Source organism: Marmota monax, unplaced genomic scaffold (assembly GCF_021218885.2).
Source record: "Marmota monax isolate L192 unplaced genomic scaffold, Marmota_monax_Labrador192_F-V1.1 WCK01_AAM20220418_F8-fsc00021, whole genome shotgun sequence".
Lineage (NCBI taxonomy): Eukaryota > Metazoa > Chordata > Mammalia > Rodentia > Sciuridae > Marmota > Marmota monax.
In genome coordinates, this window is record NW_026695228.1 from 17148290 (window position 1) to 17388682 (window position 240393).

Sequence of the window (240393 nt, forward strand, 5' to 3'; positions counted from 1 at the left end):
CCTATCTGTTCCCTATAGGAGACACACTTTGGATTCAGAGACATCAGTAAAAGAAAGAGATAGAACATGCAAACAGCAATTAAAGCCGACATGGCTAGATAAGTATCAGACAAAATATTTCCTAGGATTAGATAAGGACTATAATGGTAATAGGGAAGATACAACAATTATGAACACATATGTACATAACAGCAGAAACCTAAATCCAAATTAACAGAATTGAAGAAACAGGACATTCAACAATAATATTTGGAAACCTCAATACCCCATTTGCAATAATGAACAGAACAACTAGGCAGAAGAGCATCGAGGATATAAGACTTGAACAGCACTACAAACATGTGGGTCCAACAGACATCTGTAGAACATTCCACCCAGAATATGCATTGTTCTCAAGCACAGGTAAAACATTTCCCAGGTTAAAGCACATGCTCCCCAATAAGACAAATTTCATTAGATTTAAAAGAATGAAATCATACAAAGTATGTTCTCAGCCACATCGTCAATCCCATTTTCTACCTATTCTCACATTACATCTTGACCCTCCCAAACATAGACCCTGTCCTCCCCTGGGCCTCCTGGGCGGCTTTTCCTACCTTAGTGAATTTGCATATATACTGCTCTGTCTGCTGTGGTGGATCTCCCCTCCTGCTCTGTTTAACCCCTACCTTTAGCACTTATGAGCCCACTCAGCCTTCATCTCTTCCCCGAAACCCTAGTTAATTCGCAACTCTTTTGTGTTATATCCACACATTTTACACATTTCTCATTGTATGAATTATGTTGTAATCATCTATATACCAGTTCTTCCTGGTGGACTGCAGGCTCTTCTAAGACAGGGACCCTTTCTTATTTACTACTGTACTCTAGACATTAAATATTCATTGAACTGAACCACATGAACAATATAGCTCTGTTCCTCTTGAACCAGAAAAAGCATCAAAGACCAGGTTGATTAATGCTTTGGTATATACTGGAAAGAGTTAAAGTTGGCATACTATAAAGATACCTTGCACGCTCATGTTTATCACAGCCCAGTTCCCAATAACCAAGTCACAGAATCGGCCAATTTTTTGACAAACAAATGAGGTATATAAACACAACAGAGTATTATTCAGTCATTAAGAAAAATGAAATAATGTCATTTGCAGGAAAATGGATGGCACTGGAGATTATCATGGTAAGTGAAATAAGCTAGACTCTAAGATAGCTATTACAGTTTTTCCCTCATATGTGGAATCTAGAGGGGCAGAGGGTGAGGGAAGATGACACCAAAGTAGAAAAGAGACCATTAGAGAAGAGGAAGAGGATGGAGGGGGAGGGCAAAGGAGGGGAGGGGATGAACAAAGTGTTATATGCATGTACAGATGTGCCACAATGTAACCCATTATTCTATATAACTAAAATGCTCCTACAAAAAAGGAGAGAACAGTAGGTTAGCACATTGCAACTATGAGGTTACAAATTGGACACTAACTGGCCATGATTGTCGGCAACTCGATATCCCTGAACATCAGCTTCCTAACCTGGAAACGGGGGTGATAATAGCAATCCCCAAAGAGCTGTTGTGAGGACTACACAGTGCATCAGTGTCTTTGACTCAGTAGCATTTGGGGAAAGGAATGAGATGCTTAAATGAGAGGCAAAGTCGACCCACAGAGTCTGCATGCCCACATGGTATTGTAAAGACCTCTATTAAATGCAGTTGCTCTTTGGAGCCACGAAGGCCAAGGACAATAGAAGCCTGGTAGCAACCAATGCTACATTGTGTAGACTGAGATCATATCTATGACCAGGCATTTCTTGAAGCACCTCACATATTACTCATCTACCTTCACTGCAAGCCTATAAAGTACATAACCTAGTATAATTATCCTATTTTCTGATGAATAAGTAGAAATGGGCCTAACTGTGTGATGCATAAGCTGAAACGCAGAGATGGGAAGTGGGTTGCTAGGGTAACACTGGAGATGGTGGTAGAGCAGAGATCTGAGCCCAGGCATCGTGGCTCCAGAGTCTAGGGCCTTAACAATTAAGCTAGTTAAGCAAGTTGAGCAGCTTCTCTGTGTCACAGACTGCACTGAGTGTTTTCCATAGACATATTGGCTCATTCAACACCATTTCTAACATCTTACTTCAGTACCTTCCTATATGGCAAAGTCTGGAAAGCTATTGCAGTATAAGTTCCATGTGCCAGATGCTCTTGTGTGAGACTTTTATTTAGAATTGAGTTACCAGAATAGAAGAGCAGGGTGCAAGATATCCATTCTGCTGGCACACCTTGGGCAAGAGGTGACATGGTTCTGGGAATCAGCAAGTGGCAGCCTCTTGACCCTATAATTCCCCCATTAGGAGCAGCTCTTTAGTGGTCCAGTTCAGCAATATGGTTTTAGTAGCTGTTCATGGAAGCCCAGCCCAGATTTAATTTGTCAGTTTTCTATTGTTCTTAATAAATTCCTCAGCTAGAACAGATTCTACTGTCTGCAACCAAATATTCATTAATATACAATCAAATATTCATTAATACACAATCAAATATTCATTAATACACATAGGGTTCCTTTCTCATGGGTCCAGAGCAATGGAGTTGGCCCACCATAGACTTAATCTCCAAAACTGAGCCCAAATAAGCTCTCTCTCCTCTTAAGTTGTTCTTTTTTGGATATTTTGGTCACAGTAAAAAAAAGCTAATACTGTCTATCAACAGTGGAACAGAGGAAGGTGTATGGCACCGGAGATGGGAGTTATAGTGCTGGCTCGTCACTGGCTTTATGGCTCTGAATGAGATGTGTCACTCAGCCTCAATTTCCCCCTCAGTAGAATGAATGGATTGGATGGGCCACATCCACCATTGTTCTAACTTTGAAGGAGACTTTGACTATGCTACTTGCCTTGATTATACTTTTGTCTAGAGCAGGAATTTTAAAAAAATTATCCTTTTTTCAAAAGACAGATTACCTGGAACACCAATATATTATTCAGAGAGAAACAGAGCTTCTCTGGTTGGAGGCAGGAGAGGAGATGGGAGCCCAGTCTCCTTGGCTTGCTTGTGTGCTATCCCAATTTCCTGGGGTGGCCCCTATAGGGTGTCCTGGGACCTTAGGTCCCTGTAAAGCATACTTGGAAAGCAGGTGCTTAACCCACAATGGATGCCCCCAAATGTGAGTGCTTGCGTCTCCCCAGGTAACTTCTGGTTTCATTATTTTACTCCTTCTTCCACTGAATCTTACTGAGTACCTATTTAGGGAGTAGGAAAGTGTAACAGGCAGGTGGTGCCAGAACCTGGGTGTAAGTCTTGAATCTGCTATTTAATCACCAACAGATTGGATTTTGTGTACGTTCTTTATGTCTATTTCTGTTTTCTCCTAGAATACGGGAAAATGATGACACTTCTCATCAGCTTGCTCTACCTGCTTCCTCAAGTTATCTTTCTCCTTAGCTCAGAACACCTCGTATTACTATAGCATCTAATTTATTCACTCATCCTGCTTAGAGTCCGTCTCCTCCATCAGAATGTCAACTGTACGAGAGCAGCTTCTTCCGTCTGTTTTGTTCATGGAAATGGTAGCATGAACTCATTGCTCAGTACCTATTTGTGAAATGATATTGATAACCTTCAAGGACTCCTTTTTCTTTTTTCCAGTGGGTAGAGGGCACTCAAAGATGTCCTCCCTGAGGCAAAACTGTTTCAGCTGAGCCAGGCACAGAGGTGCAATGCTCCAGGCAGGGGGAGAAGTTTGTGGGGCCTCAAGGAAAGAAAGAAGGTAAAGGGATCTGAAGGAAGACCAATGGGGCTGGCACCCATTCAGGGAAGGAAACAGAGATAGAAAACAGTTGGAGAGCTACAGAACCCCATAATCACCAGAGGGCTGAGTCTGCTCAACAAGGGGTCCAGCGATTTGACTTAAGCAGAGGAGGATATGGTCATGTTCACAAGACCCTCTGGCTGCTGTGTGGAGAGCGAGCTGGAAGGGAAGAGGGAAGCAGCTCAGAGACGGCAGTTCCCAAGTTGTGCCATGCTCCATCTGTCACCCTTCTCTCTGTCATTTGTTTTTCCACAAGTTTTGAATTGCTTAGGCATAACTTTTCTTCTTAATGTTTACTATTGGAGTTCTAGGGCTTGATCTTGAAACTGCGGGCTTTTCTAACTGCTGGTGAAAGAATGCTCATCATAAAGAAAGAAAAATGTTGCCTCCTTCCCTGCAGCAGCAGAAAAGCAGACACTATTCCACATCCTAAAACCAACTTTGAAAATGCTATTGCTAACAAAGTATTTTCTAAGATGCCTAGATTTGGAAGATGGATGCCCTGCCCTATAAGTAAGTTTGACTTTTAGCTTCTAAAATGTTTATATTCCTAATCAACTGTCCTAGTAGATAAGATTTAAAAATGACTGCTTTATTTCTAAAAGCAATAGGGACCTGGGTATGGTGGCACACACCTGTATCTCAGCAACTTGGGAAGCTGAGGCAGGAGGATGGCAAGTTCAAGGCAATCCTCAGTCATTTAGCAAGACCCTGTCTAAAAAATCAAAAGGGATGGGGATGTAGCTAAGTGGTAGAGTGCCTCTGAGTTCAATCTCTTTTTTTTTTTTCAGTCAAAGCATATTAATTTTATCAAAGCACATTAACTTTAACAACTCCCAACCCACCAGAAAGCACTCAAAGTAATAAAAACCGTAAGAGAAAAGAAAAAAAAAATCAGTTCATGAGGGTAATAATTTTCTTTTGCTGTCAGAGCAGCCCTGTTCTATAAAACTATCAGCCCCAGGCAGACTGGAATCTCTCAGGCAACCTCCCTCCAACTCTGCCAACCCCCTGGGTTGAGAGAATCCTTCATTTCTCTCTCCTCAGCCTTATTCAAGAAGTGCGGGTGACCTAAGGGACATTAGACTCTGAGAGACCATAAACTTCTGAGACTAAGATATTATTCAAAGCACCCGCACTGTGAGAGCTCTTGCCACTGCCTTCCAAAGTCAAGTTAACACTTCATGCTTACTATGTACCAGGCACTGTGTACTTTATATGGATTATCTCAGGTTAGCCCATGAGTTATACTCCATTTGCCTTATTCTACAACATTAGAAAAATGAAAGTTGGACAACTGGCCCAAGTTCACAGAGCTGGTTCATCGCCCTGAAGAGATTTGAAGGTCTAATTCCATTCTCAGCACTATGAACCACTGTTCTAGTCCTTGGGGTTAGAGCAGGGTGTCTGTGGATTTCCGTGAAATCCCCAGATCCACACACAAGCACATACACCAGCCCAAGTCTGGCCACCAGCATCACCTACCATTCCTTAACATAGAGAGGCATCTCCCATTAAGGAAGATTCCCTTAAAGATTCAGACTGAACCTCACAGAATGGCTCTAATAAATACATGAAAAAAAAAAAGTTCAAAATGCCTCACATTCAAAAGAGCCCAAGTTAAATACCACCATTTTGTATTATGGAACTGACTTCTGATTTCCTGAAATCCACCCAACAATGAAAAAACAAACAGGCCGTTCAGACCATTTGTGAGCTTACATGAGCTTTGAGACTTCATGGCTCTCTACAAAACAGCGGAACCATAAAGGAACCCATTCTGTTCTTGGGCCACGGAGCCTATTTCATTCACAAGGAAAAAACACCCCAGACTTGGGAAAATGTTTTTCAAGCATTGATTCTAAACAAAATGCTGATATCTCAGACAATGTCATTCAATAGTGGGTCCTCTTCACCTATAAAATTGTCTCCAGTGCAATTGGAAAGTGACAACTAACTCCATGTGCCAACTTCCAAGTAAACCAAAGTACACAATAGCTTCCAAAGGACAATTTTTGAAAAAAAAAAAAAAAAGAAAGCTTGCAGACACCATGTGCCTTTGTTTTATATGAAGTTCTATAACCATATGCAGCATCCAAATGAAGTAAAAGGGAAAGTACTCGCTGTACAGGACAAAAACAATACCCTTTTATTTTTTTTAAAAACTCTGGTGAAATAGTTTTCAATATGACATCCCATTTTTTAAAAAAATTAATGTAAACCAACCTGTGGGTTAGTTACACTATACAGACTTCATCAGAGTGTTTACAGATGCCTAGAATATTTACAAATGCTATTTGTTAGGTAGTAAAGTTTTGTTGCAATTTTTTCCAGCACGTATTCCACAGTAAAAGAAAGGGTGTATGTAGGTGTTCTTGTATAAAAATTCTTAACAAATGGAGAAAGGCAAATTTTCCTGAGAGAAGATTTGTTCTTGAAATAGTTTTTCTATTGGGAATATAGAAATGGGATGTGGATGTACAAGAAGCATAAGAATGTCTAAGTTAACATTTTTCTTTTAAATTATTAAGTACCATTAAGTTAAAATGTTTACATTCATTATAAAAATGCTGTTAAATCTTATGCAAATGATTTAACACTGATTGCTGCAACGCAAATTGCACATTTTAAAAAAATTATTGTATACATGGAAGAAAAATATCTTGTTTGCTACCCTGTTTACAAATTCCGACTGACCTCAGATCAGTCACACAAGATGAACTTCGAGAAATGTCAGTCACAGTGCACATTAGAGTTTACTATGCAGTCTTGCAAATTGAGGAATTTTGACAAAGAGTTCCAGGAACCCACTCAGCCTCCAGGATGTGTACCAAATGGCCTCCAATGGTCTTCTCCATGAACATTTGTGAAATCTGTGTGTGGAACGGGTTGAGTTCAATCTCTAATATCACACACACACACACACACACACAAAGATTAAAATAAAAATAAAAAAGAAAAGCAATCGGCACTGAGTTTTTTTTTCTTAAACCTAGAGAAGCATATTAACTTTCCCCTCATTTTTCTTTATAAGAAAAATATATCACTTCTAGCTCTTATTTAAATGGAGTTTGGTACTTTCTATTGTTGAACCAAGGAGATTCCTAGGGCGCTTTTGCAAAAGCAGATGAGAGGTGCTGCAGGTTTGGGGGTGGAGAGGATGAGAGAACTGGGAATTGGCTGGAATCAGGACAGATTTTAGAAGCAGAACTGATAGGACTTGGGGAAAAACTGAACTGAGCGTGGGAGGTGAGTGGGCAGTGAGGGATGATTCCCAGGTTCTTTGCATGAACAACATGGAGGAATGCCCATGGAAAGAAGTGGAAGACAGAATGACCCTTTGGAAATTTGTGTATCCCACAATCAGTGATATCAAGGTACTCTTTATGCAAAATTTCACTCCTCAGAGGCCCTGGATGAAACTTAAAGGTCATTGGCTATATCTGCATGGCACTAAAGGAGATGGAGGTGGGTGAGGGTGACACAGCATCTCGGTGACTCAGGAGGTGGATTTTCCTCCACAGATGTCTCTGATGATGGATTGGGACTTGAATGGAGGGAGAACTCCCTTCCAGAGGCTCCAAAGAGGAGGAGTTTTGCTGGAGCTCCATTCAGTTGTCTCCTCTGAATGCTGGGAACTGGGGGTGGCATGAGGGTGGGGGAATATTTCACATGACATGGAAACTGTGACATCAGATTATTTGGGGGAAAAGTAAGAACAGGGCTGAACAGCCTAAGAGAAATGAATTCTCCTTGAAAGACTAAATATACAAACAGATAATGGCCAGACCATATGTAAAAATAGAACTTGGGCTCACAATCTGCAACCGCCAGTTCAGGAAGTTATACCACAGCCCCTGTGACAATCAGCCCTAAATAGCTGGGACTTAATAACTGTCAGATCCTCTAATTTGTGTCTTCCTTCCAAATTAGAACCAACCACGAAAAACCAAATATGTGCCCCTAATCAAAAGGATGCTCCACTTCTAGTTAGATTGCCCCAAGAGACCTCTATGCCAACCCCATTCAGTCAGGACACACCCAAAGCCTTCCTTTTGGTCCACTAAGCCTTTGAGTCTCTACCAAATGCAGGTAGTGGTAACTGATTCCTTTGCTATTGCAAGCTCTGAGTAAATAGACTTTATTTGCTTTCATTGTGTGTTCTTCATTTATTCCACACCTGGCCCCATCTGGACCCTCATCAAAGCTACCTTGCTGGGGACTTGTGGGGGTGGAAGGCAGATGTTGGCCTTGAGCTCTATTTATCAAGCTGACTCTCCATCAGAGGCTATGTGGCAACATCTGGCAATCAGTAAAAACCTGCTCAGCATGGTAGAGAAGGATGACAAATAGTAGGAGGGCTGTCTGCTGGGACAGGCTCCAAGAAACAGCTGTTTAAAGGTGTGTGTGCACACCTGAGCTTTCCTGAAATCGTTTGCTTTCTTTGTGGAAAGCAACCCCATATGGATATGGGTATACTCCTAGTTGGAGCTATATGCATGGCTGCTTGGTTATGTTCTTCTCAGAGAACATGCAGAGTATGTGCGAGGCCATTGGAAAATGAGTCTTATTCTGGTATTATTATCACTCTGTGGGACTTTGGACCAGTCATTGGACTTGCTGGGTCTGAATTCTCTCATGCTTATTTCTATGCTGCAGTGTTGATCTAAGTGTGGTTCTTACTTCAGGTGCATGCGAGGTTCCTGAAGAACATGCTAAGCATTCCGATTTCTGGACTCTACCTCAGAATTAATGAACAGAACTTCTGACAGTGGGCTGGGAATCAGCATGACTAGCCAGCTTCCCAGATGACTTGTCTGCCCATTCAATTTTGAGAACTTCAGGGTACACAAGAGATTATAATAATGATCAAGACCCAAGGCCCCTCCTCACTGAGGACTTATGTATGAATACACCCAAGGCAAAGCAAATAGCAATAAACCCAGAAATTGAGAACCAAGTGCTGTGGATGAGATGGATTCCAGCCTGGGAACTCTGAGAGGGTAGCATTCCAGGAGGAGGTATAATTTCATTAATCATACAGACTTGAGGAAAGACACAGAGGGGACCATCAAGCACAAAGACACTGTCTCTGTTAGCTTTTGCTGCCTAAAAAAATTATCCCAATACTTTGTGCTTAAAAGACCCACTATTTATTAGGTTCCTGAGTCCATGGGCCTATTGGGTGATTCCATGGATCTGGACCAGGTATGATTACTGATTTCTTAATTTTTTTTTCTTTCTTCCTTCCTCCTCCTTTTCTTTCCTCCTCCTCCTCCTCCTCCTCCTCCTCCTCCTCCTGTTTTGTTTTGTTTTGTTTTTTTAAAACTGGGGATTGAACTCAGTGGCAGAGCACTGAGCTACACCCTCAGCCCTTTTTATTTCTAAGACAGGATCTCACTAAGTTGCTTTAGGGCCTTGCTAAGTTGCTACAGCTGGCTTCAAACTTGTGATCCTCCTGCCTCAGCCTCCATTGCTGTGTCTCCATGCCTGGCTGTATGACTGGTTTCAACCTGACTTACTGAAGCCATCTGGCAGGGCAGCTGGTGAGTGGCTGGTCTCGAATGGCTTCATTCATACCTGCAGGGTTGGGTCATTTTTAACTGAGGTGATTGGGAACCCAGACCATGTGGTCATCCAGCAAGGTAGCCTGGGCTTCTGCACATGGGGGAGGCAGAGTTCCAAGAGTCAGAAGAGCTTGCAAGGTTTCTTGATGCCTAGGCTTTGAACTTACACATCCTCACTTTTCTTGGTCAAAGCAAGTCATGGGCTAGAGCAGATTTTAGGTGTAGACAAATAGCCTCCTTGTCTTGCTGGGACAAGATGCAAAATACGGTAGCTCTTAGAATTGTACCACAGACCCTAAAGCAGGAAAATTCTGTGCAGTTTCCCAGAACACAGGAGAACAAGGTATTGGTGGCAACAATGAGAGATCTGAGGACTATGACTGTGTCCAAAGCCTCACTGTAACTGGCTCTCTCCTTTAACTGTTGAACATGCAGAGGGAGGGGCAGCTCCGTCAGAGGCCTGCTAGGAGAAGGACATCCTAGAGGGGAGGAATATTTTATCATCGACAAAGTTTAGAATCACCAATGTAGGGATTCTTTGAAAAACTAGACCAACTTTTAGCCAGTCTTATTTTTTCATTTTAAATTCCCTACAGAATTGGTCCTTGTTGCTGGCTCCCAAAGCAGACCCTGTCCACAGAGCCTCCCTTGGTTCACTACTGTCAAAAGCAAGTCCCAATCCACAGATGGGAGCCCTGCCTAGAGAGCTGATATTAGGGAAGATGAAGGGCTTTTTTGTTTTTGTTTTTTCCCTTCTTTAGTGAAAGAAACATAAATTCAATGCTTTGACCACAGGTCACTGATCACAGTTACATAAAGTTCGTTTAGGTGTTGGCTGCTCATGGGATGAACAATATCATCTCTTTCATGGATGAGAAACCTGAGGGTCCCAGGGGCTTGCCCAAGGGCATCCAGCTAAGGAGAAAGAAACCTGGGGTTTGACTTGGAATTGGTGAATCTGGAGAAAGGGAGGTGTTTCTGTCCCACAGACCATTTGAGGAAATGGGAGACCCTGTAGATGTGGTTTGTGGGGCTGAGTTGATACTGTGGAAAGCCTGGCCTCAAGTAGGGGAGGCAGATGCACAGTTAACAGCCTGCCTTGGGGAGAGCAGTAGTCCTGGTTTATAGTGTTTGCTGGTCACTGTGGTGTAAGTGCTCCCATCGTGGCCCATCGCGTACTGTCCACGTGATGCCCCTGAATGAAGCTGAGCCTGCTGCAGCACACTGGCCGAGGGGTGTGAGTTAAGAAGTGAGCCTGACACCCCAGCAGGAATGAAGCAATGCTCCTGGCTGACGGTGGCCTCCAGCTGGTTCAGAGCGCCCAGAAGTCTCCAGCAGCCTGCACAGTCCGATGGCTTCTCGGTTACCCCTTTCTGAAGAGCTTGAACCATTGCAGCTAAGAAGCCCTGGCAGGGCATGGGGGAAAGAGGAGAGAGTGTCTCTTCTTATCCTCTACCTCAGAAGGAAGAGCATCCAAGATCCTGGAAAGTCTGAGTTTTAAAAAGAACTGGTTTCAAGATGGTGGAAAGGGAGGCAGGTCTGATGGAGGAGCCTGAGGAGGATGAGTTTCCAGGTTACAGGGGCCCAGGAGGAGAAGGGGATAGACAGGCAGCTAGAAGTAATGGGAACCTCTGTTTTTACTGTATTTTCTTAGGCTCTGAATGTGTCTGAAACCCTCTCATCACAGGGTCAGTTGCATGAACTGTCCTCTTATTTCCTGTATTTTTGAGGTTCCTGGCATTTCTGGCCTTGTTGACTGAGGAGACCCTGCTCTTCCTAGGGCTACCCAATTCTTAAAGCTATCAAAGAGTTCCCAGAGTACATCTTTCATGTGTAAACTGACCATCCCAGAGCCCTGGGTTTATTATTACCCCTGTCCTAATCAACCGAGGAACCAAGTACCAGACAACTAGGGTCAGCTCCTGTGCCCCAAAGCCCACCAGGATGACTGAATCTCTCTAACCCCAAGCTGTTTACCCTCTCACGCCCGGCCTTACCCACAGAGGCCTCAGTGAGGCTCTGGCCCAGAACTTTCCTTCATCATTTGCTTTTGACTCAAGAATTACCTGACTTGAGGGGTAGTTAGGTAGCCCCAGGCCTAATGAGGGCTTTACAGGACCCTTGTGTAAGAAGTGTGATCCCTGGGGCTGTGAGGTCCAGGAGTCCCACCATAGTCCCAGGACTGGGCTTGGTCAGGGCTGAGGTGGGGACCACAGCAGCCCCCTCTCCACATCCTGATGAAAGTATGTTGGGGTCGGGTAGGGGCCCAACAAATCCTGTCTTACACAGGCTCAGTTGCTCAGCCTCCTCTAATAGCCTTAGTCCTGGTCTGTCTGGGAGCTGTGCTTAGACTAGGATCACTCCAAAGTCCAGGGGGCAGCTGATCCTCCAGGACCCCCGGACACAGCAGACATGACTTTAGATACTAGAAGGCGTGGTTCCAGTCGTTGACTTCACCATTTAGCCTCAGTGCCCCACACCCCACTCCATTTTCTCTCAAGGCCTCCTCACACGAGAACATTTTGTTCAATATACTCCCACGCACTGCTCCCTGTGCAGCATGTTCCTGCCACTTAGCTCGTCACTAGGTCCCCTCCCTGGCATTGAGACAGAGGCAGAATGAATGTTGTGTCAGCATCACGGGGGTGGGGGATGCAGTCCACAGGCCGCAGGACCCACGGTGGGCAGGTGTCTGAAAGATGCAGAAAGCTCCTCCCTATCCTTGCAGCCCTGCCCTGTCCTTAGAGTGGCTGCTCTGGAAAAGAGAAAGAGGCTGACCTGAGGATCCCTGTTCTGTTCATTTCCTCCTTGTTCCCCAATAATTGACGGGGAGATGAAGATGAGCTCTGCCTCTGAGAAGGAGCCAGATGCTTCCAAAGGATTGTGGCTGCTGCTAACAGTGGGCCTGTTTGTCCTACAAAGCCCCGTCTGATTGTCCCCAGTGCAGGTGGCAGCTGGTGTGATGGGACCCTACTTGGAAGAGGATCCTGTGACCTCCAAACCAATTAAATGATTTATCCAGAGCTGGGAACAGCTGGTGTGGCCCAAGCCTGTGATTGCTCTGGGAAACAGGTGATTTTTCTTTTTCCTCCCACAGAAGTCATCTCTGCGATCTTAGGAGGTATTGACTGTGGGTGCTGTTCAGGTCCAGAAAATTGGCCTCAGGAGGAGCAAGAAAAGTGACATTAGCAACTTGGCTTTTTCGACAGCGGCTCTAATGAGGCAGAGCTGGATTGTTGGGTGAATCGTTGCTTCCAACTCTCAGAAAAGTGGTCCACGCTAGAAATAGAAGGTACCTGGGACACATTTCTTTCAGGCAGAGGATTGGGGGTGGGGAGAATCGTGTTTGAAACCTAAACCGTGTCACTGGAACTGCATTGGAAAGCATCCCTTGAGAATATTTTGGGCATTAGAACTGATCCGAATCTTGATTGTAGCGATGATCACACAATTCTATCCATCCGTCAAAACTCACAAAGCTCTGAACATCAAAGGGTCAATTTTACTATCTGTAAATCATTCCTAATTTTAAACACACACAAAACACACATACACAGTGGTCCAGAGCCAGCGAGCCAGCGTCCTCACCCAGACCTGGGCAGACCCCGGTGTGGTCGGAGGTGAACCCTATGCCCTGCCCATACCTTCCAAGATTCCCTCGTGGACGTTTTTAAAAACAGGGAGGAGTAAGAAACACCATCATAGAACTATGAAAGCTCAGAGAGTGGATGTCCAGGCCACACCCAAAGGGTGCAGTCAGGGTCTTGGGATTTTTAAGTGCCTCTGCCCCTTGGTAATAGATTGAGGCTGCTGCCATGAATTTAAGACGCTTAGTCTCTTCCCTCCTTCACCATATGGTCCTTGAGAACAGTGTCACTCTCTCCCCTGCCATATTTACCCTCAACCTTTCGTCTATCCCCACCCCTGCCCACAGAGGCTGGGATTCTCATGGTAACATTATCAGGACACGTTCAATAGGCTCCTCTCTCTCCCACACAGGGGTCAACCTGGAAGTGTGGCCCTGGGCTTTGACTGCCTCCTGCCACCCCTCCCTCATTCCCTGGGAATGTGTATGTGTGTGTCCACAGAGGAAGGAGCATGGGACTTGGAACTGAGCTCTGCTCCAACCCCTCCGGTGGGTGAGATTCCTTGATGTTGCTGGGTTGGAAGCAAATCACTAAGCCTCTGGTTTCTCTTCAGCAGGATGCAGGGAGTTGGATAAGAAACCTCCTAAGGACTCATTGTGGAGCACTTAAGCATTCAAGCCCTACTTAATATGTTTTACTGACAGCTCCCCAGAGGATGGGACCTCATGACTTTCATCTTTTGATTTCCTACAGGAAGCTCTGCGGTGTTCACACATGAATGCCCAATCGCTGTTTGCCAAATGAGTTATTAGTAAATCCATTTCTCATGGGAAAAAGAACCCAGCTATTGTGAGGCTGCTAGGGGTGAGCAGGAATGGGGGGGGGGCAACCACAGAGGAAGGTGACTATAAAAAGACCCTGATTGGCAACTGACCCAGAGGCATCCATACCATCATACAACTCTATAAGGACGTTAATTCCCCCTCCCCTGTATGGGTGGGACTACAGAAGGAACCCCATCTTAGGAAGGTGGGCAGATTACTTAGAGCCACCAAAGGGTACCACTGGTCTTCCCCTGCACTCACTCCTGTGGTTTTACGGACATATGCCATATTTTCAAGGCAGTGCAGGTGCCCACAAGCTCCTCCCCCAAATGGTCAGCAGCTGCCCAAACTCCAGGCCCAAAGAGGTGTGGCTGCCTGCCACTCCACGGTTTCACACCACTGCAAGCTCCCACCCCCTCCTAATGCAAGCTTGAAACCTAACCACGGAGGCATGTTTCAGTCCCCAGCCGCCTGCCCACCCACTCTCTGAGTTATATCTCACTTTTTTCTTGCCTTTCTCTTGCCTTGCTGTAAACCACTCTCATTGCTGTCCCTGCCTTGCTGAGCAACGGCCCCAGTCTCAGGCATTCCACTCAAGGACCAAGGACCGCTCCGCAGCCGACTGGCAAACTCTGAAAACACTATGCCCCGCTTCCCAGTAAGAAGCAGTGGATTAACTCAGAGCCCAGCTCAGGCCTCTGGAACAGCAGCCGGCTCCCCTGGACCATTTCTAACATGGCTGTATTTCTAAATGCTTCTGTCCTAATGGAAACTCTGGCTGTGACTATGCCCACCCTTAGAAAGACAGACGGTGGCCCTGCCCTCCCCTGCGTTCTGTCCCTGGCACCAACACTGAATTATTCCGTTCTCTGTGTAGCATTGATGGGGCCTGAGGTTGTCCCCTCTGGAGGGAAAAATTAGGAGGCACAGCAGAGAGCTATTTTGCAAAGCTTTCCTGGAATTGATTTGGCTAGGGGACATTAATTTTTAAAGTATCCCTTCTTGAACATTGGCAAAGCAGACAGACTGCCCAAAATATATATATATAGCTAGGATAGGGACACCTTCCTTCTGCCTTTTAGATTACCCGGGAGGCTGCACATCTCTTAAAGGCATGGTGATTCCCCCTGTGATTCAGGAAGTGAGCTGTACCCGGCACAGCTGCCCATTCTGCACCTGTGTTGGCTCCTTGGACTGCCGTCTGGTCATCGCAGTTCCAGAGGGTGAAAGTTAAAAATCAAGTGTCCCATGCTTTTTCTTTTCTATCTCTTCCTCCCTCACTCCCTCCCTCTCTCTTTCTTTCTTTCTGAACCAAGGGAGGATTCTCTCTCTTGAATCCTTCTCAAGAATCTTGAATTCTTCCTATCTTCTGGTGGTCACAGGCAGTCCTTGGCAGTCTTGACATCATGCCAGCCTGCATCCGTCATCATAGGGCCATCATCTGTGTGTTTGTGTCTCTTCGTTCACATGACTTTCTTAGCAAAGAATATAAGATTTAGCCGGGTGTAGTGGTGCATGCCTGTAATCCCAGCGGCTGGGGAGGCTGATGCAGGAGGATTGCAAGCTCAAAGCCAACTTCTGCAACAGCGAGGCCCTAAGCAACTCATTGAGACCCTGTCTCTAAATAAAATACAAAATGGGGCTGGGATGTGGCTCAGTGGTCAAGTACCCCTGAGTTCAATCCCTAGCACACACACACACACACACACACACACACAAAAGAATACAGATTTAGATTTAGAGCTCATGCTAATCCAGGATGGCTTCATCTTGACTAAATACATCTATAAAGATCCTATTTTCCAAATAGGGTCCAAGTTGACCTAACTGGGAGTGTGGTCCCATTCAACCTCACACTGTCATCCTGAGATTCACTCACTCCAGGTCTGTGGAGGCTCTTGGCACCACATAGAGGTTATGTTGGAATCACAGTGAGGCAAATTGCTTGCCATGAGTGACTCCATCTTGTGAGAACATTTTGTGGGAAGCGGCACAGGGGGAAAGGGTTATGTCAGGTTAAGGACGTCGCTGCACATAGCCAAGATTTATCTAAGTTCTGCAAACAGAACATCCCAGAAGACAGAATACTGCTCCAGAGAGAAAGTTTGTTAGACTCAAAATATTAACATATTGTACTAAACCTTAGGGACGATGATTACCAGTTAGTTATTTTTGTCCCTCCACCCTCAAACAGAAGTTTTTGAATCAAATAACAGAAGTTAGTGAGATAAAATTGGCCACTTTATTGGGAAATTCTGGGCCTTCGACCAAAAGTTTCTACTGTTAATTAGAAACAGACACACCCACAACCTCTCCTGGGTCCAGGATTGAGTTGGATGATGTCAGTGCGGTGGAGAGAAGCTGGTGTGGTGGTGGTGGGGTCTCCTCCATCTTCTTCTGGCCAGCCTCGTGCCTCCTGTCCCCACCATATTACGAGTCTTGGGAAGAATTACCTGTGCAAGCAGCTAAAAAAACTGATGTTTCATTGATGGGTACCAACGGAAAGTGTAGCAAATCTAAATTGATTTTAGGTAGGTCCTGATAGGTATATTACGTAAAATGGATAAGAAAAATATGCTAGTTTGAGGTTGTGCAGAAGTCTTGTCATGCTGGGGAACTTAATGTGATGGCTTCTCTGGGTATCTCTAATACGGATCATAGTCCTGGGGTGGGTGCAGGTCAGGGAGCTGCAATCTGTCGTGTGGCCGAGGGAGATAAAACATCAATCCACACTCAGGTCTCCTCCACCATCTCCACTGTGTCTTTCAGAGCTGGCTCTTCATCAGGACAGGACAAAGGTATAGATGCTTCATTGAAAACTGCCTTTCCTGAGTCATCTAGCATGACTCTCCAACCTGATTGTCCCTTGTCACACTGGTTTATGGAACCAATGATCAGTTTCTTTATAGAATGTCCTGCATTTTGTGAGATTGTTTCTTTATAGTGACAGTGTATTCCTCTCATGCAAACTGAAGTTGGGACTCAAGTCTTGATTCGATTCATTTTTTTTTTTTGCAAGAATACAGATTTTTTTAAAATGATCTTTTTCTGATAACAAAACTAAGTCAAATTCATTATAGGAAAATTTAAAGCGTGCACACACACACACACACACTAAAGATAGCCCATAATCCTACCATCCCAAGGAAAACTATGTTCAGTGAATTTCTTCCCAGTCTTTTCTTCTCTGCATGTATATAAAGACAGAATGGCAGAAGAATGAATAAATATTCTTTTAAAAACAAAATTATAACTATGATAGTTTCTCTGTGGCATAAGAGTGTGTGTTTTCTATCCATTGTTTGACCAGTTTTCCTACTGTAAGTTGTTCGAGTAATTCCCAATTTTTGCTCTGAAGATACAGATTGTATACTTTGATGAGAAACATCAATGTATAAAACCTTATCTATCTTTTTTTACAAATGGAAATACTGGACCAATATAATGCATGAGACTTTCCATGCACATTGACAAAATGCCATTATTGTATAAACTGGTGCAGCTACCAGCCATGAATGAGCTCCTTTTACCAAAGCTTCACCATTTTACCAAAACTTCACCAAACTAGGATTTGTTTTAAAAAATTTATAAGAGATGAAAATATAATGGTGTCCAATTTTAGTTTTCATACCTGACTATTTAAGGAATCAGAGCAAACTTCCATATGTACATTAGATGTGTTTCTTTTTAGTCTAATCTATAGATCTTGTTGATTTGTGGAATCTTAACCATATAAGAAGAGTAAATCTGTGTAGAGGCATGGCACAGAGAAAGCTCTTGGCATGGTGCTTGGCACAGGTGAGATGCACACTGTCTTTACAGAGGTCCAATCAGGGGATCTCAGTAACCCCCCAGGACATGTTCCCTCCTGCAATCACAGGGACTCTGTAATCAACCCCCAGGATGAAGCTTGGCGCTCCTCCTGACCTTGCCTCCCCACCTCCCACTCCATTCTTTCCTCTCACTGCAGCTGTTCCTCCTGGGCTCAGACCCATCTGGATTTGCCTCTTGGCTGAATTGCAGATGAGCTGCCCATGTACACTGGCCTGATCTGCACAGGTGCACCCAGCCCTGCCCTGAAATCACGGTCAGTATTAGTTGCCTGGCTGAGACGATGTCACTTCTGAAAGCAGCAGAGGGTGGGAGCTGGGGTGGGAAAGGAGGGAGGTGCTGATCTAAGGCACGAGGACATCCTGGGCAGCCCAGTAATATCCCACCAGGATACTTTTTAAAATTCTGTAATGGGAAGTAGAGAGAAAGTAATTTTCTATTTTAAAAAATAGCATGTCGAGAGAGCATTTTTTCCCTCTGTGTTCCCAGAGTGGTTTCTCTACAGCTTTCTTCTGAGGTTTCTACACAGCCGTCACTGCCAACTTGTCTGTCTCCTCCAATCAGACTGTGAGTGCCAGGAAGATGGAGGACACTTTCCCTGTTTATCTTACAGTCTCTGTCGCCCTGTGCAGTATCTGGCACATAGAACGTTCTGGAATGAATCACTGACTCTCTTTCTGTAAAAGGCTAGACTAGTCAGAAGGCTTGAAGGGAAGAGCAAGAAACCCAGACATTACTGACGTCAGGTCCCTTCAGACGTTGATGCGCTGCTCTTGATGGCTGTCCATCTGCAAACAGCAGAGTGAAGTCCAGGGACCCCCGTGTCTCTAGCTGTTCCCAGGTCTTCACCTCCGCCTCCCAAGTCACATTCAGCTCATCTTGTCATGCATACAGCACCTCAGCTCGGAGAAAGAGAGGGACAAAGAAAGATGGGAGGGCAGCTAGGGAGGGCCACCGAGCTGCCCTGGTGGCCACCAGGAACAGGAAATTAGATTCAAAGCAAAGAATATGTAGGTGGAGGGGGCTTTGGAGAAGGCTTTGGGCCAGTTTGACAGCCTGATCTAGTTCTTCCCCACCCACCTGCAAGTTTTAAATCATTTAAGCTCTCTTCATAGTAAATGTTCTCCAAAGAAAACAGTCTTGTCAGAAACCCACGGTGGACAAAGAGAGAAATAGAAATCAATCAATTCCCTCTTTATTTTCACTCCTGGCCCCAAGTTGGCAAAATACGCTCCCCATATCTGGGCTCTTCCCAGGATAGAGTCGGCTGCTAGGAATAGGTTCAGGAACATACCCAACATCCCAGTCCAGACCAGAACAATTCCCTCACCCTAAGAAATCGCCCTGCCTTAGTCGAGCTGTTCCCTCCCCCACCAGACTCAGGCTCCTCTGACCTGCTTTCTGCCATTAGAGTTTCTAGAATATCACATAAATGTACTCATGTAGCACATCATCTTTTGTGTTTGATCTCTTTGACTTGGGCATTGTGTTTTGGAGATTCATCTGAGTTCCACAGATTGCTGTCTTTTCCCTTTTTATTGCTAAGTGGTATTCCATTATGTGCATAATATTTATTTTTAAACTGAAAATAAATCATGTTGTAAAATAAATAATTTCTGTTTAAATTTATTAAAAACATAAAAACTATATATCAATGGGATACCATGTGATGTTTCAATACATGCATACATTATATAATATTTAAATCAGGGTAAACATCTATCTCCTCAGACATTTATTGTTTCTTTTTAGTGAAAAGATTCAAAATCTCTTTATCAAGGGAGAAGTGCTGGGGAGTGATATTGGACAAATTGTGTTGTTATTTTGGGTGCATACACGGATATATAACAAATCCCATCATTATATACAACTATAATGCACCAATAAAAATGTGGAAAAAATTAACCTATTAAAATAAAAATAAATCCCTTTTTCTAGTTTTTTAAAAAGTGTATAGTACACTATTATTCTCTGTAATTTGCAATTTATTGAATGATTCACCAGTTGATGGACACTTGGGCTCTTCCCGGTTGGGGGGGTGACTATTTCAGATGATTGGCCATTTGTATATCTTCCTCAATGAAATGTCTGTTCAAATCTTCTACTTATTTTTGTGTTGGATTGTTTTTTTTTTAAATCATTGAATTATATAAGGCTAAATTTTTGCCAACTGAATTTTCCCTGTGGCCCAGTCTGAGAAATAAATATCTGATTTCTGACTTACCTGCTTTATAGTACTTAAAGAGACAGATTTAATAAGAATAAAATTCAAAATATGTCCCCAGGCAAGTCTTGCTGACCTTCAAAAAGTTATCTCCAATTAATTGTGCATTTAAAAAACTACACACAAAATAAGTGTGTGATCTGAGCCCTAAACCTGGTCAACATGACTTCTGTTTCCCTTTTTCAAGAACAAACACGTAACAATTACCTGGGTAGGAAAAACCCCAGTAGTCACTGACAGCTACTTTTTCTTATCTCAACAAATCTGACCAACCACTACCAAATCCCTCAGCTTCTTGGCATGCTGATGGGTCAATGCTGCAAGTGAGACAATTCTTAGCTGCAGGAAATTTATACCTTGGCTTACATTCCTGGAGTTTCTGATCTTAACATAGAGTCCTACACATTCCAGAGGACTTTTCTGTACAGCTCATCTCTGCCTCTGTGTTTCATCCAAATCCCTACATGACAGGACACAGAATAAACTTCGTAAGGTTGATAACTTAATAGAAGTTCCCATCTGCAGGCTGCTTACTGTGTGCCTGGCCCTGGGGACTTTAAGTTCACTGCCTCACTTTAGTCTTCACATAAACCCTGACCCTGAGAAGGGGCTGCTATTAGTGTTCCCAATCACAGATGTGGAAGCTGAGGGTTATAGAGAAGTAACTGACTATTCCAAGACCCTGCTTGGGGCAGGACCAGAGTTCAACCACCAGACTTCCCCCCCCCCCCAGCTGCTGACCACTCTGGAGCACTATCTCTCATTCTGTGTATCACCATTGCATAATCTATTCAGCCAGACATGGCAGTGCTTACACGGTAGCCTCTTGTGATGGGCGCATGGGATGGGCTCTCCTCGCTTATTTGCCCTCACTTTATTTGGAGAGTTGGAAAACTGACCCTGCATTTCCCAGTCTGCCTGGCTGCAGATCTGGAGGTGACTGAGGTTCTGCGGGTGAGATGCTTCCATACAGTTTAGAAAAGATCCGTGAGTTAAATTGTGTCCCCTAGAAGGATGTGCTGAAGTTCTAAAGTCAAATGCCCAAGGATGTGACCTTGTTTAGAAATAGGGTTTTTGCAGTCGTAGTCAAGTTAAAATGAGATCCTAGGGTGGACTTCCATCTCATATGACTGGTCTCTTTATAGGAAGAGGAAAATGCCATGGGAAGACACATGGGGACAGTGCCATGTGATGACAGGGGCAGAGTTCAGAGCAATGTGCTGTAAATCAAGGAATGCCGTGATTTGGTGGCCACCCTCACACTAGCAAGAGGCATGGAAGGATTCTACCCAGAGTCTCTGAGGGTCTTGAGACGGCCCTGTGGTGACCTTGACTTCAGAGGTCTAGCCTCCCAAACTGTGAAGGAATCGTCCCCTATTGTTTTAGGTCACCCAGTTGGTGGTACTTTGTTTTGGAAGGCACAGGAATCTAGGAGGTGGCATGGGACAGAAAGGGTGACGATCAAGCTGCAATAGGTTTGAGCAACTGCAGGAGCCAGTTCCAGCTGCTGTCATTTCAGCTTCATGGCAACAGTGTCCTGACTCAACCACAGGATCTGGAAACCTCCAATCTAGCGCTGGCCCCTGGACTCCACTTCCCCACTGCTTCTAGTGACTTGTGTGCATGCCCACTTCACTGTATTAGAGAATACAGGGCTCTGTTTCCTGTGCTGAACCCTGACTGACACACACTCACGCTATTAAATGTCTGGAAGACTTAAAAGAGAAGAGTCTCATACAGAAGTCCAGGTGAGCTGAAATAGAAACGCAGCCGTGGGGCGGAGGATGTCATCCCTGCCTTGACCTGCAGCTCTCCCCTCTCTGATCTCCAGGTGAAGCGTCCTTCCCTCCCTCTGACAGTCTGTAGACAGACTGCATTTTTTTTTCCAGAGCTCATACCCTAATCATGCCCCCACCCAGGTTTGCAACCTGGGCCGGCTTGTTCTTCTGTTAACCTGTTCACTCTGGAAACTATGTCTTTCAAAATCCTGCACTAGCAGGGCTGGGGATGTGGCTCAAGCGGTAGCGCGCTCGCCTGGCATGCGTGCGGCCTGGGTTCGATCCTCAGCACCACACACAAACAAAGATGTTGTGTCCGCCGATAACTAAAAAATAAATATTAAAGATTCTCTCTCTCTCAAAAAAAAAATAAATAAATGAATGAATCTTCTCTGTTTAAAAATAAAAAATCCTGCACTACCTAGATGCAGTGGCGCATACCTGTGATCCTAGTGGCTCAGGAGCCTGAGGCAGGAGGATCGTGAGTTCAAAGCCAGCCTCAGCAACTTAGTGAGGTCCTAAGCAATTTAGCAAGACTCATCTCAAAATAAAAAGTGGTGGGGATGTTGCTCAGTGGTTAAGCACACCTGGGTTCCATCCCCAGTATCAAAATAACCACCAACAAATTCCACCAACAAATTCTATCCTTTGTGTAGTTTTAAGTTCCATTTGGCTAAAATGGAAGTTCTACATGATCTGAGAGGTAGAAGCAAAGCAGCAACTCTGAAGGTCGTTATAGGGGCAGAGGTACAAGAAATGGACTGGGGGCACACTCCCGTCTGCCCCAATGTTCCAGTTCTCCCCATCAGTGCCAGACCCACTAGCCACACTGCCCAGTCATGCTTTACTGTGAACTCTGCTGTGTGGGTCACACTTTACAATGGCAAATCCCTTCTCTTGATGCCCTATTTTTCCTTGTGTCCTAAGACAAAGGGCTCCCTCTGCTTGGAATCCCTGCGTTCTCACCTTTTTCCGGGCTACATACTCTTCCTTCTGGAAACAGGATGCAAGAAGGTAGATTTAGTTTCAAGCCTTCATCTTTCCTCTCTTGGCTTCATGTGATTAACGTGGCTGTGACCCTTGTCGTATTTTGAGGTCAGAAGCTGGGTGACGGAGGACAGGCAGGAATTTAAGGGTCATTGTTGGCAGTGGGATCCACTGGGGGAAGATCACGGGGCTAATTAATGCAGGTTCTGCATCTCAAGATGCCAAGAAAGCACAAAAAGTTTAGAGGGTTGAGAACCTGCCCCCCAACCCCCGCGCCAAGAATCGTCTCACCTCCTCATTATCTTTCTTGTTAGTTGCTGTTTTTATCAGGAGATAGGGGATGGAATAGGGGATGGAAAAGGCTGAATTAGAAAGGGTTTCTATTCAATGTCATCATTTATAGACATGAAAATAACCTATATGGACTCTTACAAAGGATTTCTTCTTTGAGCTGGACCTGAGTCACGTTGCTTTACCACGAGTGGACATTAGCAGGGAAAAGGCTGTCATGTTGTCAGGATTCCAGAGCCAAGTCACCCTCTGTCTTTATGGCATTGTCCCCAAACCCCTGGGGAGGAAACAGGAATGACAGATGGCCTTGTGACTAGGCACTGACACATTTTATCGGTCATTTTTCATGCACCTCTTTGGACTCTAAATTGCATGCATTTTCATGGAGTGTGTGACTAAACTGGCCACAACCCCTGGATAAGGACAAACTGTTTTTGCTCACCAAAGAGACACAGCCTGACTGGAGAACTCACTTGTCAGGCTTGGGTCATCTGTCCTCAAAGAGATTCCTGGACTATGGAAATCCTTTCTTGATACCAAATTTATTTACCTGTTTGGGAATCCTTGGGAAATACTCGAAGTAGCGGTGGCCACACATCTGTCTCCACCTGCAATCTGTCTCCACCAGCCTTTCTCACCCTTGGTGTCCACGACTCAGAGAAGAACCACATCCCTCCCAGCTCCAGGAAGGCTTGGGCTTGCTTTGTGCACAATCCACTTGACTGCTGGCATTATCCTCGGGAGACAGAATCTGTAATTATACCAGTCACTCTGCCGGATAGACCTGGAGTATCCCCATGATTAATGGAAGAGATTTACTCAAAACACAAGATGTCTCATTTTATAGTTGGGTGTACAAGCAAAACACTGTAGAATCATAGCCCCCACTCTTCCAGCTGAAATGCCTCGGCAGCCTTCCTTTTGTTCTCAGGCAATTGAAAGCAGCAGGGATGTCTCCTTAGAATCCAGCAGCAAATTTAGGATGGTGGAGGGCAGTCCTTAGAGGCCTTTTGGGGGTGGGGGTGGGGTACCGGGGATTGAACTCAGGGGCCCTCAACCACTGAGCCACATCCCCAGCTCTATTTTGTATTTTATTTAGAGACAGAATCTCACTGAGTTGCTTAGCACCTAACTTTTGCTGAAGCTGGCTTTGAATTTGCAATCTTCCCGCCTCAGCCTTCTGAGCTGCTGGGATTACACGCATGCACCACTATGCCCAGCCTACTTTTCTTTTCCCCTCAAAAATTCTTAAAATATCTAATTTCCAAAGTCATTTTATATGAGTTCAGAATAGAAGTTGGAAATTATAGGAAAAAAATATGTAAAATAGACTAAAAGTCCTCCATAATCTCATCCAGCCACAGATAACACTTATTGGCATTTTTGAATATCTATTTCCGTCTTTTTTCAGTATGTGTGTGTGTTCACATGTGTATGGATACATGTGTATATCCTCACCTGTGTATATCCCCATCTGTGATCTGGCTTGCAGTGCCAGCTCCTCCACCAATGAGCTACTAAGTCTTGGTTCTGCTGGTCACAGCCCATCCAGGCCTGGTACCAAGGCATGCTGTGAGAACCTACTCTATGCAAAGTGCTGCCCCTAAAATTTTAATGAAAGCATGGGCCTGTTGCCAAGCACCTCAAAATCTATAAGGAGACAAACACCATTTCCTAAAGCATGTCCTTGCTCTCATGGCGGGAAGCCAGGAGATTCATGGAAAGACTTCCACAGTGATTCCTGGAGGTGAGAGTGAGCGCAGGGACCTGCTGTTGAGGTGACCTCCAAGGCTGACCAGCAGCCCAGCTCTCAGTGCCTGAAAGGGGCTCTTGCTCTGAAGAGTTATGGATCTTCTCGGGGTCAACCTGGACAGCTCAGGGCAGTGGTGGCATTTAGAATTAGGTGATAGAAGTACCATGGTTCTGAGCGATCCATCTGTTGCCATGGTACCCAGACAGCAGGAGGGGACCAGCAAGAGACAGCACCCGCTGTGTCTTCTGCCCCTTCGGCAGGAGGCAAATTATGGGGGGAGGGCCAGCCCCAGGTAGGAGTCAGGGCCCAAATCCAACCCAGGGAGACATTCCTGGCCACAGTCAGGTCTCATACTGAGGACTCTGGAAGGCTGAGCTTCGTGTGTGTGACAAGGATGCTCAGGGCAGCCAGCACCAGGGCTCAGCGTACCACACTGCCAGTCATGGCCGGGCTGCTCTCCTTAGAGCCCACAACAGAGTGAGACAGCTCCCCTCTTCCATCCATGAATCCTACTTACCTCACTGAGGAGCTATGCAGATGACAGGAAGCGGAAATATGGAAATGCTTGGAACAGCTGAAAGTAGTCAGCCAACGAAAAGTGTCTGAAGGGGCACTTGCGTCTGCAAAATGTAGGTCATCTTCGTTAATGCATGGCTCTTAGAAATTGAACCTGGTCCCTTCCAGGTGGGTGGCTGAGCTGGGTCCTCTGTTGTCAGGGAAGTGCTACTGTCAGGGAAGCATCTGGTGGCCATATGTTCCTGTTAGTAAGGGTCATGACGGTGGCCCCCAGACACTTCTTCCAGGTAGGCCGTAGGCCAAGAACCTTAGGTACACTGTCTCACAGGTACACAGTCTCCATACTCTCAAACAGGTAAGGAAATGAGACTCAGAGAAGCCAGGCTTCTAGGCCACTTGGTTACTGAGGGGCAGAGCCCAGACTCAAACCCGGAGCCGTCTGACCACAAAGGGCTCCCTCAGCTGTGTTGTGGGACTGTGTCCAAGTGTGACACACGGAGCACCCTTCCACCTGGGAACAACCCAAAACTTAAAAGTCCCTCAGGCTCATTTGGGTTCCTCTTATTCAGGGAAAAGTGTTCCTGGGCCTGGAGAGGTGGTAACTAGAGAGGTAGAGGGTGGGTTCTGTTTCCATGCATTCTGCAGGTACCTGCAATTCTAGTCCCACTTCAGCACCCCCAGTGGCTCCCAGGAGAGCTCTATCCTGGCCCATGTGCTCAGCGCTCCACCAGCACACACTGAAAAGAGGCTGCAGACCTTCCCATCCAGTGGCCAAGCTGCTTCTCATTCTGTGCCCCAAGTCCTGCTCCACTGAAAGCCATCTGCAACCTACCTCTGTCCCACCGACTCCCTTTGCTTATGACATCCTTCCTACCAGGCACACCTCTGCACACCCTGTCACCAAGCAGAGCCCAAACTCTTCCTTCTGAACAAACCTGCCACCCGACTGATCTCTTCCACATGATCCTTGGCACACCTGTCCGGCCCATCCCTCCGGAAGAGCCTCTCTCTTCTCACTCCTCCCCTCCACCCTCCCACTTCCAAGGTCACTGTCACCATTTCCTTCTTGTAAAGAACTGGGCTTTGGAACTATTGTATTGTCACAGGAAGTAGGAAATTAGCAAGAAGCTGAGGAAACTATCAAGACACTGCATTTTTGCAACGATGTTTGCAGAATAAAACTAACACTCGGCATATTTTCATCCTAGCTTCTTTTAAAAATAAGATTATACATTCCAAGACTAATTTTTATATACGCATTAAGAAATTTCTCATGAGCCTGCATGGGTACTATCCCCACTTTCCTGTAAGAGCCATAAAGTCCAATCCCAGTGCTTCAGGCTTACTCCCTGCCGGACACACAGCCTCATGGAGATATCTCCAAACATACGCCAGGGCCTGTCTCTGTAAAGAGATCTAAGTCAAAGCAATGAGAATAACACCCAGCTCCATTCACTCATTCACTCACTCATTCGCCAAACATTTGCTGAGCATCTACTACTTGCCAGGCACTCTTGTGGGGACTCAGCTCTGAACGGATGTTCTGTCCAGGGAGCCAGAGAGGAGCAAGCAGGTGAGTAAGCAGACAGCTGGCTCTGGGAGGAAGGAGATGCAGAGAGCAATAGAGTCAGGGACACAGAACCAGGAGCCCCGAGCCCAGTGCTGTGGAGTGAAGAGGTCTTGCTGCAAGTCCCTGGAAGGAGGTCTGAAGGAGTCAGGAGCCCATGATGCGCTCCAATAGAGGGATGCACAGGAGCAGAGGCCCTGGAGTGGGCGTGTGCTCTGAAAGCCAGGCATACTAGAAAGCAGTGAACCAGGTAGAGAGAGAGGCCTGAGCGCAGGCCAGGAGAGCAGCAGACCACCAGAACCTGGCAGATGACTTGAAGCGTCTTTGGCTTCTGTCCACCTGAGCCACTGGAGGATGATTGCTGCCCATCCCCCCAATACTAGGGTTTGAACCCATGGTGGTCATGTTTTAATTTATACTTTTAAAAAATTTCTCTTGCAGCCCAGCGAGGTGGCGCACACCTGTAATCCCAGTAGCTCGGGAGGCTGAGGCAGGAGGATCACGAGGTCAAAGGTAGCCTCAGCAAAAGTGAGGCACTTAGCAACTCAGTGAGACCCTGTCTCTAAATAAAATACAAAATAGGGCTAGGGATGTGGCTTAGTGGTTAAGTGCCCCCGAGTTCAATTCCGGGTTTCCCCACTCCAAATTCCTCTTGCTGGTGGGTGGAGAGCAGACTTTAGGGGGGCAGGGACCCAAATAGAGATAGGAAATCCAGTTTGGAGGCTATTGGCTGCAGTGCTACCTACATTCTAGGGACATCTTGAAGGTCCAGCTGACAGGATTTCCTGAGAACTTGGATGTGAGGTAACAGAGAAGAAGGGGCCGCACCGGTGATGCAAAAATAATTTTCAAAGTGCCCTGATGCATGCATCTACACTAAAGTCTAGGGTGACCCTGGGAGGGAAAGGTAGGCAGGGCATCTCTTTATAGATAGGGAAACTGGGGCCCAGGGAGTGAAGGGGCTCATCACACATTACAGGTTATTATAAGAGGTTGCCTAGGGATCAGAATGGAGTTTTCCCAGGATCAGGTACCTTGCCTCATTGCCTTGCTTTCTGTTTGAAAGAGCCCTGGATGCAGGGCTGTGCAGGGCAGAGAGGGGGGAGAAGAGGTTTCACAGGGGCCAACAAGTAGGACTGAGCACACCAAGGCAAGTTCTGAGGAGGTGGGGGGGGCATGGCTGGAGGTTGTCTCTGTAGCCCCCACCACACTCTGCAAATGTCCTTCCTCATCCATAGAGGGGCCACATCCATAGAGGGACCATCATCTTCCCCTGGCACTAGACAGTGAAGTAGATTGTACCTGTGATCACTCATGACTTCCATTCCAGAAGCTTCTCCACGGTGGCACAGCAGCACAATTGTCCACGGAAGTCCTGCTGATCTCGGAACAAATGGGGAAGCCTCGACCTTTGGAGGTAACCCAGGGAGCAAATGGGATACACTTGATACCTGATGGAGTCCCCTGATGCTGGCCAATGCTAAGAGGCTTCAGACATCTTGTCACCCTGCTCCTCAGGCAGAATTCTGCCCGGAGACAGAATCCAGCCCTTAGGGTTCAGAGACTTCAGTGATGGGGCTGTTTAGAGAGTGTGGGCGGGTTAAGGAAACCCAGAATCCACTCACAGTCAGGGCTGCTGCCACTTCTGGTCCTAAAGACTCCAGAGAAGAAAAGATATTCTCAGAGACCTGAGAAAACTGGCACCATGAGGAGGGAGCCACCTGACAGGAGCTGAGATCATGGGGCCACCACCGTGGTCAGAGTCAGGACCCAACAGAGAAGACCTCTCTGACTTCTGTCTCCTCCTCTGTGCCAGTGCCTCCTGTTAGCCGACTCTCAGAATCCAGAGGCAAAGGGACCCCTGGCATTGCCGTCCTCAGGCCTCCTGGTGCCCACGCAGAGCAGAGAACAGATGAGGGGAGAGGTGGAGACGGCATGACCAGCACACCCAGAGATGCCGTTGCCCTGGGAGAGACATGTACTTAAAACCACGTCAATTATTCATTACTGCTTCCCATAGACCTGTGCTTAAGTTGTAGCTGAAGAAAATCAACTTCTCTACAAAGAACATCCTGGTAAGAATGATGATTAGGTACTAAAAACCAGACACTGTGAAATCCAGATTCTGGAGGGCTTTCCAAAACAGAATTAAGCTGTCATTGGCTCAGATGTTGGTGATCTTCCAGGAGGCACAGGCACAAAAGCTGCCAGAAAATTGAAGTCATTCCTAGCTCCAATATTAGCATAGATGGGTCAGTGTTTTCCAAAATGGCCTGTATTATTTCTATATTTCTACAATGGAAATCGATGTCATTTTCCAGGCAAGTCATCTACTAGAGTATAAACTGAGACCGCTCTGCAAATCTTTTCAGGGAAGGCACATCTTGATAATCGGGATGGAGTAGATGGGTCTTCAAGTTCCTATAAATTCCAAATCATTAAGATGTTTTAAGACCAAAAGGAGCTGACACCGTGGCACAAGGCTGTAATCCCAGCGATCGGGAGGCCGAGGCAGGAGGATCACAAGTTCAAACCCAGCCTCAGCAAAAGCGAGGCACTAAGCAACTCAATGAGACTCTGTCTCCAAATAAAATACAAAAATGGGGATGTGACTCAGGGTTGAGTGCCCCTGAGTTCAATCCCCGGTAGCCCCTCAAAACCAAACAAACAAAAAACAAGAGGAGCTGGCACCATGGCACATGCCAGTGACTCAGGAGGCTGAGGCAGGAGGATCACAAGTCCAAGGCCAGCCTCAGCAATTTAGCAAGACTCTGTCTCAAAATAAAAATAAATAAATAAATAAAAGAACTGGGGATGTAGTTCAGTGGTAAAGCACCCCTAAGAAAAAGAAGGAGAAGGAGGAGGAGGAGGAGGAGGAGGAGGAGGAGGAGGAGGAAGAGGAGGAGGAGGAGGAAGAGAAGGGAGAGAGAGAGAAAAAAAAAAACACCAAAAGGAATTTATTGCATGCTATGGATACATTGTCTTATTAGTTTAAAATATAATTTTTAAGCATAATCCTTTTTTAATTCCTTTTTCCCCCCAACTAAAATCTAGGTTCCCACAAGAGACAAGCTGGCCTTTGGATTTGAGCAGAATTTGCAACCGATTATAAAGTCAAAGATCAATGTCTAACAAAGATCAAGTCAGCCTGGAAATCTTGTCTTTTTGTGAGTCGCGTAGGCAGCTTTCCTGATAACGTGCCCTCGCTCTCTGCTGGCATTTTGAAGGTGTTCTGCATCTGAAAAGCGCCTGCAATCTGATTTTCCTCCCAAGGCTCAGGCAGGGTGCAGGAGCACTTTCCATCTGTCCTTTCTAGACTGGTTCACCAACTCTGGACTCGCTGCGCAGATCCAGAGCAAGACGAGATGGGTCCCAGTGCTTCCAGAGGTGCATCATCTTTAGCTTTCCATCACCTCTGCCTTCTCCCTATTTCTACAGCACAATATTTCTATTTTCTCACTCATTTTTTAAGTTTCTCCTGTGACAAGCATTGTTTTAAGAAAAATAAAGTTTTTCTTTTTTTTATTTGTTCATTTTAGTTATACATGACAGTAGAGTGTATTTTGACATATCATACATACATGGAGTACAACTTCCCATTCTTGTGGTTGTACATGATGTGGAGTTACACTGGTCGTGTGTTCATATATGAACACAGGAAAGTTATGTCCAATTCATTCTACTGTCTTTCCTATTTCCATCCCCCCTTCCTCCCATTACCCCCCTGTCCAATATGATGAACCTCCACTCCCCACCACCCCCACCCCCCACCCAAGCCTATTGTGAGTCAACATCTGCACATCAGAGAGAACATTCAGGCTTTGGTTTTTTGGGATTGGCTTCTTTCACTTAGCATGATAGTCTCCAGTTCCATCCATTTACCTGCAAATACCATACTCTTCTTTATGGATGAGTAATATTCTGTTGTGTATATACCACATTTCCTTTATCCATTCATCTATTGAAAAGCACCTAGGTTGGTTCCATAGTTAGCTACTGTGAATTGAGCTGCTGTGAACATTGATGTGGCCGAGTCATAGGATGTTGTTTTTAAGTCCTTTGGGCATACCACGAGGAGTGGGATAACTGGGTCAAATGATGTTTCCATTTGAAGTTTTCTAAGGAATCTCCACACTGCTTTCCAGAGTGGTTGCACCGATTTGCAGTCCCACCAGCAATGTATGAGTTCCCACACCCTCACCAACATTTATTATTACTTGATAATTGCCATTCTTACTGAAGTGAGATGAAATTTGAATAAGAAAAGATTTTTAATCATAAGAGTTTGCACTCCAGTTCCTTCTAAGGAGGGAGGATTTGGGGTTGACAGATCAGCTGGGCACAAGGAGGAAACGGCCCTTCTCCCTAGTGCTATTCAGTTGGTGGCAAGTCCCAGGACTTACAAAAAGACAGGAAAGATGGACCTGGGACCAGCATCTCAGCACACTCTCTTTTTACCAAAACACTCAGCTGGACCCCCTTTCCAGGCCACCCATGCTTCTCCAGGTTCCCTTGCAACTCCACTACTGGTTAGCCCCAGGCCCTTGGATCTACTGACCCCAACTCTAGAATGAAGAGCCCAGCACTTCCCATGAAAGTCATGTGATTTTATATATATATATATATATACTTTCCTAATAGCAAATTAGGAAATTTGCTTGTTGGCCCCTTGTTCTGGAAGTCTTCTTAGGGAAGCCAGCCTCTAAAAATACCCAGATGAACTTCTTGAGGGCAGAGAGGAGAGGCTCCAGGGGAAGAACCAAAGGGGATGGATGGTTGAAGGAACAGATTGTGCTCCTGAGAAGAGAAAGGAGGCCAAGGCAGAGGGAAGACCTGGGGAGAGAGAAACCAGACAGCCATTGAGAGGCGGGTCCCAGGCCCCAGGCTAAAGAGAATTTCTAAGAGCAAGATGCCCAGTGGCAACCATGAGTGTGAAACTCTTCTAGGACATCCCACCATTCTCCCAAAACACACACACACACACACACACACACACACAGATACAATACATTCACTAATGCCTTGAGCTCTTTTTTGGATAATGGTCTCAGTCTCCTACCTGGGGTGAGATGCAGAGGCAGATCAAGATTTCACAGAACCTAAAGCTCATGCATTGGTGAGATATCCATCAAAGAAAAAGAATATAAAAATGTCAAACTTGGGCACAGCTTACAAAAACAATATGACCCACAGGAGCGCTTTGCTGAGGCCTCCCATCCGTGAGTGGCCCTAGAGTGACAGCCTCCTTATCTTCCCATAAATCTTCCTCTGAACCAATATGACCAGGGGAAAGCCAGGCCCCACCTGGAAATTCTCAGGAATCTCAGAAGGGGGCTTTGGGCTGTCATGCTCCGTGCACTGGGGGAGTTTGAGCCAAGCTGACCTGGACCATAGGGCCTGGCTGGGTACAAGTGACAGCTGGCTCATAATCATTTTCCTAATCTCAACAGCAAAGGATTATCTCCGAGGAAAGACCCAGGAGAAGGAGAAGCTAAAGCAGCAGTTGCATGCTGGGAGGGTAACTCTGAGAATTCATGTTTACAGAGGGGCTGACAGAAAGATGACCGGAGGCCTACAGGGTGACATCGGCCTGCTTTTTAGCAGCTCTTACTGTCTTATTGGAAAATTGCTATGGAGAGATCCCCTGCCCTCTCCTCCCTCCAGCACACATGGTCAGATCTTTGCTCCACTCTGATTACCCTCGTTTTGGAGTTCAGAAAAAAAGCTAATCAGAGGGCTAACATCGCACAAGCTACTTCAAGTGCAATTTGGACTCCAGCCGGTTGAAGGGAGTCATCGGGTGTGTGATTGTAAGGAAGCATTTCCAAGTAATTAAGGAGGGAAGGTGCGGGCTCACTATCCAGGAATGGGAGAGTGGCTGGGGGTGGTCCTGAGAAAGGGGGACACAGCTCATCTTGATCAGATCCCTCTGCACACCAACTAACAAGGACAGCCAGCTTCTTTCATTCTGACCACATGTCTTTCATTCCTACAATTCTTGAGAATACCCACCATCTGAGATGGGTGTATTAGTTCCCCACCGCTGCTGTAACAAACTATCACAGATTTAGTGGCTTAAAACAACACAAATTATTTTTCTTAACATCCTGGATATCAGAAGGGAACATGAGTCTCACTGGGCTTAAAGCATCAGCAGGGCTGTGTCCCCTCTGGAGGCTCCAAGGGAGAATTTGTTTTCTCGCCCTTTCCAGCTTCCAGAAGCCACCCGCATTCCTCTGGAAAGCCATCCTGCAAGTGGGCAACATCATGTTCCTGTGGCACGTGCTCTCCTGCCTTCCTCTTCCACGTTTAGGGACCCTTGTGGTTAGGTTCATCCCACTCGAATCATCTGGAATAATCTCTTTGAAGTCAGATGATTAGCGACCTTTGCTCCTCTTTGCCCTAGAGTCTCACATACTCACATGTTCTGGGGATTCGGGGATTAGGATGTGGACACTTTTAGGGTCGTTATTCTGCTTGTTATGATACTGGCAGTGGGTTACTGTCTCATCTTCCTGGAAGGTAAACTAGCCTCTCCTGGGACACTTGTTGGCCCCTTGTCCTGGAAAGCAAGGAGAAGCCTTTATTGACTGTCCTTGCAGAGCCTCTCCAGAGGACAGGGTGGGGTTCCCCAAAGAAGAGCCCAATAAAGGATAATGGGAATGGATGCCAGCAACATCACCCCTGCACTTCTTACACAGCCTCTCCAATCCAGGCCCCTCCTCCAAAACATTGGCATTCCCAGATTCCTTCTATTTTAAATGCAAAATTCTATTCTTAACTATTGCCATGAATTGATGTAATTAAGAAAAAATAAAACAAGAAAAAGGAAGGCTTCATGCTTCTTGTGCTTATGAGAGGGAAATATTTTATTTATGTTTCATTACAGAGCCCACCAAGTTTGGTCCAGATGGAACTTTTTTAAAAATATTTTTTAGTTGCCAATGGACCTTTATTTAATTTATTTATATGCAGTGCTGAGGATTGAACCCAACCAATGCCTCACAAATGCTTGGCAAATGCTCTACCACTGAGCCACAACCCAGCCCCCAGATGGGACTCTTAACATAGCAGCCTCTTGTTGAGTCAATCTGGAGAAAAAGGAACTACAATGTGCTTGGCTGTGACAAAGGTCAATCTGGCTTAGCTCCATACTTTATGATCCCAGAGGTTAAGTGACTTACTCAAGGTCATGCATCAATGCAGAGGCAATATCAGTACCAACTCCTTCCAGTGAACAACCTTGCTCTGTAGGGTTGCAAGTGCCTTATGGAGAGTAGGGGCTTCCCTTATCTGTCAGGTACAGCTTTGCCCCCATCATGGAGGAGGTTGCAGATGGCAGCAATATGGAGCGTGCAATATGAAAGCCAGCACTTGGGCCCATGGAGCTGGGTTAACTGCGCGTGGGGTTTGCACACAGGCAAGCTAGAGCCAAGCTGGGGGGTCCCAAGTCAGACCCACTGTCTTCACAGTCAGTGTCTCTTATGGTTTAAAAAAGGAGAGAAAGAGTTAGAAAAGAGGAACCCCTCCAGTCTCTAATCTTACTAAACAAGGCAAATCCTTTGTTGTTATAGAATCAAACCCAAATCTGTCTTACAAAAGACCAAAGGAAGAGACAAAGTTCGGTACATTCTTTTTTCCTTAAACACTTGAAAGGGAAAGGATTTCATTCTTTAGCAGGAGAAATAAGTAAAATAAGTATCCCTCTAACATCAAGAATTCAGAAGCATGGCTTGTCCCCATGTACCCAGAAACAGAGGGCAGGTGGGTGTGTTTCAGGGTGTGGTTGACAGGTCATTTGGGCAGAGTCCCTGAGCCCCACCTACAACCCTTGGGCTTAACTGTCTTGCTCCAAAATAGAGGGAATCTAAACCTGATCTCTAGGCTGTTCTTTCTTTCCCAGGTCACAGAGTCCACCAAATGTCACAGACTGGGGCTTATACTTAAGACTGGCTACTTAAGGCACCATGTCCATCAACTGATAATAATGGGTAGAGACAGTGCTGAGACTCCAATGGGACTAACCAGTGTCCTTTCGTGGAATTGCAAAGGCTTTGGGAGAAAGATGGACCCCCTCATGGTGGTTTCAATACAAGCCCACAAATTCTTTGTGACACTCCACCCTTAGAACGATAGCCTGTGTAGCCCACGGTGCTCTTCTTGAATCTGGGCGGAATTGTAACTGCTTGGACGGCAGAATATGATGGAAGTCAAATCATTTGACATTTGAGGCTCCAGTCTTAAAGATCTTGTGGCCTCTACTTTGCTGAAACACTCACTCTCAGAGCCCTAAAGCCCTGAACCACGGGCTGAAGGAGGGAGGGAAAGAGACATTTGTCATGCTGTTCATGGTGACAGACATAGAGTGAATAAGCCCTTAGGTGAAACCAGCCCTCGGCCACTTGAGTCTTCCCAACTGTCGGCTCTTAATGGCATGTATGCCCCCACCCCCTACAGGAATATGTTGAAGCCCTAGTGCCCGGTGTGATCAGTGTGACTGGTACGATCCTGTTTGAAGATGCAGCCTTAAGAACATAAGGATTAGATTAGGTCATAAGAGTAGGGCCCTCATTTCCTATTGGTATGCAATTCAGACCATAGCATTTGTTATGTAGAAATAGGTAAAGAACACTCCCTTCCAGAACGTGGGTACTGAGGACCATTAGGGACCTTGAGTTGCCAAATATGCAGCTGGTCTAGGAAATAAGCTGGCAGGGAGCTAGTGAGAGAAAAGAGGAAAGATCCAATCCTATTGGAAGGTACCATGCAAACCTTTGGATCAAGCTGGACCAAATCTCCCCCTCGGCTCTTCAGTTACAGGAGTCTATAAATTCCTTTATTTGGGGAAAAAAAATGTTGTTGTTGTTGTTGTAGATGGACAGAATGCCTTTATTTTATTTGTTTATTTTGTGTGGTGCTAAGAATCAAACCCAGTGCCTGACACATGCTAGGCAAGTGCTCTGCCACAGTTACAGCCCCAGCCCTCCCAAAATTCCTTTTAAAAATTAAGCCAGTGTGATGGGTTTATGTCCCCTGGGATTGTGACTAAAACAAAAAGATAAGAGGGATACAAAGGAGCAGTAAAGAAATGGAAGATGGGGCTGGGAAATGGCCCAGGGGTAGAGCCATTGCCTAGCCCTTGTAAGGCCCTGGATTCAATCCCCAGCACTGAAAAAAAGAAAAAAGAAAGAAATGGAAGATGGGAAACAGAACAGACACATCCTATTTTCCACATAAATGTAAATGCTATGTATAGCAGACACTGTTGGTTGCCTACTTAACACCCATCTCCATCCTTCTCCTTCCTTAACAGAACCTTAGGATTTCGCAGGAGCCACCTTTGCCAATGATTCAGGGGAAGGTGATTCCATTAAATTCAGAGTGGTTCCAAGCTAATCAAATTGTCTCATACCCCTTGCCAGTGACTGGCTTAGGAGGAAGCCTGCAACCTCCTTCCTCCAGTGAGACGTGAGGGGCAATCTCTGGGAGGAGCCTTCATGATTGCCAGGTGAGTTGGGCCTCTCCACATCTGAACTATACTGAGCGAAACCCAGTGTATTAGTCAGCTTTTTGTCCCTATGACAAAATACCCCCCAAATAGGCTACTTATGAAGATAAAAGATCTATTTAAACTCACAGTTTGAGAGGCTGAAGGGCATGTGCCTTCATTGGCTCAGCTTTGGTGAGGACCTCATGAAAAAGGGTGGCCAGTAGAGCCTGTGAAGAAGAAGAATCATATTTAGAGCCAGGAAGCAGAAAAAGGATGAGAGGGGCTGGCCTTGCTACTTTTTTTAAAAAAAAAAAACCTTCTCTGGAGACCTACCAAGGGCTCACGTGGGAAGTACCTATACGCCACAATGACCTAAAAGCTTCTCACTAGCCTCACCTCTTAAAAGATGCCACCACCTCCCAATAGCACCACCCTGGGGATCAAGTTCCCAGTACATGAACCTTTGGTGGGGTTGGGGGGGAATAAAGCATGTTCAAACCATAGCACCTGAATGGCCGGCCACAGCACCATGGGACCACAAGGCGATTCTGAACAGGATAGCTAGCAGAAAAGGAACCTGAACCTCTGATGACATCAGTCTGCTGATGGAACCCTGCCCAGAGCAACCTCTGGTGACAAATCAGTCTGAACTGGTTTTCCAGCTGCTTACAGCCCAAATGTTGCAGAACCGGAGGAAAGCTCATTCACCATCTTATTTTACTGAGAAAGGAATGAATGACCAGAGGGCTAGCTGGGTGTTCAGGTCACAGAGATAAACTTTCCTCCCTTCTTCTAACACAGGCCTCATCCCATCACATCACTGGTTTTAGAATCTTCCCAGTCATTGTAATCCCCCATCTCCACTTGCACCCCAACAATCAGCCCAGGGCCTTCAGTACCTAGGGAAGTTCATCTGATTTGCATCCAACCAGCAATATTCCATCTTTGAGCAATTAGGAGTAGGAAGATTTCATCTCTGGAGACTTCCCACACTCTGTGATGTACCTCTATAAACCTTCACTGATTATGGGGGCTTCAGAGATCTCTGGAATCGCCATCCTGCCGGGTTTCAGTGGGAGCTGTGGCTGTTCATAGCATCCAGTCTGCATATGGCTAATTATCTCCATGTGATTATCAGATTAATGTCACCTGGGCCAGAAGGTCTTTTTTTTTTTTTTTTTTTTGCTTAAGGGAGAAACAAACAAACAAAAAAACCCCCAAAACCTCTGGAGATGCCCATTGACTGTGAACTTGGAAAAAACCTGACTCCTTAAAGTTAGGGATCCACTGTGGTGAGGCCAGAGCACAGCCCCACGGTCAATGCCAGCAACAGCTTGAACAAGGGTGCTTGTGGATGAGTTGGGAGGAGTCAACTGCTTTCCTCTGACAACACACTTACCCACATCCATACACAAACACCAAAGTGTGTGAAAGCAGTGGGTTTCTGATTTCAGTACCCTCTGTCATGGAGGACCACTGTCAAGAAGAATTCAGGCTGGGGGAGTCAGGAAGAAGATACTTGGGAGAAGTCAGGTGCTGGAGAAGCTACTTCCATCTTGGACACTAGAGCTATTGTAGTCACCCAAGGTCAGACCTTCAGCTCAGATTCATAGGCAGAAACATTCCAGCACCCAGGCAGGGATCCTTCCCTCCGAAAAATTCCTGAAAGGAACTTGTGCTGATGGCAAAGGCACAACCTGTCACTCACTTGGCCAGACAGACCAACGCTGATCTGTGGATTAGAAGCACCCAACAGATGCTCTCAGACAGAATTTTCTCTTGAGGCCAATGAAGAGGGATGAGGTCCTCAGGTAGCACCCCATGGAAAGGACTAAGGCATCGTGGACCCTTGTGACCCAGAAGCCTGTTTCCCTGATTGGCTGGGTGTACGGTGTGGCATACGAAGTAACAGGAGCAGAGGGTGTAAGTGACTATTTGAGTTTGGATCTTAAATGTCCCCCAAAGGTTCATATGCCTAGTCTCTAGTCTGGAGCATTATTGGGGGGTTGATGGAACCCTTAGGAGGTGGAGTCTAATGGAGGGAAGTTAGGTCACTGGGGCATTCAGGGCATTGAGACCCTGGACTCTTTTCTCTCTCTTTGTTACCTGCCATGAAGTAAGTAGTCTTCCTGCCATGATGTACTATATGCCCCAGGCCCCAAGCAACCAGGTCAAGTGACTATGAATTGACATCCCCCAAACCATGATCCAGAAGAAATCTTTCCTCCTTTAAGGTGACTTTTATAAAGGATTTTGTCATAATGACAGAAAGCTAACATAGCAACCCTGTATGAGATGGGATTGTGTGTTTGTGTGCATGTGTGTATGTGTAACTTGCATAAAGGAACCCATAGGGATTTGTGTATTCCTGAATATGGAAAATGCCTGGTGCTTGAGGCGGGGAATCTCTAAAGGAGCCTAGAGCCACGGGTTGATAGAAACAGAATGTGAGCTAGATAATGTGACTTCTAATAGCTACACTAGAAATAAATGAAACCCCTGAAATCCATTTTAAAAATATACTGTCATTGTCATTTCAATATATAACCTATATAAAATCACAAATAAGATATTCTACATTCTTTTTTTTCTCCTTATTAAGTTTTCAAAATCTGGCGCATGCTTTGCACTTTATAGCAACGTCTCAGTTTGAACATGTCTCATGTTCAATAGTCACTGTGTGGCTCATGGACAGTGCAGGTCTGCAGACTCAAATTTGGAACCCCTGCTCTTTCTTTCCAACTTTATGACCTTGAGAAAATGATTTTTCTGTTCTGAGCCTCGCTGTCTCCATCTATGCAATGCTGTTCACAATAGCCTACCTCATGACAGGTGTTTTACTTTACTTAGTTTCTTTCTAATCCAACTGGGTTCTTGTTCCCTCTCACAGTCATGAGAACAATAAAAAAAAAAAAAACAAGGGCCAATTATGCAGTGAAGGAAAGTTTATTGTTTGGCTTGAGAATAAGGAAAAGCCCAGAGAAATAACTCGCAAATTAGCTTCTCACCTGAACAAAGGATGAAGGTTCTTTTAAGAGTAAACGGGAAGAAATCTTAGAGTAGTTTTGATTTGCATTTCTCTAATTACTAGAGATGTTGAACATTTTTTCATATATTTGTGGATCAAATGTATATCTTCTGAGAAATGTTTGTTCTGCTCCTTAGGCCATTTATTGATTGAGTTGTTTGTTTTTTGGTGTTAAGTTTTTTGAGTTCTTTATATATCCTGGAGATGAAGATTTCATCTCACACCAGTCAGAGTGGCAGTTATCAAAATATAGACAACAATAAATGTTGGCGAAGATGTGGGGGAAAAGGCACACTCATTCATTCCTGGTGGGACCACAAATTGGTGCAACCACTCTGGAAAGCAGTATGGAAATTCCTTAGAAAACTTGGAATGGAACCACCATTGGACTCAGCTATCCCACTCCTGGGTCTGTACCCTAAGGACTTAAAATCAGCATACCAGAGTAATGCAGCCACATCAATGTTTATAGCAGCTCAATTCACAAGAGCTAAACTGTGGAAGCAACCTAGATGCCCTTCAATAGATGAATGGATAAAGAAATTGGTATATGTACACAATGAAATACTACTCAGTATTAAAAGAGAATAAAATTATGACTTTTGCAGGTAAATGGATGGAGTTGGTGAATATTGTGCTAAATGAAGTAAGCCAATCCCAAAGCTGAATGTTCTCTCTGATAAGTGGATGCTGATCCATAAGGCGGGGGGGGGGGGGGCATGGGAAAAATGGAGGAACTTTGATGGGGCAAAGGGGAGGGAAGGGTGGTGAGGGGAGAATGGCAGTAGGAAAGATGGTGGAATGAGATGGACATCATTACCTTAGGTACATGTATGGCTGCACAAATGGTGCAACACTACATTGTGTACAACCATAGAAAAGTAAAATTGTGCTGCTATTGTGCACAATGAATCAAAATGCATTATGCTGTCATATATGCCTAATTAAAAGAAATTTTTTAAAAAAAGAGTTAAGGTGAGGCCGGGTGCTGTGGCGCAGTGGTACAAAATAGTGCTAGGGATGTGGCTCAGAAGTCTAGTACCCCTGAGTTCAATCCCCAGTACCCCCCACCCCCCCAAAGAAAGAGTAAGGGGAGAAAAATCTATTGCCAAAAGATACTTTCACTGATAAAAAAAAAAGAATATGGGGAGAAAGTAGAGGATGTTGTTAGTTAAAGAGCAGGACTATCCATGACTTCTTGGAGAGGAGGTTGTCTCTCCTGGAACTGAGGGCTTGCTTTTTTTTTTTTTTTTTTTCCATCCTTTCATAGGTTGGTTTCAGTCTGGGTCAGAAGTGGATCAGATTTAGAAAGCACTGGCAGGTGGGAATTTTATTAGGGTCATATATTACGGTGAGATGATAATTAGTCTGGGATGAGTAGCGGGACCACACTGTGGCCTTTATGACTAGAACCCGTTCCACCTGGTTCCATTCAGCAGCCACTGAGTTCCCAGATGTTGCATGGCTGGCCAGGTGGGTATCTAGTCTGGAACAGAGCATTAGTTAGCAGAAAGAATTGTTTCTCAGGGTTTGAGAGGGTGTTTGTCCAATGACAAGTGTCTAGCATGTTACTTAGAATCTAAGGGGACCAACAGGTGCTATTGGACTGACTTGTACAATAGTGTGTGGAAGAAAATTCATATAGGATCACAAGAACCCATTGTCAAAGATTCAGGAAATTTTGCAAATTGGTGTTAAAGTATTGGTCCCTTGAAATCCGCCATCGCGGGAGTACATTTACACCATGGAAATTGGCAAACACATCAGGCTCCCTCACTCCAGAAAGAGGATTGTCAAGCCTTTATGTGCACACCACTGAACTTGGGGACGTGTGTGTGTGTGGGGGGGTGAGTGTGTGTGTGTGTGTGTGTGTGTGTGTGTGGCTGGAGGGGAGAGTGTGGGCAAGAGGCTGCTTTCCTGGCTGACTTTCCCTCACCAGGCCTCCTTGTCTCCTTGAAGTATGCCATTTAGTAATAGCCCCTTCCTAATTACTCTCGCCCACTTCCAGAGGCACCAGAAGTAAAGGCAGGCCTAGGGGCTCCTCCACACGCCCTGTCATCTGGCTTCCTGAATTTCCAGGGATTTCTTGAAGACATTTCCTAAACTATTTGCATGGAAAGAAAAACCAACCCATCTGGGCGACTCTGGAAACATTGCTGAGAACTGCAGGCGTCAAAGGGATTTGGGGCTGGAAATTTCCAGGCATCCTCTTCTTTTCTTTCACTGTTGACAGCATCGAGTGGGTGTCTTGCTCTTAAAACTAGTCCTGCCCACTGGGCCAGGCTGGAGATGGAGACTCTCAGATTCTAGCCCGGCCCAGAGGATTGTCCCTTCCTTCTTCACCCTGCCCTGCTCCTGACCTACCCTCCAAGCATCCTGTTTCCTCTAGGCTCCAAGATGTTTTTTTCCACCCAAAAGATATTGTCTTGATTATTCTTACCCATAAGAACTCATAAAGGGACCTCCACCTCCTACCTAACTTCTCCAGGAACTCTGGCTCTGATATTGGCCATTGACTGATGGGACAGGGAGACCTCAAAGAAGCTGAAGAGTTTTTCCTAAAGGGGCTTTGAAGTATGTTATATGTGCCATCATTGATTTTAAAAATGCCCAAACTAGAGCTGATCATATTCTGGTTTGTCTTCAAACCAAATAAATCTTTCACCTTTTAACAAATTAGAGCTGGTTAGAAAGCGGAAAACTACTCTATGCCAAACTCAGAAACTTGCAGAGAGGACAGACTGTTCTGGTCAATTTGCTCCACACCCTGAATTCTCTTCCATTCCAGACCAATATGGCTCTGGGTGTCTCTCCCTTGCCCAGTTCCTTAAGGATCATTATTAGCATCTGAACAAAGTCCTGAGAATGACATTCTTTTTTGGGGGGTGGAGGGGGAAACCGGAGTTGAACTCAGGCGCACTTGACCACTGAGCCACATCCCCAGCCCTATTTTGAATTTTATTTAGAGACAGGGTCTCACTGAGTTCTTAGTGCCTTGCTTTTGCTGAGGCTGGCTTTGAACTTGCAGTCCTCCTTCCTCAACCTCCTGAGCCACTGGGATTACAGTCGTGTGCGACTGCACCTGGCTGAGAATGACATTCTATCAGTGCTTCTATCCCCTTTAGGACCATTCTGACAATGACTTCTGATGTGGAAATGATGTTTTAAATGTAAACTTCTTAATTATGAAAGTAGTTTCATTGAAGAAAAATTTTAAATGGAGAAAAGGGGAAAGATCCACTCATAATCCTTCCACCCTAACACAACTCCTGCCATTGTACTAGGGTCTTCTTTTGCATTCTCTATGAATACATTTTTTTCCTAATGTCCTGATGTTTGTCTTGGCCTGCTTTTCCCAAATAGCAGAGACTAAGACAATGATTTTTGTGCAGGAATTTTCATTAGAAATGTGATTCCAGCCAGGCATAGTGGCGCATGCCTATAATCCCAGCAACTCAGGAGGCTGAGACAGGAGGATCAAAAGTTCAAAGCTAGCCTCAGCAAAAGTGAGGCCCTAAGCAACTCAGTGAGACCCTGTCTGTAAATAAAATACAAAATAGGGCTGGGAATGTGGCTTAGTGGATGAATGCTCTCAAGTTCAATCCCCACTACCAAAAAAAGAGAAGAAAAAAAAAAAAGAAAAGAAATGTTATTCCAGGGAGCAAGAATGAGAGATGAGGAAACAAAGAGCACAAAGATGTATGATGGAGTAGACTTCAGCTGAGTGACACCAAGTGCTGGCTCTGGAACCATCTGGGGAGCCATATGAAGATCTCCAAGGGAGGAGAGAGAAAGAGGCATTTTCCATTGGCTGTCAATCCCCATCACTCAAAGGCTTGCCCTGTGAGGCATTAATTCACCAACTCACTGGGTTTCCCTTCCGTGGTGCTGAGGGGGTTCCTCTAGGTACACAGGCAATGATATCAATAGAGAAACCCCTGGGGCAAGAGGCAAGGGGCATAGGGTGTAGATCAGGCTACCCCTGGGAAAAGGTGATTGGAGTTGACGCAGTATCAGTTTCCCTGGTAGTGACTAAGGGACAGATGGAGCCAGGAGGACCTGAAGAGCTGTCCAACACAGTTGTCATGAGCACGTGTAATTTTATCCCTGCTTTTCCCACTGAAAATTATATATTTTACATATGGATCAATAGTTCTCATGATTTTTAAATTATGAATTATGGTTGCTTAGTAATTTTCTAATTAAGTGGAGAGAAGATTTTGTGCGTGTGTGTGTGTGTGTGTGTGTGTGTGTGTGTGGTATCCAGGGTCTTGCATATGCTAGGCAAGTCTGCCACTAAGCTGCCTCGCCAGCCCTATTCAAAATTTTATTTTGAGACAGGGTCTTACTAAGTTGCCTAGGCTGGCCTTGAGTTTGTGATCCTCCTCCTCAGCCTCCCAAGTAGCTGGGATTACGGGCATGCACCGTCACACCTGAATAAGAAGCACATTTTGAATATAACTGATTTCCGAACACTGTGAGCTTTCCCTGCCAAACCAATAATAAGTCGGCTCTCTGAAGTGACCTCTGAAGGGTCACTTTATACCTTTGTGATTTAGAAGGAAGTGCTATTCCTCACCCCAAGTGGGCTGTGGGAGGACATTGATTGCCTTACTAAACACACCTGCTTCTATTTCGAATACCTGTGGAACGCACTGATTGGAAATTAAAAGAAATAATGATTTCAGGGTTCTAAATATCAATCCCTTTTCCTTCTCCCCACTGGCACTGTTTTGTAGGTTTGTTTCAAATCCTACAAAGATAAAGATAGGTTTAAGGAGTTGGGGCTGTAGCTCAGGGGTAAAGCACTTGACTCGAATGTGTGAAGCCCTGGGTTTGATCCTCAGCGCCACATAAAAATAAATAAAGATATTGTGTGTCATTCTACAACTAAATAAATATGGTTTTAAAAAAGGTATAAGACTCCAATTCTCTCTCTGTACTCACCCATTCAACAAATATTTATTGAGTGCCTGCTGTATGTTAAGTATGACAGCAGATACTAGGCACCCGGAGATAAAGGACCATCTCTGTTTTCAGGGGATACAGGCATGTAAACAACTAAATATGGTCATGACAAAGTTATGATAGGAAACGTGGGGCACAGGAGGGGAAAAGGAGGTCTGACATTCATTCATTCATTGTATTATTTATTGTTGCACAAATTACCCCAATACTTAGCCGCCTAAAACAACAAGTATTATCTCACACAATGTTAGCAGGTCAGGAATTTAGGAGCGGTTTGGCTAGGTCGTTCTGGCTCTGGGTTTCTCATGCTATTGAGACAAGATGCCAGCCAGAATGCAGAATGCTTGTCTGGGACTCAAGGATCTGCTTAAAAATGGCTCCTTTCAGTGGCTGTCAGCAGGAGGGTTCCATTTCTCACCAAAATAAATAAGGAGAAGGGTCAGTTCTTCTTTATAGTAAAACTCCAACTAATAAATGTATAAGTAATGATGGCTACAAGAAATCAGCATCAGGCAAACAGCACAGTAGTAACTTATCAAGAAATCAGCATCAGGCAAACAGCACAGTAGTAGCTTATCACACCAATGGATGTGAATCCATGGGTGTCCTTGTGACAATAACAGCTACCTCTCCCAGAGCCAGTGATTCCAGCAAATGAGGCTGAAGTCACAATGCTTTTTATGACCTAGCCTCGGAGTACACACGCTATCACTTCCACCATATCATATTAGTTTCACAAGACAATTCAATATAGGGAGCAACTCCCCAGCGTGTGAGCCAGGAACTGGAGATCACTGCAGCCGTCTTGGAGGCTGACTACTACCCTGAGTAATGAACTTGCCTAGAGCCTGGCACTCTGCTTAGGACCAGAAATACCAACACAATGTTAATAATTGAGTTCAGGGAACAAGTCTTTGTTTAAGTTTTTATCTCCAGTGTCTGGAACACAGAAAGTCTCAATAGATGCTTATTGATTTGTCAAAAGCAAGCAAAATGTAGCATGTAGGTTCAAATCACAATTCTTCTTCCCCACCTGGGTGCTTTTGCAATAAACTTTTTTCTAACCCCAAAGTCAGTTTCTGTTGCTTACAACCAAGACTCTACTTTGTGTACAACCAGAGAAATGAAAAATTGTGCTCCATTTGTGTACTATGAACTGAAATGCATTCTGCTGTCATGTACAAAAACAAATTTTTAAAAGGGCTTTGACAAAAAATTATTCATTTCAAGTGAAAAACAGTAACCAAGCAGACCTCACCTTAAGCAAGACAACATCACCAGGAGTAAAACATATCGAGATCAGGTATCCCTGATATAATTCACAAATCGACATCTGTTGTATTCCTTTCCAAAAAGCATTACCTCAACCTAATCATGAGAAAATCTCAGATAAACCCAACCTGAGGAGAATTCTACACAGTACCTGAACAGGACTTGTCAGAGTGGCACGGTCATAAAAGACTAGCAAGATTGAAGAGGTGTCTTAGATGAAAGGAGACTCAGGAAACAAGAGAGTGACATGCAATGTGAGATCCGGGATTGGACCCGGAGCGAGGTAAAGGACACGAGTGGAAAATTCCCACCAGCGAGATGGGGATTAATAAAACCATGAACACGCCCTGCGGTCTTCTGTGCGTCCACCCCACACCCTCAGCACCCCCTCTACCACTATGTGCTGGGGAGGGTGGTGTGGCCAGTGCTGATCAGCCAGAGTAATGAAAGAATCTCAGTGGAGTGTGTCAGGGAGAAAAAGCGAAGCTAGTAAACAGGAGTTAAGCTGCTAAATTCAGAATATATGCAGGTCAGGCTGAGTTTGCAGAAAGTAGGAGGGAGAATGGAGAGGAGGAAGGAGATGTTATCAGAAGGGAGAAAACCTCCAGAAAATGTCAGATTTTTACATTCTTGCTACCAGAAAGGAGGGCAGCAGAACCCAGTGGGTGTTTCACCAAACAGGGTTAAGGTTTCAGTCAAGGATGGACTTCCTGCCTCCTCTCTGGGTTGCCCTGACAACCTCCTCCTTCTGGTATTGACATTAGAGTGAGAGAAGGAAAATCAAGCAAATGAAGAAATCAGTAATTAGAGGTGGAACCAGCTGTGGTCTGGCTCTTTTCATCTTGGAGGAGGGTGTGGGGAGGAGTTGGGAGCAGCAGGGAGCTCTGGGGCTGGTGTTGCAGAGGCCTGAGGACTGGAGGTACTGAATGGGTTTTCAGGACAATTGGTAAACTTGAATTTGTGTGCTAGGGTTGTCTGAGGCCTCTCTTGAAATTCCTGGGTGCAGTCAGTCGGTGTAAATTAAATCTCAGTGGCTCTATATCCTCATTGTCTCGCCTGCTGTCTTTGAAGTAGTCCAAGATGCTCAGAGAGAAACCCCAGAATCCCAGGTTCATGAAGTGGCGGCTGCTCATTCTTCTGGGTGGACTCAGCTTGGGGCTTCCCTCTGTCCTTTTCCATCACCCAGAAGGGTCAGGAATAGCAGAGGGAGTCAGCAATAGTTTCTACTCCCCGCCCCCCCCACCCGCCCGCAAATGCGGAAACTGAAACTGAGATGTTAAGTAACTCCCTAAGGTGACAAAACCAAGAGATGGTCAGGATTCAAAGCTAAGTCTGAGCAATTCAAACAATTTACTTGGTAATGACCTCCCTCTGTAAAATAGAGCAGCGGTTCTCAAACTGTAGCTTGCATTAGAATCCCCTGGAAGAATTTTTGATTTGGTAGCTATAGGGTTTGGTTAGAGAATTTGCATTTCTAACAAGTTTCCAGATGTGAGACCACACTTTGAGAACTACCTATATAAAGCAAGCCATTAAATCCTTGGACCGCTAGTATGTTCTTTGTAAAATAAGATATAGTTTAGGCTAACTGAACCCAAAATGAGGATCCTACATATTTTTTTTTCAGAGATACCTTAGCCACAAGACAGGGATAAGGAGTTTGAGGGAAGTTGGATGTGGTGGCACACACCTGTAACTCCAGCAACTTGGGAGGCTGAGACAGGATTATCACAAAGTCTGAAATCAGGCTCAGCCACTGAGCGAGACCCTATCTCAAAATAAAAAAAAAAGGATTGGGGATACAGCTCAAAGTGTCCCTGGGTTCAATCCCCAGCAAAATAATAAATAAATAAATAAAGTTTGAGTGAGTTCCAGACCCTGCTCCTGACTCCTGACTTCAGGCAAAGTAACTCCTTTGGATCTCTTCATATATTAGGAGTCCATGTGAGATTTTATTGGGAAAGAAGTTTCTGCTATAAAACATAAAACCAAGAATTATAAACAACTGAACTAAAAGATGTTAGAATACTGTTTGTTTCTGTTATTATCTCTTATCTATTAAAACTATTTTAATGTAGCTCATGCTTTTGTGGGTGAGGAATTTGGGCAGGGCTCCACTGGTCAGGTCTGTGCCTCATGGTGCCCAGGAAGGTTTTCAGTGTGGTCCTCAGCGGGTGTCTGGGCTGGTCTGGAGGGTCTGAGATGGCTTTGGGGCGGGGGTCATGTTTGGATCCTTGCTGGAGTGGTTGGATGACTGGGATCAGCAGTGACAGTTGACTGGAGCATCTGTAGGTGGCCTCTTCAGCACAGTGGTCTTCAGGGTTATTAGAATGCAGCGTGCTTCCAGTCCAGAGTAAATGTTCCAAGAGACAGAGAGTAGAAAGCCCCAGTCTCTTAAGACCCAGGTCCAGCGTCACCTTGCTGTCTTCTATTTGTCAACATGGTCAACAGAGCTCTCCTCCCAGACTTTTTTTTTTTTTTGTATCCAGGATTGAACACAGGGTGCTTACCACTGAGCCACATCCCCAGCCCTATTTTGTATTTTATTTAGAGACAGGGTCTCGCTGAGTTGCTCAGTGCCTCGCCATAGCTGAGGCTGGCTTTGAACTTGTGATCCTCCTGCCTCAGCCTCCTGAACCACTGGGATTACAAGCATGTGCCACCACACTCACTTCCTCCCAGATTTAAGGGGAGAGGAGATGATGGTGGAAGGTGTTGTGGCCATTTTTGAACTGCACCTGGGAAGCCACATCCACACCCAACCTTATTAGATGATGAGATCTGCTCCTCACGCCTGACATGGGAGAAGGATGAGCCATTTGGGAGTAAGTGTATTTCACATGTGAGGAAAATATAAATAACTGAGGTCGCAGGATGGGTTGCAATATGTCATAGAACCTGTGAAGTCCCGTCTCCTTGCCAGAAGAAGCCCAGGCAGTCCCAGGAAGAAGCCCATGAGAGAAACTAGGCCAGCTGAGATCCAGCCCTCAGCCAGCTCAGACTGGCTGGGCATCACAGTGAGCCCACTTAGAAGGTTTGGCTCCTCCTGCCCCAGTTGGACTCCCTTGCTAATACCACGTGCAGGAACATGACATGACATTAGGCACTGTGATGGTTAATTTTAAGCGTTAACTTTGGGTCCTGGTGTCTAGATATTTGGTCAAACATTATTCTACTGTGTGCATGTACAAACAGGTAACAACAAATCTCACCATTATGTACAATGATAATGCACCAATAAAAAATACGGAAAAATTATTTTAGCTATTTCTTGTGAAGGCACTTTAGATGAGATTAACATTTAAATCAGTGGACTTTCAGAAAAGCAGATTACCCTCTGTAATGTTGGGGATAGTCCTCATCCAATTAGTTGAAGGTCTTAAGAGAAAAAAACTGGTGGGGGGACAAAGGTAACAAGCATAGAAGAAGGGTGAATGGACATGATCAATGCACAATATATGCATGATTGAAATATCATAGTAAATTCCATTAATCTGCACAGTTCATATGTGTCAGCAATTCATAATAGCTAAGCCATGGAGCCAATCTAGGTACCCTTTGACAGATGAATGGATACAGAAAATGTGGTATGTATACACAATGGAGAATTACTCAACCATTAAGAAGAATAACTTTATGACATTTGCCAGTAAATGGATGAATCTGGAGACTAAGTGAAAAAAGCCAATCCCCCAAATCCAAAGGTCAAATGTTTACGCTGATATATGGAAGTTAATCCACAATAAGTGTATATGTGGGGGGGAGAATAGAAGATCAACAGATTAGACAAAAGGGAATAGAGGGATGGTGGAGGGATGGAAAAATAAAAAATAATGGAGTAAATCTGACATGATCTTTCTAGGTACATATATGAGAACACCTCAGCGAGTCCCACCATCATGTACATCCACAAGAATGGCATCCTAATTAGAATAAGATATATTCCATGCTTGTATAATTATATCAAAATGGATTCTACTGTCACGTCTAACCAAATAGAACCAGTTTAAAAAAAATGAGTTGATAATTTAGAAAATGGAAAAAGACCAACTTCCTTGAGCAAGAGGGAAATCTGCCAGCAGACTGCTTTTGAAATTGAACTTCAACTTTTCCCTGGATCTCCAGCCCACTCGCCTGTCCTGCAAATTTTGGACTCCACAGACATGTGAGCCAATCCCTTAAAATCTCTAACTCGAGCCCTGATTAATACTGGCAGCTAGGCAGCACCCCTAGAGTAAACTCTACAGAAAGCTAGTTTCCAATGAATGCTAATAAGTTCCTCAGCTATTTAAAAAAAAAAAAAAAAAGGAAGGCGTGTGAGGCGCTGGGTTCCACCTCCAGCACCTTAAAAAAAATAGGGCAAGATATTAGTGTACAGCAGCACAATCTATCACAGTAATATAGTCCCCCTCAATAATTATACAAGATAAAAAACCAATTCCATGGCCAACCATGTTTGGGATGCCCTTCGTTAAATGCTGTGTGAAAGCCCTCTGTGAGGCCAAGTTTCTGTCATTTGGTCATGGATGTCTTTCTGTACAGCACATCTGGCATCTCAAGGAAGGCAGGGCCAGGCTTATTTTCAGCTTCATGACACTGAATATTCTGTTGGGAAAGCGGTCACCTTGGTTCATTGCCCCTTTTCTGCAGGTCTCCTTTCTAGGTCTCTTTGGGAAGCGGCTGCATTGCTTTGGGCTTGGTTTATCAGAGCAGTCCTCATGCCCCAGGGAAGCCTCCCCGGGCTAGGAGCAGGACAGCCTTCCCCAGCTGCTGAGGCTTGGCCCTTCCTTCTGCAGGGGAGTTGAGACCCCTTGGTTATTCTAGAGCAAAACCAATGAATTATTTACAAGCTGTCTTCTGGCAGAGAGTGTTAATGAGATGCTGGTGCATACATTAGTGTAATTTCAATGCAATTCCTGGAGACTTCTTTTCATGGCCACTATTGGTGGGGCAAGGGGCCTGAAGATGTCTCAGCCAGCTCTTCATGACTAGAGAAGCCAGAGGACTCTACAGACTTCACTACCCATCTTTTTTTTTTCTTAATCCTTATCATTTGCTCAATATTGTAGATACTATAAAATGAAGCAAAACTTCAACATCCAATATTTTTGCTTAAATATAAATGTAATTATTCGACTTTTAAGTATTTTGTGAAAGTACAGCTAATCATGTTTCCTTTTTTATAATAATATTTCCTATTATCTTATAATAATATTAAATTTGACAATGCATTTTTATGAATTAGTATAACATCACAAAAATGTAATATTTAATAAAATTATTAATTTTTTATATTTATTTTTAGTTATAGTTGAATACAATACCTTTATTTTATTTATTTATTTTTATGTGGTGCTAAGGATCGAACTCAGGGCCTCACTCATGCTAGGCGAGTGCTCTACCACTGAGCCACAACCCCAGCCCCAAACTATTAATTTTTATGTATAGCTTCCTTTTTAAAATTCTTTTTAGATATACATGACAATAAGAGTATGTTTTGATATATCATACATACATGGAGTATAACTTACCCTTCTAGTGGTTGTACATGATGTGGAGTTACATTAATCATATATTCATATATAAACATAGGAAAGTTATGTCTGATTCATTCTACCATCTTTCCTATTCCCATCCTCCCTCCCTTTACCCGTCTTCCTAGATTTCATTTCGGGACCTTGAAGAATGAACAGTCAGAATGGCCTTTGCTATCACAGGAGGGGGATTACACTGAAATGGCCTCCTCCAGGATGCCTTTCCTGATCTATACCTCCCCTGACTGCCCTCCCCTTCATCCCCAGGTTGAGAAAAGTGTCCCTCCTCTGTGTTCTGACACACACTTATCACAGGTGAGGGGGTCCCATTGCCTGTCTCCACCATCAAACCCTAGCTCCTGAGAACATGTGTCTCAGGAGTGTCTTCTTTCTTCGGATCCTCAGGATTGGAGATGGTGCTTAGAACAATACAAGATGTTGGGACACGGTTGGATGGATTGAATTGAATAGATGATCTTCGACTAGCACAATTCAGTCCAAATCCTGGTTATTTTGATTGGGATTAGTCGTGGTCTTCAGATCTGTTGAGCAGAGTCAATATGGGAAAAAGACCCAGGTGAAAAAATGGTAAACACTCTTAAAAAAAAAATCCCTTCCACCAGGCACTTTGGCAGTCTCCATTCCATGAACAGTTGCCTAATGTCAGACTATTTAAAAGGATTTATTCAAATAGGATCAACAGGACCAACCTCTACTTGGCAAAATTTTTGTCAGCATTTTTTCTTTTTACTGTTTGGGCTTAGAAGTAATTCACTTACATTTGGTTTCTCTCCCTCCCTCCCTTCCTCCTTTCCTTTTCCCTTTTTAAAATTTCATTATTCAAGCTCCTCATTCATTCAGATGGGCCTTTCCCCCTACACACTTCACAGAATAAGGAAGCACTGGGAAGGAAATTAGTGCTAATGTATCTTGGCTTGACTTCTGCATTGCTTTGATTTTGCTGCTGACTCTGCCAGCTCCGTCACACCAGCGATATCTGTTAGCTCTTTGCTGCTGACAGCATTGCTCCTGGGTCATGTGCATGAACATAGACATTTGACAAGCAGAAGTTGAACCGAAACAAGGACCCTGCCCCAGCCCATGCTTTGTAGACGAGTGAGGACCTACCGAGGAGAAGGGTGTTGAATGGGTTTCTCTCTGCAACTTGTCATCCCGAATGATCCGGCACCTTTGCTCGAAGTACACACCGCAGGCCTTGCCTGCCCCACTCACACAGAAGGGGCAGCCCGACATGAAATACCAGGGCTGGCCATATTGGGAGCTCCCATTGTGCCAGGCACTGCACCGACTGCTCCATATATGTTCTCTTGGTCCCCACCTGATGAGGATGGGAAGAAAAAACTGCTTATCATCTCCCAGTGCAACCCATAACCCGGCCTGTGATGGGGGCTCTATAATGAGGGCTGTTAATATCCTTCTCCTCCTTCTGGGAACAGAGTGGTCCAGATTTAAATGGCATTTCCCTTCCCTGGACTGAGGGCCAGGAGAGTCAAAGCTCATTTCCTGCCCCATGTCATGGATCTGCTCTTCCTCAACCATGGCCGTCTTTTCCTTCTAGTTCTTCTCCTCCTTCCACTCTTTCTCCTCTTCTATTTCTTCCTCCTTTTCTTGTCTTCCTCCTCCATCTTCTCTTTTTTTTTCTTCTCCTCCTTTGACCGGGCATTGGACTAAGCTCAAGTTCTCTTTTCTCCTTCCCTTCCTTCCCTCCTTGTTCCTTGGGCTCCAGGTAGCGAATTGAGATGCTAATGATGGTGACAGTGATTTTGTACCTGTTATTGTTCCAGTCACTTCTTCTCCTTAATTCTTATCTCTCCATCCCCCGTGAAAAGGAGATCACTCGGCTTATTGGAAGGCAATCAATATTAGGAAGAGAGAAGCTGGTTTGTCTTATAGATTTAGAAACTATGTCGGGGGAGCAGGGAGGACAAAAGGGTCAAAAAAAAAAAAAGAAACTATGGGATATGAGAAGGAAGAGAAGAGACTAGAAAGAAGGGACTTCAGTGATCCTTAGATATGAATTCTGAAGGGTAATTAGTTAGAGGGAAGAAAAAGTACAGCCATATTTGATACTGTCCTCTCTACCTGAGATGTTTGTCATCAGCCACTGGGAAGCCACAGACAGGTAAGGGACACGCCAGAGCCCTTACCTGAAAGATATTATGGGGAATTGCTTTATTGTTATTATTAATTATTATTAATATCAACTGGCCAGTTACCAAGCTCTCTCCATGCATCTGGCACTGGTTACATTCTTTGCACACCCAATCTCTACACCCCACAAATTAAGCAGAGTAGGAAACTGAAACCTGTGAGCTCTGTACTTGTCATTTGGGACGGACCACTGGAAGTAACCAGATCTTTGGAAGTAACTTTGTTGACCTCTGTGTATGAAATGATTGCTGATCGAGGATCAGAGGAGTGTGATAATGGATTGCATTAATTTATAGACTACTTGGAAGACAAGATACATGCACACAAATTCAAAGGCTAATTAGCTCTACAAGGATACAAGAGGTGCCAAAAGGTGGTATGACTGAATGCCAAATCATTAGTGGAAATATAAGAGCTACAGGATCTTAGGAAAATTTATTCATTAAAATTGAAGATATCACCAAAGAATGGGGAATATATATTTAATATCCTTGGGGGGAAAAATGTGTCACCTATAGCCCCTTCTGAGACTAACAATAATGAATTCTGAATATCTTTAGGTCAAATGTAACTCAGTATTGTTTTATAAATTTGGTATATCTTCAAATAGGATTATCTTTTTCTAGAAGCAATCACAAGGCCTAAGGAGATTTGTGGCAATGGAAAGGATTTTCTCCTCCCCTGTAATAAACAGATTATAAGCTTAATCCCAAAGTCTGTTTCTGTGTCCAAGAATAATTGTGATGTGAGTCACTCAGTGAGTTTTTTTCCTATACACTCAAAAACTATAAAGCATTTGGGGGAAAATAACCAAAAGTTTTAAAAGTTAATGAAAGAGATAACTTTCGGTAGTGGGTCCTTTCTTTAGTATCAGGCTCTCAGGAAAACACAGATTTGATTTCTGTACCCTCAAGGTCCAGATACTTTGTAACAAATTTCAGAAGGGCACTCATCCTCATTTTCTTAGTTACTGGGACTTTAGATTTATAAAAGTCACGGTGAGTCTTTGGACCCATAGATGCCAGCCTTAACCTTCAAGTCAGTAAGAACCAAGGTGAAGACACAGTTCACCCGAGCCCTGAGTTTACTTCCTAAGAAGCAAAGATGATAGCTAGTAGGAAACTGTTTTTTTTAGTCAGTGCTTAACAGTGATGGTTTGAAGAAGCTGAGGCTTGACTTGAAGAGAACCAGGACAGATGATCTTTGGAACAAGAAAGAAAGTGTCCCTTTCATCTTTGTCTTTGCCTGTGCAGGGGGCAGGCTGGCCAGGTGGGATGATGGCCAGTTGACAGGTGTGTTGCTTTCTTTTTCAGCACATATTTAACTCGTCTTTAACAAGCAGGTTTGTGCAGCAGCAGGAAGGGAGGCAGCCTGGTGCTAGTGGTTAGAGCAGAGGCTCTGGAGCCACACTGCCAGGGTTCAAATCCCAGTTCTAGCACTTAGTAGCTGTGTGCCCTTGAACAATCTTTTAAATCTCCATGTCCCAATGTCTAATTTTCATAAAGTATCTGGTACAGTGCCGGATACATACTAAGTGTGCAACTAATATCAGTTGCTAGGATTTCTAGGTGCTAGGGCAGATATAAAGATAAGTGCAGAGGTTGGGATAGTACAGGACTTACACACAGTTGAACATCCAGACAGGAATTTCAACTTTAAACTGCTTCTTTCCTACCTCATGACTCTGCTCCATTCCTAACAAAACAAAAGAAGAAGAGTTGGGGGCTTTTCTGGAAGGGGTTCCTAGAGGAAGATGTGAGGGGGTGGCAGTCAGTCCAGCTCCTCCTCATGGGACAGTTTGCTGCAAGTTCAGCTCAGCAAGCAGGACCCCTAAAGCCCCATCAAGTCAAGGCACAGCTAACTCAGCAGATAATTTATTAAGTGAGGACTATAAGCCAGGAAGCTGGCTGGCTGCTGCAAGGGTAGGGAAACCAGCATTTATTGAAAGTTCCACATGTCAGACATTGTAGGGGATTATTGTACTGATAGTGACACTCTATTGTACTTATAGTGACACTGTCCCTACAGGATGGACATCATTATCCTGTTTATAAGTGAGAAAAGCAAGGTGATTTGTCCAAGTTGGCACAACCAGCAAATGACAGCTTCAATTCTACCCCAGTGTGTGCTCTCTCTCTCTCGCTCTCTCTCTCTCTGTCTCTCTCTCTCTCTCTCTTTCTCTTTCTCTCCCTCCCTCCCTTTCTCTCTGTCTTCTAAGCATACTCATTTGCCATGGTGTCTACCAAGGAATGGGCAAGACTCAGTTCTGGTCCTCAAGGAGCTTACAGTCTGGTGGGGATATCACAGACTCACACTCTGTACCACTTTCTCCTTCACTGAGCAGGTCAATAATTGCGGTGTGTGTGTGTGTGTGTGTGTGTGTGTGTGACTTCCTTCCCTAGACAACCTGGCACTCCCCAGCCATTTCGCAGTGTGTGCAGACTGACTCTGAATTCAATAAAACTAACAGAAGTTGTTACGACTACTTGTTGAGTGTTGACTCTCTCTGGAACTTGGCCAAGTTCTGTGATAATATTGTTTAACTCTCTCAGCACAATAATCCTCATTTTACCAAAGGGGCAACAGAGGCTCAGGCAAGTTGAGTGGCTCGTCCAAGATTGCTCATCTTGAAAGTGGTAGGGGCTGAGGACCGAGTTCAGTGGTAGAGCATGTGCTTATCAGTACGCACAAAGCCCTGGGTTCAACGCTTAGCACCAAAACAAGGAAGGAAAGAAGAAAGGAAGAAAAGAAAGGAAGAGATAGGCCTAGGCTTCAAAGCCAACTGTCTCCACCCAGAGTATGAGCTCTTGATGACACGATGTGCCTTTAGAAGGACGGGGTGAGGGCGTCTCTCTTAGTTGCTATATATAATCAATAGTCTCTTGTGGTTCATTGTAGTCACGATCTATAAAGTCACCTCAACTCTAAATTAGCAGACTCTCAGCCACTGTCCCTAGGGATACACAAGGCTAGGTTCCCATGAGCTTCTGCTCATAACGTTTTTGTCAATCAATCAGTTCATAACCTTCTTTTCTGCATGTTTCTGTCTCAGGACACCTTTTTAGTATGTGCTATTGATTTGTTCACGGTTGGCAACAGCTCTGTACACGTATGTTCCTTCTCATGTTGCGGAACACCAGACTGCACTTCAGCACCAAGCTTGGGAACCATTTTAAATGGCAAAAATCTCTGACAGATATCACAAAAATGTAAAAACCATGACACGGAATATACTGCAGAAAGGACATTTACAGCATAAGAGCTGAAATGAAGAAGTAGAACGTCACCTTGTTCAGCTTCTGCTGAGAATATACACATCAGGGAACTCTTGTTTCATTTATTTGTTCATGTCAGGAAATCACCCCGAGAGCCCATGAATACTATCATTTTGGGGGTCATGCATCATTTTTAGCAACTGGAGAAATTCCCAAAGACATCATCTTTGACTAATGAGAATCGATGTTACTTCCATTTTAAAAGATTGCATTTAAAAGACAGGTACTGAATACTAGTGAATGGTGAAGAGAGAGTCTGTTGCGATAGTCCAGGTCAAGGTGGGGGACAAAAGCCAGAACTGGAAGATTGTTATAGGTGCAGAAGGCAGTGGAGGAATACAATAGATATTTGAGGGAATGGTTAACACAACTTGGAGACCAGTTCTGCACGGAAATTGGAGAAAAGCAGAGACTTTGTTAGCTGGGTACATGGGTATAGAGGTATATTTTTTTATTTCGATAAACCGAAAACTCAAGTGAAGTGGCCTGGACAATTAAGAGATCGCATCAGCTCCTCTGCCTGGGAAATCAAGGGGCAATTTGGGTCTCAGGCAGGGCTTGATCCAGCATACCCTTTCACGGTGCCAAGTCCCAACTCCTCTCTCAGCTTCTTTCCTCCAACTTTAGCAGTCTCCTCATTGTGGCTCTGGAATGGTAGTTTCTGGGGGTTTTATTACCACACAATAGGAGAGAGAATCCAGGACCTACTATTCCCAGCAGAGGTCCTGTACTGTACTTGGATCGCTCTAGCTTTGGTCACCGTGACTAGTTGAACTGTTGCCATGTTCAGGGGTCAGAATGAGCTCATTGACTGAAGCCAGACCTTAGACCTGGAGGTAGAGGTCAAGTCCATGGAAGAATGGACGATAAGCCTATCTCCACCTTGAGTCATTTGATTATTATAGATATGGCATTTTAATAGAAAAAAAAAAACTTCTGCTCATTTAGTAGCATGAATTTTGGGGGCTTGGCTTCATCTCTTCAAAATGAAAGACTGAAAGTTGTTCCCAGAAGATCTGAATCAATGTCTGCAATGTGACAGCTCAGGTAGGGATTTCTAGCCAACCGTGCCAGGGATCTGTTTTTGGAATGGTCACAAAAGCATGGATATTAATATCCAGATGGGATTTATTTATGACTCTGGCATTTCTAGGTTGTTTCTAGTGAGTTTGCCTTGCCTAGTGAGGTAAGAAGGGAGGAATAATCTTGCTTTTACACTCAAGGTAAGAATTGTCAAGGTGACAGAGACTCCCACCCCTGAGGATGTTTGTCACAGGTTTTATACTATAAGAGTGCAGAGAAGAAGCAGGAAAGGAAGGAAAATGAACAGAGGGGAGAGAAGTGACACTTGTACCACTTCAAATGACACTCCTGATGTTAAGGGAGGCCAAACAGAACTCAACAAATTGGCCATTAAAATTTTTATAGTACTACCTGTTGAGAGCTGTCCGTGGGCTGTGTTGCATCGTAGCCTAGTGAGGGGATAAGGCTGGCATTGAGAACTTCCTGTGGCACCCCCACAGGGATAGATTGCCTGATGCAGGTGAACTTCCCCCTCATACTCTACCAAAGATCCCACACAGCACCTGAGATGGGTGTGAGCTGCCGAGATGCCAAACAACCTGTTGACAGCAAGACATCGCCCTTGAAACCTTATCCCTGCCTTTGATGTACTCCCTTAAATAAACCACTGGGGCCATCGTTCCTTTGTCTAGTTTCAGCATCCATGTGGATTAGATCTATCAGGGGCTCTGCTTTATGAAAATATATTTGTGACTATTTGTGTTTTGTTCTTCATTAATTATTTGAGACATTAAGTTTCCAGGTGGCTCACACCTTCCTCAGCAGGAAGAAGAACCCTCCAATGAGACACGGGCCAACTGCCCAAATTATTCCAGAATGTCTAACCTTTAGCATGTTCCAATAGGAAGAAGGTGAAGAGGTGGCAGGGTAGGGGAACAGATAACCTGAGAAGATGTTTGGAAGGAAACAGCGTGTGTGTGTGTGTGTGTGTGTGTGTGTGTGAGAGAGAGAGAGAGAGAGAGAGAGAGAGAGAGAGAGAGAGAGAGAAACTTGAAGGATCAGGTCCCATAATAAGGAAGACACACAGTTGGGGAGAAAGGCAAGGTACCCAGGCAGCGAGGAGAAGTAGGGAGGCAAAGACCCGAGCTTGAGTCTCCCTGAGGTCAGGGAGCCTGACCTTGTCAGTGTCCACCCACTTCCTGATCTGGGGCATGGCTGGAATGAAAACCAAGGCAGAGGAGGCAACCAGAGAAGGACGACAGGAAAATGGAGGGGGACACTCAAGGGTGGGAGGAGTGGTTCCTGTTGAAGATGAAGTGCCCGAGAAGAAACAGGAGTAAACGTGTTGGGAGGTTTTCCAAGTGTCCACTGCTACAGAAGCCTCTTACGATATGTAAAGAAAGGCAATGCTATTATTTTTGAGAAAGGGCTGAGCCTAGAGTTAAAATAATAATAATAATAATAATAATATGCACTTTTAATCATGAAAGTAGCATCTCTGTTGCAAACATCTTCAATGTCTTAATACAGAGAATAAAATAGTAAGTTCACGAACTTCCAGTTCCTTTGAAATGCACCGAAAAAGATGCAACCTTCACTCTGGTGGTAGCACTGCTAAAATGAAAACTCAGGAGAGACACTCTACAAAATACCTGACCGGTCCTCATTAGAAGTATCCAGGTCATGAAGGGCAAATGAAGATGGAGGAGCTGTCCCAGACCAGAGGTGACAAAGGACAGGCAATAACCAATGAAAAGTGGTCCCTGGACTGGATCCTGGACCAGATGATAGAAGGAAACAGTGTACTTGTCTTTTTCGGAGAATCCAATTATCTCCAAAATGTAGCAGCTTACAAACTCTACAAATGCACCGTGTCTCACAGTTTCTGGGAATGGCTGAGCTGGTAGTTCTGCCTCGGGGTCCTTCATCAAGTTTTGGTCAAACTGTCAGCTGGGGTTGCTTGCAGTGTTTGAAGACTGAATGTGATTGGAGGGTTCCTCACCTTACAGCTCTCTCCATAGGGTAACTCCTGGCAAGGCCGCCCTCCCGGCCCATGTATATGATGCAAGATGGGGAAGGGGGAATGCAAGATGGAAGCTGTAATACCTTTTTAAAAAAATCTACTCTAGAAAATAATATCCCATTACTTTTGCTTGATTCTATCGTCATGCCAACAGCCTACAGTACAATGTAGGAAGGATTGATACAAGTATTTGGATACCAGTAGGTGGGGCTCATTGGAGGTTATCTTGGATGTGGGAAACCACATACACACAAAAACTACTTAAAACTTATTTATTTATACTGGGGATTGAACCCAGGGGCACTTTATCACTTCGTTTTTTAAAATCTTTTGGGACAGGGCCTGGCATGGTGGCGCACACCTGTAATCCCAGCAGCTTGGGAGGCTGAGACAGGAGAATCACAAGTTCAAAGCCAGCCTCAGCAACAGTGAGGTGCTAAGCAACTCAGGGAGACCTTGTCTCTAAATAATATACAAAACAAGGCTGGAGATGTGGCTCAGTGGTTGAGTGCCCCTGAGTTCAATCCCTTGTAGCAAAAAAAAAAAAAGGAAAAGAAAAGAAAAGAAAGAAAGAAAGAAAAGAAAGAAAGAAAGAAAAAATTGGAACAGGGTCTTGCTAAATTGCTGAGGCTGTCTCCAAACTGGTGACCCTCCTACCTCAGCCTCCTGAGTAGTAGAATTACAGGTGTGAATGCACCACCACATCTGGCCAGATTGGCGATTTCAAAGTTACTTTCCTTCTAAGGCAGGGACAGAGAAAAAGAACACTAGGAAAATAACTGATCAGTTAACATCAGGTTATTTCAGGTTGTTTCTTTTGTGTAAGGATTAAAGCACAGGGAACTTGATTATCATTCCAATTTGGGCCTGTTTGGGAAATTTGCCTGTTACTTCTCTAATCCTGATTTCTCAGAACTCAGATAAATAGCTTAGTTTCAGTTTAGTGATGTGGAACTTTAGTGTGACTCCACTTCGATTTTAAGCCTGCTCTGTTGGGGCCTGGTGTAGGAGTTTTGTCCAAACAATGGCCTCTTGTGACTCATATTTAACAACAGGAACATGCTCCCTATGGAAGCTGCAGAAGATCTGTTTTCTTTTCTTTTCTTTTTTTTTTTTTGGCCAGACTGGGGATTGAATCTAGGGTCTTGTACATGATAGTTATGTGCTCCCACTGAGGTACACCCCCAGTTCTTCTTAAAATTTATTTTTAGACAGAATCTCACTAAATTGCTGAGGTTGGCCTGGATCTTATGATCTTCCTCCCTCAGCCTCTGGAATAGCTGGGATTATAGGACGGGGCCACCATACCCAGTTTCTTTTGTTTTTAAAATTGTGATAAACTACATAAACATGTGATTTACTTTTTTAACCATTTTTAAGAATACAGTTCAGTGACATTAATTGTATTCGAATTATTATAGAAATATCACCACTATCCATTCCTAGAACTTTTTGCCTTCCCCGACTGAAATTTTGTACCTGTTAAAAACAAACAAACAAAAAAGCTACCCAGTCGCTCCCAGTTCTTCCACCCTCTAGCGACTTCCATTCTAATTTAAGGTCTATAAACTTGACTGCTCTAAGTACCTTATATGAGAGGAATCTTAAAATACTTTTCCTTGGGTGCCTTAGCATTAGATTCATCCATGCTGTGGCATATGTCAGAATTTCTTCCCTTTTTAAGGCTGAATAATAGTCCATTCTATGTATATACCACATTTTGTTTATCTGTTCATCAGCTGATGGACACATGGGGTTGCTTGCACCTTTTGACTCTTGTGAATAGTGCTACTAGTACCATAGTGTACAAACATCTTTTTGCAATCCTGCTTTCAATTCTTTTAAGTGTACATGGAAAGCAGAGCTGCTGGACTGCATGGGAGAATCTGTGTGCTTGGCTTTTTCATCTTTTAGAGCAATACTCCTTGTCTTCCTTGGCTCATGCTCTCTTCCTTCATCTTCTAAGCCAGCAACATAGTGTCTTGTGTCATGGTCACATTGCTTCTTCTTCTGTCTCAAATTTCCCTCTGGCTACCTTTTATAAGAACATTTTGGCCAGATGTGGTGGTGTACATCTGTAATCCCAGCAACCTGGGAGGCTGAGGCAGAAGGATTACAAGTTCAAAGCCAGCCTCAGCAACTTAGCAAGGCCCTAAGCAATTTTGCAAGATCCTGTCTCAAAATAAAATAAAAGGGCTGAGGATGTAGCTTAGTGGTTAAACATTTATGGGTTTAATCCCAGTAAACCCCTCTTCACAACCCCCCCTCAAAGTGCTTGTTGAGCTGGGGAAGTATTTCAGTGGTAAACATGTGCCTAACATTTTCATGGCTCTGGGTTCTATCTCCCAGCACCAGGAAAGAAAAAAAAAAAAAAAAAAGACACTTGTGATTGCATTGTATTCAGGGCTACCAGTACAATCTCTACCTAAAGATCTCTAATTTAATCACATGTACAAAAACTTTTGGGGGGCATATAAGGTAGCATTCACAGGTTCTAAGGAATAGAACCTGGGTTTCTTTGGGGGTCATTCTTTAGCCCCATATAAGCTACTAAAAGAGTAAAAGAAATATAGATACCATAAAGGAAAGGCCCATTCAATCTCATTGTCCCTAGAAATTATCACAGGAAAAAAAAAGTAGTTTGAGACATTTATTTTTTTCTGTATTTCCTTCCATACTTATTTCATATTGTTAAAAAAGGTATGACATTCTATATAATCCAGCAACTTGTCTCTTTCATTTAATAATGTACCCTTGCAGCAAGCCCCTTAAGAGTGAAAGAATTTACTTCAATGCTACTGTGTTGTTTGATGTAAAAACAGCAACTTTTCTATAAGGCAAATGACTTTTAGAAAAATTCCACTTGAAATAATCTTCTAGAAATGTCAGTGTTAACTTTAATCCATAAGAAGAAAATGCTTTTGAACCAGAATAAGGGTAGAGGTTGTGGTTTGGGTACAATAGAGATAGGGGCAACTCTAGTTAAGTATGGATGCATGCCTTATGTGTGGGAGGTTAATATGCCAGTCAATTCCATAGTATCAGCTTAAATTAAGTACCCCGTGTTATAGGATAGAGAGATCAACAGATCTGGATTGGAATCCTGGCTCTGCCATTAACTAGATATATGACCTTAGGCAAGTTGTGTCTGATCTTTGGGTCTTAGAATCATCATCTTTGAAGTAAGAGGATTGGACTAGAAATTCTACTTATAATCTCTAATTCTTCTATTTGGTCAGAGCACTATTCTGGTAGGCACCATGACCTTGAGCAAGACAGCTCCACTGGGTCTCACTTTATACATCCTTAAAATGAGCAGGTTGGACTCCAATTTTCTTGGGCAGATTTTTCAATATCTTTTCTAATTTTTACATTCTAGAACAGGAACCCTCAAACTTGAATGTGACTGAAATCACTTGTGGATCTTGTTAAATACAGACTTTGATGGTCTGGGGTACAGGCTGACAGCCCAATTTTTAGTAAGTACCCAGGTGAGGCTGCTGCTGATCTGGAGCCCACTTTTGGAGTAATAAAGTATATAGATGTTGAACTGTCAGGAAACTTGATAAGCCTGGAAAGGGGCAAAAGAAATGACTGTGTATCCCTTGGCTGGAGTGTAGGTTGAAGTCTTTGACTACAAAAAGAAACTGCATCTTTTTCTTGACTTCCTAATGACTATTGTTCATCTTAAGAATAGAAGCAAATATATAGAATATAGATAATAATGAGCCCATAGGGGTGGCACACTCCTGTAATCCCAGCAGCTCTGGAGGCCTAGTCAGGAGGATAGTGAGTTCAAAGCCAGCCTCAGCAAAAGTGAAGTGTGTACGATGAATCAAAATGCATTCTACTGTCATATGTACCTAATTAAAAGGAAAAAAAAAATAGAATAAGGTGAGGTTGGGCATGGTGGCAGAGCGGCTGGGGAGACTCAGGCAGGAAGATTGCGAGTTCAAAGCCAGCCTCAGCAAAAGCTTGGCCCTAAGCAACTCAGTGAGACCCTGTCTCTAAATAGAATACAAAAATAGGGCTGGGGATGTGGCTCAGTGGTTGAGTGCCCCTGAATTCAATCCCCAGTATAATAATAATAATAATAATAATAATAATAATATAGTAATGGGATGAATTTTGGCTGATAAAGGTACAAATGATTTCAGAAAAAGATGGTTCTGGAACATTATTTTTTTTCTTGAACTATAGGATATCAACCATTTTGCATGATTAGCAACTTAATTTCAGTATCCCTGATTGCCAGTGTGTGTGTGTGTGTGTTTTCGGTTTCCAAATTCTCCTTTCAACAGATTTTTTCCTTTTTGAAAAGTATACTTTCACACCACTGGTTCTCGGCAATTCATCACTCATTGATTTATTACAAACAAGAAATATTTGCTGGTGTGCATGCAGTAGCTTGGTGGGTTTGGATACAATAATTTCGCCAGAGGTAGATGGGTGGTCAGGTATCCTGCTTTCACACCTCCCCTCCTATTTACTGGGTGAGAAAAGTATTTTGCCCCGAATCTGGTTTTGGCCAGCAATTCCCCTCCCAGGATTAGAAGATCAGAGAATACTGAAGAAGAAGATGCCTCCGGGATCAGGAGGTGGAGACCTGCCCAAGTCCAGTAGACGATTGTTGCTAAACTGGAGTTTTAACCCAGGTCTCCAGATTATCCCAGCTCTTTTCGCCACCTGTTGCCTTGTTTATCCTGGTGTCACCAACCTAAGGATTCTCACGCCATCTGCTGCATTGCCCCCCTGGAACTGGGGATTGAACCCAGTAGCGCTCTATCATTGAGTCCTTTAGCCTTCTACACCCCAGTCCTTTTAATTTTTTTGAGACAGGGTCTCATTAAATTGCCCAAGCAGGTTTGGAACTTGGTGATCTTCCTGCTTCAGCCTCGCGAATAGCTGGGATTACAAGTAAACACCCACCAGGCCCCGGCCACATTGTAATAATTTGACCCACAAAATCCGCGGCACGGCCGGTGGGCGGGGCAACCGCCAGACGCCCCGCCCCACCCCGCCCGCGTGCTGCTGGGAGCCGCCCACAGGCCAATATCCTCGTCCCAGGCCCCGCCCGCCTGTTCGTGTCTGCGACGGCCGCGACCGATAAAGTTGTTGTTCTGCCAAGATGGCGGCGCCCATGGTGACTGGCGGGGCCGTGTATGCCTAAAGGTTTGAGAAACGAGGCATAGAGGAGCTGCAGGCCAGAGCCTGTGAGCAGGTAAATCCCTGCCGGAGCTCAGCGGGACGAGAGAGGCCTTATTGATATTCTCATCCCGGATCGGGAGATTCCGTTTTGCTGGGGCAAGAAGGAAAGGTGGGGGCTGGGTTACGTGGTCCTGAAACCTTGCAGTTTCCGAACTGGAAAAGTCTTTGAGATCCTAGTCTTCTGACGCTTTAAGCCTTGGATCCCGTTGCTCTGGACCCCTTCCCAGAGAAAACGCACATCTTCACATGGTTATATACTCGAAATTCCTCTCTCTGCAGCTTCTCTACCTTGGTTCATCCCTGGCTCTTTACCTCTGGACCGGATTGGGGCTTAGATCCAGTCAAAGATAATTCATTGCATCTTTGGGGCTCACAGGTCATTGCCACAGCTTGTTAGAACCTGAAGCGCCTTAAAAATCATCTGGGTCCACATCTTTAGCTTACAGAGAGGGAAGATGAAGTTCCAGACAGGAAACAAGTTGCCTGAGGTCACACAGGGAACTAGCTGCAAAACACAAGCATGTCTTTTTAAAACTTAGTTTCATTAAGAGGAATTTTCCCAGAGACTTGCTTGCACTTTATTTTGGGTGTAAAGAAATGCCTTCCTGTAATTCTCCCATGTGGCTGTTTCTTTTTGTCTTCTACTCTTCTAGGTTTCTCTGTCTGTGTGATCATTATTTTGGGTACAGTTCTCAGATCCCTTCTATTCTCAAAAACTTCAGCCTCAAGCTCCAAGTGAGATGAGGTCAGGACTGAGAAGGATGGAGTAGCAGGAACTGTTGCTTTGAAAGGGAAGAGAAGACAAGATCACAAACAAGTGAAGGAACTGGATGAGCCAGAGTTAGGGAAGATAAAGGCCAAGTTGAACATAAGCATAGGACATGAGCTACACCTTTCACATTCATTGTATCCACATAGTTCTCTGATACAATTGTGGCTTCTTGATATCAGGAAGAGGCAGTACCCATTAGGCCTTCCATGGAGAGATATTTGGAATGACCTAGAACAGGGCCTGGAAAGTAAAGGAAGGGAATAAGGCAGAGACCCAGGAAGTTCTGTAAAAATCAGAACTATGAGTACAGACTGGTTCCTAGTGAGTGCTGGTAGTGTGTAATAATCTGAGAATGGTATGGGGACCTCTAAGATAAAGGGTGTGACTTTATTTTTGTATGCTGGGGATGGAAGCCAGAGCCAGGCACATGCTAGGCAAACACCATAACACTGAGCTACTTCCCCAGCCCCAAAACTTAAACAGTATTTTCTGTGCATCTTTGTTCTTTAGTGCTGGGTATTGACCCCAGGGCCTCACAAATGCTGAGGGGGTGCTCTACCACTGAACCATACCCCTATCCCTTGGACTTTTATTCTTAAAAAGTGTGTGTGTGTGTGTGTGTGTGTGTGTGTGTGTGGTGTGAGGTATCAAATTCAGGACCTTGGGCATGCTCAGCAGTTGTTCTACTACTGAGCTATACCTCCAGCCCATACCTTTGCCCATTTTTAACATTAGGTTTTGAATGTTTCTCTTCTCATGTGAAATTTTTCTAGTGTTAGATAACCTTGTGTGATTGTAGTTTTGGTCTTTCAGAATTGTTTGCCCTCTAGTAATTTTGTTCAGATTTTTTTTTTTTTGGTACTAGGAATTAAACCTGGGAGTGCTCTGCCTCTGAGCTATACTCCCAACCCTTTTTATTTTTCACTTTCAGACTAAATCTCACTAAGTTGTCCAGCCTGGCCTCCAACTTGAGATCCTCCTGCCTTAATCTCCTGAGCTGCTGGGATGACAGGTGTGCACCACTGTGCCTGGCTCATGACATTTTGATATACAGACATTATTACATTTTTAGAGCTATGTTTATTAATATTTTCCTTTGTGAAAGTTTCCATTGTTTTTATGATCAGAATAGAACATTGTGTGCCTTGTAAAAGTGTATTAAATACCCATCTGTTTTTATCTTGTTTTATGTTTAAGAAAAACATTCTTTATCTGGGATTTACCCCAGTGTATGATTTGAGGTGGGGCTCCAGTTCGAAAGTTGCCCCCATTCATTGAATAGCATCATTTTCTCATCAGTTTGTGCTTTTTTCTTTATAAACTTCAAATAAATTTATATACCCAGTTCCTTTTCAGGATTCTTTAGTCCATTGATTGATGCAAAGGAGAGGTTATTAGGGAGCCAGTATTATGTAAAGTTTATTCTTATGTAGACAGGGAGTTGTACTCTGTATTGCTTATGATTTGTTGTATAGAATAAGTAAGTTCTAGAGACAGGATTAGAATTTTGAGTGAAGGAATGCCCTTCATGTTACTCCTATTGGTGATCTGTCTACATTCTCATATTTCATTCATCACGATGGCTAACCAGCAATGAAACCAAAACCTTGTCAGATTGCAGTTCAGGTCAGTTTGTGTTTTTATGATTTTGTTACTTTTCATTCTTTCTGTTTGTGAGGACAGCCCAGAACACTCTCCTTACATAAAAGACAGGTATCTATGTGCCTTCTGTTAAACAGACATTGTTTGACTTACAAAAGTATGGAAATGCTGACTTAGCAAGAAAACCATAAACTCTATGACGCCTCTAGATAATTCTAATTATATAGAAACCTAAACCCTAAAAATAAAATGTAACAGATGTCATTATACAAAGTCTATGTACATTAGGTTGGTTATATAGAATTGCTAATATTTAACCAGTTTCATGTGGTTCACCCTAATGCCTATAGTCCCATCTACATATTGTAATATAGTCAAACCCAGTTGATATGGAGAATTTTTTTAGTCTGTCTCTGATTTCATCCCTAAAAAAGCAAGAGGTGTTAAATGCAGTGAGAATTGGTATGTCAAGAGCTTTGGCAGATAAACTAGTAAAGTGCCAACACTGGAATGCCATTTTATGTGAGTGTGAATCCCACTTTTATAAACCTTTAATGACCCTCCTGGCAACATTGTGATCCAGTATCTTTGTGGAATAGGCCAAACTCTAGTAGCTATGGAAAGAATTTTGAGAGAATCAGAATTAACATCAGTTTAGCGTACTAACTTGTTTTTCTTTTGTAAGACCTATTTTCATCTGTTGTTTTTCCTCGCTCTCACTCTAGCAGCTCTCCAAGGCTATTATGCAAGAAGGCAGAAAGTGTAGGGTATTTACTCAAATTGTACCTCAACCCTTTAAACAGCAGTAAAAACAGAAAGAAACTTCTTCAATGAGGTCATTTCCAGAATTCGCTTGTGGAGGAAACCAATGACACACTAAAGTTAAATTTTGAATTACAAACAGATATTCTGGTGGGTCCAATATATGGGTTGTATTCTAAAATGTTACATAGCACTCCCCACTGTGGCACGTTATGTTATGTTTATTTGTAGGTTTCTCTTCTAGTATATAATTGTCCTGAAAGAAAGGACTTCATTTGCTTTTGGTTTTTTTACCATGCTGAGGGTTGAACCTAAGTCCTCCTGCAAGCTAAGCACATGCTCTGCCACTGAGCTGCACCCGCAGCTTGGGACTATTTTTTTGTTGTTGAAGTTGTTCCCAGCTGTATCCATTAGGTCCATAGGCACTGAATAAATAAATATTTGGTAAATGAATGAAGAATCAAATGAATAAATAATTTTCTAAATAATGAGGATTTCTGGTAATAAAGTCTATTTAACTTAGAATATGTATGAAGGGGCTGGGGTTATGGCTCAGCTGTAGAGCGCTTGCCTTGATTTGATCCTCATCACCACATTTTTAAAAAAAAATAAGTGAAATAAAGGTATTGTGTCCAACTACAACTAAAAAAAAAAAAAAAACAAGAAGAATATGTATGAAAAAAATGCTATAATAGCTTAGAATCTCTGCTTCTTCTAGGAGATTTGTGTTCAGATCTCTTCTGCTCTTTGAGCCTTGGGCCAAGGCAAATGTGCTTAGAGTTCTGCTGAGGCCAGGAGAGAAGGCAAGTGAAGCCTGCTGGACAGATCTTGGGCTGGCAGAGAGAGAAGGGAGGGAGGAGGCTCCATTGCCTTCCTGTAATCTGTGAGGTTGTGCAGGAGCTGGCCCAGGCAGCAGGCTCCCTTTGTTCCTATAGGTTATTTGTGTTTTTGGTGTTTGGGGGCATGAATCACTTTTATATTTTCCACTCAGGAATTTGTATGAGCTGAACTGAACTTCTAAAATATTCTTTTCGAGAAAAAACAAATGAAGAAGAAGAGGAGAAAGCAAGTGAGCAGGCAGGAAACACAGGGCTGTGCTGATGGGAAAGAAGATCCTTTGAGAAGGTTCTAGGCAGCTTGTGAGCTTGTCTTGTGTCCTCTTTTTCAGTGCCTTCCTGTGTTCTGAAGAATGGCTCCTGCTTGGCAGAGACTGGGTTTATGTGCTTCTCTTCTGAGAAGGCAGCTAAAGGGTGGGCCAGACATCATCAAATGGGAAAGGCGAGTGATTCCAGAATATACCAGAAGTATTTACAGTGCCACTGGGAAGTGGACGAAAGAGTATACATTGCAGACAAGAAAGGATGTTGAGGAATGGTGGCATCAACGAATAAAAGAACAGGCCTCCAAAATTTCAGAAGCTGATGTGAGTACCGGGCTGGGGGCGTAAAGCAGAAGGCGTAGGGACTTGGACTCTGTGGTCAGACTGCCTGGCTTCTGTGTTCTTATCTAAAACAAGCAGCAGCGTTCACCTGCTTCCTGGGTGGAATGTGAGGAATAAATGAGATGACACAAGGATAACGCTTAGAAGAGTTCCCAGCGTGTGCGTGTGTACGGGGCAATATTGTCCACAAGGTGCATAGCAGACAGCACCACACCAGGCATTCGGGAGTAGCATTTGTCAGGGGACACTCATCAAAACAAGAGCATCGACAGGTTTGGGGTCCTTCGTGGTTCCTTGTGGGCAGCACACAGATCTAGCAGCCAGATGTAAGTCTCCAAAAGAGGAGCCTGGACCCCTCAAATGAGCACGTGTTGAACAGGATCTGCCCCTCCCCTGGCATGACCTTGGCCTCCAATCCTATTCTCTCACTTCATCCTGGTTTGGGTGGGGAGGGTCCCAGCCTTCTTCCTATGTGATCTGGAAGGCAAGTGAAGGCTGCTGGACAGATCTTGGGCTGGCAGAGAGAGAAGGGAGGGAGGAGGCACCATTGCCTTCCTGTAATCTGTGAGGGATTTCAGGCATGTGCCATTTTACAGAAGCGGTCAAAGAGTTAGTGGACCCTTGGCTTCTGGTCCACATGTACCAACTTGATACTCTGCCAGAATTGGTTGTGTTAAGTACTTGGCAATGGCTGATTTCCATGGAGAGCTCTTTGCTCCTCCTCTGTGAGGCCAGCCCATTGGGGAGGAGTCTTAGACATATTGATCCTTTCTTCTTGATATTGGTCAGAATGACAAATGGAAGATAATGGTTTGTTACATGATATATTTAAGGGTTTATTATTATTATTTTTTTAGTTGTAGATGGACACAATATGTTTATTTATTTATTTTTAAGTGGTGCTGAGGATCACACCCAGTCCCTCATGTATGCGAGGCAAGTGCTCTACCACTAAGCTACAACCCCAATCTGATCAGAGAAATGCACTGTAAGAGTTTTACTCTTAAATTCTGACTGTCCCTTTGTATTATTAATAGTCAAATAGTCCTGCTCTGTTGAATTAGTGATTAGGTCCCAGGCAAGCAGTTGAATGTGGCTATGCCAGACACACTCCATGAACTTGGCTTTCCCACCACCTGGTTCCCACCCCTGTCACACTCCTCCTTGTGAGATGGATGCTTAAGAAAAATGGACTTGAGGAGGGGAGCTACTGTGTTCACCTGATAGATGATTTTGGCACTGGGTAGGAAGAAAATTTAAAAATCAAGAGAGGTGTAGCATATAACAAAATGAAATAATAAAAAGATAGGCTTGAATTTATTGCATAATTTTACAGTAAAAGCTTGACTTTTACCTCATTAGGAAGTGAAAAGCTTTTGGGTCAACATGACCAGACTAACATAACTAAGTGTGTTTTAGACTCTAGGGAGCAGTTTAGATCTGAACAAGTAAAGTAAGATTTACTTTTTTTTTTTTTTTTACCCGTTTCAGTTTAGATTATAATTTAGTGACTTCTAAACATTTTGAAGTTGTAGCTTACTGCCTTTGTGACATCTCATTCATCTTAAGCATATAATTTTTTAAAAATATTAAATGGAAGAAAATAAACTATGGTTTGATAATGTGGGAAATGGCCTAAGGGATATTGTGTGGGACCCTGTGGGTACCATGTCAGGAAGAGGGAAGTAGAGAGTGCACCCAGTGAGGACCTGAAGGGTTGTCACACTGCACATCCCAAGAAGTGATTTCTTATGATCTAGGGCTATCATTTTACCTCCTTGATTCTCAAGCTCTTTGCATTGTTTATCTCACAGAATTGTTTTGAAAATGAAATGAGAAATGTGTCTGACCACATTTTACAAACTGAAGTGTTATATAAATAAAAGATACAAGTGGATAAAAGAACATGTAGTTTATCTTTATCAGGAGCTGAGACTCTGACTGGGTGCTGGGGGATTTTTGAAGCATTTATATATAGTCAGTCTCCTTGTGGTATTGGGTACATTTGAAATCCACCCCAGTGAGTCAGATGTCTTATCATCTCATCCTAATCACCATTTAAAAAAGAATTGCCATTTGATGAGCTCTTTACCATGTGCCAGGTGCCATCTTTCCATCAATTATTTCATTTTAATCCTGGAACAACCCTGAGCATAGGTATTGTTCTTCTCATTTGGGGAGTAAGAGAGCCAAAGCTCAGTTGTCATTTGCCAAGATGCACAGCTAGCCTATGGCAGGGCCAGGATTCCAACCCAGGCCTGTTGCATTCCTGAGTTTGTGCTTTTACTTAGAACTTACTTTCTTTTTTTTCTTTTGGTACCAGAGATTGAACCCAGGGGTGCTTAACCACTGAGCCACATCCCCAGCCCTTTTTTATATTTTATTTTGAGACAAGGACTCATTGAGTTGCTTAGGGCCTCACTAAGTTGCTGAGGCTGGCTTTGAATTGTGATCCTCCTGCCTCAGCCTCCCATGCCACTGGGATTACAAGCATGTGCTACCGCACCCAGCTGCTTGGAACTTTCTTTTGCCTCTCTTTTGATTAATAGGTAACAAACTGAGCCCAGAAAGGCACAGGAATTTGTCTAAGGCCTTACAGCTGGTAGCAAAGCTAGGATGACAGCTAGGGCCCTGCACTCCTGTGGGGTGCTCCTTTGATTCTGCCACCCTCTAGTCTCAGCGACAGCTTCAGAGCATGAGCCACACAGAGGCAGACGTCATCTTTTGAAGTCAGAAACTGACAAAAATAATAGGACCCAGTTATAAAAATCCTCCTCTCCCCAATGCTTATAATCTTAATTTATCTTAAAGGCTTAAATTTTTAGACTTTTATATAATTTTGAAAATTTCCCTTTCAATCAGATTTCTGCTCAATCATAACAAAGTCCCATAACTTCTCTCCTTTCCACCCCCAGATGATAGAACTCATTTCATTGTCACAGAGGAAAATGACTTAATTCAAACAGAAAAGCAAAAGGCAGAGACAGGCAGTAGGCTGAATACATTTATTGCAATAAACAAAAATATTCATGAATATTAAAGACTTGCTAGCAGTCCTTCTCTGTACATCTTTTATAAGTTTGGAGTTTGACTTAGTTTGATTTTGCTAGTAATTAAATCTTCATTGAACAAACAGGAGATGCTAGAGAAGAAGATGTATAAGGAAAATGTTTGAGGCAAGATTGTTAAATAAGGGTAATGTAACAAAGTAAATGTTAGTATAATAAAATAAGGTGATTATAATATAAGAAAAATGTTTTAGGAAAAACTACAGGAAAAACTAGAAATAGCATATGTCAACAAATAACATTCTATTTCTTTCATTCCCAAAGAACTCTAACAAGGTGTTTTCCCATATCCCTAAAATTCCAAAAGGAAAGGCAATAGGCCTCATCCGTTGTAGGAAAGAATAAGATTTTAAGCCAGGTGTGGTGGCGCACACCTGTAATCCCAGTGGCTCAAGAGGCTGAGGCAGGAGAATCATGAATTCAAAGCCAGCCTCAAAAAAGTGAGGCACTAAGCAACTCAATGAGACCCTGTCCCTAAATAAAATACAAAATAGAGCTGGGGATGTGGTTCAGTGGTCGAGTGCTCCTGAGTTCAATCCCCAGTACCAAAAAAAAAAAAAGATTTTGGAAAAAATGAAGAGTTTTCTTGCTTTGATTTTTGCATTAAGTTAAAGAATAAGTTGTTGCCGTTCCCTTGAGGGACTTGTTTATAAGCTGAGAGGATTTTCTGTCACCTGTTGTGTTTGCCTGGTGCTGTGGATAGAAACCTGGGGCTCTGTGTGATAGGCACACGCTCCACCCCTGAGCCACATCCCCAGCCCCACTCCCCTTCTTAATAGCTGAATTCCCACTGACCCCTGAATCTCAGCTGTCACACTCCTGAGCTTTTTCTAATCAAAGGGCATGACCTGTATCCTGCTCACCACCCCATTTGGTTGTCATTTCAGCAGTTTCAGATGATTTTCTAGATTTTCTAGATGCCTTATTTGTTCCTTTCCTCCAGGCAGTATTCCTTACCTTGGTAACTTCTAAAGGATAGTCAGTGCAAGGAGATGTTCCATTTTAGTTGTTTTTTTCCACATATTAGTGCTTCTGTTAAAGTTTTATACCTTCTTTGTTGAAGGAAGTCAAAGAACTTCTAAAGAACTGGGTGCAGTGGTGCTTACCTGCAATCCTAGCTGATCCCAGTCTCTCGGGAGGCTGAGGCAGGAGGATCACAAATTTGAGGGCAGTCTCAGCAATTTAGTGAGCTTTTTTTGTTGCTGTGACCAAGAGACCTGTCAAAAACAATGTAGAGGGGGGAAAGTTTATTTGGGACTCACGGTTTCAGAGGTTCTGTGCATTGGTGGCTGACTCCATAGCTCTGTGCCTGAGTCGAGGCAGAACATTATGGTGGAAGGACAGGGCAGAGAAGAGCAGTTCAGGACATAGCAACAAGGAAACAGAGAGTTCTTGCTCAACGGGAACAAAATGTAAACCCCAAAGTCACACCTGCAGTGACCTACGTCCCCTAGCCACACCCTCTCTGCCTGCAGTTTTCACTCAGTTAGTGGATCAATCCAGTGATTAAGTTAAGGCTCTCACCACCCAATCATTTCACCTCTGAAATTTCTTGCATTGTCTCACACATGAGCTTTTGGGGGACACCTCATATCTAAACCATAAAATTGCCTCAAATAAACTGGACTGGGGATGTTGCCCAGGGGTGAATTGTCCTTGGATTTTATCCTCAGTACTGCAAAAAATGGAGAAAGAGCCGAGGATAAAGCTGGAGGGTAGTGTGCCCCTGGGTTCAATCTTCAGTACCACCAAAAATAGAAAAAAAAAGGAAAGACAAGAACTTGGCAAGAGCCTGATTTCTTTTGTCTTCTACTCACCTGAGTACAGTTGGCTCTGTCCGTTGTCAGTTATGCATGTGCTTGGCAAACAATATTTTAAAACTATTCTCCTGTACCTGTACACAAGAAGGGTTATGAATATTCTGTTTTTCCTTTGTTTCTATTACTTTGGGGAAAACAAAGCCTCAAAGAAGTCTTGCAGTCCTCTGGGAAGAGACTAAGGACCAAAAGGGAGACCTAGAAGGCAGAGAGAAACCCAACAGAGGTAGCAGCAGATGGTCCCCCCTCAGTGACCAACAGAAGCAGTTCCTGTTGTCGGGGGACCTCCCACTCCCAACACACACCCTGGGAGGGTTTAAGGAAAGCCTCCCATTACCCAGACAGGATTTGTAAGGTTTTTCTGGGGGAAAATGCCCTTTGGTAAAAAGTGTTCCAACAGAGGCCAACAAAACATTTATCCAAAGGTTATTAAACTCCTGTTGGGAGGCTGGAGAGGTGGATAAAGCAGTCCTTGGGCTGGGGTGGAACTCAGTGGTGGAGCACTTGCCTAGTATGCACAAGGCCCCAGTTTCCATACAGAGCACCACACAGACACAAACAAACAAACAAAAATGAAACCACAGTACTTGCCCTTGAACAACAGGTTCCCCTAAGAAGGTTCCCCAAAGAAGAATCAATTCAGTGACTCCCACATTTCCCTTGGAGCATTTTTTCCTCATGTGTACAGATTCTTGACAACATTTACCATCTTACCAATGCAATAGCCCAGGTACCAAAAGTCAGTGACCTAGTAAAAACCACCTGCTATGTCTTCACTCTGTTCAGGCCAATGTACAGATTTCCTGTGTTTCTCATGATCTTGCTGCTTTGGAAGCTGGAGAGTTCCATAATTCTGTCTGTCATCCCTGGAAAACAGCAACCTTTAGCTTTTGTTGGTTAAGATTTTTCTCATGACTTTCTACTTCAACTTTTTCTATTGAAAGATAAACTCACAATACAGTGGGGAAATTCAGGATCCAAACAGGTATTTATGATCCTGCTCTTAATGTTGAATGCACCAAAGGGAATTTAGGAAGGGGCTCCATTTTTAGAGATGTCTCATCTATGTAATTCACCTATTGTTTCCTTGAATCATATGGATATATATGATAGAGCTTCATTTGGAAAAACAGTTCTTTATGACCTAGATAGAAGCTGTCTTAAAAAAAAAAAAAAAAAAAAAAAAAAGAAGCTTTTAGAAGAGAAAAAACAAAATTAAAAATATATACAGGTAATTAGTACTTTGAGGTTGTTCAGTGTTATTTTGGACATTTTTTAGCTTAAACCAGGGCTTTGAATTTTGGTTTTTAATGTTTTTGTCAATTTACATAATGAGAAGAGTTATTCAAAGGAAATTTTTTAAATGTTAAATTGTTACCTTGAATAAAGTGCCAAAGTATTACTGCATGCAGAGTTCCCAGAAAATGCTTAATAAATACTCATTGTCATCCTTTGTTATTCTTTCCTAGAAATCAAAGCCCAAGTTTTATGTGCTTTCCATGTTCCCTTATCCTTCTGGCAAGCTGCATATGGGCCACGTGCGTGTCTACACTATCAGTGACACCATCGCACGGTTCCAGAAGATGAGAGGAATGCAGGTAAGGAAAGATGCCTGCTGAGACAGCCCTCTTCTGCCACTCAGGACAAGAGTGTAGTGGCATGTGCTCAAGATAAATGATGACAGCCAACTTTAGTTATTATTAGAATGACTTTGAGGATTGAATTGAAAAGCTTGGTGTTTCCTTTTATGCATAGAAGACATCATAATCAAGCACCTACATTAATTGGGAAGACAGCCATGAATTGCATGTTGCGCTAAGGGTGGAGATACAAATGTGGGTAACCCTCATGTCTTCCCAGAAGGAGTCACCCCATCCATAAATAGTCATTATATAGGGGAATGAAACCCACAATAGAAAAATGAATCAAATCCTGTGTGTTAGTCAATTTTCTAGCACTTTGACAAATATCTGAGATCATCAACTTATAGAGAAGAAAAGGTTTATTTTGGTCCTGACTTTAGAGTTTCCTTCTCACCATTAGGTGGACCCACTGCTTTTAGACCTCTGCTGCAGATGGCAAATGGTGGGCAACACATGGCACAGCATGGTTCATCTCATGGGCCAGGAAGTGAAACATAGGAAGGAAAGGGTCTGGGTCTCACTATCCCCTTCAAGGGAACACCCCCAGCCCCTGAAGACCTCTCACTAGGCCCTACCTCTTAAAGGTTCCATCAGCTCCCAATACCACTAATATATGGGCCTTTGGGTGACATTTAAGATGCAAACTAGAGCATGCTGTGAATGGCAGATGGGGCCACGAGAGAGATTTTTCCCTTTATGTTAGATGTTTTTACATTCTCTAATGAGCAAGCATTTATTTTATAATGGGAAAAAATAAAATTTTATAAGAAAATATATTTGGAAAATATTATTTGGGGAATTGGGAAAGCTCTGATAAAGAGGAAACTTCTGACATGAATCTTAAAGGCAAGGTGAAATTTATCAGGAGAGAGGAGGAGAAACGCCCTTCTGTGGCTGATGTAGGTCAGTCCTATTTACCCCACTGCCCACTACCCTAGAACCTGCTCTTTACTCTTTAGCAAGACATCAACTATAAGATGGGGTGATAGTAACCAAATTATCTTTTAACCACCTATGGAAAGAGGCAAGATGGAGGAGGAGCTGAGAGCTTGGACCATTGAAGTGGACTCCCAGGATTCAAATGCCAGTGCAAACTTTGACTAGTTAATTAACCTCTTCAAGACCCAGTTTTCTCTCATCTTTAAAATGAAGATAAAATTGTACCTGCCCTATTGGCCATGACTAGGGACCACAGTATGTTACCAATAAATATTGGCAGTTGTCATCTGTGGGCAGGATCCTACTCACATCAGATCCTGAAAGCTAGAAGTATACATCCCTATTCGATTTTGTTTTTAGTCATCTGGGTAGTTTGAAATCCACTATGGTAGGAGTGTTTACACCTTGGAAATCAGCAAACCTACAAATGAGTGCTTTTCCCCCTGAAAGCCAGTTGTTCAACATTTACTGGCTCTCCACTGGTGTTTGCTGTTATTAACTTGTCAGGGTCTATACAGGTGTTATCTGCCACCTCCCAGTTTTTTTTATAAAGCTTTTTTTCTTTAGAGAGGTAAGTGCATCTTATGTCATAATTAGTTTGAAGGTTTTTGCTGAACTAAAATTGACAGCAAGAAGTATTCCTTAAAAATGAGGTCAAGTTGTGATGTGTCTGTCGAGGAGTTAATAGCTGTATACTGCCAAACTTAGAGATTTGCATTCTGTCTCAGATGGTCAAAAGATTTATGGTTATATCACATGTTATTTTTCCCTCATATTGCTTGCCATTATTTCTGTGGTTTGTTAGAAAGAGGTCAGAATGAATTGGCTTTTTTACTAAAATAAAATTTCTTTTCTTCCTTCCTTCCTTTCTTCCTACCTTTTTTACTTCCTTCCTTCCCTCCCTCCTTCCCTTTGTTCCTTTCTTTCTTCCATCCTTCCTTGACTGGAGATGGAACCTAGGGCCTTGCAGATGCTAGGCAAATACGCCATTGCTAAGCCACACTGTTTTAAGTCCCTTAAAATTCAGTTCCTTAACTAACAGTGATCCTTCAACTAGATTTGTCTTGCTGTTATTGTTATTATTACTTATGCCAACTTATTTTGAACAATTAGTGAGTGCAGGCAAATTGTTGAAGGTTAAATATTTATAGCAAAGCATAAGCATTGATGATAGGGTACGGGGAAGGTTGAGGGTGTATATGTGGGATTCTAATTCCTTTGAATGAGATGAGATGCTGCAGAAGAAGCTCATGGCAGAGCCCTAGGCCCAGAGGAGCTGGATCCTTCCAGGCAGCTCAGACTCAAAAGACAAGTGTTAAATGGTGTCTTCCTACCATCGCTGAAGTTCACAGTCAGGCTGGACCCAGGAATTGGACATGGTTTGAATGGTGTTGTACCACTTTCTAGCTGTGTGATCCTGTTTAGTCATTTAGTGTTTCTGAATCCCACTTTGCACATTTTAAAAATAGGGATGGACCAGGGCTGTAGCTCAGTAGTAGAGTGCTGTCTAGCATGTGCAAGGCGCTTGATCCCCAGCATGAAAAAAAAGAAAAAGAAAAATGAAAGAAAGAGAAAAAGAAAGGAATGGAAAGGAAAGAGGAAAATAATGATAACAATAATTCCTCCCTCTAGGGTTGTTGGAAGGGTTAAATGAGATGGTGCATGTATGGTGCTTGTATCTAGCACATAATAATCCCTTTATCAAGTGATAGCTGTAATTATTATTTATACTGATCTGATTTACTCTGAGCTGCTCAGGAAAGTGATTCACTACCATTTAATAAATGAATCCCCGCTCTCTTCTGCGTGGTGCCTGCTGCACAAAGCTGCCCTCTGAGAAGCAGCTTGACTGCATATTCTTGTCTACAGTTCATAGTGTCTGTGCTCAGCCTGGATCTGGGCCTTATTCTTGAAGTCACTATTTATTATTTGGTTTAAGGTATCTTAGGCTATGTGATCAGCAGACTCCTAGGTTTTTTGTTTTCTGTTTGTCGATTTAGTTGTTGTGTTTTAAGATGACAAGCTGTCCTTTGGAGATGTCCTTTTAAGTTACATTGCAATTAATTTCTTGCTAATTTTCATACTTCATGTTAAGTCAGAGCATTCCATATGTAACCAGCAAACTTGGTCAGGCTGTTTTTAAGTGATGTAGAAAGGGGGGAAAAAAGAGAAAAAAAAAACTCACCTCAGTTTACTGTCAACCATATGAAAGAAGACTTATTGAACTTCCCTGTCATTTTCAAATCTTGCCCAGTGTCTGGACAAGTCCCTGAGATCATGTGGGCTTGAACTCAAGTTGAGCTTAATGATCCTCACTCTAAAGAGGGCAGAAATATCTAATCTGGGACTGCCAAACAAAATCTGAAATGTGTATTGATTAATTCATCAATAAATGGTCAATGAACACCAGTTTTATTCTAAACCCTTGGTTTTCTACTCTATTAAATAGAAACACTGGAATTTTAGGTTGAAAATCAGGCAGTAGGCCTATGAAAAATTTAGCCAACTCTGCCCTATTAATTTGTTAGTTTGTTGGCTTGCTTTGTTCTTGAATGAAGATGTGTGAGGTACTTCTAAGACACACCAAGAACAGCATTATGGGAAGTATAATGTGGAGTACCTCATGTAGTGAGTCTTTCTGGCCACAGTGACCTCTGCAGATGTGTCCCCTGTCCTCATCTTCCTCAGCCTCGGCGATATGCAATCAGTGGCATGTTTCTTCCTTGAACCATTCTGTTCTCTTGGCATCAGACTCCACTCTCTGAGTTTTCCTCTTGTATCTTGGCTTCTTCCTCCCAACTTACTCCATAATTTCCCCTATTTCATTCCATCTTTGCATACTCACAGTCAGGTTCAGGAAGTTCTCTTTTATTACTAAACTTGCTAAGAATTTTTATCATGAATGTTGATTTTCGTCAAATGCCCTTTCTTATCCATTAATGTGGTATATTATCTTAGTTTACTTTTAACAATAGTAAAACATTCTTGAGGAACATTACCTTTTTTCCATGATTTAAAGATGTTTAGGGGCTGGGTTGTGGCTCAGCAGTAGAGTGCTAGCCTAGCACACACGAGTCCCTGGGTTCGATCCTCAGCACCACATAAAAATAAACAAATGAAATGGAGATATTGTGTCCAACTACAACTAAAAATAAATAAATAAATATTTTAAAAGATGTTTATATTGTTGTATTCAATTTGCTAATTTCCCTGTGTATATGAGAAATATTGATCTGACATTTTCTTGGGAATTAAGGTTATGCTGGCTTCATAAAACAAGCTATGGAATTTTCTCCTCTTTCTAGGCAACATAGAGGGGAGTCCTGGGGATTAAGCCCACAGCCTTATGCATACTAGGCAGACATTCTACCACTGACCCACAACCCGAGCCCTTTTTATTTTATTTTGAGATGGGGTGTTGGTATGTCACCCAAGCTGGCTTTAAACTTTGAGATTCTCCTGCCTCAGCCTACTGAGCAGCTGGGGTTATGGGCATGCATCACTTTGACCTACAAAGTATTCCCTTCTTCCTATTTTCTGAAAGTGGTATATGTTATTATTATTTCTTTCTTAATCGTTTGTTAGCGTTCATGAGTGATGCTATCTGGGCCTAGAGTTTTCTTTGGGGCAAGTTTTAAAATTACAAATTCTGTTTCTCTAATAGGACTATTTAGATTGTCTATTTCTTTCTGTGTCAGTATTAAGATTCTGTGTTTTTCAAGGAATTTGGCCACCCTGCCTCAGATTCTATTCTGGAGCACTTCATCTTTTTTTCTCTACTCACTTTCCTAGGTAGTCTCATCTGTTCCTTTTATTTTAATGTGATACTTTTAAAAACTATGGACATTTCCAACATAGAAGTATTCAGATCCACAGATACTCAAACCTACCATCCTGATGTAACATATAGTACCATTTAATCCTGTTAGCCTCAATACTTTAAAAAAAAAAGTATTCAGCTATTCCTCTCAACAGTCACATTCCCATCCTTCACTGCTAAGTAACCACTCTCCCAAGGCTTTGCCTTTATATTTTCATGTGTTTACTCTATATATTGTTTAAGGATACACACACATACCACACACACATTTACATGTAGTTTTGTGTTTTTAATTTAATATAGAAGGTATCTGATTAGTATTTACATATATTTTTACTCACTAGTTCCAGATTTATCCTTTCTGTGGCTCTAGAGTTAGTTCATCCATTTTGGGTGCTATTTGACAATATTTAATTAACCATTTTCACATTGATTTTCAAGTTGTTTCCCAAGGATGTCCAGTGAATACCCTTGTGCTGGACCTGTCAGCCTGTGGAAGTGGCCTGGCTAGGTAGAGTGTGAACAGCCTCAGCATTACTACATCCCACCCAATTGCTCTCCAAAGTCTTGGTGATTTATATGTCCATTAGTAAAGAATGATATATATATATTTTTTTACTGTTATATATCCTTGACAACAAATACTAGTGTTGACTTTTTAATCTCTGCTATTAGTATATAGGAATTAGCATCCAACTGTGTTTGTTTGTTTTTTTGTTTGGTGCTGGGGATTGAACCCAGGATGCCCACTGAACTATACCCCCAGTTTTCACTTGTGCTTTTAGTTTATACTTTCCTGATTACTGTCTGTGGGAGACTGAGATGTTTTTCTTGTTTATTGTCTATGTAAGCTTCCTCTTCCCTGATTGGCTTGCTCATATTATTTCTAAATTCCTCTTGCATTGTGTGTCTTCTTCCTATTGCTCTATAGGAGTTTTTATTTCTTTTTTTTTTTTTTCTATAGGAGTTTTTATATAGTCTGGATTATTGATTCCTTGTTAGCTGAATGTAGTATCAATATCTTCTTTCAGTCTGTGGTTTGTCTTTGCATTTTGTGAGGCTGGCCAGACTATGGATCATAGTTTAGCTTTGAGAATGGGCAAGAATGATGACTCAAAGTTCAAGGTAGCTTTTTCTGTGGTTTCTTCCCATAGCAACTAATAGATTGTACAAAGGAGAAGAATGAGATCAGAGTGCAATTAATTACCCTCAATCCCAGTGACCTCCTGTGCCTTCACAAACATGCCTGAAAGCTGGGATCATCTCAGTTCCCCCAGTGAAAGATGAGTCCCCCATCCTGCCGCACCACCCAAGAGTGAAAGAGAACTAGGGTGTGACTCAGAGCTGTTGGGTCCCAGTGGTCCCGCACTCAAGCATGCTGTCATGCCTCATTAAAAGGCAACTCTGTCACTTGGGGAGCTATGTTACTTGGGCTCAGATTTCAGCCTTTGGCATTTTTACTGTGCCAGCAATGGAGCAGTCTTTCTTTGTCTCTGCCAGTAACCAGGAAGCACCCGTGCCACTCTCCCTAATTGCATCCCTCCTCTCTAGTACCCTTAAACTATGTCCTGCATGCTTCATATAAATATTTTTAACAGAATCCAAAGTTGTTCACTGCTTCAGTTTTCTTTTTGCAATGATCCTACCTAACCTGTCCTCCTAGGCCTTCTGAATCCACAACCCTTAACTAAGTACAAACTCATCTCAAAATAGAGGAATGTCCTTGTTCTCACTTCTGTGGTTTTTACCCGTGTTTCTCCTTCTTGGAGTACCTCTCACTGTCCTCTGTAAGCAAGCCTCATCATTCTTCAAGGTCCCTTAAAGTTATACTTCTACCATCAATTTATACCTCAAATCTCCAGCTCACATTTATCAAGAAGTACACTTACAGTCAGAACTGAAAACTCACTTTAGCTAAGTCCCTGTGTTCTCCATGTGTTGTTGTTTTTATCTGTCCAATAATATATTGTGAACTTCACAGGGGCAGGAAAGGTCTCTCTAACTCTTTTTGTGTTTAATGCATGTCAAGTGTTAATGGTCATGGGGACCATCATTTTTGGTATATCTGCACCCTATGGGGTCCTTTGTTGCTGTGGAGTTCACAGTTTGGTAAGCCTCAACCATTTTTGAGTTGATGGAGTCCCTGGATATTCTTTAAAGCATACAACTCCTTTCTTTAAGTCTAGAATAAGTTCTAGAATAAGTGTTTATTACTCAAATATAATTTTTTTTTTTTCAAATTTGAAAACTCTCAAATGCCCATGACAAAGTCTTTGGGCTCATGTATGGCAAATAATGAATGAAAAGTTAAACTCTGTGGGGTGCAGTGGCGCACACCTGCTGGAGAGGCTGAGGGAGGAGGGTCACAAGTTTGAGGCCAGTCAAGACCTGTTTTAAAATTAAACAAAAAAATAAAAAGGGCGAGGGATGTAGCTCAGTGGTGGAGTGTTTGCTTAGCATGTGCAGGGCCCTGGAGTTTGAGCCTGTAATACAAAGTTGCTGCTGCCAGTTTGGGCATAGAGGCATTTATGCTTGGTCAGCTTTTCTGTGTCCAGCAGTGGTTCTTAAACATTAAGTTCTTAAACATAATGATCCTCTGAGGAATTTGCTGGAAAGGCAGGCATGGGGCCCAGGAATCTGCAGTTTAAATGATCCATCAGGTAATTATGACACAAGTCCTCCTCCAGGTTTGGCACTGAAATGAATAAGATGGAGTACTCTGCAGGGCAAAAAGTGGATGTGGTTCTCTAGGTTCAAACATAGCTCACAGCCAGGCATGGTAGCACACTCCTGTAATCCAGTGGCTCAGGAGGCTGAGGTAGGAGGATTGCAAGTTCAAAGCCAGCTTCAGCAACATAATGAGGCCCTAAGCAACTCAGTGAAACCCTATGTCTAAATAAAATACAAAAAAGGGCTGGGGATGTGGCTCTGTGGTTAAGCCCCTCAGAGTTGTATCCCCAGTACTTTAAAAAAAAAAAAAAAAGCACACAGCTCACATGGAAGTGAGAAAAAAACTGAAGGTCATAAACAGTTAATGCTGCTGGGGACATGGATGAGATGTGGACTGTGTAAACCGAGTGGCACAGGTCAATCAGGAATCAACAGTGACGACACCTGCCTTACCCATCTCACAGATTTGTTGCAAGATTTGTGTGAGACAATCGATGAGAAAACCCTTTAGAAACTGTAGTGCACTTTTTGAGGATAACCCAATTAATAATAGCCATCAAAGGGCGTCTTGAGCTCTGCACATTTGAACACGGCCATTTGAAGCCAGAGGTAAATCTCAGTAATCAGCGAAGGCTGCAGTGCCTGCCAGTCGGTTGCTTCTCAAACTCATAGAACGTCTGATGACATATTTAAAGCTCAGCTCCATATGGTGATTTTGTTGTGTTTTCATATGTTGTATGCACAGATGGTTAGAAAATAAAATTGCCCGCCTCCCACCTCGGCTGGTCTCCCCAGCACCTTCTGGTCCAGAATCCTGGGTGATGAAAGCATCAAAGTGCCAAGTCCCCCTCACAGAGTTGGGCTTGGACTAATTAGTCTTAGGCAAAAAGCCACCAGGCATTGTCCAAATAGTTTTCTGCTTGGGCCTTTTTGCTATTCACTGTGGAGGAGGAGGAAAATTGAGGCTATGAGTCTGGCAGCTGCATAACCATAATGTAATTACCCACAAATATCAGGAAGCAAGGGGAGTTCTTAGCGAGTGAACGGTAGTGTACATCTCCTCGGCCTTTCAGTTGCCAGTGAACAGGTGTTTATGAAGTGCCCAGAGAGTGCAGCGTATGGCATTTAGTTTTCAAATTTTCAAATCTCTGTAGCATCAGAAAGTAGATAGTGGATTTCCAGGGCTTATCCTTGCAGATGTAATTTCAAGGGGAGGCTGAATGGCCAGTCCAGGCCCTTGATTGGAAACTGACTGATTCATCTGCCCATCACGTCCCTCCACATTCCCAGAGGAGGTCTGCTGCTTTGAGTTTAGGTACCGTCATTTGTTTTGTTTTTTATTCTGAAATATTCATTTGATTTTTATATCCAATCTGTAATAATGCAGGTTATTGTACTTGCTAACAAAATTAAATGTTCTGTTTCTTATTTCTTGGAAATAGTGTTGAACCTACTCCAAAGACGCCACGGTACTCTGAGAATAGCCGTTTTTGAGAAGCAGTAACCATGGTTGCTCTCAGTCTGAAGCTGTACTGATTTCAGATGTAAAGTTTTGTCTTATGATGAGAGGGAGAGAGCTGGCTATTTCCAGGGAACTGGCTGGCCCTTGGTAGTGAGTGACATGGCGCTACCTCTGTCCACCGGGCAGGTTCCTTCCCATCGGCCTCCACACTCTTTCGCTCTCTCTGATCTTGCTTGCTTCCTGTGTTGGAGAACAACTGTCCATTTGCCTGTTTATTTTTTTTTTCTTCTTAAAGTATTTTTAAATTGTACGTAAAATTCTGTAGTGCCCCTGTTAAAAAGAAACACAACGTAGATAAGGCTTGGCTTCCTTTGACCACCCTCCCACTTTGAGCAGACTCCTCCAGCCAGTGACCCTGGCATTTTCCACAGCATGTCCTGCCAGAGTCTTTTCTGTACTCTTTCATATGGAACGTGCTCTCTCCTCTGTCCCTCTCTTCTAGACTGCTTGTCCTCCAACCACCTGCCAACTCTGAGACACCCTGGCTCAGCTGTAGGAAGGCAGGCAGTCTTGCCTGGATGGCTATTAGCCAGCTTCCAGGCCTCTCCAGGGCTGGACCCTGGGCTCTGCCCTGGCCTCTCCAGGGTTCTACCACCATTTGCCTCCATCCTTGATTTCTGGCCTGCATCTTAGCTTTCCTGACTCCTCTGAGATCTCACATCATGGTAGGGTTGTGGTCCTATTAGTGTTCCCACACTGTCCTTGGCCAGTTTGCTGTCAGAGCCATTCCTTGCTTTGATTTCTGTGGCAGAAGGCTGACCCCTCTGGTTCTGTTTCCCAAGCTGTGATGTCCATTGGCTTCTAGCTGGTTTTGAACAATAGGAAATCTGGGTGAGATTGGAGGGCAGGAGGAAGGGAGAATCTAGGGAATTTCTGGCCCTCCCTCCCTGCCCTGGTTCCATCTCTCCCACTAATCCAGTTCTATCCAGGAGCCTGTTCGAGCTGCTGAGCTGATGTCACCCTTTGGGCTCTGCTGAATGCTTCTCCCTTTGTCTCAGTGCAGACATTGCAGTGGTATCTTGTTCTTCTGACTTTCTGGGTGGTCCCCTGTCCCCTTGGCTTCTCACTCAGTTTAACATACTTTAAGTATTTGTTATAAGAACTTGGTGGAATTGATGGTTTTTCAGACTTTGGAAGTTTATTGTATGGGTTTTTTGTTCAGCTATTGGGACTTCTTAATTCAGTCTCTGAATATTTTTGCATTTATTATTTTAAAATTATCATTCTAGTCATCTGCCGCTCTCTGCAATGTCATGTTCCCATTGTTCCAAATTGATATGATGTATGTCTCAAAGTATGTCTTCTTCAATAGATGTAAAAAAGAAATGAAATATCTGGAAAAATATTCTACAGCTGCAGAAAGTACTCATACCCAAGAATAGGTTAACTCCTAGGAAACTGAGACCACTCAGGCGAGCCCTAGTGTATAAATCCAGATGCCAGTTGTTTTTTTTTTTTGGTGGGAGTGGGGTGGGGTAAATTGCCTAGTTAGCACATGTAAGTTAGAGGTGTAGTTACTTCTTTTTAAAAAAAATTTTTTTTTTTTTTAGTTGTTGATGGACCTTTTATTTATTATTTATATGCAGTGACTGAGAATTGAACCCAGTGCCTCACACATGCTAGGCAAGTGCTCTACCACTGAGCCAAAACCCCAGCCCCCTGCAGTTACTTCTTTAACTAAGGAAGAACTAAAACAAGTTAGGGTGATAGAAAGGATTATGAATTTTAAAACCAAAAGGAGGGTTTAAAGTTTTGTTTTTTCTTTTTTTCTTTTCTTTTTTTTTTTTTTTTTTTTGTTACTGGGGATCTAACCCAGGGCATTGTGCACTTGTGCATGCAAGCAAGCACTCTACCAACTGAGCTATATCCTCAGCCTGAGGGTTTAAAGTTCTAGTGAATGATTTGGACAGTCTTGGTATAGAGAATCCAAGGACAAGAAACTACAGTTTTTGTTTTTGTTTTTGTTTTTTTCTGCAGGGCTGGGGATCAGGTCATGGCCTCTGCATGCTAAGTACATGCTCTACCACTGAACTACTTCCCTAGCCCAGAGCAGCATCTAATGCCTAGAATGGGGTAATTAGTCTGAATAACATTTAAGAGACCAAGACATGAATGAGGCTGGCAAAGGAAGCATCTGTCACATTGTCTCTCACGTAAACGAGCCATAACAATTTTACCAGAAAATAGAATCTGCTGTTTGAGAGACAGAAGCAGGTTTGAGTATGTTGTAATCCTGCTGCAGGTCCTCGGTTTATCCCCCACCCCAACAGGAGTGAATCATTTTATAGCATAAGAGTGAGCTCTGCACCTGCTTATGGGGCTCTGGGAAGCCAGGATATAAGATCAAGGGGACCCTTCCCAGATCACTGGACCTTTATTTCAGTGATCTGACCTGTGGTGGACAGAACTGCCACTTGACTTCATGATGCAGAAGGTCTTTCTCACACTCTGTCTTCTTTTCTTCTGCCTAGTGTGATTTTTTTTTAATTTCAATAAGAATCTGAAATATTAAGAAACTTTGAAGATTTTTCTAATTTCATATTCATAGACAGCTTGGAAAACATGTGAACTAAGAATATCTTTTCATGTTCATTCCATCTGAAAACAGAAATAGAAGTGAATAAGTATATTACGTAAATCCAGACGGGTTTTTTGTGACAGTCTCTGTATTGACTTTATTTAAAAATATGGATGGCGCCTAACAGAATGTTAATAGGCAGAAACATTGAATCCGTGCCATTTTGGCAGTTCTGACAAAGACACCAAGTGGTAATTAAGTTTTCCCCTTTCTGTGGAACAGTTACACAACAGTTACATTATTCTGCCAGTGAAGCAGTCCTAAGAGACTCTCAGCGCAGCTGGAAGCAGAACTCAGGTGTTGTCCGTGGAAGTATTATAGAACTTTCAAGTAATCCAGCACATGTCCCCTAGCATTGGATTTTTTTTTTTTTCTTCTGAAACTTTAAAAGAAAAAGAGAAAGAAGTGCAAAACTTAATTGCGATCACAGGAGAGTGTTTGTCATCTATGGATCAAGCAGTATTCAAGGGAAAGCTGTGTCCCAAAGGGTACTTGTCTTAGGATTCTTGGCTGCCAGGGATTGTAACCCAATTCAGATCAGCTTAAGCAGAAAGGGAAGTTTTGATTGTTTGGTTTTACAGATCCTGATGTAACTCACAGGATCCAAGGAAATGCTGTAGGAACAGGCTCACCAGGATTGGGACCAATTCCTTGAAGCCAGCTGCATTCTAGCTCTCCTAGTTCCTTCTGTTTTGTTTTCTCAGACATCTCCATGAGGTGAGGCAGAGTCACCTGGAGCTTTTGGGGAGCCACCTGGACTAAGGAGAAAAGAGAGTCTCCTCCTGTCCCAGCACTCGGCCTGGCTTCAGACCAGCCTGGAAAAGGAAGGATTCAGGCATATGCTTCCCCTGTAGCCAGAGGAAGGGTCTTTATGATTGGTGGTCCAGGCCAGAACCCTGTGATATTGGAAAAACAGTTTCCAGATGAAGAGATGCTGTTTGGGAGGATGAAACCTCCCAAGAGAGGGTCTGTCACATTTCACAAGAGAAAAATAGACCTCAGGTTCTCAGCTGAAGTGGGATGTGTCCAATTAGGTTGCTAAAACTGCATGGATCTGTTCAGGGATTGGTAGAACTTTAAATAAAAAGACATATATGCATATTTTCAGATTTTATAAAGAAATCCACAATATAATGTTAAATGAAAAAATGCAGGTCATAAAGTGATATATTATAAATAGATTCTATTTCCATAGACATAAGCAAGTTCCTATACATGTCTTCATGTTTGTGTCTGTGTTTGAGGGTGGAGGCTTTGAAGAATACAAAGGCTGGGGTTATTGGTTATATTAAGGAGCTGGGAATGGGCAGAGTAGTGGGTAAGGGTCAGCTTGGCTTTGATTTGTCATTGTGTTGTGTTGTTCTACTTGTTAAAAGCAGTTTGTTCACTCTAAGTGAATAAGCCAGTCCCCCAAAACCAAAAGCTGAATGTTCTGTCTGATATGCGGATGGTGACTCACGATAGGGGTGGAGGGAGGAGTGGAGGTTCACTGGGGTGGACAGGGAGGAATCGGGGAAAGGTCGGGGGTGGAATGGGAAAGATAGTAGAATGAATCAGACATAACTTTCCTGTGTTCATATATGAATACACAACCAATGAAACTCCACATAGTGTATAACCACAAAAATGAGAAGTTATACTGCATATAATATGTCAAAATTCATTCTACTGTCATGTGTAACCCAAAAGAACAAATTAAATTTTTTTAAAAAAAAAAAGCAGGAAATATGGATGCAGCAACTGAAAATAGTAGCTTAGGAGTCATCTCAGGGAAGTCCAGGGCATCCCTGATGGCCCAAACTGGGAAATACAGCACAGAACCTGGCAAACCAGGCTGCCCTGGAGCAAGAACCAGCATGAGAGATCCATAGCATGTTTGTTTACTGAGCCTGTGTCCCTTCCAGAGAGCAGGTCTGGGTGAGACCAGTCTCCCACCACCTCCAATATGGTGACATCTACTTCAGGGCAGTGTCCTTGCCCAGGGCCATCAGACAGGCTCCTCCCTGACCAATTCACAGATGGCTGCTTTCTGCTGATGGACTGCTCTGCTCCAACCAGCTGCGACAAGAACAGCTGGGCTGCTTTCCATCGAAGCACCTGGTGTGAACCATTAACCATGTGGGAAAGAAGAACTGCTCGGTCCCTTTCCCTGAAAGGAGGGCCAAGGACCTCTCCCTTTGAGCCTGTGTGGTCTGCTCTGTTTAGGTAAAAATTTCTGATGCCTGGCACTAACCTTCTTCTGAGGCTCCCTGTAAGCAACCCACCCTTAGGGAAGTACATGGGTGTATCTCACATGAATATATGTGAAGTAGAATTTTAAGTGAGTCTTATTTCTTATGGTGTATGTCTTTAGTTGAAAATGTCCCGTCCTGCTGTAGGGGTAGGTGATGAGGTGGCGCCAGCAAGTGCCTCTGAATATTCATTATCCCAGGAAGTGGGAGCATGAGCTCAGGTTCTCTGCATGGTTACACTCCTGCTGGTGGCAGTGGACAGCCAGTCAGATGGCCCACTGGAAGGGGCTGCTTTCTAGAAATCCTGGAAACTGGCTTGGAGAGAAGCTGTGTCTGTGGCATTGTGGCTGGATCATTTTCAGAGACTAGTGGGGAACTGATGGGGCAGAGACCTGGCTGTCTGAGGCCATCCTTGGTGTCTGTAAACAGTGTTTCACGTCATTGTTTCTATATGCAGCATGTTAAGTTAGGTTTAGAGAATTTGCTGTTGAAGCTGCCAACTACACTCTAACTAATCATCCATTTGGAGAAAGGAGTTTCTTAGTGGCCTATCCTGGCTCAAAGTGGTTGCTCCTCAGTCTTGCTGGGCCACAGTTGCTTACACTTCAAATAAGGGGGTAAAATAGAAGATGTGTCTCAAAAGAATCTTTAAGCTCCAAGATCTTGAGATTTTGCTCTTAAGAGAATGGAAATATCTTATAGGAAGTGGTTTGAAGGCAGTAATCTTTAGGAATAAAAGTAATAATGGTCAACACTACACACAGCACTTTACTTACTACCTGGCAGGCACTATTCTCCGTGCTTCTCCTATATTAACTCATTTAATCCTCACGATGATCTGATGAAGTTACCAATTTATCCCCATTTATAGAAGACAGACTGAGGAAAGATGAGGAAACTACATGTAGAGCATTCCTTATGCCCAAGTAGTTTGCAATTAATTTAAAATATATAGGACATTTTACAAATTAGTATGAATGCTGCATAGGGCTTGCTCAAAAGATCTACTTAGATACAGTCTCAGTGGTTATTATGTGGAGGCCTACTGTCTGCTGCTATGTGTTCCCACATCCCTGGTAGTGGTGTATTCCCTTCCTTACTGTAGGAAGAAAGGGATGGATTTCAGGAAGAAATGGGGAGGGGGCCTTTCAAAAGAGTGTGTTGGTTCAGGTAGGGGAAAAAGAGGGAGAGGAAGAGAGAGGAACAACAGAACTCTCAGATCTGGAGTGAGCTCAGGTAAGGTGTTGAGTGATACTCAAAAGATGGGAATGGGTGCTGGACTCAGGTGAGTTCAGGAGAAAGACAGTGGCCTGGGCCTCTCCAGATGGACCTGCTTAGGTGAAGGTAGAGCTGGATCTCTGGTTATCAGTCATGGTGCACATTCAGTGCAGCTCTGTCCAACAGGACTTTCTGTGGCGATGGCATATTTTATATCTCCACCATCTGATTATGTAGCCATCGGCCATTGTGGCTATTGCATATGTGGAAAGTGGCTAATGAGCCTGAAGAACCAACTTTAAATTTTTATTTTGAGGGGCTGGGTATGTGGCTCAAGTGGTAGCGCGCTCGCCTGGCATGCGTGCGGCCCAGGTTCGATCCTCAGCACCACATACAAACAAAAGATGTTGTGTCCGCCGAGAACTAAAAAATAAATATTAAAAATTCTCTCTCTCTCTCTCTAAAAAAAAATAAAAAAATATTTAAACAAAAAAATAAATAAATAAATAAAATTTTATTTTGATTAAGCTTGAATGTATAGCCACATATATGGCTACCATATTGGACAACACAGCCCCTTAACTGGAAAATTCTGATATGAATGAGTATTTTGAAAGTCTATAAATTTTATGTGCACATATTTTTGAAATTGAAGAAAGCTTTTTGCAATTTCAGAAAAACAGTTTGGGTTCATTACAGACAATACAAACAGGAGAAAGTAAAAAGTACTTATGAGAACAACTAAGGACTCAAGAGATGACTGCCATTGGCGCTTTGGCGTATAACCTTAATTCTCTTCCATTCGAACATCACAGGCAGCCTGGTGGCTCTCAGACACATAGTTAGAAATCACCCAGAAGGAATCAAGAATGTTAGCAGGAGGGGATGCTGTTTGTTGCCCAGAAGAGAATACCCACATAGCTCTTAGTGATTTGCCGTGGCTGATGTTTGTCTTCTCGGTGCTAGGTCATCAACCCCATGGGATGGGATGCATTTGGATTGCCTGCTGAAAATGCTGCCATAGAGAGGAATTTGCACCCAGAAAGTTGGACCCAAAGGTATGTGTTGACAGGTATATTCAAACACTTGTATACAAAAACCTGAAACATTTTTTTTTCAGGCTATGCATGAAAAATAAAGCAAGCAAACAAAATACTTCAGCCTGCCAAGAAATAAACAGGATTGTCTGTATTGGTGTTTGTCTTCTAACACACTGTGTTCTCATCTAAGAAATATCAGAGAAGGAGGGGTGTTTTCATGAAGATGCTCTTTTGATGTTTGTTATTTACCAAGTTACTCGTCCTTTGAGCGTTTGCATTTGGGAGAAAAAATGACAGTTACATTTGTTAAATTTCTCTAATGCTTCTTGTCTTGTTGATCATAGTTTGACCTGTATTCAAACACTACATTGTAATTTTCTCTAAACGTTCATTTTGTCTTCATCATTGACAAGCAAAGGGAACTTAGTCAATATGGAAATACATGGTACTTGATGCTGGCTGTGGCTTTCTCCCCAGCACGCCCCCCCCCCCCCCGCCATCTTCCATGTACAGTGGGCCAACAGTGTCCATCCCTCTTCTTCCTGGTAAAATCTTGAGCGCCTCACACCAGAACACAGCAGAATCTTCTGGGCCCACAGCATCAGCCCCTTTTACAAAGACTTGAGACCTTTTTCTCCTCACTCCTCAGAGATATAAAAGGGCACTTCCTGGGTTTGTCCCCAGTGTCTTTCACCTCCCTCTGCTTTCCCTTGCCCAAGGCTACTTTCTAGAACTATTGGACTTCTACTGTTATATCTACTTTTCTTTTCTTCTTCTTAACCCCTAGTTTCTATTCTTCCACTTATGGTGAATTCTAGATTAATAGGAGTAATAAAAAAAGGAGGTGATATTTTAAATAAAATGATCAAATATACCTCAAATTTGATGTAAGCTATAGTAGGGATTGGGAAACTATGACCTATGGGCCAAATCCATCCCTACTTCTTAATATAAATAAAGTTTTATTGGAACACAGTTATGTGCATTTATTTACATATTGCCCCTCACTGCTTTCATGATACAATGGTGGAGTTGAGTAGTTGTGTCAGAGACTATGTGACTTACAAATCTAAAAACATTCCTCTAGCCTGTTACAGAAAGTTTGGTGCCCCTTTAGTATAGTAGTTAGCACCTAGATGCGAATCCTGCCTTTCCTTCTTGCTAGCTGTTTATTCTGAGCATACTTCTTAACTATTCTGTGCCTTTGTTTACCAACTATAAAACTAGGATAGTCATAATTCCTACCTCATGTGACTAGATAAAGATTAGCACTTTTCTACAAAATGTTTGGCTCATAAATAAGCTATTATTAGCTAATCAGAGATGACAGAAGACTTTTCATGGTTTTTCATATTTTCAAGTCTGCTTGAATTGAAAGAGGCAGCATTGAAATGTGTTAGTCCTTTTAAAAAATGATGCATTTCCTTATTCCATATTATAAATTAATTAACTCAGTTTCCTCCCTACTTCATAGATATTGGACAGTTTTAGTTTTCGTTTTTTGATTGACAAAGTACTCTTATGATTTTCTTTGAATTCCCACAATTTGTTCATTTAGATTTTTAATTTTCTTATAGTTCTTGGGATTGAACCCAGGGCCTCGTACATGCTAGGCAAACATTCTATCGTAAGCCATATCCCCAGCTACCTGCCACACTCACACACATTTTTTTTTTTTTTTTAATTTTGAGACAAGCTCTCACTAAATTGCCCATGCTGGCCTCAAACTTGCAATCCTCCTGTGTTGTCCTCCTGAGTCGCTGGGATTATAGGCATCCACCACTATACCCAGCTCTAATCACTTTAAGACTTATAATTGTTTGACTTAAATCTGTGCTAAATTCAGGCATGTGGACGGGCCAGGAGTTGTTGTCTATCTGAATGGCCCAGGAAGGAGCATCTCCCAGGGCCAAGACCACTGTTATTTCTATTGATTGTGTATGTCTCCAAATAATGAGTCTCTTCTAATCTAAGAAGATGGTAACTCTCAAAAAAGAAGAAAAAAAAAGTATTTTCTAATACATTGGTATTTTCACTGATTCTTAGTGGTTATTTTATTTCTTTTTTGCCAGAGCAAAATAACACTTAGAGCCCCTCTGAATCATCTATACTTTTCCAGTTTCCCTCCATGTTCTCAAAGAATAGTTTCTTTATGGTTTTAACCCCTCTCAAAATCAAACTTGCTTTCCTTTGTTTCACAGTAATATTAAACACATGAGGAAACAGCTGGACCAACTGGGCCTGTGTTTCAGCTGGGACAGGGTAAGTCAGCCCTTCCTCTTGGGAGGTCAAAATTCTTAGGAAGGGCCTGATTTCAGGGGACTGTTCCTCTTGTTTGGATTGGGAGAAGAGAAGGGAGGGAGGTGGGGAGCTGGAGGGAAGGACTAGCTCTCCACAAATACCAAAGTATCCTGAGTGGATAATTTGTCTGCAAACAAGTAATTTTCTGTGGGATTAAGCTAAGAGAATTAACTTCTTATTTAACTATGTTTATTTTGTGTGTGTGGCAAAAGCTTTGAACAAGGATTTCTTTTGCTCTCTGCAATGGTTTAAAAAGTCTATTAGAATCTACATAAAAGTGATTAAATACCAACTCACTGGTCCTTTAGGTGATTAGTGTTCTTGATTGACCATTTAGTTACATTTTTGTACCAAGTTCATAATTGAGGCTCGTAACAGCCTATAATGATTCAGTCACATATTACCTTTTTGGTGTATAACAGTTTTACTGTTATGCCCCCGCAAACAGTGGAAAATTCCAGACCCAGGAGGAATTCATGGAAGACTGTGAAGTGAGTCTTTCAAAGCTCTGGTCAGAGACCACTTCTTAGACATGAAGGAGTATCTGTTAGATATGGTGGACTGCTGCTTGTCCCCTCCACAAAGGGCCCCTTCCATGCCATGATACCTCTCAGCATTTCCCGTACTCCACAGAATATTGGGGATTCATTGCTTGTGCCATTAAGTTTATAGCCCTTTATTCAAGAGAGCCCTGAAATAAACCTAGGTGAGATCTCTTCCTCCCCAACAATTTCTTAAATGATTAAAATTTAATGAGTACAGTGAAAAGGCCTTGAATTTTTTTTTCATCACTCCTTTAGATTAAGGAGGGTTTAAATCAATTTCTAATTGCACCTCTGATGCCCTTTCTATCATCGAGTTGCAAGACCATCAGTGTTTCATTTGACAGAAGTGTTAAAAAGGCCTGGTGTCTGGGCCAGGCTGTCCTAAGGTGCCAGTGGAAAATCATTGATAGAGAATGAAATACAATCTCATGCAGAGAGAGCTGAGTCATGTCCAGAACATGTTACATGTTAATATTCCTTAAGGGAAAAGGTAGATTCTCTAGCCTCCTAGAACGATAACTGACCTAGTCCTATACAGGAGAGTTAAACATAAATGACTTGAGAATTGTTTTCCTGATTATCATAGAATATTATTCAGAAAAGTATAAAGAACATAGTATAGCTAAGTTAATATCCTGGTATGGTTCCTTGCATTCTTTTGTTCTGCAATTATAAACATTTATATGATTTACTTAAAAATTTAATTTGTAGTGTGTGTGTGTGTGTGTGTGTGTGTGTGTGTGTGTGGTACTGAGGGTTGAACCCAGGGCCTTGTGTACTTAGACAAGTAATCCATAACTGAGCTGTGCCCTTTCCTACATAATGCATATTTTAAAATCTTGCTTATTTTACCTAGTATTCATGAATATTTCACATTTTGTTAAATATTCTTTGAAAAAGCTATTTTTGCAGCTATGGATTTTTCCTTTTTATGAATATAACTTTTAAAATCTATCCCTTATTCCTATGCATTTAGATAAATTCTAATATTTCTGCTATAAATACAGGTTCTCAGTCCCTCTTGTGCAAATCTGAAGTCCAGAAAGCTCTGAAAAAATGAAAGTATTTTTGTAACTTATTGGACTGCAACACCTGACCTGAATTGATATTTCACTTAAAATTAATATTCAAAGATTTTTAAGTAGGAATAGTAAAGTTATCAGCTATTACCCCAGACCTAGTTAGGTAATTGTACTGTTATTTTTGTTTTAATATCCAAAAAAGGTCTTAATTCTAAAGCATATTAGGCTGCAGGGGTTTCACATAAAGGATTTTGAACCTCTAGTGCTATGGCCAAACATCACTGTTCTCTACCGCTGTCGCCCATGGTTGCTGTGGCAGGTACCATGTAGGTTATGATTATCTCAAGGCTCTAAAAGCAGATACTTTCACTGATTTCATTTTATGGCTGGTCACCCAGTTGGCAGGCTGGGGTAATCCACTGACCACACTATGGCTGCTCTGCACATTCTCCACACTTGGAGCAGAAATCTAAAATCTCAAAAAAAAAAAAAAAAAACACCAAAAAAAACAAGAATAGGCTTAAGGCTGGTGGTACTTAGTGCCAAATTATCCTCCATAAAGGTTGTATAGGCTTATACTCCCAAGATACTGTGCAGTGTTTCATTGGTATTTCTTTTTTTATTTGTGATGGGAGGGGTGTTTTTTTTTTTGTTTCGTTTTGTTTTTTGTTTTTTGTAGTGCTGGGGATTGAACCCAGGGCCTTGTACATGTGAGGGAAGCACTCTACCAACTGAGCTATACCCCTAGCCCTTGATAGGAAGTTTTTTTCATGTGTTTAATGAATATTTGAATTTAGGGTGTATGTGAATGATCTAATCAAATCTTTTGCCCATATAGGTAGAGGGTTTTTGTCCTTTCCTTCCTTCCTTCTTTTTTTTTTTTTTTGGTATTGGGGATTTAACCCAGGGCTGTTTTTACCACTGAGCTGCATCCCCAGCCCTTTTTTATTTTTTATTTTGAGATGGAGTCTTGCTAAGTTGCTTAGGGCCTTGTTAAATTGCTGAGGCTGGCCTAGAACTTGTGATCCTCCTGTCTCAGCCTCCTAAGCCACTGGGATTACAGGTGTGCTCACTGCACCTGGCTTATATTTCCTTTTCTTAATGATTTTTATTTTGTTATGAATACTACTTTTTCTATATTATCAATTGTTTCTGAGTTAGGGTTTTATGAGTCATTTTTGTATTTTCCAATAATCCTTTTTCTCCTCATTGACTAAAAGGCTACCTTTATTGTAGAGTAGAATCTTTTATACTATCATTAAACACTAAGTTCTATTTCTGTTTATTTGATCTACTTGTTATGTCTTTATGAAACTACTTTTTGACTATAATTGCTTTATAACTCATTTTAATACCTGACAACAGAAGTTTCTTCATTGTATATTAACAGTGCCATTTCTATTTTTTTGTGTTTCTGTTTCCCTGATATGTTTACCCATTTTAAAAAATAAAATAAACAATTTGGGCTTTATTTATTGATTTCTTTTGGTATATCAATTGGTAGATGTAATTAATCTAAAAATCTAAAATACAAGCAAAATACATGGGGAAATCTCTTGACTAATCTGGAATCCTTGTGTCTAATAGGAAAGTGAAAATTATTTTCACAACATACTTATTTTCCAACTAGACTTTTTAAAACATAGTTTTAAGTGTTCTTCTTTTGTCATAGTATTTGAAATTTGGATTTTTTTTCTCTAGAGATTTAAAAAATATTAATTCTATTTTGTACTCTGCTAAGAGATAATTTTAAAGGTTTTTGTTTTGTTTTGTTTCATTCTTAAACAACACATCCTTGGTATCAACATAAAAAAATAAAGCAGTGTATTTTTCTTGGTCCCCTTGTAACATAAAGAAAGTAGTGGGCTGGGGATGTGGCTCAAGCGGTAGCGCGCTTGCCTGGCATGCGTGCGGCCCGGGTTCGATCCTCAGCACCACATACAAACAAAGATGTTGTGTCTGCCGAATACTAAAAAATAAATATTTAAAAAAAAAAAAGAAAGTAGTAACAGTTCCACTTTCCACTTTCTTAATCTATTCTAAGGGTTTGTTTTTGTTTGTTTTTATATTCTGAGATCCTAGGCCTAATGTACTGTTGTGCTACAATTTTTCAGATCATGTCTATTTCTTTAAACATTATATTTGATATTTGCTTCCAGTTTTATAATCATATCCATAACAATTAATTAAATTTAATGATCTTAAATTCATTGATTATCAGTAGACCTTTTACATCTGTCCTTTAAAAACTGTTTTTTGCATCTTGTTTTAAGTCTTCCTTCGGATCCTCTAACATTACTCACTGTTTTCATAACCAAGAATGACTCTCTGCTGAATATGAATAGCAATATTTTGGTTTTATCTTTTTATATTTTTTCTTTCACATTTTTGTGGTGGATCTCAATCAATTTTCTTCTTTTTTTTAATACTTACAGGCTCACAGGAAGTTGTCAGGATCATAACAGAAATCATTTGGCAAAGTATAATATTGAAATCAGGAAATTGATACCAGCATAATACTAGTAATGAGAGCACAAATCTTATTCAGATTTCTTCAGTTTTTACTTGAAGTCACTTGTGTGTTCATATTTATGATAGTAATAGTAGTTGTTTTATGCAATTTAATCACATGTAGAGATTTACCTAGCCACCACTACCTGATCCATTGTCTTTTGATAGAGAAGTCTAAGGCCAGCCAGAATTAAGTCTGTGTGTATTGTACTCTTCTACTCCATTCTGATCCTTGTTGGGTTCTTTCTTTCTCTGCCTTGGCCATTTGACATTCTCATCAGAATGTATCTCAGAGTTGGTCTTTTGGCTTTAATTTGCCTGGGGCTTGGTCTATGAACTTGTGATCCATAGTTGGGGGCGGGATCTTTCCTGTGGATCTTACATGGAATCCTTTGCAGAGTGCTGACCATACCTGTGCACTCACTGACCTTCATGAGTTTGATTTCCCAGGTCTGTCATGATTTTGGTCACCTTGTGCTCAATTTGGCAGCACATACACTAAGATTTTGATCATCTTTTTTTTCTCCGCCTTCTAGAAGAACTTCTCATGCTTGGTTTCACTGATTCTGTTTATGTAGAATCAGTGTTGTTTAGCATAGCTTTTAGTAGAAATATTAATTTTGCTGTTATATTTTTAGATTTATTAGAATTTTTCCTTATCTTGTTCAATTTCCATTTTCTTTCTCAGGAAAAGAAGTGGTGCTTTTTCTAGACCAGCTCCTACTGCTTTCCCCGCCCCTCCTCCTCTTTCTCCCCTCTTCATCTCCACTTCCTTCACCTTCTCTCCTTCTCCTTCTCCTCTTCCTTCTCCTCTTTCTCCTCCTCCTTCTTCTCCTCCTCCTATTCCTTCTTCGTCTTCTCCTCTTAGTCATCTGTTAAGACCATTTATCTTCAAAAGTATTCTTCAACACAAGGAGATGCTCTTGAAAATGTGTTTTGGCTTCTTGTAATAAGTCTTTTTTACAGTTTGGAATGCTATGTTCTCCTTATTTGTTCCAGAATCCTGTAGACACTTCGTGGACTGCTCCCTTCCCCCATTCCCAAGTAAGGTGGACTAGTATGCCAATTCAGAGATCCCTTCAGCCCCAGGGGAGGGGAGGGGAAGCTCTGTCATGTTCTCTGCGTCATTTCCTTAGGTCTGGGTTTGGAGAACTTACTGCTCTGGTGCATCGTTCTCTTAGGTCTGATCTTTGCTCAGTATGAGTTGGTGTCATGGATGTACTCTGAACATGAGTGCTCAAAGTGTTGCTGAGCTACCATGCCAGAGGGGTCCAATTTATAGACTTTGCCTCTGCCCAGAGCCCCATGGCCTCCTCTGCCTTCCCCTTTGAAATAGGGGCGCCAGAGCCCTGCTTCTCAAGAATCAGCCAGTTCCTAAGAAGGGGATATGTTTTTGGCTTGTGGCATTTTTCTTCTGGACCTATCTGCTATAATTCCTTGGCATTTCTGGCATGTTGATGGCACCTTCTGTTGTTTCCAGCATTGGCATAGCCCTGTTGAACACCCTCACCTCCATCTTTATATTCTGTTAGTCATTTTAATGAGAGTAATGGAAACAAGTTTAGATGTGTGTGTTCATGATGCCCTCTTGCCCAAAAGTCCATACGCATTTTTTGATTAAACCTTTGCCATCTGCTTGGTGCATACAAAGCAGAAAGTGAGGAGAGAGAGGAAACTGTTTATTGAATTGTTGAGGCAAATCTGTTCCCTTCACAAACAATATTCCTAAAGTCTCATTAAAAAAAAAAAAGATCATTCATCAGATGGCTAGCCAACAATTAGAAGAGTTTTTAAAATACAGTGGCTCAGAAATGTTATCTTCCTCCTCCAGGCAGAAAGCCATCTTTAAATCCAACTCGTGACAGCCTTCCTTCTTCCTGCCTCTCCTTGGGCAAGGAGTCCCGTAGAGTGGTCCTGCTCTTGAACTGCATCCTCATCTTCCTTACATAAAAAGCTTAATTCTCTGGATTGAAAAACATGTATGCATTCCTGGAATTAATGCATTTCTGGTGAGCCAGAATGATAATCAGAGATCCTCTCTTAGCATGGTACAGTGTTTCACTTTCTCAGATGTTAGTCCCCAAACAGCTTGTATCATACTGAGGAGAAGGAAAGTAACAAATTGGAAGCTGAATGTGAATAGTTGAACATTTACTGAGAGAAGAGTAAAGAAGAAATGAAATTCCAAACTGTGCACTGAGAGAGAAAGGTGGGGTGGAGAGTAGGATGTTTCTTTGTGGAACACTCAGTGCCTTTTGGGAATAGTCAGCAGCCTTCCTGAGAAAGTGTGAATTGCATTTGTGTTAGTCAGCTTTGCATTACTGTAATAAATACCCAAGACAATCAACTTACAAAGAGAAAAGGTTTATTTTGGTTCACAGTTTTGGAGGTTCTAGTTCATGATTTGATGGGCCCAATACCACTGGGCCTGTGGCAAGTCAGCATGTCATGGTAGGAAGCATGTGGCATGGCAAAGCTGTTTATCTCATGGCCAGGAACAAAAGAGAAAAGAAAAAGCAACCAGGGACCCACAATCCTCTTTGAGGACACCCTCTTCCATAACCTAAAACCTCCCACTAGACCCTACCTTCTAAAGGTTCACCCACCTCCAAATAGTGCCAAACTGGAAATGAATACCTGGTCTTTAATATATGGGCTTTGGGGGACATTTAAGATCCAAACTGTAACAGCTTTCTATATTTTAAGGTTCAATTATAATTGGGTGATAATGAACTGACCCACGGGGATGGTTTTGTGAGTTCCATTTCATGTTACAGAGTTAGCTTCTAAGTCATTTGATGAGGCCCTTTGAAGCAGATGTGGCTCTGACTTTGATCTCTGCCACCTCCCCAGTGTCCTGGTGCCTGAGGTGGTTCTGGTGATGATTCTTGATTGGAATAGACTCGGGCCTGGTTTTCATCAGGAATCATCTGAACAGTCATTTTAGGAACAGTCCCTAGGAGTTCCCTTCAAAGTCAGACAAGTATAAAAAGAAAAAGAAAAAAAAAAAGCTCAAACCAAATAAGATTCAAAGTATTGACTGTGGAACTTTCCAGAGGAGAGCCTTGTTGTTTGTTTATGGTGCTTACTGAGCAATCTCCACACAGTCATACTTCATTGAAAATTAAAGCAAAGAGGGAATATTCCAGGACTGAGCATAAATGATGTTTGGATTAACTCAACTCTTCTGGTTTTCTGTCAATGACATAATCAAAAGTTGACTATTTTCTGAGTTTATTGCAGAGATCTTGCGTTTTTATTTGCACTCATTTTCATTGTGTCTGTGTCTGTGTCTGATTTCTTTCTCCTACTCTGTCTCAGTCTTCTGTACATTCTTGTGCCCAGCAATAAGGTTGACTGCTTTGCCCATTTCTAGGCCAGGCGAGCACAGAATTGCTGCCCCCTAAGACTATTATCCATTAAAACAAACTGAAATGTGACCTTGTACTCTCCCCATGGGCCACGTGGGCTAAGAGGGACTTGTCTGCAGAACTGTGGGTGAGGTCACATGTGAAGGGAAGCCAGGGATGGCAGAGCCACATGAGTGCTGTACTCCACCCGCATTTCTCATGAGAATAGGGCTTTGGGTGACTTTGACCTCTTCCAGGTTTTGGCTATCAGTACCTTAAAGCCTGCATAAAGTAGGGTAGCTTCTTAGGGTCATGGCATCCGTAGCACATGTATCTTCATTTCTGTTTCTCTCTGATCATGATACAATTCCATATGTAAAGAATTTAGTATATGTTGCTAAAAATGCAAAGCCTCTTATCTGTCTTACTTGCTCGTTTTCTTGTAATCACAACTCGAATATCATAGCATAGAACAGTTAACAGTACCTTAGGTCATGGAATACCAGTTTGCACATTTCTGTAGTTATGTTAGATATCTTTTTTTTTTTTTTTTCCTACTGTGGACTCATTTGCTCGAGTCTGCAGGTCTTTGTTTGAGCCTTTTCTTTCCCACCCACATGTTGTTACCATGGTGGAGGAGCAAACCCTTTTTCCATCCCCAAAACAGTCTCTTTGCATCATCCATACCTGAGTTTATTTTCAAAGTCAGCCAATTTATATAACTGCAAAGTGAAGATTATTATTGTTCTCGGAGTGCTTACTACCTTGGCACTTCATGTAGAGGACTGGTCTGATAGGAAGGACTCAACTCTAAGAAATAATGAGGCCTCCAGAAGAATAGGGAGATATATTTTTTTAAAATTTTTTTTAAGTATTTAAAGAATAGCTTAAAACAAAAAGAACTTGGGAGCCGGTGAGCACCTGAAAACATGGTTGAGAAGCTTCCATTGTGAGAGCCCTGAGCTGGTTGCCTTGACAACTGGTAACAGGCACTGGGAGTGCTTTACTCTCCTAGTCCCCTTTCAAAAATCCTCACAGAGGTGAAGCAGTTTGGCAGATCTCTGGCTCTGGATTACTGGTTCTCCCTCAGAGTCTTTTACCAGAGGATTTCCCTTTGGTTGGGACCGGATATTGGGAGGGGACAGTGTTACCTTTATTTTAGCTGATATGATTTGGCTGGTTTTCTTTGGGCACTTACCTGTTTATTTACAGGAAAGTCCGTGCTGCTACAGAATGGTTGGTGTTCCGATCTGTGCCATCATCTTGAGGTCAGGACCTTGTCTCCTCATTAATAAGTGGCACCCACCCAGTTGACCTCTGTGGTCAGGCCAGCTCAGTGCTTGCCAGTCTGAAACATGGAAGGTGGGTTTTTCTTCGCCTCTGCCAAGGTAGTAGTTTTCTTGGACTCTTTGACCCTAACTAAAGAAAGAGGTCTCCTGAGGATACTCAGTAAATGTGGCCATTTAAGGAAATTCTTTTGTTTTGTCCACAGTCCCGGCTGGTAGTCATGAGCCTGTCCCTATCAAAGGGGACATCTGACTAATGGAAGAGAACTTCCCCATTTAATGCTTGATACTTGTTTTCAGGAGGCAAGACCTATGCCTATCTTGAAGGCCTAGGTTTTGGTGATGGATCGTGCCTTTAACACATGGTCAGCATGATCTATTTCCCCTCTGAGTCATGGCTCTTTTCCAGGAGAATGCTTCTTGTTATTGGGAGACATTAGATTACTCTTTAAATGCCTTTGAAAATAAGTGCACAAAACCTCTCTCCCTACGGCTGAATTAGCCTGCAGATTAGTTTTGCACATCAGCCAGCTACAAGCTCTGATAGAATGCATGAGTGTGAATGGATGGTACAGTGAGCTTTAGGTATGGTGGAAGCAATATTTAAAAGGTCTGGAAGATGAAGTCATTATTTCATGAAAATAACAAAGATGATTTTTTTTAGTGTACTGAGACCAGAATGAGCACCAGAATCACCAGAAGAACTTGTTAAAACTTAGATTTCTAGGCTCCACCCCCCAGAATTTCAGTGATTTTGTTTCTCTTCTTTAGAAAGAAGAAACATAGGAAAGAGTAAATATAAACAAATAATAAAATCAAAACTTAAAAAATAAGCCTGGCACAGTGGCTTATGCCTGTACATAGTCCCAGCTACTCTGGAAGCTGATGTAGGAGAGTCCCTTGAGCCTAGGCGTTTAAGGACAGCCTGGTCAACACAGTGAGACCTATCTCCAGAAAAAGGAGGGCCAGGAGGCAGATAAATATTAGACAGTATTTTTCTAAATACAGGGATTATTTTTATTTATATTTATTTTTATCACTTCCTTTCACTATAAAATATAGACTAGAGCATAAACCATGTACATATAGCTTAATACATTGTCATGTAGAAATAAGCAAGGCACAGTGGTGCATACCCATAATCCCAGCAGCTTGAGAGGCTGAGGAAGGAGGATAGTGAGTTCAAAGCCAGCCTCAGCAGCTTAGTTAGGCCCTAAGCAATTTAGCAAGATCCAGTCTCAAAATAAAATATAAAGAAGGGCTAAGAAATTGGGGCTTAGTGGGTAAGTACCCCTGGATTCAATCCCTGCCACCAGAGGGGGAAAAAAAGAAAGAAAGAAAACATCACCAGCTCCCAGAAGCTCAAAATATGCCCCCCGCCCTTTTATACTCCATCTCTCCTCACTGCAGGTGACCTCTGTTTTGACATTCATGATCATTACTAATAGTACGATCAATATAGTTTTACCACCTACATATGTGTTTCTTTTAATTTTTTTTCCAGATGATTTTTTGTTGTGGTAATATGCACATAACATAAACTTGACCATCTTAACCAGTTCAGTGGTATCAAGTACATTCATATTGTTGCACAGGTCTCTTTACCTGTATCTGTAGAACTCTTTATTTACATCTGTGTTTTGTTTGATTTTTTTTTAAACAGATGTTAACAAAAGTTACAGAAATTGAATTACTTGGTATGTGTTCTTTGATGTCTACCTTCTTTACAACAATTTTTCTTCAGTTTTTTATTGTAAAAATAAAATTTTTTCAAACATTCAGAAAAGTCGAAGAAATAGTGCAACCACCATATGCTTTCTGCGTAGATTCAATAACTGTTGCCGTATTTGCTTTTGTATAAATTCATTTTATTTTTTTTCTCTGAATTATTCAAGTGTAACTTGTAGACCTCATGGCGCGTTACCCTGTGTACTTCAGCATTCCTGTCTCCTATTAACCACAGTGCTGTTTAGACAACCCAGGAAATTAACAGTAACTCCATAATATCTAATCTCCAGTCTATATGTGAATTCTCACTTGTCCCAGGAAAGTCTTTTATTGCTGGTTTTAATCTAGACAGGTCCCCTGCATTTGTTAACCATTGCCACCACAGCAAAGTACCTAAGGCTCGCCTCTTAAAACAGCGTAAACTTATTATCTCACAGCTTCTGTAGGTCAGAAATCTGGGTGGGCTCATTGGCGACATCTGCCAGGGTCTTACAAGGCCACATTCCAGGTGTAGACAGGTGGATACTCTGGGGGGGAATCCACTTCCAAACTCATTTGGGATATTGACTGAATTCATCTCTTCAGCATTTGTAGGGTGGCTCTCTGTGTCCCTGCCACTATTAACCAGGGCTGGTCCTCGCTCCTGGAGGCTGCCTGCATTCCTCCTCCAGCTTTCCACAGGATCCTCTAGTAATACATTCATTCCCTCTTATGCTATAAATCTTTCTGACTCCAGTTAAAGAAAGATACCAATTTTTATAGGCACATTTGATTATTATGTGCTCACCTGGATAATTGAGTATACTCTCTATTTTAATTATAGCTGTAAAATCCTTTTTGCCATTTTATAATGGCATGAAAGCTATACACATTCATTTGAAATGGCACTTTGAATTTTGAAATTTGGTCTCTTCCCAGGCTAGCAATATGCACCATGATACTCTCTGTAGATGCTGGGTGGCTACAGCAAGCAAAAGTTCCCAGTCAGCTGTGATCACAAGAGGAAAGAGCTGATATGTGCAGTGTTACTAAGCTGTGCTCTTTGGTAGTTTAGATGTATGCATTTGCATTTGATTTTTTTTTTTTTTTTTAAAGGCAGGGCCTTGCTAAGTTGCCCAGGCTGGCCTTGGGCTTGTGATCCTCCTGCCTCACCCTCCTGAGGTGTGTGCCAGCAGCTGGCACCACTGCCTCTCTTAAAGAATTATTCCATCCATCACTTTCTTTTTATGTTTAAAAGTAAGTTATAGGGGGCTGGGGTTGTGGCTCAGTGGTAGAGTGCTTGCCTAGCGTGTGTGAGGCACTGGGTTTGATCCTCAGCACCACATAAAAAATAAAATAAATAAAGATATTGTGTCCATCTTTAAAAAAAAAATCTTAAAAAAAAAAATAAGTTTTAAAAGTGGCTGATCATCTCCTGGCTCCTTCAGCTTTAAAATAGTAGTTAGAGGCCATTTCTAAATCCTACCCATCTTATCACCCAGAAACTAGCATTGCTTTGCTAACAATGATGACTCCACCAACCACTAGGGCCAAGGCAGTGGCTGCAATGCTACAATGAAACTTTACATACATGAGTTCCTGAATTTATAAGGCAGATAGCAGCTGTTGCCCAATGTGCCACCTTCTTCCCTAAACCACCTCAAGCTACAACCACAACTGCCATGGTTCCTCGTTCTTTCTCTTCTCCTGACTTTGCATTTTTGAATTATCATATTTTCAACTTTGGGTAGATTAATTAGGACATATCTCATTGTAAATCAAGGAGTATCTGTATATGTAGAACTCCCAAAAACTCAACAAGAAAAACCTAAACAACCTTTTTCAAAAATGAGTCAAGAACTTGGATAGATGCTGCTCCAAAGATAAGATGTTCAGCATCACTGATCATTAAGAAACTGCAAATCAAAACCACAGTGAGATACTACCTCACTCCCAATTAGGATGGCTACTATCAAAAATGAAACAAAACAGAAAATAACAAGTGTTGATGGGGACATGGAAATATTGGGATCCTTGTGCACTGTTGGTAGAATGTAAAATGATCCAGCTTCTATTGAAAACAGTATAGCAGATCCTTCAAAAGTTAAAAATAGAATTACCAACAATTATCAGCAATTCCACTTCTGGATATATCTCCCCAAAATTGAAATCAGGGTCTCAAAAAGATGTGTACACTAATGCTCTGTTGCATTATTCACAATAGCTAAAATGAGAGGTAACCCAAGTATCCATCAGTGGACAAATGGCTAAACAAAATGGCATATACATACAGTGAAGTATCATTCAGTTTTTAAAAGAAAGGGATACTGGCATAATGGTACATCATAGATTAAAATTGTAGACATTATGCTAAATGAAATAAGCCAGTTGCAGGAAGACAAATTGTATGATTCCATTCATATGAGGTACCTAGAGTGATCATATTCATAGAGATTGAAGGAAGAATGATGGTTGCCAGGAACTAGGGGGAGAGGGAAGTGGGGACTTACAATTTAATAGGCCTGGAGTTTTAGTTTGCAAGATGGAAAGAATTCTGGAGATGGATGGTGGTGACAGTTGCACAATAATAAGAATGCACTCAATTCCACTGAACTGTACACTTTAAAGTGGTTAAGATAGTGAATTTTAAGTCATGTATATTTTACCACAACTTAAAAATATTGATAGGCGGACACTTTGGGCTGTGAAAATAAAATCTGGAAAGCTGTTTCCTATGCAGAAAGGATAAAACTTGCTCAAGGACATAATATTTCAAAGTCCACAATAAGCTGCTAACTCCATAAGATTGTTTAAGGTGCTCCAACTCAGCCCCCTTTCTCTTCTTCATATTCTTGTTGCCCTCCCTCTCCCCTCATTCCTCCATTTTGCCTACTTTGACTTTTATAATTTCTCTCAAAGAAATAGTCATTTGTATATGTTCATTTTTCTATCCACTTTTCTGTTTTATATTAATTTCATAACCAGAAATCTTGCTAACTCCTTACTAATTCCAATGTCTTTTGCAGATTCTTAAGTCTTTTATTACTACATGATTTCAGTTTGTATAGATATTCTTCATCAAGTTGAGATAGTTCCCTCTGTCTGATTTTCTGAGTTTTTATCATGAACGGGTGTTGAATTTTGTCAGATGCTTCTTCTGCATCAAATGAATTGATTTTTCTTTAGCCTCCTGAGATGGTAGATTGATTTTGAATACTGATTTAACCTTTCATCTTTAGTATAAGCCCCACTTGGCCAGGGTATATAAATACTACAGTTTGCTCAATTCTATTCACTAATATTTTGTTGAGAATTTTTGCATCTGTATTCAAAAGGGGTATTGGTCTATAGTTTTTGGTTCTTGGGATGTCTGTCTGGTTTTGGTATTGGGGTAATACTGGCTTCAGAACAACTTGGGATGTGTTCCGTCTTCTATTTTCCAGAAGAGAATATGAAGATTAAGAGTTAATTCTTTAAACATTGGGTAAAATTCTCCAGTGAAATCATCTGGTCCCAGGGATTTGTTTTTCTAGAGGTTCTTAATTATGACTTCAATTTCCTTAGTAGCTATAGGCTGTTCCAATTATCTGTTTCATATTGGGTGAACTGTGGTATTCTATGCTCCTTGAGGAATTGGTCTATTTCATCTTAGATGTCAGATTCATGAAGGTAGAGTTGCCAATGGTATTCTGTTTTCTTTTGATGTCTATGGAGTCTAGTTGTCTTATTCCTGATATTAGTAATTTGTTGCTTCTGGTTTTTCTTTTCCCTTTTTCTTTGTTAATTTTATTGATCCCTTCAAAGAAAAAAATCTTCTTGTTTGATCAATTTTCCTATTGTTTTTCTATTTTCAATTTCATTGATAACCACTTTCTTTATATTTTCTCCCTTGTTTACTTTGAGTCGATTTTGTTCTTAATTCGGTCACTGATTTGAGACTTCTAACATAAGCACTGCTTTAGTTGGGTCCCACAGAATTTTATCTATTTTATTTTATTCTCATTTCATTAACTATGTTCTGAAAATTTCTTCTGAAACTTCCCTTTGACTCATGGATTCTTCTGATATGTGTTTAGTTACCAAATATTACCTGATCTTAATTTCTCAATAATTTCTCGTTTGATTCCACTATGTGAATCAGAGAATATAATGTGTATGATTTCAAGGTGTTTTTTTGAGTTTGGGTTTTTTTTTTATTTTAAAAATTTTTTTTGCACAGGGGTTGAACCCAGAGGCACTTAACCATTGAGTCATATCCCCAGCCCTTTTTATTTTATTATTATTATTTTTAAAAATTTTTTTTTTTTTTTAGAAACAGTTCTTGCTAAGTTGCTCAGTGCCTTGCTAAGTTGCTGAGTCTGGCTTTGAACTTCGATCCTCCTGCTTCAGCCTCCTGCACTGCTGTGATTACAAGCGAGCACCACCACAAATGGCTATGATTTCCATTGCTGAGGTTTGTTTTATGGCCAGGGATATGGTTTGTTGTGGTACCTGACTTGAGAACAACGTGTATCCTGCTATTGTTGGGTGTCTTGTTCTCTAAATGGTCAGTTAGATCTTATTGGGTGATGATGAACTCTTCTGTTTCCTGTCTAGTTAGGTTGTATTGATTGTCAAGAGAGAACTGGTGAAGTCTAACTGTAACTGTGGACTTGTCCATTTCTCCTCTCAGTTTTATCACTTCTTGCTTCACATAGGATTGCTCTGACTTCTTGCTGATTAATCTTTTCATCATGGCATGATGCCCTTCTGTCACTGGTTTTGCTCTGAAGTCTGTTTACCATATTTTACTGTGAAGTGCATTTTTCTTTGAAACATACATGCAGCATACTTTATGATATGCTAACATAACCCCTCCCCTTAGTCTACTTTATCTTACATTAATATAACCACTCTTTCTTTTGATTAGTTTTTGCATGGCTTTCTTTTTTCAACCTTTTAGTTTCAGTCTGCCTATATCATTATATTTGAAGTGGGTTTCTCATAAACAGAATATCCTAGCATGCACAAGCCCTGAATTCAGTCCTCAGCCCTGGGGAGAAAAAGAAAGGAAGAAAAAAGTCCAAAAAAAGAAACAAAGTAACAGCAGAATATGATCAGAGCTTTTTTTATTTTTAAATCCATTCTGCCACTCTTTTAATGGGTGTGTGTAGACCATTTATATTCATTGTAATTAAGTCTAGGTTGGTACAGTGCTTGCCTCGAATAGCACAAGGCTCTGGATTCAATCCCCAGCACCACAAAAAACAAAACAAACAAACAAACAAATAACCTGGAAATAATGGCTGAAATATTCTCAATGTGGCACAATAACATAAAGGGACAGATTCAAGAAGCCAAGTGAATCCTAAACCAGATTAAGTCTAGCTTAAGTCCAGCATTTAATTTATTTTTCTAGCTTTTTTGTTGTTGTTTTTATTTTTCTGTCTTTGTATGGTTATTTGAATTTCTTTTCTAGAGTTTTATCCTGACTTAGCTGTAGTTCTTTGTGTATCTCATTGTATCAGCTTTTTAATGTCTGCTTAGGTATTGTATTGTATTTATGGTATCACAGCCTACTGGTAGAACACTTTACTATTCAATTGAAATGTAGAAACTTTGCTTTCCTTTACATACCCTTCCTTAATCTTCCCTTTGGGTATTATAATTAATTATTTTAAATGTACATTGAGAATCACCTGCAGCAGCATTATAATTTTTGCTTTAGCCATCAAATATAGTTCAGAAAACTCAAGAGAAACAAATTTTATTTATATACTCACATTATAGTTTCTCTCCTTCATTTTCGGTGTTCTCAGGTTCCTTTTTTTATAACATTCTAAATAGAGGACTTTCTTTCTTTTTTTTTTTTTTTTAAGAGAGAGAGAATTTTAATATTTATTTATTTTTTTTAGTTTTCGGCGGACACAACATCTTTGTATGTGGTGCTAAGGATCGAACCCGGGCCGCACGCATGCCAGGCGAGCACGCTACCACCTGAGCCACATCCCCAGCCCCTAGAGGACTTTCTTTAGCCATTCTTTTAGGGTAGATCTAATCATGGCAGAGTCTGTTTTTCTTTGTTTTAGTCTTGATTTCTCCTTCATTCCTGAAGAATATTTCCATAGAAGACAGTTCTGGATGGACAGTTCTTTTCTTTCAGCACTTGAGAAATAGTGTGCCACTTCTTTCTGGCCTCTGTGGTTTCTGATGACCAATCTATCTTTGGAATTGTTTTCTCCCTAAAGGTGATACATTATTTCTGTCTGGCTGCTTTCAAGGGTATTTTTTTCTTTGTCTTAATTTTAAGAAGTTTGATTATGGTGTGTTTTGGAGTGGGTTTCTTTAGGTTTATCTGGTTTAGGATTCACTTGGCTTCTTGAGTTTGTCACTTTATGTTATTGTGCCACATTGAGAGTATTTCAGCCATTATTTCCTTTGTTGTTTCTTTTTCGTGTGTGTGTGTATGTGTGTGTGTGTGTGTGTGTGTGTGTGGTGTGTGGTGCTGGGGATTGAACCCAGGGCCTTGTGCATGTGAGGCAAGAATTCTACCAACTGAGCTGTATCCTCAGCTATTATTTCTTTGAGTCGTTTCAGCTTTACTCTTTTATCAGAGACTCTGGTGACATCCTTGTTAGATCTTTTGTTATAGTCCCACATGTCCCTGAGCTTCTTTTATTTTTTTATTTTTTTTTTTTATGGTTAGATTTGCTGAAAATATTTTATTTTATTTATTTATTTATTTTTAATTTTTTTATTATTGGTTGTTCAAAACATTACAAATTTCTTGATATATCATATTTCACACTTTGATTCAAGTGGGTTATGAACTCCCATTTTTACCCCATATACAGATTGCAGAATCACATCAGTTACACATCCATTGATTTACATATTGCCATACTAGTGTCTGTTGTGTTCTGCTGCCTTTCCTATCTTCTACTATCCCCCCTCCCCTCCCCTCCCCTCCCCTCTTCTCTCTCTACCCCCTCTACTGTCTTTCATTTCTCCCCCTTGTATTATTTTTCCCTTTCCCCTCACTTCCTCTTGTATGTACTTTTGTATAACTCTGAGGGTCTCCTTCCATTTCCATGCAATTTCCCTTCTCTCTCCCTTTCCCTCCCACCTCTCATCCCTATTTAATGTTAATCTTCTTCTCCTGCTCTTCGTCCCTACTCTGTTCTTAGTTACTCTCCTTATATCAAAGAAGACATTTGGCATTTGTTTTTTAGGGATTGGCTAGCTTCACTTAGCATAATCTGCTCTAATGCCATCCATTTCCCTGCAAATTCTATGATTTTTGTCACTTTTTAATGCAGAGTAATACTCCATTGTGTATAAATGCCACATTTTTTTAATCCATTCGTCTATTGAAAGGCATCTAGGTTGGTTCCACAGTCTTGCTATTGTGAATTGTGCTGCTATGAACATCGATGTAGCAGTGTCCCTGTAGCATGCTCTTTTTAGGTCTTTAGGGAATAGACCTAGAAGGGGAATAGCTGGGTCAAATGGTGGCTCCATTCCCAGCTTTCCAAGAAATCTCCATACTGCTTTCCAAATTGGCTGCACCAATTTGCAGTCCCACCAGCAATGTACAAGTGTACCCTTTTCCCCACATCCTCGCCAGCACTTGTTGTTGTTTGACTTCATAATGGCTGCCAATCTTACTGGAGTGAGACGGTATCTTAGGGTGGTTTTGATTTGCATTTCTCTGACTGCTAGAGATGGTGAGCATTTTTTCATGTACTTGTTGATTGACTGTATGTCCTCTGAGAAGTGTCTGTTCAGGTCCTTGGCCCATTTGTTGATTGGGTTGTTTGTTATCTTATTGTCTAATTTTTGGAGTTCTTTGTATACTCTGGATATTAGGGCTCTATCTGAAGTGTGAGGAGTAAAGATTTGTTCCCAGGATGTAGGCTCCCTATTTACCTCTCTTATTGTTTCTTTTGCTGAGAAAAAACTTTTTAGTTTGAGTAAGTCCCATTTGTTGATTCTAGTTATTAACTTTTGTGCTATGGGTGTCCTATTGAGGAATTTGGAGCCCGACCCCACCGACTGTAGATCGTAGCCAACTTTTTCTTCTATCAGACGGCGTGTCTCTGATTTGATATCAAGCTCCTTGATCCATTTTGAATTAACTTTTGTGCATGGCGAGAGAAAGGGATTCAGTTTCATTTTGTTGCATATGGATTTCCAGTTTTCCCAGCACCATTTGTTGAAGATGCTATCCTTCCTCCATTGCATGCTTTTAGCCCCTTTATCAAATATAAGATAGCTGTAGTTTTGTGGATTGGTTTCTGTGTCCTCTATTCTGTACCATTGGTCCACCCGCCTGTTTTGGTACCAGTACCATGCTGTTTTTGTTACTATTGCTCTGTAGTATAGTTTGAAGTCTGGTATCACTATACCGCCTGATTCACACTTCCTGCTTAGCATTGTTTTTGCTATTCTGGGTCTTTTATTTTTCCATATGAATTTCATGATTGCTTTCTCTATTTCTACAAGAAATGCCGTTGGGATTTTGATTGGCATTGCATTAAACCTATAGAGAACTTTTGGTAATATCGCCATTTTGATGATGTTAGTTCTGCCTATCCATGAACAGAGTATATTTTTCCATCTTCTAAGATCTTCTTCTATTTCTCTCTTTAGGGTTCTGTAGTTTTCATTGTATAAGTCTTTCACCTCTTTTGTTAGGTTGATTCCCAAGTATTTTATTTTTTTTGAAGATATTGTGAATGGAGTGGTTGTCCTCATTTCCATTTCAGAGGGTTTGTCGCTGATATACAGGAATGCCTTTGATTTATGCATGTTGATTTTATATCCTGCCACTTTGCTGAATTCATTTATTAGCTCTAATAGTTTCTTTGTAGACCCTTTTGGGTCTGCTAGGTATAGAATCATGTCATCTGCAAATTTCTTTTATTTTTTTTCCCCAGTCTTTTTCTCTCTGTTGTTCAGATTCGGTAAATTTTATTGATCTGTCTTGGAGTCCACTGATTCTTTCCTTCATCCCTTCCATTCTGCAGGTGAGACCATCTGTGTTTGTCAGCTTCCCATTCACAAATACCTGAGATAAGCAACTTAAATAGAGAAAAAGTTTATTTTGCCTCTGGGGAACAAGTCTTCAACATGTGGGTCTGTGGGGGACATTTCCAGACCCAAACTATAATATTCTGCTCTGGCCCCCAAAGGTTCATGTCTGTCTCACAGTGCAGAAAAATACATCCAGCCCATCCCCAGGAGTTACCAAAGTCTCAACTCTCAGCGCTGCTTAAAAGTACAAATCCAAAGTTTCCTATGAGATTCAAGGCAAACTCCTAGCTGTGAGCCCCTGTGAGAAATTAAAAACATAACTTACATACTTCCAAGATATAATGGCACAAGATAAACATTCCTATTCCAAAAGAGAGGATTAAGGGAATAGAAAGGAAGAATCAGACCAAGGCAGATATGAAAAACAGCAGAGCAAACCCTAAACTCTATAACTCCTTAGCCAACACCTGGGGCACACTATGGCAGGATGTGGGTTTCCAGGGGCTTGGGCAGCCCATCCCTATGGCTCTACTGGTTGCAGCCCACATGGTCTCTCTCTTGGGCAGGTTTTGATGCTGCCTTCAGCTTCCCTTAGCAAGCAGTCCCATTCCTAGCATCTCTTCCTTCCTGGGGTCTCTATTGCAGCTTAAGCTTCACTCCTAACATTCTACACACCACCCTGTCGGGAGCTGCTTGCAGGGATGCTCATGGCTGCCACAGACTGCCTGGCCTCCCAGGCTTTCCTCTGAAATCTTGGTGGAAGCCTCTTGCATTCTGCATGCCTGCAAAACCAGCATCACATGGCTGACACTGGGGTCAGCCACCGTTGCCAAATGTACCTGGTCCCACTCAAACCACAGCTGCAGGAGCCTCTCTATGCTTGGGTAGCTTAAGAAGGGAAGAAGTATCCCCAGGTGCTTTGGGGCATATGGGGCATCCCCAGGGATCCCTTCTCAAATGACTATGACCTTGAAAGTCTTTGAAACAAATTTGGTTTTCCACCTTTGAACCTGCAGTGGGTGTGGTCTTGCTGATCCCTGAGATGATCCTTTGAATATGTAATCTTCGTGCCCCTCCCCCTTGCCTGTTCTTTCTTTTCTTTTTTTGCACTCACCCATGTTTCTAGAGTATTGGCTTCATTAGCTATAATTCTGGGACTTATGGGGCATTAAAAAAAAAATCTATGGAATTCAACACTCTCATTCCCTGGATTCTAAGGTCCGTAACCATTCTTCCTTCTCTACCTTTTAGGATGTTATGTTTATTCATACTTAGTGTATATGTATGTGTATACACACACACACAGATACATACGCACTATACATGTGTGTATTTGTGCACACACGCCCACAAGCATGGGTAGATACTAAGCATAGCTAATAACTCTGGAAGAATATAGCCCAGAGTTTTGGGTTGTATTTGGTAGCAAGAACAGTGAAAAATACAGCTACTCCATCTTCCCAGAAGCAGAAGAAGAAGGTATGTACAGTTCTAAAAATCCGCCCCTTACCACCTCCTGGGAGATTCTGATCTAGGCTTCCCCTTTCCTGGCTTGACCCTTAAAAATCACTGGGCTAGCAAAATGATTTTCTAAGTTTTTGGTTTTATTTTTTGGTCTATGTCTCATGAAATCTTTAAGCCATAGCCAGTTTCTACTGCTCATTGCTTAATGGAGCTTGCAGACAGCTGAACAGCTCCTTTTGGGTTCTGCTGTCACTGTTTGCTTCCATGGGATTGATGGATTGGTATTTCCTCTTCCTCTGAATCCATGTCCATATCTAACAAGTAGCCCGCATATTACTCGGGAAACTTAGAGGACAGGCCTCATGAAAACATTTTTCAGATGATTCTGTCCTATCGATGCTGAAATTTTTAAGGATGTTGCAGATTACAACTAATGCTCTTATCCTTCTAGAAAAATGGAGCAATTGTAAAGAGTTCATGTTGCTTGGGCAGCTGAAATACTGGCATCTGCCCAACTAGACCAATAATAAATTACAACTCAAACCAATTAATCTCATCTGTAGCTTAATGGAAGGGTGTTTTGTTCCCAAATGTCTAGTTAGAAAAGCTGTCTGTATTGTTAAGCTTCCTTGATGAGATTCTTGTCAGCTGGCAAAGAACAATTACCAAGAAATTCAACAAATTGCTGCTTGTCTGACTATGGATATTCCATAGAATCTCATGTAGTGTGCATGGAATCACTTTCAGGTTACCATAAAAATGATCATATTCAAAATATTGATCAAAAAAATACCAGAAAAAAAGGGTTCTCTGATCAAGCCACTTTCAGTAAGAAAGACAGTATCTTTAAACTACAAAGATCATGATTGCCCTGCCATTAACACTCGCTCTAAATTGGCCTCAAGAGCCTGTGGAACACGAACCTTTCAAATTACGTAAGAATTTTGCTTGTAGTCCTAGATTTGAAAAGCAAGACCTTTAAGAATAAAATGCAGACTCTATAAAAGCACAGTGTCTAGCACTTGTCATTTGCACTTTTCTATAAACGCTCATTTTCAGTCTAAAGTTGGTCCTGAGTAGAGGAACATAATGGCATAAAAATGAGCTGCTCGACAAATGTTAGGTTCAAGATTAATTAACTACCCTGATCTTAACACTTGTTCCCTCGGTTTTGCAAAGAGGGGAACATGGAAGGTAAGAGAGGCCAGAGGCAGAACCTTGGCAAAAATGGAACCTGAAAAAAGAGAAAAAGGAGAAGAGGCCAGACAGTGAGGCTGAGAGCGCCTGGCCGGGGGACACGCGGGGATTCATAGTTCAGAAAGGAGGAGTGGGTGGCCAGGTGTTCTAGGCTGGGGACCCTGGCTGTAAATGACAAGGGAAGATACAAATGAGATAGAATGCCACAGAACCTGGAGAGGTAGGAGGGTCCAGGGCCCAGAGTGCTGGTGGGGGTGCAGGTGTGCAATAGATTGTCTCTTTTCCCTCAGAAAGAAATGAGAAGGAATGGGATGCGGGGAGGATCAAAATGCTGAGGGACTTTGCTGGAGAGTGGTGAGACTGCAAAGGCCTACTGTGGGTGGCTGATCTGCTCAGTAATGGAGGAAGCTCATCTTCGTGTGCCTAGCCCATGTGCCTAGTTGAAATTCAGTTAGTCTGTGGAAGGACTCTGAGCGAATGAACATGCAAAGCCTTGAGTTGGGTAGAAAATCTCTTTCAGTCTCTGCATCACCATTTTCTGGGCAGCAGATCCTTGGTGGTGTTCTCTCATTGGTGTCCTAAGTGGGGGAGGACATAAAATGCTACACCAGTATGACACCAAGGCATTGAGACCTGCTCTAACTGCACCCTCCTTCTGAAAGGCCATCGTTTTTGGTGGTGTGGAAATTGTTAACGGAGATAAATGTGGTTCTCTCATTTTCCTTTGGAGTTTTGAAGGTTTTTGTTTTGTTTTGTTGTTTTGTTTGCAGAACTAGAGATTGAAGCCAGGGGGACTCTACCACTGAGCCACATCCCTAGCCCTTTATATTTTGCATTTTGAGATAGGGTCTTTTTATGTTGCTGAGGCTGTGGATCAAGGGCAGGCTCATAGAGAGACCCTTAACACAAGTCCCAGAACCCTGGTGGAAATGCCACAGGGATTGAACAGTGCCCTTAGCTCCTGTTGAGCTGGACTCTGCTTTCAGAATCCCTCCTCTTCAGAATTGAAGAACCGGGGACGGGATAAAAGCCAAGCTCATCACCACATGTCTCCTTTTGATCTGTTGCAATAGAGAACAAATGACAAAAATGCACATTACCAAAGATCACTTTTTAAGAAAAGTCTGTGAGTATCTTTCTCCTGTTTCCAAGATTCATTGTTTTGATGGCAGGAGGCTCACAGGGAGGAGACGGGGAGGCAGTCTTATCACTGGGAACAGTGATGCATGGTGGCTGCTCAGCTTTCTAACTGTGCTTATTTTCCAGTGTACAGGGCCACCAAATGACTGGCTTGATAAACATGTTGTGTCAGGTTTTTGTTTGTTCTTTTAGATCCCTGATAGATGAATCTAACTATTGTGAGGTGGCGATACCTTCCTAATGCATGATGGCCTTGAGTGGTTTGGGCTGTTCTGTGATCTGGGACCAATCACTATCGAAGATACAAATGGACCAGGAAACAAGGACCCAACTAAATCTTGCAAGAGCATAAGAGGGTGGGGGCGGAAGTGATCTTGTACCCTCCCTGCAGTGGTCACCATCAGAGCTGCCTGGGAGCAGCCTGGGCCACGTGCTTTGGTCTTTGCTCATAAACACCATCTTTTTTTTACTGAGGAAGCCAGTGCCTGGTAAGGGGTATTAAGCTGTTTTTCTCCCTCTTGCCTGGCCCCAGGAGCCTCACGGGTACATCAACCCTCCCTTAGGTGGTGTGGGGCCGCACCAGCTTCACCCTGTCATAACATGTTCTGACTCATGTCAAGAGGATGGCACCCCTTGGTCCCTCCCACATGCCCAGCCTGTGCTTTACATCCGTTATTGCATTCTATACCACCTCTGTTTTCTAGACCGTGTGGCATGGCCACCAAGCTAGTGATAATGCAAGGACTTGAACCCAAGTCACATGACTCCAGAGTGGATGTCTTTCCCCAGGATCATGTTCTTCCAGATACTTCCAGGTTGAAGAGATCCCATCTGGGTACTCAGACAGTGGCCTGGAGGGATTCCTCCTCACAGAGCAAGTGTTGTTTTCATCAGCCTACTTTCATGAAAGTAGGCTCTGTGGCTGAGCCTTCCTGGACTTTGTCATTGTCATATCACTGTGCCACAGGAACTACTGGCCAGGCTGGCTTAGTTATTAAATTATGGGAACAGTGATGCATGGTGGCTGCTCAGCTTTCTAACTGTGCTTATTTTCCAGTGCACAGGGCCACCAAATGACTGGCTTGATAAACATGGTACATTGGGTTTTTTCTTTGTTCTCTTCAATCTCTGATAGATGACCTAAATATTTGGGCCACTGAGGTGTGGGCAGCCAGGTGTCTGTTCAAAGAGCATGCATTGAGCCTCTCATGTTCTGAGAGAGCTCACTTTCTGTGTTGGGCTCTGTATTTGCCTATAAATATGCAAAATATTTTTAATGCTAAAACCAGATATTGTAGGATGTAAAATTGCAGTGTGGAGGAATCATTTTAGTTGAGATCCCAGATGCGTAAATTGAGTCTCTTGGCAGCTAGATTGCACTTTCTAGAGCTCAGGAGGATATAAAGTTGACACCTTGATAGAAATCTATGTGGAGTGTGGCTGAATCGCAATCGCTTTTAGAGCCATAGGTTTGAATTACCTGACTTTTCGTATTAAAAACAATGGTACCTTTACATAGATGTGGGCTTATTTGAAAGCAGGAAAAAGGAAAGTTCAGGAATGGAAAGAGGTTTTGGAACACAGTGAACAGCCCTGGTCTTTTTTTGTAGCCTCACCAAGAAGTCTTACCAAGTTGGTGCCATCTCACAGCTTGTAGACAGAGGTGGGCAATAGAGAGCCCCCGCCCCAGACACAGAACTCCCCCTTGGGGATGCAGGCAGGGTTGGGTTTGAACATATGGGTATGGTGCCAGATTTTTTTTTTTAATTTCTAGTTATAGATGAACACAATAATCTTTATTTTCTTTACTTATTTTTATATGGTGCTGAGGATCAAGCCCAGTGCCTCACATGTGCAAAGCAAGCGTTCTGCCACTGAGCCACAACCCCAGCCCAGTGCTGGATTTTTATGGATGATCTTTTTCTTCTTTTTTTTTCCGGTTAAATGGATGATCTTTAAACAGTTCAACAACTGTTTCATGGGAGGGATAAACTGTCGTATCAAGAGAAACCATATGCCTCTCTCACTTCAAAATAGAAAATTTATTACATGAATCTATTATGTGAAATTTTCCAAGTCAGACCACTACTTGGAGGCATATTAAATGATTTAAAATCTAGATGGTAAAATCAGTCGCTCATTCTCAGCGAACAGCATTATGCATGCATAATAGAGCTTCAGAATTGTATCCATCTGCATCTCCAGCCCTGACTGTCTGTCTCTGCTTGGAGTGTGTCTCGGAGGAGGGCTGGTGGTGGCATCATAAAGCATTTCCGTGTGCATTACAAGTCGTGCTCAAAGAAATAGGACCACGTCTAATGGAGAGGCGTACTAAGTTAACTGACTCCATATTTCCACTTTGCCCAATGACACTTTATCCTTTGATCACTTTTTTATGAAATGCCCATCAGAGAGTTGCCTGGTTAATTCTCCTTTAATCTGCCTGTGGTTTCAGAATCAAATGGAAATAGTTTAAACCCTTAGATCAAGATTTCTCCTATTTCTCCTCTCTCTTTTAACATTTACAGCTGATTAATTTTTTTGTTCTGGAAATTGTCTTGTGCATTACAGATTTTTTATAGCATCTCTGGTTTCTACCCACTACATGATGGATAGCACATGTGTGTACACACACACACACACACACACACACACAGAGTTGTGACAAAGAAATGTTCCCTGGGAAGGACTGTGAACATCTCTGTGGGCACTAAACCCCCCAGTAGACTCTTGTCTATGGAACTGGGTTTGAATAAGTAGTTCCTAGTGAAAATATGAAGAGGGTCTCAATTTCTAGCCAGTTGGGTAAAATAAAAGCTTTTAAGCAATTTAATTCAGAAGGATGTCTTCAAGATAAAGTGTTAGAAGTCTAGAAATAACTTTTTGTTTTGTTTTAATGAGCATTTCAGGGAAAGTTCCAGAAGGGCTGTATAAATCAGAAACTGTGTCTCTGAGCAGTGTCTATCCCTGACCATGTCCCCAGCCTTCCTAATTAGACAACAGCCTGATTCATATAATGTAATACCTGGAAAATAATGAATCTACAGGAGCCACCAGCCCCAGTTACATGTAGAAACACAAAATTTGTTTTGAAATAAGGACTATGTAAAAGTGGGCAAATATTCCTCTTGAATTTTGTGATTGTTTTCCAAATGAGCTTATATTCATGGCCCCCAATGTATGTTTATGCTGACAAAACTAATACCTCTTTTCCTACAATATAATTCACCTTTTAATTGCATGGGTGGGGTGGGCAAGGGATGTACAAAAGACTTGAAGTTGTTTGTCACCATTGAACATGACTTAGGAAAGGGAGGAGGCGTGTCCACAACATCTCTCCTTCATGAACAAATGACTGTGTCCCATACTTTATGAAGAGGAAATACTATAGGCTGATAGCTATTTTTGCAATTTAATTGTTTTCAAAACTGAATAGCAAGGGTGAAGCATACATTGCAGGGGAATGCTTACAAAGGCCTTTACATGTTGTTTTTTTCCCACATTGACAGGAAATAACTACATGTTCACCAGAGTACTACAAGTGGACTCAGTACCTATTTATTAAACTCTATGAAGCTGGTCTGGCTTATCAAAAGGAGGTAAGTTAAAGTTAGCTGCAGCTGGAAAAATTTGCAATTGTTCTCCTTGTCCTTGAGATACATCATTTTTATGTAAGAAAAGAATAAACCTTGTTTGCACAGTAGCAGTGAAAATGGATACTACTTCAAGTTCATGGGATCAATTGCAGCAGACCCAGAAAGTAACTACTGCCTGGCCAGTTTAGTGCCTCCAACACCGGGTCTGGGTGTCTTTCACTCTTGACTTCCTAACACATGACACAGTGTCTGGTACTTGTGATGAGATCAAAGAGACAGAGTATAGGAGGAAATGCAGGCTTCTTAGCTCTGTTTCCTCTCCCAGCTGTGTGACCAGTTGAGTAACAGAATCTTCAGGAAACATGGTTTCCCATCTGTTCAATGGGAGTGCTAGCATCTTTCTTTAGGGTTCTTGGGAAAATTAGAGGTACTCTTTATTTTATTTGCAGTGCTGGGATAGAACCCAGGGCCTCATGCATGCTGAGCAAGTGCTCTAACTCTGAGCTATATCCCTAGCCCTAGAGGCACTCTTTACTGAACAACTGCCAGGCTGCAGGTATAGCTGAGTGGTAAAGCACATGCTTAGCATGCATGAGGCCCTAGGTTCAATTGCCAGCACCACCCACTAGACAGAAATCCCAGTACCTACACGGAAATGGACATGTATGTTATGGCAGGGAGCTCAATAAGTAGATAAAGCTTGGAATGGTGGGAAACAAGACAAGAGTATCATAGAGGCTTGGAACTGCACTGTCATGTGATTTATAGCCACTAGCTGCATGTGGTTGTTAAATTTAAATTTGAAGTAACTAAAATTAAATAATGTTAAAAAGCCAAGTTTTTAGACACACTAGCCAAATTCCAAGTGCTCAATGCCCTCATTGCTGGTTGGTAGTGTTGGGCAGTACAGATGTAGAACATTCCCATCCTCACAGACCATTCCATCAGACAGCACTGGTCTAGAAGGTTGAGAAGTAACAAGTAGGAAATCCACTCTGCCTTTATGCTTGGCACATTCTCCTTTGATCAGGGGGATTTGATGGCACCGAATCATGATTTCTTTCTGTGAGTCCCACTGCATTGCTTGTCTTACAGTGAATAATATGTACATAATTATTATGTGCCAAGATTTTAAATTTAATTTTTTGAGAGTGAAAGGAATAGGATTTATTTAAGTGAGAAGAAAAGAAACTGTGTGCTTACCTGGTGAGGGGGACCTGATAGCAGGTTTTCCCAGATTTTAAAATTTTTGGAATTGATATGGAGATAGACACAGAATTTCAAAATAAAACAAAAATGTCCTAAACCTTGACAATATAAAAATAATAACAGAAATCTAAGGGAAAGGAGAGGGGTTAGAAATAGGAAAGACAGTAGAATGAATCGGACACATAACTTTCCTGGTTGTATATTCATATATTCATATACAACACATAACTGGTTGTATATTCATATATGAATATACAACCAGTGTAACTCCACATCATGTACAGCCACAAAATGGGAATTTATATTCCATGTATGTAGGATTGTCAAAATACACTCTACAGTCATGTATATATAAAAAGAACAGAAAAAAATATATTAAAATAAATAAATAAAACTTTCAAACTCCTTTAAAAAAAAATAACAAAAATCAAGAGGTAAAATGGGGAGAGAGAAGTAGAAGAAAGAATGATGACAGGAAAGACTAAACAATTCTATGAAGAGTGTGAACAGTTGTGTGTGACATCAATAAGATTATCTAGTGTTTCCTATCCTTAGTTGTCTGGGTGCTGCTTATTATTTTATATGCATGGAATATGAAATGATGTGACATATTAATATAATAGCATCAACATTTCTCACAGGGAGCCCTATATGTACATTTAATATTCCTGTACGAGACCGTTTATTTTTGTGTCTATTATATATATAAGTTGAATTTTGAATTTATTGCATATTTATTATAATTTCCCTTTTCAGGACACTTGCTTCTCTCTGTCTCTACACTCAGGGTTTGTGCTTGCTACCTCAATTCTACAGCCTTCAAACCCAAATAGTAAACTGAACCTCATCACTGTTGGATTAGATCCAAAGCCAGCCTCATTCAGCATCTTAGGAGCTGAGAAACTTTTCTAAAGATGTAAGAGGTTTTGGGAGGATCCCATTATGCACGCACAGCCTTCTGGCTGGCTCCAGAATATCTTTCTTGTTTTCCAAATCAGTGTGACTGACGCTCCTTCCACCTACCCCAATAGGGGTGCCCTGGGGAACATAACAGTTGCATTCTGCTCACCTGGGTAATGAAGGACAGTCTCCCCATCCCAAGAGCCTTCACTTTATCACATCTGCATGTAGGTAATGTGTTTATAGGTTCCAGGGATTAGGACATGGACATCCTTGGGAGGTTGTTATTCTGCTCACCACAGCACTTTCTCCCTATTTCGTAGAGTTGTTTTTGAGGACTAAACAAGTGAATGCTCATGAAGAACCCAGAATGGTGCCTGGAACAGACTAGGTACTCAGGAAATGCCCCACCTGAGCATACCGTTGGAGTTATGGTATGGAGTGCTTATGGTGTTTAAATTGGAAAAACAGGAAACAAACAAACCAACCTAAGGTTACCTGGCTAATTCTGAGGCAGCCTATTTATGGACAGATATTAGGAAAAAATAATTTAGATTATTTTATTTTTATTTTTTTTAATTTAAACTATTTATTTATTCTGATTTGTTATACATGATGGCAGAATAAAATTCCATTTTTTTAAAATGATGTTTTTGTTATCAGTTGCTGATTTAAATTGTTTTTGGAGCATTGATTTTCTTTTTCTTTTTTTTTTTTTTTAGTCATAGATGAACACAAACACAGTATCTTTATTTTATTTATTTTTTGTATGTGGCGCCAAGGATCGAACCCAGTGCTTCATACATGCGAGGCAAGTGCTCTACCACTGAGCCACAGCCCTGGCCCCTGGAGTGCTGATTTTTTAAAATTTATTTTTAAATTTTAATTTGTTATATATGACAGCAGAATGCATTACAATTCATACTACACATATAGAGCACAATGTTTCATATCTCTGGTTGTACACAAAGTACAGTCACATCATTTGTGTCTTCGTACATGTACTTAGGTAATGATGTCCATCTCATTCCACTGTCTTTCCTGCCCCCACTCCCCCTCCCTTCCCTTTTTTCCCTTCCCCTCCCTCCCCTTTGCTGAATCTAGAGTTCATCTAATCCTCCCATGCCCCCCTTAACCCCTTTATGAATTAGCATCCTTAAATCAGAGAACACATTCGATATTTGACTTTTTGGGATTGGCTAACTTCACTTAACATTATATTCTCCAACTCCATCCATTTATCTGCAAATGCCATGATTTTATTCTCTATAATGCTGAGTAATATTCCATTGTGTATATATACCACATTTTCTTTATCCATTTATCTAGGTTGGTTCCACAGTTTAGCTATTGTGAGTTGTGCTGCTATAAATGGAGCACTGATTTTTAAGTCACCATTGAAGTATCATGATCTTAAGGGAAAAAATAATAAACAGAATGTAAAAAATGTACCTTTGGTGCATTGTTCAAAGATCAGTCCTGATTCAAGATATTTTTATCAGGTAGATCCCCTTTTATTGGATAACTATCTTCAAATTGACTTTAAAACATAAAACATTGGGCTGGGGTTGTGGCTCAGTGGTAGAGTGCTTGCCTAGCATGTGTGAGGCACTGGGTTTGATTCTCAGCCCCACATATAAATAAATGAATAAGATAAAAGTCATCAACATCTTAAAAAAAAGTATTAAAGAAAAAAAACATAAAACATTTCCATGCGCATTCTCAGTTTGTGGTTTATTCCTAACTATAAACTTTTGAAATTAATTTTAGAAAGTTAATTGATTTTAGAAGGTACCTGATATACTTTATATATATATATAAAGCATATTCAACCAAAAGTAAATCAAATATTAGTACTTTTCCTTTAACAACATTGTCATAACTTTTTGTTTTTTAATAAAAGATAGCTTCAGCCTTTAAATTTGCTTCTCACATGGCTGTGTAAATAGCATTTAGGGTAGGGATTAGGTCAGCGTTACTGAATGTACTGGGAGGCAGTAAGTATTTTGTTCCAAATTGGTATTGTCCGTGGAATACTCAGTTCCACTGCAAAAGGAATCTACTCTTGTTCTCACAAAACAAAAACATTTTCAGTAATAAATATGAATGTAAAGACCTTACTTGACGCAACATTAATTGCACCTCTGGTTTAAAAAAAAAAGGTTTTATTCTGTGGACAAAGAAGGATGCTTGCATGTTATATGTGGACATCCTAGGAGATTGTAGAGAATCCCTTGATGGGAGTTTGTGTTTGACTGTCTCTGTGTTTTCAGTGGCAGCTGGCTAGTGCTAATTCATCCCCCTAAGCTAGGTCTGCAGCATGGCTCCAGCTTCAGGAAGTACCCTGAAAGATCACTTTGCAAACACATCCTCTTCCACTATACACCTGTGGCTTAGGGAGGTGGCAATAGTAACAGATGAATGGTAACCTTGGGGACCTCTCCTGAATTCAGGCCCATTTTGGATGGAATGGAGCAGGATGGATTTTGAGAGCAAGGTCCTTGAATGAGATCAACATGATGTTACTTAGTGAAGCATGCTTTTATCAAGAGGAAGCAAGTTGATCTAAATCTATTTGCTAAAATATATACTTTACCAGACTTCTGGAACCTGAAACTGTTTGACAGTAGATTCAGAAAAGGTCTCAGGTAGGGAAAAAGCAGAGTTTGAGGAAAAAGAAGCAAGGAGAGCAGTGGTGAGTAGCCAAGGGCCTGGGAGTGATGTGTTCATTGCCAGGGACCAAAGCATGCTGATGTTTATGTGTGCTGGGAGGCATTGGCGCCTTGTGCAAAGGCTTAGGCCAGGGAGGCCAGGACCCTCAGCAAGATGAGAGACAGCAAGGGTTGGAACAGGAGATCTGACAGTGGCCACAGGCACCACAGTTACTATATAGTGAAATAAGGATGATACTGCCCAGATAGTTCCCAAGGGAGTCCAAGGAGTCCCCAGCAGCAGAGGACAGAGGGAAGAAACAAAAGTGATGGGACCAAGCTGGCACATGCCTGTAATCTCAGCAATTTAGGAAGCTGAGGCAGGAAGATTACAAGTTCAAGGCCAACCTGAGCAACTTAGCAAAGCCCTGTCTCAATATAAAAGAAAAAGGGCTGGGGGTGGGGAGTGACTCAGTGGTTGAGCATTTGCCTAGCATGTGCAAGGCCCTAGGTTCCATCCTGAAGAACACAAAAGAAGTTTTTAAATAATGGGTGTGGGATATCATTGCAAATTTGAACTCTTGTGAACATGGCTTCTTCACATTTGCAATGGTGTGCATTTCTGAAATGCTTTCAAAAAGCTTCTGCTAACATATTAATCTAGTGTTCAGTCCTTGATTAACTGGGAAATTTTCTTATTTGGAATGACTCATTCTGTGACATTGCTTGGTAACTGTTAAGAGGGAGGCAGTGGGTAAACCTACTCAGAGTTCAGTGTGCTTTCTTTTTGGTTTTGTTTTGTTTTCTTAATTTTTTTTTTCAGTATGCTTTCAGATGTTTTAATGACGTCCATCTTCATGGAGATTGATTTCAAAATGCAGATATAAAACAGTATTTTACAAATAAGACTAGTTATCAACCACGGAATATAGAATTGGCTCCAGTAGGTGACAGACAACATAGATGTCAACCAGGGAAACATGTCATTAGTAAAATTGTATACAAATTTGATCCTATTTGCCAAGACTGTATTTGCTTAAAAATCAGGGTGTCCATCACAGTAAATATTCAAAACTGAAACTCTAGGCAAAGGGAAGTCCTGACTTCAAAGGAAGCCGAAGGGTGGAAACAGTCGGAGGAGAGGAGACCTGGGGGAAGGGATATGGAAGATGACTTCTGGGCTTCTCAGGCTGCACCCACTGTGCTTCCTGGACCCTGGGGGCCCTGGATTTTGACCAGCCCTACTGCCAGTCTCAGCCTGCCTCTGCAGCTTCGGTTGAGGTGGACCGAAGCCTGTGGCTTCCTGTAGCCTCCAGCCTCTGCATCTTTCATCTGAGACTGTTTCCTATGGCATTTTGCCTCCTCCCTGGAGTCTTTTATTGGGGAAAAAACATTGCTTTTGTGTCATGCTTTGATTTGTCTTTCATCAACACCCAGGGTTTATCATAACGTGTAAACCTCTTAGGAGCCCCTCTTCCTCCTTGCGCTTAGTTACCTACAGCCTTAGAGATGCCAGCCTGTGTGGGAAATGTCCATAAGAAAATAAAGTCCTATTTGTTTTTGCAAATCTGCTAGTACCAAGCATTTGCTTCTCCTGAATCCTCTGAGGTTTGCAGAGAGCAGGAGGTGGAGGTAAATAGTGCTTTCCCCCCTCTTTTATATATTATACAATTTTAGCTGTGTGTGGGTTTGGTATTTTTTGTGTGTTTGAGTGGAGGTTTGTTCCTTGTATAACTTAAGTTAATACTTGCCCCTCCCAATGCTTTTTGCTTTTTTTTTTTTTTTTTAATGGTGCTGGGGATTGAACTCAGGGCCTCATGCATGCTACACAAGCTGGTGAGCTACATTCCCAACCTTGGGCCTTTCTTTTCTACCTAAGTAGAACCTTTTTCTCCAACCCCTTGATATAAGCAGTGATAGATAAAGAAGTCATGTTTGGTTTATTAACCTAGAATTTTTAGGTCTAAAGTACTTTGTCCTATGTTTTATCTCTGTTTATTTATCAATTCAAGACTTAGGGGGGCTGTATTGAAGGAAATAAATTATTCAATGCATGTCTTTCCTACCCCAACTCTAGACTTCACAACATTAAATTTTTCAGTGGATGTACTACTTTCAGTTGTAAAATCACGCCCTGTAAATCACAACTCAGAGATAGATTAGACTCCCTAGATTTTCTGTAATTGTTGGTTAGCTATGTCTCTGAATCAGCCAGTTCCCAGCAGGAAATAGAGGGTGCACCCAAAAGGAGTCATTGAAGAAAATGTAATAAAGGGACTATTTGTACCAACTTCAGGGAGATTCAGAGATGCTGGAAAACAACTGTCAGCAGCAACAGAAGGAAGTCTGTACCACCCACTGCTAGGCTCAGGGACAGTGTCAGGGAACAGTTACAGGAACCTGGCAGAGTAGGAGAGGCAGCAGCAGGAAAGGTCTGCCCAAAGGGGCAGTGGCCTTTGGTAGCAGGAAGCAGCCACTGCTAGCCCACAGCCCTATCAGGAAGAAGCCAGGGCACCTTTCATGGGTCAAACCCAGACAGAGGGAAGTATCTAAGTTAACCTGTGTTGACAGGTCAAAGAACATGATGGAAAGAGGGCCTGGAGGGGCAGATGGATAAGAGTTAGCACCTTCTCTTATTAGAATGACTTTTCTTTTCCCCCCTTGCAGTACTAGAAATTGAACCCCTGGGCGCTCTACCACTAAGACCACTGAGCTACATCCTCAGCTTTTTTATTTTTAATTTTGAGACAGGGTCTTGCTAAGTTGGTGAGGTTGGCCTCCCTTGCAATCCTTCTGCCTCAATCTCCCAATTTACTGGGGTTAGAGATACGCACCACCATGCCTCCGCAGAATTATTTATTTAAAAAAAAAATTTGTGGGAGGATGGGGCTAAGGATTGAACCCAGGGCTTTGTGCATGCCAAGCACATGGTATACCGTAAAAAAACATTTAAAACAACTGTATCAGGTCAGAGTATCTTAATGCCCAATCACATCTTTCAGTACTCACCTTCTTGGACCCAGTGGCACCTGAATGTCATAAAGCAATGGATGTAGATGACAGAGGTATTTATTTTAAATAGAGATAGAAACTAACTAGAACTCTGTGAGGGAATTCTCATAAAATTTAAGATTGCATTTTCTATTGGCCAAATGAATCCTAGAGCCAAAATTCCAGAGTAGTTATCTTGTGGGGGGCAGATGTTGATTGATAGAAAGCCTAAGAGTTTCCTGTGGTTTGAGTGAGGATTATGTGAGTGTCAACCTATGCAAAAATTCATCAGTTGTACACTTAAGAAATTTTCATTTTATGTATGTTACATCTCAATTTAAATAAACATAAAAAATTTAAAATTTAAAAAATTGCTAAAATAGTTTAGTTTCTAGAGACCTGAGTTTTGCCCCTCTCTGTCACTCACTCAGTGGGTTGGGTAAGTTAACTTCTCTAGTCCTCAAAGTCCTTATCTGCAATATGAGGGTAAGAATATACTTATCTCAGAGGGTGGTTGTGAGAATTTTAGACCCACCCATAGTCACCCACTCAGCACAGCAACTGGTACATGGTAATCTCTCAATCAAAATTAACAATTTTATTAAAATTAATACATGTATTTCCTCTACTAATCCCAGTTTGCTAAATGCAAAGTAGGTTCCATTTTTTTTTCTTTTTTCTCTGTTTACTAAAATATCTAAACCCTTCTAATTCATTCTTTCTTTCAATAAGATACAACAGGTCTGAGGGCACAGCTTACTGGTAGAGTGCTTGCTTAGTATTCTTAAGGCCTAACCTCCATCCCTATCCCTGCAAAATAATAATAATGATAATGATGATGGAAGAAGAAGACATCAAAGTTGAGTTAGACACATGCTTAAAGGTTTCCTTCCCAGTCCTTTCTAATGAGATGCAAGAAAAGAGGCAGTCTACCTCTTCTTTTGGCAGCTAACTAGTGGTTTCCTGGCCAAGCAGGCCTTCTGGGAGATGCCTTTAGGCCTCAGAGCAAATCTGCTACATTCACAGGTTTCTTTTCGTGTTAGAAAACACCTTGAAATGATCCTAGTAACAGCTGTCACCAGAATACATCATTTTGTCTCCTGAATTTTCCAGGCCTTGGTTAACTGGGACCCAGTGGATGAGACAGTGCTTGCCAACGAGCAGGTGGATGAACATGGCTGCTCGTGGCGCTCTGGAGCAAAGGTGGAACAGAAGTACCTCAAACAGTGGTTTATTAAAACAACTGCTTATGCAAAGGTGAGTGTCCCTGGTCCTGCCTGGTGAGTTGGCAGTTACATCAAGGTCTTCTGAGTGTTGGGAAGCCCATGGGGAGGGTGCTGTAAGAGGGGCCACCAGAGCTGTGGTGGACAGATGGGAAGCAGACAAACCTCAGCTTCACCCACTCAGAGGGTGATGAGTTTGGGTCACAATTTTAAAGTCAAGAATGGCCCACTGTTGTGCATTATTTGCTGATCTTGAACTCACTGCCACAGAGGTTAAAAAAAAAATCTGTTAATTACATCAGCAATTATATATAAAAGATGAATTGTATATTTTAAAAAGTGAAAAGTGTCTTTCTCTGTCTGGTTCTGATAAGACCTACAGAAGGAGAGAATGACATTTCAGAGGGTCCAGCAAAGATCCTCTGGAAGGACTGAAGACATGGCTGTCTCCCTTTGAGAAGCCAGAGTGAGGAGGAAGAAGCCGAAGACCAAAGTTCTGGTGCCAGCTCCTCCTATGTCCCTGGTTGACAGTGTAAACTGGTCCCTGGCCTTGGTTTTCTCATCAGTAAAATAAGGGTTTGGGGCCAGCTGGCTTTGAAGGTGCCTTCTGGCTTCTTCTATGTTCATAGATTCAAGGCAAAGCCAACAATTGTAAGCAGGGACTTGGTTATTAAATCACAGTCACCTGAGCAAAATGATCAGTTCTATATATACTGGAATCACTCTGGGGGCATCCTGTGAGCTCACGCAGATCCCAAGTTAGTCACCACAGCAGCCCCTGGTTGCTTTGTCAGAGACAGGGTGTTGGTCTGAAGTGGACTTTGGGTCAAGTCCAATACTGCAGTTCTCATGTGCAAGGAAAACACAAAGCTCTGAATAACCTCTGATCACTGCAGAACTGCTCAATTAAAACTGCAGTCCACCTCCTCACAATACCCATGCCATATGGAAGTGTGACCTCCAGTTTTCACACTCAAAGACACATCTTAAATGAGGCTCTTTTTCCATTATAATTTATTCAGAATGCAGCAGAGACTAGCATATGGACTCAGGAAAGTGCTCATTAGAACTTGTTAGCACAGTGCCCTGCTCCTTTTGAGCACAGTAATATTGGAGACTGAATGAGAAGAACAAAGCTGGGATGTTGCTTTCTGTATCATCCCAGGCAGTGCGCGCCCCTGTCTGCTGGCAGTTGGGGTCTGCTGCATTACTGAGAGGATGCCAGGGCATCTCCTGGACCTGTCAGATGATTTTGTAATAGGCATTATTGGAAAGGCCACCTGATTAGCTCTTTTGTTTTGACCTCTGCCTCTAGTTGGAAATGTAATAACCTAACTGAGAGGCATTATTCTTTAAATTGTCAGCTGTGAATTTTCAGCTGTTCAGCAGAAATGGTTAGTTTCCATGGTGACTTGCCTGGTTCTTACTGAACTCCTGTGCAGATTTATTGAAAAAGCTGTCTTTGGAGGTCAGTGCTGAAAATCAGGAGAAGAGCGAGCACAGGGCTCCAAAAGGCCTAACAGAAAACAATTGCTATGGGGCTGAGAGCAGAACAGAGACACGAGGGCTGCACAGTACTGGAACACCATGGAGTGATGGCCTAGCCAGTGATATAATTGAGACCCCACAAAGGTCATGTATTAGAAATATAAATGACACCCTAACACTGAAGACAAAATCAAAACAGACTTGCCTTAATAAAAAATAAAAGCAAAGCTGAGAGGTTCAAAAGAAATTTCTGTAACAAAAATCAAATCTTTAAAGGGGGACAACATAATTCAGACTGCCTACAAGGTTTCATCTGCAATGTCCAACATGTAACAAAAAATTACTAGACTTGCTGAGAAGCAATAAATATTGATCCCATAATCAAGGAAAAAACTTAGCCCAATAGAAATAGACCCTGAGATAACCCAGATATTGGAATTAGAAGATTAAGCCAAAAGCATCTGTTATATAAATGGCCTGAGACTTAAAGGATAAGATGGTCTTAATGAGTGGGAAGATGGGGACTCTCAGAAGAGAGTGGAAACTATTTTTAAAAATGAACCAATTGGAAATCTAGAGCAGAAAAGCACAGTATTTGAAATAAACAATTCACTGTTGGGGCTGCAGAAGGATAAGTAAGAACTAAGTAGACCATAAAGCTGGAGGAGCACCCCCCCACACACACCCATAGAGGAAAAAGCATGTGTGGTGTCTCTAAAACAGAAATAGAGGAGATGGCTTTGAGAAGTTGAAAGGGCTCTACAGCTTCCAGAGAGCCAGGTGGGGAGAGGTGCAGAGGGGTCAGATCAGGCCTTTTCAGTCTTGAGGAGTTTGGACTTTACCATGGGGAGTGTATGTAATCATTAAAAGAGTCTGAGGAAGAGTAGGACATGGTTAGACGTATGTTTTTGTATGATCACTGTGGAAAGTGCAAGGTGCAGAGAGAGCAATTAGAGTGCTGTTATAATGGTCCGGGTATGCACAACTTAGACTCGAGTAGGAGCCGTAGAGAAAAGTGAGCAGCTTAGGAAAATATTCAGGAGGCAGAATCCAGGGAATTTGGTGATATGGTGGATGATAGGTCAGCAATGGCAGCCATCAAGGAAGACCCTGGCTTGAACAGTTGGTGGATGGTTAATGCTACTCACTGGAGGTAGGGACTCCTGGAAAAGGCATCATCCTGACCCTTTTGAGTTTAAGATGACTATCAGACATTTGAGAAGAAATGTAAGATTAATAGGTCCTTGGAAAATTAAATAGATCCAAAATTAATAAAATTAATAGGTCCAAATTTTCAAAAAAAAAATCAAATGAGGGAGAACATCTGCTCTAACACACAGTATATGGACTGAAAGTGTAACTCAGTGGTAGAGCTCTTGCCTACCATTCACAAGGCTCTGAGTTCTATCCCAAGCAGGACAACAAAATTAAAATTAAATAAGTAAATAAATGAAATGAAACAACTTAGAATTAACAAAGAGGTGCTACTATATAGACAAGGATGAGATGTTGAATTGGTTGCAGTGCTTTTGGCTGGAAGTAACTGAAAACCCAAGTCATGATGGCTTACATGGATAAGTTGCTTTTTGCACTTAGCAAGCGTCAGTTGCTGGGACTGAGCTAGGATAGGGCTTTGACTTTCATCTCAGTGCTTCTCTTGTCCTTTTCCTTCCTGCTTGTGATCTTATGTTTGCATGGTGACTGCTGCACCTCTAGATGTCACATCTCCATTCAAAACAGAAGGAGAAAAGGAGCAATGCTAGTGAATTCTTCTTGTCTGGAAAGCAAGAACTTTTGCCAAAACTCCCAACTGATGATCCATTAGCCCCAATTGTGTCATATGGCCGCCCTCAGCTTCAAAGGAGAATAGGAAAGTAGGCTTGTTTTTTTTGTTTTGTTTTTAGCTTCTGTGGTTGAGGTGAAGGGGTAGGGGAATGATGGGCAGTGGGTGCTGGGATGGCCAGGGAGTTGTGCCCACCACAGTTGTATCTGCACCTGGTTTTCGAGTTCTGAGGGCTGCCTCTGTGACGTATGGCTGGTGGTCGTCTTGGTAGCACGGCTGTGTTGAGGAGCCCGCCTTCCCTTCCCTTCCCTTCCAGAGAAGTCTGAAATTAATAAAAATGCTTTATTAGGGCTACTCTGAGATACATATGTGATTTTTCTCCTCTTACCCCCTCCCACTCTCCTGGATTGTTCGCTCTGTGAGAATGAACGTGATATTGGCCTCCCATTCTGTGCAAAAGCAGCTTGCAGTAGGAGGCTCCAGAGCAGGTGAATTAATCTTGGCAGAGCTGTGTGGGCCGCAGCTGGTGGGCGGCAGCACCAAGGTTTGCCAGGGGAGGGTGGATCGGAGCCTTCTATCCAGAGGGGAAAAGGGATTCCTACAGCAGGGTGACAAGTGGCCAGAGAGACTGAGAGGGCTGTCATTTGAACTCCATAAAAACCTGGGGTTTGGTTTCCACTGGTGCCTTCTCTGCCCTCTGCTGGCTACACCACAGGCCTGCACCCTGGGTATCATGAAGAAGGACACAGACAAACCTGGTGCCAGCTTAGTCTCCACACCAAATTGGTAGTTATGTTTTCCAAGTTTTCAGGAATTACCTGGAAACTGAGGAACCGTGGATGAAGTCTGTGTTCACCTTTCGTTCCCTCTCTGGTCACCCTCTCTGAGCTCAGGTCTTTATTGACACCGTCTTACTTGAACCTATACAGTCATGCTTAGAGGATTTGTCCTGCTGTTAATTACAGCTCTGGGATTCAAATCAGAGTGACCAGCCTCTTCCCTGGTGATCTCTACTGTTTCTATGCATTTAGAAACTCATGGTGTTGCTACTTAATAGAGATGATAGAGGCCATTAGCATTCTCTCCCTAAGTGCAGGCCTTCCTGCCCACCTCTGGAATGTCCCCTCAAAGCCCAATCCCATTTGCTGAGGTTGCTATTAGATCCGCTCTCGCAGACTATTTTGTTTCCCTTTCTGTCCTTGCTTTCAGTCCACACCTCATGCTCTCCCTGTCAGGGAAGTAAAGAGAGACAGCTGTGTGTGCTACACCCTCTCTGGAGCCTTCCAGAAAGAGAGAGAACTTCTGCAGGGAGCTCAGTCTCCAGATCAGCACATACGCTGTGAACAGGAAGGTTCTCTCATTTTGTTTTGTTGCCAAGAGGGAAGGAGTAACTGCAAAGGGAAAAATGGAACAGATAAATTAATGGTTTACTTCTCAGGGTATATTGTCAATAAAATAAATAGTAAAGTTATGTAGAACTTAACATTAGGGCTTGCTTTAAACCCTAAGTAGCTTTTCTGAGCTGCTGGCCAGGTCCTTCGGTGCGTGGAGACCTCCTTCCTTCCTGAGGTGTTAGCTTGTATCCAGGGGAGCAAAGAGATGGATTTACCACCTCAAACTCTGAGGGATCTCGGAGTTTCCAGGGGGGGCTGGCAACTGATGCCAGTGAACCTCTTGAGTTTGGAGAGTCATTTTAATTTTAAAGGTAGAAGAAACTTGAGTCCCCACAGTTCTTCAATCCGTTTCCTTATCTGAAAACAATAGGAGACAAACAAAAAACCCTCATGCCTGCGTTTACTGCTGCTTAAAATTACAGAATCCATATGTTGTCTAAAAACAAATTTTAAAGGATTGGGGCTGGGGGTGGCACTCAGTGGTTGAGTGCTTGCCTAGCATGTGCGAGGCCCTGGTTTCCATCCGTGGCACTGCAAAAAATCAAAATCAAAAACTAAACGGGTAAGATATTACTTTATTTTAAGCAGCCCACATCCTGCCCTCCTCCCTCAGGGTGACTGCTGCATCCTTGCAAGGAAGTGCCCGCATTTTTGAAGATGACTGACCCAGCCCAAGCCTCATCATATAATTGAGGCATCCAAGCCCAAGACAGAGCCAGGATCCAGCTGGGTCCCCTCAGTCCCAGTTCTGCATCCTTCCCACCTGCTCCTGAGGACTGGCTTCTCAGCAAACAAGCATTTTTGAGAACGTGTGCAGACAGTAGCTGGTGCATTGTGGGAGGGCAGCCATTAGCAAGTTAGGCAACACAGCAGGCCTGGGAAAGGGCACCAGTGGCCTGTTCCAGTGGCCAGGTAATGGCAAGTACAGTGATGAGAGGTTTTCTGGTTTGTTCTTATTGGCCTCTCAGAGCTAGAGCTGTGTCATGCTTTGCTACGTCATTCTCTGTTGAGCGCCCTGTCCTGACCCTGGGGCCTTCTGGGCCCAGCTGCTTGGAGAACAGAGCGACTCATCCAGTGGCTGCTGCTCCCTCATCAGAAGTGAATAGTCATTAACAGACGTACCCATAGCCACACTTTTTTTTTTCCAAAATAAGTGTCATAGAAAGGGACAATTTTCCACGGTATCATTCTGTTCCACTCTATATTTTACATACTATTTCAGGATGGCTGACTTTTAAGTATCAAAAATGTTTAAAATACAGAATTATTCTTTTTGGAGCTGTAATAAGCTGAGAACTTGGGTAAAGTGCACTCCAGCAGTTTTAAGAGCATTTTAACATGATCTTCACTGTTAAAAACGTGTACACAAGCACACATGTAGGGGGAGAAAAAGTCATCTCACTGGACAGGTAGATGGCTGTCTTGTTATAGCAGTTCAGCCTCTGTCATCCACATTCTAAGAGTGTGGTGGTGACAGTCAGAACCTGTAGTCACCACATCCTAGAAGTTAGTGGAATTTAAAAGGTTCTGTTGCTGAAAAGTTGGGGTGACCAGAGTCAGTGGCAGAAAGAAAAGAAAGACTGGCAAGTTGGCCTGAGTTGCATGGGTGCGTGGATAAGAATGAATCAAATTGGCTGTTCCCATGGCTTTCTGGGTCTCTTTATTTCTTCCTCTCCCACAGCACACATTATGGCTCACATTATGGCCTCTGATAATCACCCTCAGCAAGGGTGGTCCTTCTTTACAGCATCCCTGAGTGTTACATTGTTACGTGTGTTCAGTTCTCTTTATTGGAAGCTTGTGTGTGTGTGTGTGTGTGTGTGTGTGTGTGTGTGTTTAGGATTGAGCCCAGGCCCCCAGGCATGCTAGACAAGTACTCTACCACTGAGCTACACCCCCTGCCTTGGAAGCACTTGGTCTGTCCCTCCCATTCACATAGCTCTGAGACATGTACTTGATGGTATATGTGAACTGGTTGGTCCCTCCTTTCCTCTTGCCCCTGCAGTCCCCTGGATCCACACCTGGCTGGCAAGTTATATATTAGCCGCAAAATACCTTGCTTAGAACTGATTCTTTCCCTGTAGATAAACAGCACCTTTGCTGGAATTGAAACTTTTAGCATATAACTCAATACAATAGTATAGTTGTGTTTGTAAATAACTGTTTTGTGTGAGATGCCACAATAAGTGGATATTGCTAAAAAATGCATATCCTATTTTAGATAGAGGTTAAAGGAGAGCTGTCATAGGAAGGGTATTTTTTATATTTACTTGTCATGCCTTTTCTAAATTTAAACATGGTAGACATCATGCCAAATGAAGTTTTTTGTTTTGTTTTGTTTTGTTACTAGGTATTGAACCCAGGGACCCTCAACAACTGAGTCATTTCCTTAGCACTTTTTTTATTTTGAGACAGGATCTCACTAAGTTGCCGAGACTGGCCCCAAACTTGCTATCCTCCTGCCTCAGCCTCCTGAGTCACTGGGATTATAGGTGTGGCGGCTGGCTTCCAAATAAGTTTTTTATAACAAATAAATCCTCATGCATAATTTCATGCCAAAATCAAAGCAGGAGAGAAAGACTAGGTATGAGTGAAAGTTTATTCCTCTAGAATATATTCCCAAGGGGCTATCTGGATGTTTCAACTCCTTATTGCCTTCACAATTGGTTTTCCTTACTTAGACCTGAAGCACACACAGTGTCTTTAAAGTGATTGGATGGAAATGATTCCAAAAGGAGAATAAAGAAATACTGGCAACAAGAGTATGTTTTAGAAAAAGACATACAAAGTATAATTCAAAAGGAATTGCTAATCAAATCATACTGATTCAGAAGTATGCAAGCTTTTTCAAAACATCCATTTTAGCTGCAAGTTGACATCAGACCTTCTCCCTTCCATTCCGTCTCAAACTGTGTCAGCTCTCAGGGTTCTTGTTTCTCAGTTGTCCCCTTAGTAGCTAATACAGCTTCTTGTTTTAAAAAGACCTGTTCTTCTCTATTTTTACAGGTCTCCTAAAAGTTGATCATTTTTTAAAATCACTTCTAGAATTCTTACCGTGGTCAGGTTGCATCTTGGTCAGTTCCTGAGTTCATGTACTTTGAAGAGAGAGCCAGAATAGCCATGTTATATTCAATCCTCTTTTTATCCCCACCTTTTTAGTTTTAGAGTTCCTCTTTCTTAGTTCTGATTATATTTTGTTACTCAGACTGTTTGACTGGATGTTGCTTCAGCCTGTCTCACTGGTTCATGTTCTTAAATGCTGGCTCATTCTCAGACTCAGTAAGCCAGTAGGATTTCTATAAGTTGGAGTTGGCCAGGATGAGGAGGAGGGACACTGCCAACTGTTTGCCAAGTGTGAAGACATGAATCGAGACCAGTACCATCCACCTCATTCAGGTGTGCACCTAGCAACCAGCAGCACCTGTCTTTTCAGATCATCCTAGTGAAAATGACTACACAGTCTCTTTGCAAACCCAAAATACTTATATGTGTGTTAAATAAGAACCATGGGAAACTCCCCAGTGTTGCTTCAGATAAGGTTTTTTAAATGTTTTATTTGTTTTTTTTTAGTCATACGTGACAGTAGAGTATGTTTTGACATATTGTACATACATGGAGTATAACTTCCCATTCTTGTGGTTGTACATGATGTGGAGTTACACTGGTCATGAACACAGGAAAGTTATGTCTGATTCATTCTACTGTCTTTCCTATTTCCATCCCTCTCTCCCTTCCCTTCATTCCCCTTTGTCTAATCCAGTGAACTTCTACTGTTCCTCCCTCCACCCTTATTTTGAGTTAGCATCCATATATCAGAGAGAACATTCAGCCATTGGTTTTGGGAGATTGGCTTATTTCATTTAGCATGATAGTCTCCAGTTTCATCCACTTACTGGCAAATGCCATAATTTCATTCTTCTTTATGGCTGAGTAATATTTCATGTAACATTTCACATGTTCTTGCAGATAAGTTTTAAATATAGTAATTCCTATACTACGTTTAATTCTTAAAATAGTATTCCCACTTTTTGCATCTGGAAGAAGTTATCTTTTGTTTAATTTACATAAATAGAGACTCCTGAAAACTGAGCACAGTAGTCTCAGAATAATAAGAACTTCTGAATTATTTGTCATGTTGGACCTGCTGTTTGTTGGTTGAGTCAGATGACCTCTTAGAACCCCATGGTTTTCATTGATTAAAAGAGGGAAGTTCAGTGAGGTAATGGTTTCCAAATTGTGCCCAAGCCCTGGGAATCAGTGGGGAAAATTAAAGGGAGAGATTCTGCTTTTTTCAACTCTGACACATCAAGTTTCTCAGATTTTATTGAACAGGGATTTCATAGCACTTTTAAAAGCGAGTCTATAAACCTGCTGTTTCCCCCAGGTATTTGGATTCTGTGAGCCAGTAGGATTTCTTTAAGTTGGGGTTGGCCAGGATGGGGAGGAGAGACATTGCCAACTGTTTGCCAAGTATAAGGACATGAAATGAGACTAGTACCAACCACTGTCACTATAATTGCAACATCCAAAAAAATCATCATTAAACAAAACAAGCTCTTTAGGTTGAGCATTACAAATCCTCTGTAACTATCCGCATCATTCCTACTCTGGTGGAGCCCAGGCTAGGCCAGCCCTGGGATGAAGGAGAGCTAGTTGGGAGCTGGTGGGCAAGGTGCTGTCTAAAGCCCTGTTTCATCAAAAAGCAGCCATGAATAATGTGTTTATTAGGCAAGTGGGATAAAAAGAGCTTGCTGGGGGGTTCAAGATGTTGGTTTCATTTGGCCAATTCTGAAGATTTCTTTTGGTTTTTAAAAATATTCATAGGTTTGTTAGTTTTAAGCAGGCATCTTTCCAGAATTAGCATATGAAAACATTCATATTTCATTCTATTTGAATCTTTTGTGCTCTTCCAGATCTGAATATTTTAAGCAAAGCACCTCCACCAGAAGTTTCCCAGCCTCAACAATTCAATCAAGAAGAAAAAACACAGTGATGGTTTCTATAGAAGTAGTTCAATAATGCAGGGAGAGGGTGGGATGTCAGAACTGAACCCAGTCAACTCCAAATTTTCTTTTTTTTTAATATTTATTTCTTAGCTTTAGGTATACACAATATCTTTATTTTATTTTTATGTGGTGCTGAGGATTGAACCCAGTGCCTCACACACATGCCAGGCGAGTGCGCTACTACTTGAGCCATATCCCCAGCCCCAACTCCAAATTTTCTATGGCAGGGAAAGATAGAGCAGGAGGTGGAGCCAATCTTCAGATCCTGGTCTTATTTTAGTTCCAGACCATGGGCGAGAGTGCCCTAAACACACTTGTCAAAGACATGAATTATGATCTTTCTTTGTTAATTTTCCTTCTTCCATGAAACTCTGGCTTCCTCTGAATAGAGAAAATGTTCAAACCCATCTCATGCAATTGAGTCAAGATGGGTACATCTTTTTCTAACCTTTGCTGGCCTCTTCCAACAGCAAGCAACTGAGAAGAAGCTAAATCCTGAACCTCCTCTATGACCTACCTTAAAAAACCCAGATCATTTGCTTTCTCTTAAACAAGCTCTGTGCTTTTATTTCTCTCTCCTCTTTTCATTCCCACAGGCCATGCAGGACGCGTTGGCAGACCTTCCAGAATGGTATGGGATAAAAGGCATGCAGGCCCACTGGATTGGGGACTGTGTGGGCTGCCATCTGGACTTTGCACTAAAGGTGATCAAACAATAGCAACTCCAGTAATTCATGCTCACAAATCTCCTTCTGTATTTTGGTGCTCATTGAGTAAACCAACTACTTGGAATTCTGAGCAGGACTGTCCAGTAGAAAGACACTGCAAGCCACACACATAATTTTTAAATTTTCTAGTAACCACATTTTTCAAAAGCACAAAGAAAAGGATCACATTAATTTTAATAACATTGTATTTAACCCATTTTACCCCAAATACTAACATTTCAAGATGGGATTGGGAGAAATTTATTAAAGAAATATTTTAAATTCATATTTTAGTGCAGTGTTCAGAACCCACAATATTCTCTGCATACAGTGCACATTTGCCACATTTTAAGCCATTGCTGCACACATGCAGTCTTTTGGAGTCCACGAGCCCCCTGAAATTATGCTCATTAAACAAAACAAGCTCTTTAGGTTGAGTTTCAACCTAAAGAGTGTTTCCCTGAGCAGTGGGTCTGTTGCTCTCGTATTCTCAGAGGGGTTCATGTCACAAAGCAGGTTGAAAAGCAGGGGAAGAGACTAATCGGAACTTCCTTCCTAACCTAGACAGATCTCAAGCTGCTCAGGGTTATGTTCAAAACAGGCAGCCTATGGAAACACTGCTGAGAGGTCACAATTTATCTAAACCTTTGGGAGGAAGAAGCAGGGGCCAAGACAAAGTTGGCACACCTTTCTAGACACGTCTATACTGACAACCATATCTTTTTTTTTTGGGGGGGGGGTACTGAGGATGGAACCCAGGCCCTTGCTCATGCCAGGCAAGTGCTTTACCACTGAACTATGTCCCCAGCCACTGATAACATACGTGCTGTCTGTTGAGTACCTGCTGCTTACTGCTGAGCTCATAGTTCTCTGTTCAGTCCCCTCACAAAAATGATCCAGCTCACTTCAAACACATACAGGGGAGCACAGGAGGCTTCCTGTAAGGAACAACAGCTTTGGAAACCTTTCAGTAGCAAATCCTGAGCTGAGTTTTTCCTCTTACTGCTTTCCCGAGAAAATAGCAATAGTTCTCAAATTCAGTCCAGCATGACTTTTGCTTAGACTTGCAGAACCTTCTCTTTTGGGTGCATTAGCCTGGGTCTGGCTCCCAGGTCAAGGGTCTTTGCTTCTCAACCAAGATGAAGGACGTGGTCTCCGAGCCCCTTGGCTGCTGTAGCATGGGCTGTCTTCTGCACACCTTCCCTTGTCCAACATTTAATTATGCAGATGATTCCATCTCCATTCTGGACCCACCTGAAAATGGGATGGGGACTTGCTGTCTCTAGAGAGGAAACATTCTCAGTCCTACAGGGCAGGCCATTGTGGCTGTGTTTCTGCCTCTGTAGGGACCCCCATTGGTCCTAGAGCCATATTTTGGACTATCTTTTACTTCATCACTAATCCCTGTCAATGCATGAAGTACCACCTGTCCTATGTGTCCTCCATGGTCTGTACATAATGGACACTCAATTTGTGCCTAAAAATGCCACTTTGAAAGGCATTTTAACCAGCTAGGGATATTCAATTGTGTACACAGATCAGGCTTTTCTTTCTCTCTTCAAAACAGTAATAACCTCAGTTAAAACCTCAGTAATAACCTGTTTTTCTGGTTTGGAAAATAAAGATGCCTTTATTTATTTATTTATTTTTAATATCCCCTGAAGTCCCTAAGGAAAATAAAGCTCCATTCCCAGGACAGAAACAATATAACACTGACAGTGATGTTTTTTATTTGTTGCACAAAGAAGCCAAGAAAACTAGGAAAGTACCTTTCTGAGCATGCCCAGACCGCCTTCAATTTGGGATCCCCAACATGCCTGGTGCCGGGAATGGGGGTGGGAGCTCCGATAGAGGAGCTGCAGTTTTCCTCCCTCTCTTCTCAGCCCCTGCCAGGCACCATCTCATTCCCCCACGTGCCTGGCCCTGTGGTCAGAAGCTGTCGCCACTGTTTACAAATGAGGGAAGGGCCAGGGGATGTGGCTGAGGAGCCACACAGCCCTGAGGAAGGGAGGAGAAATTAAGATCTATTTCATCTTCCAGGTTGATGGACAAGACACAGGAGAAAAGCTGACTGCGTACACGGCCACCCCTGAGGCCATTTATGGCACTTCCCACGTGGCCATCTCTCCTAGCCACAGACTCTTACATGGCCACAGCTCTTTGAAGGAAGCCCTTCAGAAGGCTCTCATCCCTGGAGAAGGTGAGTTGGTACCCCTAAGCAGAGGTGCTTGCTGCCTTCCAGCTGGACACCCCTTCACAGGTCAAGGTCTTCTCACATGTGGCGTCTCCTGCTCTTTGTTCTTCACCTTGGCCTTACTTCTTTTTTTTTTTTTTTTAATATTCTATTAGTTGTTGATGAACCTTTATTTATTTATATGTGGTGCTGAGAATCAAACCCAGTGCCTCACACATGCTAGGCAAGTGCTCTACCACTGAGCCACAACCTCAGCCCTTTGGCCTTACTTCTTAATTTTTTATTTTAAAACAGGAGGACAAAGAACTCAGGAAACATTTGAGTCGTTTACCCCTGGTTTTGCTGTGGGTTACTAGTTTGTCTGCGCCTGGAGCTTGTGACTGAAAGCTCAGCTCTTTCTCTTTCGGTATAATCTCTATTTAAACCTCTTTTCTAATTGGAGTAAAATCTTCTCCTTAATTTATAATTCCACCTTCAAATAAAACCATACCAAAAGGGACTAGAGGGAAGCCAGTGAGAGTGAGAGAGAACATTTCCAACAGCTTAACTTTATTATTTTAAAGAATTCAAGTGGTCTTCTGCACAGATGAACAGTCCTGCTCAGGACAGGTGTCTAACAGATCTGCTTGTGAGTGGGTCAAGCTGACCTGGAGTTGGCGTGTCACCTTATTCATCAGTGATGATTTCAGGAGTGTTTACGCTTCAGTCAAGATTCTGTGGTTTCGAGCAACAGAATCCATCTGTGACTTGTCCATAGGAAAGAAGGGAAATAGTGGAAAGCTGTGGGAAGTTTTCTGGCTAGAGGAACAGCTAAAGAGCTAGTCTAAAAGACTTGGACCAGGCAGCCACTGCAGGGGACAGAGGATAGCAACAGGAGCTAATAGACTGTTCCTCAAGTGCTTCTGCCAGAGTCTCTTCTGATTCCACTGCCAGTGTTTGGAGCACTTGGTGCAAGATTTGTAATTTCAGGAGCCAGACAGGAGGCCATGCACCTGTAGGGTAGCTATTCAGGAGGCTGAGGCAGGAGGATCACTGGAGCCCAGGAGCTTGAGACCAGCCTAGGCAACATAGAGGGAAAGGGAGGGGAGTGGAGGAGAGGAGAAGATTTCTATTAGAGGGAAAGGTGTCTAATTGGTGTAGTGGGGTGCCTGGCTTTTTCTTTGGCCAATGCAAGGGTGGGCACCTTCCTTGATTGAACCAGTGAGGGAAGAGTAGCTCTCTAAAGACGAAGTCAGGATGCTCTTCCCAGAGGAAGGAGACGTGAGGATATGGAGTGAAAGGAAGTCTTTTCTCAATGAGAAGTAGGTCTCTGGAGTAATATAAATATTTCGGTATAATATAAATATACCGAAACCTCATCCCTATTCTCTTTCATAGAATATAAACTTCAGCCCAGAGTATCCAATCTGAGTGACTGGAGGTTGAATAATAAGTATGATTTGACTAAGAATACTGTTTTGATAGAGATGTAAACTTGCCATTTTTGAAATAAACAGAAGGAAACGTTTCCTGGAATCAGATTGGAGAGACAGTGTCATCATAGATGACCTCTGCTTCAGACTTCTGATTGCTTACTAGGAACATTAAAGCCAGCATTCAAATCAGTGAGTGCTTCCTAAGAGCTTGCTGTGAGCCCACCCCTTAGGGATACATGGAGGAGCCCCTCTCAGTCCTAACTGAGAGTGTTTCTGCGGGACAGCAGAGAAGACAGCCCAATGGATGACACAGGTGGCTTGCTGCAGCTGGTCCCACCTCTTTTCCCCACTTCTATGTGGAAAGAGAGAAGACTTTTGAGTTAAAACTTCAGTATATGCTTATAAGCTCACTATAGCTTGCTCTCTCTCAGGTTTATTTTCTCTACTTACTGAAAAGAAAAATTGGATTCTTTTCAACTGTTTAGTTTAAATGGAAAACTCATAGATAGTTTCTACCCTCCTAAGCAATTCGAGCTTCCTTGAGGGCTATGATGGTTGAATAATATCCAGAATTGAAAAACAAAACTATAAATGTCTGGTCCTTACATTTTTTCTTATGGTTCATTTGGGGATGCAAATTAAAATGAGGTAATTTTAATAGGAGATTAATGGGCTAATAAATTATAGAAGATGGAGTTCCTGAGATGAAAGACATTATAAATTAAAAACATTTCCATATGTAAAAACATTGAGAAATCACTTTAATATATGCTCAGAACAGTGTTTTCATGACCACTTGGGCATTGGCACACCTGACTAGCCTGGCCGTTCCATTTTGGTAAATTTAGTGCCAAGTGTAGTGTCTCATTTGGCATGGCTCATAAGCTGATTTTTTCCCTATTTTTAATTGTCTCTGAAATCATTCCAAATGGAACATTATACTTGGCACTAAATCTTTCCAGTTCTAATTTTCAGAGTGGAAATATTCTTTTTGTAGATGTCAATTTATTCAGAGTCTCTAGATTAATTTGCACAGCAAGACCCTGGATTTTGTCATGTGACTCTCTAGTCACCTAAAGCCAGTGTGGAACATCTAATATAATGCAGTTTTCCCAAAAGGTAAATTAAATGACCCTAGGAATAAGGACTTAGCCTCCTCTGGCCTTTAGGATTACTTTTTAACCATGAATGTTGTATCACTGCAGTCACTTAGTATTACTGGTTGGCTTGTTTTTTCCTTGAATGTCAGGTTTTAAGGGTGACTAGTGTTAAAGCAGTGACCACTGAGGGTCGTAGCAGCACACAGTTGTTTTGAACTTATCACCGCGGGAGTTTAAATTCTCAAATATCAGTTCCTGCTGTTGTTGGATGGGTTTCTATATATTATCTCTTGGTTTGCAACAAGATGACCAAATATCGGTCCCAGATCAATCCTTATGACCTAAGGAGAGTCACATAACATAACGTGTGAGTTTAGCATTCTCACAGAGCAAGTGATGGGGCTGTCAGGCATGGTGGTCTTGGAGGGTCTTTGGGAAGAGAAGGAGCCCTGAGAGGCTGTGAGGAGGAGGGTGACACTCATGGACATGGTGATGCTAAAGTAGCAGGGTGGAAGCAGGCAGACCAGCTTATCCCATTAGTGATGGGAAGAGGTGGTGAAGACCACGGAGCCCCGAGAGTCAGAAGGGAGAGGAGGGACCAGCTCTGAGAAGTGTTTGGAAGGCAGCAAGGGTGGAGCATCCTGGGAAATTCCCTGATTGCTGGCCTGGATGATGGGTTGTCAAATGTTATTGACTAAATGTAGAGTTTTCTGCTTAGCAAATTTGGCACAGATTCCTTTAAGAGAGGAATTACATACCCTGTTTTTCTAGAGTTCTTAGAATTTAGTTTATTTCTACAATCACTGACATTGCCTCCTTCTTGGTGGACCACCTCTGACTTGAGTCTTAAGATGTCAACTCTGACTGTGTAGTCACCAGAAAAACATCAATAGGGAATTGTCATCAGAGCTCTAGAAGCTGTTCTATCTTCTCCAGTAATCATTTCTGTCCAGACCCTGGGGCTCTGGGAGTCACACATTTCAGCTCTGACTCACAGACTGTCTACATGGTGCTTTTTTGTTTTGTTTTGTTTTCCTCCAAAGGGTAAATGAGGTCTCCTTAAAGGGTAACTCAGAACCCTGCTGTTATCAACATATTGGAAAGCAAGAACCTCCCTAGGAAGCCCCTAGAACATTAAATAATTCATTGTTCACTATCATTTGCCCTGTCTCCATAATCTCAGCCTGGGGGGTGGCACAAAGGGGTGAGAAACAGATCCATATTCTCAGGGCAATAGTTTTGTTTGGGTTTTTGTTGTTGTTATTGTTGTTTTAGTTGTCAATGGACCTTTATTTCATTTATTGATATGTGGTGCTAAGGATCGAACCCAGTGCCTCTCACATGCTAGGCAAGCTTTCTACCACTGAGTCACAACTCCAGCCCCAGTGGTTTGGTTTTTATCCACTTTTTCTGGCATATTCTTTCAGCACATGTTAATAGATGTTCTATAGAGGGGAAAGCTTCTGTGCTCCAGAAATCTGGAATAAACCAAAATATTCAGGTCTCTTTGCTCCTGGCTTGAAACCTTTGCTGTGCTGTTATGCACTGTGAATGTCCAAGGGAGGAGGTCTTCTGTGACATTTGTCACCTTCACTGAGCCACAGAGCCCCATTGCCACAGAGCATCCCTGAGAAGTGGTTGCATGAATGCTGCTCTGGTGAACACCAGATGAAAATCATGTGTCTGTTTTCTCCCAAGGGCAGGAGAGACCTGCCTTCTTCACAGAGGGCACCCTGAGAGCAGAGGGCACCTTTGGGCCTGGAATGTTTCCTTTGTAATTACTAAAATATTCAACTGTTTTCTCACTGCTCTGTGAGATGGTTCTTTGGGTTTCTCCATGACTCTCTTAGATTCCTGCCTCATGATACCAGCACAAGATTTAGGAGAAATGTGGAGAACGCAAGACCTAGTCAGGAATTTCAGATTTTAGTTTCTTTTATAAGAAATAAATTTTGACCAGGTACAGAATGCAAGTTGATATTGTACATTCAGTGCAAACCTATGTAAATATTTAGGTTTAAAGACCAATTTTTCCCCTAATTGAAAAACTGGCATAACTAAACTTTAATATGGAATGGAAAATCCAACCCTTTAATGCAATTCTCTACGTTTTTTAGCATATTAAAAATTTCCGGGCTGGGGATGTGGGCTCAAGCAGTAGTGCGCTCGCCTGGCATGCACAGGGCGTTGGGTTCGATCCTTAGCACCACATAAAAATAAAATAAAGATGTTGTGTCCACTGAAAACTAAAAAATAAAAAAAAATTTCCCTTATAACAAGCTTATTTAAATAAAATTAACAAACATACAAGTCATCCACTCGATATTCAGTGGATATAATTCAGTGGTTTTTAGAATAGGCACAGAGTTGTGCAACCATTACCACAATCAATTTTAGAACATTTTCATCATCCCCAGAAGAAATCCCATATCCTTTTAGCAGTCACACACCCTCATTCCTTCCTAATTCCAGCCCTAGGCTTTCTGTCTCCATTTATTTGCCTATTTGGGACATTTCATGTAAGTGGAATCATATGACATTTCTCCTTTATGTCTGACTTCTTTTCATTTATCATAATGTTTTCCGGGTTCTTCCTTGTGTAGAATGTGCTTCATTCTTTCTTTCTTTCTTTATTGGTGGGCGGGTGTTCACTGGGGATTTTAACCCAGGGGGTGCTTTAGCACTGAGCCACATCCCCAGCCTTTTTTTTGAGACAGGGTATCACTAAGTTGCTTAGGGCCTCGATAAGTTACTGAGGTTGGTCTCAACTTTGCAATCCTCCTGCATCAGCCTCCCCAGTTGCTGGGATTATAGGCATCTGCCACCACACTGGGCTCATTGTTTTTCTTATTTCCAATATGGATACTCCAGCATATGGCTATTCCTCATTTTATTTAATCACCCATTAATTGATGGACATTTGGGTTATTTCCACTTTTTTACTATTATGAATAATACTGCTGTGAACAGTCATATAGATTTTTGTGTGGGCATGTATTTTTATTTCCTTGAGTATATACCTGGGAGTGGAATTGTGAGGTCATTTAGGAACTATTTGAGGAACTCCAAGACTGTTTCCAAAGCAGCTTCAAACACCAGCTGTGTGTGAGCATTCCAGTTCCCCCATACCCTTGCCAACATTTGCTGTCATCTGTGTTTTTGATTATGATCATCCTAGTAGGTGTCAAGTGCTGTCTCATTGTGGTTTGGGTTTGCATTTCCTTGATGGCTAGTATCATCAGGAATCTTTTCATTTATTAATTGGCCATTTATAGAAATGTCTTTAAAGAAATGTCTTTTCAGATTTGACACCTTTCAATAATTCTTTACATATTCTAGACATAGTCCCTTATCAGATATGTAACTTTCAAAAATGTTCTCCAGTAATAGAGTTGTCATTTCATTTTCTTGATGGTGCCCTTGGAAGCATAAAAGTTTAATGAAATCCAATTTATATATTTTTTTCTCTTATTGATTTTTTTGCTTTGGATTTTAAAGCTAAAAAATAATTTTACATGTATGCTTTCTTTGAAGAATTGTAGTTTTACTTTCTTACTTTATTTATTTGTTTGTTTGTTTGTTTATTTACTTATTTATTTATTTATTTTTGGTGGTGCTGGAGATTGAAGCCAGGCCTTGTTGTGCATGTGAGGCGAGCAGTCTACCAACCCCAGCTTGATGAATTGTAATTTTTGATCTTACATTAGGTCTTTAATCCCAGTGGCATGAGGTTGGGGTCCGGCTTAATGCTTTTGTGTGTAGTCATCTTCCTTTTTATATTCCCACACATATCTTAGAAATCAGACTGCTTCCCCCTCTTTATTTTCTGGTCTTCACTTAGTATTCTATCAGAAACTGTTTCTTTGGTTTTATGTAGGCTTCACAATTATTTTTTAATCCATATATAATACCTGTTAATCCATGTAGCATAATATTCTAAATCTTCCCTATTAAACCTTTGACTTTTTTAATGTTTGAGACTATCATAAGATAGCTGGTGTGATCATTGTGTCCTCATAGCTCTTTGCTTTTGTAGAATTCTCCTTAAGAATGGGATTTTTGTTATTATCCAAAGTTGTGAACATTTGTCTAGTTCTCTTCACATGCATGTATTGGTTTCTAAAAGGCTTTATCAGTTTGTAATGTTGAATCCAGAGAAATAGGAACTTCAACTTTACAAATGGGTGCTACCCTTTTAAAAGTTTTTGCTCATTTCTCAGATATAAAATGACAATATTTCAAAATTACTTTAATTTTCATCTCTTTTTTAGAAAAATAGTGTTTTTTAAAATCCAAGTGATATAAACTGAGCAAGCACAGTGGTGCATGCCTATAATTTCATTGACTCAGGAGACTAAGGCAGGAAAATGGCAAGTTTGAGACCAGCTTCAACAACTTAGGAAGACCCTGTCTTAAAAAGGGTTGGAAATATAACTCAGTGTAAAGCACCCCAGAGTTCAAACCCCAGAAACCCCCACCCCCCAAAATTCCAAGTAATATGTATATAAATTATAACCACAGCAATAATAGTCAACTCCTCATGAGTTGACTCCTCAGCCACTTCTAATGATTTTAGGTGTATGTTACTCAGGATGTAAGTTTAGTGACTATGACATAGTCCTAGAGAAACAGGAGTTTCTTTCTTGCTCACATGAAGCTGGAGTGAGTTTGACAAGTCCACTGGGTGAGGTGATCAGCCCAGCGCCCTTTCTGTCATCTTCTTTGCCCTTCAAGGGTTTTCCAAGGTGCTCTACACTTCCTCGTTCCAGGAAGTAGGCCCATGCCTACTTATCCATATCTGAATAACACACTTCTCCTGCTGTATATCTCTGCACCAATTCTAGGTGTTACTTAGGTACTTTTACTCTTACCCCCCAGCTTCCTAATAACATTTTATCATAATGGCACAAGTAGCCAATATACATCTCATCTTTGAGAAGGGATAACAGGTAATCAGAAATAGGAGTCTCCACTTTGAGAAATGAGTCAGTACTGACCAGCAGGTGCCTCACCCCCATCTCATCTTTACCATCACTGCTGGGACCTCCTCTTCGGAACCGGTTTAGGTCACATGTCACTATGTCTACTATACCCCATGCTTCCTGACATGCAAAGTGAAAGAATTAAAAGTGGTCTTGATGCCTACAGAATCTATCTTTACTTCTTTCAAATATAAATCCTTATTCCTGGACTGGTGGATTTTTTTTTTTTTTTTTTGCGGGGGTGGGGGTGGGGGGGTGGGATACTGGGGATTAAAGCCAGAAACTATCACTGAGCTACATCCCCAGTCCTTTTTACTTTTCATTTTGAGCATGGTCTGGGTAAAGTTGCCAAGGCTAGTCTCAATCTTGCAATCCTCCTGCCTCAGCCTCCCAACTCACTGGGATTGCACCTAGCTTTTGGCTTATTTTAGTTTGGAGGTTGATATCTTTGAACCACATGAAGTCTTAAAAGTGTAAGTCTCAGTATCCATCAATTATAACTGCTGCTAATTGATTATGTTGTTAAATAAATTCAGCTGAACCCATCCATTATTTGTTTAACATTTCTCATCCCTTCTTCCTTTGGGACTTTATTTAGGTCTTTATGCTTCTAAACCTACACATCGTCAGTAAAGACGTAAGCTTATATGGCTTGTCTCCCTGTTGTGGGAGTTGTAATAAGCTTCATTTAAAATGATACAAGGTTTGAATAAATCTAAATTAAGTGTTCTATTAGACCACATAAATCATTCACAACTGAGCCAACTATATTATGATTGCATTTTCCTTCTTTCTGTTTTTCCTGATATTCATAATGTCCCTTTTTTTTTTCCCCCATTTGCTTTGTGGTTTTTGAATTTCTGGCTGAGTCTTCCTGACACCACTTGAACTCCTCTCAATACAGTTTTCTGTGAACAACCTTCCGTATAATTATTAATATATATATATTAATAATTATATATTATAATATATATTATGATTATAATATATATTATAATATATATAATATCAATATATATTATAATTCCATATAATAATTATTGATTTCCTTATCTTCCTGAAAATGTGTCCCAGGGCTCTGTCTCCTGCTTAGACCTAACCTGGTCCCTCTCCAGGCCACTACTGTACTTCTGTCCTTCTAAGCCCTTCCCTCTGTCTTCATGCTATGAACGTCTCTGTTTCTTGGGTCCTGTGTCTGCTCTTTTTCTTCATCCTCCCGTATCTTCTAAGAAAAGAGTCCTGGCAAGGAGCTATTTTGCCTTAGCATTTCTGGAAGCCTCTCCCCCTTTCTTCTCAGTCATTCTCTCTACCTTATTCGTGACCATCTTCATGTGTTATCGTCTGGGGTTTCGGGTGTCTCCTGCTTTCATTAGAGATAGATTTTGTGTTTATTCTGTACGTTGGAGATAGTTTTCAGAGGGAAAAGACAGGAGTGAGAACGTCTTTACTCCACCATCTGGAAACCAGATGCTGTCACTGCTTTCCTTAGGAGCAGGAGGAACATTTCTCATGAGCCTGTTTAATCTTTTGGTTTTCCACTCATGTGAATTATCTATGAATACCCTTCAAAGGACACGTTCTTTAACAATTAGTACCAAGCACAGAAGAGCTCTTGCTTGCTTCTCTCACATGCCTCCTCTGAGATTCAGGTGGTTGGTGTCACAGTTGACTAGCGCACAGTGTTCTCATTTTCAGATTGCCTCACGACTGTCACAGCTGTCAACATGCTCACCCAGCAGGAGGTCCCTGTCGTGATTGCAGCCCAAGCTAACTTTGAAGGCTCTCTGGATTCAAAAATAGGTAAGCAGCTATTAAAATGTCATCATAATAATATATTTCACAGGTTTAAGATCAAGGTACTTGCCTATTGCTGTTACTTGAAAGAGCTGTCAAGTCCAAGACTCTTCATAAAATGAGTACTTTTTTTTTTCCTGCTTTTTTTTGGCAGTGCTAGAACTGAAGCCAGGGCCTCCTGCATGCTAGGCATATACATGTATATGTGTGCTCTACCATGAGCTACATCCCCAGCCCCTTACTTTTTCATTTAATCATTCCTTATTTAAGAACTATATATTAAAAACATAAGTATATCACAACTGGCCAGTTGCTGTTGAGAATAATAAAAAAAATGTCTGGCCCATGGATCAAGAGTTAGTTGGTGAGACTTAGGCATATGATGCAAGGAACAATACAACTCAGATGGAAATCCAGTTCAAAACTGGTAGAATCGTCAGCAGGTGATGAGATGGGGGTTCCAAGCACACATGATCAACGTGGGCTGGGCTTTTGGTGAAGGCTTTGTGGAGGAGGTGAACTTGAGCTATTCAAGAAAGAATTGTGAAACAGCAGCAAAATTGGAGGCATATTTAGAACTGCAAATTGGATGTCCTTGGCAGCCTTATTCATTCGTGAGTGTTCTAAACTATCACCATGTAACAGGAAGTCTGGGAATGAGCAAAGGACAGGAATCTAAAGACAGCTCTGTCCAAAATCATCTTTCTTTAGGGCAGGCTGCGCATCTCTCTTCCACAGTAGATTCTAGCCGGTCTCCAAAATGCCAAAACCTTCAGAGACAATTATTTCCCTCTGTTTTCCTAGCAGAAGAAATAGTGTTTCTTATTAAAATCACATTTCCCCCCTATAATGCCCAGGTGGGTTTTTGATGAAGTGGTTTGAAGGGACATCAAAGCAGAAAAGCAATACTAAGCCATCTGGGTCATCCTCTTCTGACCACTTGAGCCTAGAAAGTGTGCGTTGGTCAAGGAAATACCTCCATTACCTGAAGCATTTTATAATCTAAAAATTCATAATATGACCAGCCAGGACAAATATTAAAGGAAGCTCTTGTGAATATGACTATTTGGCATTTTCTTGTTTGTTTGTTGGGTATTTTGAGTTAGATCACTTGATACAATGTGGGGAGCTCTAAAGAAAAAAAAATAGATTTTTTTTTTTTTAGATGTGCATGGAAAATTGTTTTTCCTATTGTCCTGATTTCCCACAGTTACGTAATTATCATTTTCTAAATTATTGCTTCTTGCCCTCTAAGAAAGACAGAAGCAAAAATAAATAAGAGATAAGTGATATTTTTGCCATCTCACCTGCACTGTTGCAAGCAATTCACATTCTACTGAGTTTCATAGAACCAACACCAGGTCCCAGATCATTCTTTATATGGCCAAATAAGTTTTGTGGTCACAGTGTCTCCTTTCTTATTTTTTTTTCTTTTTTTTTAATTATTAGTTGTTCAAAACATTACAAAGCTCTTGACATATCATATTTCATACATTTGATTCAAGTGGATTATGAACTCCCATTTTTACCCCGTATACAGATTGCAGAATCACATCGGTTACACATCCACGTTTTTACATACTGTCATACTAGTGTCTGTTGTATTCTGCTCCCCTTCCTATCCCCTTCCTATCCCCCACAGTGTCTCCTTTCGAACATCAATCCTTCTAACTCCTACTGGTACACATTAGAATGTAGTAAATGACTTGTTTCCTTCCTTGACCATGAATACTTTAATTTATTTATACTGGGGGTTGAACCCAGGGGTTGTCTGCCAGTGAGCTACATCCCCAGCCCTTTTTTTGTTTTGAAACTGGATATTGCTAAGTTGCCAAGGCTGGTTTCAAATTTTTAATCCTCCTGCCTCAGCCTCCCAGGTAGCTGGAATGACAGAAATACACCACCACATCGGGCCCATGAACACTTTTTGATAATATTTATTGCTTACCATTTATTTTAGCCCTTCAGGTCACCCAACATTATTCACTTTCTTAGGTGCTTTCTGTCATAATCCCATCTGGAACAACACAGAATTTTCCATCCTATCACAGAGCCTTCTATGATTCCAAGGAGAATCATGAAAAAAATCATTCCTTCCAACTTGTCTCCCAATCATTAAATCACCCTTCTAGGACAATGTTCTGGAGAAGATGTTCCAAGATCTTACTCAGCCTTCTGCTCATTACCCTCACTTTTCAACATAAAATGTTGAATCTACAAATATGGCAACAGTTTCAACAGGTAGCTCTATAGCAGGGGTTCTCAACCAGGGGCTCTGCCATCAGGAGACCTTTGGTACTTTGGTAGACTGTCCCAACTACCAGTGCTACTAGTAAGAGCCAGAGATGCTGCTCACCATCCCAGAATGGACAGAACAGCCCCCACATCAGAGAGTCCATAATGCCAGCAGTCCAGAGGTTGAGCAAATCTATGCCTGCAGAATCAATAACTAGGAAAACCTGTTCAGCAAAGCAGCAGGCCTTGGCCCCTCTGCTGAGTGAATTCTTTATGCTCAACTTGTTTCCTCAAGGATGTATGTGAGTGAAAAAATGCATTCAGAATGTACTATTGCCTTCAGGAACAAAACACAGCTTTCAGCTTCCTGAGTGGATTTTTGTGGGGTTCTAGGAAATGCTGAAGAAGTCAGCTGTACTTACCAACAAAAAACTCAGTATCCTTTGTCACTGAGGGAATTTGAAGAAAAGGTTTCCCTAAATGCTCATGTCATATTTCATTGACCAAAAATAATAATAATGTATATTTTAAGATGTACATTATTTTTTAAAAAGAAACTAAGCAAAGGAAAATAAAACCAACATGGTAAACTGATCATATTAGGGTATTAGAGTGTGTTCCATTCTCCCAGTGAATCTGATGCAATTTTACGACTTCTAAATTAAATGAGATCGTCTCCTTTAAGAAGCTAAATCCAGGTGTTGAAACCATCAATTATTTTGTGATTTGGGTGCTTGCAAAAAGGGTGTTCTGTTTCTCCCCCTCTGAATAGGAATTCCCAGCACAAGCTTGGAGGACACCAGCTTAGCCCAAACCCTGGGCCTGGCCTACTCTGCAGTCATTGAAACTTTGCCAGATGGCACAGAGAGACTGAGCAACTCTGCTGAGGTTGGTGCCCCATGGCATGTACCTATGGACCTTCTTCTAAAATCCTGACCTTGACCTGACCTTGAGTTCTGTGAGACATTTTTCCTTCAGATGCAAATTATAATCTGCCCTTTCAATTATCCTTGCACCTAACTGTCTTGCACCCTTGTTTCTCTATGAAAACAAAACACTTATTCTTCATCAAGATCTAGAAGTTTATAAGCTCTGAATCCAACCCAACCCTAGACTGCTGCTGCTGGTGGTGGTCCAGGGACTATATTTTTAAAATTACCTGCTTGGAACTTTGTTACTCAAAGTCTGGTCCCTGGCCCGGTATCATTGGCATTACTTGTTAGAAATGTGGATACTGGGACCCCACCCTAGTCAAGTAAGATCTTTGTGTGATTTTTATGCACACTAAAGTTACAGAGTACTGGCTTAGAGCACTCTGCATTAAACTAGACTGCACACTAGAAACACCTGAAATACTTAGGTCCCACCCCAGAGATTCTGATGTAATGACTATTGATGATGAGGGTGTGAATTGGACATCAAGAGTGTTCAGAGATCCCCAAGTGATTCTTCTGTGAGGCAGAATCTGGGAACTACTGGCCTAACATGGTGATTCCACATCTGGTCATGTCTCTGAATCACTGGGGAGGTGCTTACTGGCCCCACCCAGGGTGATCCTGATCCAATTAGACCTAAAGATTCAGCTTTTACAGGTTTGGGACCACTGTCTTTCGGTTGTTTTATTTTTCTATAAATAAGAGAATTGTGACCAGGTTTTTCTTTTTCCTTTATAAGGAGTGACAGCATTTTCTGACCTCATATTTGTATTTTCACTTCATAAATTGCATCTCCAGACATGACTCACACTCTAAGATCGTGAACCTTTATTTAGACCTTATTGAGCAGGCCCCCTGGAGGTGGAACAGAGCCAGCTAAGGAGTTGTAAGGGACCTGGGCTAACGCTCTGCGTTAGGGCACGAGAGAGGATATCCATGGCCAAAATGAGGCTTCACTGCCCAGAGAAATATCCACTCCTTAATAAAGATTCTGAGTGTTAGTTATACTCCTCGGCTTCTTTCACATAGCTTCAGATGGCCTGTTGAATCCTCTCCTGGCTCTAGGCTAAATAGCTGGGATAGAGGAATTTCTCCAATGAATAGAAAGAGAATGGATGGTCAAAAGCCATTTCCTCCGCGAGCTTCTGGATCATAAAGATAGTGGTGCGTGGAGAGATAGACTTTCAAGAAAGCTTTTAAAAGTGCATCATAGCTATATGGTAACAGGAGGATGGAGCTTAGTTAGAGACTGTCCCTAGGCGCAGGTACTTTAGACAACACATCAAACTGCTAAAAAAAAGCACTGCTCTTGGTCAACATGGCTGTATTTTCTTACTCTTTGTGTCTCATGACTATGAGCTCCTTGAGAACATAGACAGACCGTATTTATCTTTGTGCCAAGGCCTAGCATAAGCCCAACACATAGTAGGTACACATTATGCCTTCGCTGAACCAATTCCAGGGCAACAGTCTGGTTGTTCACAAATCCCACTGGCTCACTTTGTACAATTAATTTGGCTCTCTGAAAAGGATCAGTAAAAAGAGAATTTCTCTTTTGTACTATTCCTGTTCAGCCCTGCTCTCTGTGAAATGGGAGCATTTAAATATAAAAGGTGTGGTCTGTGTCTTTAAGCCATGGTACGGATTGTCTTTATAATATTGCCTTTATAATTCCTTCTCTGGATATCTTTTCCTCTAACAGGGGATGGGTCATTAAAAATACATATCATGCAATTCTTCACTGGCAGCAAAATGCTGATATTTGATTATCCCTATAGGTATCACAGGGTTCTAGAATAAGGAGAGCCACAGAACCAGGGCTAACTTACCAACCGGATATAGACAGTATACATAGTGCCCAGGCCCATAGTACTTTTAGAGGGTTTTTAAGTTCTTTTAAAATTTAAAGAGAAAAAAATGAACTTTTTAGTGTCAAAAATTATACTTGTCTTTATATCAAAGCAGTCATAAAATATAATTTTTGATATTATCTTAAGGAGGAAGGGACCCACAAGGCAAAAGCACTTGGAGCTCAAGAGAGTCCAAATGCGACCTTGCATAGAACCGATCCCTTGGGAGAGCCACACGTAAACACAGCAGTATGGGGTGGCAGTGTGGGGGTGGTACCTTGTCTTACGCAGAGAAGATCAGCCATCTCTCCTTTGCCTCTCAGTTCACAGGTATGACCCGGCAGGATGCCTTCCTAGCCCTGACTCAGAAAGCCCGAGGGAAGAGAGTGGGTGGAGATGTGACAAGTGACAAACTGAAAGACTGGCTGATCTCACGGCAGCGGTACTGGGGCACGCCAATCCCCATTGTCCACTGTGCAGCCTGCGGCCCAGTGCCTGTACCCCTGGAGGACTTGCCCGTGACCTTGCCCAACATCACATCTTTCACCGGCAAAGGAGGCTCCCCACTAGCTGCAGCTTCGGAGTGGGTGAACTGCTCCTGCCCACGGTAAGGAGCCACTTCCTGCAGCGGTGACTGAGCCTGTGACCCCTGTACCCTGCAAAAGCCTCAGACCCCCTTCCTCTCTCCTGGTGCTAACTCAGCTCTCTTTTCCCATGACTTCCACTGCCTGGAAGGAATGCCACAGGTCTTTTGGGACCCTTGAGAGAAGGGTCTGGAATCTGGCTCAGTCACTGTGACGGGTGCCTTCCCCTCTCCTCTGAGTTTTTTTTTTTTTTTTTTTTTTCTTTTAGGTACTGGGGACTGAACTCAGGGGCACTCGACCACTGAGCCACATCCCCAGTCCTATTTTGCATTTTATTTAGAGACAGGGTCTCACTGAGTTGCTTAGTGCCTCACTTTTGCTGGGGCTGGCTTAGAACTCGTGATCCTCCTGCCTCAGCCTCCTGAGCTGCTGGAATTACAGGTATGCACCACCACACCCGGCTCCTCTGAGCCTCTGGAAGTAGCCATGACATTTCAGATCTTTTCTAGAAACATCTGATCCAGGGAGTGGAAAAGCACAAGTTTTCATCATATTTGTAAAAAGGCCACTGTCTTCCATTTCATATTCCTGAGAGCTTGCTAGAGACGAGAGGATGTGTTCTCTCGTGTCTGTGGTCTCCTTTCAGTGCTGTGGCAGTGGAGGTCTTATCAGCAGTGGCAGAGCAGGGGCGAAGCCACCAGTGTTCTCTAAGGCCCTGAAGCAGCTCTGATTTCCCCTCTCCCTTTCTGGAAGTGGATTGTTGTTCTGTCAGTTCACAGGGATGTCTCAAGTGTGATTTTGATGGTGCCGAATCTGCCGATTAAACAAATAAGTCACAGACATCAAGCTCCAGTGTTTTCCTCTTCCTTCTGTGGAGAAACCATTTTTCTTTGCTCCTGGATTATGATGGGGAGGTTTTAAAATAGTTTAGTCTTCTGCCAGAGGAGTGCTGAGTTCCTGGTGACAATCAGGTGGCCACATGGAGCAGGTGAAAGGCTCAGGCTGAGGAATTAGTCAGTAATGGATTCAAGTCCTGGCTCTGTGTCTGAACTTGCTGTTTGGCCTCAGGAAAGTCACCTGACTTCCCACAGCTTCAGTTCCCTCCTCAGGAACTAGAGTAACCTCCTCCAAGGGCCATTCTGAGGACCAGAATGAACACAGGTGAGGCTACACAGAGGCACCTAGCGGGCGTTTTGTAGGTGAAGCCTGACAGTTGTCCTCTGGGGCCTCACCCAGGTGGTTCTGAAATTTGAAATGGAGCTGGTAGGGAGGAACATAAGAAGCCACAGGCCACCTTAGGGTAGAAATGTAGACTCCAAGCCAGGTGTGCGTCACATGTCTGTAATCCCAGCAGCTCAGGAGGCTGAGGAAGGAAGGTTGTGAGTTCAGAGCCAGCCTCAGAAAGTTAGTGAGGCCCTAAGCAACTTAGTGAGACCCTTTCTCAAAATATAAAAAGAGCTGGGGAGGACTGGAATTGTGGCTCAGTGGTAGAATGCTTGCCTGGAGTGTGTGAGGCCCTGGGTTCGATCCTCAGCACCACATATAAATAAATAAAAGATCCATTGACAACTAAAAAAAAAAAAAAGAAAAGGGCTGGGTTTTGGTTCAGTGGTTAAGCACCTCAGGGTTCAATCCGAGTACCAAAAACAAATGTGGACTCCAGAAGGAAAATAGCATACCCTCTTTGTTGATAAGCAGTGACCATGGGCTTCCCTGCCAGAGCCCTCAAGTCCCCTCTTGTGCTTGGCTTGACCAACGGCACCTCCTCTCAGTTTCCTAGAGGGAGTGGCTTCTGGAACCTGGCTCTCTTTTTAGTCCCACAGACTTGGAACCTTAAATTAAGTAGTGTAGCATATGGTCCTTGTAGGCCTTGGTGCTCCCCAGGCCCCTCCATTCCTAGAACAGGGGCTGCATTTTCTTTTCAACCCTTTACACTCCAAGGATCTCACTTCATTCTCTGTCTCCAACGCCAGGGATCTCTTCAGCTTGCAGTAAGGAGCCCACGGTAAGCAGTGGTATCCTTACAAATGTGTAGCAGCCAGCTCACTGCCAGGGGCTTCTGATTTAAGATGTTTGCCAATTTCTGTGGTATCATACTCCCACCAGAGCTAATTTCAAGTGACCAACTCAAAGTCACTTGTCATGGAGCTGAGAAGATATGCTGGTAATTGATTCCCACAAGCTGGTACCATTGGGTTCCAGCCAGCACTGCCCTTGGGCTTTCCAAGGTAATATATCTCCTCAGATTGTCCAGGTGGATTTCTGTATCTTTCATTTTTCAGCACATCTCATTTCTTTTGGTTTTCAATTTCTCTTCGTGCATTGATTTGCTTCAGAACCATCATAAAGTAGGTGGTGGCTGAAGGCAGTCTTGACATGCCTGAAATAGAAGATAATGCACAAAAGAGACAATCCCATCTTGTCCTTTCAAATGATGAGATTTTGTACTGGGTTAAATTCAAGAGAAGTGAAGAATAAGGCTTTTAATTGTGGAAGATTGAAATTTTTATTCTATAAATTCCTTCAAAACATCATGTACTGTACAATCCAAAAAGAGAACCTTCTCTGAATTGTCTTTTTATGATGTGGCATTATTCTTATGACATTTTATATTCATACTCATTGTCATGACTTTCTCAAATGCTAGTAGAAGACTACATTAAAATTTAAAGAGAAACTAACCGATGAACTTCATTTATTTCTTAGATGCCAGGGGACAGGCAAAAGAGAGACAGACACCATGGATACCTTTGTTGACTCTGCTTGGTACTACTTCCGATACACAGACCCTCAGAATGCTCACAGGTAATGCCCCTGCTCTGGTCAGCCTGGGTCCTCCAGCAAGAAATGGTCCTCCAAATGAGGTTAGCTGCGCGAGAGGTTTGCTGGGGGAGACGCCTGTGCAGGCCAGAAGGGAGAGGAGCAGGGTAAGCAAGGAGAGCCCTTAGCTGCCATGCGGGTGACAGGTACCAAGGAGGAGCAGAAGGAGAGATAAGGGGAAGACCACAGTGCAGCCTTGAGAGCATCAAAGCTGCTGGGAAGTTCATCTCGGAGTCCCAGGCAGGCAGAAGTGGTTTTGCCCTAGTGCCTTCCTCTTGCCCTTGGGAGCAGCTGGGAGAGCAAGGGCTGGCATGAACACCAGAGTGACTGAAGGTTCAGCAGCCAATGCTGTTGGATAGCTGTGCTCCTAAAAGCAGGCTCTCTAGGACTGGGAGATGCTGCTCAGCGGTTGAGCACTTGCTTGGCATGTATGAGGCCCTGGGTTCCATTGCTAGTATCAAAACTCAAACAATCTCTCTTAGAGTGTGTTGAACTATTAAATAAGATTTTACACAGCCAAGTAAATCCCAAATACAAGACAAATAAAAGTCCAAAAACAAAAGGTAGCGTTCTCATGATGCTTGCCTTGCAGGACACTGCATTTCTATGATGGTAAGAGTGCTGTGCTATGTATTTAACTAGAAATAATGATGTGACTATATAGGGAGGGTGGGGTGAGGAGTGTGAAAGAGCTAGGCAGCATCTCCTGTTATCACATATAGTCACTAGATAATTCCCCAAGTTGGCAAATCAGTGAAAAGTATAAACATGGTTTTTTTAAAAAATAACTGCCAGAAGAAACAGCTAAGAATTAAAAGCAGCTAAGGGACATACCTGGGTGGGGACATTGGGACTGGACACCATTGTTCTTCTTGATTAACCTTTCAATACTATATGATTCTTCAGTTGTATTTATGTTTCTTTGCCAAAAGAAAGGAAGGGAGGGTGGAAGGGAAGAAGGAAGGAAGAAAAGAAAAAAGCGAAAATAAAAAAAATATGAAGGGAAAGAGCATTTGGTAACTAGGCAAAAAAAAAAGAATGAGAGCTGAACTATTCCAGAGCTCAGGAAAAAACACAAATACTCTGCTTAAAAGGACCTTGCCAGATTGCTTTGGTCCATGGTAGAAATATTCTGGAACCCTAAACTTTACATAAAAAATGCCCTCTTATTGGTTGTAAAATACTATATTTCTGGAGAGATGGATGCTCCTGTCCTCCCCCACCATCATCCTGACCTGCAGAATTATGATTCTGTCATTTGAGTTCATTTCAGAAATGAGTAGGATCCAAAGTCAATAATGCCCTGCAAAGGTAGAAAGGTCACAGTGACTCCTGAGGCTGTGAGTCACCAGGGTGGCCCCATCTAACCCACAGAAGGGCTCCTCTCCTAGACCTTCCCCCTGGAAGGCATCTCATTTGGTAACATCTGGCTCAGAATGCAAGGAGGCAGGCTCTTCCCCTTCCCACCTTTACAGATGGCAGAGACTAAATTATAAGAGGGATCCTCGACTGGTACCTGGCCTTCATCCTGGGCCTTCAGAGCCCCTCTTTGGTGAAGAGCGCAATGCACTTCATTTCCCCCCCTGCTGTTGCTTTCTGCAGCCTCTGGCTTGAGCTCCCACTGGGATGGCTTCCTGGGTGGATCATAAATCCTCTCTACAGCTATTTTTGTCATTTCACACCTTAATTCTTCCCAAACAAGTTTTTGAACTAAATACCATCCTTTGCTTTCCCTTCTTTCCCCTCACCTGGATCAGCAGTTGGATTTCTGTAGGGAATCATTTTTCACAAAGGAAAAAATTATGTATTATTTTTTTTTTAATTTACCAAATGCTGGCACAGTAACGGGAGGTGAGAGACTAAGCTACACTAAGATGCAAACGTGCACTGGTTGGCCAGACTTCCACCTGCCTGAGCTGGAGCCGCCACCTCCCTGCAGAGAAAGTACCTAGAGATGAGGGGAGAGAATTCACAAATATCTGAAACCATGGAGCACACATCTTCAAAAGGCAAAGGGCCACTTGATTGGCTGACCTCAAGAGAGGGGCCAGTGCCTCTCTTTCCCAAGGATCCCTGCAGAACAGAGGGAAATGGAGTTTCTCGTCTCCCCATGTCCACCAGGGCCAAGAGTCTGAGGAAGCCTGTCTTTCAGTGTCTGTGCTGTAATAGCACATGGTAGGTGAGAGTGTTATTGAGCTATTGACTACTTATCCTAAGTAGTCTTCATTGCATTCAGTAAGCCATGCACAGGCTCTTTCTGACTATTTTAAAGCTACTTTAAAAAATAAGGTTGAATTTTTGTTTTAAAATGAACATTTAGTAGCTGCATGTCAGTCTGCATCGTAAATGCCACATTGCCCTCTCTTGGTAAGAACTCAGAAATCTCCATTGTCTAATCATAATAAAAACTGAAATAAATCTAGATATTTAAACGTGCATTGTACTGAGATGCCTTTTTTTGTTGATATGTTTTTCTCTTATTCTCATTTTGTATGAAAATTGCATTTTTTAAAATATTTGTCACTAATGTCTTCCATAGCTGTTATTGTAAATTTTCTAAGTTAGCACTGATCTGATTTTTCCTCCCTTTATTACATAAGCTTTTCTCTTATTCTTAAAAGAAAATCTCTGTTTTTCCCTGCCCTGATTCATTTCAGGGCATATGCAAATTACAGCGTTCTGTTTAATTTGTGCAGTGTGGTGAGCAGGTTTTTTAAATGCCCATTTCTCTTTCTTCCAGCCCTTTTAGCACAACACTAGCCGATTACTGGATGCCTGTGGATCTGTACATTGGAGGGAAGGAACATGCCGTCATGCACTTGTTCTACGCAAGATTCCTCAGTCATTTTTGTCATGATCAAAAAATGGTCAAACACAGGTGAGCATTTATACTCATTCTAAAAAGAATTCAGTTCACAAAGAGCAACTTGAAGCAGGTGTCTGAAGCAAGGTCAATATATGTGGCAGAAAGATATTGTTTTTCAAGTGTACTCCAGAGGCCATTTAGCCTTAACAGTTTGAAGTGCAATTATACATATTGCTTAAGAGTACCGGTGTATGCACTGAGTGCTCACATGAATCTAGCCTTCAGTGCGTCTCTGCTTAAGTGAGTTAGGTAATTTGAGATTTTTACTTGTGAGGCAGAGAGAAGTGAGCCAGATGGTCCATGGCCTTTTCTAGCATCTCATATGAGGTCATGTTTATCATCTGAGGCCTCTGTACAAGCTCTGTTTCTAAGCTTGGCTGAATCCTGCCTTAATATTGCCACGCTGATAAGTGTATTATTGGAGTGGAAAATAGAGAATCACATTGTAAAGCACTGATAAATCCTTTCCCATTGGCCTATAAACTTCTTCATGTTCACAAGACATCAGTGTGCACTTTTTCCCCCATGAAATACATCATATATGTATAGGATGTATTTAGTATATCATATAATTGAAAAAATTATATTGACATCCATGTCCCATGGCTAGGTGTAAGAAGTAGAATCTAACCCAGGCACCCCTCTCCAGTCCCATTAGCGTTCTTCCCACACCCACTGCTCTTCCTCCAGGTAACACCCTGCATTTTTTATTTATTTTCTTGATTTTTCTTTGTAAACTTATCCCTACTGTATATATAGTTAAACAAAAGATATTGTTTGGTTTTTCCACATTTGAACTGTGTAGGATCGTATTTCACACATTCTGTATTGCTTTCCTGGCCCAACATTTTTTGAGAGTCGGTGTTGTTCTTTTTGGTTTGGTTTGGTTTGGTTTTTTTCAGAGTACTGGGATTGAACCCGGGGCTTCATGCATGCTAGGTGAGCACTGAGCTATATCCCCAGCCTTTCTGATTTTGAGACAGATTTGCACTAAGTTGCCCAGGTGGGCCTTAAACTTGTGATCCTCCTGCCTTAGCCTTCCTAGTTGGTGATTTTCATCAGAACAATAATCAGACTCTCTCGTCTCCCTTGCTGCTAGTAGTAGAAATCCTGGAACATCTTTTAGCATATTTTTTACTTACAGAAAAGAAAGGTGGTGGAGGGGTGGTGTCCTAGTATCTCCCAATCTAGTTTACCCATGACGACAATTTTAAAAAATGATCCATGCCTAAGATGAAAAGTTTTGCCTGCATAGGAACTGAACTTGGTCAAGTCTCCTTCCCTGCAGGCCACCCTTTACCCCTTTCTTCAACTTTTAAATTTATTTGATTTTATGCAGAAAAATATTTTCCTTATTTCCATCTGTATGCTTTCATTGATACACATTGATATGTGTTACATGTCGCACATAGGTTTTTGCCTTTTGATTTAACAATATAGCTTGGTAGTCTTTCCAAATCAGCACATACAGATCTCCCATTCTTTTAAATTTATGCATAGTATGCCACAATTTATTTAGATAGTCCTCTACTTTTCTATTATTATTATCAAAAAAAAAAAGTGACTTTTTTTTTTTCTGTAGTACTGGGAATTGAACCCAGGGGTGCTATACCACTAAGCTACATCCACAACCCTTTTAATGCTTTATTTTATTTTAAGACAGGGTCTCACTAGGTTACCCAGGTTACCTTCAAACTTTTGATCCTCCTACCTCAACCTCCCAAACACTTGGGATTATAGACATGTACCACCATGCCCAGCCTGTGACTCTCTCTAGCTATATTCTTAGCAAGAATTGAGGAGCCTATCTCTAGGGTCAAATCCAAACACTGGGGTATCTTGGTTGAAAGCATACATGTTCTTTACTTTTTGTTGGATTAAAAAAAATATATTGCGGGCTTGGGATGTGGCTCAAGCGGTAGCATGCTTGCCTGGCATGCGTGCGGCCCGGGTTCGATCCTCTGCACCACATACAAGCAGATGTTGTGACCGCTGAAAACTAAAAAAATAAATATTAAAAATTCTCTCTCTCTATCTCTCTCAAAAAAAAAATGTTTTAAAAAAATTATTGCTATTAAAACCTCTGAGCCAGGCACGGTGGCACACGTGTGCAACCCTGATGACCCGGGAGGCTGAGGAGGGAGAATCACAAGTTCAAGGCCAGCCTCATCAACTTAGATCCTCAGCAACTGAGCAAGACCCTATCTCAAAATAAAAAATAGAAGGTGCTAGATGTATAGCTCAGTGATAAAATGCCCCTGGGTTCAATCCCCAGTACTAAAAATAAATAAATAATTTTTTTAGAAAAAATAAAACCTCTGTAATACAGACAGAACTTCAAATTGATTATAGAAAAGTATATTGAAAGCTCCCTCCCCACTCACTGACTCTTCACTGCACACATGGATTAAGAGAAGTCATCTGTTCAGAAAACTAATTTAGAATATAAATTAAATGCTTAAACTAATTTTCTTCTCATTAGTCCCAGAGACCTCCGTGTATAAAAATAAACTGATTTGCATCAGAAGGACACTAAACACATTAACAGCCCTGATCCTCAGGTAAACAAATTAGTTAAAATGTTTGCATTTAGGTTATAGAACCTACCAGTTGTGCTTGGCATTTCTTACATATAAAGTGAATTTACCTAAGTAAACATTACCCTTGAAGATGGGAATGGTGTCCTGGTCCTGTCACAGTCTCATGGACATTATACATTCATAGGATATGTTTGTTTAGTTTAATGCCTTGATGTAAACAGTTAAAGTTAATGTTCTATAGAAATGGCCTCCACAAGATAACAAGAATTGGATAGAGGTTCAGTTTGTTTGATGTTTGTTTTAGTACTGAGGATTGAACCCAGGGGTGCTATACCACTGAGCTAAATCCCCAGCCCTTTTTATTTTTTATTTTGAAACAGAATCTTGCTAATTGCCAAGGCTAGCCTTGAACTCGAAATCCTCCTGCCTTGGCCTCCCAAATTGCTGGGATTACACGTGTGCCTGGCAATAGAGGTTCTGTTTAAAGATAAAATACAACACAAGAAATATTTCATTCTTGCATAGGTCTAGAAACAGAGACCATATGTAAGTGACTTCTGGCTCCTTAACAATAAGGCATATTTCTACCAGTTTCTGAATAATTATTTGTGGAAATAATCAATCAACCAATTATTTAGTGGTTAGCTATCCTAAGGTATAGCACACACAAGGTCTGAATTTCTTATGCATTTTTTTATATGTTAAAGAGCTTTTTATATTTTTACTAGTGGGTTATACATAATAGTGGGGTTCATTGTGGATTCATACATGCACATAATTTGCTCCAATTCATTCCCCAGACTTCTCTTTTCCCTCCCTTCCTTCCTTACCTCTTCCCTTTCCTCTCCTTCTTTGGTCTTCCTTCTGTTTATTTGCATACTCTTTGTGTGTGTGTGTGTTTGGTTGGTACTGGGGATTGAACTGAGGCACACTCAACCACTGAGCCACATCCCCAGGAATTTTTTTGTATTTTATTTAGAGACAGGGTCTCACCGAGTTGCTTAGGGCCTAGCTAAAGTGGTGAGTCTGGCTTTGAACTTGAGATATTCCTGCCTCAGCCTCCTGAGCTGCTGGGATTACAGGCATGCACCACTGAGCCCGGCTTATTTGCATATTCTTTTCATTGCTGCATTGTAATTATACATAAAGATGGAATTAATTGTGATATATTTATGCATGCATATAGCATAATTTGGTCAATTTTATTTCCGTTTTCCCCTTTCCTCCCTTCCTCCCTTCCTCCCTCCCCCTGGATCCTCTAAACCCTACTGATTTTCCCTTCTATTCATGAAGTTTTAAAACCATAGTTGAAGAGGAAAAAAGCTTTGCTGCACTTGGATCTGATTCTGAAATACAGTTTCAGGTGTGGCTTTGTTTCTATCCAGATGGTTTTCTAATCTGAAAAGCTTCCGGGTACACCTAGAATTTGCTTTACCATCAGCTTTAAGGGACAGCTATATGATGTAAATAGAAATAGAGCTCTTCAGGTATTTGGGTTTTTAAGAATTCTTTTCTAGATGGTAAGATTCTGTTCCCTGTTCCCCTCCCTCAAGAGATTGGCTTTCAGTTCTCAAAAGGCCAATCTTTTGGAAGAAGGGACAGAAGGCTACTCTAACCCTTGCTCTGCCCTCCTGTGAGCATTCTTCCTGTTGAATCACATCAGGACAATGGCAGCCTCTGAAAACCATCCTGAGCATTACTTCTTTGTCAAAGGTGTTGGTAAAGCAGTGAGTCACAAGTAAGAGGAAAATCAGTACTTTCTGCTCGGAGTAATTCAGAATTTTTCAATTTGAATTTTTTGGTACTGGGGGTTGATCCCAGGGACACTTTACCACTGAGCTACACTCCCAGCCATTTTAATTTTTTATTTTGAGACAGACTCTCAAGAGACCCTGAGGCTAGCTTTGAATTTGGCAATCCTCCTACCTCAGCCCCCCAAATTGCTAGGATTATAAGTGAGGCCACTCCTGGCTCCAATTAGAATTTCTAAGAACCTCTAAACAACTTTGTCAAGCTGGGCTGGAGGAAACATGAAGGCCTGTCAACCACATGTATGTTTATGAAACCCATAAAAGTCAGAATTTTTAAGTTTATTTCTGTGATCTTTTTGGTTAGCATTGTCATTTCAATAGGGACTTGAAACTGTAACTATTTCATTTCAATTTTACATTTCTTAGCCCTTGGCCCCTGTTTCAAGTAGTAACTCTGGACCAGTAACCAAAGATCTCTGTTCATGCTAAGCATGCTACTAATTAGCTATGTTGACAAGAGATCTGACTCGTTTGAGTCTCAGTGGCCTCATCTGTTATGAATTCAGTCATTTCTGAGCCCCCTTTTCTCTCTATGATTCTAATTATACATTTCGTTTCCTTTTTTTTTTTTTTGATACTGAGGATTTAAACCAGGGGCACTTTAGCACTGAGCCATGTCCCTAGCCCACCTGCACCCCACACTTTTATTTTTGAGACCAGGTCTTGCTAAGTAGCTTAGGGCCTCGAACTTTCAATCCTCCTGGCTCCACCTTGTGAGCTGCTAGGATTACAGTCATGTGCACCACACCCAGCTAATTATAAATTTCTTCACATACAAAGAGCAAATGTTTGCACACATCAAATATTCCTTCTTATTTTCTAAAGAGCCCTGGACATTTCACCTGATAGTTACACACTTAGATTTGCAGCTGGAACTTCAGAACGTCTCCTACTACTCATATGAGGCTGGTTTCTGTGTTGGGTGTGCCACCCCACAAGACAGTAGGCAGGTATAGGTACTTTGGTGGTGTATGTGGAATACCATGAGTAAATAACCTGGAATTAACATCAACAGGAAATTCACAAAAGGAGATATACAGATGGTCAATAATCATTGTATAAAATGTTTCCCTCACTTGCAGTCAAAGAAATCCAAACTAGTTAGCAGTGAGATGCCATTTTCCATGGAGCAAAGAGGCTAAGACCAGAGCAATACTCTCCCAATATATAAAGTAAGAACCTTAAAGATATTCTTTTTTTTTTTTTTTTTTTTTTTTTGGTACTATGGATTGAACCCAGAGGCGCTTAACCACCGAGAACATCTCCAGACCTTTTTATATTTTATCTAGAGATAGGATCTTGCTGAGTTGCTCAGTGCCTTACTAAGTTGCTGAGACTTGTTTTGAACTCAAGGTCCTCCTGCCTCAGCCTCTTGAACTGATGGGATTATAGGCATATGCCACCGTACCCGGCAATAAGATATTCATTTTGGACACACTAATTGCACTTCTAGAACTCTAGCCCAAGGAAATAATCAGAAATGCAAACTTGTGCACCAAAATGTCCTTGTACGTGTTGTTTCAAGTAGCTAAAAATGTGAATACAGCCTCAGTGCCCCAGAATGAGAGAAGGGATAAATTGACAATAGCCTACCTATGTGGAGGACTCTTATTCAACTCTTCAGAAATTAAATTACAAAGAATGTTTAAAAGCATGAAGAAATGTATCTGAAGCACAGAGAAGTGAAAAGAGCAAGATACAAAATTGTAGATAACAATGTGTTCATCTGCCTTTCTATATACATGCACAGTGACACACATCTGTTCACTTAACACAAGAGAAAAGATTAGAAAGAATTATGGCAATGCTGGTCATCTATGAGCAATGAACTTCTTAATGATTTTATTATTTTTTAATGTACTTCTGATTGTTCTCAGATTTTTTTACAATAATTTAGTAACTTTATGATTTTTCAAAAGCAGTCATTTGCAGATTGTGTTCTGCAGAAGGGAAATGAGGGAGCCCGGGGTTCTTTTCCAGGCATGGGGCAGGCATGGGCTCTTGGCTTCCTTCACTTGGGCTAGTAGCACTGGGATGAGAGCCCCAGGAGGGGCACAGGGCAGCGGGAGCCCTTGTCACAGCTCCTCTCACAGACCCAAGATGAGGGGGCCTTTCCTGTCTTTCCTCTGGACTCTTGCCTGTTCTTTTGTTGTTCTTCAATGCCACCCAGAGAGACACTGAATTCCCTGACCTGAAATTCTCCTTGCAACTTGCTGCCAACAGAGCGGTGGCCAGCAGAAACTGCTCCATGGGGAACAGCTGCCGGTGTTCCCTTTCTCTGATCACACCAGAACCAAGGCTCGTGACAAAAGGAGCGGGCAGAAGAGAGAGATGCTTTGCTGGGGTCTCAGCCTATTAATATGGCCTCCTTCTCTGCTCCTGGCTTCTCTGCAGTGATATTTTAAGAATGAGCGTGGCTAACTTAGAAACAGGCCTCACTGTGTGGACATAATGGCCCTAGGCACCAAGCAAGGGAGAAGAGGAAACTCTGTGACTTGGACTGGCGCGGGTCCGTGGCCCTCTGCTTTCTCCTTTCTAGCTCTACATAAGTAGCTGCCCAGCCGGGTCAAGAGAATGGGCAACAGGGTGCCCAGAGCTTCATAAGTGGGCAAATATCATCTCAGAGACTCTGAGACATGGCTCTGCCATGTCCTGAGATTGTTTGAGCCACATCTTAATTGGAACATTCCTTGCAGATGATGATTTATACCACACTTAAGTAGCCTGGCAATGCATGCTGGGAATTTCCTTGTTTGTTCTAATAATGAGCAGCCCTCCCTCTCAGCTGCTCTCCTTCCTTCCTTCCTTCCTTCCTTCCTTCCTCTCCTCCTTCCTTCCTGTCTCATGAGACAAAGGTGGCCTTCAGTGCTCTGCAGGTATCAATTATAATTTCTGAATTCGCAGAGTCCCAGCTAAGCTGGAAATACTGACGATTCCATCACTTCTCCTTGTTCTGTTGCATGGTGGGCTCAAATACCATCTCCCTCCAGGGCGGGCTTGAGGGAGTAAGAAGAACACTGACTCCAAAAAATCCTGGGCCTTCAGGGCAGAAGTCCCTCTGCCTTTGATGATCCTGGAGTCAGAAGCAGTTTGTTGGTGGTTTCAAGTTGCAGATTTTTCACTCTCTCATAAAGGTCCCTGCTGTGCAGTCTCTAAAATGAATGAATAACTCAACTGCTTATGTAAGTTTGTTCCTAGGTGCCATCTGTTGAGTGAGTAGATGAATGAACAAATGGGAAATACTACACTGGTTGTGAATTTGATCATGAATATAGTGCGGTGTGAGTGAGCTCTACTCCAGCAGGGCTGAGTTCCAAGTTCAGCAGTGCCCCTCATTCCCCTGCACCTCATACCCCCATGTTGCACCTAGCACCCCATGTCTCACCTAGCACCCCATGTCTCACCTAGCACCCCATGTCACACCTAGCACCCCGTTGTCACACCCAGCGCCTCCATGTAGCACCTAGCACCTCCATGTCGCACCTTGTGCCTCCATGTACCTTCATGGAGATTCCCTTCCTCCTCCTTCTCTCAAGAGGACGATGGACAGGTCAGCCACATACAATAAAATTTAAAAACCACCCAATACAGTTCCAGGTATCACACTGGACACATATACCAGAAAAGAGCAACTAATTCTAAGCAGGAAGTCCCAAGACACCTTACCAGTAGAGGTAGCATTGGAGCGGATCCTGGAAGATGGAGTTGAACTTGACAGATGGGTGGTATGGATAGCAGTTTGGGGAATAGTGTGAGTAAGGATGTGGACACATTGGAGGGAAATAGCGGAGAATGTTAAAAGGAAGGGGAAGGAGTCCTTAATGACCAAGCTAAAGAATTTGGACTTGGGGGCTGGGGATGTGGCTCAAGTGGTAGCGCGCTTGCCTGGCATGCGTGCGGCCCGGGTTCGATCCTCAGCACCACATACAAACAAGGATGTTGTGTCCGCCGAGAACTGAAAAAATAAATATTAAAAAAAAAAAAAATAAAAAAAAAAAAAAGAATTTGGACTTGATTTGGAGGTACTCTTCAAACATGACTAGACTTTCTTTTCCTTCCTCACATTTTTGAGAATGGCCAGGCATTGGAAATCACAAATCAGTGACAGCAAATAGACTTCCTCCCCAAGGACCAGGGTCGCTTTCTTACCATTGTATCCCTAAAGCCTAGTTCCTTCAGCATCAGTCACATAGCAGGCACTCAGTAAGTACTTATAGAATAACTAAGTAACACACCTCACATAATAACTCTGTGCTTTCTGGTAACATGGTACTGAGTTCCAAGACCCCACTGGCATGGGCCAGGAAGTGCTGAGATCAGTGATGTCTGGATGGTCACAGGCAAGGGCACTGAGGCAGTCATGTGAGTTTTGCTATCCCTGCCCAGAAGATCCATCTGAGATGGCTTTGCCTTACTGTACCCGGGAGGAGCTACAGCTTGCAGATGGGCTCCAGTGTGGCCACCTCTTAGAAATGAAGATGCATTCATTTAACCAGGACTGGGTTCTGGTGCATTGCTGTTTTATGAGGTGACACCTGCCAGTTCCAGGGAAAGCATGTCATGTGACATACCAGATACCCCTCATTCAGCAATGGTTGGAAGTGATTCTGAAGCAGGCAAAACTAGACCACAGTGTTAGCAATCAGGCTCACAGTGCCCAGGGTGAGGAGGTAGCAGCTACGGTGGGGGATTCGGGAGGTTGCGCTCAACCTCTGATTGATGTGGGTTCTGATTACACAGCAATGTTTAGTTTGTGAAAGCTCACCAAATTATATATCCCAAGGACTCACGCTTTTCAATATGTGCGCCAATTTACTTTAAAAGAGAGAGAGAGGGGTGGCTCAGTTGTAGAGCACTTGTCTAGTATGTGTGAGGCCTGGGATTCAATCCTCAGCAGAGCAAAAAATAAATGAGAGAGAGAGACTGAGGGGGATGAGAGGAAAGTCAGGAGGAGTGTAGTTTTAGGGCAGAATCCCAGCTGCCCTAAGATTGGGATGATTCTGGCCCATTGCAATTCTACACATTCCCAGAAGGTGGCAGTGGTGGGCCATTTGACAAAATGCAAAAAAAAAAAAAAAAAAAAAAAACGATTCTGTGTTTCCTCCTCCCCTTGAGTCTTAATGCTGCTGATTTTAATCATTCTACTCATCTTTATCTTTGAGTCCAGATTCTTCCTTCCTTCCTTCTGTCTCAAAGACATTTTTTTGCTTTGTTTTTGAGGTTCTTTGGGTTTTTTGCTGGGGAGGTACATATGCTAAACATGTGGCCTGCCACCCAGCTACAGCTCCAGTGCTCATCCTGAGAAGGGGGTGGGGGAGCACCTTAAATCCTGAAGAGACAGTAGCGCCTAACACGGTAACAGCAAATTGAGCCTGCTGGCACCAAGTGTATCAGGAAAGGTCACTGTCTGTTTCTTTTCTGTTAGGCATGTAAAGTCATCTGAGACAAAAATTCTAATCTAAAAAATTAACAAAATTTTGTGCCCCCATGTGTACAAATCAGCCCCGGTTGAGCCCAGCAAGGCGCCCTGGGTGTTAGAGGACAGCGCCGCATCTTGTAGAATACGAGCTTAATTTGTTTTGTGTATATACCCAGCCTCGTCCCTCACCTGTTCGATCTCAAGTAGCCACACAATGTTGTCTTTTGCTGAAATCTATTGTGTTATTTATGAAATGAGATGAAAAATTCAGATGCATGTCAATTTAGCTGGAATGACTTCAGGAACTAAGAAAGAGCCACACCCAGGCTGTTCCTCTTCCATCCCACCATCCATTTACCTGCCCTTTTATTCATAAAACCATTTGATGTTTTTAAACAAGGCTTCCCTGGGTTGGGCTCAGTGCCAGGGTTGGGAATGGAAGGAGGATTAAGAGAGGGGTCCTTGCCATGGGGAGCATAGAGCTGGGATGGGCTGGTCTTTTCATGGAATCACAAAACATCCTGGCAACATGCCTCCCGGCAAGGTGTGCTGGCTGCTGAGGACACAAAGGAGGGCCCAGAACTGTGAGAAGGGGAGTGTGTCCAGAGGATAGGGACAGCCAGCCAGGAAAGGGAATGCCTGAGTGCAGAGATGTCTAAGAATGAATCTAGGCTTCTTGAGCCCGAGCTGGGAAGGCATTCCTGCAGAAGGACACAGAGTGCTGAGGAGCATGGCATGTTCCAGCAGCCACCTCCATGTGGCCTCGGAAGAGCAAGTGCATACGTGGCAGAGAAGACAGTCAATAGGGGCTGGAGGAATGGTAGAGAGAAGCCCACATTTGGTCTGTTGGTATAATTTTCTGAGCCCCTTGTGCGGTTTTATTGACTGGCTTGCTTTCCTGAATCAAAGAGGAGCCGGAAAATATAGACCTGAGTCCTCGTGTGTCAAAAGTCTGGGGGACTTGAAAGGCCTGAGGATACAAGATTCCTTATGATGTCTGGGTCAGCCTTCCTTCCTCAAAAATAGCTTAAACATAGCAGCATGGCCCTTCCTTCGTTGTGCTTCTGTGCTAAAAAGCAGTTTAAGAACCAAGTACCTTTGATTCATAAATCCTTCTATGTAAAGGAATCACAGTTTCTGGGAATCTTGCTGGGGACATGAACTGTGACACAAGATGACATCATTCTCCTGCCAATTGTGACCTTGCCAGAAGAATATATTAGAGGAAGTGGGAGTCACAGAAGTTTAAAGACTAAAAAATTTATTTTAGGCCAGGCATAGTGGCATACGCCTGTAATCTCAGTGGCTTGGGAGGCTGAGGCAGGAGGATCCTGAGTTCAAAGCCAGCCTCAGCAAAAGAGAGGCACTAAGCAACTCAGTGAGACCCTGCCTCTAAATAAAATACAAAATAGGGCTGGGGGTGTGGCTCAGTGGTCGAGTGCCCCAGAGTTCAGTCCCTGGTACCCATCTCCCACCATTTTTTGGAGCTGAAAAAATGGTGTGATTACTTTTATGTGCACATGTGGAATTTCTTCCAGATTAATGCATAGTATGCTCAATGATCCTTTGACATTGAATAATGCAGCCATATACTGGATAAGGTCTCTATTGTATTACGTTTCCATTTGATGTTAAGTATGTTGGATCTTTCCAACCTTGGAAAATGTACCCCCCCTCCTGCCACCACCATTAATGACAAACATACATTTACATACATGCTCATGACAAGATTGTTAAATGCAAAACAGGAATTCTTTTCTTCTACTGACACTGCATTTCTTTTCCAGTCTCTTAGTTGCCTTCTCTATCCTCCTGAATCTACTGGAGAATTTCCTTCAAATCACCTCTTTCCATCCACACAACTGTTCAGTACACAAATCAGGCAGAACCTTATCAGTATCAGTGTCCATCTGAATCAGATATTCTTGCATGGAAAATTAGGAGCCTATTAACAAAGCCAGCTCCTGCTACCCATAGCACTGGGTGTGACCTGTGGGGCCTTTTCAAGGTCACTGTTTTGGGACCTCTAAATAGAAGATCCACCCTACCGCCACATAAGTGAACTTGAAGTGCCTCAGGGCTTCTATGTTTGGAAGGCATGTCATGCTGCTACTGATGTTCCGTGAGGCCTTCACTTTGTGAACAGTCCTCCCCCTTCCCTGAACACCACAAGCTTGTGTACGTGTGAGCATTCGCAATAGCTGTTGCTGAAACATGTCAGAACTAAATCGGGCAGGTTCATAAGAATAAGCCATTTCAAATTTAAAATAATTTCAGCCTGAAGGTTAATCTCAACTTGTCCTCTTAAGAGAAGTTTCTGCTTCACTCTTCAGTCAGTAAGAGTGTGATTAAAACTACTTTTTAGTTGGACACAGTGGCACATGCCTATAATCCTAGTGGCTCAGAAGGCCAAGGCAAGACGATCACAAGTTTGGGGCCAGCCTCAGCAACTTAATGAGACCTTGTCTCAAATTAAGAAATAAAAAGAGCTGGGGATGTATCTCAGTGGTAGAGAGCCCCTAGATTCAATTCCCAGTGTGCCACACACACACACAAATTAAAAACACCTTTCTAAAAACAGACACTATAAGTAAATTATAATTCATCTAGACTGTAGAACACTTGGTAGCTATTTTAAAAATGAGATGGATCTATATAGACTATTATGGAAAAATTGTTTCATACCATTATGTAAAAATACCACAAAGTAGTACATTTGGCATGATCCCACCTATTTCAATCAAGAAAAATCTTTAAAGCCATATGCAGGTATCTACACATTCATGAACATAAACATGTTGAAAAAGTCTCCAGACTTCCAGAGATATAAACAAAACAACTGCCTCCTCAAAGGGGCATAGACCCAGCAAGGATTTGAACAGAAAGGATATGTTTGTGTTTAACTTGTATGATTTAAAATGTTTTTAGAGAAAGTAGGCAGGCCCTGTATATCAAATTAAGGAACAAAGCAAGGAACCCTCGTCCTCTGGGCCCTCCCTTTGTGGAGCTGGGCCTGCAGCTGATATTTGTGCAGTTCTTGAACGTACAAGTTTTTTCATGCGTTGTTCCATTCCCTCATCCCAGAAACACTTGAAGGCAGGCTTTCCTTTCCCATTTACAGATGAACAACCAGACTCTCAGAGCAAATAAGTGACTTGCCTGAGAAGCAGAATGAGATTCAAACCCAGGCCTTCCAAATCTGAGTCTCTTTCTACTTTCGGTAGTAGCAAGTAGGACTGTTGCCAGGTATGGTGGTACATGCCTGTAATCCCAGCAGCTAGGGAGGCTGAGGCAGGAGGATCACGAGTTGAAAGCCAGCCTCAGCTACTTAGTGAGGCCCTACAACTTAGACCCTGTCTCAAAAGAAAAAAAAGCTGGGTATGTGGCTCCATGGTTAAGTTCCCTGGGTTTAATCTCTGGTTACCAAAAAAGAAAAATATTAGGTCAGTCTTTAAAGAGGGCCAATATGACTTAATGTCATCACGTTTGTTCAAGCTGGTCTGCAGGTTGGTCGGCAGACTTGTTTTCACGAAGGGCAGTTCTTTCCACTCTTCAACAAGGGTGGCATGTGTTGCTGATTTCTAGATGCTTCGTATCCCACCCCTTCTTCTCTTTTCCTGTTCTTTCCTCAGGGAGCCTTTTCATAAGCTGCTGGCCCAGGGCCTTATCAAGGGGCAGACATTCCGCCTAGCATCTGGACAGTATCTGCGGAGAGAGGAGACAGACCTCACAGGTAAGCCCTGTCCCATCTGGTCCAGGCTATTGCAGAGAGCCAAGGCCATACTGGGAGCTGTTCAGCTCGTAGGCATCTGCCCCTGGTCCTGGCTGGGTGGGAAATGCAGGAGATCTGTTGGCTCCCTGTTCTCTGCAGTTCAGCTGGTCCAGGACTGGGCCCTCTGCAGGCTGCTCCAGCCCACGGGTCACTTCAGCTCCTGGAAGGGTTCTCCTTCCTAGGTAACCCAGCATCCACTTGGGCATCGCCGGGTTAACAGCTTGTCTCAGGGGCGGAGCCCCAGGCCCAGGAGACATTCTTCTATGACTGAGGCTCTCCCAGCATCTCCCCACGAGGCCTAGTGGTGTGTGTCAGAGCCTTGGGGCCTCCACCCTGCCTACTCCGTCTGCAGCCCCTCAGCCCCTCGCACTTCTCACTAGACCCCTTTTCCCAGCTGCCCCAAGCCCTTTCCCTCCACTTTGTGTCTTCAGCCTTCTCAAAGGCATCTCCTCCTAGCAGATCTTTAGGTGGCATCATGAGGATGTGTCACGTGCACCCAGCACACAAGTGACATCAATGACATGTTAGGAAATCAGGGGAGGGGTGTACATAGAGGGAGCTGTTAAAACCCCCAGCCCTCGGCCACTCGATTCAGAAAACCAGCACTTAATGGATGAGATCAGGTTAGGATGTGGTGAACTTGTTGTAAGCCTCTGGGGAAGGGATCGAAAGGACACAGGACAAGACTCAGCCTCTTTCTTTCTTTCTTTCTTTTTATTTTTTAGTTGTATGTGAATACAGTATCTTTATTTTATTTATGTGGTGCTGAGAATCGAACCCAGGGCCTCTCACATGCAAGGCAAGCGCTCTACCGCTGAAGGCTCAGCCTCTTTCTGAGGAACTGGAGCTGAGAGACCCAGAAACTGTTTTGATGTTGGGCACTGAAACCATCAGGCACTAAGGAGTTAGGGCAAGACTTGCCACTGTGGCCACCCAAGGTCACTTTGTAAACTGACCCATCTGGACTTAGATAGTACAGAGTCCCCCAAGCCAAACACTAAAGAGACGGTTTAGGTGGAAGTAGTTGATGGAATTATCTAATCAAAGTGGAAATGTGTCAGGGTTTGTAATGGTTGGTGCAGTCCATGGGAAGCTGGAGAAACAAACAGTCACTGTCTTTTCAGCACAGACCATAGTCATATAAATTTTAGCTATTAGTAAAGTGCTCTCTGTGTTATGGGCAAGGCTGCCCACGTATAGCTGTACAGTTTGTGCACTGCACAAAGGCACCTGGCCAAGGGAATCAATAGGGCCTGATATTCAGACACTGCCAAACCGTACCTTTGGGGCCTCATCTACTGAAAGAGAGCATCCCTCATGTGTATGCTTGTGGGACTTCTAGTGGAGATTAAACCCAGGTCCTCGTACATGCTAGGTGAATGCTCTACCCCTGAGCCACATCCCCAGCCCTTTTTAGTTATATTTTGAGACAGGGTCTCCCTGAGCTGTCCAGGCTGGCATCAAACTTGCAATCTTCCTGCCTCAGCCTCCTGAGTCACTGGGATTATAGGCGTGTGCCACTATACCCAACTAAGGGAACACCATTTTCTATCTTCTCTACTTCTCTACTCAGAAAGATATATTTTCCTAATTTGCACAATAGTGCTATAAAAGCTGGTCCTAGCCCAGGGTTGGGTAGAGGAGGGAGTGGTTCCCTGAGCCTCACCACAGCCTGGAGGAAATGTCTCTAGGACTTCAGGCTCCCTTTGCCCTGATGTCCTGGGGCCAATCAGAGATGTGAAAATCCTTTCCCTCCCCAGGGACTTGCCAACTGGGCGAGAAAGCTTCAGTCAGCAAGAACAGGTTTCCGTTGTCTTAATAGACGGACTCTCAGGGCGTGTCAGTTGGCTTTTAGGTATATACATCAGTCCCTCGGGAGTTTGGTTGCTGTTGGAGTTAGGGACAGAACTCACCCAAAAGTGAGCTTAATACAGGGATAAGGGGATCTGATGCAGACTCAGCTGCAGAAACTGCAGCCCATCCACAGCACACAGGAGGGCCCCAGCCGCTTTTTCTCCATCTCTTCCCAAGCCTGCCTACCCTCCTCCTGCTGCTCTCTGTTCTTCTTTCTCTCCTCTGCCAGACTTGGACTGTGCTCTGCCCTGGGTCAGTTTACAAAGTGACCTTGGGTAGCCACAGCGGCAAGTCTTGCCCTAACTCCTTAGTGCCTGATGGTTCCAGTGCCCAACATCAAAACAGTTTCTGGGTCTCTCAGCTCCAGTTCCTCAGAAAGAGGCTGAGCCTTGTCCTGTATCCTTTCAGTCCCTTCCCCAGGGGCTTACAACAAGGTCACCACATCCCAACATGGGCCTCTTCTTTTGGCAGCATCTGGACAGTGGTGTGTGGGTAAGGGAGAAGACACTTTCCAAGGAGGGGTGTCATCATACCACAAAGGGACCACCACAGTGAGTCGCCCCATATGCCCAGATTGCACAAAATCAAGTTTGTTTGGTTTTTTTTCTTTTTTTCTTTTTGGTACTGGGGATTGAACCTAGGGGCGCTTCACCACTGAGCAACATCCCCAGCTCTTTTTATATTTTGAGACAGGATCTCACTGAGTTGCTCAGGGCCTTGCTAAGTTGCCGAGGCTGACTTTGAACTCATGACTCAGGCCTCCTGATCTGCAAGGATTACAGGTGTCCACCACCATGCCCAGCCAAGATCATACTTTGATGACTATGGGATAAATAGAGGCAGCAGATCTCAGAGTGAAGTGACCACTTAGAGGACTCTGCTTTTCTAAGACCCTGAATCCATAGAGAAAACAGCAACTTGTGCAAGCTTCTGTTTTGTTTTGTTTCTGGTGCTGGGGGTGGAGCCCAGGGCCTTGTGCGTGCAAGGCAAGCTCTCTACCACAAAGCCACACCCCTAGCCCTTCTTATTCTTTTTTTTAATTTCCTATTTTTTTTTTACAAAAATAATTTACTTACAAAGGGGATATTGTTTTGTTTTGCCGAAAAAGCTGGCACAAGCCATCATATCTGTGTGTTTATTTATGAAAGGAAGGTTTGTGTTTTTATTTTAAAAACAACAGTACATATTTCATAACACGCAGAGGGAGAGAAAGAGGCGTGTTGACTGAAGGAGCGCCATTCTAGCTCCCTGGGATTTCTGATGGGCCCTGTGTTTGTGGGAGCCGTTCCGGATCACATAGCATTCTATGTGTTCTTTTGGCCTCTAGGTTCTGCTCCTGTTCATGCAGAAACAAAGGAGAAGCTGGAGGTGTCGTGGGAGAAGATGAGTAAGTCCAAGCACAACGGAGTAGAGCCCGAGGAGGTCGTCTCTCAGTATGGCATAGACACCATTCGGCTCTACATCCTTTTTGCCTCCCCTCCAGAGAAGGATATCTTGTGGGATGTGAAGAGTAAGTCACCTTCCCCTTCCTGGCCTGCCACCCTTGTGTTCTGCCCTGGACTGCAGGAATTGGGGGAAGGAAATGACTTTGCTACAGACTGTGGTGGAGAATTCTAGAACTCGGCTCCATAGAGCAGGAAGCTGTTTGCCCAGCCTCCTGTGGTCCCCTCAGGCCAGTGTTCAGTGTGAGCAAGTCACAGGATCATTTGGGGAACTTGCTACAAATGTAGGTTCCCAGGCCTCACCAGACCTGCACAGCCTCCATGGTGGGGCTCAAGAATATGCCTTGCAGGGGACTCTGTGGTGATTCTGTAACTTCTACAAGGACCACCCCTGGAGAGTGGTTGCCTCAGACACAGATGCCTTCAGTGCTGCTCCTAGGCCTGCTCTGGTACTGAGGCCTATCTCTGAATCTGCTCTGAAGGGTTTTTCTCTTTAAAAAAAACAACCTGGGTGAGGTCAGTCCTCCCTTAACAATGCAGAAAACCTCAAGTGGGGACCTAGGTGGGATGTTACCTATGGTCTCCCAGCAACCCCAGTACCTCCATCTCCCCTTGGAGATGTTTCTTTCTGTAGTGGTTCAGATTTAAGAGGATGTGAAGTAACCTAATCTTGAGCACCTGGCTATCCTAGGGTCATCAACTTGTCCTTCCTGTGATCTGCCCCAAGTGTGTTTGTGGGAGAAGGAAAGGAAGTGCCTGGGACCTTGACCTTATGTAGAGCAAGTGTGTTATTTAAGGAATCCCCAATTGTTTCAACACACCTGTCCAGTGGGAGTGTGGTCTAATGGTGATGGATGCTAGTCCTCTCATACACTGCATCAGAACCACAGGGGACTTGGAAAGCAGAGACATAAGACACAGGTCTGGCTCCCCACCTTCAGCCATGGGACAGGTTCCAGGAACCTATTTCAGTAAGCTTCCCAGAAAGCTCAGCTGTGCACCCAGGCTTGAGAACACCTGGCCCAAACAGTACAGAAACCTGGACTGGCCTTTGTTTGGCCAGTCGTGTGACCAAGGACCACCAGGTAAACCATTTGACTTCACCAGGTCACATTAACAGATTTGTCGAATGTGGCCAGTTGGGGCAGCACAGTCCTGTAATCTCAGGGGCTTAGGCAGCTAAGGCAGGAGGATTGTAGCAATTTAGCAAGACCATGTCTCAAAATTTTAAAAATTTAAAAAGGGACGCTCAATGGTAGAGCGTCCCTGGGTTAAATCCCCAGCACCACACACAGAAAGATCTGGTGAACGTGTTTGAACTGTATAACGTATGTGTATCTGGCAAGGACGGGGATCGTATTAGAGTTCTTCCCTCTACAGCAGCGTTGTTCCCAAGTGTCGGCTGCAGGCCATGCCACCATGTATCCCTGCCCAAGCACACCATTGGCTCCTCAGCAAGCTCACTTAATCAAGGAAGCAGTGTGCTGATGCCCTTCCTGACTGATCTGGGCCCAGGACAGTTAGCAGGCAAAATTTTGAGTAGCTCTGCTGTCCTGTACTTGGAATATCCGGGAGCTGAGAGATGCCCAAATCACTCCTGGTCTGACTTCCCAGAAGCTGGAGATGTGGGCACAGGGAAGCATCTCGTCAACTCACAGGTGCATTTCTTGGCTCACTTATCATCAAATCGACTCTTCTTACAAGTGCTCTCTTTCTCTGTCTCCTTTACTACCACTAAATCCAGCCGACGCTCTCCCTGGAGTGCTGAGATGGCAGCAGCGTCTGTGGTCCTTGGCAACCCGATTTATCGAGGCCAGGGCTTCTGGGAAGGACCCCCAACCCCAGCTGCTGAGCAGTGCAGAGAAAGCTGAGGCCAGGAAGCTCTGGGAGTACAAGAACTCCGTCATCTCTCAGGTCAGAAACTGCTGTGGACACTGACTGATCCTGTCACTGGGCTCTCTGTGGGAGACGTGGCCCCCTGCCTTGGGCTGAGCCATCCTGGGGCTTCTTCCTGCTTTGTTCCTACTTGTTCCTCCTACTGTGGATATTTCACAAAAACTGGGCAGCAGAACAGACATTCTACTGGAAAGAGATGGCCTCAGGAAATGGCTCTCTAATGCTGTGTCATGGAGTCCACCAGATCTCAGGGAGTTGCCCGCTTCCCCATGTTTCATATCTGACACTTCAGCTGGAGGAGCCCATCCAGGACCTCACTGATGACATGTTGCTTGTGGTGTATTAACAGAAACAGAATTCTTTGTTGTTGCTGTTGTTGTTGTTAATGGACCTTTATTTTATTTATTTGTTTGGTTTTTTTTTAATTATATGTGGTACTGAGAATCGAACCCAGTGCTTCACCACTGAGCCACGGCCCAACCCTAGCAACAGAATTCTTAATAGATGTCTCTGACCCCAAATTCTTAGGCTTTTTTTTTTTTTTTTTTTTTTGTAAGATGTGCTGATTCAGGCCTGGGGGTGTAGCCCAGTGATTTGAATGCTCACCAAACATGTGCCGGGCCCTGGGTTCAGTCCTCAGCACTGATCAAAAAAAAAAGTTGGGTTGGGGGTATGGCTCAAGCGATAGCGTGCTCGCCTGGCATGCGTGTGGCCTGGGTTTGATCCTCAGCACCACATACAAACAAAGATGTTGTGTCCGCTGAAAACTAAAAAATAAATATTAAAATTCTCTCTCTCTCTCTTTAAAAAAAAAAAAGTTGTGTTGATTCAAACTTTGTAAGTTCAGCCATGGTCACTCATCTGGACTCGGGTTCAGATGACGGATGCCTTGGTGCCACAGCAGGGTTTTTCCTCTGTGGTTTGTGTAACCTGAAGTGGCGCTGGGTCTAGCATGGTCTTTGAGGACACTTCTTCTGCCTTATCTCCACCCTCTGTCCCTCTCTGTGTGGAGGAGTAGAACTCACTGAATTGAACATAATGACCTGAGTGAGGCCCAAGCAATTGTTTTCATAGCACATATTTTCTCTCTGGATCTGGCAGATTCTTCTCTTCTGTCAGATAATAGACTTGGGTTCTTGAAATCTTAAAGATGTGCTATTTTTCTATATTTTTGCCCATGGTCAGAATTGAAACAAACATGAAAAAGCTGACAAATCACATTAGTGTTTTTATGTTTTCTCTACATTTCAAAATGTAAAACTAACCTTGTCCTGAACACCAAGAACCTTCTTGTGAACTTAACCAAGGAGGGTGGGGTAGAGGGCTTGCTTAACATTCATGAGGCACTGGGTTCCATCCCCAGCACCACATAAAAAAACTAAATAAACAGCCGGGCATGGTGACACATGCCTGTAATCCCAGCAGCTTGGAAGCTGAGATAGGAGGATCGTGAGTTCAAAGCCAGCCTCAGCAAAAGCGAGATGTTAAGCAACTCAAGTGGTCAACACTGAGGGTCAGTGCTAAGCAACTCAACAGAATCAGTGAGACCCAGTTTCTAAATAAAATACAAAAATAGGGCTGGGGATGTGGCTCAGGGGTTGAGTGCCCCTGAGTTTAATCCTTGGTACCCCCCGCCAAAAAAAAAAAAAAAAAAAAAAAACTAAACTAAATAAACAGAATTTAACCGAGGAGAAGTGACATCCCTGACCTGTTTCTGTTTACTGTTGTTTTGATGCTTGCTCATTGGTGGTCCTGCCTCCTATTGAATAAACAATTAGCAATGTTTTGTAAGCACCTATTATGGGAACCCAAACTGTCTCAGATATATGGAAGATATATGGTCAGTCTTACATAGTGAAAAAAGTCTTCAATAGTGGAAACAGCACTGTCTTTAAAATATATTTGTGCTGATGAAATATAGTGATGATTTGAGATAGTAAATACATTTATAAATGTCTTTGCAGTCATTTAATTTCACTTTTTTGATAATTTGAGTTTATCTGGAAAGCTTAAAGGAATTTTTTGAGAAAAGTGAATTAATTATTAAACTTTTACCAATAGGTGACCGCCCATTTCACAGAGGACTTCTCACTGAACTCTGCAATCTCTCAGCTGATGGGACTCAGCAGTGCCCTCTTGGTAAGTGCCCTCCAGGCAAGTGACAGGCAAGTGATATAGCTCAGTGGTAAAGCACTTGTCTAGAATGCATGAGATCCTGGGTTCAAGCTCCACTACCGCAAAAAAAAAAAAAAAAATGGGTGGGGGAGGGTTTTTTTTTTTTTTTCTCCATAGTCACAACCTTTTCTTCTTGCTAGAATGTTTTTTAAAAGATTGCATGATGCAAACCCATTTTTCCCCAGGAGTTTGCAGATAAAGACATGGAGGGTCTGGGATTGTGGCTCAGAAGTAGAGTACTTACCAGCTTGCATAAGGCTCTGGGTTCATCCCCAGCAGGCACACACACAAAAAAAAGAAAGAAAAGAAAAAAGAAAGAAGCCCAAGGAAGTTAGATGACATGCCCAGATCAGGCTTAGGCCTCTCTCCTCTCATCTGGCTCTTCATTCCCCTACTGCCTGAATGAATTGTGATACTTTCCTAACACTGTTATATTTTATATTTACTTAATTTATTTTTTTATTTTTTATTGGTTTTATTTTTTAAATACATGACAGCAGAATGCATCACAATTCTTATTACACATATAGAACAATTTTTCATATCTCTGTTTATATATAAAGTATGTTCACACCAATTCATGTCTTCATACATGTACTTTGGATAATGTCCTATATTTACTTAATTTAGATGGATCAGAATTATTCTCATTGAAAACAAAAACCATTCTTTCAAGTACCATTCATCTTCTTGCTACATAAGACTCCCATTTTTCTTGCCAGCGGAAGAATTTGTCAGCATATGAGGTTAGCTATTAGAGAGCAAAAAGTGTGCATTAAAACTGTTAGCAGCAGGCAGGCCTGTAATCCCCACCACTCTTAGTGAGAAAAAAGAGAAAAAAAAAAAGGGTTGGGGGTGTAACTCAGTAGTAGAGTGCACGTGGGTTCAATAAAAATAAAATTAAAAAGTAGGACTCATAAGCTATATTCTTCTAGGTCCAGAGATACCAAAAATTTTATACATGATTTTCTTTTTTAAAAAATGAGGATATGCTGGGCATGGTGGTGTGTACTTATAGTCCAGCTATTTGGGAGGCTGAGGCAGGAGGATCCCTTGAGCCCAAAGAGTTCAAGGCCAGTCTGGGCAACACTGTGAGATACTATCTCAAAAATGAATAAGAAATAGAGGATGTATACATGATCTTTGTAAAACCACTTAAAAAGTTTGAACATAACTTCATGAGTAAAGGCATAGAAAATTCGGCCAGAGAGGCTGTGGACAGAAAAAGCTGCAAGGGGGCAGACATTTCATTTTTAATTCAGTTTTTTATAATATTTGCCTCATTTTTTTTCCTGACTAAATAACAACACATAGCCCAAAACACTTGAGAAACACAAAACCACTCACAATTGTACCACCCAGAAAAAATATTTTATGCCGCTCTCCAAAAATGTGAAACTTTGTGTGTCTGTGCACTCAAATGCAAATCATGTTCATGACTGAGATTTTTAATCAAATGGACACTTTTTTTTTTTTTTTGCAGTGCTGGATATGGAATCCAAAGCCTTGAGCATGGTAGGCAAGCTCTCCACCACTGAGCTACATGCCCAGCCCATAAGGACCCTTTCAAATCATGTTTTTACTTAGGCCTATTTCATGAACAGTTTCTGATATTAAGTATTCTTGGAGGAAATCATGTTAATGATGGGGGCATATTTCCTTCTTATTGATATGACATAAGTCATTTTACTGTTTACCCATGGGAGAACATTTGGAGTTCCAAATCCTGTAATTAGAAATCATCAACAGGGGACACCTGGGTTGAAGGGTATACACAGGCACAGACTAAGGCCCTCACAGCTGGAGTATCCTGAGTTGAAGGGTATACACAGGCACAGACTAAGACCCTCACAGCTGGAGTATCCTGGTTGTAAATTGGCTATATCCCCAGCCCTTTTTTATTTTTTGTTTTGAGAAAGGTTCTCATTAAGTTGCCCAGACTGGCCTCAAACTTGCAGTCCTCCTGCCTCAGCCTCCCAATCTCTGAGATTACAGGCATAGCCACCACACCCTGCTGGATCCTACTTTCAAGTTTTACAAACATACCATACCATTAAACCAAAGTCATATTTGTCCTGGGGTGTTTTGAACGTGTTCTGATTGCCACAACCTGGCCAGGCTGGTTTCTAGCATGGCTTCCCCAGGGCCATGAGAACTGCCCATCTCCTCAAAGTCCTTCTGGCAACATTCTTTATTGAACCACTTCAGAACAGCCTCTCTCCCTGGGCCACTCCTTGACTACACACCCAACTCACACCTGGATATGTGGACCAGCCTGCTCCCTCCCACCTCCACCGAATCCTATGACATCCCTGAGTCATTTGTCAGTTTCCTCCTTGAAAGCAGAGTCTGCCCTCTGGTCCTCTCATCCTGAAAGTCTGCCTGGAGTCATCCTCTGTGAGCTGAGAGGCTCTGACTAGGGTAGCTGATAAGCCTTGGGGAGGAATGAATGCTTACTGTATCTGGCACAGCTGTGTAAGAGAAGGGGTCTCTGAGATCCCTGGGAGGTGGAGAAGACCCCTGCCCTGGGGGGTCGGGGAATCTTTGAGCAGGTCTTGTGCCTTTGTCTGGGCCTGCAGTGCGCAGGAAACCCGCAGAGAGGTTGGGAGTTTGACTAACTGCCTGCCCAGAGGCAGGTAGCCCTCCCTCTCTCTGATGCTCAGCTTATTCACCTGTCTTCCAGGGTAAGAATACTGCCCTTGAAGGGTGTTGTGAGAACTAGGTGAGTTCCCGTCACATCAAGGGCATGGTCAATGCTCAGAAGAGCAGTGTATTTGAGGTTGTTGCTCCTGTGCTATTTATACTGCTGATTAAGTGGAGGAATCCTTTGTCCTGAGCAAAATTGGGCAGTGAGGAGGATTTCTTCCTATCTCTGTCTCTGAACCTCAGATTAGTTAATGGCTTTTCTTAGTCATACTTATTTCAGACACCTCAGTCTTCTTATGCTGTTCTTTTTTCCTTATTAGCAAGCCTCTCAGAGAGTCGTTCTCCACAGCTCCGAATTTGAGGATGCTCTGTGTGCCCTGCTGGTGATGGCTGCCCCGATGGCCCCTCACATAACCTCGGAGCTTTGGGCAGGTAGGTGGGAGAGTCCTGTTTGACTGGTTGCTACTACCCCAGGAGTGCCCCCCTCTTCCTGGAACAGTATTCAGGGCTCTGATGTTCTTAGCCATGGGGCCCAATATGTGGCAGGTACACTCAGCACTCTCTCTGTCTTGTACTTTGTTGATGTGTTCACCCCTGCCAAAGAGAAAGACACTTCCACTTTGGGATAATGTGCTCAGACTAATGCGAGTATTGATGTCACCACAGAACATTCTTTCTAATGACTCAGCCCCCGAGTGTCCACACACCATGACCTTGTATATCCTTTTAAGATGGAAGCAAATGTTTGGTCCTACTTTACAGTTGGAGAAAGGGCATATCTGAAATTAAACTACTGGTCTAATATGTCATTTATACCAAGATTCAGTTCTCCACTCCAGATGGTTACTACTAAACTAGGCACCAAAGCAGGTCTAACTGTTCAGTCCTTAGAATGCTTTCCACATCAGTATAGTGTTGGCCCAGGGAGAATCAGGAACTTCATATAAATCCTCAAATTGGGATTGGGCCAAATGCATAGGGATAGGCAAAGAGATATGTATTCAAGCCACCAAAGGTCATGTGTGGACGTCTTCAGATATTTCTAGAAATAGTCCATTGGTAATGCATTTGACTTAGCAGTTCATTTACCAAAAAAAGAGTTCTCCTAATTAAATTTATTAACATGACTTTCTAGCATGTGTGAGACCCTGGGTTCTATCTCCAGCTCTGCAATCAATCAATTTTTAAAATTACTAATTTAATGACACAGAAAAAAAAATGCATATTGACCAGTGAGGAAACCAAGAGTCACATTTGGTATCTGAAACCACTTCAAAATGGTCAAATGCAGTGGTTCTCCTTGATCTGTGGTTTCACTGTCCAAGGTTTCAGTTACCCATGTCAACTGAGGTTCCAAAATATTAAATGAATCTGGTATGATGGCACACGCTACTCTTTCATCCCAGCCTGAGCAAGAGGATCACAAGTTCAAGGCCAACTTGGACAACATGAGATCCTATCTCAAAGTAAAATTGAAGAAAAGGACTTAGGATATAGCTTAGTATGCAAGACTCTGGGTTCAATCCCCAGTGCAGTTTCACAAAACAAACAAAACCAGAAAATATTAAATGGAAAATTCCAGAAATGAGTAACTCATAGCTTTTAAATCTCACATCATCCCACTCCATGCCACCTGGGTTTTGCTATCTCTCACTTCATCATGGTTTCAGTGTGACCTTGCTGATGTTGGTGTCTGAGATCATCTGTGTCTAACAGGAGACTAATGTAGCCCAGCTGTGAGCACCAGGCAAGCTTGTAATGACTCTGAGGCCAGCTGTGATTGCCAGGCCAGTTCTCAGATGCCAAGGACTGAAAATAAAAATTCCCTTCCTTTTACCCTCTAGATAGAAGCAACCCCCGTCATATCCTAATGTTGGGCAGTGGTTATAGCCATGTACCTAATTTAGTTTGGCTTAGTTTTCTCATGTATCCTTTATAAAATAAAATTTATGTAATGTGAAATTCACCCATTTTTTATATATGGCTGATGATGTAAGTACATCTGTACTCTTGTGTTAGCCTCACCATAGTCCAGCATTAGAACACTTCCATTTCCCAAAAAGGTCCTTCCCACTGTCAGTCCCATGCTGTCTTCTACCCGCAGCATGACTGATGTGCTCTCTGTCTCTAGAGTGTACCTTTTCCAGAAATGTCCTGTAAGTGAAATCATACAATATGTAATCCTTTCTGTCTCACTTCTTTAGTATAAGATTCATCCATGTTGGGTGTATAATGCTTGGTTTCTTTTTCTCTTTTTGATGATTTTGCTTTTATTGTCTTGTTTTTATCTAGATGTCATATTATAACTGCTTTCATCACTTAAGTATTCCGTGAGGATACTTATTTCTGAGTCACTAAATATTTTTCTATTGGCAGGTGTGGTAGTGCACATCTGTAATCCCAGCAGCTCAGGAAGCTGAGGCAGGAGGATCGCAAATTCAAAGCCAGCCTCAGCAACTTAGTGAGGCCCTAACAATTCAGTAAGACCCTGTCTCTAAATAAAAATATACAAAAGGGTTGAGGATGTGGCTCAGTGGTTAAGAGCCCCTGGGTTCAATCCCCAGTACCAAAAAAAAATTCCACAACATCCTTTTTTAAGTTTTTGTTTTTGTTTTTGCAGAACCAGGGATTGATATGAATTATGCCCAATTGATTGCCTAATATGAAGATATCCTGGGATAAATTCATCTTGACCTTGATGTAGTAGACATTTAATAAACTGTTAACATTCAGTTTGAGGGAAAAAAAAATCTATTTGCTGGTGTTTTATTTAGAATTTTACAGTTATTTTCCTAAGACCAGTTTTCTCAGCGTGTTCTGTCAAGTTGGGGATTGAGTTTTTTGCTGCTGACTTCGTGGAGTGATCTGGTGCCTCTGTGGTCTCACTAAGTTGCCATGACTGGCCTTGAACTTGTGATCCTTCTGCCTCAGCCTCCTGCATCATTGGGCTTACAGGCATGCCACGTTTTTTAAAATAATTTATTAATTAAGTTATTTTTTTGGTACTGAGGACAAACCCAGGGCCTAGCACATGCTGGGCAAGCGCAGTACCACTGAACCACACCCCCTCCCTCTCTCCTGTACATTTGCACAGGCCCACTCCTTGCAGCATAGATAGAACCTCTGTGGGAGATGGTGGTAGGCCCTGCCAGGCTCTAGCCATATGGTTACATTTTGTAGTCTTTTATTATTTCCTTAAACAGGAGACATGGGTCTTTCATTTAGCCTCTGTGATCTAAAATGGCACACTTCTTCTTCCTTAACTTTTAATTTGTAATAAACTCCCCTACTATCATCTAGCATGCACACGTCTTTCCCCTTCATCTTCTTTGTCCCACACTATCTGCTGCTGCCTTCCTTTCAGTTCTTTCCAGAAGGACTCATGTAAGTAGGATTTCAGAGGCTTCCTCCTACACTGCCCTCCATCTCTGCATCTGGAATGGGGACGGGGGGACAAGGATCTACTCTGTGTAGGTCCCTGTCCAGTCTGTCCTTCATTTCTGTGACAAATCTCTGGCATGACATATGCTAAAATGATGTGACAGAAACTAGCCCGTTTTATACTTTGCTCCATGGTTTTTCCTAAACGTGACCCCATTGTGGGTTTTTCGAGCTATTTGATCCTGAGGAGTGGATCAGATTAAAACTTACTTGTTCTACAGTGTTCCATTCAGTTATTTTACAAACACTTACTGAGCACACACTGTATGCCAGGTTCTGATGTGAGAATTGTGGGAAAGCTGGGGCAGGCAGTTGGAGGAGTGGGCACTGCAGTCTGTTCATTCAGTGGAGATCTTTCTTAAAGCTTTACAAATCCATAATGGCTTATTTTTCTGAATTCAAGAAAAGCAGCATTTAACTTTTGCCTCCCACTCTTCCCAGTATGAGTGCCATCCTTTCTAAATGAGCAGCTGTGGATGCCACCAGCTGAGTGGGGAGTCCCATGCACCCAGCATGTCACCTTGGTCATTAACTCATAGGTGTAGTCAGGTGCCCTCAAGAAAGAATGGGGACATGATCCCTTCTTGACTCTCCCAGCAGATGATCAAGGACAGGTAGCAAGATGCTGATGGTCCACAGCGAACAGGAGCACTGTATCGTCAGGACGTCGTTATCGTCATCCCTCACTCTTAGGCATTTTCATTCTAAAGCTCTGGACAGTTTTTAGGCACCTTTCACTTATTCCAGAAGACTCACCTTTCACGTAGCCTTTGGTTGATTCTTGCATCTTAGAAAGATAACCTCACAAGGACTATAAAGTGAATGTGGTAAATCAGCAAGGCATATTCCAACTTTCTAGAGTCCCGGATGAAGCTAATTTTCCCAGGAGAGATTCTCCCTGCAGAGGAGCAGAAGTGAGATCTGTCTTCCAGGGCAGACTTGAAGCCTGTTGGCACAGTGGCCATCACTGCCTGGATGGAAGGAGCATGTTGGAGAAGCCCACAGTGCTTGGAGCCTCCCAGTTCTCTGTCAGTTGCTAAAGGGTAAATGGGCACTTTGAATAAGAAACAGAATCAGCAGCTTGGCAATTTGCAGACTGGAACAGGAACAGGATGAAGAAATCTTTCTTTTTTTTACTTCCTGAAGCCTGAAGCTTTGGGAAGCTAAAGACACCACATCTGAATTTGCAAACTTATCTTTTGTTTATGACTGTAGAATTATCATATCCGGATGAGGGTGTTAGCTGTTTGCTTGAAAAATTTTGAGTATTCAGAGTCACTGGTTCTGTTTTCAGATGGAGGGATACTCAAGACTTCCTCCATTTGTGGACAGTAAAGAGCAGAAAATTGGGGGTTGGAGATAGGGCTCAGTAGTAGAGTACATGCTTGTCTTGTGCAAGGCCTGGGCATTGATCCACACCAAGAGAAGAGCGGGAGAAGGAGGAAGAGAAAGGGAGGGACGGGGAGAGAGGAAGGAGATGAAGAGAAGAAGGACAGATCCAGGCACAGTGGCATATGTCTATAATCCCAGCTACTAGAAGTCTGAGGCAGGAGGATGGTGAGTTTGAGCCAGCCTTGGCAACATAGCAAGACTCCATCTCAAAAAAGAAAGCAAAAAATCAAGATACTCTGTTGGTCAGACTCTTGTTGAAAATGCAGTTTCATCATTGTCAAAAATGAACCATCTGGCTGGGTATGGTGGCATAAGCCTATAATCCCAGCAACCTGGGAGGCTGAGACTGGATGATCACAAGTTCAAAGCCAGTCTCAGCAACAGTGAGGCACTAAGCAACTCAGTGAGATCCTATCTCTAAATAAAAGACAAAATAGGGCTGGGTAGTGGCTCAGTGGTCAAGTCCCCCTGGGTTCAATCTCCAGTACCAAAAAAAAAAAAAAAAAAAACATCTATCTGACAGGAACAACTTGGATGAGTCTTAAGGGAATATGCTAAGTGAAAAATCCAGGCTCAAATGTTTTTGTATTGTTATGATTCCATTTATATAACATTCCTGAAATTTCAAAAATCATAATGGGCTGGGGATGTAGCTCAGTGGTAGAGCACTTGCCTACCTGGGTTCCATCCTCAGCACTGCAAAAAAAAGAGAATTATAGAGATGGAAAACATAAAGGTAGTAGTGAGGGGTCAGGCTGAGACTGGATGATCACAAGTTCAAAGCCAGTCTCAATAACAGTGAGGCACTAAGCAACAGTGAGTGAAGGGGGCAGTGGCTGCTGAAGGGTAGCACAAGGGTACTTCCTTGCAGTGCTGGAACAGTCCTAGGTCTTGACTGGTGGTGAGCATGTGAAGCCACATATGGTTTCACTAAGCTACACACGCACACACGCACTCACGCACATGCATGCGCACGCGCACACAGAATTAATTCTTATAACTCTAATAAAATCTGAACAAACTCTGTGGATTGATTATACCAGCTTCCTGGTTTTGATTTTGTGCTATAACTATGCCAGATGGGGAGGATAGATGGAGGGCACAAGGTGCCTCCTTAACATTTCTTTGCAACTTCTGGTAAATCTGTAATTATTTCACAATTATTTTTATAATTTTTTATAAAGTTGCTGCTGTTTTTAATTGCCTCTCTAAACTCACAAGTCCTGAGTGTTGAGATTCTAGTTCTGAGACATAGTGGGTCATAAGAGAAGAAGAAAGGGAGAAAGGAATTTATTTCTATTTGCAGGTTTTGATTCACATGCTTGCACACACACACATCACACACCTGGCCAGATGTCACCATTCATCCCACTGCATCCAAGGCAGCCTCATCTCCTGCAATCCTGCAGCAGGGCCGTATGAATTTCCAACAGGAGCATTGAGACAGGGACAGGCCTATCCTGGTGCCCAAAGAGCACCACTGCCTGTGTCTCTGAGCTTTTATACTGTCTGCTTCTAACGTGCCCAGAACCAGCTGCAGGAAACAAGTTCAACTTACTGGGGAGGAGGTGTCTCAGAGCACATGCCCTGAGGATGGGGGGAGAGAGGGCTCTGCAGAGCACTGGTTATTCATCCTCATGATCATGTGACTGGGAGCTACAGCTCCCTGAGACTACCATGCCACATATTGCTAGCCCGGAGAAGGTCAAAATTCAAAATGTGGTTTCTTATGGATATACATGGCTTTCATACCACTGTAAGATTGAGCCACCGCAAGCCAGAGGCCATGATGTTTAAAATGTGGTGATAGAGGGACTGGAGTTATAGCTCAGTTGTAGAGTACTTATCTAGCATGTGTGAGGCACTGGGTTTGATTCTCAGCATTGCATATAAATAAAATAATGGTCCATCAACAACTAAAACAAAAAAAAATTATTTAAAAATATGGTGATTGAGCTGGGTTTGTGGCTCAGCAGTAGAGCACTCGCCTAGCAAGTGCGGGACGCTGGGTTCATTCCTCATCAACACATAAAAAGAAATAAAATAAAGGTATTGTGTCCCACTACAACTAAAAAATATATATATATTTAAAAAAAATGAAAATGAAAATGTGGTGTACATTTCTGTTTTTCTGGCCCTTTTGGAACTCTACGGTGATTGTTCTTTCTTGACGTTTGCCTCAGTGTGCAACATACGTGATCTCAAAGATGTCCTTCAGTACTTTACTGTCAAGACCATAGCAGGGAGGCCCTGGAAGGAGCTCTTCCTCTTGAAGCATCAGTTTACCTACACAAATCCACTTTTCTTCATAAAATAATTTGAGATAACATTCTTTGTAACTTTTTATAAAAATGACTGTGAGGCCTGGGGGGTGCAGCTCGTGGTAGAGCACTTGCCTAGCACGTGTGAGGCCCTGGATGGAACATCCCCAGGACCTCAGAAAAAGAAGATATTGACTGTGAAATCTTATAGCTATAGTGTTTTGTTATATTAATTAATTCCAACAAAATTATCAACATACCAATCATGTAGACATCTGTGTATGTGAGAGAGAGAGAGAGAGAGAGAGAGAGAGAGAGAGAGAGAGAAGGCTTAAGAGATTATTTCAAAGGAGAAAACATATCTGTTGATGCTCTGATGGTTTGGGCAGGGGTTGTTTGTTTGGATGTTTTGTGTTTGCTGTGTGGATGATGTTATTTCAAAATCATGTCAATGAAACCATTTTTCTGGCAAAAGGCTAAAGTAGAGTAGCCTCACTTCCTGTGCCTTATTTGGGAATTATTGTCAAGGCTAATGGGGGAGACCCCAGGGTGACCAGACGCCACAGAGCCCTTAGATCCCCCCTTCCAGTGTATATGAGGACAGGGGCCAGGGAGATGGGGGTGGAGGCAGACCCCAAGATGGTTATCAGGAGAGGACTGCCACCCCCACAGGAGCCATGACATGACACACACTCACCAGTGCTCACATTGGGGTGCCAAGGCAGCATGGTGACCTCACCAGCTCTCAGAAAGGGAAAGGCTGAGTGTCTCAGTTATTCCACAGGAAGCTCAGCTCTCCCCAAGGAGGGGAAGGAAGAGGGTGGGCTGTGGGCCACAGCATCCCTGCATAGTGGCCTTGCATTGCCAGGGCCATGCCACTTCCCAGCCTGAGTTCAACTTTCCCTATGTGCTTCTGAAAGGCCAACCTTCCACCTGATCTGTCACTTGGTTATCTGCCACGTAACGAAGCCCTTGTGTTTGCCATGCAAATGTCAGGTATTTTTACTTCCCTAAAAAGAACAGGGAGGCAAGAACACGGTGATAAACCAGGATCCTGAGTTTCTATTCCCTGCTCCACAGGATGGCCCCACTCCCATCTATATGGAAATGCTGGCAGGGGCCCAGGCAGCTATAAATAAGCATCCTGGTTGCTCCAGGAAGACTGGGCTTCCTCATTTTTTTCAAATGGAATTTATAACAGCTTCAGCCCAGAACATTTGTGTCCAAGGTCCTTTTATCTCACAGGCATCCTGTACAACTTCCATGCAGAGGTTCTGGAAATCTTCCCACTGCAGCTGGGTCACGGGACAGGCCACACTGGGCCAGCTCACTAAAATAAAGAAATGATTATCTGCCTCCTGTGACCTCTGTCTCATATTTAGATAGGAGTTTTAATAGAATCCCCTCGGAGGAGCAAGCAGGAATCTCCTTTCTGTTTTAGCCAAAAGGCACGTCTGTTAGACATGGACTAGGTTCATTAAGAAGCGCAAAAGCTTCAGGTCACAGGAACCAGCTGGGCATCAGGAGTATGTCATGTGTCTCTTAAACCACTTGATCCTCAGCCCGAGCCTCCGCTTCCCTGCCATTGACCCATTAACCAGCAACACAGGCTCACAATGAAAGTGCCTGATGGTGAGACATTAAAAGCTGCAACAAGTAAGTCTCTGATACTAGCACAGAAATCAAGATGAAGGTCACTAGACTAGAATGGCCAACTTTCCTACTGATCTGTCACTTTGATTATGCCACACAAAGAAGCTTTTGTATTTGCCATGCAGATGTCAGGTATCTTGGACCAGCACTATGCTGCTAGTCCAGGGACCCAAGGCTGGCCTGGGAACTGTCAGCTCCATTCTATGACAAGATGAGGAGCTTGGGCCAGGATGTAAACCACCCACCACGGAGCACAGAGTTGAGGTGGGCTGGCTCTCTATGAGGAGGGGTGTGTGTATACATGTATACAAAATAAAACTTTTTATGTGTATTCTTTGTGTCTTTTCATAGAGATATAAACATACATACACACACACACATATATTATTATTTTTTTTAACATAATAGGACTTTCTCAATGAAGGAAGCAGTATGTTAATTTACATTCTGGCCCAAGTTCTTTACCTCACTGCACACATGCACATTGAATAGCTCTGAAACAATCCCCCTGGTATAATATATTTGCACCAATATAAGGATACAAACAATAGGGAAGGGAAAATTTGTTCAGCCAATTGGGTTGACTGTTTTTTAATGATTTGTTGCCATTATAAACAAAATTAATTACTAATAAATTCAAATGGTAAATTGGGAAGAAAATGAAACCTTTTAGAGAGACCAGAAGAAAATCTTTACTTCATCTCACAGTATGGAAAAACTTTGTGTGTGTGTGTGTGTGTGTGTGTTTGTTTTTGGTACCAGGGATTGAACTCAGGGGCACTCAACCACTGAGCCATATCCCAGCCCTATTTTGTATCTTATTTAGAGACAGGGTCTCACTGAGTTGCTTAGTGCCTCTCTTTTGCTGAGGCTGGCTTTGAACTCAGAATCCTCCTGTCCCAGCCTTCCAAGCCACTGGGATTACAGGTGTGCACCACTGTGCCCAGCTTAAAAACTTTATTTTAAAACATTTTTCCAAATTATAAAAGAGCTGGGGATGTGACTTAGTGGTAGAGCACTTGCCTGGGACCTACTCCTTTAACAAGGTCCCACGTCCTATCACCTCCCATTAATGCCATCAAAATTGTTAATCCACTGATGAGCCCTGGTGATTCAAAACCCACCTTTGAACATCACTGTACTGGGAACCGAGCCTTCCACACACAAGTTTTTAGCAGACACTTCCTGTCCTAGCCATAACAGAGGCCCAGAGGAAGTTTAGCCAGGAGGTTAGGCTTTCTCTGAGAAGGTCATGTGTCCACTGTTCCCTGTATCTGGCTCTAGCGATTATATGTGAGGGGCTAGGTGGGAGGCCTCTCACACCGCAAGTATTTATGGGCATTACAGAAAGAAAAGGCCACTCAGTACTCAAGCTGGCTCCAAAGCATTCCTTCCCCATGAGAGCTGCAGAGAAATAACCCAGGAAAATCAGCAGCCTCTTTTTCCCAGATGCTCTCCCCAGAGCAGCATGTCCCTTCATCATTACAGCTCTGGGTGCTGTTTGCAAAGAGTTGCCTATAAACCCAAGATTATGAACCAGGCCAAGTTAAGTGGGAGACATGGCAGGCTGCAGAGGCATGGCGTGGCCTTCCGTACCCTCCTCCAACAGCTCCAGGCTGTGTCCAGGCCACAGCCTTCCATCCTGCTCTCATCAACCTCCCCTGTGTGCAGAGTGGCCGATCCTTCTGTGTCTTGCATTGCAGGTCTGGCACTGGTGCCCAAGAAGCTCTGTGCCCACTATGCCTGGGACACTGTCGTGCTGCTTCAGGCCTGGCCCACGGTGGACCCGCAATTCCATCAGAAGCCCGATGTGGTGCAGATGGCAGTTCTGGTAAGTGTCTCTCCAGCCCCCAGCCAACCTGACCAGGCACAGCGCACAGGGCTTCTTGCCTTTGCTGGTGCCCTTGCTTTTCTGCATCACCATGTAACAGAACTGTGTGAGTATTGTACTCTGATGGCCATCAAGGGACTAGAAGGGCAGAAATCAACCTGTCCTGCTTTACAGGTTCCATTTGTCTTTTCCAACTGAGGACTGTGCTCATTTAGCTGAGCCTAAGTGTGGGTTTTGGTTGGGGTGATCCAAGGCACAGAGAGGGTTATGGTGAGGTCGCTGGCAATGCAGGAAGACTTCGCACCGTAAAATCCACTTTAGAAAAAATTCATAAAATCCATTTTCTTTCATCCTTTTTTTTTTTTTTTTTTTTTGGTAAATTGGAACAGCATAAATACATGAGTAGTTTATTGTTTAAACCCTTTATGTCAGAAATGACTCCCTTAGTCTCTTTATAATGTTGTATATTTGATTATTTAATATGAGACACATTTATAGGGAATGTCTCTTCTGTATGCTGATGTGGTTGAAAAGGGAAAGAGGCCAAGGGTGGACTTTTTACATCACTGCCTCTGAGTCCCTCGTGGGCCAGGTAATTTACAGCCAAAATGTAATGTGACTCATGTCACCCTACAAGCATTACCATTCTCTTTGCAGTTGAAGAAACTAGCTCAGAGAAGTGGCCAGGTATATTCATTTACTCTTCAATAATTATCATGTACCTACTGTGTGCCAGGCACAGTGCTAGGTTGTGGGAATACAGAATCAAATAAGATAGGCATAGTGCCAAGGGACAGAGGTCTAGGGCACGTGAGTTTTCACACACACAGAGTTCCTACCTTCATGGAGCTTAAAACCCACTAAGATAGAAAAGAATAAAAGGGAAAGAAGCCAAGCATAGTAGCACACACCTATAATCCCAGCAACTCATGAGTCTGATGCAAGAGAATCACAAGTTCAAGGCCAGCAACTTAGTGAGATCCTGCCTCAAATATAATTTATATTTTACAATTTTAAATTTAAATGCTATTTTTTCAAAGAGTTGGGGATGTAGCTTTGTGGTAGAGTGCTTGCCTAGCATGTGCAAGGCCCTGGGTTCAATCCCCAGCATCACACACACACACACACACACACACACACAGTAACACACACAAGGAAAGAGAAAAATAATAAGATGAAAGCATGTTGTACAAGGTGCCACAGTCAAACCCACCCAGGGGTGGAGGGAGAGCATGCCCCATAGAAGCTCTGCCAGCCAGGCCCCAGCCCTTCCGCACCTGTGCAAACCTGGGCCCAGTAAAAAGGTCATCATTTGGAAAGGCAGTGTTTGGCCCTAGAGTTGGGTTCTTGACAGCAGCTCAGTTCCCCACCACCTGCTCTGGAACTTAGGTCCCTGCCTTACCCACCTCCCTTCTGTCCTACCACAAGGCAAAAAATGTGGGGCTGCCTTAGAGGCTTCTACTAAAACATCCTGTGGTACAGAGAGGATTCTCCTCCTCCTCCTCCTCCTCTTCCCCCCACCCCAGCTACCTGACTAGTCTTTTTATTTTTTTTATTTTGAGACAGGGTCTTGCTAAATTGTTGAAGCTCTTCCTAATTACTAAGGCTGACCTTGAACTTCCAATCTGGCCTCAGCCTCCCAAACTGCTGGGATTACAGGCGCCACCACACCCGGCTCAGGCTCAGAGAGGACATTTCTTTAACTTGAGTAATGTTTATGAGAAATTAGTAACTCACGTACCCTTGAGAACTTGGCCTCACACAGCTGAGAAGCAACAGCTTACAATTTCCGTTGGTGGAAATGTATTTCTACTTTAAATTATCACAAAATTTCTGTTTAAAATATCACCAAAGTGAGTTGTGATCATTAGTAAAATAATTTTAGAAGAACATTGGACTGTAAACCCCAAATTAAAAATGCATGAAGGCTCCCTGCATGTACCCAGCTTGAGAAGGTAAGGTGGGGCAGCACTCCAACACAGGACGTCTGGGGAGGTCTCTTCTGACTCTGGAGAGATTTCAGGGTTGGTGCCTGATCTTGAAAGAGAAGTTGCAAACACCGTTCAGTGCAATGTAGTCTAGCTGAACCCCGTGTGTTCTCTGTACCCAAGACATGCTGGACTCTGCCAAGTACCCAGGGAGCAGAGAAAAGGGCCTTCTCTTAGAGCATAGCGCCAAGGGACAGAGGTCTAGGGCATGTGAGTTGTCACACACACACAGTTCATGCAGCAGCAAGGTTAAGATGTAAGAGCTTGGGATTTGGACTGTGCTGTGTGAGGGTCTCAGACACTCACCAAGCCTCAGTTTCCTTCATTATAAAATAGAGACAAGCCCGTGCCAGCCTTACCCGGTTGTTGAGAGAAGTAGGCAGGATAATGACCAAAGTACTTCCCCTGCTTTTGTACATGCCAACGATGAGACCCACTAACTTGAAACTAGTGCAAATGAAGGGCCAGGTATGGCCTAGGACTTTCCAGATAGAAACTCATTTACTCCATACAGTGGCCCTGGGGGCGGGCCTGGACTCATCCCCTTTTACAGGTGAGGAAACAGTGGCAGAACAGGGCTTAATAACTCGCTTGCTGAAGGTCCCGCAGCTAGTCCAGAATTCGCTCAGTAAGTGGTGACTGCTGCCAGCTCGGCATTGCTGTTTCTGGCTGTTGGGAGATTAGAAGAGCTGTCACGAGGAGAAGAAGCTGGGTCTTGGCTTTGAAAGAGGAACAGCATGTCCCCAGTGGAGACAGAGATGTCAGAACATCAGGAGCCGTGGGGGCAGGGGGCCGGGAGAAGTCCCCAGGGACCCTGGACTGTGAGCCATGGAGCAGCTAGGGCAAAGGGCACAGGAAGGATGGCTGAAGGCTGGGAGAGTCCCTGCCTCAGAGGCCAGCCTCCATCCAGAGAGGCCTGGGGGCTGGGCAGGAGGGAGAGGGTTCAGCAGATCATCCACTTTCCAGTACTTGCTGTGGGACCTCGGACAAATGACTTCTCCTCACCTACCTCTGCTTCCTCACCTGAAAAATGGGGTGGGATAGTCGCGCATCTCCCCACAGGCTCATACAAGTAAATCGTATGGCACGTGCCTGGCACTCAGGCAGAGCTAAGGGGATGGCCCATTCCAGCCCAGATTTGGACTTAAACCTGCTCTGCAGTGACCTGGTAATACTTCCCTCTGGATATGGGCCAAGCATATGTTTTGAGGGGTTTTGTTTGTTTGGTTGATTGGTTGGTTTTGGTTTTGTTTTGGTACAAGGGGATTGAACTCAGGGGTGCTTACCACTGGGCCACTTTCTCAGCCTCTTTTATTTTTTATTTATAGTCAGGGTCTCACTAAGTTGCTTTGAACCTGCCTCAGCCTCCTGGGATTGATAGACTTGCAGCACTGCACCCGGCCTGTCTAAGTTTTTAACATCCCACAACAACTGTGTTTGGGGAAGTGCTCAGGAAACTCAAGGTGGTAGTCACCTATAGGCAGCACTGGGGTCTCAGTGTCTGTCTGTCTGTCTGTCTCTCCCAGGTACCCTCCTCCTTCCACCCCAAGGCAGGTGCCAGCTTCCCTTTCTCCTTCCTGTGGTGGCAATCCCCTAGCAGGCAGTGGGGATTGGGACATCCCCAAGACAAGCTGTCCTCATGGTTCGTCTCTGGCTGTTTTTCTTCTCAGATCAACAACAAAGCCTGTGGCAAGATCCCTGTGCCCCAGCAAGTTGCCCAGGACCAGGATAAAGTCCACGAACTTGTTCTCCAGAGTGAACTGGGAGCCAGGCTCTTGCAGGGGAGAAACATCAAGAAGGCCTTCCTCTCCCCCAGAACTGCCCTCATCAACTTCCTGGTGCAAGAGTGACACCTGGGGCCTCAGAGGAGCCTCCTTCCAGGCCTGGGTTGGGATACTGACCTTCATACTGTGACAGGCTGGGGTCAATAGGGTGCCTGTGCAGGGGGCAGGGTGAGCATAGGCAAAGGAGAAATCACAGGGAGGAAGAGGGACCATGTAGCTGTCTCTTGCCCTCCTGCAGCCCCATGTCAGGGTTGAGGAAGCCATGCGACCCCATGTGAAGCCACCAGAGATGCCACTGGCTGGGAGCAGGAAGGAGAAGAGAAGCAAGTGAGGACCGTGACTCTGGAACAGCCCAGGGGCTTCTGGATCCTGAGATGGCATCGAGTAGATGCTTCTCAAGAGCTAAAGGTGGACCTGAGGAACCCCACAGGCCCAGGAGCCATGTGCCAGTCACTCTGAACCAGGAACTCTGGAGAGTGGTGGATGGTCTCCTGGCCTTCAGACTAGGCCAAGAAGCATTCAGGTTATCCACAAATATCGGGCGTGTGGGGTTGGACACTGGGTCCTTTTGGAGTGGCTCTGAACGGAAGACCAACAGTGCTGGTGCCTCTGCACGTGTCTCCATCACGCCTCAGCTCTGCCACACAGGCCTCTTCCTCCCCCACCCCAGCTGGACGTGGCTGCTGGGCCTGTCCTGATGCTGACGCATGGGTGGGCGCTCAGGCAGAGCACCACTCCCTAGGATGATGAAGGAGCAGTGCGTCAGAACCTGCCCTCAGCGTGTGGAAATTACCGCCCAGGGAAGCAGGTCCACTCTGGCTGCTGGCTGCCGACCTTAGAGCCCACCACAGCCCCTCAGGGCAAAGGCCCCAAGGGCTCACGTGGATCCCAGATGGTCATGCCACTGTGGTGGACAGACTCAGAAGAAGAGCAAGTGTCGCTGTGGCTGCTCAGCGTCGCCTCCTGTGTCTAGGCCACTGCCATCTGGCAATGAGGAGGTGGCCAGGAATGGCCCAGTGAGTGGGTCCAATCCTGGTTCTATATGAAGTAAACATAGATGGGCTGTTATTAGAACTGACCTAGCCATTGATTTAATGGAGGAAGAATGGAAAGAATCTAGCCATTTCATGATGCTGAAAATCTATATTTGTTATTTAGTGCGATTATTCTGCAGCAGCTTCTGATGTGGTTCCCTGCGGTTCATCGGTTGAGAGATGACTTCTTTTTTTTTTTTTTTAACTGTAATAAAATGTTTACCACTTCAGGACATATCTGTGATCTTGGAATAGCCGCCATATTCCAAGTCTTGGCATTAATCAGGAACAGACTGAGGTCTGCCATCATCATCAGAAGCTTGGCTGTATGCCTGGCCCACATGGAATGCTGTGGAGATGCATGTGGTCCTTTCTCTCTGGAACTGATTGCAAGGCAGACAACACTGATTCAGGCACATTATCACAGCAATCAAGTCACAGGTCCTCAAATTTTCTATTATGCCAGTTCCCGTGTCCAGAAATTCCAGTTTAATTGTCTGGGGTGTAGCTTGGCCATCAAGGTTCTTTTAAAAGTCTCCAAGTGGGGCTGAGGGTGAAGCCTAATATGCTTAATATGCATAAGCCTTGGGTTTGATCCATAGCACTGCAAAGAAAGAGAGAAAGAAAAGAAAAGAAAAAGAAGGAAAAACTGTACAAGTAATACTAAAATTTGAGAACCACTGGATTAACTGATGCATTTGAGCCATAATTTTTATTTACTCTTTCCTCTCCCTAATCTTCACCTTAGGGCTGGGGGTATAGCTCAGTGGTAGAGCACTCGCCTAACATGTGTGAGGCCTTGGGTTTTAGTCCCCAGAACCAAAAACAAAAACAAATGTCTATTTTCTGACCTTTAGCGTACCCAGATAAAATTTGGCCCAGAACCATGATGAAGTAGAGTTGAAAAAGAGGGAAGCCAGAGGCCAGAACTCTAGAGTGGGTATTTAAAATGTTCCCAGAGCTGACCTCGAATGTGCATAATCCCATTGCATGTCAGAACAAAGGTGGATTAAATATAAGCAAACAAGGAATTTGGTATAAGAAGGGGGAAGTGTTTTTGCTTGATTTTCTTGTTTTTTCCTAGGGTAAGCTAAGTAGTATTAAATGAGAAGAGGGTAAGAAGCCCTTTATTTGCACATTATTGAGCCAAAGCAGTGGACCAAAAAAGTCTCATGGCTTCTGGACTGACCCATTGGCTGTGCCAGCATGGCCTGGGAGAACCTTCTCTCCAAGAGGATAAAATTGTTGAAAGGGAGAGCTCACTGGTACTTACTAAGAGGTACTAAATATCGTGGAACAATTGGACTGAAAGCTCTGTCCCTGCGGGCAAGTAGGTGGGGAGGGGAATGATCTCAGTCCTTTATTGGCTGCTTCGATGAGGTCAGAAACAACTGGACAAGTTCACATGCATTATCTCATTCAATTCCCATGAAAACCCTAAAGAGAAGGAATGATTCTGTCATGAAGAATCCCAGGCTCTGAAGGTCAACAAATTGCTCAGTTTTCACAGCTTACAATTAGAAGAGGCAGGATCTAGACCTACATTTTCTGACTCCACTTAGGCTACCCTACCCTGTCTACCACCATGTCCCTCACCTGATTGCTCATCTTGCTTGATGTCTGGCAATCAGGTGAAATGTTAACCAAAACTATTAGCATTTTGAGCAGAGGCAGGCTGGGGCTTCCCTCCTGTAAATCTAGGAAATCACAGAATCAGTGCCTTCTCTACAGAGGTGGGTGGTGGGAAAGAGGCCAAGAGCCTGGGTGTCACAATATGCGAGGGAATCAGCATCACTCCAGGTGGATTGGGCTGGCAACAGAAAAACCACACAAACACAGAAAATAACTTTTTCTGGGTTTAGGACGGCCCTGCAGCCTCACAAATCAAGTTCCCACACTGGAAGGCAAAGAGAGCAAGGGAGGCAAGAGAACAAGCACACCTGAAAACCCCCTATTTATTGGGGTGAAGCTATTCACAGAATATCCCAACCAAATAAGGCAAGGAATTGGATTTTGGAGGGTGGAGTCTTACTTGGTGATGTCTTGTGGTCAGCAGTTTGGCTGACATCTTGGAAAGTCACACCTATCTCAGGTGCTGTGTCACACCTATCTCAGGTGCTGTGTGGGATCACAGGCAGAGCAAGAGAGACAGCACACATGCATCACACAGCCCAATCAGGCAGTGACGTCAATCCAGTCTCCTCATATGCTCAAATGCGCATAGCTCACACACACAGCCCATGGATGGCTCGAAACACTTGGGATTGGTTCCATGAAGCTGGCGGGGGGGGGGGGGGGGGGGGGGGGTGGGGGGGTGAAGCCCTTTAAAGACCCAGGCTCAAGTGCAGATGTCTAGGTTATCTCTGTTGGGAAAAAGAGTGAAGAAAGTAGTGCCCCACGGCAGATACTGCTACAATAGGAGTCTGCCAAAGAAACAAATCCCAAAGACTAAAACAGTGAGTAAGCTGGGAAACAGCATAGGCCTTCTGCATCCCAATAGGAAACTGGTCAAAAAAAGATAGGGCACATCTAATCAAAGATAGGCAGAAGCCAGGGATGGTGACACATGCCTCTAATCCCAGCCACTCAGGAGGCTGAGGTATGAGGACCCCAAGTGCCTGGGCAAACTAGCAAGGCCTTAAGCAATTTAGCAAGACCCTGTCTCAAAATAAAAAATAAAAAGGGCTGGGGATGTAACTCAGTGGTAGAATACCCTGGGGTTCAGTCCCTAGTACCAAAAGGAATAATGAAAAGAAAGACTAGGCAGCCAGCAAAAGAAAAAACATGTACCAGCTGAGTGTGGTGGTGCATGCCTATAATTCCAGCCGCTTGGGAGGCTGAGGCAGGAGGATCCCAAGTTCAAAGCCAGCCTCAGCAAAAGTGAGGTGCTAAACACAAATAAAATACAAAATAGGGTTGGGGATGTGGCTCAGTGACCAAGTGCCCTGAGTTCAATCCCCAGTACCTGCCCCTGCTAAAAAAAAAAAAATGTACCATAGACATTTTTTCATGAATAAAGCAAGATACATACACAATGTGATCCCAACCATAATTCTTTTTAAATTATTTTTTAGTTGTAATTGGACACAATATTTATTTATTTATTTTTATGTGGTGCTGAGGATTAAACCAAGGGCCTCGAATATGCTAGGCGAGTCCTCTACCACTGAGCCACAACCCCAGCGCCCCCATGAGCCATAACCCCAGCCCCCCAACTAACTATAATTTTTAAAACTCGTAACTCTTATAAACAAAAATGAGAAGAGGAAATTTGCCCAGAGATCATCGAATGGGAGTTCTACATGTTATTTTTTTCTTTTCTGTTTACTTTTTGACATTTTTTAATTTTTATTGACCATAAAGTATTTCAATAATGGGGGAAATATCAAAATGTACAATTTTATAAAGATCCATATAAACTTACAACCTGTTTCCCTTGATATTTTTTTTCTCCCAGTTGGGATATCTAGCTTCCCTTGAGGACGTGCCCTCTTAGGAACCAAAAATCCCCGTGAAGCTGCCCTCTGCACAGTCACTGGTTCTGGGTAGAGGGGAGGCTCCTCCGGCCTTAGCCTTTGGATCTTGCAAACCACCCCGCTCAGGGCTCACTGCTGACAGAGAAGGTCATGAATAAGACCAAAGCAGAAGCCATAAACATCCTGTTTTGCACACTGGCTCCAAAAGGCCTGTGACCATCTCAGTAAGTGAAGAATTACTGTGACCCCAGTCTGCACATTCCACTTAAAGCACACCCTCGCTGTACTGTAGGAAAACCCTGGCGCTGCCCCTCGGACCTGAGGTGTACTCAGGTAAATGTTCTTGAAGGATGAGATCTGCCACACCCTACAGGTCAAGGAAAGACAGGGTAGGCAAGATGAGAAGAGTTTGCACCTCCCTTTCTTCCCACGAGAAGAGCAAGTGAAAAACAGAGGGTCAGTGTGCTGGGCCCCTGCCTGATGCTCAGAGGGTAGGCTGCCAAAGGCTCTGATCCAAGCTCATGAGTTTAGAGAATGGAATCTGGGGTGAGCAACAATGAGCAAGTGGGGATTCGCCTAGGGCAGGTAGTGGGTGGGGACATCCAAGGAAAGGCCAGTCCTGTGGGCAGAGACCTTAGATCCAAGGGTGGGGCCACTGAAGGCCCAGAAGAGCTGACTTCAGTTAAGGCCTCCATCATCTTCACCAAGCTAGGCTTCCCACAGGACCGAGAGAGGGAGGGAGGGAGGGAGAGAGATCAGGAGGCTCAGGGATGAGGCCCTGGAGGGGAGGTGGTAGCCAGGCCAGCGGAACCCAACCCCTATGACTCATCTCCCTGTGCCTTAAGCCCTATGCTTGAATTCCAGTTCCCCCATTCGACCTCTGGAAAAGATGTCTGTGCCAGACCCCAGTGTGTCAGGGCTGCGGCATGCGATTCCCCCCAACCCGACACCAGCAGCAGCAATGCTACCTTTCCTTTTAATGAGAAGTAAGTATGTGCTCAGCCCGGCTTTACTATCGTTCAACCCCAGGGCAGCAAAAGCCCCAGCGAACCAATCCCAAAGAAACAACTTGTAGCACTCAAGAGACAGGGTTTCGACATTTTCTTACTTGCTCTTTGTGGGGGAGCAGGCTGGGGTACAATGGAGGGCCACACCACACCTACCAGCTGGAGAACATAGGGATAGGTCTTGTGCTCACGGCACAGGTGGGTTGCTTCAGATATTTTAAGTACATTCTTATACTTTACATCCAAGGCAACTCTGCTTTCATATCCACCTAAAAATTGGAAACAAGGGACGTGGCCTGCTTCTAGATCCTTCACTGTCACCTTCTTGGGAGTCCCTCTCATCTCACTGCGCTGAACAAGCTTTCCTAGGCTCTGACTAGTGTTCACCCCCAACTGTCCACCCCTTCAGTGCTTTAGAGGCCCCTTAATGTCCCCCTCCATCTCATGCCTCCTGTCTTCCACAAAGCCCTCGGGTCAGGGCTCCAGAGGCACATCGCATACACATCCCACAGCAGCAGAACAAAAAACAAGAGCCTATCAGCAAGCATGCCAGGCTCAGTAAGACGACGTAGAAGGCCCGGCGCCATGCGGAAGGAATGGATGTCAGCCAACTAGAGAAGGGATCCACAGAGAGGTCCTCAATCGCATTCATCTGTTTAGACACTTGGGTTAAAGCCAAAGTGATATTGTTCTCATTATCAGGTATGTACACACAGCATTCTGTCCCCAAGATGGCACATACCCCGCCTTGGGCAGCCATGAGCATATCTAGCGCCATCCTATTTTGTAACACCACCTTTCTTATCTGAGTGGTTTCCTCGGTTAACAAGGTAATGGCATGTTTGGTCTGGTTGAGAGCTTGAGCCGTGTGGGAGGCTAAGGCGGAGACCTGATTTTCCACGTCGATCACCGCAGCTTGTGGGGAGAAAACAGCGAGTGTGTAGAACCACGAGGAGGCCCGTCGCTGTCTGGTGTGGCGAGCCTTCACGCTCTCCCAGTTACTAGGCATCTGGGGTAAAAGAGGCCTAACTCGGGCCGGGATGTAAGGCCAGCCCCATGTGCATCGTCCTGTCCAGTGGTAAGGTAGGTAAGGCCATCCATTGGACCCACATATCCACAGTGCACCCCATGGCAGGGGGAAGGCCCCATAAGTGACATTGGGTGTTGAGGACAGGATATCTGTTGAGTTGACTGTGTTCTTACACAGAGGGTCAGGCATGAAGCCCACTGTCTTGTTGGCATGACCAGACTGGGTGACACAAAGGGAAGCCATCGTTTTAACTGTGACATGAACTGCTACCTCCCATGAAAGCCCATTCCATACGTAAGTGTACCCAGGGACTCGAGAAGCATTCAATGTCTCTATAATTAAAGCAAAAACCTTTTGTGTCGTGTAATTATACGATGGCCATTTTGGCGGGTGAGTGTTTTCACTCCAATTCTGTGTCAACCAAGTCCATTCGGTCTCATTTGCAGGTTGGGCGACCCAGGGAAGTCCTTGGGCTGCAGTCACAGGGAGTTCTGAGCAGATCCAGCAGTCAGTCTGGTTGGCATGACGTGCAACCTCCGTTGCCCAGTCCAGAAATAGGTTACTTGTTGCCAACCTATGGAGAACATGACAGATGTTTAATAGGCACCAAGAACAGCAAATCAGCTCCATGAGGCCACTGTACCATCTTGTGTTAGTAAAGTAGCCTGCACAGTAGGCATGCCTGGGCAAGTGTACCAGACCAATCTTCAGGGAGACAAAAAGAATAAGCCCCTTCTGGAATATATGACCGTCATAAACTAGCCTCGTGCGGTGGCAAACACCTATAATCCCAGAGTCTCAGGAGGCTGAGGCAGGAGAATCACAAGTTCAAAGCCAGCCTCAGCAACTTAGGGACACCCTGTCTCCAAAAAAAAAAAAAAAAAACAACAACAATAAAAGGGACTGGGGATGGAGCTCAGTGGTAAAGCATCTCTAGATTCAATCCCCAGTACCAAAAAATAAAATCATTGCCATAAACAAATACAAGGTGTTCCTTACCCTTGGGTGTCATCACCTGTACTTTAGGAGCCATGTTCCCAACACAGTAGGCTTTACTTGTAAATTTGGACATTCCCCCATCCCCAAAAAGTCAATAAGGCAAACCACCAGGGGCTTGCTCCATGGCCAGACAATGCTTCTGGTATCTGATGTGAAGTCTTGAGGAGGTGGCAACAGTAGCTTGTTCCCCATGCCCTACGCTGGTTTAAGAAAATGCTCAGTGGAAGTGTTCTTTATCTGTCACCTTAATGCTGGCAGCCATGGGCATGTCAGTGTAGAAAGGACTACAGGCTGCTGATGTCTGGGTTTTCATTCAGTGTCCTCAGTGCCTCAGGCAGAGGAGCAGCCCGCCCTGCATGGTACCTCTGAGACCTTAGGCTGGACCAGCAAACCATTCATTCTTTCAATTAATCCAGCTCCTGTTGGGTTGTATGGCCAGTGGAAAATTCAGGATACATCCTGGTCTTAGGCCCACTGTTGTGAAATGGGTTCCTTGGTCACTCTCAGTGACCACATGTGACAGTTGGATTAGCCCCTGAATAGTAGGCTTTGATTTGCTCTCTTGCTGGGGGAGGCCTTCCATAAGCCTGTAATGGTGTCCACACAAGTAAGCACATTTGGCCCCTTCTGAGAATGGGAGAGGACCCATTCTTCAGTGCCATCTATCTTCCAGCACTGAAGACAAACCTCGCCTCCCTTAACGAGCTCTGCCGTGGCATCCAGTCATCGTGGTAGCACTGAGAACAGTTCTGAGATGCAGCAACATCAGAAATGGGCAGATCTGGGGACATAGCTCGGTGATAAAGCACTTGCCAAGGATGGGTGCTGGCCCTGGGCTCCATCCCCAGCACCACCACACACACAAGAAAGAAAACTATGGGCAGCCCCCACTGGGTCAGATGCCCCCATAGTCTTTTGGCCTGCATGCTTTAATCTAGAATGTAGTCAAATGGCAATTTCCCCTGCTAGCACTTCCTCCTGCCATCTTATCTTGGCCAGTTGGTCCGCCTTGTCATTGCCTAGAAAATGGAGATGGCCGCGAGCAGTCACATGATACACTGTGACAACTTTGGTTTGGACACAATGCCAGATGTCTTCCAGTACTATTTTCCCCCAAGAAGTCCTGCCATGAATCATCTGCTCTTGTTACCACTGAGGCAGCCATATTGTAAGTCCCCTGAATATGGCTCAGCAATTAGTGCAGATTCTTAATGCCCACCTTCATGAGCAATAACCACCCATACCCGTGGGCTGCTGTGTCCTTGTCCTTTATTGATCCACAAAGCCTCAGTCACTGGGTGGTATGGCTCTCCACACTGGGGGTTTTCCTTTTGACAATCTGTCAGTGTGCCAGGCTGACTCTGGTGTTGGAGGTTGGCCTTCTGGTGCACAGAGAAGGAAAAGCTGTGTCTCTGGTATTTCATCCTTTTCTGCTACGTACATGACCTGTCCCAGTAACATATGTGACCTGTCCTAGTAACTGTTGAAGTTGTGAGCCGAGAGGCGAGGTGTTGTCCATTCCTCACTGTCCAAGGTACTCACCCCATTTCACAATGGTCACCATCTGAGCCACCCCTGATGGTGGGGCCTTAGGCATTGCTATAGCCATCCACTGCTGGATGGGTGGTCATGACCTTGACTGGAATGTCCCTGGTGGTGGCTCCGTGGCTGGAAGAGCAGCATAAGTGGCACACAGTTGTTTTTCCAACAAGCTATAACATTCCTCTGTCTCCTTTTATAACTGACCAAAATCCAATGGGAGGGTCTTATGTCCCTTCATCCACTGCCATAAGCCTTATCCAAAGCCATCTGGAGTGACATGGAGGGTATACTCAGCAGACTTCAATGTGCTGGTGTTCCAAGGGCTTGTGCCTGTTTATTTGGCCTGATTAAATATCTCAGTATGGTGGTCAGTTCAGCCCCCACTGTGTCCTACGTGGATTATACAGGGGTCCTAATAGCCAGATGAGGGAGGAAATGCCCACAGTAACCCAGGAGTCCCACAAACTCTTGTAGTTGCATTACTATGTTGGGAAGTGGGGACACCTGAACATTCTCATGGCCTTTGTCTTACCCGATCAGACAACACCCAAGTATTTCTCTGGTCAGCCAGAGTCCAGCACTTCGGGGTTCACGGCCCATCCTCTCTGCGGCAAATGAGTTAAAGGTGTGGGCACAGCCTCAGTGAATGCTGAAAAAGATTCCAAAGTGAGAAGTAGGTCATCAATATCATGAAACATTTTTCCCAGCAGAGGTGGGAGGGTATTTCCACATGTTGCACTATCACACTGTGACACACGGTGGGGCTGTGGGGATATCCTTGAGGTAACACCGTCAATGCCCATTGTCACCTTCCCACATGAAGGCAAATGGGTCTTGACTCTCAGGGGCTGCCTCTGGGCTAAAGAGGGCACTAGCAAGGTCCAGCCCAGGGATGTGTTCCCAGCAGACTGCCAAGGTCTTCTAGCATGGTGGCTGTTTGGGAATAGCTGCATAGAGTGGAGGGACCTACCTCATTTAATTCCCTGTAATCTATTGTCACATGCCCAATTCCATCCAGTTTACTAACAGGCCACATAGGAAAGTTAAGAAGACTGTGTGTTGGGCGAATTATGTTTACTTTAGCCAATTCATGTGTGGCCTCCATTATCTCTTGGTGGCCACCAGGGAGCTGATATTGTTTGGTGGCAACTGTCCACCTGGACTCAGGCAAAACAGCCAGGGGGTGTTTATCATGCCCCTTACTATTGGCCTTATAACTAACCGGCACATGCTCCTGGAAACACAAATGGACTCCCTTACTGTAGTTTGTAGACAGTGACTCCATAATGTAATATACTCCACAGCTGTAATGTACTCAGAAATGGGAGCTATGAACACCAGGTAGGGGGTGGGAGGCAGCGTCCAAGCTGTAGTGTGAACATCTCAACTAGAACTCTCACTGTTTTTCCTCCACGTCTATCAACGGCAGTTCACCTGCCTGAGATTGGCCAGGATTGCCACATGTCAACGTACACTCACTTCCTGTGTCCACCAATGCCGTCACTCCATGTATTGCCAATTCTATATATGGCTCCTGGTCTAGAGACATGGCTCAGACCCCTGAACCTTGACCTCACCCCTAGTCTTCCCACACCCAAAGGACCCAAAGACGCCTCAGGGAGAGCTGACAACTCTGCTTTCCTTACAGCTCCTAATGCAAGAAGCTTGTCATTGTCTCCTTTTGGAGGAGGGATCTGTTCTACCTTTATCTCTCCCTTTCCTTATGGAGAGGTAATGGCTGAAACCTCCTGTCCTTTGGCAATTGCTTCCATACCTGCACCAGGTGTCATTCAGTTGTTTCTCTGTTTTCCTTTCAACCACTCCTGTTGCTATTAAGTCCACCCAGGTCCATCTATGGGAGACTCAAAGAGGCCCTTACGGTCTCAGCTCTGGTTTTCTGCCCCAGTCTTTCTGTCTCTCCTAGATCAGTTGTGCTGCTGGCTGGAGGGACTGCCCTACTAATGGGGATAATACTGATACCACGGCACCATAAATGATGGGGGAGTCACCGGTACACTGCATCCCTCAATCTGACAGTGAAAGTCATGCTGTTTGGACCTGGGATAGGCTGCACACAAATACACATATTTTGCCCCTAGCTCTCACAGTTGGCTTTCCACAGAGGCCCAGGTGACTCTGGGCATGGGAATACTGCAAGTGGCCAGAAGCAGCCGAGCTAGTAATGATCCCACACTTTTTTAAATGACACTGGAGTAAGGATGTTATTGTAAACAGGACAGGCAGTTACTGAAGCCATTTTAGAAAGTTCTATTCCGTTTATCCCATCTGCTCCAGGGTCCCACAGTGGAGCAACCATGTAGGTACGCTTTCTTTTGTTTTCTGCCTGAACTTGGACTCCAGTTGACCTCCAGGAACAAGCCTTCCAAGGCACTGACAGGGGTTTTACCCCATAACCACATACAAGGCCTTGCTGGATACCACACACGAGAAGATGGCAGAGCCCAATTCCAACCCACTCCACCTTCTACCAGCTTCCCAAAGACAACTTTATGTAAGCCAGTCCTTGTACCTGGATTTTCTAAGACAGTTCTAATTTCTAACTTTCTCTCCAAGTGTCTCCTAAGTTCTCTAGAACTTGCCCAAACCACACTTCCCGATCAGTGTCTGGGAAAGTTGGTCACTACGGGTGCACAAGGGGTTGAGCACATCCCAGGGCTCTGAGGCACCCGCTTGGGGCATGTGCCTGGGGAGAGGGCTGGGCTCCCTCTGAACCTAGGACTGACCACTTCAACAGTTCTGGCATGGGCACCATCACTGGGATCTAGGAGTCAGGAAAGCAACTTTGCTTAACTTCACATACCACCAGGAAAAACTCATGGAAGAGAGGAGTCAGGAGAGCAGTGCTTGGCCTGCCATCTTGAAGAGAGCTCCACAACCTCACAGTAGCCCATCCAGACTCTTCCAGATCATCCTTCCCATAATAATGGGAGGACCTCATCTGGGACTCACAATATTTGGTCCACCCCAGGCCCCATCCAAAGGCGTACTCACCCTCATCTGTTGCTACTGCAATGTCATGGCCTGCCCTCAGAACCAGGTGTCACCAGGGTCCTGGGCCAGAGGGCTGACCCTGGGGATCCAACAAATCAGGTCCAGCCACTCGCCCCCAGAAACAGAAGAGCTGACAGTGAAAAGCAGGAAAGGAACTTCCATAAATGTAGCTCCACCAGGAGACAAGGGCACCCACCTCCTGAGCCCTGTCTTTGAGTGGCTGACAGTGACATTTAGCTTTTATAGAAAAGGGAATGAGGGCCAGGGTTGGGGGTTTGCATAGCTGGGGGCTTCTCACAGCTGCCGAAGCAGGTGATCCTGATCAGGTGTGGGCTGTCCACCATTCTCTCAGGATTGGTCAGGAGGAGTGTTGTCACCAATGGGAAAGTTGCCATTGCCTAGGGGGTAGCTTCCACTCATCACAAGACCTTTATGATCAGGCCTGTTATTCCCAGAATCCAAGGTGACTTGGAGCAAAGGAGATGGACGCAACCTGGAGGCAGAGATGCCAAGTCCTGAATCCTGCCTCAGCCACCCATGGGACATCTGCAGGCCACAGTGAAGAGTCTAAGTCCTTGTTACAAGAGGAAAACTGGATTCTAGGGGAGGGATTCCCCTTCCTCAGGTTCTGTGGGGTCAACAGGAAGCAGGTCACCCAAAGAGTGATGGTTCATCAGGGTACGGATAAGTCCTCTCCACTAGAAACAGGGCCAGAGGGGCTTTGTCAGTGGGACACTCGCTGTGGGTGGGAAGGAGTATATAAAAGCAGAGCCACCTCAGGGACAACGGCTGAGCGCTCAGAAGAGGGCGTGTCAACAAAGTGTCACCAAGTATCACCATCATTAATTATCAACGAATGCAGCTGTCCATTCACACCTTAGTTTCTGGGAAATTTCTGTCAATGTTTAATTAACTAATTTAGTCATCATCAATCACTCTAAGTCAAACATCTTGGGTGTGAGGGAAGGAGCAGACCTTAGTCTTCTGTTACTTCACTATTACCCGTGACACCTTGCTTGTGCACTAATATCCGGTGATGTGCCCATATCTTGTTTGCCTACCGATCATCTTCAGCAATAAAAATGTTGTCATTATCTGCTAACTGCTATCCAATGGGCTATAACAGGTATACTCCCACATCTCAGTGATCTAACACAGCCGACTTCAATTCTCATTCTGGTAAGTCTAATCCTCTAGAGAAGAGAACTAAGGAGAAGGTTCTGTTTTGTTCAGTTCTGGTGTGGCTGGGGACCTGGGATCGTGGAGGCTCCTCTGTCTTCAATTTAGGGCTTCCATTGCCTAGACAGCAAAAGCTGCTTGCAGAAAAGGGGAGAGAGAGGTGTGGAGTGGAAAGGAGGATGTGTGGGCCAGATCTGGAAGTGCATCTAGCACTCTGCCCACTTCCTCTTGGCCAGAATTCAGCCTTGGGGATTGGGGGTCAGCTGATTGCACGGAGCTGGGCAGCCACTTCCCAGCAACAGCTGTGCACCTATCAAGGGGAACCCCAGTCCTTAGTGGGCAGGTAGCTGCCTCTGCCACATGGATGGCTTTGTTTTCAAAGTCTTGTCTCTGTTCTTTTCTGTTTTCTCCAAAATATCTCCAGGGTCTGCTAACACCCTATTTTATAGACACCTCCTGAATGACAGCTGTTTGCCTTCTAAATCTGTGAACGCTGCTAACCGTGAGTCCAAAATAGCTGTGTGACCACAGGCTCTTCTTGGCAGGCCAACCCAGGATGCCTGTCCTGCCCTCTGTCCAGACTCAGGTCCTCACCCCACAGAGTGCTAGTCACAGACATATTCTGTGCCTTTCCATGAAATGTCATCCTTGATCTCAGGGTCTGCCGATTGGTCCCCCAAATCTCCCCACTCTTCTTCTATGAGTCTCACACAGTGGCTGGAGGAGAGGCTGTGGAGCGTTCTGCAGGCTTGCTGGCGGGTTAGGCACCTCTTTCAAGGCAGAGAAGAGCGGGCTTCCCAGATGCCCTGGGAGCCCTGGGAATTCCTCACATCCCAGCTCCCAGGGACAGGGCTGTTCACTCCTGGTGGAAATGTGACACCTCCCTGAATGCTGCAGTGTTCTGGTCCTGGAGACTCACACCCCAACATGCACACACCACACACTCACACTACACACCACACACACACACCACACATACACACCACACACCCACACACACCACCACCACACAAACACACCTCACTACATCAACACACCCCAACATGCACACACCCCACATACCACACCATACACACATACCCCATACCACATACACACACCCCACCACATCAACACACACACTCCAACATACACACACCCCACACCACATACCCCACCATAACCCAACATACCCACCACACCCCACCCCATCCAACATACACACCACACCACAGACACATCACATCTACCAAATATGCATCACACACGCCACACACACATAGCACAACATACACCACACCACATGTACACACCTCACACACAGCCCACACTTCACATGACACACACACCACTCCACAAAGACACACAGAATACACATACTGCAGCACACACCATATACATACTATACCACACATAAACACATGGCACGTACATGCCACACCACACACCCACCATGCTTCACATACATCACTGACACCATACCTCATATACACACCACACACACATCACACCACATACACACACACTATACACACCACACATACAGAAGCCACACACACCACATACATGACACTACACATATACAAGCCACAACACACATGCCACACACACACCAAACCACATGTACATGTACACACATTCCCCACCCACACACTTTGCACATGCCACAACACACATACACACACCACACACATGCCATACACACCATACTTACGCACAACACACAAATAATCAGAACACATAAACACACGCCACACACACCACACCCCTCAAAGGAGGACCTGCTTTGGGGGAAGCTGTGTGGTAACAGGAAGGGACGTGCCTCACCCCACGTGACTGGAGAGGTGCTGGGAGTGCAATTTAGTTTTGAGAATTAGTCACAGCCATCAGGCAAATGCCCAGGCCCGAGGCCAACGTGAATGGCCAAACAGGAAGGCCCCATCCCCGTTCAACTGGGCCAGCACGTCCTGAGGCCCCCAGGACAGGCACCAGCTCCTCCGCAGCACAGTGCTGATAACAAGCACTCCTCGTGGGGCCTGCTGATCATGGAGCATCACCTCTATGCCTGATGGGGCTGGGGACTGAGCTGTGGAGAGAGGAAAGGCAGATAGGGACATTGCCAGGGGTCCCGGAGGCATGCGGAGGGAAGGAGAGGAGGACTGTGCGCTCCAGCACATCCTAGGGTAGAAGGCGCTCCGTGGCAGCCCAACAGGGGCCCCAGTGGAAAAGTCACCCAGGGCCTTTGAGCCCACACCTGATCCTGCTTTGAGTTGAGACCTCCAGGTCCTCAGGGTAGGGCCAACCTTGGAGTGCAGTCAGCTTAGCCAAAGCAGGTCAGCCAGAGTGCATCTGGCCCAGGGGCAGAACGTGGTGAGAAGGCAGAAGGGGAAAGGTCCCCGCTGTGCCTCTCCTTGCATCCAGTGCAAGGACCATGGGACTTGGGCTGCAGAGGCCCTTACAGGTCTCCAAGCCCAGGGATGCTCAGCAGCCCACTCCATCCCTCCGTCAGCAAATCTGCCACCTCAAGAGGAAGAAAGCACCTTTCAGAGGTGGTTGAAGGATGTTTTACAGGCTCTCATGACAGTAGGTGTCATGCCCAGGGAGGGTGAAGTTCTCCAGCAACCACTCAGTGTATTTGCAGAGCCAATACAACCTGTCCTCCCGCAGCCAAGTCACTAATGTCACCAATTCTAAGATGCACAGGTCTCTGCAGTCTAGCATCTTTGAGATCAAGATGTGTTCTGGTTGTGGTGGTGGTGGTAGTTTTGGTGGTGCTGGGAATTCCATCCAGAGCCTCCCAGATGCTGGCCAGGCTCTACCACTGAGCTACGTGCCCAGCCCTTTTTATTTTTTATTTTGAAACAGGGTCTCACTGAATTGCTGAGGCTGACCTTGAACTTTCGATCTTCCTGCCTCAGCCTCTATAGTTGCTGGGATTATAGGTGTGCACCATCGTACCTGGCAAAAGGTATTCTTTAAATTTGTTTGTAGTACTTGGGATGGAACCCAGCATCTCACATAAGCTGGGCAAGCACTCCACCATTGAGCTACATTCCCAGCCCACAAACACGTTTTTATTTTTTCAGTACTGGGGATTGAACCCAGGGGCACTGGGGGATCAATGGGTTCATTCCTCAGCCCCTAAGCAAAATTGTCTCTGTAGTGCTTCTGATTTTAGGACTCCTAAGCAGCTGCTCAGGATGGGATAAAAGATTGACCTTAAAACTGGTCCAAAGTCTGGAAGTGATTCCAAGGGTCATGAAATGGCTCCAGGGTGGAGGTGTCTATTAGTGGTCAAGACTTGCCCAGCATGCACAGGGCCCTTAGTATAATGGGCTGGGGGTGGGCGGGGGGCATAGGGGGCGGTTGGGGTGAAGCTTGGCAGTGCTGGACAAATTCTGATTCTGACCCTAAGTGGACTCTCTGAACTTGATCAAGTGGTTAAAGACCGAGAATGAGATTCTAATTGCTTTAATTATAAAGTGGACCAGCTGGTGGGTGGGGCTGGTGTCCTGGGAGGAAAACTGCTGAAAATAGTTGGAGGATATTTCGAAAATTGAAAACTGCTGAGCAGCGCTGAATGACAGCCTGGGGGATTTCTCCACAGGGGACAAAAGCCTAACAATTGAATGGTTTCCTGCCAAGCCCTGGAGTTAGGACTTCAGTTTTGGCTCCTCTTGCTCAAGCTGCACAGGATGACTGATTGTGGAGGCCTCGCTGGGGGCGTCCTGAAGCAGGATGGCCTGCAGCAACATAGTCCCACATGTTTTAAAGACAGGGCTGACCTCTAGGCTAGAAGCCTGCCAGGGAGGGGGCTTTAAGCCAAAGGCCACATGGAAAGAGCTGTTGGGGAGGGAGGGAGCCTGCAGGAAACACTGGGGGTTATTTTAAGATTGGAAAAGAGGAACACTCAGAGGCACAATGAGCCTCAGTCACCCAGGCTCAGCAGTCCCTGGCCTTCACTTGGATTTTTTTTTTTCCTGAGGCAGGAATGGAAGAAAGGGAACTGAACTTCCTTCTTGACCAAAATGCTGAAGCCAGAGCCCAAAAGAAAGGGGGTCAGGGCAACCCAGTGTTTAAGCCAGATAGAGCCTGTTGGCTAAGGTTGTGGCCCAGAATGGCTTTCCTTAGCCAGAACCCCAAAACCACCCTAATGGTGGAACAGTGTAGAGATTGAAAAACTGTGGCCTGAGGGTCACATCTGCCCCACTCCCTGTTTCTGTCAGTAGTTTTATTAGAACACTGCTGTGCTCCATCATTTCGTATGGAAGGAAGAGTTGATTCGTTGTGACAGAGATTCTGTCCTCTACAAAATATATAGACTATCTGGTCTTGTACGGAGAAGGTTTGAGGGTGTTTGGGAGAAGGGAACCTCCCTTCAGCCCTCTGAATTCCTGAGTGCTCAAGCTGACATGCTCGTTAATTAAGTCACCACTCGGTGTAACCTATAGCCCAGTCCCCTCCTTTGTCCAGTGGTTCAATTTCAGTAGGAGAACAGATGGACGAGTTTCCCCATGCTGGGGCTTCCCAGGCAGTGAGTACCTAATGCCCCAGGGGTCTTTAGAAGCTTGTGTGCCCTCTTTACAGGGAAAGGGCAGTGGAGGAAGGTGGATAATGTAGGCGAGATGAATGGTGATTGCACAGAAGGACCCGGCCAGACTTCACAGATCAGCCAAAAGCCTTTATTCAGGAATGGGGTCATGCCTCTGATGGACTCACTTTCCTGGTGGAAAATGAGCCACTGGACAAAGGAGAGGGACTGGACTTATATAGATTACACTGAGTGGTGACTTAATTAATGAGCGTGTCGGCTTGAGCACTCAGGAATTTGGGATCTGCTTTACAAATTAATGAATGTGTCAGTTTGGGCATTCAGGAATTTGGGATCTGTTTTACTGGGCGAAATGGGATGGGGTCTGGGGTCAGTGGTCAGTATCTGGGATTTATCTTACTGGACCAGATGGAGGGCCTGGGGTCAGTGGTTGGTATCTGGGAAAGGATTTGTTTAGGGAAAGATCAACCAAGAGGCTTTGGCCTCTTCCCAGAGACTGTCATTCCAGACTTGATGGATATCTCCTCCCCGGGGCCTGTCTGGTCACTGGGAAAGAATGTATTGGGAATGCTCAATGCTATCAATGTATGGCTTTCCTTTGCACTCCCTTTCCTGAGGTCTCACTATTTGGAGGTTTGTCATTTTCCATATCTAATAAATGGGCCCAAAGAACAGAGAGCAGCCTGGGGCAGAATTCACCTGGGTTCCCTGCCTGTGCTTCAGAAGGGAGAGGAACAAGGAAAGGCCGGAGACCTGGGTTCCTCTTTATTCCCAAAGCACCCAGCATTGCCTGAGCACTACACTGTGGAGTATTGTTTTCTGAGACCCAATGGGGGTTAAAAACTTGGGTGAGGTGTCATATCTGGTGCTGGACAAAGCTTTAGCTTCTCCAAACCTGTTCCCTTGTCTGTGAAATCAAGTGGGAATGCCTGTCTTACCTGGTTATGAGTATTGAGTGGGTAATATGCTGATGGCATTTTTTTTTTTTTTTTTGTACTAGGGATTTGATTCAGGGGTGCTTTATCACTAAACCACATCCCCAGCCCCTTTTTATTTTTTTGAGACAGGGTCTCACTAAATTGCTGAGGGCCTCTCTAGGTTACTGAGATTGGCCTTGAACTTGCAATCCTTCTGCCTCAGCCTCCTGAGTTGCTGGATTTACAGGTGTGAACCACTGCACCCAGCTAACAGTAGCTTTTTTTTTTTTTTGTATCAGGGGTTGAACTCAGGGGCACTTAATCACTGAGCCACATCCCCCTATTTTATATTATATTTAGAGACAGGGTCTCACTGAGTTGCTTAGCACCTCATTTTTGGTGAGGCTGGCTTTGAACTTTCGATCCTCCTGCCTCAGCCTCCTGAGTTGCTGGGATTGCAGGTGTGCACCACCGTGCCCGGCTAATGATAGCATTTTTTAAAAAAATATTTATTTTTCAGTTTTCGGCGGACACAACATCTTTGTTTGTATGTGGTGCTAAGGACCGAACCCGGGCCACACGCATGCCAGGCAAGCGCGCTACCGCTTGAGCCACATCCCCAGCCCCAAATGATAGCATTTTTAATGGATATTTCAGACATTGTAACACGCAACATTAATTCACAATATGTTCCTCTAGTTAATGTTATACCATTTCACAAACACAATGTAAAAATTAAACCATCCTTACAACAGAATCCCCTCCTGTCCTTTGAGGCAAATACTACGTATGTTATAAAACCCACATAAATTGCTTGTTATTTTTTCTTTAAACAGCTGAGAGTCTTTAAAGAAAAATTTAAAAGAAAACTATAGCCTTTCATATTTACCCAAATGCCTACATTTCTGCTGTTCTTTATTCTGCCTGCAGATCTGGCTTTTAGTTGGATATAATTTCCCTTAGCTTATAGCTTACAGTTTAATATTTCTTAAAATGGGTCTTCTGAAACTAAGTTATCTCAGGTTTTGTTTGTCTGAAAACAATTTTTTTTTCCTGATTTTTCACTGGTTACAGACTTTGTGGCTGGCAATGTTTCCTTTTGGTATTTTAGATGCTACCGTTGGTTTCTGTATTATTATTGTTTCAAATGAAAATTGGCCTTCATTTTTTTTTCTGTTCCATTGAAGATAGTGTCTTTTTTTACTTTGGCAACTTTAAAAATGTTCTCTTTAGGGGCTGGGGATGTGGCTCAAGCGGTAGCCGCTCGCCTGGCATGTGCGGGGCGCTGGGTTCAATCCTCAGCACCACATAAAGATTAAAAAAATAAAGATGTTGTGTCCACTGAAAACTAAAAAATAAATATTAAAAAAATTCTTTCCAAAAAAAAGTTCTCTTTAACTCTGAATTTTAGTAGTTTGATTAGAATATATCTTGATGTAGGTTTTTTTTTTTCCTTTATACTGCTTGGAGTTCTTCAGATTTATGAATTTATGGGTTGATATCTTTCACTGATTTTAGAAAATTCTGTTATTCAATTTTCCAATATTTCTTCTGTTCGGGTGTGGCGATGCACACTTATAATCCCAATGACCCCAGAGGTTGAGACAGGAGAATCACAAATGTGATGGCAGCCTCAACAACTTAGCGAGACCTGAGGCAAATATCTCAAAATAAAAAATAAGAAAAGGACTGGGATGTGGCTTAGAGGTAAAAGTACTCCTCCGTTCAACCCCCAGCACAAGGAAAAAAAAAATATTTTCTTCTGCCCCATTTTTTACCTCCCCCTCTTTCCTGTATATCACTTTTATTTATATTAGACTGTTCAATAGTATCTCACAGTCCTCTGACACTGCTCTGCTCTTTTTTTTTCTTTTTCTGTTTTGTTTGTTTGTTTTTTAATAGATTCACATGCAGTTGTAAGAAATAATACAGAGCACCAGGTGGGGTGGTGCACATCTGTAATCCCAGAAACTCAGGAGGCCAAGGCAGGAGGATCACAAGTTCAAACTCAGTCTGGGCAACTTAGCAAGACTATATCTCAAAATAAAAAATGGAAAAGGGCTGGGGATGTAGCTCAGTGGTTCAATGCCCAGTACAAGAAAAAAAGAAAAGAAAGAAAGAAAGAAAAAAATAATAATACAGGGCCATCCTGTGCCTGCTTTACCTCGTTTCCCCCAGTGGTAACATGTTGCAGCATAGTATCACAACCAGGATATGGACATTGATACAATCCACCACTCTTATTCAGATTTCCTAGTTTCACTAGTGTTGATCCGTGGGGTGGGAGTTGGGGGGGGGGGGTGTGCACGTGTGTGCAGTGTGATCACAGTACAGGTACCAGCACATCCAGACAGGGTGGTTCCATTCCTCTGAGGATTCCTCACTGGACCCACCTGCACCTCCCTGCTGACACCCACCCCATCCCTAGCACCCAGCAACCAATGATCTGTTCATCTCTATAATTTTATCATTTCAAAAATGTTACGTGGATGGAATCACATAGTATACATCCTTTAACATCTGGCTTTTTGGATTCAGCAGAATTCCCTAAGATCAACAGTCTCGAGGTGTTGCATTGATTGATAGTTGATTCCGTTTATTCCTGAGTAGTATTCCACAGTATGAATGTTCTATTGTGTGTTTGACTACTTACCCCCTGAAGGACATCTTGGTTATTTCCAGGTTTTGGCTTTTGCCAATAAAAGCTGCTATGAACATTGTGTACAGGTTTTGTACAAATGCAAGTTTTCATTTCTCTGGGATAAATGCCCAAGAGTATAAATCCTGGGTTGCAGAATAATGGTGTTTTTACTGGTATTTTTGTTTGTTTGCCCCAGGCTTAATGCCCAGTATTAATAAATAAGTGAAAAAATAACTCTAACAATAAATATCTGCTCTTGAAAAAATTTTTTTTTTTTTGCTAGTGATGGAACCAGGTCCTTACATATGCTAAGCATGCTCTCTACCACCGAGCCACACCTACAGTCCTTCAGCAAATATTTGTTGAAGGAACAAACAAGTTTCTGGAAAAGGAACATATTAACAGAGGTGTGGCGGGTAAGCATGGAAATTAGAACAGGGTTTGGCACTGGGTCTGCAATCAGAGCAGAGAGGGTCCTGAGCAGAGTGACTCTGTCCAGGAGAGATCAATGTCATCAAAGGCCTGGGAACCAACACTGAATACTCCGCAGATTTTTAATTTTTCCCCTTTTTAAATTTGCCATCCTGGAAGTCAGACACAGGGCCTCAGGCACACTAGGCAATGACTACAGCCCCAGTCCTTTTTTATTTTGAGATAGGGTCTCACTGAGTTCGCCTCTAATTTACCATCCTCCTACTTCAGCCTCCTGATTACAGGTTTGCGCCACTGTGCCCAGCATTGCTGTACAGATCCTAAGGACAGTTGGTGTGGAGAGGAAGAGCCATATTTGGAGCATTTTGGTACATTTCTACATGAAATTAAGAAACTCCCTTGAGGAAGAAAAGGAGATTCACGTGTCACCTTCTCATCACAGAGGCCTGGAGAGCTTCACGCACTTGTGTACTTGCCTCCGCTCATCTGGAGGCTCCAAGGGCAGGTGGCACATCATCTGTTATGGTGTCACTGGAGCCCCAGGCCAGAGGGCTGACCCTGGGGATCCAACAAATCAGGTCCAGCCACTCGCTCCCGAAACAGACAGAAGAGCTGACAGTGAAAAGCAGGAAAGGAATTTCCACCAATGCAGGGCCACCAGGGGGCAAGGGCACCCACCTCCCGAACCCTGTCTTTGAGTGGCTAACAGTGACATTAAGCTTTTATAGAAAAGGGAATGAGGGCAAGGGTTGGGGGTTTGCGTAGCTGGGGGCTTCTCACAGCTGCCAAAGCAGGTGATCCTGATCAGGTGTGGGCTGTCCACCATTCTCTCAGGATTGATTGGTCAGGAGGGGTGTTGTCACCAATGGGAAAGTTGCCATTGCCTAGGGGGTAGCTTCCACTCATCACAAGACCTTTATGATCAGGCCTGTTATTCCTGGAATCCAAGGTGACTTGGAGCAAAGGAGATGGACGCAACCTGGGAGGCAGAGATGCCAAGTCCTGAATCCTGCCTCAGTCACCCATAGGACATCTGCAGGCCACAGTGAAGTGTCTAAGTCCTGTTACAACAGTGGTGCTCCCAGCACTTGGTGCAGCCAGCATGAAGTAGCGCTGAATAAATACACTTGGAATAAATGAAGTGTCCTCACACTGTCTCCCCAGCTCTGCTTCACTGGGGATTCTAAACACTCAGGAAGGAGCTGGTTGAAAGGGAACTAAATGACTGGTATGGGCCACTTTGCCCCTGCAGTGGGGTCTTGCCTTAGTTTCCTGGAGCTGTCAGTGACAGAGTACCACCACAGGGCAGTTTAAATGAAACACACCTCTCACAGTGCTGGAGGCTGAGTCCACCCGAGGAATATGCCTCACAAACGGAGATCTCTCTAGACGTCACCTCCCTGACAAAAAGGAAGCTTCTTCAAGCCTCTGTGTCTGCAGCTTCTCAAAATGGCCAGCTCAACCTGAATATGGTGGCACATGCCTATAATATCAGTAACTTGAAAGGTTGAGGCTCTTAAATTCAAGGCGAGCATCAGCAACTTAATGATATCCTGTCCCAAAATTAAAAAAAAAAATAGTAAGGAGTAAGGATACAGCTCAGTGGTAAAGTACTCCTGAGTTCAATCCCCAGTTTTGTTTTTTTTTTAAAGGACCAGCTGTAAATAACCAACAGGCCAAGGAGGTCTGTGTTTTGGAGTGGCATGTTCTGTTCTCCTATAGGCACATTTTGGAATGATGTGTCCTAAGCCCAGAACATTGAACCCTTCCCTGGGTGTCTGTGTCTCTCCTCTGAGAATAACAACCCGAGTCACACTGGATCCAGGGCTCACCCTGCTTCTGCATGACCTCTGTGGGAGACCAGCATATACCACCCACCCCAAAACCTTCCTCTTTGGCAGGAGGGTTATTTTGAGAAACAGCCTATACAAGAGAAGCCCTGAAGACAGAGCATGGATTTCCCACTTGTGAGGGAAATCTATATCTATAAACGAAATTTCCATTTGTAACAGCATCGCCCTAGCTACTCCAGAGAGAAAAACAGTACTCTACTCAGGAGAGCTTTTTGTTTTGCGGTGCTGGGGTGGAACAAGGGCCTGCCACAGGCATTCTACCACTGAGCTGCACCCCTGGCTCCCGAGAGTTACTCACCAATGGAGAAGGGCATTGACTTAAAGCTGCAAAGCAAGGCTTTTCATTGCTGATCATACCTTTCTCAGCTATCATCCTTTAACTAACCTCTCCCTCCCAGAAGCCCCAACCCATTTTTCTTTTATGTCTCCCTTCTTCTTTTTTCTTTTTCTTTTTCTTTTCTTTTCTTTTTTCTTTTTTTGGTACCAGGGATTGAACTCAGGGGCACTCAACTACTGAGCCACATCCCCAGCAATTTTTGTATTTTATTTAAAGACAGGGTCTCACTGAGTTGCTTAGCACCACCAAACTTTGGCTGGGGCTGGCTTTGAACTCGGGATCCTCCTGCCTCAGTCTCCTGATCCGCAGGGATTACAGGTGTGTGCCACCGCACCCGGCATACATGCCTTCCTTCTAAATACCCCTTTGAATGACTCATCTCTGAATTTCTCCCATGGATATATGAGACATGCATGCTAGTAAATTTATTTGCTTTTTTTTTTTGTTCGTCTGCAAACAGTTCAAGACTCAACTGAGAACCTTGAAGGATAGAAGCAAAAGATGTTTTCCCCCTGATCCCCTACAACTCATCTTAACTAATTACATTTACAACAATCCTATTTCTAAGGAAGGTCACATTCTGAGGTTTGAGAAAGTATATGAACTTGGAAGGGATGCTATTCAACCTAGTCAGCTGCTCTTTTCTGATTTCTGTGACTTCCCCATACTGGAGTTCTATTTACTCTCATCTCCTTGAGAAAGGAGCTGATACATTTTCCTTGCTATATGTAAAATTTTCTTGTATGTAAATAGCAACAGGACTTCACAACCCATTTAGAAAAGCTCACCCTCCCTTCCTGTGCTCTCCTTCTTCTCCCCTGCTTTCTTCTCTAATCTCATGGTACCTGCATCCTTAGGGAAGGTCACATTCCCCCAAATAATAGGAAGAGAATCGGCTGAACACACTCTAATGGGCTTTATGTTTTTCAGGGTGAGGTTGCATGTAGCCTCATAGTTGAATGGGAATTGACAGGTCCTGGAGACACCCACCATAGGGACACTTAATTTCTTGAGTGGGCGTGGACTAAGACAGTTCCCAACTCAGGCTCGGGGGTCTCAAGCAGAGCATAAAGACCTGGAGTGCGATGTACACCTCTCTAGAGGGAATCTGTGTCTCTTTAGAAGGGGACAGGGTGATGATCTCAATCATGGACAAATACTGGAATAAGATCTGCCTTTCAGGCAACAGGTAACTGGGGCAGTTTGCTCGCCTCTCCCGCACATTTCGAAAGCTGCAGGTATGTTAGTTCAGGTCCTCTGAGAAGCAGACACCAAGATAAGATGTTGCCAGTCCTCTCCCCATCCTGGATAGGGCTCGGGCCCTATCCAACCAGCTTGGTCAGTTCTCACGTGGGGGGAGGCTGTGGGAGAGAGGCAACCATCTCTAACAGGCCCTCTGCCCTGCCTGAAGTGGAGGTCCCCCAGGGCAGCCAAAGGCTGTCCACTATCACCGGGGGCTGGACAGGACTCAGGAAATCAAACCATGAAATCATTTTAACACTAAAATTTCATTTATTTGGACAAAGGGGAAAAATAACTCCAACCAACCCTCAGACGTGGTGGGTGTCTTGTGGATGTCTGCTCTATCTTGTGGTCCATCCACAGCTCTCAGAAAGCACAGAGTGAACCATTCCCATATTTTTGTTTTGTTTTCTTTTTAAATGGACCCCAAGGATTGTATTTTGCAAGTGAATAAGACGTCATGCCCGCAACCATGCTGGGGTCTGCACTTTTACAGGAGAGCTGGGGGTGGGGGGACTGAGCTGGCCTCCTGGCCCTCTTCACTGTACCCTTGAGACAGTGGAATTTAGGTTGAAAAGCCATTTGCGCAGGAAGACAGGATTTTTGAAGACTGAAATCTGCCATTGGGTCTCCAGGCCCAAGCACTGGCTGCTCCCCAAACCCCAGGGAGGGTTGCTGTACTTGGGAACTCTCCATCTTCTGCCTGAACCTGTCTTCAGCTCCCTGATGGTTGGCCAGATTGACCAGTGTGACACATGGCTTTGGCCTCAGGGCTGTGTTTTTATCTCCTAAAGTCAGAGATTTAAAGAAGGTGGGGGGTGGGAAGCTATGAACAGATGTGAAGGCAGGAGAGGGAGCTAGGCAGGCCTCTGCTCCTCCTGGGCATGGGGCTCACAGACTCTCAGCAGAGGTCACTTCTCTGCAGGTGGCAGATGGGGAACTGCTTCAGGCCCTGAGCTGCAGCTCACAGTTTCTCTAAGAGCTGCCAGGGTTTCTTGAGGCCACCTGAAATCCTAAGAAGCCAATCATGAGGATTCCTGAAAATGTCACAGGGATTTTTTTTTTTTTTTTAATCTTTGATGTTGCTTTACAAGCGTAGCAGGAATGTTCCCAAGTCCTTGGACCTTCTGGAGTCACCCCTTTCTTTATTATTCAAGTGAATAGACGCAGCCACAAATCCCATTGAACTGGGGCAAGTCAGGCTTCCTTCCCATGGCCCTTTCAAGGTCACTAATGACACTCAGGTTGCAAAGCGATGACACTTTTTAGTCCTCATCTTAACTCCACAGACAGGCTTTGCTCTTCTCCTCCTGACTACTCCCCTCTCCATAGCCACCCTGATCTCTTACGGCTTGGGTGCCCAAGTTGAAGCTCTACCCTACCCTAATCATGTTTATCCTTGAGGACAGGATGTCTGAAGGTCAGAAGCGCCTCTTCTGCCTCTTCCAGTGGACTGACTGAAACTGGTTGGATCTAAGGTGGCTGCCAGAGTGACCCCCAGACAAACGCTAATTTCATCTGCATACTGAATGACACCCCCCCCCACCCCAGGTGTCATGGTTGACAATTGCCATGAGGACAGCTGGAAAGAACCATAAAAGAAGCAAAAAGAGGTAGTACCTGAATCCCTTGGAAAATCTCCATCAATTCAGAGAAAAGACATGAACGTTCCTCCTGTTTCTTAGCCTATCCCTCTCCTCATTTTTTACCCTGTATCTATCACCTGTGTGCCAATAGGTGGAGAGGTTGACTGTCCAGTCTACTCTCATGTCACGAGAAAGCTATGCCATTAACGTACACTTGCCAGCCAGGCGCAGTGACATACACGTGTAATCCCACTGGCTCGAGAGGCTGAGGCAGGAAGATCCCTAGATCAAAGCTGCCTCAGCACAAGCGAGGTGCTAAGCTACTCAGTGAGACCCTGTCTCTAAATAAAATACAAAATAGGTTCAGGATGTGGCTCAGTGGGCGAGTTCAATCCCTGGTACCCAAACAAAAACAAAAACAAAATCATAGACTGGACAGTTTTTTTTTTTTTTTAATCTTTCTACAATATTGGAATTCCTTGAGTAATGAAAAAATTCACAAGCTACATCATTTTCACCAACTTTAATTCACGGAGTACTCATGATCCACTTGGTAGTTATGAGCAATTCTAATATTTTGATTTTTTTTTTCTTTTTGTCAGTACTGGAATTAAACTCATGGATGCTCTACCACTGAGCTACATTCCCAAACCTTTTTAATTTTAATTTTTTTATTTTGAGACACAGTCTCATTAAATTGCTGAGACTAGCCTCAAACTTGTGATCCTCCTGAATAGCTGATTACAGGCATGTTCCACCATGACTGGCTCCATTCCAATCTTAATTACTAATATCTAGCAACACTTTAAACAATGTTATACAGGTTACAAAATGACTAAGAAAGGGTTAAGGCAGCTATAGGGTTTCAAGGGGCCATGCCAAAAACCAAACATAGAAATCAGAAGAATGCAAAAGACTCATTGCAGGTGGTCAGATAAGACCACCACCATAACCAGCTGAAAAACTTGCCCAGTACACAGGATGTTCAGGGTGAAGAACTTTTTCAAGGTACAGGGTATGGCGAGGTTACCATGGCTGAGGCAGGAGGCTGGAAGTTCAAAGTCATCGTGGGCAATTTAGTGAAACTCTTTCTCAAAATAAAAGGGCTAAGGATGTAGCTCAGCGGTAGAGCACTCCTGGGTAAAATTCCCATTACCCAAAACATAAACAAAAAAACAAGTTATCAAATGATTCTGCCTCTGCACTTGTACTAAAAATAGAGTAGCTCTTGGCAAACTGCATCTTCTTAAATGGAGTAACTCAGGGTTAGGCACTGCTGTTCTGTACATTGTGGAGCAACTCAGAGCCTGTTTGCTCTCCACATCCAGTTCTATTCTTGGCCAAGAGTAAAATTCTCCTTCCCTGCTCAATTGGCCCTCAGTCCTATTGGAACCACAATTCAGAGAGGGAAAAAGGACCAGTTTGGGGTAAAAAACTGGACCTCCTTCTCTGGCTCTTCCCTCTGTGAACTCTGGAGCTTGGTCCTGGGCTCTGTTCTCTGATTGCACCCTGTTCCCAGGGGATCTCACTCAGGCCCCATGACTCAAAACTCCAGTGGCTCCAAATTTCAGGTCCAGGCAGCCCTCCCCTCCAACCACTCAGCTGGCTTTTCACCTTCCTCCTGTTGTTGTATTTTTTTCCCCCTTAAACCCTATTTCTCCCCAAATCTGCCCTGTTTCAAGAAATGGACCACCACCTATTGCCCAAGACTCCCAGTGGCGCAAACAGAAAAATTCGGAATTCTCCCTGAACCTCCCCATCTCCTTGTCCTGCATCTCCACCCAGTCTCTGCCTGCCCCACCCCGAGATTCTCTCTCCACTGCTTTCTGGCTCCAGTGTCTCCTTGATGTCACCCCATCCTCTGGCCTGGGCTACAACAGGCTTCTCCACTTCTCAATCATTTCCTAGGGTGGTATAGTAGGAAATAGATGTTTGGTCTGGATCCTGGGTTCCTGGCACAGAGCTCCTCAAATCCCTGGAATGTCCTGATGGGCATATCCTCTGTTGCTCATTAATCAGCCCCTTGGACACATTGGACACCAAGTTGGTGTCAGTACATGCTGATGAGATGATTCCTGGAGAAAAGAGGCCTCCGGATTTTCAGGGTGGGGGAAGGGAGGGGGAACACCAGAAAGACCAGCGATGCCTGGAGTGCTGGAACTTTCAGCCCAACTAGGAGGGGAGAAGGTGGGAATAGTGGATATTGTTCAATGACCAATGTCCAGGGACTATCTATCATGCCTATGTGATGAAGCCTCCATAAAAAAATCTTACACATGGGAATGTGAGAGCTTCCATGTTGGTAACCAGGTCCATGTGCTGGAGGACGGTGTGACACGGGAGCTTCTGCTGCCACAACCCATTCCTTGTGCTGTGTGGCTCTTCCATGAGGCTGTTCCTGAGCTGTATCCTTTATAATAAGCTGGTAAACAGAGGCAAGGTGTTTCCGTGAGCTCTGTCAGCCATTCTAACCAACTATTGAATCTGAGGAGCAGGTGTGGGAACCCCCAAATTGGTAGCCAAGTCAGACATACGTGTGGCTTACCTATGGACCCAGATTCGTGGCTAGCTTCTGAAGTGGGGACAGTTTTGTAGGACTGACCTCTATTCTGTGGGATCTGAGCTAACTCTGGATTGTATCAGAATTGAAATGTTGGACACCAAGTTGGTATCAGAAAAAAGACCTTCCTTTTGTGAGAAACACACTCACTTATCCAAACCCAAAGAATGGACTAAGAGACACAAAGGACAGCAAAAAGCAAAGTTTACTTTAATGCTGGTCTTGCAAGATGAGGTGCCTGGTGGTCAGAGACACACAGATTGGGTACAACTAGCATTTTGTCCTAGAGAGCACAAGATTGTACCCCCCACCCCCCGTTTCTCATTGGCTAAGTACTATGGGGTGCGCGATCTTCCTGGACATTACCTAGGTCTTATTGCCTCTTACTGGGTTATTTAAAGAAAAATACCTTTAGTTGTCCCACCTCCCTTTATTCTCTTGAGGTGGGACGGTCCCCTTGGATTGAGTACCTTTTGGCAGTAAAGTTTTTCTGTTGGTCAGGTGGAGGGAGGGTTCCTTCTCACCTCCTCTTTGTCAAGGGGCTGTGACTTTTTATACTCTGGTGTGAACTTTCCATTCTGCTCTCCCCAACAGTTGCCTTTCTTACATCCCAAGTCATTTTACGTTTAAAGTGAAATACTGTATCTGAACATGGACCACGGGACTTCCTGTTTCTCATGCTTTCCCTTGGCAGTCAACGCCACTCAAAAGTCCATTCTCAACATAGCAGCCATGGTCATCTTTTCAGAGCTTAGCTCAGGTCATGCCATCTCCCCTTACCCACCTCCAAGAGCAAACCCACTAACAGGCAGGGAGACCCCGCCTGTTCCAGCAGGTGTACCCCAGCCCTCCCCTACTCACAACTGGGGCTGTCCTCCCCTCTGCGGGAATGTTCCTGCTGATGCCTGCCCAGTGCATTACACCTCTTGACCTTCAGATCCTCTCAAATGTCACCTCCCTGATAGACTCCCTGAAAGTCCCTATGGTTCGATTTTTTTTTTTTTTGTATCTTTACTTTGAAAAAGCATTGTCTCTGTAATAGAGGAGAGGAGGTGGAATTTATTGTGCCCAGGGCAATGGGAGAAGAGGGTGAGAGGACCAGAAGTGGAAGAGGGGGACAGAGGGTAGAAGACTGAAATGGCCTAAAGTGATTCCTTTTTGAAATCTTCCAAAACCTTCAATGAAATTTAATAAGCTAACACATTTTTTTTTTCAAAATTTAAATTTAATTTGTTTTTAATTGTGGTAAAATATATATAACCCCCCAATTTTTTTGATACTGGAGATTGAGCCTGTGGTCCTATTTTATGGAAACCTGTTAGCTCTGACTTTTCTAAATTTCCTTCTTCTGGACTACAGGCAGCATGAGTGGGCTGGGGGAAGCTGGATGTTCATAACCAAAAGTCTGATTGTTTCCAACGGCCAAAGTGTCATCTGCTCTGGAGCCTCACTGTGACACAAAGGCCTGGCTGAGTGATTGACACTTGTTCTCTTGTGGCTTCACACGTCTCCTAGCACCTTACTGGGTGGAGCCCAACATCACAGAACATATGCGTCTCCCCTCAAAAGCTATTCCTGTGAGCTGAGGAGGGTGATGGGAAATCTTCTTCCTCTTCCAGAGCACCTTTTACAAGTCGTGGCATTGGATTTGACTTTTCCTTGCCAGGGCCATGCGGCTGCTTTAGACTTCCTATGTATTTGTCATGTTTTCCCAGTATTTGTCAATGAAAATTATGTTATTTGTGGCATCAGAAAAACATGTTTTTAGTCAAGCGTGGAGGCACACACCTGATGTCCCAGCTCTGCAGCCGGCTGAGGCAGGAGGGTCTCTTCAGCCCAAAAGTTCAGAGTCAACCTGGACAACATGATGAAATTTCATCTTAAAAAGAAAAAAGGAGTGTGTTACCACACACACACACACACACACACACACACACATCTCTTCATATTGAAATATGAACTATATTTTCATATTCAAACATGGTCTGTAAATCCAAAGCCCCATGGATCATGCAAAATTCATTTGCTTAGCCAAAACCAGGTGTCTCATTGACCTATAGCTGCTGATACCCCTTCTCACAAATTAGCCTGGAGAATTCTAGGCACAGCAGCATTTCTAGGAGAGCACAGCAGAGTGCTAGGGCTGGGCTGGCTGGGCTGGGTGAGCCCAGGTCCCACCGCTCATCCCCCTAGTCCTCCCTCCAGCTCCTCCCAGCCTTCCAGCATTTCCCCCTGGGGTTCAGCTGGACAAAACAATACCTATTTTTTTAGGCTCCTCTTTTCTAGACCCTGGGTGAACCAAGAAAGGTCCTGGCTGCTTTGACTTTTTGAGGCTCCTAGTATATTTGAAAAGAGAAAAATCAAAATGTCACTGGAGGAGTTCCCAGAGAGAGGGATCTTGACTCAGGACTGCTGTTAAGCCTCATTTTTTATAGATGGTTCATCAATTCATTGTTTTGGTTTTAAGCCTTCTTTTTCTTTCTTTTTTTTTGGAGCTGGGTTGGAATCCATGGATGCTTTTCCACTGAGCTACACCCCAAATATCCCCTCTTTTTTTGTGACAGAGTCTCATAATTGCTCAGGTTGACCTCAAACTTGTGATCTTCCTGCCTCAGCCTCCTAACTGAGTAGGATCATAGATAGGTGTGCATCACCTATACGGTAGAGTGTAACCATATAATCAATTTGGAGCCCTGGTTGGCAGAATCTGCTACTTTTTTTTTTTAGTTGTTAATAGACTTATTTTTATTTATCTATATGCAATGCTTAGAGTCGAACCTAGTGCCTCACACATGCCAGGCAAGCGCTCTACCACTGAGCTACAACCCCAGACCGATCTGTTAATTCTTTCCTTTTTCTTTTTTCCAGTTCTGGAGCTAGAACCCAGGGCCTCGCACAGGCCAGGAAAGTGCTCTGTCATTGAGCTACACCCCAGCCAGGATCTAGGACATGAACCCTCCCATACCCTGTGACCCAGCAATCCCATTCTCACCCATGTGCCCCAAAGGCCCACTTTGGTTCATCACTGATGTCTATCTACAACTGTCACAGCAGCACTATGCAAAATGTTCCCAAAGAGGGAACTAACTACCCAAGTGCCTGCTGTAACGGGATGGGTGAGGGTGGCCTACCCATGCCATGCAGGCATGTAGCATGGAAAATGGACACGCTGTGAGGATGGGCAATGCAGATGAAGATCACAAACACGTTGAGCAAAAGAAGCCAGACCAAAAACGCCTCATAGGGTGTGGTTCATGTGAAAAGCAGGAATAGGCAACACTAATCTGCGCTTTTGGGAGACAGGATAGTGGTTACCCTTGGGAAGGTGGTGAGGCCACAGGGGCTCTGTCTTGATCCAGGTCTAGGATTCACAGGGGTGTCCAATTGATGGGATTCCACCAGGTAATACCCTTCTATCATACTACTATCAGAAACTTTTCAAAAGGCTTTGGAGTGGGGCTCAATGGTAGAGCGCTTACCTAGTACATGTCAGGTCCTTCTTTGGGGTTCAACCCCCAGCATCTAGGGGGGAAGAAAAGAAAAAAAGAACATGTGGCTATTACCTTCAACCTGCACTCAGAGGAAGTCTTTTTTTTTTGGTATTGGGGATTGATCCAGGGGTTTAACCACTGAGCCACATCCCCAGCCCTTAATATTTTTTCTTTTGAGACAGGGTCTCACTATGATGCTGAGGGCCTCCACTAAATTGCTGAGACTGGCTTTAAACTTGCAATCCTCCTGCCTCAGCTTTCCAAGTTGCTGGGAGTACAGGCATGTGCCATCACACCTGACCAGAAGGTCAATTTCTGATGGAAAATTGATGGATTCTCAAATTTAGGTGTAGACAGGACCTCAGATATCACTCAGGGCAGAAAGCAAACATTCGTGGATTAAATCCCAACTGCTTACCAGCTGTATGCCCTTAGGCAGTTTACTTAACCTCTTTTCTTCATTTTTTTTAAAATGGAAGTAATAGTGGGGTTTATCACGGAGAACTGTTGTGAGAATGAAATGAGATAGGTATGGCAAATTCTTAACAAGTTCTTGGTAAATGTAAGCTCTTAATAGTATTATTATTGTCCAGGACTATAGTTATTCATTCACACAACAATAGTTAATTGAGCATGTTGTAAGAAAGCAGGATGAGCTCAGCAAAGTAGTCCATGCCTATAATCCCAGCGGCTCAGGAGTCTGAGGCAGGAGGGTCATAAACTCAAAGCCAGCCTCAGCAACAGCGAGGTGCCAAGCAACTCAGTGAGACCCTGTCTCCAAATAAAATACAAAACAGGGCTGGGGATGTGGCTCAGTGGGTGAGTACCTCTGAGTTCAATCCCCAGGACCCTGCCTCCCAAAATAAGATTAAACCAGAGATTGTGGCTGATTCAGAAAATCAGCACTGTAGTTCACCATGTCTGAAGAGTCTTTCACAGCTTTTTAAGCAGATGGCTCTGGGAGGGGTTGTTTAGGGCTGTGGGGAGTCATGTGGGGCCCATGGCCAGGCACAGGCCTCCAGCTGGGTTGCCTGTGCAGCTGAAGGGCTGGTTGTAGGTGGGGATTAGGGAAGAAAGAACAAGTGCCAGCAGCCTGGCAGAGGCCACACACACAGTGCAAGGTCATGGTCCCAAGATCTGGCCTGACCCAGGCAACTTTCCAGGCCAGAAAATCATGAAACAAAGGCTCATTACAAACACTAGGAAAGGGCCTTCACTGCAGCTGCTTCTCTCCATTTATGGGGCAATTCCACATTGATGCTTGGGGCCGGAGAAGCCCAAGGTTCAGGAAATGGATTTGGAGGGGCCTGGGCTCCTGGCCTGTTCTGGCATCAGTGGATGGAAAGAGCCCAAAAGAACTTTAGTTCTTAATTCTTCATCCATCTCTTCAGTTGAAATATAAAGATTCTTTTCAGATCTGTCCCTGAAGTGGCCCTCCAACTTTGGGACACACACAGCATTGTGTGCCTGGACATTTCCTATAGCCAAGCAAAAGCTACAGAAAGGCCCTTTCAGTTTACTGCAAAATAAGCAGGGTTCTGTCTCAAGCCAGGGGCCCTCTGTCCCATGAGCGCCTTAACAATTCACAGACTGCGTGAGCAGTGCTCTGCCTACAGTCTATTGGACTAGGGTTTCTCAAATGCCCTTTGGCCAATGTTTTTTTTTTATACACACCTATACAAAAAATATGTATGTGTGCAAGTGTGCAGGTTTTTTTTTCTTTCTTCTTTTTTTCCCCCCACTGCGGTACTAGAGATTAAACCCAGGAGTGCTTAGCCACTGAACCACATCCCCAACCCTTTTTGTTTTTTGAGACAAGTTATGGCTAAATTGTTGAAGCTGGCCTTGAACTTGTGATCCTCCTGCCTTAATCTCCCAAATTGCTGGGATTGCAGGCATGCATCACCACACCAGGCATAGATTTTTTTTTTTTTGTACCAGGGATTGAACCCAGATGCACTTAACCACAAAGCCACATCCCCAGCCCTCTCCCCCGCCCTTTTGAGATAGGGTCTTGCTAAGTTGCTGAGGCTGGCTTTGAATTTCAGGCACAGATACTATTAAATCAAATATCTTTTACAAATTCAAATGCACATATACATATATCCATGTGCAGCCCTATTCTTGACTAAGATAAGTATAATTAATATTCATCAAATATGACTTGTATCAAGTAATTGACTACAAGATAATAAAAAAAAATCTTCAGAGGGTGTGTAGAGAGCAGAATGTGGTGGCACATGCCTGTAATCCCAGCAGCTCCGTAGGCTGAGGCAGGAGGATTGAGAATTCAAAGCCAGCCTCAGCAAAACCGAGGCGCCAAGCAACTCAAATAGGAAATAGGGCTAGGGATGTGGCTCAATTGTTGAGTGCTCCTGAATTCACTCCCTGGTACTCCTCTCTCCCCTCAAAAAAGGTGTGCAGAGACAAGAGTAATAATACCACCTTCCTTGCTTCTCCAAACCTAAGCCTAGTAATTTCTCCTACCTGTAGATGGCAGCACTTGAGCTCCCTTTCCTGCTGTGATTGGGCTGGTTTGGGGACTTTGCCCCCAGGCACTTTTCTAGATTGCTAGGATACAGCAAGGAACAGTCGAAATCCACAGCCACGTGAGTTTGCGTTCCAGTGAGGCGACTCACAAACAAGCCATGAAGCAGGTGTTCCCTGTGTGTCAGGTAGGGACAGGCAGGAGAGGGGTGCCGGAAGGGTTTCCCTAGGAAGTAGCCATTAAGTAGGGAACTGGGAATTGTAAGGGAGGGGATCATGGATATCTGGGGGAGCAGATTTTAGGCAAAGGAAATGGCAACTTCTTTGCCCATTGTTTGGCAAGAGCCAGTCCTGGTTAGACCCAGCACTCTTCCTACTGCACACCCAGGTCTGCACAGCTGACACTTGGCTAGGAAAAAAAACATGCCTGGTGCTGCTGGCTTTGTGGAAGCTCACACCCAGATTCTCAGGGTGGAGCTGGGGAGCTAAGGGGAGCCTTCGGCTTGCTGGGGTCATTCACGCTCCCTCTCCCCTAGATGGCCAGTTACCAGCAGCAGCTTCACCGGCTTCATGCTCAGCCAACCTCCTCACCTCCTATTTCACTGGCAAAATTCTAACCTTCAGAAGGCTCCCATGCTAAGATCCCAATACCTTATGTACTTACCTATTTGAGTCTGTCAAATCCTTCCCCTCCGTTACCATGGGTGAGGGGAGATGTGTACTGGAGTCCAGCTCCTCTACCACTCTGGAACGTTATTCCAGAAACTCTGCCTCCCTTTGGCATTGGTCATGCTCTTCCCCCAGCCCCACCACGTCAGGCCAATCCCATCAACCTTGAACATGCTCTTCCATCTCCCATATTTTATGTTTTTTATTTTTATTTATTTATTTATTTTTTAACTATTTTGGTGCTGGGAACGGAACCCAGGGCCTCACACATGCTAGGCAAGTGCTCTACCACTGAGCTACACTCTCAGCCCATTAGGTGTCCCTTTCTCAGCAAGACCTCCCCTGACCTTTGTATTTAACCCTGTGCCCCGCCTCATGTCCTCTTCCTGGCTTCATCTGTCTCCACAGTGCTCCTTCCTTTCCGACATCCTCTCTAAGGTCCTACCTACTTTGTTTATTATCCACCCTTCCTATCTGTACATACAAAAATGTATGTCTAAAGAGGACAGAAGTTTCTTCTACTTTGTGCATAGCACCTGGAGAAGGGCCCAGGCCATCACAAGTGCTTGGTAAGGTAATGTATGCTCCGTGCAAGAAGGAATGTACGGTGAGGACAAGGAACAGCTAAGTCACCGTGGCTGGAGCAGAGCAAACAGGGGAGTATTGGGAAATTAGGCAAAGAGGCCAGATTACAGATCTTACTCTCAGTGTGGTTCAGGACACTGCTGAAGAGTTTGGAGATGGGAGGGACAGGATCCGATGGATGTCACTGAGATGCAGGCCTAGTTGAAAGTTTCACATAATGAGTGTGACCATGTGACAGACAGTTTTTTTTTTTTAACCTCTGTTAACTTATGAAATTTGACTGCAGGACTAAAGGAAAGCTGTGTGTTGATAGTGGCACCTGTGATATAGACAGGGTCAGAAGGGAATGACCTCTACCTTGGAAAGGAGCCATGCTTTACTGGTTGCTATGGACTGAATGTGTTTGCCCCATCCCAATTCATATGTTGACATCCTACTCCTGTGGGTGATGAGGTCCTGAGAGTGCAGCTCCATGAATAGAATTAGTACCCTCATGAAAGAAGTCCAAAGGAGCTCTGACACCTGCCACTGTCCCAGGACACAGCAAGAAGGTACCATCTGTGAACTAGAGAGAAGCTCACGCCAGAAACCGTCTTTGCTGGAGCCTTTGTCTTGGACTTCCCAGGCTTCAGTTCTATGAATAATAAATTTCTGTTGTTTATAAGCCACTCAGCCTATGGTACTCTATTATGGCAGCCTGAATGGACTAAGATATGGATAAAAACACAACCCTAAACGTTTCTCCTTCAACAAACAAAATTAAAGTTCATTTGTAAACACTTAGAACTCTCCATGCTCTGTTGACCTACTAATAAAAATATTCAGCTCAAGTTGTTTGCTTTTTAAACAACTGGTGTGTAGGTATGTACACAATTTTTTAAAGATATGAATCAAGAGGTGTTTCCAAGCACATGATACTGGTCTATGTTAAATAACTGTGGCTGGTTTCTAAATGTTATGTGCAGAATTTGAAAGATCTGTCTTGAGTATAAACAGTAACACTAAAACATTTGTGGTCTCCAGGCCATGTTTAGCATTTCAGTTATTTATTTCAGTTATTTATTTATTTATTGCAGTACTGGGGATGGAAACCAGAAATACTTACCACTAAGCTACATCTCCAGCCCTTTTAAAAAATTATTTGAGACAGGGTCTCATTAAGTTGCTGAGGCTGGCCTCAAACTTGTGATCCTCCTGCCTCAGCATCCAAAGTCAACACCCATGGGTTAGTATCTTATAAGCTTTTTTTTTTCCAGGACTGGGGATTGAACCCAGGGCCTCACAACATGGTAGGCAAGTGCTCTACCACTGAGTCACACCCCAGCCCTAGAAGACTCTTTTAAGATAAAAATGCCTAATTCTAGCTGGGTGATGTGGTGCATGCCTATAATCCCAGCAACTCAGAAGACTGAGACAGGAGGATTGTAAGTTTAAGGCCAGCCTCAGCAATTTAGCAGACCCTCAGGAACTTAATGAGATTCTGTTTCAAAATAAAAATTTGCCAAAGGATCAGGGCTGTGGAACAGTGGTAAAGTGCGCTTGGGTTCAATTCTAGTACAAATAAAACAAAGCAAAACTCTCCTAATTCTAGTTTAATATTTTATAGCAGTACTTCTCAAACTTTATTTGCACCCCACCCCCATCTTGTTAAAATGCAGATTCTGGTTCAGTAAATTGGGGCTGGGCCTGAGACTGGATTTTCAACAAGCTCCTGGGGTATTCAGACTCTACTCTTTGGTGAACCACACTTTGGATTTATGGAATTTAAAGCACTCTCATGCAAGTCATCTTATTGGTCATTGTCACAACCCTACAGACAGGATTCGCTAATACACATATTCAACCAAGCACTGAGCATACAGATATGGTCTTTTTAACAAAATATTTATTTTTTAGTTGTGGTTGGACACAGTACCTTTATTTTATTTTTATGTGGTGCTGAGGACTGAACCCAGGGCCTTGCACATACTAGGCAAATGCTCTACTGCTGAGCCACAAACCCAGCCCCCAGATACAGTCTTATGGGGTGGAAAACCAAACACCAAACAAAAAAGGCATGTAGACAGATAAATAAGTAATTATAGTTGACCCTCTTCGACACATCTGGGGATTCAACCAATAGAATGAACAGCAACAAAAAAGTTGTACATGTACTGAACATGTATGAACTTTATTTTTGCATCATTAATTCCTAAAAATAAAACCTAATGTCTATTTACATAACATTTACATTGGATTAGGCTTCATAGGTAATCTAGAGATGAGTTAAAAGTGTATGGGAGGGTGTGTCTAGGTTTATATGCAAATGATGCTCTTTTATGTAAAGGACTTGAGCATCTGTGGAGTTTTATATCCACTGAAGGCAATGTCTGGAACCAAATCCCCAGTAGACACTAAGGGATGAGATGACTGTATGTAAGTGACTAGCCCTGAGCAGGAGATAAAGAGAAGGCTGAAAAAGAACAGCAGGAGGTGATTTAAATTCAGAGGCAGAGAGGCAAGGCTCTGGACAGACACCAGGCCGCTTTGGCAGGGAGGGAAGACCCCCAAATCAGGTTAGAGGAGGCAGGGCTGGTCAGGTGCAGAAGGCCCCGGTAGAGTCCAGGGTATGCGTTGATGCTTTAAGTAGGGACCTGACAGGTCTGGTCTTTGCCTTAGGATCGCTCTGCTATGTGGGAAATGAAACCTCTCCAGGGTCACATTGGAGTCGTATAGGGTGTGTCGGGACAAGCTGGGGCTTGACAAGAAATCAAGACTGGTGCCCCTGGAG

General features: G+C 43.4%; 1 protein-coding gene across 5 annotated transcripts; it reads left to right on the plus strand.

The window, feature by feature from the left end:
- Positions 1-64611: 64611 nt before the first annotated feature.
- Lars2 (leucyl-tRNA synthetase 2, mitochondrial) lies at positions 64612-202740 on the plus strand. Of its 5 annotated transcripts, none has more exons than XM_046437201.2 (21): positions 64612-64737; positions 69029-69283; positions 75656-75784; positions 91774-91865; positions 94049-94109; positions 120895-120984; positions 129846-129989; positions 140223-140330; positions 142374-142533; positions 151720-151824; positions 154826-154941; positions 157162-157445; positions 160129-160227; positions 162983-163120; positions 176511-176611; positions 179832-180014; positions 181691-181860; positions 183904-183981; positions 186984-187095; positions 197114-197241; positions 200900-202740. In XM_046437201.2, the coding sequence occupies exons 2-21, from the start codon at positions 69050-69052 to the stop codon at positions 201077-201079; spliced, it is 2712 nt and encodes a 903-aa protein (XP_046293157.1). In that variant the 5' UTR covers positions 64612-64737; positions 69029-69049; the 3' UTR covers positions 201080-202740. The 5 variants fall into 5 exon arrangements, with proteins under 5 accessions (XP_046293157.1, XP_058432499.1, XP_058432500.1 ...); XM_046437202.2 differs by having other exon boundaries at positions 64720-64833; XM_058576516.1 differs by lacking the exons at positions 197114-197241; positions 200900-202740 and adding an exon at positions 190964-191959 and having other exon boundaries at positions 64718-64833.
- Positions 202741-240393: the final 37653 nt, after the last annotated feature.

Coding starts and splice junctions, on each gene's coding strand:
- Lars2 (XM_046437201.2), top strand. CDS start 69,050: ATGGCTCCTGCTTGGCAGAGACTGGGTTTATGTGCTTCTCTTCTGAGA. Junction 69,284..75,655: donor CCAAAATTTCAGAAGCTGAT/GTGAGTACCGGG, acceptor ATTCTTTCCTAG/AAATCAAAGCCCAAGTTTTA. Junction 197,242..200,899: donor TGGTGCAGATGGCAGTTCTG/GTAAGTGTCTCT, acceptor TTTTCTTCTCAG/ATCAACAACAAAGCCTGTGG.